The sequence below is a fragment of the Dermacentor albipictus genome, chromosome 6, assembly GCF_038994185.2.
Source record: "Dermacentor albipictus isolate Rhodes 1998 colony chromosome 6, USDA_Dalb.pri_finalv2, whole genome shotgun sequence".
Taxonomy (NCBI): Eukaryota; Metazoa; Arthropoda; class Arachnida; order Ixodida; family Ixodidae; genus Dermacentor; species Dermacentor albipictus.
The window spans coordinates 97,107,720-97,396,077 of NC_091826.1; the positions used below are offsets into that span (position 1 = coordinate 97,107,720).

The window sequence follows — 288,358 nt, forward strand, 5'->3', positions numbered from 1 at the left end:
TTTATTTGCTGCTGTTTCTACCTATTTATCTTACGGTTGTCCTCATAGGCATGAATGTTTTTGATTGTTTGTAAACCATGTACCCATCCTCTCATAATGCCCATTGGGCCCCGAGGGTATCATAGTGAGTAAATAAATTAGCCTGTAAAATGAACTGTGGTTGTCTGTGTACTATACATATTTTTATACTAGGTAAATACGTGCAGATATCTCTTTGTTTCTCATATACGTGAACAAAAATATTCAACGTATTTTTATTTCAGCGTACCAAAAATTTTATTCAAGCGTAACAACAGTCAAACGCAGTCCCAAGACAGCACTAGACATGAGATAATTTACGCATACTTGATGAAGATAGATGTAGCGGCAGTGATGCAGTTCAAGGAGCTTCTGCCGTTGCATTTGCATTTCCCTCTCTTTGTTGATGCCTTTTACAAAAACCGAAACCTCAGGAAAACATAGAACTTTACAGCTGCTGTCAAAGCTGGTTTTTCATGCTCTGTAAACCCTAGTCGTGGAGAGGCCAATATCTGGAGCTGACCTGAAAAATCAGCTAGACTCGCTACATGTCACTTGTTTTTGCTAAAGAACACAGTAAAAACATCTTCAATGGCCTTCAAAGTGGCCTTCAATGGCCCTCGATCCTTTGTCATACCGGGTAGTGCAATATGAAGCAACGTCGGCCCTATCTTCCGCTTTACTTACGCAAAGGAATTAAGCCTGCACACTTTGGTCGAGAATGTTTGGCAGTAATCTTTCGTGCAACATAACCTACAGTATAGTAATCGGCTACTTCTACGGCTGCTTCTTTATTGTTCTTTTTATTTTTCCTCGCACTCACAAGGTACATGCTTAGGATACTGAGGAAATATCTTTGGTATGGCGTAGGGTTTCAGGCGTGTTTTATCGCGGGGACTCTCGTGGCCAACGTCGCTCACGGTGATAGAGAACACCCGCTGGACTAAACCATTTTCTTAATGTTTTTCACAAACCACAGCAGTTGGTGCCAGCCTTCGGTCCGTTCTCCTGGTCATTCTCGCCCATTGTGCTACCGCTTCGTATCAGATGGTGGAGTGAACAAGGATACACGCCCTTTGTTCGAGCGGTAACCGCTTCTACACAACGGCACAAAGCAATTCCTCTCCTTGAACTTGAACTTTAGCTTCGGCATTTTTTTCACCGCCGCCGCATAGTCCTCGTAATGACAAGCACATGAACACAGCAGGACGCACTCACTCTTTGACAACACCAAGAACAAACACCCAATGCTCAAATGAGAGAGAAAATTCAAACATATAAACCGACGCAACCGCTGCAAAACTGATGTGCGAAGCAGACGACACGCGCAGTCTGCACCCACCCGTATGGCAGCGACCTCTGACGGCCACCGTAGGCATTCATAGCAGGCGGCGCGACGCTCCTCCATTGAAAAGAGCATGTGCACGGCACACTAGCCAGTCCATTCTAGGCACTATAGTCTATAGCCCAGCTCCATTTTTAACTCCTCTGGTACATCGCAGGCGGGCTGCCCCGCGAGACGCGTTTCGCAGTCTTGCGTGCGCAATATGGTGAATACCACAAATTCTTTCGATTCACGGAGGTCAACCCTTTCGGTTAACGCAGCCATTTTAATATGTTGAAGCACGACAACTAGACTTTTATGATAATTTCCTTCAACCTTCAGATATACACATGTGCGGTACACTGTTAAACTAGGCGTTTCCCTTATTACATTTATTGAAATCATTAGTTTGGATTTTTCTACCTGCCGTCGTTCCTCAGTGGCTGTGGTCTTGGACTGTTGAGCACGAGGTCGCGGGATCGAATCCATGCCACAGCGGCCCCATTTCTATGCGGGCGAGAACACTCGTGTACTAACAATTAGGTGCACGTTAAAGAGCCCCAGGTGGTCGAAATTTGCGGAGTCCTCCACTACGGCGTATCTCATAATCAGAAAGCAGTTTTGTCACGTAAAACCCTATCATTTGTTTTGCTTTTTTGTTGCAATTGATGTGCGCCTAAAGTAACTAAAGTAATGTTTAACACTCTCTGAAGAGAACAGCAATTTACAACAGGTAGCGAGGCATCGGAAGTGGTAAGGGAATACATCTACTTAGGGCAGGTAGTGACGGCCGATCCGGATCATGAGACGGAAATAATCAAAAAAATACGAATGGGCTGGGGCGCGTTTGGCAGGCATTCTCAGATCATTAACAGCAGGTTGCCATTATCCCTTGTTAAGAATGGCGAGCTGCAAGACAAAATTGCCACCCAATTACGACAAGGGGGGCAAGACGCGCATTCCGCACTCTCCGTCGCTACAGCTAGGAGGCGTTCGAAGAAGCGGCTTTGTGCTGAAAACCACCTCCTTCCACCCGCCCCATCGACATGGTGACGGAACGAGTTCGGTGTATGAACAATGGTTCCGGAGTTCCCCAACGCGGAGCTGATTTGACATGCATGGACAAGCTGCCGCGGGAACGACGTATTTTGGTGCTTCTCACGCTTCGGCGTGACGCAAAACAACGAGCGACCCACGATTGGCACCGATACTTCCCGGAACGGCACCCTCCAACGCCATCGTTTGGGCATCGGAATGTGTGTGCCTTTGTGTATGTAAACTGATCTGCGGAGCAGCGGCGAGGTGGTGATGACTAAACGAACAGTCTCCGCCTCGTTTGGCCGGCGGACCGAGTGTATAAAAACTGTTGTTGTGGGAATGCTGGACACACTTCTCTTGAGCAGTCATGTTAGACTGAGTCACTTCTCTCAGGCAGTCATGTTGGACTGATACTCTTTTCTCAAGCAGTCATGTTAGACTGATTTAATTTCTGCAAATAAACCCACTTTCCTCGTTCTCGATGAGAAATAGTTCTTCACTTCATCAACGATCTCAGCGTAAATAAGTTGGACGAAGGCATGGGCATACCTTGGAATTCATGCCGTACTCCAATCTTTGCAAAGGACCACGAGCGATGGGATTGAGCCCCCAGTCCTGACACCCTCAAGAGAAAAGTGTATAATAGCTGTGTCTTACCAGTACTCAACTACGCGGCAGAAACCTGGAGGCTTACGAAAAGGGTTCTACCTAAATTGAAGACGACGTTTGCACCGACGAAGAAGTTTGCACCGACGACATGGCCACAATTAGTACATGACCGGGGTTGTTGGAGAAGTACGAGAGAGGCCTTTGCCCGGCATTGGGCGTAACCATGATGATGATGATGATGATTATGGTGATGATGATGATGATATGCCCCTAGGTGCATACTTAGTAAGTAGTGACGTATTTTGAGTTACCTACGCGGAATTTTTGACATCAAGTGTTGGAAGGAAGGAAAATGAAAAGCATTGCAAATCCTTATGTGCAGTTCTTTGTCACAATACGGTACATATTATTCTGTTAGAAGAATTTTATAGAGGCACGTCATTACGCTTTCCCCTCTATCGGCAGCCACATGGTCACTCGTGCACTCACTGACGTAAGAATGAACGCTGTTGCAGCACATACAAAACCCATGTGCCCCGGAGTCCGGCTCTGTTTTCGCCCACCCACTGCCTTCCTTACATCCACTAGACTCTCATTACTGTAAAGACGTCGAATTGGCATCACATCGGAGACTGCCTCCTCTAACCCTTTCAGTCGCGGTGTCTCCATAGGAAGACGCGACCTTCTTCATTGCCTTTCTTCATCCAACACCGAAGGATTCATTCTGCACACAGGTGCAGAGCGCCATCTGATATGAAGCGGTGACACACAAGTGAAAAGAAAAAAAGATTCGTCAATACGAACGAGTCGACGTTTTACTGAAGGTATGGTTTGTCGCTGCTCAGGCTACTCGTTTACAGCAACCTTAGTCATTCAGAGTAGTACTTCTACTTATGCTTCTTCTTATGCTTCTACTTCTACTTCTACTTATGCTTGGGCCGCGCGCTCCGCTGATCACATTTAATTTGACGCTGATGGTAGACATGTCACGATAAGCCTAATGCGTGTTTGTGAGGTATGATGCGAAGGACCACTAGCATCAACATGTCCTTTCACCCTCTCCGTAGCTCTGCAAGGACGAGAACTGTGTGGCGGAAACCCGGGTCACTGCGGGTTTTTGTCTGCATCGCCGCTGAGGGCTTCTTCATGTACTACAACCAGCGAACCCGTTAAAGCTCTACTTACACAATCGTGAATAAATAATTCCCCACTTTTCTGCAAACTGCCATAGCGTACTTGCAAAAAAAGTAAGGTTGAGCCACAATGTCTCCATTGAGAACACGACCGAATGTGCATAACAACGGTCCGAGAGAGGAGAATTGTTTTTTTCACACTCAGGACACCTAAAATATCATTACCTACAAGTTTTAAAGTTGTTCCTGCCAAGTATCATAATTCATCTCTCAAGGAGCTAAATATGTTTCTGCAAAATGTACGGTTGGAGTGATGCGTTGGAGTCGATCACGTGGCCATCTTGAGCGAAGCCATTGTGGTGGGAGCGGCAATGGACATCACCTTCTTGGTACTGTAAAATTTAAAATAGTTATTTTTTCTGATGGTTTGTAGAGAAGAGCAGCACAAGAAATACCACTGTATATTTGCTTCAGATTTGCTATAGATTTAAAACCTTTCGTGAAAGGAAATAATCAAATGGCTCATGAAAATAAAGGAGTTGCTGGGTGAATTTTAAAAGAAATAAACATGCACCCGCTAGCCAGAAGTTCAAATAATGCCACGCATTGCTGGAGCCCGAAACGCTTTATACCACGTGGCTTCACATAGTTGTCATTGTTGCCGTGCTCGTGGTGGTAGCCTGATTTTCGGCAATGCGGCTGGACTGCGTCCTGAGCAGCAGTATAATTGTGATGGCTGACACGACGACTCCGGCAATTAGCGCCAGCAGAATCCAAATTATGACGGATGTATGGTCATTCTTTCTCCCATGCCCCGCCTCTGGTGTGGTTGTTTCCAATGGATCACGAGCTGGTTCCCCTTTGGCCGGGGGTGTTGAGGTCGCTTTTTGGATTGTCTTGGTGTAAGGCTTTTCCGGCACTCTCGTGGTTCTTTCTGGCCCAGGCTTAGTCTGCCCCATTGCCCGCGTGGTGATGGACGCTCCTGTCGTGAGTGATTCGGCGGTAAAGTTTACGACTAGGAACGACAATTTACGGCTCCTGGACAGCTTCCCCTTGAGTCCATCGGCGTTGATAACACGCGCCGCTAGGTACCCCTCCAGCGTGAAGTCCCTGTCGCCTGGTTTCGACGTTTCCCACTCGCGAGGAAGTGCGATCGATACGTTGTGCTTCGAACCGGCGGGGAGGGGGTCAAGGTTGCCTTCAACGACATTGGACAGAGGCACCTGGCTGTCGAAGTCCCTTTGAAGGCTGGTTCTATTCGTGCTGCCTCGGATCTCCACTGCCGCCGCTGTAAAAGAAAGAGATGGAACCTCTGCATTGTGCTGGCAATGCCCCCTACCCCTGTTTTGTTTAAATGCTATTTACAGCTTTCTTGTTGCAGTCTAGTTCGGCAATGTTTCACAAAGACGCTACCAGAAGTGTACAATAACTGGACCGTTACGTCTGTAAAATAACATTGATCAACTTGGTCCCCGGCAGAAACGTCGAAAATGAATTGGACGTGTTGATCAGGTTTTTTTCTTCTAATACATATATTTAGGCTGTCCCATCTATAGTCATCAAAGGTGCTGAAAAAATAAGAAAGAGAACAAACTTTGCGAGGTATGATTTTAGGGCCTACGGCATGCCGTCTTCAGAAGCCTGATTATCGAACACTGTAGCTGTTCTATCATGCCCTTTGTTTTTTAATCATTCTTTTTCTTTTAACTGCATGGCAAATGTTACGTCTCTAATGCGGCAACATAACGTAACGAGAGTCTTGAATCCGGCAACACTGATGCCTTCGGGTAGCATGTAAGGGTTTATTGACCAGTTGCCTTGACCCAAAAAGATCACTTTCTCGTGACGCCTGTGGAAAAAAAGAACGTTCCATGACCGCTGCCAAAGTCTCTGAGTTATGGCGCTGGCTAACCGTCCCAGGATTCTACTAGGACACAAATACCCAAGAAAGTGGATGGGGAAACGGCGCCGTGATAGCTCAGTTGGTAGAGGATCGCACGCGAAATGCGGAAGTTGTGGGTTCGGTTCCCACCTAGGTCAAGTTCTTTTTTCATCCACTTTAATTTCTATCAATTTATCGTTTCCTTCTTTCATTTAATAGGTACAAGTAATTTCCCCTATATTCTGCTTGGTGTGAGTAATTGTTGGCTTCTTATGATATGACTAATAAAAATCGGGCCCCTCGGTTAACACCTTTCTTCTTGTTTACCACTTAGTGGTGAGCATTCGTGTTTCATTGTTCTGGCATTTCTTTTTCTTCCATATGTCACGAATTCACAAACCAGCTGCTGCAAGTTCTCATTGCTACTTTCCATGTATTGCCCACCCATGAAATATTAAATATGAGAAAAATACGGTTGCATACAAATAAATCTTTCCTAATTCACTCTACTTGCTAGTGCACCAGGTACGTAAACGGAAGCCGAGAATTTCTAACTGTGACAAAGTTTTGTCGGCTACAGCGGGAGTCTAATCAGTGCAACGAAGAAAATAAAGAAAAAAAGCACCAACTGGTCCCATGGGCGGGTGTACTTAAGTTTTTTTTTTATTTTTTGAAAGGCGGTTTGCTGAGCCCCTATGTGAATTTATTGTTTCAAGGTGTTCAATAGAGTTTAACATCTTTATTGCTTAGGCTACTAGCGATGATTAGGAACACTTCTGAAAAACGCAATGTGACACTTGACTGACTAGCGACTGAAATATTTGCGCATTCTCGATAGCAAAATGTTACCTTGCATCCACAGTGTATTGTACGTAAAAATGCGGTGTTCTAAACACTAATTACGATAAAAAGAAATAGATCTCTCCTCACTCGTATACCCAGTCATAATGCTGTCGTTGAGTTTTCTGAGGTAATTTATTCCTCACAAGGGGATGGCGGCTCATAGACAATACGCACCCTTTCCGTGTGTCATGTGTGCGCCAGGCCAAGTCCAAGTAAGTATGATGACGGCTGTTCTGTCACTCTCGACGTAACCGTCGAAAAAATCAAAGTCTCTCATTCTACCTGGAGGAACATCAGACTGCCGCATGTCCCTTCTGACGTTAAGGTAGCCGCAGTAGGCAACTCTTTCGAATGGGACCGTCGGCGTCTTTTTTCCTAGGAGGGTATCCACGAATGTGTAGTTGCCTGGCGCATGTAGGGTTGGTCCATTCGCTGCACAACACATAGCGATAGTTTTACTACCACGATCATTTTAAGCACAGCAATCTAGCGAGGATAAGGGGAAGAGGAGGATTTCCAAGGAAATAACATTTAAGGTTTCATTTGACGCCGACCCTGCACGTGGCATTGAATGTTCCTGCACAACCTGCAGACAACTGCAGTAATATCAGACTGAGATGTGTTTCAGGTATACGTTGGCTATTTCAGTAATACCTGCTTGAAATAGAGTGGTAATTTACGCAGTTTTTTTATGCAATACGACAAGCTTCGGCCATACATTATTTGAGAACACTCAGAATGTATTTCAAGACTCACAGTTCCTATCTATTGCATTGCTAAATAAGGCACCAATTTCCCGTAGCCATAACAGTGTTTTTAGGGTTCTATTGAGATTGAAGCAGTTGTATGTGTCTTTCATACATGATAGCATATACCTTCCACTAAGGGGTCAAGGTTTATGAATTGCCGGCGGTCGTCGTCCGAAAACTCATTTGTAAAACAGGTTTTTTAGCGCACGAAAAGGGACGAGAGACAGTGGCAAGACGCGCACACAGCGCTAACTTCCAACAATTTGTTTTATTCCACGAAGCGGTACATATATATATATATATATATATGTATATATATATATACATAGGTAGGAGACATCTTTCGTGCTATGATGTCTCACATGCGAAAGTGAAACCAGAAGCTTAGAAGCTTTGTCAGCAATTAAACCTGGGTAAACTGGTCCGCGAAATCGAAAGTAAAAAATCAGGGAGCCTTGAAATGTTTTTTTTTTCGATCAACACCCATAAACCAGAATGGCCACAGCGTATTATAGTGTCGGAAGCTGCAACTTGCAAAAGGACTTAGGTTTCTTTCTTCAACGCAAGTTGAAATTGCTAGCAGTGAATGATCCTTTTCTGACCAACAACTCAGAAGAAGTAATAGGTTACCTGAACACGCATGTAAGCAGTAATCTGAAAGCTTTCTCTGTAGGTGTAAAATGCCTATATTATTCACTACCACATGATGAGTTATTACTATGTGTTCAAGAGGCTATTGATGCTTACGATGAACTGACGTTTGTAAGCACCATGTGCATATCTACACAGGGTTTTCTTGAACTATTGTCCATGTATCTGCGCTCGACGTTCTCCAAGTGGGATGCGAGTGTTTATCTTCGAAAACAAGGAATTCGTATCGGCTCCTGTATTGCGCCAATCATAAGTGACGTTTATCTTGCTCGTGTAAACAGGATACTAGATGCTAAATTAGAAAACTCAAATGTAAAAAAAAAGTGTATTGGTACGTTGACGAGTATCTTGCGCTTCTCGATCCAAGTCCTTGCGGGGATGTCACGCAAGTCACGATGTCACGCACTGTTACTCATGAAACGCCACAGGATGGTACTTTGCGAGTCCTTGATATAAGAATGTTTTTTGAAGGACACCAGGTGTGCTGGGCATATGAACCAAGGGCGAACAGGCCGCCACTGCCATTTCCATCGGGCCACTCTAAGTTAGTTATGAGGGGCATCGCAAAGTCAACCTTAATGGGTGCGCTTCACCACTCATGTCCTCACAAGTGTCTGTAAAGTTTTCTGACGCAAGTGGGTCGCCTGAAACAGGCCAGTTTTCCGCAGCACATCATCACAGCTGTGGCCGAAGGTCTTCTTAAGACCTCAAAACGAGGGTGACAGGTTGAGCACTCTACTTCACCGGAAAATGCGCGAGTGAAGCAGAAACGCGCAATCATACCGTACAACTACGATATCTCGCTCAGACGGAAGAAGCTTGGCAATAAGGCAAATGTAAGCGTCATCTCAGCGCCAATCAAGCTGTCCAACTTGTGCAAGGCCAGCTACTGTGGTTCTGAGAAGCCCAGTTGCCGGACAAATCACAAGGAATGTTACGTTCTGTGTGACAACAACATCGTGTATGAAATGCCCCTGTCGTGCAGCAAAAAATACATCGGCCAAACGGGAAGGTACGTAAATGATAGGTTCCGTGAACACTTAAATAATGTGCGAACTGGAGGAGTGGGGCATCTGGCTTTTCACTGCAGAACGCATGGGTGCAGTAGCGTTTATAAACAGTGCACGGTAATAGGAAGAAGCCCAACGCAAACAACACGTGAGAATATTTAAGCGGTGAAGATCGCTAGTTTGGGGAGCGCTTGTGTTAGCGCGCCTTCAATCGTTCTTTCAAAAAAGAATATGATTTTTTCAACGTGACACAGAGGGTGGCCTTATGGAGATGACATTTCTATCTTGAAATTTCATTTTTTTTTTTGCTACGCATGGTCGTTTTTTCATCTTCGATATCATCTTAACTTTCCATTACACATGTCTCGTTGCTGTCTCATTTAATTAGAAATCAGTACTTATGCGCATGCGTACGGTGGTGTCTGTTGCCTATACATATGTGTACCGTTTCGTGGAATAAAACAAATTGTTGGAAGTTAGTGCTGTGCCCGCGTCTTGCCACTGTCTCTCGTCCCTTTTTGTGCGCTAAAAAATCTCAGTTATGGAATACCAACACGCCCTAACCTACGCTCTTTCATGTGTAAAAGTTACGACGCTCTCCACCCATTAGAAAAATGCTCAGTTGAAAGACATCATTACTATAAAAGAACCTAAAAAAACCAAACATTGTCAACTTATTGATATGCATAAAGCACTTGCACTAGGTAAATCAATTTACAGGACACACGCTGCTATGCATGCGCCACTACGCTGCACATCGAATCGTTCATTGACATACTTGAAGAAAAACAGTGCTAAAAACACAAGGCCGAAAAGACGAACATGTACGATGGACAGGAGCTATAACAGGAACAAGAATGAGCCGAAAGTAAAGTTTTCGTGGAGACATCAATCTATGAAGAAATACTGCGATTTTGCTTTGTCATTCTAAAGCACATTTCTAATATGTACTTCCTAACAACCACTGATATTTTGCGCAAAATAAAATAACTAGATATGACTTTCACTGATTAGGAGAAACCATTTTATTTAATCACTCCAGTCACGGAGGTTTTGCGTAATTGAGTACAGGAGGCATACGTGCAGACCTTGGCAAATATTTATAAATATTTCACAGCTAAATTGGTTCCGCTCAAGCAAACTTGAATGTTACACGTCAAGAAAGGGGCCAGGAAATGAGATACAGTTTCTTCAGTGCTAATCGCTGCTTGCCTAAAAAAGTATTCAACCATTATACTGGGAAGGCTCGGGAGAGGAGATCAACGGCGAGGATTCATAAACCTTCAGTTTGCAGATGGCATTGTCCTGTTCAGCAACAATGCGGACGAATTAGAAAAAATGAGAGTACATTAAGAGAGAGAGAGTATAAGAGTGCGGTTAAAGAATAAATGCAGAACAGAATGATAACGTTCAACAGCCTGGTAAGTGAAGGATTCAGGATCGCCAGTCGGCCTCTAGAGTGTACAGGAGTACAGTAGTAGTTAACTATGTAAATTACACCCAGGAGACCCTGATCATGTGGAGCACATATACAGGAGGATAGAAATTGGCTGTTGTGCATTCGGCAGGCGTTGTCAAATCCTGACTTGGAGCTTACCAATGTCATCGAAAACAAAAGAATATAATCACTGCAGTCTACCGATGCTAATACACGGTACAGAAACTTATACGTTAAAAAAGAAGCGCGAGAACAAGTTAAATACCGCACAAAGAGCAATAGAAAGAAAAATGTTTGGCGCAGTGCTATGGGACAGGAAGTGATCGGTGTGGATCAGAGAGCAAACGGGGATTGCGCATATTCTAATCGATATGAAGAGAAAAAATAAGACTTGGGAAGATCATGTAGTGCGCAGGTAGATAATGGGTGGACAATTAGATATACAGATTCAAAGCGGTAAATTTGCAGGTGGAAATCCGAATGAGCTAGGGCAAGACAGCGGTAACTGGAGATCGCACGGACAGGCCTCCATTCTGATGTGGACATAAATATATGCTGCTGATGAAGGTGAATAAGATAACTCTAACCTTGGATGCCTATTGAAAGCGCAGTAGCAGTGAGCGCATTGAGCGTCTTGTATCTCTTGCTTCAACGGGAAAAAAATGCCAAAACTGCAGCGCAGAAGAAGCTGCCGGCACTCCGCGGACCCTGCAGACATCGCAGATGGCTTTGAACATGAGGCTTGCGCGGGCGCGCATTTTGGCCACGTCGCAGAACCCTTTGAAGATACGGCACCCGCACAGCTGCGTTGTAAGCAGCAGCCGCCGGCGAAGAACCATCTCACCCTCGCCTCACTCCCGAGCTTCGCACGCGACAGATAAGGGCACGCTTCCGTCCCGCCCTCGTCTCTCGCTCCAGCAAGATTGGGTCGCATTCGCCGGCTTCCCTCGCACTCTATTCACTGGAACACACACCATACGGCACGCGACAACGATTTCATCGCACTTCCACTTTATTCGGAAGCTCACGAAGACTCAACACCAGAGAGACGCCTATATATATCGTATCGCAATAAAAGATGAACACGGCAAGTTGCAGGCATTATGTGCCGTTCTCCTGCTCACATGAATTTATATTTTGAACAATTCTTGTTATCACACTTGAACAGCAACACATTTGCTTGCCTTAGGCTCCGCACTGCACAAAGACTCTTCTGAAATAAAATCACGTACATTTATGGAAATGTCTCAGTGGTCATTTTACCATTTATGGCTAAATAAAGGCACGGCGAGAGAGACAGCGCTTTGCACGGTAATGCACGATTGATCAACTCACGAGGAAGCGCTACCCCCGCCGAAGAAATGGAGATGTCAGGAGGGAATCCCTCCGTACGGTACGCATGGCTGGTCTTGTTGTCCCCGTGAACATAAACCCTGACGGCGTACCTTCCTTTGCCCGTGAACTGGGTGAAGTAGCCGGTGTACCAACCATCGTTGGCCAAGATATCAGGATCTGCAATATTAGTACGAAGGGCTGTTGAAAACGCAATCAATTACGGACACATTTGAATCAACCAGTTTCTTGTGGTTTATTTAATTGCTCTAGAGATGAGCCAAAGTGATGTGAAAGTAATTTTTTCAGTTATCACGTAATATGGCTGATTTGGAAATTTCTGAATTGTGCATTTGTTTTCTCTTTGTAATATTATTAGGAATGCTCTTTACCAGTTCAAATTTTGGATCCGGAAAGTGACGATTGTGCTATTTTTTGTATCGAAGATTTTATGCTTACCAAATGTTTTACTGATGCCTACCGCTGCCGCACTGTAATTGAGTGTCGGCGATAGTGCGAGGTTGTTGTGTTCATATAGAAGCCGATCAATGAGTTAGCGGTAAGAGGGAAAATAGAGGAATTCCAGATCAAGCTACAGAACCGGTACTCAGCTTTAACTCAGGAAGAGGACCTTAGTGTTGAAGCAATGAACGACAATCTTGTGGGCATCATTAAGGAGTGTGCAATGGAAGTCGGTGGCAACACCGTTAGGCAGGATACCAGTAAACTTTTACAGGGGACGAAAGATCTGATCAAGAAACGCCAATGTATGAAAGCCTCTAACCCTACAGCTAGAATAGAACTGGCAGAACTTTCGAAGTTAATCAACAAGCTTAAGACAGATGACATCAGGAAGTATAGTATGGATAGAATTGAACATGCTCTCAGGAAGGGAGGAAACCTAAAAACAGTGAAGAAGAAACTAGGTATTGGCAAGAATCAGATGTATGCGTTAAGAGACAAAGCCGGCAATATCATAACTAATATGGATGGGATAGTTCAAGTGGCTGAGGAGTTCTATAGAGATTTATACAGTACCAGTGGCACCCACGACGATAATGGAAGAGAAAATAGTCTAGAGAAATTCGAAATTCCAAAGGTAACGCCGGAAGAAGTAAAGAAAGCCTTAGGAGATATGCAAAGGGGAAAGCCAGCTGGGGAGGATCAGGTAACAGCAGATTTGTTGAAGGATGGTGGGCAGATTGTTCTAGAGAAACTGGCCACCCTGTATACGCAATGCCTCATGACCTCAAGCGTACCGGAATCTTGGAAGAACGCTAACATAATCCTAATCCATAAGAAAGGGGACGCCAAAGATTTGAAAAATTATAGACCGATCAGGTTACTGTCCGTTGCCTACAAAATATTTACTAATGTAATCGCCAATAGAATCAGGAACACCTTAGACTTCTCTCAACCAAAGGACCAAGCAGGCTTCCGTAAAGGCTACTCAACAATGGACCATATTCACACTATCAATCAAGTGATAGAGAAATGTGCAGAATATAACCAACCCTTATATATAGCTTTCATTGATTACGAGAAAGCGTTTGATTCAGTCGAAAGCTCAGCAGTCATGGAGGCATTACGGAATCAGGGTGTAGATGTTCCATATGTAAAAATACTGGAAGATATCTATAGTGGCTCCACAGCCACCGTAGTCCTGCACAAAGAAAGCAACAAAATCCCAATAAAGAAAGGCGTCATACAGGGAGATACGATCTCTCCAATGCTATTCACAGCATGTTTACAAGAGGTATTCAGAGACCTGTAGTGGGAAGAATTGGGGATAAATGTTGATGGAGAATACCTTAGCAACTTGCGATTCGCTGATGATATTGCCTTGCTTAGTAACTCAGGAGACCAATTGCAATGCATGCTCACTGACCTGGAGAGGCAAAGCAGAAGGGTGGGTCTTAAAATTAATCTGCAGAAAACTAAAGTAATGGTGAACAGTCTCGGAAGAGAACAGCAATTTACAATAGGCAGCGAGGCACTGGAAGTAGTAAGGGAATACATCTACTTAGGGCAGGTAGTGACGGCAGATCCGGATCATGAGGCAGAAATAATCAGAAGAATAAGAATGGGTTGGGGTGCGTTTGGCAAGCATTCTCAGATCATGAACAGAAGGTAGCCATTATCCCTGAAGAGGAAAGTGTATTATAGCTGCGTCTTACCAGTACTCACCTATGGGGCAGAAACCTGGAGGCTTACGAAAAGGGTTCTACTCAAATTGAGGACGACGCAACGAGCTATGGAAAGAAGAATGATAGGTGTAACGTTAACGGATAAGAAAAGAGCAGATTGGGTGAGGGAACAAACGCGAGTTATTGACATCTTAGTTGAAATCAAGAAAAAGAAATTGGCATGGGCAGGACATTTAATGAGGAGGGAGGATAACTGATGGTCGTTAAGGGCTACGGACTGGATCCCAAGGGAAGGGAAGCGTAGCAGGGGGCGGCAGAAAGTTAGGTGGGCGGATGAGATTAAGAAGTTTGCAGGAAGGGCATGGCCACAATTAGTACATGACCGGGGTTGTTGGAGAAGTATGGGAGAGGCCTTTGCCCTGCAGTAGGCGTAACCAGGCTGATGATGATGATGATAGTGCGAAAAGCAGCGCATTTTAAAACCTTTTTGAGTGGGTAATCCAGCTGGTCATCCGTCAGAGCCATGAGCAACCCGTTCATGGTGTTTAAGCAGATTCTTCTATCCGCTGTGACAGCGGTGACCGGCGACCTTCAAGATACGAGCGGCAGCGTCACCCCAGCACTCCCTTTCATACTCTGTGGAGACTGCGCAAATGGACCAGTGCCTCAGCTGGATTCTTGGGCAAGCCTTCACCGGAAACCAGCGCACACAACTTCCGTTTCACCCGACTACTTAAACACCCTCCTGCCCCGGGATACTTTCAGTGGGCACGACAGCTGGTCATCCGTCAGAGCCATGACCAACCCGCTCATGTTCTTAGCACACGTTAGTAAGACATACTCCTCCGTCAAAACGTCTCACCGCTGTCTAGTCCAGCTGGCGTGCCCTTTCAGGGTTAGTACTGTATGCATGTTCTTTAAACAATTTTTGCTCACGTTGCAGCTGCTCAGTGGGGATATTGAATCCAATCCTGGGCCCACTACTGAAGAGTTTCTGAGGGAAATTCTTGATGGATAAAAGCGTATGCAGAAGCGATTAAACGCCATTGACTCTAAACTTGAGAACGTGGAAACCATTGCAGCCAAATATGCGGAACTCGGAGCACAATTTGAGAACATGCAAAGAACAATGCAGAATTTAGAAAAGAAACTAATTGATTCTGAAGATCCTTTAGTCTTCGGCTTTAAAGAAGATGTGAACGAAACACCGGATTCGCACTGACCGCTATAAATGAATTATTTTTAAAGCACTTAGGTGTTCGAGTATATACTGTTGAAAGACTACACAGGATGGGCCGTAAGCAGGCAAAAAAAAAAAACACCGCCCTATAATTCTAAAATTTATAGACCACCGAGAAAAAACAACCATGCTGAGTAACTGCCACAAGCTCAAAGGGAAAATATATCAATTTCGGAAGATTTTTCAGCAGAGACGCGGCAGATAAGGAAGCACCTCCGGGACAGCACAGCTGACGATAGGAAAGCAGGTGCCAAAGTAAGGCTTCAGTACGACAAGATGAAGGCTGACAATCCGACGTATCGACGACACAGCACTCAGATGAAACCCATACCTGTCACCTTCCGCCGAGAAATCCTCAAAGGACTGCAATGATCCCGTTTCTGTATTAAAACAGAAAAAAAAATGTTTCGGTGTCTAAACATAAATGCTCGAAGCATAGCAAACAAAATCGCCGAATTAGAGTGTATTGTAACTGCCAACAAACCTCATGTTCTAGTAACAGAAACCTGCTTGTATATTGATATCACCGACTCTGAAATACCATCTCGCGGTTACGGAATCTACTGACATGAGAGGGATTCCCGTGGCGGTGGCGTTGCAATTCTCTTCCAAAAAACATTGAATGCTTCTAGGATGCCTGATATTACAGGAATTGAATGTGTTGTCTAGAAAATTTTTCATCGCGAGTGTAATCTAATCATAGGAGGGTTCTATCCACCTCCAAATTGCGACATCACCTTCTTTCAAAATGTTAACGAGTTGTTGTGCGCCTATAAGAATAAGCGCTGCAGTATGCTACTTGCGGGTGACTTTATTGTTACTTCTGCAAACTGGAATAACGATTTCCCTAAGCCCCTCTTAAGTGCTTCTGAACGTTTCGTATATATAGTAGTGCTTCACAACCTTTCACAGCTTGTCAAAGAACCTCCGTGTATTCAAAACAACACACTATCAATTCTGGACATTTTCCTTAGAGATACTGCCGTAGTCCACCGCAGCCCACAAATTCCGGTTTTCGAAGGTACTATATCGAATCGCAAAATTGTATACCTTACGTTGGGAGTGAATTTTGCTCCATAGATTTAAAAACAAGAAAGGAGTGTCCCAGATTTCTCCCGTGCCAGTGATATTGATGTATCGGAAGCCCTAGATGGCGCTTTTCCGGAATTCCATGCCATGTGTGAACCAAAGGAACATTCTATTGATTCTATATGGGGATACTTCAAGTTTCTGGTTCTGAAGTGTATCCGTGATTTTGTATCTGTGAAGCGAAAAGTGCTGCGGAAGCGCAATCCTTGGGTAACAAAAGAAATAGTACGAATAGAGCGGAAACTGAAAGAGGCAAGAAAACAACTCAAGCAGCGCCCGCCTGTTCCCGCAAGCGATCGGCTTCTTCGCTTGCGTACATTATAAGCTGATAAAGTAAAAAAAAAAGCAAAGAATACTATCAAAAAATATTACTAAAAATTTTCTCGTCTCATCCCCAGGAAAGTTCTGGCAGCACTTATCGCCAAAAAGGAAGGCTGCACACAAACTCTGTATCGGTGATACCTTTTTAACCGACAGTGCCGAAACTGCATATGCCCTCAACCGATATTTCTGCACAGTTTTTACGCGTGACGACGGTATCAGACCACAGTTCCCTAGCTATGAACACATTCTGCCGATTGGTGATGCCACAATTACTGAGCTAGGTGTGTTAGCACTTATGCTTAACCTCGACACTAAAATATCGCCCGGAGCTGAAGGAATCCGGAAAGCGTTTCTTTCCCGGTGCGCCGAATGGTGTTCACAGTATTTAACCTTAATATTCGAGAAATCACTGTCATGCGCATCAATTCCAACCTACTGGAAGTACGCGAAAGTCATCCCCATACAAAAAACAGCGAATACGTCCCTGCTCACATCATACAGTCCAATATCTTTACTATGCCCATGCGCAAAAACCCTCGAACACATAATTTTCCAGCACATTTCCGCCTTTCTTAAAGACAACGCAATAAATGACGCAAGACAACATGGTTTCCGGCAAGGTTTTTCTACTGTAACTCAGCTCGTAGAAACAGTTCACGACTAAGCGAGAGCTTTAGATAGACAAGGCCAAATAGACTTAATATTTCTCGATTTTGAAAAAGCATTTCACCGCGCCTCCCATTCCAAATTACTACGTAAACTAAAACCCATTTTAAAAACGACGCCTTAGTTAACTGGATTACAGCAGGCCTTTCATTACGGAAACATGTATTCAGGTCCACGGTGCAGCTTGGACACCCGCAACTGTAGACTGAGACATTTCACAGGGATCAGTGTTAGGGCTGCTCCTCTTTCTTATCTTTAACGACGTCATCAGTGACATACGCGTCAAGATAAAGCTTTTTGCAGATGACTGCATTTTGTACAACTAAATACGCAATTAAAATGATCAGGAAGCTTGAAACACCGCGCTATCTACGATACCAACATGGTGCTCGAAATAGCAGATGAGTATTAAAAAGACCTAAAAAGACTGTTGCAATTACCACTACTCGCAAAAAGAATCCCTTAACCCCTACGCATAGCATTAACAACCAGTCTTTATCAGTCGTAGCTACGTACAAATACTTGGGAGTAGTAATAACATCAGATCTTAGGTGGAATGAACATGTAACATACATTTATAATAAAGCAATGAAGAAACTAGGCTTTTTAAAGCGATCAATGGGAAACGCTTCACCTGAAATAAAACTCTTAGCACATACCACTTCCATCCGACCCATTCTAGAATACGCTGCGATTGTTTGGGATCCGCACACACAAACCAACATCACTAAAATTGAGAAAGTCCAAAGAAAATCCGCCAGGTTTGTTTTCAATTCGTACAGCTCGCACATATCCCGATCATCTCTTCTAGAAGCTGCTGAACTGGAAAACCTTGCAATAAGGTGTTACCGGGACAGAATAAAATTTTTCTTCTTACTGTATACCAATCAATGAGGAATTGATAAAACAGCATATACTTTACCAGCTAGTCACCGCTGCACGCGCTCTTATCACAACAAAAAGGTTAAAGACTTTTCCTTAAGGACCAAGGTATATAAAAATTCTTTTTTCCCGCGCACGATTTCCGAATGGAATGCACTACGTGCCACAGCTGTCGACTATCCAGCGGTTTCATCCTTTCTTTCAGCACTTTTTGAATAAACCATAGCGTTCATCCCTCGTTTTTGCCAGTCATATTATGATTGTGAAAGGTGTCCTTTATGTTGTTTGTCATGCAGATTCTTGTTCAGTGTCTGTTATCTTGTTTGATCCAATTTCATAGTTTTTTTTTCAAATGCCTACGCCTGCCTAAGGCCTGGTAACAAGGCTGGCAGTACTTGTAAAATAAATAAATCCCTTCTCCTTACACATGTCGCATACGATGTGCAGAATATATATTGAAACAAAATTGATGAGGCGACCCCAGAGTTGACAAAATACAACAGACCGTATTCATAGGATGCCGTTTCCGGCACAAAGACTACTCATCTGCTTTGAACATCCAGGGAAAATTCTTGATCAGTTTTCTTTTTAAATTTTACTTCTCCACCAATCTCAGAGGAATTAATGCCATATTCATTCCCTTTACACTTCCATCGCTGCCAGCCGCGGTAACCTTTTTGGTATCGAGGGCATACCAGCGGCCAGCGAACCAACACATTGGGGTAATGTGATATGCTATGCATGAGAGAGATAGAGTAGTTAGGAGGTTAGATGAAGAAATGAGGCTTGTAGTTTACAAAGCAGCTTACTTTAAATGCCTTCTGAGACACCAGCGACGAGCATTCCCACAGAGTTTGCTGTAGACACTACGATACAAAACTGCGGTAGCATTCCTTACGGGAGAGCTGAAACCATGGCCGTTGAGTCAGCATGCGAATGGTGTTTGTGACGCATGAACGTGCCTATACTTGGCCCCCCTTGCTCCGATCCGCTTTGCAATGTTGTAAAATATCATTTATAGCAAAATATTGCTGCGTAAATGCAGCAGTTCGCAATCATTAATCGCAAAGACTGCAAATAGCTCATTCATACTGGCGAATCGGAGAGGTCATGTGGCGTAATCGCAAAACGACCCGTCGTCCATTATATCGCCACAAATATTCTCTTTGGTCGCAAAGGGCCTGCCCTGAGTCACTCACTCGCCGCTCGATGACTGGAGTAAAGGAGCTATCATTACGATGCCTTGCGTTATCCACAGAGCTAAAACTCTTTGGAAATTCAGTAAAAATATACAACGTGAGATTAACGTTTGAAGCAAAAATTTTGAAAATGTTTGTATCGTGGCCTGTCGGTAGCTGCACCGGAGCTCCAGAGTGGCTTGGTGGCAGGAATTTTGGGAAGAACTACTTGGCCGCAAATAGAGGAGGAGGCGCACGCAGGCTCCTGTCGCCTCGGCAGTGGAGCCGAGGCAGCCTTCGTCTTTCTGTTAACCCTATGAACATTTTCGACGCGCGAACTATAGCGTTGGAGATTTCTAGTGCACATAGACAGGTGGCGCTGTAACAGGCACAAAAACAGTGGCAGTTTTACCTGAAGGACGAACAGTGATAGCACAGTTTAGAGTTGATCTATGCATGGTATACAAAAGCATACGAGGGTGCGACTTAGTGGAGCGAGCCTGCACGCCGTTCAACACCTGTGGGCTAATGCCCCTAATTAAAATATTGACGGGATTTATGCTGGGCTGTAGTAAGAAAGCCCTGTCGGCTGCGATATGTCTGACGACGCTAGCATGATGATGAAGGCCGACAGTGATGTTGCAGGCGTCCCACTTTGACACTGCACGAGATGAGACAGAGGGAAAGCCACAGGCGATTGGAAAACTAATCTCGACTGTTTCACCTACGTACGCGTGAAGGTTTGAAGGTTGCGCTATTCTGCCCGAAACGTGGACGTCATTGATGTTAGAAATTACAGTGCGTTTTCACGTGGCAGGACCACGATATGACACGAGGCAGGCAGTAAGTGGAGGAATCCGGAATAACTTTGATTACCTTGGTTTCTACTACCTGCACCCAATGCACGGCGCGGAGCCATTTTTGCATTTCGCCCCCATCGATGCGCGGGATTCGATGCGGCACGCTCAGAAATCGCAGTGCAAGGCCAAAGCCAGTGCTCGACTACAGCGAGTGTCGTTCAGGTGCATGGGAGGCTCTTCACGATGGCTCCGTGTTGGAGGACGCAATCGACCAAATTTCCGACCCATCGAGAAACGAAAATTTACTACAGGATGGATACCAACGAGAACAGTCCTTTGATACCATTCTATCGACGGTGAGTGCCTTGCATTTGGTTTTCTCAGTCTTTAGGTTTTCGAGTGGAGACCACCAGCGGAGCTTAACACAAATTCCGTCGCTCATCGATGGGCAGCTATAGACGGGACTCGCCATGCCAATGCAAAGCTAGGCTGAGTTACGACATCAGACAGAAATCAACACTGAAGAAAAACCTTGTTTTCCAGAAGTGCAGCTGCACCAGCAGCCGGAACGGCTACCGAATCCGCGTGAATATATTTTTAAGAATGCTCTTGTACAGAAGAATGAGGCGGTATCAGAGAAGGAGATGATGCTAGATAGAGGCGGATGGTTCACCGCCTTATAAAGATTCACAGTTCCCTACTTATTGTCATCCTGGAACGCGGACCACGATTGAACGAAACGAGTGCGGGTATTGCATTGCCACGCCCATATCCTAGAGAACACTCTCGATAAGATGACTGCTGATATAAGTAGAGTGCGCAAGCATCGACAAGAGTGAGAGATACCTTATCGTAGTGATCAGGCCGTAGAATGGACTGGAGGTAAATAAACTCAGTACACATCAGGGACCAGGGCCAGCGCCTATGCTTGCGGGATGACTTAAATTAAGACTTACGTATAAGACTCAGGAACGGGTTGAACTTCATAGTAGCTTACAAGCCGAGCCTTCGCTATTCAAGGCGTTGCCTGACTGCGCTTCGGCGACAAGGACTACGAAGTGGCCATCCAGGTGGCGGCATCAGACGACGCCTGGCGCGGACCGGAACATAGCATTGTCACCGACACTCATTTTCACTTAAATGATGCCACACATGAGTGCGTCAGCAGCGCGTGAACTTCGGTAAACGCGCATGCTTGGAAAGCCCAAAAGCACGGTCATCACTTTCACAGGGAAGACGGGAACTTGGTTCATTCACTTATGCGCTGTTGAAGTGGTTTTGATTTGCCTCTCGACACGTCACTTGTGCTACGTCTGCTACCAGCCAGGCCACTACGCCAATGTGTGCCTCACATAGGACGCTTAGGCCTGTCCGAACTATGCAGAAGCGGTCATTGCACATTTCCGTGCATGTGATCCCGACCGTTTGCTGTGTGGAGCTCGATCGGATCTCACGAGTACAGGCGTAAACTCAAGACAGCTGAAGATCACCCTCGCCGCGTCGCTATGCTGCGCGATGCTATTTTGGTACTGCTAGATTCCACCCATCCTCGCCACGTCGCTATTCTGCGCGATGCTGTTTTTAACCTGCTAGGCTCCACCAACGGTCACCGCGTCGCTATGCTGTGCGATGCTATTTTTATACTCCTAGGCTCCACCTACCCTCGCCGCGTCGCTGTGCTGCGCGATTCTATTTTGGTACTGCTAGATTCCACCCATCCTCGCCACGTCGCTATTCTGCGCGATGCTGTTTTTAACCTGCTAGGCTCCACCCACGGTCACCGCGTCGCTATGCTGTGCGATGCTATTTTTATACTCCTAGGCTCCACCTACCCTCGCTGCGTCGCTATGGTGCGCGATGCTATTTTGGTACTGCTAGATTCCACCCATCCTCGCCACGTCGCTATTCTGCGCGATGCTGTTTTTAACCTGCTAGGCTCCACCCACGGTCACCGCGTCGCTATGCTGTGCGATGCTATTTTTATACTCCTAGGCTCCACCTACCCTCGCCGCGTCGCTATGCTGCGCGATTCTATTTCTATGCGCCCTAGGCTCCTCGCGCCCTCGCCACGTCAATATGCTTCATGATTCTAGTTTTATACCCCTAGGCTCCAACCAAATTCGCCCCGTCGTTATGCTGCGCGATGCTATAACTCACTAGGCTCCACCCGCCATTTCTATACCCCCTAGGCATAGAGAAAGAAACAAAAAGTATTTTCCTTTCTCTATGCCCTAATGACATACACTCCACTCACCCTCGTTGCGTCGCTATGCTGTGCGATGCTATTTTTATACTCCTAGGCTCCGCCCACCATCGCCGGTTTCCTCTGTTGCGCGATGCTATATCTGTACTCCCTAGGCTCCACCCGCTCTCGCAGCTTCGCTATGCTGCACGATGCTGTTGTTATCCTGCTAGGCTCAACCTACACTTGCCGCTCTGCTATGCTATGCAATGCTATCTTTATGCTGTGCTTTCACTCTCTCAGCAATATCTCCCTCTGCTCGGCGAAGCTGCGGACGTCAAGAGCAACCCAGCGAGGTTCCAACAGCTCCACTCTAAAATAAATGAAACATTACTGTGGTGATCACAGCACCTTTTGAAATTTAAACCAACAGAAGGCTGAGCTAGTTGGTAAGCATTCATTATGCAAAAAAGAGGTGTGGCGTGCCGACAGGATGCAAGAGTAGAGAAGTGGACAACACGAACGCCGACTATAAACAGAAGGGAGCACTGAGGCGAAAAAGAAAGAAGGCACAAAACTCATCTGTGCAAGCTCAGGAATGGTATCATCACGTGTCAGTCGGGTGCATGTGTCGGTCTACGTGAGAGATAAATGTTAAGGCCCTTAATCGCTTCTTTATGTAAGGCAATCGAAGGCTGACTCATGCACGCACTTCCACCGTTATAGATTATACCATGCCTCTACCGTAAGACGCGTATCCTCATTCTTATGCCTGTACAATATCGCTAATTAACTCTGGCGTGCAGTGACACTCTTGACAATGCAGGGAAAGATTAGAAGGCGATCCACTGGTTAACGGCCTTTTATGCTCCATTAGCCTTTGATTGATACACCGCCCCGTTTGCCCTACGTAGAACTGGCCACAGCTAAGAAAAATTTTATAAACCACACCCATACGGCAGTCAGTAAACCTATTGTTCTTATTGTGCTCCCCTGGACAAATATCTGTTCTTTTTTGCCTTTTACCTGCCCCTTTTGCCTCTGCACGGCAGCGCATATCTTAACCAGCTTATTGTGAGCAGTGAAAGCAACATCAACATCATATCTACTTGCAACTTATTTAAGCCTGTGCGACACTGAATAAATGTACGGAATAGCCACTACTCTGTTTTTTGCTATTACTGCTTTCTATAATCACGTCCGTCATCTACGAAACCGACTTCTTTAGGGGCTCAGCCACAGTGGCCACTGCTACACTAGGATAACCAGCTTCTAATCGGCGCCATACCTGCGCATTAAAACTTCGACAGTTCCTATTTCGTGTTGTCCACGACCTCCTTCGCTCTTTTACTACTGATCGCAAGCTCTCCACCACCTTCCACCCACAAACGAATGGCCTTACGGAACGTCTCAACCGAACAATCACAGAGATGCTATTGATGTACGTCTCCAACGATCACTGCGACTGGAACAGCTTGGTAGCTTACTTGACGTTCACGTATTATTCGGCCGGATTTGACACCACAAAATGTTCGCTCTTTCATATGTTGTATGGTCGCGACCCCACATTGCCGTTTCACACCATCCTTCCTTCTGCGCCGCATGTTCCCACAGAATACACCCACGTGAAGTAATCGATTACACTCACATGGCGACTCATGTCGCCCGATTTCGTTTATTAGCCTCGCAGCATATACAAGAGCGTTACGACCGCTGCCATCGCGATGTTATGTTTGTCCCAGGTGGTTGGGTGCTCCTTTGGTCACCATGTCGTAGGTTTGGCCTCTCCCAGAAGCTTCCCTCTCGCTGCACAGGGCCTTATGAATTCCTAAGCCAAGTTAACGACGTAAATTAAAAGATTTCGCGGCTACACTTTGATAAATCCTCAAGTCAAACCCCTGTTGACGTCGTGCGAGTTTCAGAGCTGAAGCCATTCTTCGCTCGCAATTCTTCGCCTACCATGCGCAGAGACGGCACTTTACCATACGGGGGACCTGCTACGGAAGGATGAAAGAAGAGACAGGAAGAAGAAGATCGTAGACGCTGGCTGCTGCGTGTTGTTGTTGGTCAGCCATCTTAAATACTCTGACTCATCCTTTATATATTGTTACGGTTAATGTTAAACCGGCTATATTCAAGGGACGATATTGATGGAAAAGTCAAAATGGCGTCCTGAGGCTGTGTCAGCTCACGTCTTCTTCCTCTTCTCCTCGCCCGGCTCATGCCATAGTAATCCCCGGTTGCCAGACGAAGCCCGCTGGGCAAGTCCAAATCACTCGGAAAGCGTAGGGTGAAACCGCTTAAGACGGGCAACATGTACTAACTGGGTCCGGCTAGACCGACGACCAGCGGACGTCAAGCGTTCCACCAAGTACGTCAAGTCACCCAAGCGATCTACAATGACGAATGGGCCCATGTACTGGGGTAAAAACTTTTCGCTTAAGCCACGTTTACGTTGCGGAGTCCACATCCACACAAAGTCTCCTTTGGCGCATCATACAGACTGGTGTCGGCTGTCATAGCGCTCTTTCGATCGCTGCTGCGATGCCACAGTACGAAGGTGAGCGATAGGCCTGGCTTCTTCGGCAAGACAAAGCATCTTGGCAACAGAGTACTCGCTGTGAAAGTGAAATGGTTGTATAGTGTCAATGCAGCTTAGCGGTGGACGTGCGTAAATGAGATAAAAAGGACTGTAATCGGTCGTATCATGCCTTGCGGTATTATAAGCATAGGTGATGAAGGGGAGTACGTCATCCCAGTCCTTGTGATCGGAAGATACTTACATGGCTAGCATGTTAGTTAGAGTTCTGTTCATACGTTCTACAAGCCCATTTGTCTGAGGGTGATAAGGCGTTGAATGACGGAAATGCGAACTGCAGAGACCAAGCAATTCTTCTACGGCGTCCGCAACGAACTGACGACCGCGGTCGCTAATGATGACACGGGGGGGACCTTGTTCAAGAATAATGAATCGAAGCAATAATGTTGCAACAGGCGCAGCTGTGGAAGATGGTACGGCCGCCGTTTCCACGTAACGGGTCAGATGGTCGACACATACGATCACCCATCGGTTGTTAGATGATCGGGGAACTGGGCCCAGAAGATCGATACCCACTTGTTCAAATGGCAGGCGAGGCGATGGCACAGGTTGGAGAAGACCTGGCGGAGCGGTCATATGGCGCTTGTAGCGTTGACATTGTACGCAACTGGCAACGTAGTGCTTGACTGTGTCCCGCATTTTGGGCCAGTGGCTCCTGTGTCCGGTTCAAAGTTCTGATGAATCCTAGATGGCCATAGGTCACATCGTTATGCATGGCTCTCAGTATGTCCGTTCGCAGACTGTGCGGCACCACCAGAAGGAAGCGTGCGCCTTTAGCCGAATAATTGGTCTTGTAAAGCAGGCCGTCACGGACACAAAATCGACCGGTGGCTCCAGGACGCGATGCGGCTGCAAACAGAGGTTCTAGACTAATATCATTTTCATGCTCTGCTTTGAAAGTGATCGACTCCGGGAATGTAGAAGAAATGGGAGCAAAACAGTCATCAAAATTGTCTTCGTCACACTCCGTCGTCGTCAGAGGAAGGCGGGAGAGACAGACCGCAGCTGCGTGGCGACGCCAGGACTTGTAGGAAATAACGAAGTCGTACTCCTGCAGGTGAAGAGCCCAAGGTGCCAGTCGTCCACTCGGGTCACGCAGATTCACCAACCAGCACAACGCGTGGTGGTCAGTAATGATAGTGAACGGGCGTCCGTAGATATAGGGCCGAAATTTGTGAACAGCGAAAACAGCTGCCAAGCATTCTTGCTCGGTCACAATGTAACTGCGTTCCGCCTTCGTCAAAGAGCAACTAGCATAAGCCACAACGTGTTCAGCTCCTTGATGACGTTGCACAAGTACGGCACCGATGCTGATGCCACTGGCATCAGCGCGCACTTCTGTAGGTGCGGATCCATCGAAGTGACGAAATATGGGCCCTGACGTTAGTAGAAATTTTAGCTGGCGGAACGCCTCGTCGCAAGCCGATGTCCAGTTGAAAGGGACAGCTTTCTGGAGAAGACATGTTAGGAGGTACACCACGTCGGAATATCTTGGAACGAAGCGAGGAAAATACGAGCACAGGCCCAAGAAACTCCTCAACTCCCGCACTGACTTCGGTGCTTCGAAGGAGCTGACTGCCTCAATCTTCTGTGGATCTGGCCTCACACCGTTTTTGGCGACCAGATGCCCAAGTACTAACGTCTCGGTTTCTCCGAAATGACATTTCTTGGAATTCAGGATCAAGACGACTTGTTTCACACAATCCAGAACAAGATTGAGACGGCTCTAATGCTCACTCAATGTGTCGCCAAAAATCACCACATCATCGAGGTAGCACAAACAAATTTCCAATTTAAGTCCTCGGAAGTTAGTATCCATGAATCGTTCGAATGTTGTTGGCGCGTTACAAAGGCCGAACGGCATAACGTTAAATTCATAAAGACCATCTGGTGTCACGAAGGCCGTTTTCTCCTTATCGTCTGGGTGCATGGGTATCTGCCAATACCCCGATCGCAAATTCAGTGATGAAAAGTAGGCAGCGGAATGTAGACAATCGATGACATCATCAATTCTAGGAAGCGGATACACATCCTTTTTGGTGACCGCATTCAGTTTCCTGTAATCAGCGCAAAACCGTCACGATCCATCTTTCTTCTTTACTAAGGTTACTGTTGCTGCCCACGGACTAGAAGACTCTTGAACAACACTTTTCCGCAGCATGTCTTTCACCTGTTCAGCAATAACTGTCCTCTCTGTTGAAGAAATGAGGTGAGGCTGTTGCTGAAGGGGGTGCGCAGATCCGGTGTCAATTCTGTGGCGAGCACGAGAACGCGGGAGTGAAGCCTGCTTGTCGCCTTGTGTGAAATCGAACACAGAAAGATGTGCCCACAAAATTTGTGCGAGAGCGTGGCGCTCATGTGAGGGCAGTGCTTTGTTGATCATTCGTAGGATCTGCTCTTCAGCAATGCTTTGGTGGGGATCGCTAATCTAAGAGTGCTCCTCCTCGCTTAGAACTGAAATTGAGCTGTAAGTAATCTCGTAAAATTCAGCAAGCTTCATATCACGCCGGAGAACTGCAGGGACGCAGGAACAATTGAAAGCCCACAAGTTTGAGACGCCATTCACTACTCTCACGACAGAGTGTGGTACAAGTACATCTTTCCTTGCGCAACTCGACGTAAGTGGCTGGACTTGCGCGTCAAACGATGAAAGGTCGGCAGCAGCGAAATTGACAGGCATACGCGACAGCGACCAAGGCGGTAGCAGCAAATCGTTCGAAACAACACGATAGTTTTTCACTGGTAAGGATGTGTCGGCAAGGGCGGCGAGGAGCGCGCCATTCAAAGTAATTTCGCCTGTGCCACAGTTAAAGGATGCACCACAATCCTTAAGAAAGTCAATCCCGAGAATCACATCATGAGTGCATCGCGGTAGTACGAGAAATTCTGTTTTAAGATGTTCTCCTCCGAATGAAACACTTGCAACACAAATAACAAGAGGAACTAGGCACTCTCCACTGACACCACGAAACGTCACACCATCATTCCACGGGAACATAACTTTACGGCCCAGCCTCTCTTTGAAAGTCACACATGACGGAAACGGTAGCACCAGTATCCACTAAGGCTGTTGCAGGTATACCATCAACTAACACACGCACTTCGTTCTTCTCCATCATAATAGGCAGATGAGTATTTCGCAGAGACGCAGACTGTCCGGCGACCTTAACTCCATTGGCCGCGCCGGCTAGTTTCCAGACGGCGGTGGTGAAGTAGCACGTCGCCGTGGTGACGGCGAATTGCGTTGGCGACTGGTTGGGGGCGTCAGGCTGCGGTCTGAAGCTGGCGAGGTACTCCTTCTACTATACTGACGGAAGGTATTCCGGGGTGGCGCACCTGTGGTGTTTGCAGGGTCTGTCGGCCAACGGTCGTCATAACTGTCACGTTCAAAATTAGGCTAAGTTGGTGGTGCGCCGTACGTTGTCTGTCGGCACCAGCAACAAAAATGAGCAATGTGTCCTGAGGCGCCACAGCTGTAACACATAGGCGATGCACGACCGACGTTGTAAGCCTCGGAGTCAACCGTGGGACGCAGCGAATAATATACGCGATCTTCCGAATTCCGATTCGTGGTGGTAGCTCGACGAGTTCGTTGATCATGCGTCATGTAGTCGAGAAAGGTACGTCGGTGCAGTCTCAGCTGATCGAATCGACAGTGTGCAACGCCTGACATGACAGACAATGCGGACACAGCAGGTGCATGTTCTTGAGGTTGGTTGGAAGCGCAACCAAGCTGTTGGACATCCGCCCCTTTGGTGTGTCGTTCAAGTTCTTCGCGGACAATTTGCCTTATAGTTGCCGCAAGGTAAAATTGAAAACTGTAGTCGTTTTCGTCAGCGCTTGCCACCGTTGTGACATTTGCTAACCTGCCAAACTTTGGCGTGATACGGTGCACCTTCAAGGCCTCAAATGTGCGGCAATGCTTGATGAGGTCGGCGACCGAGGCGAGACTCCCCTTTCCGATTAAATAATTGTAAACATCCTGGGCTATGCCTTTGAGAAAGTGTCCAACCTTCTCCTCTTCGGACATTTGAGGATTGACAATCTTGCAAAGCTTCAGGATTGCCTCTATGTACGTAGTAGAGGTCTCACCTGGGACTTGAGCGAATCGCCAAAGCACTCTGTGAGGTGAGTAACGAAGCTGTCCCACGTTGTGAACGTATCTTCATGGTTCTTGAACCACACTAGCGCAGTGTCTGTGAGGAACAGAACCACACTGTCGAGCTGAGTCGTGGAGTTCCAGCCGTTGTACTTGCTCACACGCTTGTAGTGGTTGAGCCATTCCTCCACGTCCTCGCCGAATTTTCCAGAGAAAGGGCGGGGCTCCATCTGATGCATCCAGGCGCCGGTTGTTCGCACTGGAGCAGCCAGTGAAGGCTGTTGGTAGCCGCTGTGGGACATCGGGATCTCAAGTGGTGCTGGAAGCAGTCGCGCGAGGCGTCGGCTCTGGCGTGGCATTTGCTGCAGCAGCTCCGTCGTCTTGGTCGAAGTACCCAGCACCTCCACCACAAAACTGTTACGGTTAATGTTAAACCGGCTTTATTCAAGGGACGAGATTGATGGTAAAGTCAAGATGGCGTCCCGAGGCTGCACCAGCTCACGTCTTCCTCTTCTCCTCGCCCGGCTTATGCCGTAGCAATTTAATGTAAATAGAATATTTCTATACTCGCAACATCCCCGTAACAATATGCTTGCTAGTGCTAGAGCAAATATATTTTAACGCGATAGCGTTAAGGAGCTCGTGATGCATAAAAGCCGGTGTGGTCGGTGTCAGCGTTGGCCGTGAGTGATAAATACCGGGAGGCACTTCATGAATAAAAAACAACTTGCAAGATGGGCTGGGTGGGAGTCGAACCAGGGTCTCCAGAGTGTGGCACGGAGACGCTACCACTCAGCCACGAGTTCGACGCTTCAAAGCGGTACAAAAGCGACTCTAGTGAATGCGGTGTTGCCTTCGAAACAAGCCGTAGAATGTTATAATGCGGTGTATATCGGTAATTATGAACATGTAACTTACAGAAGTCACAGTTACACGAGCATCGAAGTGCGTTTCCGCGACATTTCTTGTGCGCTTTCCGCACATGCAGAGCTATCTTGCGGCAAACACAGAAGACCCCCTCCTCTCAACGTATGGCGCTGCCCTGACAGGTGGCGCGCCACGCGCGCATTGGGACTGTGCTGGGAATGGTGCGAGGCGCGTCATGGCCCGGACTCCCTCTCCCCTGACCGACACGTCGCCGTGCTCCCTCACAGGTCGCAGAATCAAGCGTCCTTCCTTTCTTTAGATCACTAGCTGTCTATCTCTCTGCTCGTGCCGATCACGACGTTTGGCTGGCGTACATGGTTTCACCCTCCAAGACACAGTGTTCTTTGGCTCGTTCCGCTTGCTCAGGCGCACGTTTCATTGCCACACCTAACGCTGCGTTGCTCGACGCTAACCGCGTGATTGGTGGATACAAAGTCCGATGCGGGGCGCTTCGTATGTGATCGCTGTGCCGTAGCGCATTGTCTTAGACCCCTTGGTGGGTCGATGGGAACGCTGTCGCGTTCCACTTCTGAAGGCGATGGTTACGCGTCCTCCAATTTTCCTTTTCCGTTCTTGTTTTTTATTCTTAGCTTCGGTATAAAATTTATACGTTGACAATGGACTACACTGAAGGTCTTTCATTTTAAAGGCATAATTCAATGATGCGCTCGAGAAAAAAAAGATGGAAATAACTAAAAGGAGTCGCGAGGAGCTAGGATGCTTTCTTTCGATACTGAGATTGCAAGGAGAAGTGGGAGAAAGCTTTGGGTAAATGTGCGGGACATCGAAATAAAAATTATTTTGCGGTGTATACGTGCTTCAACAAAGATCTGAATGTGGTACGCACCACATTCGACAAATCCTTTTTGCCACCTGCTGTTCTTATCATGCACCCTAATCTGAGTACATCAGTGTTGTTCAAATGCGTAAGCATTCATACGTTTACCCAACAAGAAAACCGCCCGCCCGTCTGTGTGCCCGCTGTGCAAAACGATCGCTTTCAAGCGAGAGCCCACAGCAGCAAGCGATTTACTTCCGCGCGGCCTGTTGCTTCGACGTGAACGAAGCGGCGAAAATGCCGCACTCACCGAGCTCTCAGCACACCTCGCACCCTGCCTGTTTCGTCGATAGCCTTCAATATGCGAACCAGCGCGTCTCTCTTCAACGCTAAGTGGCCTGAACACAGCACGCCAAGCACTCAGCAGTCGGCACTCTCTGTCGGCATCGCGGATCGCTTTCAAGATACGGTCCGCGCGGTCATGCCACATGCAGCCACCGGCGGGGTAAGCTTGGTCAATTTGCAAAATAGTTTGACGCGGATATATAAGGTGCTTAAAAGTGATATGTTTTACATTAATGATCGGAAAAGTCATCAGCGCAGCTGGCCCCGCCACGTGCAGTACGTTGCTTGCGTCGGCATCGCACCTTGAACCGCCGTGCGCAGTGGTTCGTACCTCCGCAGCGCTGCCGTTTGTACCGACCGGATCAAGCGTAACAAAATCGGCAATGAAACCTGGCTGCGGGCAGATGAGCAAGCGGCACTGCGCTTACGCATGCTTAGACAACTCCCACAGGAGTTTCTACATAATTGCTTTCTCTTTATAGCACTTCGCCCATAATAAAATGCGGCCGCCATGGCCCGGATTGAACCAACGACCTCGATCTCAGAAGCGCAAAGCCATATACTGCCCTACCGTGCCGGGTTTGCGAAATGTCAGTTTAAATGCACTATACCGCACTACTGCATTCCTTGATAATTTTGTTTAGCACAATCATTGTTGTCCAGTACTCGCTTTGATTAGTGCTGGATATTTCTAAGGACGCTGGAAGTAAGTGAATGGGCTCCTACGTGCATATGCTCCTTTCCTTTTCAGAATGCTGGTTGCACTTTACGTTTACTGAACGACATGTAATATACCATAGCCACGCTTAAAATGTGTGACACTTTCCATCGAATATAAACGGAACAAGCATTTGCCGAGATGTCCTTACCTATGCCGTTGTCACGCAGTCGGACAGGGCAACTATGTCCCTCTGTGTTAAGGACCACCGCTGTTACGGTTGCGTCCAGGACAATGTGGCCTCCTTTGCCAACACCAGCGTATATGACTGCATCTTCTGGTTCCGTGACCGGCTCATCCTCCGCCTCACACTTAGCCGCTATAGGCCAATCGTTGTCATCTCTGAATTGGGACGTGACCTCCATGGTGATAAGGACTCGACCCTTCCTTGAACACTCCACTTGAAGCGTCCATGTGCCGGGCTTAAAACGTAGATCAATCAATCAGTCAGTAAATTATGAAATCAATCAATCAATCAATTTATCAGTATGTGGAATAGGGAGAGAAAAGCATTACGGCCTTCGCTATTCGCGAACTCAATTTTCCACATGCAGCTCCTCAGCGGGAGTGCACCGTTCGGCCCTCTCGACTATTATCTAGTACACTCTAGTGGTAAGTTCATAAGTAACTCGTTTCTTGCATCGCCTTCTATTTAAAGCAAAGACCATGGGCCTATCTTGGGGCTGTGGCTGCCTGTTGCTGCTGCTAGTGCGTTATGTCCGAACAGTTCATACTCAGCGGCAGGACGCCGACGCCATTTATTAGGGCTGGCTCGCACTACTTCACCCGCACCAGCGGAAGATAAAGAGGGGAGCAGGCCTGCGTATAGGACTGCGCATGTGGGTCGTTGGCCGATGGTGCGGAGGGCAAGGAAGCCGCGACGCAAAGACTCCCGATGAGACGGGAAAGATTGCGTTGAAAGAGATGTCCTTACGTTGCGCATGTGCTCTACCATCCGGATAACCGCGCTAAAACAATCTCACCCACTTACTGGAGACCAGGTGTCCCTAACAATCGGCGCAGAAAGCCAGCTCACCTGTTCTAACTCTCATAACGCTGTTTACGTTCAAAGGTGTATTGCACTTCTAGTCAACTGGAATAACTCGTCAAGTACTCACGTAAAATGCAGAAACCGGGAGCATTACAAAAATGGTCCTACTTAAATTGAGGACGACGCAACGAGCTATAGAAAGAAGAATGATGGGTGTAACGTTAAGCGGATATGAACAGAGCAGACTGGGGGAGGGAACAAACGCGAGTTAACTACATCTCAGTGCGAATCAAGAAAAAGAAATGGGCATGGGCATGCCATGTAAGGAGAAGGGACGATAACCGGTGCTCGTAAAGGGTGACGGACAGCATTCCAAGAGAAAAGAAACGTAGCAGGGGGTGGCAGAGAGTTAGTTGGGCGGATGAGGCTAAGAAGTTTGCAGGGACAACATGGCCGCAATTAGCACAAGACCGGGGTAGTTGGAGAAGTATGGGAAGATCTTTGCCTAGCAGTGGGCGTAGCCACGCTAATGATGGTGATGACTAAGCGGTGTGTACAAGAGAGAGAGAAAAAAAGAAATAGAAGGCAGAAAAAACAGTGATAGAGATACTAAAAAAATTAGGTGCTCAGTTTAGGACAGACTTTCAAAGAGAGATGTTTAAACTGAAATGCTACTCTTATGCGGACTGGGGCATTAAAACTTCTATCGGTCCTCTTCCAGAAAGTGTAAAGAAACTTATTTATTCAAAGGGCGCAGCATCTACAGTATTTTCATAGTTGGTAGATGATGAGAAGTGGCTGGTGAAAAAAAAATGGTCGAACAAGAGTAATCCGCATATTCTATAAATCCTGGTTTCTAAGGATTAATTCATACCGTGGCAGGGCTTGGTATGGTGAGTGATTTTTCCGTGCCGTTCTCCACTTCCTCACAATTCTGACACCTCTTTCCTGTGGGATCCACCAGCCAGGCCGTGAGGGAGTAATGTTCAGCAGGGTGACGGATGATTGCAACAACCGTGTTGTTTCCCAGTCCTTCATCAAGAATAAATGTTTCTTCGACAGTTCCGTTGAAGCCTTTCGTTATGTACATAATCTGCGAAATGAAGAAATGCTTGTTCACTTATTGCACAGTGCTGTGAAAACAGATCTATTTGTCAAATAGGTGAAAAAGTTGGTGGCTAAAATCCGCTCAACAGATTGGTTTGACAGGAGCACATGCTACAGCCACCTCTGTACAAAGGGACCGGTGATGCCAGCAAGCGAGCCACAATACTATAAAGGACAAACACATGAGATAAAACATTTCTATAATAAAAGTGCACTGGTAACAGATGATGTGAGGGGTACCTGATTAAAAAAAAATATTTGTTCGGAAAGAAGTAAGTTTTCAAGGCACAATTCTCTTATAATATGATAAACTTCTGCGTTCACCTAAAATGGGTACTGTAGCTCAGTTTTTTTTGCGAAGTTGTTTGCTTACGTAATAGTAGGCGATCGATTTATTTATTCACGTGAGTGAGGCTATCTAGTCATTCCGGAAGATGTGCATATCTAGTTCTGGCGATGTCTCAAGAACACTGCCGTGGGCACTGTGTAATGCAGAGGACAACATTGGGTGCCCATTCTTTAGAAATATTACACTGTATTGTCAATCCTTGTTATCACCTGGCAAACACCTTCTCAATGTTTGCTAAGGAATTCGTAACTCGAATTCACCATCAACTTAACACCTCCCCCCTACTTCCAAGGACAAACACCTTCAAATTCAGGTTCCTTCTAAGGAGAGTTCAACTATGGAACTCTTTAGGTGGCGGTACACATTGTGTGCCACTCGATAACAATGTGTAACAAAGTGACCGCAAGAATGTGTTCAGAGGATTTATTTTGCTGTACTTGTTCCAGTCTTGATAGATCTCATTATTTATATCTTGATGTATTTCTTTCATTTTTTCGTTTATCTATACCCACTTCTGCAATAGTCGTTACGGTGCTGAAGTATGCTTAAATGTTTTAATAATAAAAGAAATAAAGAGGACTTACTGGAGTGTTCCGTGCAAGCGTTTCCATGCGTGCTACACCCAACGGAAGGAGTTCATCCACCCAACCACAGTGTGCGAAGTGCCGGTGTTATATTTGTGTTCTAGGGATTCACGTACCTAAGCCACGTATTTATTTAGTGTTATTTATTATACTTTCGGGACCAACAGTGTTGCTGTTGGGAATGCTTGTGAAGAATCAACAAGAAACGACAAAAAATACTACGCGTACCTCGTTGTGCCACATTTTAAAAATATGCAAGTGTCCCGTAGAAGGACAGAACTAAAGTCACTCGGTTAGCTCTGGCTTGCAGCAACTCAGATTATTCGATTACGTATCAATGATTATTCATTTATTATTAATATGCTTGTCACATATTATGCTCAGAGCGAGTGAGTGAGTGAGTGACGAAACTTTGTTCTGAACGCCTTCAGAAGGTTAGCCTTCCCCTGTTAGGGAGGCGTTACCGTGAGGCGGCCATGACGTCTTCGCGGCGTGTGGCGCCTCTACTTCGGCCGTGGCCGCACTATTCCCTTTGGTCGACCGCGCCTGCCCCTCCTTTGGGGTGGCAGCATCCCTCCGGTTTCGCTCGGTCGTTGCCTTTCGAGGGCCGCCGAGATCTGCTGGACGGCCTGGGTTTGGACGTCTTGGTCATAGCATCTCGTTGCGGCCTCGAGCCGCGGCGGGATCGTTGTTAGCGTTGTAGCTTCATGCGGATTCTTAGCACAGTCCCAAAGGATGTGAGCTGCAGTGGCTCTTTCCTTTCGGCACACACAACACAGATCACTTTCATAAACACTTCGACACACGTGCCTCATCAGCACCGGGGTGAATAACGACCCCGTTTGAAGTTGTCGGTAACCGCCTCCTTACGGGTCAAGCCCGGATGAGGTGGCGGCATAGTCCTTCGCTCTAGTCGGTACCATTTCACAATTTCATTGTAGGAGGTCATTTTGTCCTTGGTTTCCCACCACCACGACGGGTCGGCTGTAGTAGCAGCGGCACAGTTGGTTAGTCCTCGTGCCGCCGCGTTCGCCGTCTCGTTGTGGTTAGCGTTGCCGCGATCCGACACATAACTGCCCATGTGGGCCGGAAACCACTTTATCACCACACACCGACTTTCACTCGCGAGATCGACCACGCGCAACACACGCGCGGCTTCACCACACACCCTTGCTCTGGCGTAATTTTTCACTGCCGTCCTAGAATCACAGAGCACAGTCGTGCACTCGGGGTCGGCGATGGCCAAAGCAATGGCCACCTCCTCGGCTTGATGCGCCCCTCGAGTCCGCACACTCGCGCTGTTCTAGTTGCACCGGTCGATGCCCCGATGACTGCAGCGGCGAATGCCTTTCTGTCATGTGGATACTCTGCCGCGTCCACAAACACGGCACCCCTGTCTTTGGCATGGAGATCGATGAGCGCCTTGGCCCTCGCCGCACGCCGCTCTTTGTGGAACTCAGGGTTCATATTTCTTGGTCCCGGACATACCCGTACCCGTCTACTAATTGCGTCCGGTACAGGCACCTCTGTATTTTCGTGTCCCATTTCCTTTGGTCCCAGGCCTAGGTCACGCAGCACTTGTCTGCCCGTTCTTGTTTCTGATAGCCGCGCGAACTGAGCGGTCCTCTGCGCCTCGGCGATTTCCTCCAGGGTGTTATGCACTCCCAAGGCCAGGAACTTGTCAGTGCTTGTGCAGTCGAGAAGTCCGAGTGGGGCCTTGTACGCTTTGCGTATGAGCGCATTGATCTTAGTGCGTTCGCACTGCCTCCAGTTGTGGAAAGCAGCAACGTATCTAATGTGGCTTATAGCGAAGGATTCCACTAGCCGGGTGAGGCTTTTTTCCTTCATGCCTGCTGTTCTGTGTGACACCCTCTTAATGAGGCGGATGGCCGTGGTGACTTTGGCCGCCACACGGTTGACCTTCTCGCCGTTGACTCGTTTGCGCTCAATCAGCATCCCCAGCACTCGGATCTTCTCGACAGCCGGGATCATGTGACCACCGCTCGTCTTGATCTTTATTGTGTCTTGCTCTCTCGCAGGCTCGTTGCCTTTCGTCTTCCTAGCTGTCCTTTTCGGAGGAACCACCAACTTAGACTTGCTTGGGGAGCAGACGAGCCCAGACCCGTCCAGCTGCTCCTCGATAGCGTCAACCGCCTCTTGCAATGTATTCTCGATGTGTCCGTCGCTTCCTCCTGGGACCCAGAGCGTTATGTCGTCAGCATAGATGGTGTGTCGGACCCGCGCGACTCGTGAGAGGCGCTCGGCCACCCCTATCATTACAAGGTTGAAAAGCAATGGCGAGATGAGTGAGCCCTGGGGGGTCCCGACACTGCCGAGCTTCTTCTTTTGGAGCCGCAGGTCACCGGCGATGATTTCAGTAGTCCGCTCCGTCAAAACATCCTTGATGTACGCATAAGTTCTCTTGCCCATGTTTAGCCGTGACACCTGGGCCAGAATCGCAGAGTGTCTTACTTTGTCAAAAGCGCTCTGCAGGCCCAAACCCAAGATGGCTCGCTTGTCTTTCGTGTTGGCAGTGTCATCGAGGATGTCATTTTTCAGTTGTATCATGGCGTCCTGAGTTCCGAGCTTGTTTCGGAACCCGATAATGGTGTTTGGGTAGAGCCCCGAATCTTCCAGGTACCTCTGCCACCTGTTCATGAGTACATACTCCAATGCTTTGCCCACACAGGACGTAAGCGAGATCGGCCGGAGGTTCTCAATGTTGGGTGGCTTGCCCGGCTTGGGAATCAAGATGGTCTTGGCTGCTTTCCACTGCCGAGGTAATGATCCGGCTCGCCAGCAAGTGTTGAAGTATGCCGTGAGGTTCTCTACCGCCGCTTCGTTAAGATTTTTCAGCGCTCTGTTCGTAACGCGGTCGGGACCAGCGGCGGAGTTGCTGTTGAGATCGTGCAGGGCAACCCGTACTTCCCATACTTCAATGTCTCGATCTAGCCACTCGTTTGCTTCGCCTAGTTAGTCCGGGTGCGTGTCTGTGGGAGTGACCGGGAGGTACTTGTCGTCGAGGCGTTTCTTCACTTCGTCTTCCCCGCGCTCGGTCAGTGCCCTGTGGATGATCTTGGCCAAGTTGTGGTGCTGGTGAGACTTGGTCGTGGTCGCATCCAAAAGATGCCTCAGCATACTCCACGTCTTGCCGCAGTGCATCTGGCCGTCCGCTGCGTTACAAACCTCATTCCATTGCCGTGTGCATAGCACTCGGCTGTGGGACTCGATCTCGCGGTTGAGTTCGGCGACCTTCTTGCGTAGCTTTCTGTTTGTCCTCTGCGTCTTCCACCTTGACAGGATGGACTGCTTGGCTTTGATGAGGTGGGCGAGGCGGCTGTCGACCCTGTGGACGCGCTCGTCCGTCTCGACTTCCTTGGTGGCCTTTTCTACCTTGTTTACAATCTCGGTGGACCACTTCTCAATGTCCGTAATTTCGGTTTGCTCCTCGGGTAACAATCCTCGAAACACGTCCCAGTCAGTAAATCTATGTTTCCGAAGGCTTCTGCCAACTTCGTCGGTACCACCGAGCGGGACAGCGACCTCCACAATGTAATGGTCACTTCCCAATTCGTGGCCCGTGTTGCGCCATTTGAAGTCCGCCATACCACCGCCATTACTCCTGACGAAAGTGAGATCGGGTGTTGTGTCTCGGGTGATCGAGTTGCCGATTCTCTTAGGGTATGCTGGGTCGGTAATTAGATTTAGTCCCAAGTCGGTAGCATCTTGCATTAGGTCCCTGCCCTTTGCCAATGCTTTGGGGTAACACCAGGCTTGATTCGGCGCGTTGAAGTCCCCGCAGATTACCAACCTGTTGTCGGGCCCCGCGACGTTGCACGCTTTGTGTAACAGTGCTTTGCATTTCTGCTTTCCGTGTGAAGGGCTACTGTACACGTTTACCAGAAAAGAGCTTTCCTTCTGCTTTTTCCCGGTAACCACCTCTACCATGGTGTGCTCAATTGGGCTTTTGCTCAATAACTCGTGCTCGACGTACGTGATGCCTTTTCTCACCAAGGTGCAAACTCCCCTGCCGCTACTGCCGGCCGCGGTCGGAAGCTTGGTGGGCTGGCGTGGGACCGGTAACCTGAGAGCTTTACTTTCTCAATGAGGGTCTCTTGCAACATGATAAGAGTGAAAGAGTGAAAGTATTATTGATAAAGCAGTCGGCCATACTGAATAGCTGTCGATCTAGCGTTCCGGTCCACGAAACATGCTACATACACGTTTTTTCAAAGCGCAAAATAAAGCAAAAAAAGAAAAATACGAAAACTTGGAGAGGAAGTAAATGACCACCTGGGTAATATATATAAAGCAGACAAAATTGTTGTGTTACCCACCTATTTGCATTACACGCTAATTTGAGAGTAGGGCTTTGGGAAAACGTTCCTAAGCATAGTACCTGCTTCACGTAAATATTGGGCTAATATAAGATATTTTCCTTTGAGAATAACCGTCGCTATTTACAGAATAGCGATATTTGTTTTCTGTCCAGTTTAGGAATTCTAACTTTTAACATGCTTCGCTTATTGCTAAAGGCACCAATTATTACCAATATTGAAAACATGGGAAGTCATATATGAGTTTTCGTAGAGTGACTGGAATTTCGCTTTCTCTCCTCAATGCCATAAAGATAGGTGAAATGGGTCGAGTAATTGTTTCAAAAGTGCATTTTACGTGCATTTGAATAGGTAAATCGAGGATGACTCCAAGCTAAACTTTTCTGTAAGTTCCCCAATGCGCTATATCGCACTTTTTGGTGGTGAGAATAACCAGGATGTTAAATAGATGCAGAAACTCTTGCTGCCTCTCGGAATACTCTTAGTTGAACGCTGCCAATCTGTACTTACGTACATAGGTTCCTTTGAGCGCTCGGCCCAGGTGAGATGATCCTTAAAGATATTCCTAATGTCGAATCTGGGATCGTATCCATCCTTTGGAAAGCACTCGCCGTCAGCAGACTGGGAGATGGCCAAGCTTGTAGCTTTAGTGAGGTTCTTGAGCTCGTTTGTCGCCTTACGATGAGATCTTTCTGCATCTTCTTTGAATGCTGCTATTTGTGGTGCCAATTCATAGAGATTGGGCAGCGTAGAACCCTGGCCAGAAACCAGTGGTTCAGTGGCATTACCTTTTGCAGTTTCACTGGTCGTAATGCGCCCCTGAAAGCGATAGGTACCACAAGAAGTAAACTTTATGACTGAGCTCTTCTCTGCGCTTCATATGACGTGAGCAGACGCTGGTGGCGAGCAATCAATGAACACATCCGCTCCTATGTTTGCATATCGAATGAAATTACTGCAATAATATTAGCATTAAACAGTGGCGTACGAAATACCATCCCGTGCCTTGGAGCAGCAGCTGAAAATTACTCGAACCTATATTTTTTACAAACCCCACAAATGTTCTTAACCACAGCTTACTCTTTGTAATTTCACAAACCCGGTTTCACTGTTTATAGTGTTGTGAAAACGATTACGAACTTCCACGCATAAAATGACAGAATTACATGAATAATATTCGCTTCTCAGTTGCAACCCTTATTTTCGACAGAAATTATGCGGGAACATGAACCTTGTCCAAGCAGTTGGCGCTGTCATCCCACCGTCGTGCTTTCGCGGTACCGACGACGGCGCATGCGTCCTTCGCGCAAGGTTAAACCTTCGTGTGCTTGTGCGCATTGTCAGAATTGCGGCCATTATGCGCATTGCTTTCCGGCACGTAACGTTGACACGACACGGTCTCATCTCTTGCCGCTTCGAGGTGTGACGCTTGAAAGCTGCTGTCGCCATTGCTCATCACGACAGCGCTGTGAATCGCCTAGTTGATAAATACCAGGTTTATAAATAGCGCTCATTCTTCCGTTGCTGATCTGGTAGTGCAGAACTTCATATTATGCCAATATATACGCGTTTCACTCAGAAAATTTGCTTTTTTCTTTACAAAATAGCAACGCATTTTGCCGATGTGTATATTGCAATTTCGGTCAATGGGTGTGTGGACTACATCAGGCAGTTTGTCTTTAGCCTTCTGCCCGCAATGCCAGTGAATGGTGCACACATTGATGCATCCAAAGCTGATGCATGTTCGATCTGTAAAGGACCAGCTGCTTTGGGTGCCATGGCGCACAGCGCGCTTATCGCTGAAACAGCGTTCGAGGAGCTTTCAATTTTTTTGTTTTGCTTTCAATGTTTCATGAGCAAAACTGCGTATTTTTAAGTGACTGCGTTTATTTGGCTATTTCGCTCATTTTTGTGGTAGTAAGCGGTGTTCCGTGGTGGGACTTTCAAAGCCGATACAAAGATTCCGATGGAAGCGCGATGTGTTATCGCGCAAGCAAATTGCAGGATGCGTTCGTAGGCAAAGGCAAACCAGTGTTGCTCGTCGAGGCGTACATAAATTCGCATAACTGATTTGCGCTTGCGCTCATGCCGCTGTAGTCGAGGCACATGTGAACGGTCGGCTTATATGCATAGCGGTCTCTTTTACACCCTTACAGATGTACTGGTAAATGGGTCTGCTTTTTGTGAAGTTATGCATTCGAAAAGCAAAGGCTTCCTGAATACTATGACTGCAGCAAATGAATGCTTTCAAGCGCCTCTTCTTCAGAAAAAAAGGCGAAAAAAATTTCAGCTGTGCTAATAATTCCCTTTTCAAAATGTTTTCTACCGAACAATCCACCGTCCCTTCGAGAATAACTGGGTAAGCGAGAAACCACGCAACGACATACAGCTAATGACACCACCAAGGAATTTCTGTGCAATCTGCCCGAAATGCCGCGATCTTGTTATGCAAAAGAAGGGTGAGGCGTGAAGACAGGACACAAGAGTAGAGAAGTGTTGTCCACTTCTCTACTGTTGTTTCCTGTCTTCACGCCTCACTTTTTTTGCACAATGAATCCTTACCAACTAGCTCAGCTTTCTGTTGTGCCAAGATCTTGTTTGTGCATATTCGGGCCCTTTTCAAATTTTAACAGGTAAGATGTACTTCACTGAACAATAAATTATCCACAGATGATACGTTTGCGAACATTTGAGAACCGGAGAGCACAAAGAGTATCTTCGCCTCTTATTTGCCCGACTGAATGAACACGGCCTGATCCTAAAGACCAAGAAATGCATTTTCGGAATTAGAGCCTGGGATTTACTCGGCCATCGCATTTCACGCCAAGGCATCAAGCCACCGGAATTACAGCTGCGGGAAATGGAGCCCTTCCCTTGTCCAACCTCCTTCCGAAAGTCGCGCGAATTTCTCGGGCTCATAAATTTTCACAGGAACTTCATACCATCCTGTGGGCAAGTTCTTCGACCGCTTACCGACCTGCTGCCTTGCGACTCTTCGAAACCGCCTACCATCCACTGCTCCTAGGAGCATGAACAGTTCTTCCAGCAAGCGAAAATGCAGTTGGGGAATACAATGTTGCTGATTCATCCGTTACTCGACGCGCCACTCTCCTTATGGTAGACAGGTCGACCATTTCAGTGGGTGCAGTACTGCAGCAGCACGAGAGCACTGACTGACAGCTCGCGACAGCACTTTGGCGAGGGAGATGTTGGTCATCTATTGCGGTGTCACACATTTTTGTTCTTTTTCTTGAATATCGGATTTTCTCCGGTGGGTGGCCTCTTCCATTTTATGAACGTTTTTGTGCTCGGACTACGTCGCCGCCTTTCTGGCCCTAACGACAAGCCTAGCCCGGCGTAGCGCCCATTGGCGTCACCGAGTGTAGCTGGAGCAAGAATTCTGAGATCTCAGTATCTATGCAGATGACAGTTGAAGGGGAGGATCTTCGTCCTGAAGAATTTTCAGCAGAATTTGGATGGCAGTCGACAGTTTCGAAGCGTATGTCCGCCAAGGCGGACTCTGCCTGCCGGCCTTGCGGCGGCTTATGGGGGAATAGGCGTAACGCCGGCGCCTCATTCAGAACTCAGGAATATGGAGATAAGCTCAAGAGCAAAATAATCAGGGCGTCACGGATGCCTCCAATGCCCAAGGAACATGCCAAAATTATCATACGGTCCCGCGGAGGGCTGAATATTGCCAAGACTGGACCGACCGTGATCGGCAAGGTGATCGTGGAAGCGGCGGGTCTTACCCATACGCAGATAAGCTCGGACATCATTTGTCCTAACATACTACAAAACATTCTGGCGGCCAGCACGCCCAACCCAGACAACGCTTCAAAATACACACGAATCAGGGCAATTCATGTGGCTGGAAGAATGTTTGAAGTCAGTGCATCCGAGGCGGCCCCCCACACCACGTGTAAAAGGGTAATCAGACACATCGACCTCAACGACAGTCCATCGGACCTGGAACGTAACATCGTCAACGAGAGAAACCCGCTGGCCTTGGCGGTCAAGAGAATTAAGAACACAGGCACAATAATCATTGCTTTCGACGGACTCAAGGTTCCGAACTTCGTACGCTATGGGCCAGTCCTTGTGAAATGCTTTCTTTATCGCAAACAAGTTGATATTTGCGACGCGTGCGGCAAACTCGACCATCGTGCCGACGTTTGCCCGACTCCCGAAGAGTCCATCTGCAGAGGATGTGGGGCAGTCAACCCGGACGATCAACACCAATGCACGCCAAAGTATGGGTTCTGCGGGAGCCCACACCCTACGGCGGACAAAACGTGCGAGGAGAGATTCCAGATCCCGTACATCGTCAGAAGGAGGCGATGGGAGAGTGCGACGGTGGAAGCTTCAACAAGTGGGGTTTGGTCAACACCACATAGCGGCGACATCAATAATCACTTCGAGCAACTTCCACCACAAGAGCCTGGGGGCGCTCCCGATCCAGGGCACGCTCTGGCTCCAGAGGGAGCCCACGGAGTCGCTCTCGATCCAGAGGGCGCTCTTGTTCCAGAACCAGGACCAGATCACGCTCCAGGGGTCGCTCCGGATCCCGGCGCCGAGGCAGTCAAGTTCGGTTCAGGTCCTGCTCGAGGTCCTGCTCCAGGGATCGCCGACCCGAGTGCTACCCAACCTGGGCGGACCGAGTTCAAGGAACGCCGGAAAAAGGTAACGCGGGGCTCACCGCCAGAGCATGATAGAGGTAACAACAGACTAGCACAACTTGAGCGCGAAAACGAGATGATGAACACGATAGCTCGACTGATGACAGAAATTGCCGAAATTAAGAAGGGCAGTCAACCCGTCATGGCTGACAAGCAGCCAGCCACTCCCCAGCCAACGGAAGTCCCCATGGTTGAGAAGAGCGATACGGATAAGCAACCGGCAGCTCCTCAGCCAATGGAAGACCCCATGGTTGAGATGATTGATACAGCGAGGCCCGCTAAGAAGTAAGTAAGTTTATTTTCCAGGTTGAACTGGAGGATTTTCTGGCAAAAAGCTGCATGAGCAGCTTGACTATGTCCAGAAAAATCCCTTCTAGCAGTAGCACACGAGTGGTACAGAAATCAGACACACATACAATAGTTACAGTATATAAAGAGAAAACATGCACCAGTTATACATACAGAGTGTATCAATCTATTGCAAAAAAAATTAATCAATAAAATCGAAATAGAGACGCTCAAATGGTTATACAAATGTTTAGAGTGAAATAGGAATAATCAAGCAAAACATAAAGAACATAAAATCACATTTCAACAAAATATTTTCGCAGCTCAGCTTTAGTATATCCTATTGTGTGTTTATATGTGTTAAGAACATGGGGCAGGTTGTAAGACAACATTTGTAATTTATAGTTAGTACGAAAACGTGGTATATTCCAAGCATTATTATTTCTTGTGTGTATGTTAGTATGATGCATGTCCAGAGAAGCTAGACTCGAATAAAAATCGGCAATGGATGCCGTCGAAAAATACATTTTTTGTAACAACTTAAAGTGATACAAATGGTTGACCCGGACAATGTTATGTGTTTCAAAAGCATACTTGGAGGTAGTTGTATTGTCAATATTGGCGATTAATCGAACAATTTTCTTTTGTAGTACGAGAATCTTATTTATGTTAGTTTTGGTCATTGTGGCCCGTACTAAATTGCAGTAGTTAACGTGAGAAAAGAAAAGTGCGTAATAAACTTGTAATTTACATTTTAAAGGTAAAGTTTCACGACATCGCGATAGAACCCCGCAGACGGAAGAGAGTTTCTTGCTCACAAAGTCAGTATGGGCATCCCAGTTTAAATAGCAGGAAAAATGTACTCCAAGTATTTTGTGCACTTCAACTATTTCTATCTGGTGATCTTCAAAGTGAAGCATGCAGTGCGGGAATATCGGTTTGTTTCTTGCGCGAAATATTATAGCCTTGGACTTTGTAGGATTAATTCTTAATTTATTCATCCTTGACCACTTAGACAATTTAATCAGTAGGTCATTACATTTCACCATTAAATCATCAAGGTTAGGGCCTGAAAGAAGTAGTGTGCTATCATCCGCGTATATTACAAAATAAACGGAAGTATCTATGCTTACAATATCATTTATGTACGTATTGAATAAAAGGGGTCCTGAGATGCTCCCTTGTGGGACACCACAACTGATAGGCAAAAGAGATGAAAATTCATTATCTAAAGACACCGACTGGCTTCTGTTTTCGAGATATCCTTCAAGCAATGTGAGTGGTCTACCACGGATCCCGTACATGTTAAGTTTGTTAATAAGAATTGTGTGATTTAAGCAGTCAAAAGCTTTGCTAAAATCGAAGAAAATGCCCCCCGTATACAAATTCTTATTAATATTATTCAAAATTATTTCCTTCATTGTTAATAACGCTGTTTCTGTAGATTTACCAGTTCTGAAACCAAATTGTGACTCAGATATTACTTTATGTTTGTCAAAAAACTTACTTAGTCTTGAAGAAATGACTTTTTCCAGACCTTTGGAAAACACAGGGAGTACTGAAATCGGTCTATAATTTGTTGGTACGTTTTGGTCGCCCCCTTTAAAGATTACTGATACTTTTGCAGTTTTCCTTGCGTTGGGAAAAACTCCGCACTCAAATGCAAGATTGTAGATATGTGAAATCAAGGGACAAATTATGGGTAGCACATATTTCAATGGTTTCATCTGCATACTGTTGATATCTAAGGCTTTACTGTTACTAAGTCCCATGTACACGTTATAAACATCATTTGCATCAGTAGGCTCGAGAAATATAGTGGCTCTAAGCTGGCTAGGATAAGTGGTGATTGTATTGTCACTGAGGTCTTGAGATGAAACGTTATAAAGAAAATGCTTGTTAAAGTATTCTGCCAGTGCCCTCCCTTTTATTTTGTTGCCATTTACTAGCATAGATTTTGTGACAGAGTTATTCGCACGGCGACCTAGGACATTGTTTAAAACTTTCCACGCAATATCTGGTCTCCTTGAATTGACGTTACAAAAGAGCTCCTGATAATATGATGTCTTCGCTTTCCGTAGCTCACAGTTTAATCGGTTTCTGAACTTTTTAAAGTGAAGGAGCGTATCCTCTGCACGTGTTCGAAGGAACGTTTGATAGAGACGATTTTTGTCCTTTATCATTTTGAAAAGCTCTTTTGTTATTCATGGTTTTCTTATCTTTTTCGTATTTTTCGTGTACGTTTCAAGCGGAAAGTGCTTGGAATAGAAACGATGGAAATGGAGAAAAAAAAAACGTCGTACGCATCATTGACATCACTTTTCTGAAGCACACAGGACCAGTCGAAGTTCATAATGTCATGCTTAAACGCTTCCAAGGAGCCATCAGTTATGCGCTGCACAGTAACAGGTTCTTTAACAGTATTTCGCTTAGCATGCTCATGCCGAAAAACGACGAACACCGGACAGTGATCGCTCACGTCAGAAGCGATTGTACCAGCAGAGAGCACACTCGTTTCAATGTTCGTAATTATTAGATCTAGCGCCGACACAGTAGCGCATGTGACACGTGTTGTTGTTTCTATTAAGTTGACAAAACCACAGGAGAGAATCTTCATGTTGAAATCATGTACAGTAGCGTTATGGTCTAGAATATTAATAATAAAATCACCGCTGCACAAAAGGAACATTTGTTTAGTGACGCATATTCTAGAATCTGGTCACAATTATCCCTAAAATGTTTCACGTTACCATTTGGGGGGCGGTATACCACTGAAATGATTTGATTTAGATTTTGTATTGTTAGAACTTCATAATCATCGGTAACGTCACTAAGGTTAGGCAGAATGTGGCACCTTTTGCACGCGAGAGTATAGATAGCAACACCGCCACCGCGTTTGTTAAATCTGTTTAGGACAAACATTTCGTAACCAGGCAGCTGTAGCATCTTGCTATCAGACTGATACCACGTTTCGGTGAGCATAAAAACCGTAATTTCGAAAGATAATTGTTTTAGAAGTAGAACGATTTCGTCTTGCTTGTTGCCTACCGAGCGGGCGTTAAGTTGCAAAGCGGTTTCACAGTTTGGGTCTATTATCTTCACCTCTTGTGGTAGGGCTAATTCGTGATAAGTCATTTTTGTTTGTTTGTTTTATGATCAAAGAGCAGAACGACGACAGATTTCAATTGCCAGGTGAGCTATGATGATCGCCTATTACTGGTTCTGCAAGACTGCTTTCCAGCGAGAAGAGCTTGACAAGGTCTCTCTCGCTGGCTATTGGCACAACCGCTGAGCCATCGGATTGCCTCATGAAAATCTTTCCATTCTGTGACCACACAGACTTTTTTTTAACAGCGAAAGCAAGCAGTTTCTTTTGTGCTGGGCAGAGGTGCTCATTGACGTATACAGGATCAGAATTTTCCAGTCCAATGTCAGCGTTTTTCAGCCTCATCTTCTTCGTTTTCTGCAGGACAGTATCACGTTTGGCTCGAGACCGGAACTGAATGATAATATTTGACTTATCTGCTTTTCTTGTTGGTACCCGATGACAAGACTCAATGTCACATTCTTGAATTGACTCACTGATTGCATTTCCTATCTTTGAGACGATGTGAACCATAGATTCGCTGTCACTTTTGACGATTCCTTGTATTTCAAGGTTCGCCCTTCTTGAATATTGCTCGGACAGAACAAGTCGCTTGTCCAAATCGAGCACCTTCCTTTCCAGACTGGTCTGCATTGATCGAAGCGTCTCATTTTCAGCAACAAGGTTGTTGCTTTTAGCGATTTCCACGTTTAGTTTTTCCTCAAGCTCTTTAATGGAGTCATGTGCAAACTCGAGGCTTTTAACTAAGCCCTGCTTTTCACTCTTTAGTTCTCGAATCTCATTTCGCATTTCCCGCTCTATCTTTTCATGAAATACCTTGATTTCAGCTTTGGTTTCTTCTTTGAACTTGGTGAAATCAGCTTTGAAATCCTCTTTCATTCTTGCCACTTCCTTGCCAGTCATTTTAGAACTTGTGTCCTCTCCCCCACAGCCAAAGAAACACACTCAATAAGTTGGTGAACAAAATAGCAAAAGTTGGCGAAACACTTGGCAGCAGCGACAAGCGACTAATAGCAATCCGTATGATTAATGTGTTCTTTGCACTAACCTGCGACGAAGGCAAGACGAGATTAGGTTGCTTCCGACGCGCTCGTCGCCACTGCCAAATTCTGTCAGATGTGAGAGCTTGGTACTATGTCGGATGCTGACATAGTACCAAGCTCTCACATTATGGTCAGGAGGGATCGTGGCTCAAGAGGGGGTGGCGTAGCAATTATCTTAAAAAAGGGAATAGACTTCACTATTGTTCCTCACGAGACGAGCGTAGAAATGGTCTGGATTCTTGTTCATTTGTGTGAATGCAGCCTACTAGTCGGTGTAGTCTACAGGCCTCCTAGTTCCGATGTTTCGTTGCTCCAGTCACTGCATGAATTTCTTCAAATAAACACAAAACGCTACAACAAGATTATAATGTGCGGCGATTTTATTCTGCCCACAATAAACTGGGAACAACTGAGCTCACTACCGCCTTGCGCACAGTCTGAAATGATGCTTGAAACTGCGTACTGCTTTAATCTCGCACAGCTTGTGCAGATACCGACACGTGTCACTTCCAGTTCCAGCACCACACTTGACCTTGCTTTTGTTTCTCAAGCCATTCTTGAAAAGGGCCCTTCCGTGGAAGTTTTACCCGGAATATCCGATCACAAGATTATCCTCTTAAAATGCAACTTTGCGTTAGCACGATCGCGCGAACCTATGAAAGAATTCTTAGATTTCACTAACGCCGAAGACGAAAGCATTCTCGACTACTTAGAACAAGATTTTGACACTTTTTCTCAAAAACAAACACAAGGTTTCCTAGGCGTCAATGAGCTGTGGCTGCACTTTAAGAGCGCCGTGCACGAATGCATCAAAAAGTACGTTCCTAAAAATCGGAAGAAAGTCAACCGAAAAAACCCGTGGATTACTCGTAATATCCTGCACTTAAAGCGTCGATTAAAACGTTTAACATGCTGTCGGTCAAGCCACTCTGTTTTGGCGTCCCTCCGAGCAGATCTTAGATCCGAATTAAAATTAAGTAAATACCATTTCTTTATTGTCAGAATGCACAACTTTTTAAAAAGCAACCCAAGGAAGTTTTGGATGCATATATCGAAGCGGAACAGTCTTGTAGACAAGATAAAACTGAATGATGTCGAAGTTACCGACACTCAGCGCATTGCGGAAGCTTTTAACACGTTTTTTTCGTCAGTATTTTTACGTGAACCCACCCAGAAAGATGAGACTCATGGCGTTGGTCTCAAGCTTCCAGATCTTGTCATATCTGAGGAAGGCATATTTTCGTCACTGCTAAACTTAGATCCAAAAAAATCTGCAGGTCCTGACGACATACCTTACGCTTTTCTTAATCGGTACGCCGAATGGTCCGCGAAATACCTGTTCATAATATTTAACGTAAGTTTAAACGAAGGGGAGCTGCCTAACGACTGGAAAGTCGCCAAAGTAGTCCCAGTCCACAAAAAGGGAGACAAGCTTAATGTAGAAAATTACAGACCTATCTCCCTACTCTGCACCGCTTCTAAAGTTATGGAACACTTTATTTGTAAGCGTTTAAGCTCCTTTTTAGAAAATAATGACTTCTTTAGTGAGAGTCAGCACGGATTCAGGCGTGGCTTTTCTACCACTACGCAGTTACTTCATATGACCAACGAAATACTGGCAATCTTGGATCAAAGTGGGCAGGTAGACATTCTTTTTTTAGATTTCGAGAACGCCTTCGATCGGGTTTCACACAAAAAAATGATGATACAGCTAAACAGCATCATACGCAACGAACAAATTTTGCGTTGGCTTGATGCGTACTTGACGCATCGAAAACAATTTGTCAGCATAGGTCCTTCGAATTCATCGCTCGCCTCTGTACTTTCGGGCGTTCCACAGGGCTCGGTTTTAGGGCCACTTCTTTTTCTTATCTACCTAAATGACCTGGCTTGCAAATTTCCCGTGCGGTGTCGCTTTTTTGTGGACGATTGTATTGTTTACTCGAGCATTCAATTTGTGGATGACCAATCTAGCTTTACTGACTATCTAATAGCAATACACGACTGGTGTATCCAGTGGCATATGACCCTAAACATCTCGAAATGCGCGCACATGGTTATTACACGTAAAAAAATCCGCTAATTTGCACTTACACGATAAATAATATGGACACTAAACAGGTAGAGGAATTCACATATCTTGGAATTACAATTGATTCCAAGATGAGCTATACCGTTCACGTTAGGTATGTTTCTGCGGCAGCAATGAAAAAGTTATGGTTATTAAAGCACCGTTTAAAAAACTGCACTAGTGCTACCAAATTAACTGCATATAAGGCAATTATTAGGCCAACACTCGAGTATTCCGATATAGTCTGGGACCCTCACACAAAGGCTGGTATAGACATTATCGAAAGAGTACAAAAAAAAGCTCTTAGATTTATCTACAATGCTTACAATTGGCGCATTTCAGTCATCTCTTTAAGGTTGCGATCTGGGCTCCAGACACTAGAAACTCGTCGCAAAATGCACCGTCTACAAGCAATGTATAACATAGTTAACAACCACACTAAAATGAGATTTGACAACTACATGCAATTTAACAAATCGCGACTGACCAGAGGTAAGCACAATCAAACAATATTATTGCCGCGCGCTAGAACAAACGCATATCTTTATTCCTTCCTGCCCAAGACAATTCGCGAATGGAACGCTCTTCCGCAAAGCGTGGTCAACTCAGCCACTCCAGACTCCTTCTTATCTGCATGACAGACGTGCTTGTAATGTCATGCATTCACTGTACCTTTGCTTGTTCAAATTATGATGACTCATTTACTACGCCTTTGCTATTGGCAGCAATGTGACGGCATCATTGTATTTCTTTTGTGTATTTGCATATGTTTACTTTGCCTATTGAACTGTTTTTTTTTACTCTTTTTATTTTTTTTACCCCCTTGAGGAAAAAGTTTGAAATCACGTGATGTTGTACCACTCCTGCCTGGGCTTCCAAATGGAAGCCGGCAGTATTCTGAAATAAATAAATAAAATGCCGCAAATTCGACGAAGGTGCCTCTTTTGTAAGTGTGAAAGGTCACGTGGGAGCCAAAAGTAGCAGGTCACTGCGCAGCCGACGGTGGCGCCTTCCCGAACCAGGTGGGTCCAGCCTAGTCCGTGTTTTAACATCGGCAGGCTACAGGATGAATCAAGGCTGGCGCCCAGTGCGGGTGCGTGGGTGTTCCCTGCGGCGAAGGCAAGAAGAGATTAGGTTGCTTCCGACGCGCTCGTCGCCGCTGCCAAATGCCGCAAAAGTCGACGAAGGTGCCTCTTTTGTAAGTGTGAAAGGTCACGTGGGAGCCAAAAGTAGCAGGTCACTGCGCAGCCGACGGTGGCGCCTTCCCGAACCAGGTGGGTGCAGCCTAGTCCGTGTTTTAACAGCGGCAGGCTACAGGATGAATCAAGGCTGGCGCCCAGTGCGGGTGCGTGGGTGTTCCCTGCGACGAAGGCAAGAAGAGATTAGGTTGCTTCCGACGCGCTCGTCGCCGCTGCCAAATGCCGCAAAAGTCGACGAAGGTGCCTCTTTTGTAAGTGTGAAAGGTCACGTGGGAGCCAAAAGTAGCAGGTCACTGCGCAGCCGACGGTGGCGCCTTCCCGAACCAGGTGGGTGCAGCCTAGTCCGTGTTTTAACAGCGGCAGGCTACAGGATGAATCAAGGCTGGCGCACAGTGCGGGTGCGTGGGTGTTCCCTGCGACGAAGGCAAGACGAGATTAGGTTGCTTCCGACGCGCTCGTCGCCACTGCCAAATGCCGCAAAAGTCGACGAAGGTGCCTCTTTTGTAAGTGTGAAAGGTCACGTGGGAGCCAAAAGTAGCAGGTCACTGCGCAGCCGACGGTGACGCCTTCCCGAACCAGGTGGGTCCAGCCTAGTCCGTGTTTTAACAGCGGCAGGCTACAGGATGAATCAAGGCTGGCGCCCAGTGCGGCTGCGTGGGTGTTCCCTGCGACGAAGGCAAGACGAGATTAGGTTGCTTCCGACGCGCTCGTCGCCGCTGCCAAATGCCGCAAAAGTCGACGAAGGTGCCTCTTTTGTAAGTGTGAAAGGTCACGTGGGAGCCAAAAGTAGCAGGTCACTGCGCAGCCGACGGTGGCGCCTTCCCGAACCAGGTGGGTCCAGCCTAGTCCGTGTTTTAACAGCGGCAGGCTACAGGATGAATCAAGGCTGGCGCCCAGTGCGGGTGCGTGGGTGTTCCCTGCGACGAAGGCAAGAAGAGATTAGGTTGCTTCCGACGCGCTCGTCGCCGCTGCCAAATGCCGCAAAAGTCGACGAAGGTGCCTCTTTTGTAAGTGTGAAAGGTCACGTGGGAGCCAAAAGTAGCAGGTCACTGCGCAGCCGACGGTGGCGCCTTCCCGAACCAGGTGGGTGCAGCCTAGTCCGTGTTTTAACAGCGGCAGGCTACAGGATGAATCAAGGCTGGCGCCCAGTGCGGGTGCGTGGGTGTTCCCTGCGACGAAGGCAAGACGAGATTAGGTTGCTTCCGACGCGCTCGTCGCCACTGCCAAATGCCGCAAAAGTCGACGAAGGTGCCTCTTTTGTAAGTGTGAAAGGTCACGTGGGAGCCAAAAGTAGCAGGTCACTGCGCAGCCGACGGTGGCGCCTTCCCGAACCAGGTGGGTCCAGCGTAGTCCGTGTTTTCACAGCGGCAGGCTACAGGATGAGTCAAGGCTGGCGCCCAGTGCGGCTGCGTGGGTGTTCCCTGCGACGAAGGCAAGACGAGATTAGGTTGCTTCCGACGCGCTCGTCGCCGCTGCCAAAGACGAGGGCAATCGCTAACGAGCAAGAAAGAGCACCAGGCAGGGCCAAATCGGAGATTCGCGAGTTGCTCTCCGCTCTAAGTGACAGCATAAAGCAGGTAAATGAAAAGTTCTCGCTCTTCCACAGCAACATGGCGTCCATGGAGGACCGAACTAATCACCGGCTCAGCAAAATTGAATCCTTCTTAGAAAACGTTGTAACACCTGTGCTGGTACCTAAAGCTCGTACACTCCCAGCAACAGCATCGACTAGTAGCAGCTCGGGGGCGATCGGCCCTCCAAAGGTTAGCACAGCACCTCAAGAGCAATACGATGGCCACTCAGACTAGCTCATTCAGAATGTGGCAATGGAATTGCACGAGTTTCCTTCCCAAGAGGGCGCCCCTGCAACAATATATTCGCTCCCACGCAGAGAAGCCAAATGTTATCGTTTTACAAGAAACATTAACATCTAACGTCACGCTGTCTCGCTACAAGTCCGTAGCAGAACACGAAGGACGGGGGATCGCTTTACTGATTATCAACAAGCGGACCCACATCACTCACGACCTTAACATGACAGCAAGTAAAGTCGAATACATGGTGATAGAGATAATTCCTAACCCAACTAACCGCGAAAGTATATTCATCCTGAAAGCCTACAGTAGTCCCAAAGCTCCAAGACAAAGCTTCAAAGCCCTAATCACCAAGGCCACGCAACTAGCGCGCTACTCCCCTTTGATCATAGCTGGTGATTTCAACGCGCCGTACCACACCTGGGGCTACCCATATAATACTAACAAGGGGGAGGAACTCTGCCGTGAGGCTATAAACCTAAACTTGATGCTAGTCACGGACTCAGGGTTCCCCACCAGATGCGGAACATCGTCGAGCCGTGACACGACACCGGATCGCACCTTTGTCAGGAGCAATGCAGCCGTCAAGTGGACGAGCCTCGGGGTAGACTTTGGTAGCGACCATTAAATCTTGGCCACGCACCTCCAAATCGAGCAGAAGAGACAGCGTATGTTCCAGTAGACATCATGATCATCATCATCATCAGCCTAGTTACGCCCACTGCAGGGCAAAGGCCTCTCCCATACTTCTCCAACTCCAACTACCCCAGTCATGTACTAATTGTGGCCATGTTGTCCCTGCAAACGTCTTAATGTCATCCACCCACCTAACTTTCTGCCGCCTCCTGCTACGCTTCCCTTCCCTTGGAATTCAGTCCGTAACCCTTAGTGACCATCGGTTATCTTCCCTTCTCATTACATGTCCGGCCCATGCCCATTTCTTTTTCTTGATTTCGACTAAGATGTCGTTTACCCGCGTTTGTTGCTTCACCCATTCTGCTCTTTTCTTATCGCTTAACGTTACACCCATCATTCTTTCCATAGCTCGTTGCGTCGTCCTCAATTTCAGCAGAACCCTTGTCGTAAGCCTCCAGGTTTCTGCCCCATATGTGAGTACTGGTAACACGCAGCCGTTATACACTTTCCTTTTGAGGTATAGTGACAACCTGTTGTTCATTATTTGAGAATGCCTGCCAAACGCACCCCAGCCCATTCTTATCCTTCTGGTTATTTCAGTCTCATGATCCGGATCCGTGGTCACTACCTGCCCTAAGTAGATGTATTCCCTTACCACTTCCAGTGCTTCGCTACCTATCGTATACTGCTGTTCTCTTCCCAGACTGTTAAACAATACTTTAGTTTTCTGCAGATTATTTTAATTTTCAGACCTACCCTTCTGCTTTGCCTCTCCAGGTCAGTGAGCATGCTTTGCAATTGGTCTCCTGAGTTACTAAGCAAGGCAATATCATCAGCGAATCGCAAGTTGCTAAGGTATTCTCCATCAACTTTTATCCCCAATTCTTCCCACTCCAGGCCTCTGAATACCTCCTGTAAACATGCTGTGAATAGCATTAGAGATATCGTATCTCCCTGTCTGACGCCTTTCTTTATAGGGATTTTGTTGCTTTCTTTGTGGAGGACTACGGTGGCTGTGGAGCCGCTATAGATATCTTCCAGTATTTTTACACATGGCTTATCTACACCCTGATTCCGTAATGCCTCCATGACTGCTGAGGTTTCGACTGAATCAAACGCTTTCTCGTAATCAATGAAAGCTATATATAAGGGTTGGTTATATTCTGCACATTTCTCTATCACTTGATTGATAGTGTGAATATGGTCTATTGTTGAGTCTTGTCTTGTTGAGTCTTATTGTCTATCCTGCCTGGTCCTTTGGTTGACAGAAGTCTAAGGTGTTCCTGATTCTATTTGCGATTACCTTAGTAAATACTTTGTAGGCAACGGACAGTAAGTTGATCGGTCTATAATTTTTCAAGTCTTTGGCATCCCCTTTCTTATGGACTAGGATAATGTTAGCGTTCTTCCAAGATTCCGGTACGCTCGAGGTTATGAGGCATTGCGTATACAGGGTGGCCAGTTTCTCTAGAACAATCTGACCACCATACTTCAACAAATATGCTGTTACCTGATCCTCCCCAGCTGCCTTCCCCCTTTGCATAGCTCCTAAGGCTTTCTTTACTTCTTCTGGCGTTACCTGTGGGATTTCGGATTCCTCTAGGCTATTCTCTCTTCCACTATCGTCGTGGGCGCCACTGGTACTGTTAAAATTTCTTAACTCCTCAGCTACTTGAACTATCTCCTCCATATTAGTAACGATATGGCGGGCTTTGTTTCTTAACGCACACATCTCATTCTTGCCTATTCCTAGTTTCTTCTTCACTGTTTTTAGGCTTCCTCCGTTCCTGAGAGCCTGTTCGATTCTATCCATAGTATAGTTCGTGATGTCCGCTGTCTTACGCTTGTTGATTAACTTAGAAAGCTCTGCCAGTTCTATTCTAGCTGTAGGGTTAGAGGCTTTCATACATTGGCGTTTCTTGATCAGATCTTTCGTCTCCTGCGATAGCTTACTGGTTTCCTGTCTAATGGCGTTACCACCGAATTCTATTGCGCACTCCTTAATGATGCCCATGAGATTGTCGTTCATTGCTTCAATACTAAGGTCCTCTTCCTGAGTTAAAGGCGAATACCTGTTCTGTAGCTTGATCCGGAATTCCTCTAGTTTCCCTCTTAGCGCTAACTCATTGATTGGCTTCTTGTGTACAAGTTTCTTCCATTCCCTCCTCAAGCCTAGGCTAATTCGAGTTCTTACCAGCCTATGGTCACTGCAGCGTACCTTGCCGAGCACGTCTACATCTTGTATGATGCCAGGGTTCGTGCAGAGTATGAAGTCGATTTCATTTCTAGTCTCACCATTAACCCGCTTGCGGAAAAAGGTATTCATTACCCGCATATTATTCTGTTCTGCAAACTCGACTAATAATTCTCCTCTGCTATTCCTAGAGCCTATTACATATTCCCCCACTGACTTGTATCCAGCCTGCTTCTTGCCTACCCTGGCATTGAAGTCGCCCATCAGTATAGTGTATTTTGTTGTGACTTTACCCATCGCCGATTCTACGTCTTCATTAAAGCTTTCGACTTCCTGGTCATCATGACTGCATGTAGGGGCATATTCTTGTACCACCTTCAATTTGTATCTCTTATTAAGTTTCACAACAAGACCTGCCACCCTCTCGTTAATGCTATAGAATTCCTGTATGTTACCAGCTATTTCCTTATTTATCAGGAATCCAACTCCTAGTTCTCGTCTCTCCGCTAAGCCCCGGCAACACAGTACATGCGCGCTTTTTAGCACTGTATATGCTTCTTTTGTCCTCCTAACCTCACTGAGCCCTAATATATCCCATTTACTACCCTCTAATTCCTCCAATAATACTGCTAGACTCGCCTCACTAGATAGCGTTCTAACGTTAAACGTTGCCAGGTTCAGATTCCAATGGCGGCCTGTCCGGAGCCAGGTATTCTTAGCACCCTCTGCAGCAGCACAGATCTGACCGCCGCCGTGGTGAGTTGCTTCGCGGCTGCTGCGGACTGAGGGCCGGGGTTTGATTGTTGTATTCATATAGGAGGTTGTGGCCAAGTACTGCACCAGGGTGGCCAATCCTGCTCTGGTGAGAGAGTGCGTTACCGGTTCTGGTCACCGGGATCAGGCCGCACTCCAGGCCTGTTTGTGCAATTTTCTCAACAGACGGTTGTGTTTGTTGTATTTTCCGGTCGAGAATTGTGCTACACCGGGCTTTGAATCACGGTCCTGTTGCACTGGGGACGGATACTCTACCGTCCCCGCAGCAGTTAAATTAAAAATAAATTATGGAGTTTTACGTGACAAAACCACTTTCTGATTATGCACGCCGTAGTGGAGGACTCCGAACTTTTCGACCACCTGGTGTTCTTTAACGTGCACCTAATTCTAAGTACACGGGTGTTTTCACATTTCGCCCCCATCAAAATGCGGCCGCCATGGCCGGGGTCCGATCCCGCGACCTCGTGCTCAGCAGTCTAACGCCATAACCACTCAGCAACCACGGCGGGTTCCGCAGGAGTTGTACGCCTCAATTAACCTACAGTGGTACCCTATTTGATCAGTCAAGGTGGACCAATCTGAGCTCGGTTATACCGCATGGATGGTTTGTCACGATGGTTTCTCTTGCCGAGCCTATAACACTCGGCAAGAGAACCTGGTATTTATGACTTGCACATGCGTGGCCACGCATATTCGAGGATATATAATTTTTTTTAGGAGGGTTTCCTTACATTGATAAAATGAAGAAAAAGACATTAAAAAGGAAGAAAAGAAGAAAAAAAGGGGGGGAAAAGGAACATAACATGTGATTTGAACTCGTGACCCTTCAATGTTGCCCGGAAAGGTTGCTCAGTCGGTTGGTTCGTCAAGCCACTGGTTACTTTGAAGCGCCACAGCTCCTGCTCCGAGCCTCATACTTATGTGGAAAGGGACTGATGATGTCCGCGACAGTCGATTGGAAGGCATAATTTCTTGAAAAAATGGCCGCCAGAGGAGCAGCGTGAACTCAAGCGGCTTTAGAGACTAGGAAAACTGCCTGAAAATATTTAGACTTGAGGGGATGCTTCCTTAAAAAACTATAACATAGCAATCAGCACTCGAATATAATTATAACCCTAATAATAATTGTAAATATTCATCTCATTTATGGGGTCGCATGCGCGTGCTGTTTCTTTGTCTCTGCGTGTAGTAGTTAAGAGAGCCAGTTTAAGGGCGGAGAAGAGGGAAGGAAAGGAAAGTCTCTTAAGCAAACTTGCAGCGCCGTGGTTTTAAAGCGCAACCGTGGTAGCGAAACGGAAGGCGATATACGCGTGCGTGGCCATGATACGCGCATGACAAACTGCCTTAAAATATTTAGACTTGAGGGAAAGCTTCGTTAACAAACTATAACATGGCAATCAGCACTCGGATACGACGAGAGAAATTATTGAGACGTGGAAAACTCCCTTGAAATAAATCTGGTTTGCGAGACAAATGCTTCTATGTATTGAACCTCTTAAAAGATGAGAGGGGAAATATGCGCTCACCGAGAGGGCATCGTCAGCACGAGACCACCACCAGGCACCTTACAGAGACTGGGACAAATTTCGTAATATTAGGGAAGAGCGAACGGAGAGTGTGGAGAAGCCTAGCCTCGAACAATTGGTTGTACAGGTTAGACAAGACATCAAAGATACTACCAATGAGGTTTCTACCGATCTTCCAGTGGAAAAGATGGACAGCCGTCTAGCTCACCTGTTGGAGGCCAAGCAGTCGCTCCTCGCCAGGTGGAAAGGAGAACGGCTCAACCGCAGGCTAAGAAAAAAGATATCGGAAATCAACAGAACTATAGAGGAACACTGCAGAGCCCTCTCTAAACAACATTGGGATGAGCTGTGTAACTGAATCGACGGGCAGCTGCGCAACGGGGGCACCTGGAACCTCCTAAAGCATCTCCTCGACGAGACAAACACTAAAACAAACCAACGCAACACACTGGCGCGCACCCTACACACAGCAAAGCGAGAATATTCGAGCAATTAAAGTTTATCCAAACTAGTGAAGAAGTACCTATCAGTCGCATCGGGCCCTACACCACCTTCCCCTGACTACGAAGGCTCCGACAACCCTGAGCTCGACGCAGAATTCTGGATTGAGGAGATCAGGCAAGCGCTCCATCCCCTCAACGGCAGATCGGCTACGGGTCCGGACAAGATCACAAACAAAGCTCTACGGAACCTCGACGAAACGTCCATCGAATACCTAACGGCCATCTTTAACCAAACCTGGAGCAGCGGTAAAGTCCCGGAAATGTGGAAATCGGCCAACACCATTCTCATCCCCAAGCCAGGCAAGCCGCCCAGCCTCGATAACCTCCGCCCAATTTCGCTCACATCGTGCGTGGGGAAGGTTGCTGGGCACGCTACTCTAAACAGGCTTTCACGCTACCTGGAGCACCACGACATTTACTCACACAACATGATCGGCTTCAGGATCGGACTGTCGACGCAGGACGCGATGAAGCTCATCAAGCATCACATTAGTGACTGTAATACGCGGGACACGAGAGCCATACTAGGTCTAGATCTGGAAAACGCCTTCGATAACGTTCTTCACTCGTTTGTTTTGAACACAATCTCGGGTCTTAACCTGGGGAAGCACTTTCATTCCTACACGAGATCTTTCCTGTCAAACAGAGAAGCCACCCTTAAGATCGGGGACCTGACTTCAGACATGATCAAGCTGGGGTCTGTTGTGCCATTACCACAAGCCCGGATTCCGAATCTGCAAGATGCGGAATCTATCCTGCGAGCGCCATAATTCTCCCTTCACAAGACAAGATGCTGCGTCGTCGTGCGGGAGAAGCCTCGGCGAGCAGCGTGTTTAGACGTGTCCGCGTGTGCCAGACGGCCCGGCGCCGCACCTCCCTTGCCTGGAGGTCACCGCGCGCGCGAACTTTGAACCGGGTGGCGAGCGCGGTCGCTGGTTGGACCCCTCGGACGATCGTCGTGTGCTGACTTGGTATTGGGCCGTTTGAGTGACAATGGGCCTCGGGGATTATAAAAGCAGCGACACGCCGCTCGAAAACAGGATCCGCTGACCCCACCGGGAGAGCGTGTCGCTCCCGACTGGGGTGAAATGTGTCACGCGTTTTCGCCGGACGTCGTCGTGCGAGAACAGTCTCGTTTGTTGTGAGCACTCGGCCCCAGTGCCGACCCGTCCATGTCCTGTATGATAACCTGTATATAATGTATAAAGTCCCTTTTGTTATTCTCATCGACGCCAGGCTCGGAGTCATCGCTACCAACGCTCTGTCACGAAACGGGTGACGAGCGCTACGGGACCACAAAGCCGTAATCGTGGTGCAGCGGTACAAGTTCGTAACACTGGTGGCACAGGTTGGGAGTCCGTAACACTGGATGGCAGCTACGGGATTGACCGGCATCAGCTACCTCGGCGCGGTGAGTGCCTGAAGTTTACCTCAAACACCAGACTTTCTTTGACACAGGTTATAGTAGCTTAGGGAAGGATTTGGTGTTGCATTGTGATAACCTTGTGTGTTTCAAGCCTAGTAAGAGTGTTTTGAAAACCAGGGGATGCTGAGGGGGTAAACAGGGCAGTGTGTGAAATACTTGCATATGTCTTACTAGTAGTGTTATAGTAGCGTACGGCAGGTATATTCAAAAAGGGTAAACAGCAGGAGGACAGTGTGAACGATGGAGAAGTACAAGGTGAAGGAACTTCTCGAAATTTGTGAGGAGTTGGGCATTGAGTTGGGCTCAACCAAAAGAAAGAATGCGATCCTTGAGGTCATGAGGACTGGGGACGTAGCGGCTGAGGAAGCCGCAGAGGCCTTGGCGGGTATCAATGAACGTCGCGAAGAGGAAAAGGAGGAAAGGAGAGAACAGCAACGTCGCGAGGAGGAAAGAGAGGATAGGAGAGAGAGGGAACGGCGCGAGCACGAGCTTAAAATGAAAGAGTTGGAGATCCGAAATAACTCGCCGGCGCCTAGTCTCACTTCTAATGTTCCAAGAATACGCGATCAACTTCCACCCTTTGTCGTCGGAGAGGATATGGCCAAATACCTCGTGAAATTTGAGCACGTGTGTGAACGGAATACCATTGAGCGATCCCTTTGGGCACAGAATCTGTTAGCGTTGCTTCCTGGGGAGGCATCAGACGTAATAACTTGCTTATCGAAAGAGGCGTTTGAGAGCTACAGTGATGTGAAGGAAGCGCTACTGCGGAAGTACAAATTGTCGCCCGAAGCTTTCCGGCAGAGGTTCCGGTATGCAAAAAAGGGTAAGGAGTCGAATGTTGACTTCGCGTTTCGTCTAAAAGCCGACTTGGTGGAATGGCTGAAGGGCGAAGAGGTTTACGACGACCGCGACAAAATTGTCGAATGCATCGCGTTGGAGCAGTTCTACCGTTGCATTGATGAGGATGTCCGGCTCTGGCTGCAAGATAGGCTAAAGGAGGTTAAGCTAAACAAGGCAGCAGAGTTAGCGGAAGAGTATTACACCCGCCGCAGCTTGCACAGCAAGGCAGTGCGCATAGAAAAAGCAGATAGAAGAGATGGGTTTTACGGGAAGCCCGACGAACGGAAGGAAATCACGCGTCGCGAGCTTCGGGACGACGAATCCCTTACCAAAGAAACTGTAAGGGAAGGGCAGAATACATCTCAGAATGATGACGATGGTCCGAAACAGCGAAACGAAATGACGCGTTCTTTTGAAAAACGGAAACCGTTAACCTGCTACAATTGCAAAAAGCAAGGGCACATCGCTGCAAGCTGCCCAGAGAGAATTGCTTTTGCAACGATACAGGAAACTCACAAAAACATACGTCTATTGGAGCCCTATGTGCAGGAAATTAAGGTAAACGGCAAGAAGTGCCGAGCACTGCGGGACTCTGCAGCAACTATGGACGTTGTTCACCCGTCTTTCGTCTCCTCGAGTGATTTTACAGGAGAGTGCGTTAGGATACGGCAAGTGGCCGAGAAGGAGAGTGTCTGTTTACCGATCGCAACGGTTAGCATTGAAGGAGAATTTGGGAAACTTAACACCGAAGCCGCTGTGTCAGCCGCCCTCCCGGAGCAATTTTCCTACCTCTTCTCAAATAGCTCGGAGCAGCTGCTGAGGGATCAGGGCAAATCATTCTTTGCCGACGTGGCGTACATGGCCCCCACGCGATCCAAAGCGCGCCCGCTGTCGAGGGAACTTGACTTAGCGTCGGTGAGCGAAAGGCGGTGCGGCACACGGACTGATCACGGTAACTTGAGTGGCGAGCAGTCACGGGAGAGGCAGAGCTCGGAGGCTGGCCTAGACGAGCGGGTCCTGGAAGTGAGTGGGAGTGACGCGTGCAGTGCTAGCCGCGATATAGACGCGACGCCGCAATTAGGCGACGCGGGCTCCACACTCGCTCCGGTTTCCGCCAGCCGGCAGGAGCAGGCCGCAGTTGAAAGAGAAAGTCTGATTCGCCAGCAACAGGAAGGCTGTTCATTAGACGATCTGAGGAAGAGCGTCAAACGGGGAGTGGAAAAAAAGAGGGTTTCATTTGGCAAGGAATCTGGCTTATTGTCCCGCCGCTACACGGATAAGCAGGGTCGCAAATATAAGCAGCTTCGGATTCCGCGAAAATATCACCGGGAAAAATGAATGACCTCATTTGCTTCCTCAGAAGTATGTTTTCGGTCCAAAGCGATTTCAAGGGGACCATTCTATTTGTCATTATTATTGCTGAATATTAATTGTTTCTATTTTGTTGTGTTGATGATTTGAAAACTGATTGTTTAAGCCTTGTGTGCTAGATCGTACACCTGCCTCTTGTTGCAGCGGGAGAAAAAAAAGGGGAAACAATTTAGTTAGGTTGATTTGAATTATGGCCTTGTCTGGTGTTTGACGGGAGACAGAGGGCACTTGTTCGTGTTGGGTGTTGCCTTTTGCCGGTCGGTTTTGCAAGCTGCAGAACGACCAAGCGGGACCAGTGGCGAGAAGCAAGGTCTTAGGAACGACCCGAGCGGAGCTGGTCAAGGTGCCTTGGCGACGACGTGGTGAGCAGAGCTCCTGTCCTGGCGAGTCGGCCCTGGGCACGTGATGTTACCTGGCGTCCCGACACTGGACGTGAACTTGGACGAGCCTGACGAACGTGCGCGCCTGGCATCCGAGCCACGTGGAGGCCGCTCGTCTTCCCGGCGCCTTATCTGAGGGCGGGGATGCTGTTGTGCCATTACCACAAGCCCGGATTCCGAATCTGCAAGATGCGGAATCTATCCTGCGAGCGCCATAATTCTCCCTTCACAAGACAAGATGCTGCGCCGTCGTGCGGGAGAAGCCTCGGCGAGCAGCGTGTTTAGACGTGTCCGCGTGTGCCAGACGGCCCGGCGCCGCACCTCCCTTGCCTGGAGGTCACCGCGCGCGCGAACTTTGAACCGGGTGGCCAGCGCGGTCGCTGGTTGGACCCCTCGGACGACCGTCGTGTGCTGACTTGGTATTGGGCCGTTTGAGTGACAATGGGCCTCGGGGATTATAAAAGCAGCGACACGCCGCTCGAAAACAGGATCCGCTAACCCCACCGGGAGAGAGTGTCGCTCCCGACTGGGGTGAAATGTGTCACGCGTTTTCGCCGGACGTCGTCGTGCGAGAACAGTCGCGTTTGTTGTGAGCACTCGGCCCCAGTGCCGACCCGTTCATGTCCTGTATGATAACCTGTATATAATGTATAAAGTCCCTTTTGTTATTCTCATCGACGCCAGGCTCGGAGTCATCGCTACCAACGCTCTGTCACGAAACGGGTGACGAGCGCTACGGGACCACAAAGCCGTAATCGTGGTGCAGCGGTACAAGTTCGTAACAGGTCTAAGGGGACGCCACAAGGGGCAGTAATATCCCCAACCCTCTTTAACCTCGTCATGATTGGACTATCCAGGACACTCTCTGCTATCGACGGTATCAGTCATACCATATACGCAGACGACGTTACCATCTGGTGTACGGGAGGTAGTGACGGACAGGTAGAGACGGCCCTGCAAGAGGCGATTGATGCTACCGAGAGATACCTTGAGTCCACGGGCCTTCGGTGCTCACCGCGCAAGTCGGAACTGCTAGGTTATCGACCAAAGCGCAGAGGCCCGAAACCAAATGGGTGGAAACCACTCGCCGAATGCGACATAAAACTGCGCACAAAGGACGGAGGATATATTCCGAGGGTGGACGCTATCCGGATTCTCGGCATGATGGTAGAGTCGAATGGTTCAAGCAACCAGACAGTGCTGCGACTCACTAAGAAGACGGACAATGCCATCAGACTAATCAGAAGAGTGGCCAACCGGCAGCAAGGCTTCGGAGAAGATAACCTCGTGAGATTGGTACATGCGTTTGTGATGTGTCATTTCACTTACTACGCGGCTATGCACAACTGGCAAAGATCGGAGCGGGATAAGCTCAACACATTAATCAGGAAGGCAATCAAGAGAGCTCTCGGCCTCCCCATATACACTCACACGGAACGCTTACTTCAACTTGGCATGCATAACACGCTAGAGGAAATAGCGGAAGCACATGAGAGGGCCCAGTTCGTCAGGCTATCTACCACAAAAGCTGGAAGACACATCTTACAGGAACTGGGCGTTCCCCCCACAGTAATAAAAACAAAGTTCTGTAGCATCCCTGGAGAGCAGCGGGACCGCATCATTGTCGCCTCCATCCCACGAAACGTCCATGCAGAGCACAACGTGGGAAGACGTCGGGCGCGCGCGATGGCTCTCCTGGAAAAGGCTCGTGAACGGACTTCGGAGAACAGTTTCGTAGACGCAGCGTGCTACGCCGACGGACAGGCCTTCGCTGTAGTTAGCGCAGATCATGAAAGGCAAATAACAAACGCAATCTCGATTCGGACGACGTCCTCTGAGATCGCAGAGCAGGCTGCAATAGCGATAGCCCTATTGGACGACAAGAGGAGATCAATCTACAGTGACTCCATATCAGCTGTTAGGGCATTTGCCAAAGGAACCATATCCGAGCTGGCCCTAAGGATACTAGGAAGCAAGGAGATCAAGCCACTCACATTGATCTGGTTTCCAGCCCACATGGGAAAGATCGAGGGTGCCTCGCCCAACCTCAACGAGTCGGCACACGGAGCTGCGCGAGGGATCATCAACCGCGTAGCTATCGGACAGCGTGACGCTGGGGGTACTGACAATCGGGACTCTGCTTCCTCCTACACCAAAATTACTAAGCACTTTTATTTGGCTCGGAGGATCTACCCCCTCCCACATTGCAAACTCAATAGACCTCAAGCTTTGACACTGAGGCTTCTGCAGACGGGGGCTTACCGAAACCCCCTACTTCTTCACAAGGTGAACCCCGAAATTCAGACAACAAATGCATGTGCACTATGCAATGATTTAGCGAATTTACCTCACATGCTCTGGCGATGTCCCGTGTTACAAAGCAATAAAAACAACACTTCACGTTGGGATGCGGTCCTACACAGCCCCAACCTTGAAGAACAGTTAGGCGCTGTCCAACGGACCCGCGACGCAACGGAGAGACTCGGCCGCTCTGTCCCGACGTGGGAGCGGTCCGCTGCGCGCTAGTGCGTGTCCTAAAGGACCCTAATAAAGTTTTTCATCCATCCATCCATCCATGTGCCACATCTCTGGGACATAAAATCGGGCAGGGTACGCACTATCGCGCATAAGCACTTTGCCGGCTGGCGGTTTGAATTTCCAAGCTCCAGCCGCTGCCCAGCAAAACGGCCCTGAATTCCACAAATTGTGGGAAGAAAGCTCGCCGCTCCAGCATGTGAAGTTGCCGCTTCCCTACAAAAGAACATCTGTCATGTACGAAACATCGCACGCAGCTCCTAGCCTGTTTGCGCCCCTACACTTTCGGCAGCCAATATTCGATTCACTGCACGGGCTAAGCCATCTCGTCATCACAGCAAGACAGACTTATCGCAGAGTGATTCATATGGCGAAGGTTCAACAGCGATGTTCGAAGCTGGGCAATAGGCTGCAAGCTGCACATGCTGTGAAAGTGGCCTGGCACATGTGTTTAGCGGTGCAGCCCTTTCAATCACGTGCGTTTAGAGTTGGTGGGATCTCTTCCGCCCTACCAAGTTTTCAAGTACCTCCTCATGTGTGTCGGCTAGTGTATGGGGTGGCCGGAGGCGACACCTCTACAAGACGTCAAGGGCAAAACAGTGGCGGAAGCATTTGTTGCCACGTGGCCACTGTGGTTCGGTTGCGCTCTGCACATAACTACTGACCGAGGCCGGTAATTCCAAAGCACCTTTCTCTTAAGCCCTGGCGGGACTGCTGGGCGTGCGCCGTCATAACACCACGGCTTACTACCCACAGAGCAGTGGCATGGTCCAGCATCTACACCGACATCTGAAGGGGTCATTGACCATCACGCTGAATAGAATGCATTGGGATGAAAGGCTAGGATATACAAAGGATCCAACTACTCCTTCGTCAGTGGCGTAGCTAAAGATGTCGACGGAGGGGGTTGAGGGGGCTCACTTTCCAGCTTGTCCTCCTCCTTATAGAATGCCTTGCTGGATCAAATACATAAACGATAACTGCATTGTCTTTGCCAAAGATGCTGCAAACAAATTTTTGAACGCTGCACACTGTTGTTGTTTCGAAACATATTTGTTCGAAACCAGCGAAGCAGTGCATGCTGCGGATATAAAAAATGTAATGCCATGAAATAAACAAGGTCAAATATTTTAAATAAAACTATCATTCAAAAACTTTGTTTACTTTTTTGTACATATGCAATGGCCAGAGAAAAGAATCGCATTGACGCTGTCCTTTGTTCGAATTTATTGCGCAGGCGCTGTGAGTGGTCGTGTATTGTAACTCCACCGAAATTATAGTCTCAGCTCACAGAATATATAAAAAGCAGTAGTTGTGCAAAATATACGAGGGCGAAGCAAACGAAAGTGAGCCGACGCGAATCCATAACCAATGGTGTGCTTTATTTAAAAGTAGCCTCCATGAGCAGTTAGACATTTGTACCACTAACTAATGCGAAGCGTGATTCCCGTCTGATAAAACTCCTTGGGTCGCTGCTTAAGAAGTCTCTAACTGACCATTTCACGTCATTGTCCGGCACTAATCAGGTTCCCTTCAGCTGTTTCTTCAATTGCCCCAACATGCGGAAGTCCCAGGGACACAGGTATGTGCGTTATGGCAGACGTTACTGCGTTTCCAACTTGAACTTTGCCAGTTTTGTGCCAATTCGATCGGTAGTGGTCCCTTTTTGGAGGAAAGGGCGGCCATTGCTTTCTTTGGCGGTGGTGAATTCGAATGTTTTTACTGTAAGCTTTGCCATCGTGTTCCAGGCTCGTAGTAGTGGCGCAATCTCAGAGACAATTGCAGAACAGAAGTCATCACGCTCATTGTGATACCGGATCAGACGGGTCGAGGCAGCGCCAAACGTCTCCATCTTCTGGCGGTGGTTAAAAATCTTGGGTATCCACTGCGCACACAAGGGCCGATCACCGAGATATTCATAAATTATGGTGTGAACCGAACTGTGACTGATGTTCACACGCTCTGCCAGTTCATCGATGCTTATCCTCCGCTCTTGTCTAACCAGCTAATGAACTTTTGAAATAGTGTTGGGAGTAATGGCACGGTGGCTTTAGCCCGGTCTTGCCTCGTATTTGCAACTTTCACGTCCTTGCGTGAACCGTTTGCTTCAACCCTTCACAGTGACCAATGAAATGCAATGTAAAACGCAAAAGGCAGCCATATGGCTACTAATTTCTTTTCGGGAAGTACCTTCAAGTGTCAAAAACCTCACTACACCACGCTGTCCAACTTCTTGGACGTCGATTATGTCACGTAATTATGTTCAGTTCAGTGCATAAGATCAATAAAGATCATTATTCCTTAAGACTGCGTGTCACTTTTGTAAATGAGAGATGCTTGTGTGCTGCCAGCATGCCTCACTGATAAGTGAACAGACCATAATTGCACGGGGTGGGTTGGATCACTTTCATTTTAATCGCCGTAGTACATTAGAAATGTGAAGATACAATGGAATATAGAAATGCGAAGATGCAGCTTGATAAAGGGTAGAAGAGTGTCACTAGAAACAAAGTTCACGGCACATATATAGAAAACAACGCAAAAAAATCAATATACGTATAAGGGTGTAGCGCTAGAACGACACCGCATCGTTTCTGCGACGACCTCACAGGCTGATTTACCGCCCTTTCCCAGCCCCTCCAAAAGACGCTCGCTGATTTACTAATCATTCAGTAGGCATGCTTACAGCAGTCGTTGCACTGTGCCTCATGCGCAACTTTTCGTTGCTCCACAGGTGCGTAACAATTTGACCCTGCATGCTAAACGCACTGATAATCGCTCACTTTTGCTGGTCCCATGCTCACTTGTCTTATATGCTACTATGTGTGATTCGCTCGACGTGGCTCAGTTGTTGCAATTCGGTGATGTTGAGAAAAACCCGGGTCCTCCAAGGGTGCAGAGGTCAGCTCAATATGACTGTCTCGAGTAGTGTTCCCGAATCACCGTCTGATCCGATGAGTAGCGCCTTAGAAATCCTTAAAGACATAAGGAAGACGACAGTCGAACTTACTAAAGCTCACTCCATGTTGAAATCAGATATGAAGCATGTGAAAACCAGCCAAAACCTAATTGAAGGCAAGCTAACCAATATTTTACGCCGTCTTGAATCACAAGAAAATAAATATGAAGCACTACACATATTTTGCTGTAATTTCGCCAAAATTCAAGAAAGCGTTGACCTGTTGAAAAAGCAGCCGCACACCAGAGATTCGCGCTTAGACGACTTCGAAGACAGATCAAGACGGAATAACTTGGTGTTTTATGGCATAGTCGATTGCCATGTGTCATGGCTGCAAATTTAACTGAAAACTATGGATGCCTTGTCGTCAGCGATGAGAAATGCATTACAACTGAACTCAGTTGAACGCGCACCTCGAATCGGGGCTTTTCAAAAACGAATTGTCGTTTGGTTTTAAGGAAGCTATGAAACTTTGAAATTAAGGAGAGCACATTTTAGTCGCGCAGCCAGCTTAAAGGTAGTACCATTTCAGTATCTGAGTACTGCTCGCCTGCGACAAGGCTCGCTCGAAAAAAGCTTCGCAAATTTGGTAAAAACCAGCCTAATTCCCCCTCATTTAAACCCAATTGTAACAAGGTTTTCACTGATAAACAATGATTCGTGTATGAACCAACAAACGACAGTGTTAAGGGAGTTAAAACTGGTTTTCCAGATCACGCAAGACTACATGGTAATCTGCGTCATCATCCTAATGCATAGCAATGCGCGAAAGGGAATGGCGTATCTTTTAACACCACAAGCCTCCGTGCTTGTTGCAAACGCTAGAAGTGTGTTTCGCATACACGACGAACTTGTATCGCTCATCGGTAGCTGTAGTGGTGATATTATTGCATTGACGGGAGCGTGGCTACAGCCTCATGTGCAAGCTTGTGAAATCTTCGACTTGTCTCGATTCCGTACCTACCGTTGCGATCGCATTGCTGGGAAAGGCGGAGGCGTACTACTCGTTATTTCAAAGTCCCTGCAGTGTCATGTAGTCCACGTTCACTGCAACCTGGAAGCTGCGTGCGCGTGCGTTGATATCCGTTACAGTAAAATTACGATCGTTGTTTGCTTCCGCGCTCCATCCTACCCATCCACTTTCACCGCTGAGCTGCACGATGTGCTTAACACCCTTATTTCGCGGCATCCTTCCAACCCCATTAAATAACTGGAGGATTTCAACTTGAAGTTGAAGTTGAGGTTTATTTTCCTTCAAAGATGAAAGAGGAAACTGCGACAAAAGGCGGTAAAGCCTGACGAGGTCACAGTTCCCCAAAACAGCCGATACAGCAGTGAGCAACACAGAAATGAATATTAACATAGTATGATAGTGAAAAATACATTGCATCAAAACAACATTGCATCAAATACATTGCATCATAATATGATAGTACAAACCACAATCTATGATATCATGATTTCATGAAAAGACAATATTACTATGAAAAATATTACTTTTATTGCAAAGACAGTATAGACAAGATATGCTGGGCAACTGAACCTCCGCACTGTTATCCATTTTCTTTACAAACAAACAACTTTCTTCATCTCTGCTCTGTGTTTTCCCTAACACAAATGTTATTAGAACCAATTAGGATCTCATAAAACGCTGCTAACCTCCTTGAGGTAACCTTATGCTCTCATCCTGACATAGTTACCTCTGTTTCACGCTTACCGGGCTTAAGCGATCACCTGGGTCCATATTTCAACATATCTCCCGTAATAAAACCAATAAATGAAAAAATTATAGTATTTCACCACTATGATAGGGCGAACTTTGAAGCTAATAATATGTCTACAAGCTTGTGGTATTTGACTGTTTGAACGAGGCGCGTGGGTGCCATCACTCGAGAAAAGAGGAAGAACGAACTGGGCTCCTGCTGTGAATCTAACCGTTGAGCGTTGCAACCGTTGTTGTAAATATAATCTGTTAATAATCGCTCGCCTTACTGACCCGTTTTTCGCGTAATATTGTGGTGGAGGTGGAACGTCCCCCTTTCTCGCCACAGAGATCCGAAGTGGCCGCACCATCGTCTTCTCAGCCATGGCTTCCGCTGGAACCACCCCGTCACCGCCTACACCTGCGGCGCCAACCACAACGCGCGTTACGGTCCCTAGTCTCCGAGATCCTGCGACATTCTCCACCCGAAATGACGTTGACGTCGATGACTGGCTCAGTAGTATGAGCGTGTTAGCCAAAGCCACCACTGGGACCCTACCATCATAGTTGCCAATGTGATTTTTTATCTCTATGGGGCACCGCATGTCTGGTTTCACACCCATGAGGCAGGGCTCTTCAATTCGGACATCGAAGAGCGCCTTCGCGACCTGTTTGGCAACCCTTCAGGTCGCTGACAAGCTGCGCGAAACGAGCTTGCTGCTCGTGTCCAGTCGTCGACCAAGTCGTATGTCTGCTACATATAGGAAGTGCTCGCGCTTTGCGGAAAGTCGACAAGCACATGACCGAGGCTGACAAGGTGGTCCATATCCTAAAATGCATAGCGGACGACGCCTTCAATTTTGTCGTCTATAACGACGTTTCTACCGTCTACGCCATCGTCAAAGAATTCCGCCGCTTCGAGGTAGCCAAAAGCCGCCGCTTAGTCCCCAATTTTTCCGGCACCCAAACACCCCTGCCACATCCCCTTGCTCCGCTCTTACCGCCAGACGACGATTTCAAGGGAACGTCACATTTATCATTCGCCGTGAGATTGAAGCGATGGGTCCGGTCCCCTTCATCCAATACCCCCTGACGGTACCCTTGACGAAGCGGCTCCCAGTATTTCCATTACTCTAGCAGTTGTGCGGAAAAAAATTGCAAACCTTGACATCCCTACCGGCTGCGCTGTCTCCCGAATTGATTCGACACCCATTCCCATGTCCACAACCTTCAATGAGCAGTATTTAGCTCCCAGACGACGCAATCCTGCTGAATAGCAAACCCCAGACGACAAACCGATCTGCTTCCGCTGCCGCCGCGTGGGCCATGTATCCTGCCACTGCCACACCAACTGGATACCGCCGTACTGGAGCTCGTTCCCTGCTCTTCGCCCATATGCTGACGCTCGCCGTTATTCACCTTACCGTCTGTACACTACTTCGGATGCCCCTGACAGCCGCTCCTCCATGCGATCGCCATGGCCTCAACGCCATCGCCTCCCGTCACCCCAACCTCGCCGCTTTTCCTCGCCAACTTAACGGCCGGAAAACTAGGCCATGCAGCTTTTGAAGGCACTGTTGCGTCGCGTTCGTCCTGTCCAAATCTTCCGTTGACGCTCCTCACCAACACGAACCTAATTGAAGTAGACTTTGATGGTGTTCCGTTGACGACATTATTGATAGTTGAGCCTAAGTTTCCATAATGAGCGCTAACCTATGTCGTCGCATCAAAAACGTTCTCACGCCTGCCATCACTCGAGCCGTGCGCGTCAGCAATGGCGCCACTGTTGTCGTCAGGGGTGTCTGCACTGCTCGCACAGGAATTGCTGGTCGCCAAGTTCGAGTCCTGTTCACCGTTCTGACCAATTGCCCTCATGATCTAATCTTCGGGCTCAATTTCCTGAGGACACATTCTGCCCTCATCGACTATTCCACCGGTACCCTGTGCCTCGAGCTTCCTTTTCTTTCAGACGTTCGCCCCGAACGCCCTCTGCACTACATCGTTTGTTCGCTTACCTCCAAAAGCCCTAACCTTCGTCGACCTGGCCTCAACAGCATCTGTGCCTGATGGCGACTCTGTCATCGCACGTATTCGTGATGTACTCCTGGAGCGTGACATCTCTGTGCCACACTTCGTCATAACCCTTGCCGTTAATCGGATGTGTCTCCCTGTTAATAAATTTGGCTTGACAAAGCAAGTTTTACCTGTAGGCGTAGCGGTGGCCTGCTCCGGTCTGTGACACATGACCACGTCAATGCTTTTGCAACCGACGCGTCTCCAGATCCTCTTGATTACCCGCAGGATGCCTTGAACGTCGACGGCCGATTGAGTCCTATAGTCGCTCCTGACCTCGCGCGTGACCAAGGAGCCACTCTATATCGCTTTTGCTTTCATGCCGCGACATATTTGACACTGACAACCCACCACTTGGTCAAACGTCCCTTGTTAAGCATCAAATAAACACTGGTGATGCTGTTCCCATTCACCGTCGACCATACCAGGTGTCCACAGCAGAGCGGCAAGTTATTCAGCAGGAAGTACACAAGTTGCTTGCCAGAGGTATTGTTGAGTCCTCGTCGACTCCTTGGGCGTCACTGGTCGGGCTCTTCAAAAAGAAAGATGGCACGCGGCATATCTGCGTTCATTATCACCACCTAAACACAATTACTAAAATGACCTTTACCCTTTACCACGAATCGACGACGCCATTGATTTTCTTCACGGTGTGAAATACTTTTCATCCATTGACTTTTGGTCTGGCTATTGGCAGATTTCCGTCGATAAGCAAGATGAAGAAAAGACCGCTTTCGTCACTCCAGATGGCCTCTACCAATTCAAGGTTATGTCGTTCGGTTTATGCAATGCCGCCGCCACGCTCGAACGGATGATCGACTCTCTTCTTCAAGGTATCAAATGGTCAACTTGCCTTTGTTACCTCGTCGACGTCTTTATGTTTTCGCCTACATTTGAGACATACCTTGAGCGCATCGCAGCTATCCTTGACGTCTTCCGCAAGGCTGGGCTCCAATTACACTCGTCGAAGTGCCACTTCGGGCGCCGACAAATTACAGTGCTAGGTCGTCTGATCGAGGCTTCCGCAGTACAACCGGGCCCGCAGAAGGTTGCAGCAGTAGCGGCTTTTCTTGTACCTCAGTCTGTCAAAGACGTCTCGAGCTTTAGGGGGATTTGTTCTTATTTCCGACGGTACGTGAAAGGTATTTCGTAGGCACTCGCTCGACCACTCGCTAAACTTCTGAAGAAAGACGTGCCTTTTACGTGCGGTTCCCCTCAGGCTGCCGTATTTTCACGCCTTATCACGATTCTCACCAATCCACCAGTCTCGGCCCACTTTGATCAGTCCAGACCTACAGAGGTCTGAACCGACACCTGTGGTTATGTGATCGGTGCCGTCTTATCGCAACTCCAACACGGACACTACCGCCTTATGGCCTTCGCTAGAGGGCTACTGACAAGTGTCGAGTGTATCTATTTGATTACCGGGCGCGAATATCTTGCTCTTGTCTGGGCTCTTTCAAAGTTCCGCCCATATCTATATGGCAAGCGCATCTTACTAATCACAGACCATCATGCCCTCTGTTGGCTTTCGTCACTCGAGGATCCTACTGGCCGGCTCGGTCGTTGGGCCCTCCGACTACAAGAATATCCCTACACAGTGATTTACAAGTCGGGATGTCAACACCAAGACGCAGATTGCCTCTCGAGCTCTCCACTCGAAGACGTGCCCTCTACGCCTGATACTGACACCGAGGCATGTGTTCTACTGCTCCATGTCGCCGACGAGCAGCGTCGTGACCAGTTCCTGCGCATAATCATTGACCACCTGGAGTCATCACTTGCCGACAGTTGCCTTTCGCGTATTCACGCTTCAAGATTGCGTGCTCTACCGCCACAACGTTCACCCCGACGACCCTGCGGTACTCCTAGTGATCCCTGAGTACGTTCGCTCGGCTGTTCTCCACGAACTTCCCGACCTCTCCACTGGCGGTCACCTGAATGTGTCACGTACCTGCGACCAGATCTACCGACGCTTCTTTTGGCCAGGGCTTGCTCGTTCCATTCGGAGATACATAGCTGCGGCTGAGAAATGCCAGCGACGCAAGACACTATTGACGATCCCAGCTGGGTACCTTCAACCACTCGACATTCCCGCGGAACGATTCTTTCGGGTTGGTTTGAACTTACTAGGCCCTTTTCCGCTTTCTACCTCAGGTAGCAGGTTGATCGCTGTGGCCACAGATTACGCCACGCGCTACGCCATCGCCGAGCGCTCCCTACAAGCTGCTCCACAGATGTCACCGATTTTCTTCTACTCGACGTGATTTTGTTACACGGAGCCCCATGACAATTTCTCTCACACCATGGCCGGACATTTCTATCAAAAGTTATCGTGAACATCCTGCAGTCCGAGGCAACGAGGCACAAGCTATCCACAGCATATCATGCGCAGTGAGACTGCCTCACGGAGCGTCTCAATCCCACTGTCGCAGACATGCTTGCGAAAGATCTCTCTTCAGATTACACTGACTGGGATCTCGCTCTACCATTTGTCCCATTTGCTTATAATTTCTCACGGCACGACACAGCCGGTTATCCCCATTATTCTCTCTCCTCGGTCTAAAATCAGCACTCTAGGGAAATTGGCCGTGACCGCCTTCCGGAATCCCAAGAGATTCAAAGGCGTTTGTACGACCGGCGGCGCCGAGACGTACACTTCCCCCCTGGTTTTTTTCTGCTTTTATTGTCTCCGTTGCCTCAGGTCGGCCTGTCAGAATAACTGCTGTGTCGGTACACAGGCCCATACCGAGTGCTTCGTGCCGTGAGCTACGTCCCATCTGCACCCCAGTCGAGTGACAACGTGCACGTTACATGACTGAAGCAGTATCACCCTCCCAGTGATGACATTTCGACGCTCCTGGGCGTTGACTATGCCGCCGTGGGATTATGCTACACGTGTATTGTATTTGATTGTTGGAACGAAGCGCGTGGGCGCGATCGCTCGAGATAAGAAAAGGAAGAAGGAACTGGGTTCGCGCTGCGAATCTAACCGGTCAGCGTGGCAGCCACTGTTGTAAATAGAACTAAACTGGTTTCAAAACTAAGATACATGAGCTCACCGACAAGTTTATTCCGTGAAGTGTAATATCCTTCAATGTTCAGAAACCCTGGTCCAACTCCAAGTTTAAGAAGGCTTGCCAACCAAAAAAGAACGACCGTATCGAATAGCAAATAAAAGTTGACTGACACCAAAGGGGAACACTTAGAAGGCGGCGAACAGTACATACAAAGAAGGTATAAAGCTGGCAAAAATGCATTCCAAGTACACACTTTGCCTGATTTACTTGCGAATGTGCCTAAAGATGTTTTGGCGTGTTATTAACGCTTCCAAAGATAATTCGGTCACATCGACCGATTTCAGTGGCTCACCGGTACCCGAAGATGTATGCCCTCATATCCTTAATTATGTGTTCTTTAACAACTTTGTCGTGTGTAATGACCCTGTGCTTCAGACTCTTGAGTGCTGCAGTTACCCATCTACAGACTTTAGATTCATTGAACCTCTTGGGATCGAACGTGTAATTAAACATCTGAAGGTGTCCTGGTGCAGATTTCGTCAACGCGAAATTACTGAAGAATACTGTTGTTCATTCATCTCTTCTGCTTTCATAGATTTTTCAGCAATCCTTAGATGGCTGTTAGCTCCCTGCAAATTGGAAGGTCCGGAAAGTGGTCGCTTTGCATAAGTCCGGTAGCATACATTCGCCCCTTAACTACTGCCCCATGTCCCTCACCAGCTTTCCATGTAAGGTTCTAGAACATGTTTTGTACTCACGTTTAGCAAAGCCACTTAGACACTATATCAATTTTTCACAAAAGCACAACATGGTTCCCTAAAAAATTTCTTTTTTGGAACTCAACTTCTTTCTTTTACTCAGCCTTCATCTTATTCTCGACAAAGGTTAACTCGCAGACTGTCTTTTCTTTAATTTCGTCAAGGCCTTCAACAAAGTGTGCCATAAATTGCTTCTATTTATACTTGGTAAACATAATCTTGATCCTAACCTGTTTGCATGGCTTGAGCATTTTGTCCTTAATCCGTCACAGCATGTTGTGTCAAACAATATGTCCCCATTTAAACCTGTAGACTGATTTGCTCAAAGGATCAGTTATTGGCCCTCTTCTAAACTAATATTACCGATTTACCAAATGACATTATTCTCTAATATTTACCTCTTCGCAGATGACTGTATTATCCTCCGTGAAATCTCGGACAAATCTGATAATAAAGTTTTACAAGACGATATAGCGCTATCTCTAACTGGTGTGACGTTGGGTAATGCAACTTGTCGTAAATATTTGTAAACGTATGCGTGTAACTCTCAGAAATATTCCTCCACCGACCTAATAGCCTAATGACACTCCCCTAGAGGTCCTAAACTCATATAAATACCTAGGCATCCACATAACCTCGTCACTTTCCAGGTCGTTGCACATCGATAAGACAAATAACAATACTAGGCGCATGCTAGGTTATCTTCTCCGAAATTTTTCTTGTGCTCCTACATCATTAAAATTATTCTTATATAAAATGCTTATTAGGAGTAAAATGGAGTATTGCTCACCCATCTAGGACCCGCTCCTCAAAACCCTTATTCAATCTCATAAACTAATCCAAAATAATGCCGCACTTTTCATTCACAGCATTTACAACCACGCATCAAGCGTAACTGGCATGAAAAACGCTTTGCTAATTGCACCTATTTCAACATAAAGAAAGCACTTACACCGTGTTGAAAGAGGTGCAATTAGCAAAGAGTTCTTCATGGCAGTTACGCTTGATGTGCGGTTGTAAATGCTTTGAATTACGAATATAAAGCAAAACATTTGAAAAAAAGTCTACCAAGATAAACATACTTTACACGGCTGATTAAGGGTTTCGAGGAGCGGGTCCTAGATGGATGAGCAATACTCCATTTTACTCCTAATAAGCATTTTGTATACGAATAATTTTGATGATGTAGGAGCAGAAGAAAAATTTCGGCGAAGATAACCTAGCATGTGCCTAGTATTGTTTGATTTATCAATGTGCAACGACCTGGAAAGTGACGAGGTTATGTGGATAACTAGGTATTTATAAGCATCCACATATTTCGTAAACTGTGTTTCCACCTACATTTTTTCCAGCATTGATCATAGCCAACAGGCTGGAATCACTCAATTCCGCACCAGAACCTGCAATGAATCAATTATTCCTAGGACCTCTCAGAAATAGAACCACCGTCCCGGCGCAGTTGTCGCAATCAAGGACAACTCAGTTTCGTTCAACCTTATCAGACATCATCACTCCCGGATACAATTGATTAATCAATTTCGCTGTAATAACTAACAATTTTTGCTGCTTTCTTATTTACATGTGTATGTTTTTACTCACTCCCTTCGGCGATATTTCAGTCTTGAGGGTACAAACAATAAAAAATAAGAAAAAGAACGCTAGTTTCATCCCTCATAGTTCATTGCTTTCCTCAACGTCACTATTGCGTGATAATAGTCTCGCAATTCCGTAAGAGGTACGTGTTTCGTTCAACCCTGCCGGGGCTGAAATGAAAACGAACATTTCGTAATTATTTGTTAACCGATAAATAACTTGTATACTCCACGGCACACGTTCATCTTCATACGTATACATTTTTTGTCAAAATTGCGTCTGCAAGGAGAGTTGGCTTGACATAAGGACTCTCGACAGAGAGAACAAGAGGATCTATCAGTATTAACTTAGCAGCCTGATTTACCGAATACTAGAATCATTGCCCCTCTCCACATCTAAAACATCCCGAACTCCCCTTGTTACGTTACCTGGTGTAGCTTTGTGCTTCATTTGTTCTTGCTTCATTTGTACACAAAGAGAACTATTATAAGGAGGGTGACAGCTTCTGTGAACATATATAACTATCCCTTTGCAGAATACATATCACGAAGGCTTTGAAGCGTGGGGACATGCTATATTGTTTTCGTTGTACAGGGTACTCGTAGATAAGAGGATACTGACCAATCGATGAAGTGTGAGCTCATGCGCCGAGCTGTTGGCTTCGATGCAGGCTCTCGACAGGTTTTCAAGGCGGTCAGGAAAAAAGTAACTTTGCCCTTTCGTTTCCGTAGCCAGCTTCTCAAGTTTCTCTTGTGCTTTGTCACCCATCGTCATTGTCACAACTTCGACTTTTGCCGCTAATAGTTGAGGCCAGATGTCCTGAATGTAGGGCTGCTCATTCTCCACACCGCCGGTCAAAAGAACAATACTTGCTCCTTCAGGACTCTCACTGGAAATATTCAGCACCTGTGCGTAATAAATACAGCTTAGATATTCAATGAATGTAATAATAACACACGTTATACCACTATTTAAAAAATTGGTATCGACATTGTGCGTGTGGGGAAACACTATGTTGGTCTTTGCGCAAGCTAAAGTGCCACCCGACAAAAAAAGTATTTCAAAATTTGTTCAGCATCATTTCCAGCATTTGCCATGCAGTGTTGTGTGCGTTGCATCAATTTTGTCGAGTGTTGTGTTTTTTTCTCTTTCTTCTCATAATAAATGTTCGCCTATGCTTGAAGGCATGCTATGGTTTGTGGGTATATATCTCCTTGACTGACTGTGCGCGCTTATCGCGGGAATGAAGGTAATGCAGCTGAGTACATCTAAGGGTCATTGATTACGTTAGGCTTCCCTGATGGCGTAGTCCATGTGTTACCTGAGCGTAGACAGGAGAGAGTATCTTTGTGATGTGCTACATTTGTACAAAACGCCCAGATTGTTTTGTCGACCTATCCTGACTAATGGTTGCAAAGAACATTTGATGCATCAAAGCCGAATTCAATACTTTGGTTCTAACTAAATCTGTGCGCTGCTGTTTTAGACTTTTTGTGTTACCACGAAAAGTAACATTTCTGCCATGCGTGCCACACCTTGTCAGGAGGAAGTGCTAGCGAGGCTTCTGTGAAGATTTTTGATGCCTAGCATTATATCGCGAGTTGGTCAAAAACATGTCAATCAAGGAAACCCTTTTCCCAAAACAGAGAAAGAATGTGCAGTTAAATCATTACGTGCGTGCCTTATAGCTGTCACGTGGACTACAGACACACACGACCTATTGTCCGCAACACCACTTGGCGCGCCTTTGAAACAGATTCTATAATCCCGTCCGATTTCGCCCTTTCAAATGCGTCATACGTAGAAACAAGAAAGTAGGCGTTAAACCTAGGCTAAGAATGCCTAAGCCGGTACTGGAAGGGCGATTGCAAGCAGATGGAACGCTACTGCAAATAGCCTGCTAGTGAGCATGAAAGGCGACTGAGCGCGTCCCAAGACGAGAGGATGCTTTAAACCGGGGCAAACCTATGTTCGGCAATCTAATTATGCCTATCTCCCTGCTCATATTTCTAACGTGCATATGAAAATACCCGACGTGGTGGCATAATGGCTGCGGTGTTGAAGTGATCAGCATGAGGGTGCAGCGTATTATGCAAGCTGCGGCGACCGCATTTGGATGGGGGTGAAGTGCAAGGACGCGTGTGCATCGGGTACCTGTTAAGAATCCCACGTCGTCAAAATTGATTCGGAGTCTCACCACTTCGGTGCGCCTCATCATCATATTGTCGCGTGAACTTGTTCATATTTCCCCAACGACCGCAATATGCAGACAATCCTTCGTTCTCCGCTACGGCGTCCTCCTCGTCCAGTTCAACCGATGTCACTTTTAACTATATTATAGCGCCTGACCTCGTACCACCACACGCTACCAATCTCAGAAACCTATTGATGTTCCATCACGATATTTTTGACTTTGGTGAAAGGTCGTTGGGCCAGACATTAGTCGTAACTCGGAGGATTCATACCGGAGACGCCAGCGTTAAGCGAAGACGTTCCTATCGCGTGTGTCATGCTGAGCGGTAAGTGATACAGCGCGAGGTCGACAAGATGCTCACCAAAGACCCCACTGCACCTCCCTGTAGTCCCTGGGCATCACCTGTTGTTTTAAAAAAGGAGGAGGATGGCAGCTGGCGCTCCTGCGTCGACTACCGTTGCTTAAGAACGGTAGTTAAGAACGTTTACCCACTGCCGCAGATTTACGACGCCCTCGAACGCCCTCACGCGTCCACCCCTTCCCATCCATCGACCCTCATCCCGACCCATTCAGGCAAAATACTTGTCGCGAAAGACTTTCTTGTGCCATGTTCGGCCAAAAAAGTCCGTAGCTTTGTTGCTTGTGTTCTTACTTCCGACGTTAAGTCAAGAACTTCGCCGGCATTGCTCGTCCGCGGACACAGCTGCTGAAGAAGGAAATGCATTTTCATGGGGTCCATACCATTACTCTGCATTCTAAAGGCTCACGTGATTGCTTCCTACTCCTCACATATTGACGAATTTTGACCCCACTGCCTACACAGCTATGAACGTATGGAAGCGAACACGGCACCGGCGCTGTCCTCGCATAGCAGCAAGAAAGCCGGTTCCGCACCATCGCTTAAGTCAGTCGCCTCCTCGCGCTAGTTCTTCATCACTGAAGGCGAATTCCTTGCTCTAAATTGAGCAGTCGCAAAGTTTCAACGGTACTCATTTGGCCGCACCTTTTCGGTCATCACGGAGCACCATGCGCTGTGCTGGCTCTGGTCCAGCAAAGACCGGACTGCACGCATTGGTCGCTGGGCGCCAAAGCTGAAAGAACACAGCTTTCATGTCCCATAAAAGTCCGCCGTGTGGCAGCAGTACGCCGATTACCTGTCCCATGATTCCATTGATCCTCCCGATTCCACCACCAGAGATTCCGACACCTGTGTCCTCGCCATCTCTGACTTGATCGATATACAAAGTCAGCCTCTCAGTGATGGAAACTTGCGGACCGTCATCGATCGCCCCCGAGCTCCCGAGCTTCTGCTCGTGGTACCTACGAGCCTTCGGTCTGCTATCATCCAGCAGCTGCTTGATGCCCCAACAGCCAGACACCTCGGTGTATACCGTGCGTAGCACCACACGCAGCGTGGATTCTTTTGACCAGCCCTTTGCTATTTTGTGGGCTGATACCTTTCTGGTTGCAAGTCCTTGCAGCCCGCCCGCCCGCTTCAGCCAACACACATTCCAGCTAGTTCGTTCTACCGCATCGGCCACAATCTCGTTGGGCCATTTCCGACTTCTCTTTGTGGAAACAAGTGGATCGCCGTATTTACGTATTATGCGACACGATACGCTGTCGCACCGGCACAGCTGACCAGCTGAGCCACGGGCGTAGCAGGCTTCCTCGTTCACGACGTCATCCCCCACCACGGCGCTCCACGGCAGCTGCTCACCGATCGCGGTCTGTCTTTTCCTTCACACGTTGTCGACAATATTCTTCACTCTAGTTCCACACGTCATGAGCTAACGACCGCCTACCACTGGCAGACTAATGGACTTACGGAACGCGTCAACAGCACGTTGATCAAGATGCTATCCATGTAGGTTTCAGCTTATCCCCGTGATTGGAACAAAGTTTGCCTTATGGGACATTCGCACGATACTGCCCGCCACGATACTGCCCGGTTTCCCCCCTTTTATCGCTTGTTTGCCCGCCAGCTCCTGCTACCTTTAAAGACACAATTTCTATGAGCTCCACACTCTCGTACAGCATATGCACGCAAAGCTACTGCACGCGCTCAAACCGTTAGTAATATAACCCGGTACCGTCTCTCTGCCTTGCAGCTGACTCAAAAGACCCGTTACGATAGCCACCACAGAACCGTTCATTGCGAGCCAGGCTCCTTGGTCCTTCTTTTGTCCTTTGCAGCCACGTCGGCCTGTCTTTGAAGCTTCTTTCCCACTGCTCTGGGCCCTAGAAGTTTTTACGCCAGCTCATCGAGGTTAACGAGGTAATACGAGGTAACCCCGTTGGATGGTCACTCGTCATCGTCAGTGTCCCCCACCGTTGTCTTGCATGTGTCCCGTCTCAAGCCGTATGTTTCAGTCTACAGCTCTTCCCTTGTCTAAGCGCCAAGACGGCGCTCCCACCGCCGGGCTTTATGTGACACGCCATTTCGGCATTCTAAAGCAGGTTATCAGCATGACGACGAAGACGACGATCGAGAGAGCTCATTCATTATTTGTTCATGCTTGGCTGTGACTTCATTTTTTATATCTTGTAAATATAATTTGACGAAATTTCTTTCTTGGTCGCATTATGTATGGTTCCGACGTTAAATGTAGAGATATTACATTTGATCAGCTAGTCCATACGCACCATTATTGTCGCACTCTAAAGCTGTCAATTGCTGACCTAGTTGTATTCTCTCGACAAGAAGAATGTACGGTGCCCTAAATCTGCTGCTGCCGCAACAGAATTACTTGCGCGACATCAAGTGCCACTAATGAACAGGGCACATGTCCATTTGCCCTGTCACTCGAAAAATAATGGGAGTGTACACCAGGCTCTGTAGCGCCGATGACATGCAAGATCGTAACATACTTCCGACATATTTCAATCTGCATCTCAGTTGCCGTATGGTGCCCACATCACTGGCGTGCTAAAAGCTACTGAAAATAAATACGAGACGAACACATGCAGCAGACATTGCGTTCATTGGTTGTGTTGGAATGGGAGAAGTTGAACACTGCGGCGTATCATGGAGGTCGTGCAGTGTGGCCCTATACCATGCTTTACATTGTACCAGCCTCCACGTCAGCAATCAACGACGTCCGTCGTGTACAACTCGCAGCATGTTTTCTAAGATGTCTCTCACAACCAAGCAAGTAATGAACCTACTGCAATTTTGGCCTAAGGAGTCGCCAACGGCTGCACGCAGCCAGGTAGAGGAGGATTCAAGCAGTAACACGCAGTACATGTCATGGAATACCGCAATCAAACAGACGCCTGGAGACAATTGACTGCTACACATAACGAAAGCTTACGATGTACCACAAGAGTTCCTACACCGTCCAAGCGTCCCTTGTGGGCTTGCTCGCACAAAATAGGTGCGCCATCGTAAACTTCGCCATGGTGTTCCCATTATGCTGACTCTTGCCAACCGCTGGCAAGAGCAATTCGTCACCACCTGCTGATCTATGTGGTCATTTTTGACACCAATTCAGTGAACGTTACAAGACTGCAATGGTACTGCACTTTTTCTTAGATAACCTATCGTCACAGTTATCGTGTTTTGGCTATATAATGTGTTGTTATGACATTGGTTAGCTGGGTAATACTATGTACCCTGTGTACTAAAGACGTTAGCTTTATTATTTTATTTATATTAAGACTACAATATATATATATATATATATATATATATATATATATATATATATATATATATATATGTATATATATATATATATCTATATATATATATATATATATATATATATACCGTTCTTTCGGAAACGTCATGTATTCCGATATTTTTAAACCCGTGAGCAAAAGTATACGGCTCACATGGTCGTCGAAAATATTGAATTTCATCGTAATATACAAGCATAGACAAGAATTAACGAGTCCACAGTAAAGTTCGCAGTGCCATGTCTGGACTGCAGTACTGACATTTAAGTTGTGTTCTCAGTCAGATTAAATAACTTGGTTTTATCACGCTACCCCTTATCACGCTACATGCTTCATTGTTATTCTAATAAATAAAACATAACTCAGGCATATGCCCGCGTTCTATGTTCTCTAAATAAGACTCGTAAAGTTATATATAATAAACATAATCGCTACATTGGAAAAGGTTATGCTACTCCGGGGATCCGTTGACCTAAACTGTTGCGCTGCAAAGAGAGATGGCAAGGATGATAAGCTATGGTCGCATGATGACCAAATCAAAAAAATGGCTGTGGCTTAGCTAAGGTTAAGCCCAGGATGCGAAGCATACTAGCCTTTATTTTAGTTGTTGAACCACTGTTTAGCCAGGTGAACTCCTCTTGCTTGGCTATATTTGGTTCGGCTAGACGAAGAAACAACTCATGCGTTACTCTGCTTCGCATTCAAGAGTGGAACGCGACAGCGTTCCCGTCGACCCGCCAAGGGGTGTAAGACAATGGGCTACGGCGCAGCGACTACGCGCCCCGCATTGGACGCGGTGAGCGTCGAGCAACGCAGCGTTCGGCGCGGCAACGAAATGTGCGCCTGAGCAAGCGACGCACACCTGAGCCTAAACAGCTCGTTTCTAAGGCAACACCGCATTCACTAGAGGCGCTTTTGTACCGCTTTGAAGCATCGTACTCGTGGCTCAGTGGTAGCGTCTCCGTCTCACACTGCGGAGACCCTGGTTCGATTCCCACCCAGCCCATCTTGCAAGAGTTGAGCCAAAGCAACCTAGAAACAAGCGCAGCTTCTTATATATCGTCGCGAGCGACGGCGCAAGTTGGAGCCCCGTTTCTCCTCTGTCGTGCCGTCAAGGTGTCACGTGGTATGGCATGGGGTCAGAGGTCATTGAAGGCGACACCGCCGCGCCTGAGGAGCTGGGTTGAGCTCTTGTAATATGCTTCGCATAAAAAGTACTCCTGGTGAGGAAAGGAGCAAATACTAACAACACTTAGTGCGCCCTCCGAAACGTAAGATTATGAAATCTGGAGTTAATATCCACCCAAACAATGCAAAAACAATTACTGTTGCGTATTTTGTAATACAAGGCATTGCAATTGGTACACATGCACAACACGTTCGAAGACTATAACTGGGGCTGTCCTTCGAATCAGAAGATCTACAAACTGAGGAGGGGATTCGACTGCTGGCATCGGGATCGAATTTTACATAAATAGTAGTGCGGAGGTCCTACTTAACTAAACAAATGTTACGAAATTCCGCCTCATGTAGCCGGGTTTTTGGGACAGCACTTTTCGCATAACCATCACGAAATCCACTGTAACCCAGTGAGGCTTTCACTGTGTGTAATATTACGTCAGGCTGGCTATTGCCCGCACTGCATAAAGGAAACACGTGCTTTCTTCTTTAGTATTTGGAATTAAAGCGTCTAAGAAACTGATATTAGACCTTATCGCTAGAAGCACAGTGATGTAGAAGTGATCTATAAAACGACACGCTATATATAAAAATGGATAAGGAAAACGTTCAAACTGGAGAAATGAATTGTTTATAGCTAATGCATGTGCGCAAAAATACGCACCTCTAGAGCGCGCTGAAGGCCACAGCCAATGCACGTACGGCGATCCGGCGTCAACTTATTGACAGCTTCCCGAAAGCCTTTTACGGTTCGGTGATTGACTGCCATCATCGGGTGCTGCACTTTTGCGGTTGTGCTGAATGTGACAATGGCGAGCTGTACCATGTTGTCGAGCGAACGCAGAAGGAAGCCGTCAACCGCCTCTTTTAGTGTTTCTAGACGCCTATGTTCCTGAAATGCAGAAGACATGACATGAAGAAATGATCTAAAATAGGCGGTGCTCTAGAAATGCAGAAATAATTATTCACTGAGTTCTGCTGGATTTCTTTATTGCAATGTCAAGTTAGAAAACATACGCGAAAGGGGAGACAACTCATGTGGCTTAACGAGACGATCTTAGTTTTCGTGTACTTAGTAAGGGGAAGCTCCAAATACTGTTCTTAAAATAGCTCCAGTAGAAACACAATGAGACAAAGAAAGCTGACTAATCTTTAGAATGCGATATGTTTTTATGTGAGTAAGTGAATAAAAATGTTAAGGCAGACCGAATGCAGGACCACATATACAATTTCCAGTTCACTATATATATTGTTTACAAAAACTGAAATAATTTTCTAAGGTTGCTTTCTGCCGGAAGAATACAGTGCTCGATAGTGAACCTCTGATTTTACTTTGATACCGCGGGCTGCAGTAACCAGTCAGGGTGATCTAGGTCTGGCTGCTCTCTGGATGTTCCCTGGCCAGCAGGCGACAAAATGAGGTGATGAGCGATGGCCGCCACATATTTGGGGACTTGACGGATTGCAAGGCTGGCTCTTGAGACCTTTTACCTCGCTCGGTCACTGGCTACGGTGACAATCGGATTGCGTCACTTCTAGCGGTATGGATCTAAGGTTATAACGTACGTACGTATGTACGTAATGCGTGCGTACGTATGATGGGATGGGCAGCGTTTGTGAAAAACGCTAAACATCGTTCTTCTGTTTTTGATAGCGATACCGTTGACGTCGTTGCTGAACCTGTTGGGATCTCGGCCCACGAGCTTCGTACTGCGGCTGTGATCTACGCATCGTACACCACGGTGCATCGACGCAGCTGTCAACTGTGATCGCTACGCACGGCGCTTGCGTCGGCTTCTGGCTCACGTGATACCTGATTCGGTACCCGCTGGCGGCTAGCTATAAAAAGGCCCTGTGGATTGTGCATCGTTGGGATTTGCGGCGTTTGTGAAAAGCACTGAACAACGTTCTTCTGCCTTTTATAGGTGAGTGCAGGATCGTAGCGTTGCAAATTGTACCGCAGTGCACGCCGCAAATCCCAAGCCCAGAGCCTGTGATTATAAGCGTACAGTATGCGTGTTGACATTGTCTCATATCGACAGCTGATCGGTAGCCATAGCCAGCGACTACAGTGTAGCTGCAGTGAGAGGCTTCGTTTTAAAGCCACTGCTGGTTTCTTTGCTACATGGTACCCGAGAGGGCGACTGATTGTTCTTGTGTTTTCTGTGGCTCATCTCCTAATCTGCTGCCGTGCCATTGAAGTCAGTCGCGGCCCTGAAAAGAGAGACAAGGTTCTTGATGCCTTAAAGAATGCGAAATCTGCGCGTAAAAAATTTCAAAAACAAATTAGCAGTGAGATGAAGGACATTTCATGAGGTATAACTGACCTTAAGAAACGCCTTTCGAAAGTGGAAGCTTCGCTAGACAATTCTTTGGGAAATGCCACAGTGTTATTCGAAGTCAAAAAAGGTGTCGATGACATCAAAATCGATCTTTCATCATTTTCTGATAGGCGGGATTCTGTACCTAAAATAGTTAAACTCGTTGATGACATCGATAATCAGATGCTCAGAAAAATTTGATATTCAAAGGGTTGCCTGAGGCAGAGAAAAAAGACTACGAGGCTTCTCGAGTTGTCATTGAAAGCTTCTGCAGAGATCACCTTGGCCTCGAGGTAACGGATATTGACCGTGCGCATTGCATTCGATCTCACAGGCAAGAGCAGCACCAGTCAGTAATAGTGAGGCTTCTACACTACAAGACAAAATCCAGTATTTCGGCTCATTCGTGCAAGCTAATAATTTGAAATTGAAGGTTTGGATAGATTATGACTTTTCAGCTGGAATACAATTCATGCGCAAAATACTTCGCGACTTTGCTAGAGCGAATTGTCAACCCGCTGAAAGGTTTAAGCTATCTTTCGATAAGCTACAGATTGGCAGGAAATTGTATCGGTACCAGCACTCCGAGGGCAGGGTCGTGGAATGTGTCCAGTGAAATGCAAAGCCATGACGCAGTCGCCAAGCGCAGAAAGACAGTGGAGCACCTACATTTTCTACAATTTCCGCCAAATTTCGTAGCATCCTTAAGAAACAAGATCGGCTTACTTCCCTCATTCTCGCTTGTAATGCAGATGTTATAATTGGAACCGCAACGTGGTAACTCCGGAAGGTAGCAATCTGAGTCAGAAATTTTGAATTTATTCACTGCTTTCGAAAGGGCCGTGTGTATAGAAAAGGAGGCGGTGTCGTAATAGCAATAAGAAAGCACATAAAGGTAAAACACATACCTACTGATAGTATTCTTGAAACTATTTGGGTTACATGCTATTTACCAGCTATAACTTTGGTTATTGGAGCATGCTATAGGCCACCTGACTTTCTACAAAGTTTTTTTCGGAGGAACTGCAGTCCGTATTAGGCTCCATCCAATCCGAATATATTAACTCTCCCATCGTTTTGGCCTGCGATTCTAACTTTTCAGGCATAGAGTGCTCAACCTTAAAATCCCCTAGCACACGCCACACACCCGATTCTGCAGATTTTGTTGACCTTTTAGAATATTTTCAGTTGTCTCCACTCACCGAAATCCCTACGCGGCACAATGCTGTTATTGATGTGTTTATAACAACTCACCGCAAACGTGCTACCGTGGATCTTATAGAGTATATCAGTGACCATCGTGTCATACATTGTGTCATACAGAACGGAAACCGCGAAGAAACCGTGACAAAAACAGTTCTATGACTATTCTAAAGCACATACCGAAGGCTTCAACTCTGAGCTTCTTGAATTTTACCTGTCATTCACGCAAACTTATGAAAACTGTTCATTGCAAGATAACTGGATTCGTTTTCGTGACAATTTGTTAACCCCGTATTCAGAAATGCAGCTTAAGTTGAAGCCAATGGTTGACTGATGTAAATGGCGCCTATCGTAAACGTGCCAAAGGAAGCCCAGTGAGCGTCTTTGGGCACGTCAACTCCAGACGTCATTTAAATGAAGTCAAGCATGGGCTTTAACTTAAGTTGCATTGCTGAATACAGGGGTAAGTCTCCGGGACTGATAAATTCCAAAAAGATAGATCTACGAAACAGCAGACAAGCCATGGTTTACTATTGAGATTAAGCGATATTTGAATAAAAAGAAACGTTTGTTTCGAAAAGGAAGAAGCCCCAAATCTGTTGAAGCCAAGTCAGAATATTTATCCTTTTCTAAAGAATGTGCATTACATATTGAGGCTGCCAAATATAAGTTTTTCAACCAGGATATTTCGCAATTCCTAAATACAGATTAAAAAAAATGTTGGAAGGTCATTTCACCCGCACCTGCAAAAGAGTTACCTGTTTTTCCACTGAGTTTGGTGCTGCAATTGATGTCATGGATGTTGCTCAACGGTTTATTTATTCGTTTGTGGTGTATTTAATGACGAAAAGCTCCTAGACAAGTCCTAGACAGTTTTCTGTTAGTTCTCCCCTCATGGAATGTATAACTGTGACAAGTGGCGGTATTATGAAAGCTGTGGAGCGTTTACCATCGTTTTCTAGTCCTGGCCCTTACGGTGTTTGTACTAAGCTACTAAAAAGGACAAAGCTCAATTCTGCTCTTATACTTACACTATTGTTTCAACAGTCTTTCAACACCGCCGAAATTCCAGACCAATGGGAATTGGCACATGTGATACCAATATGTAAAACCGGCGACAAAAACAAGCTAACAAACTATAGGCCTATATCTCTCACGTCTATTGTATGCGAACTATTTGAACACGTGTTATCTTCTCAAATTAAGCAGTACATGGCTAGCAACCGCATTCTATTTGCAAACCCGCGTTGTTTTTAACGAGGCCAGTCATGCGAATCCCAGCTTCTTGAACTTACTACAGACATTTACCTTAACCTTCACGAACTTACACAAACTGACGTCACATGTATAGATCTTGCTAAAGCTTTTGACCGTGTGGCTCATAACCGCCTCATATATAAAATGAAGCTGAATAAAGTTGACAAAAAAGTAATAAACTGGGTTAAAGAATATTTAAGTAACAGACGACAAGATGTCGTAGTCAATAATGTCCGTTCGCCATTTCAACCTGTTCACTCCGTTGTGCCTCAAGGTTCCATTTTGGGACCCACTCTATTATTAATTTCTACAAATGATATTCATCAGGGTATAGACTCCGAAATCCGGTTATATGCCGACGATTGCGTTCTGTATCGGTCATTAAAATGTAAGGCTGACTGTGATAAATTACAAAATCTCTTGAAGAGGATTAAAATACGGTGCTCAGACTGGCAAATAAGCATGAGTACCTCTAAAACTAAACTTATGAGATTTACTACTTGCAATAAAATTATGAAAAACACATACTTTCTTAATGGTGATGCTCTAGAAACTGCAGAATCATTCAAATATCTAGCTGTTCATCTTTCTCCGACTTTGTCTTGGCAGAATCATGTGGGTTGTATTGTTTTCGCTGCATGCAAATCTCTGGGCTTCATTCGTCGAACGCTTCGTCAGGCTAATAGTGATTCCAAGCTTCTCGCACATACCACCGTACTTCGTTCAAAGCTTGAGTATGCCTCATTTATATTGAACCCGCACCAAACGCATCTTATTAACAAATTAGAATCTTTTCAGAGCAAGGGAGCGTGATTTATTACAGGTAACTATTTACAACATTCAAGTATCACCAAAATAAAACATGACCTAGGACTCCTCCCATTGCAGACTAGAAGAAAGATCCTCGGCTAACTTTCCACCATCAGCTATTTCATCACATTGTATATCAATTGTTCTCCCCCCCCCCCCACCATGTAATGCCAAAGCTTGGCCTTTAGGGTAAATAAATAAAAAAATATGTATCTGCATGTGCGGCGGAGAGAGAAAGAAATAGAGCTAGACGGTGTGTCGAGCTCTCAATCATGCCTGCATGTTATCTGCATTGCGTTCCGCGCAAGTTTAGTCCATGAAGTTGTGCCTATTTGGTTTATCTGTCTCTGGTTTTCATTGATGTGTGCTAAATATAGGCCGTGTATGTTAAAGGAATGGTTGAGCAATGGCCACGCATACATTGCTGAGCAAATGAAACGCGATACCCGGAGCGCATGGCTGCGGCGGTTGTTGTGCCACTGGTGAAGTCGCATGAAGCCGGGTTGGTACATTGTGGTATACGCTGACGGCGAAAGGGTTCGTGACGGAGGTAAGCTGTTCCGGCAGAAAGTAGTTCTCTGTGTGTTTCACGGTGGCGCCGCCCATTGCGCTACAAGCCGTGGTTTCTGCACTACGCTAACGTGGTCACAGGAACTCACAGCGCACACGTTTCACAGGAATTCGTTGGCTATTATTTCGCAATGTGCTAGCACGGCTCATGGTATGAAACTACGGCCAAGGTGCTTGAGGCGTACTGCGCGCTCCCTAAAACAAGGTGATGAACGTGCACATAAAATAACTCATCAGCTTTTGTACTCTGAGAGGAAGGACGAGAAGCGAAGCTGTGTGGTGTTTTACCTCAATCAACGAATTTATGTATAGGTAGTTATTACTCTAAACACACGTTCGGGCCGTTCCAGGGTTCCGTAAATCCTGCCGATAAGGTCGCCTAGATGAATATGACGTAACCACAACACACAACGCCCACGCGAGCGACGATATGTGTTGACCGGGGCGCGGTGAAAGGAACGCACGAAACAAAACACGTTCCTTTGTCATTTGCAATTGAGCATACTTCCTAGTAAATTTGCAGAATAAAACTCGGACGGACTAGACATTTACTCTACAAGTAGGAGGCTGTCCATTTCCCTACCGGACATGCCCATGTATTGACAACAGACGGGAATCGCACAATATTTACAACTTTACTGTGAACTACGGAATCAAGAAAAGTAAATGAAGCTCGGCGTAATGTTAGAGTCAGTATTAGCGGCTCAATGTCACTTAATTTCTTTCAAGATAGTTTGGTTAAAACAACACTTACAGCCGCCCCGTCTGTAACCATACTCCCTCCGTACGCTTCCATGTATTGAGGGACGAAGCTTCGGGCCACGACACTGCCGCAATGTTTCGGTACTCACCAACTGCTTTTCTAGAGGTATGTTACTATCAAACTCACTGTTACCGTATCAGTAATGTTGGCCTTCTAGCGGTGTCCTGGCCACCCAACTATTTCAAATGGTCTTGCACTTCTCTTGTCTATGTTTTGCGACTGTTGCTTTTGAGTGGGGATGTTGAGGAAAGCCCCGGACCTATGACAAAGGTTCAAGAAGAGAAGTTAGATGGCGTGGCCGAAGCTGTAAAGCGCCTTGAAGCCACCAATGCAATTCTTCTCGAATCAATGATGAAAGTTCTAAATATGCACGCAGAACTTAAAACAGACCACGAAAGCTTAACCGAACGTGTACAGGAACTGGAAAACAAATAAGAATCTGCTTCATCTGTTCATGCCCCAACAGCTCTCGAAAGTGGACTTTATAGCATCATTAACAATATTGATAATCTAGAAAACCAGTCACGTAGATCAAATGTTTTGTTTTATGGTGTTACCGATACTAATGAATCCGAAAGCTGGGAAAGATCAGAGCGACTTGTGCATGAGTTCTGCGGTGATAAGTTTGGTGCCACTGTAACTTCGATAGCTAGGGCACACCATGTGGGCCGTTTTTCAACTGTGAAAAAAACGCGCCACAATAGGTAAGTTCTTCAAAAATAAAGAACTTGAGGCGTTTTTATGTAAAGGCAGCAATTTGAGGGAAATAGGTTTCAGCATAGAACGTGACGATTCCCAAGCTGTTCGTGATAAACGCCGGAAATTTCTGCTGTTCTATCGATCAATTAAAAAGAACAAGGTGACCGCGTGCCTTTAACGTTCGACAAGCTGCGTATCAATAATGATACCTATATGTGGGATGTCGCGGGTAGCCACGCTGTGCCAGCTCATTATCCCACCACAGCAGGACACGTGCCGACTGTTAAGTATTCTTTAAAGACTGCGTCATTTTTGCCTAATGTGTGTCCTAATTTTAAGAGCAATACCACTTTCCTTTTCACAAAAATTTGAAGTGTTCTTTCCAAAACTGTCGCGCTTTCTTCGCTCGTAGATTCTACGGGCGCTTCACTTCTAGTATTGACTGAAACTTGGCTAGACGATACCGTTCCGGTTGAAAACATTCTTCTGAGTGAATATGAATTTTACTTTTTCCGGTGTGGCAGAAAAAATAGAAAAGGAAGTGGTGTCCTCATAGCCACAAAGAAACAATTATCTGCTGTTCCCTTCGCTGATGATACTTTCCTCGAATGTGTATGGATATGGTGTAAGTTCGGAGTTACTGCTGTTGTTATTTGTGCTTTCTACCGGCCTCCCGATATGTCTGGTAGATTCTTGGGTGAATTCTATAGAATACTCAGCGACTTACATATGCGTTTTCCTAACTCCATTCTTCTCGTATTTGGCGATTTTAATCTTCCAAACATTGAAGGGCCCACTCTCTGTGTTAATTCCAGGGATAAAGAAGCCCACAGCTTTTTTTATTCCTGCTTAGATTTTTCTCTTGCTCAACTTATTAACAGTCCTACCCGTCGCTCCGCTACCACGGCAAATATCCTTGATCTTGCCGTAACAAATAACCCGGGCGTTCTTACTGATATATTGCATTTAAATGGTTTATCCGATAACGACATTATCACCGGGTGCATCACGCATCCATTTACTGAAAAGAAAACTACCATTAAGCGAATTCATTGCTGCAATCGCGCAAATTTTGAGATGATTAACCAGGAACTACACGCCTCTGAGAACTTCCTGGCTCAGTGTTCATGACGCACAATTGAACTAAACTGGCTGTTGTTCAAAACCACCTTGTTTAACCTTGTTGATAAGTATGTGCCAATCGTGACCATCCGAAGTAATAAAAACACCTTGGTTCACACATCGTCCTCGTCGTCTTAATAATAAGACAAAGCGTTTGTATCGCCAACCAATGACCACACGTCCCCTGACATCATAGAGCAAGTACAAGAATTGCGATAAAGAGTATCAGTCCCTCCTTAGAACAACCCGTCGTAATTTCTTCAGTCACGACCTCTCTACTATCTTAACCAATAATTCTCATAGATTCTGGCGGATTATCAATCCGAGTTCCTATCCTGACAAAGTACTAATTAATGCTGACGGACAACCAGTCATTGAAACTGAGTGTTCGCAGCTTCTGAACGACGCATTTTCATTAGTGTTCACCAATGAAGATATAACGTCTTCGCCAATATTAGAGCCATTGCCTAACTTTTCCATGCCAGAAATTGTCATCAGTGAATCTGGTATTCTTGCCCTGTTGAATAACCTCAAAACTACTAATAGCTATGATCACCTTCGTTTCAATAATAAGATACATAATAAAGCTTCTTTAAACATTTTTGCAGTGTTATCGGCTCTGTATTCACATTCATTATCATTTGGCATTATTCCTCACGACTGGCAAATAGCCAAAGTTATACCAATTTTTAAATCCGGTGATCGCTCTGTCCCGCATAAATATCGTCGTATGTCATTAACTATCAACATATGTAAACTTCTCGAGTGCGTCATACATACACAAGTCATCAACTACCTAGAAGACCATGATATCATCTTCAAGTACCAGCACGGTTTTCATAGGGGTTTTTCATGCGACACTCAGTTCACCGGATTTGCTAACGATCTATTTTCCGCATTTAACGAAGGATGCCAAGTTGACGGAGTGTTTCTTGAGTTCTTTAAAGCTTTTGATCGCATTCCTCATCAAAGGCTGCTAATAAAATTAACACAAATATTCACCCAAACGTTCTTGTATGGATTAAAGATTTCCTCTCCAACAGACAACAATTCACCTGTGCTAAAAGCTGTAACTCTTCTTCTGTTCCTTTAACATCTGGAGTCCTCCAGGGCAGCATACTTGGTCCTCTACTTTTCTTAATTTTTATTAATGATCTACCCAAATGTGCCTCATCTCGAATTCGATTATTCGCAGATGATTGTGTTATATATCGTAATATTAGTAATGACAGTGACCGACCTTGCTTACAAGCTGATACTGATGCGGTGACCACTTTGTTCTTCTCGTGGTTGATGTCTTTAAATACGTCTCAAACCAAGCTAATGTCATTGACCAACCATTCCACGCGGCTTCCTACCGCCTACTTTCTCAATAATGCTAGAGTAGAGCTTGCGCCACCTTACAAGTATCCAGGCTTAACCTTCAGTCTGACTTGCCTTGACATTACCATAGTAACACCCTCTTAGCATCAGCTAACCGCTCAGTCAGTCTTGTTAAGCGTAACCTCAAGCACGCACCTTCAAACTTAAAGAAACTTGCTTATATCCCGCTGATCCGCCCAAAAAGTATGATGCTTCTGCCATATGGGATCACAATCAAGCATACATAATCAAAAACATTGAATGTCTGCCAAACTATGCTGTTCGCTTCACCTTTTCCGTATATTCACGCTACACCAGCGTCACATCGTGAAAACAACCTGCCGAGTTGGAATCACTATTACGTCGACGCTAGTGTGCTCACCTAACCTTACTTTACAAACTTCATCATCATTCCACGCTTCGCGATGGCTTTCGCTCACCACCCCCTGCAGCTTTCCCGCGCCGTGACCAGGCTAACAAAGTAAAACGCCTAACATGCCGCTCATCGCTACACGCAAAATCATTTAGTCCTCGCACAATAGTAGAATGGAAAAACTTAACATCACTCATAGCTACTGAAGTTAATTTACCATCTTTCCAAACCATGTTGCAAGAACATTAGTGGTAGCAGATTAGTTATTACTTATTATTGTATGTACATATTAACATATTATGTAAAAAAGTTATTGTTTTCTTGACGTAGTGCATATACCCCTTGTAAATATTTATTTATTTCATGTTCCTTGTGTGTGGTGTTTATTTCATGTAGTTTTATTTCTTTTGTATACTTCATGTTTTTGTCCCCCGCAATGTAATGCCCTCGCATGATGGCCCTTAGGGGTAATGTAAATAAAGTATTAAATGGATAGCAGACGGGAATTCTGTAACGCTTGCAACTTCACTCTGAATTTATAATTATGACAAGTAAATGTAGCTTGGCGCAATGATAGATACGTCTTTGAAAACAATTGCGGTAAGATCTTTCTTTCAAAATACGTAAATTTGATTGAGAGGTAAAGGCCATTCGCAAGAAACAGGAGACAAAAATTTTTTTCAGGTTAACTTGACGCGTAGACGGACGTACATCGGCCACCGCCAGAGGGTAGCTATACACAGCTTCGCTGTAGGAAGGTTTACCTCAGTTGTGGCTATATGCACGCTAGATCTGTCCGATGCTAGGACTTCATAATGTGGCCTCAAGCAGCCACGACGGCCACCTTCCGGTGGGACACGCTGTCGGAACAGGTGGACGGCGAGGTCAGTACGCGCCAGACAATTTCTCTCGCCGTCAATGGCCGCCAAAAGTTGATCTACAGAGGCTGCGTGAAGCGGTCTAAGAAACCTGGACCGTTTATGGCTCCCCAGACATTTTCCATCACATTCATGTAGGTGCCCTGCGGTGGCCAGTGTAGTGCCATAATACATCTTTGCTCCAGAAAATGAGTCACCGACACTGCCACATGGACAGGGCTTCAGTTTAGCCTATTCTGTCTACTCTCCTGTTCGAGTGCGCCCTCTATATGGCTCTCCAAACGCTGATGGCCCATACAATAATGCTTCCTTACTTTCTTTAGAACTTTTATCAACATCCTATCAAGTTTAGTAACATCCTATTGACTTTTACTTTTTAGTAACGTTTGTCAGAAGAAAGTTGGTTACTTCTTTTCTAACTTCAGTATGTAAAAAGAAAGTTACTAGAAAGTTAAGACACACTATTCTAACTTTTTAAAAAGACGATTCAATAGGAAGGTAATAAAAATAATTATGTTCTTAAAGTACATAACCCAAGTTACAAAACATGCATGAATATTATTCAATAAGGTTATAATTATTCAGTGAACATAGCTGGTGCAAGACAGTGTTGTTTCATGGACAGGTGTAACTTTCCACAATTTGCAATCAACTTTCTAGTAACACTGGTTACTACAAAGTTGTTAAAATGATTTAGTGAAAAATGAACATATAACAGCATCTGAACTATAAATGAATATGCAAAGACTGGCTGCATTAAAAAAAATGTTTTTTTTTGCACAGTAACTGTTTTCCTAATTTTTAATCAACTTCCTAGTAACAGATGATAGTAGAATGTTCATAGAAAAAAAAATGCTTCTAATACCGGACGCTAAGAGAAAATATGGTCTCACCAATTCAAGATGTGGGCACGTATTCTCGAAAACACGACAGCTAGTGCCATGGGAAGCGTGTATATGAGCGGTGATCATGAATTTGTGCTCAGTAGGTGTCAAAGAAGCCCGTAGGCCATGCACCATCGCAATAGACGGCGCGCTGATCGGCTCGTGTTCGCCAACTAAAGCGGGAGACACACGGTCCGATTTAGTGTCCGATCCGGCGTCTGACGCGCCGAAACTGCAGCCCGAATCGAGGTGTTTTGCCGTGCCGAAGCGCCGGATCGGACGTCCGGCGTGCGACAAACCGGGCAGATTTTCATCGTTCGACGTGTCCGACAACTGCACCGTCGTCTGGCCGCAGCCATTGGCAGCGCGGCTGGCATGTGACGTTCTCTGACGTTCCCTCCACGGAGGAGGTGCTGGCTTTCCGGTTTCTCGCAGTTATTCTTTTTCCTTGCCTGCTGCAGTTTGTTTCTGACATGAAATAGTTACTAGTTCAGTAAAATTATCTCGAACGTGTGCCTGTTACGCAAACCAGCGCCTTGTACACTAGCGCTAAGCTACTGGTGAGCTCGGGAGCCGCGACGCGAGGGCATTTCGCGAGCAGACATCACACACCGACCGTCTGAGCGAGGCCGTTCGCTTCGCTTGCACGTTTGCCCTTCGCAACGACTGCGTCGAGTAAACCAATTGTATTTAATTACGGCCGACCTAAGTGTACAGTGTTCATTGTTTTGGCAAAAATAAGCACTCTTCGACGAGCTCGGACTGGATCGCAAGCGCCGTCGGCTGCAGCGTCCGCCTAGCTATGCCTACCGGCCCTATCGCTGGCTTTAGCGGAGCCGGCAGTGGACAACCCGCCGTCGTGAAGTGTTCTGTCACTCACAGGGGCATAATTTTATCGACAGCCTTCGCGTAAAGCGAAGCAGTGTGGTGCAGAGTTGTTTATATTGCGTTTCTCGACGTAAATATCAACTCAAGCTGGGGAGTTGGATGTGGGCGCAGCTTACGCGCCGCTGATGCCGTAGCATGCAGCGCCGCACGTCGGATCGGACACCGAATCGTACCGCGTGCGTCTGTATAGCTCGCTCATGGTTCGGCTGAAGTCCCCGTATACACTTTATAAATAAGGAAGCCTACCTAGGCACTGTAAACCCAATTATTGGGGCCTAAATGCCTCTCCGCCTCCTACTACGGCTTCCTTTGAGTGACAGTCTGATCTCGAAGGCCATGCTTTTGCAACCTGCATGCACCTGAAGCAATTGCGAATCTTGAAGGCAACATCTGCTTAGTTTTTATTATATATACATTTCCTTAAACTTCGTATCACAAAGTACAAAGTACACACTTCTGGACCAAATAAATTTATTAAAAGACTCTATCAAATGTTATTAGGAAAAAACACGCAATTTTTTCATTTAAGATACATTTTTCTAAAAAACCGCAGAGTGGCGCTACTGTAGTATTTGTTTGGTCGACACACCAAGGTCGATCCAAATAGGTCGCGAAGCTTCGGGCGAAAAGCGGTTCAGTACAGATCGTCACCGATATCAGCATGGGGGGTTATGGGAGCAGCGATTGAAGCGCGACTATGTTTGGAGGGAACAAACATTGGGAAAGAAAAACGCGTTTTTAATTCAAACGAGACACAGTTAGATTCATTCAATGAAAATAAAATTCCTAGACAATTTTATACATTCTTAACGAGTTAAGAAAATACAAGTTTAATTTTATTATTATTAATAAATGCATTTCTTTTAAGCGCCCATCGCTACAGGGGGCGTTGACGCCACTATCACTCGCAATGCAACGCACGTCTTGAAATGGGCAGAAAGGCGCACTCGTATCACCTGTTGAAATACGCCCCCCTCACAGTTTGTGCTTTCTTGCTTGTCAAAGTTTGTCTGAATTTGGTGACGTGGGTAGCTTCATTGCTTCTTAATCTGTTCAGTCAAATGTAGTGAGTTACGACCGCCAGATAATTGTGTAGTTGTTTTCGGGCGACCGCGCTGGCCGACGGGCTTGGCATCCGACAACAGGATCAGCACTCTACACCTAAAGCTTTCGTCCGCCTCCAAAGAAAGTATGTTCTGTGCAGGGATGCAATTTCGACAACTGTGCGGCTGGCCTTTTCCTGCACCGCTTTCCACGCTGAAAGCTCGAAACACCCATCCAGTCGAATGGCAGGACATTCGAATATAAAGCTCTAAAGGAAGAACAACAAAACAAATTTCGCGCCTTCGAAAACAAAATGACGTCACTTCTGCTTTTAACGGACATGGCGTCACATTGTTTTTTCTTCCGCCGGAAGTGTTCCCACCACATACAGATGGCGCTAAGCCCCATGGACCGCCGATGGACCGCCATGTTTTGAACGTATGGGCTCCTATGGAAGCTTCGCTACCAGGTACATTTACCTTGGACACACCACGTTGGTTCTCGTTAGTGCTCCCTGCAGTAAGGTGGTATTTGAGGTAAATTTTAGAAGTGCCTAGACAAAACGTGCTGCTTGTTATGTGCAGTGACCATCCCAAACCCTCCGGACTCGTGTAACGCCATTAGTTCGCCGTGTGTTTCGAGCGATCCACCAGTGCCGTCAGTGAGTGCCCTAGTACAGCTCCCGTCCGAACTGCCTTTGTTCTGCCGAGCTGCCTGCCGGCGCTCTCGTCAAAAGTCTGGCACTGGGGCTTCGAATTGTAGTGTTTGGAAGACTGTTGAAGGTTGTGCTTTTGTGGAGCTGGAGTTCATCGGCAGTTCTACAGTGCTTGCGCCAGAGAAACGTCGGTGCTTCTGTACCTGTTAGACGAAGGAGCGTTTGCCAAGTCTTGAAAGGTAAGCAAGTTTGGCGCTTGCGCGCATTCTTGAAGCTTATGATTTGCGTAATGAGCGTTGTGTAACTAGCAAGAGCAAAGCGCTTTCCTATCGTATGTTAGCCATGTTGCTGTGCACATTTAGCAAGCAATTTCGCGAAAGCTTCCTCTGATGTTACAGCGTACTTGCATTCTGCTACCCGCCTTGATTGCTATGCCTGAATGGGCACACAATTATGAAAACACATTGAAAGTTTGTGTTCGTTCGGCAGTGCGTAATAATTTGAAGACTGCGATTTTGTAGCAATACTTACCCCTCGATTCTATATCACTCTTCTCGCCCACCGCTAACGGCCGACAGCTGCAGTACGTTGCACGGGCCGGGGCGTCGGTCAGCCTACTAACGAATAGCGCAAAGGAATACCATCGCTACAAAATCGCGGTCTTTAAATTATTACGCAAATTTTGTGCACAATGAGATGTTATAAACACACCTTGCATGTACATGAAAAAAAGGTTTACAACAGAGATGACATATATGCATGGGCACATATATGTGTCAATAAAATACTCGAGCCTCTTTCTGCCTACAGAAAAAAAAGTTATGTCTTCTCGAGGGCATGGCTGCTTGTAATAATGAACCTCTAAGGGAAGGTTTTCTCTAATCCCTATTTTTGATATCTAAATGCTTATGTGGCATGTACAAACTGCTTGCATCCATTTCTCATTGGGATGAGCTGTCTGAAATTTATTTTCAGTAACAATTGCAATAATTAACTACTTTCACCTGTCTTCTAATGACTAAAGTTCTATGCTTCTACCTTGACAAACCTTTTGTGAAATTAGTTTGATGAGGCCCAATATACAGCGCTTTCTAAATTGAAGGTATCAGTACCTATTAAAGACTACGCTAACTATGAAAATGCTGCTTGCGTATATTGTTTATTCACTCTGTCAGACAAAATCTTTACACCCAAGTGCAGTCAGTAAATTTAAAAGTGCATGCCTGCAAGGGGAAGTCAGAATTGTATTTGAAGACGATTGCATCTTGTTTGATAGTTCTCGAGCACTTGTGCGCCACTAATCGAGCACAGCTTGGCCCTATACTCGATGAGGCTTGAAGCTTTCAATGTCTGCTAATCACCAAAACAGCACCAGATCTCACTCTGTGTCAAGGGGTGGCACACATTTGCTTAGTTCTAGGCAGATGCATGTCTTTCTTTCGCATTGAAGTTCCCAATACTTTCTAGTCTTACGTAAAAGTACACAGCTCAGTACAATGCATGTATGGTATACGTAAGGCTGCTTTGTTCTTTAAACCGAATCAACAAGAAGCAGCGACTTCCGTTTTTGCAAACCTTACCCTACTTCCTAACATTCCTTGATCAAATGCGTATAAAATGAATCTTTGGTTGTTGTATTCTTTCACAGGTAGACATCGGTGACGGTGTATACGTTGAAAAGGACCTGCTGAAGAGGCTGTGCCTGGATGCTAACAACTCAGGCTTTCACTTCGCGGAGGGCCTCCTTAAAGCTCCTTTTTCAATAGAAGACGTTGAAGGGAGGTCCTTCTTTGGGCGGCTGTCAAATGCCTTCCACAGAAGGATCCGTTGGATTCCAAGAAGGTCAACACCATAGTAGGTATGTATGTCACAAAGAAGCATCTTAATATTCTTTGTGCAGTTTTGCACAAAACTCCTTTCATGGTAATTTGAATGCTATCTTAGGGTATACTCCTTTCTTTCCTGCTAAAATAGCTATTAACCTGATTATAATAGCATATTATAATGCAAGCTTTGCCACCATAACTAGAAAATTGTCATTACTGTTGGCATGTGTATTTTTGTGATAGAGGCCCTGGTCATGTGAATGCACTGATAATATAATATCCTGTCTTGTGGAAAGCTAACATGTTTAGTAACAAGCTCACTTTGACAATGTCTGCCTGCACAACAAAGGCATTTTGTAATCTTGCTGTAGAACGTCCGTAATGCCTGTTGAACTGCTTACATGTTGCTTGTATCATTTCGTGTTTCTTAAGTGCAACATAAAAATCAACTCTTCTATGTACCTGTGTCCAAGCAAAGCTGCAGCATAGTTATGACTGACACCTTGCCTTTCCTAAGATGATTCAGACATAAAACTTCCATGTACTAGTCACAATACGAATATCGAAGTTCATTAAACTGAAGTTGATTTACAGCTTTTGTTTGTAGATGACAATTGGTACGATAGAGTTTATGTGTCGTGCATCTGTTGGTGTTATGCACATCCATCACGCTCCCAGCTTTAATGCACGAATTCAGTCATTTCATGCATTTTTAGGACTTTGCACAAAACAGGTGGAGATGTTTATAGCTGTAGCATGTCACTGTAGCAAAACTAATATATTACCTTTTTTCTTCTCATTTCTAGACTACACAACGCAACATTTCAGCCTACTTCCAGGGCAGCTGGAGAACTCGTCCTCCTTACTAGCCCGGGGATATTAAATGGATGTGTTCAAGCACAAATGGAAACCCGTCTTCTTCTGTTGCATGACACACCTAGCCACTTGGCAATCACTATTCGCCAAAGATAGATAGTTGACAGGATGTTACTAGCAAGTCGTTAGGATATATAAAGGTGGTTAATAAATAGTCATTGCACAGTTTTTAGGAAGCAAATAAAAATTTTATTCAGAGATAATCAAAGCTTACTTTTGCAATATATAATTGCAAAAGTAATAACCTCTGGATAAAATTTTTATGTACTTTCTAAAAACTGTGAAGCGACTATTTATTAACCACCTTTATACATCCTAACGACTATCTAGTAATATCCTGTCAACTATCTGTGGCGAATAGTCGACAGGATGTTACTAGCAAGTAGTTAGGATGTATAAAGGTGGTCAATAAATAGTCGCTTCACAGTTGACACTTTCTAACGACATAAGATAATAAGCAGTCGGTAAGAATTCTATCGACATTTTATATCTATACTTTCAATTCAATATCGGTGGCCAATAGTCGGCAGGAGGTTACTAGGAAGTTGTTACGGTGTCTAAAGACGTTTTATAGAATGTCGATAGGTTCTAGTAACATTTGTCTAAAGACGGTTTATAAAATGTTACTAAAATTTTTTGTAAGGGGGAGAAGCGTCTGGTCATATCCACTCGCTGAATATTTCCTCCTTCAAGTCTGCAAAAATTAGGTTACGTTTGTCGCTGATACATTTGTCACGGGAACGAGGGGATCGGAGCTTCGAAGCCAACAGCGCAACGCCACAGCCTCCTCGTTCACCAGCGGTTCTGTTTCGAGTCCTGCCTCGGCGGATGTTGGCCGTGGTGAGCGCTCGACCCGACGTAATGAAGTTTTTGGCTACCCACAGAGTGGCAAGCAACAGAACCGTGTGCAAAAGGGCGCATGCTTAAAGCACTCACCATCTCATGTTTACCTTTTGCATTCGTTTTATGCTTTTCTTCTGCGTTTCTGCTGTTTTTATTTGAATTCCCTCAAATGGTTGTTTGCGCCAATTGTTATCGTTATCCTTAGAACGCAATATGCTGTGACCACCTTAGCGCTGCTCCGAAACATGACGCCATGGTAGCATATCCCGTAAAGGGGAATTAAAATCATTCGTCAGGCGTGCACAACCAGCCTCCCGCCAAAGTACGACAGCGGCAAATCCTCTTTGAGCGCCGTGGCAGACCATCGCGCAATATAAACCATATAAACCACGGCTCCCAGCGCTCCGGCTGAGCTAACGCGAAGTCCAGACCAAACGACTGTCGGCCGGACGCAGATTTCCTGTGACACCAACTCTGTCGCCCTCAGCGTATACCACAATGCACCAGCTCGTGTTCATGAGACCTCACCGGTGACTCAAGAAGCGCCGTCGGCCTTGCGCTCGGAGTATCGCGTTTAATTTGCTCAGCCCTGTTATTAAATATCTTGTTGCTCTTATGTTCAACCGATACTATTTGTTGTGTGAAACGTTTTGATGGTAATAGGCAGCGTGAATCAAGAGAAGCACCATCAGCCGAAAAAGAAAACTTTCTGAATACGAATTCAAACAGGCCGCCAAGAAATTTTAAGCCTTTAAGACGTACCTGCTTGATATCCTTCTTTTCCGCGTCTTCCCCATTGGTGACTAAATGCCACTTCATCAGTGTCGCCGGTAGTGGAGGTTATGGCTGCGAGCAGGCATCCTCGACTAATCGCTTACGTGCGATTTCTCGTCTTGGTATCGGATGCTTCGGAGGGTGGTTTTTGCGCTGTGCAAGGTAACGCGCCCTGTACGCGTCCTGTACCTAGTTGCGCGAAATCTCTCAAAAGTTATTGTATTCCCGAAAGCCACTATATATATTACGGCGGGCAACCCTTAAAAGGGCTGACAACGGCGAGCATGCGCCGGCCAGGCCGGACGCTGCCAGGGCTGATAATTTGTTTACGTTTATGTCGCAGTCATCAGTCCCGGCATTTGAATTTGCAAATACTGAGCAGCTTCGAGTTGATATGGAATGCCAACCCACGTAACTTCTTACCAGGACAGGAATAGCAGCGGCCTGGCTGCCAGCAGGCTGCCAGAACTCCGAAATTCGGAGAGGTCCAGCGTGAGCTTCCTACATTCGAACCAAACAGCTCATTCGGCGTGTCAAGAACACCGCCGCTGTAGAGGCATGACTATGCACCGTTCTCCGGCCTGCGGGGCTCGTAGCCACGACATTGAAATGACCACAGAATGAAGGCGTGTGCATGATGCCCGGTGGTCGTTGTCATTTACCATGTACCCAGAGAGCTGTATTCGAACAAGTTCCCATAAAAAGAGTGCCCATATGGCTTCTCTGGCAGCAACAAAGGTGTGCTATCAATCATGTGGACGCAGGTGAATAAATCACAGCTGGCAAAAATATTTGCAGAGACCTCAACTACGATGCCTAGCCAAACGACAGGGCGGTTTCGAAATGTTAAATTTTACCATTAATTTATGGATGCCGACGCAGCTGACCAGACTGCAAAGAATAATTCAAAGACCTACATAGAAACGTGCTCAATTCTCTGTGAATACCATGACACAATATCCATGAGCGCTACCTTCTACTGGTGTCTATAAACAGCAGTTCGTTGTTCATCAGCATTAGTTACAATACCGTGGAAATATTTTCGAGCCTTTCTAAATTCATAACAACTGCCTCGATAAAAGTAAGGCGTCGTTCTTTGTAATCTCAATCTAAACACTAAGCCTGCACGCTACGTCCGCTTCCGGCACAGCAAGAATCCTGTGACCACGTTTATCATGTACCATTAAAAAAAAACTGAACAGCGAACACAAAAAAGTCAGTGATGATTTAAGTAGTGAACGCGAGTGACATGCAGGCATATGGGTGCCATAGCGCACACTAAGCGGTTGGCCCTCGATGCGCCCAGATACCTAGAGTGACTGCATCGCTGATCGCATTCAAGATAGTGCTATCCCTGCCACGCAATACGCAGCAGCCGTCGGAGCAGAACGCCCAACCCTGCCCCCCTCCAGGGGGCCGCTTCCTCCCAGCTTTCCTCGCTTGCACGCGCGAGGCCCTCGCAGGTTTTCACTGACCCATACAGCTCACAGCACCCGTTGAAACTGGAAGAGCACCTTAACCCAGCGCGCCTCTACCTACCCTCCTCCCCCGCAACGCTTCCGCTCTTTTTCCTTCCCGCTTTGCTTCTCTCTACCTACAGATACCTTCCTCCTCCAGCGCTAGCTTCCTTCGCGGCTTCAAACATCCCGTGGCCTTTTTCACTGGCGTGCTATATAGGCTTGCGCGTAAAATTTTAAGCTCTCTTACGCAGCAATAGCTAAATACGAGGTATTCTGTCTCTTGATGTCTTATCGTGAAACCAGCCGCCAATCCTTCACTTTTGCACACAAGATAAATGACGCATTCTATGCTACCAGGCACTCATATAATGTAGATTGGTTGTGTCTCTTAAAGATTGCTGGCATTTGAATAATGCTGACAACAGCCGTTCTCGGAGGAATATTAGACGAGTAAGCGAAATGTGTAGTCGAGGCAGGTGTATTCGGGCGTCATTGTTTCAGGGGCACTTCTAAGGGCCCCGTGTTGCGAAAAATCCGATGTCGGCATCGGACGTCGCTTGGCGCAACATTGGACGTCGCTTGGCGAACCACATCCACGCACGCTCTCCGCGTGTCGCGGAGGGGTTACTGAACTAGTCGAAATGCCCAGAGTACCATGCGTCAGCAAATCGTAATGTACTGTATAAATACAACATGACAGGATATTGTCGGATTCTAGTTTCAATTTACAACAAAACGTAATTTTGTTACGCGGAAACTCAAACACAAGCCCCATTTCCAGCGTTTCTACAATTCATATGGCGCTCATGGCCTCTGTGCGCGCAAATCGCGGAGGCCACGGAACAGCACACCCAATTCCTTCCAACAACTTCAGATGATCCTCACTACCACCGCATCGCGGCCCAAGCAGGAGGTCGCGTTTTAGAGCGCAGCTCTTTGGCGTCCGTTCCTGGGTTTCGCGTCGTCGTCGTCGTCGGCGTTGTCGTCGTCGTCGGCGTCGGCCTCGTAACCAGCTCGCCGACGAATCTGCTGCTCCGCCGCCGCGCATGCGCGCTGTCGGCTCTCCGGGCGAGGGAGGATGATGGAAGGGAGGAGGAGAGACTGTCGAGGAGGGCTGGCTACACAAATGGCTCTTTGGCGACCGTTCCTGGGTTTCGCGTCGTCGTCGGCCTCGCAACCAGCTCGCCGACGAATCTGCTCCGCCGCCGCGCATGCGCGCTGTCGGCTCTCCGGGCGAGGGAGGATGATGGAAGGGAGGAGGAGAGACTGTGGAGGTGGGCTGGCTACACAAATGGCTCTTTGGCGTCCGTTCCTGGGTTTCGCGTCGTCGTCGGCGTTATCGTCGGCCTCGTAACCAGCTCCGCCCCCCTTTCATCCCCCCAGCGCTAGCAGCGACCGACTGATACCGCTTTCGTGAGTCCGCTACCGCACTCACGAAAGACGTCGTGCGCTTCCTGCAACTCGCATTAACCGTCCATCGATCCACACCGATGTTAGTAGTGGGGGACTTTAATGTTGACATAAAGACAAACAGCAATTTCCTAACACTTATGCGGGAGAACATCCCGTTCCTCTCACTCGTAACGCGTCCCACGGCTGTGACAACCTCGCGAGGCACTTGTATAGATCTCGTCTTTGAGAATCAAGCATTGGTGTACCAAGTCGAACATATATCAGTCTATTTCTCCGACCACAATAAAGCTTCCTTCATGACTGTCAAGAACTGTTAGTGGAGTCTTTGTTAAAGGAATACGTGTGAAAAATAAAAAAAAAATTCTGTGATAGCGCATACATGTGTTGCTCTATTTCTTTGCCTCAATCTATCGAAAAGGTGAAACAGCTTATTTGCTGCGCTCAAATTTCGCATTAGGAAGTAACGTAATCGTCGGTAATTTTTAACTGAAAGTTCGCCTTCGTTCAAAGCTTTTGGTGCCAGCGTATCCCTGCAAACGTGACGGCTACATAAGCTGCAGTTGACGGGAAGCGTCGAAACTAGTCAGGGATTTGAGAATGCTATCACGTTCCACACATAAAGAGGCCCTGAATCACTTGGTATCAAAGTGCATAAAGGAATTTGAATTGAAATTGCTCTTTTAGAAATATTTTTCTGCAAAAACTACTTCAATGCGTTCAGGAGAAGGCGAATTATTGTCAATCAAACACGGCATCCGCTTTATTCCCGTTCCTCCTTCAGTGCCTTACACTGAAGGCTACGGCGCAGTAGAGTCGGCCCACAACACTCCGCCTTCTGATTGTCACCGTGGCGTACTATGCAAACTTCATTGTAGGCACCCAAACTTCTTTTTTTGGCGCCAACGACGCGCTAAACATTAGCCAAACGTGGTAGCCCTCAGCGAGCCGCAGTGCGCTTAGCCAGTGGACTGGTGGCAGCACCTCTTGGCGGCTGCGGTATTTACGCTACGCAGCCGACCGCAGCTACCAAGAGCAGCCGTCTAACTGAACGACAAAAAAAAAACGCCTCATGACGACATAAGATGTCCAGAAAAGAGTAAGTACAGGGCCTTCTGTTGAGAAGATTGCGTTTGAGGGAAAGGCCCCTTCACGATCCGCTTGCTAGCTCCACGCATCGCGTATGTCAGCAAAATTTGGTTCAGGCATTCGCAATAGCATTTGCTGTCTGCGGACTGTGTAATTTCACCAAGCCTGAAGGGTGGTACAAAGCCCCTTTAAACGCGAAGCTTAAGCGTCCTCCAATCATTATTTCCCTGGGCCGTGGAATATCGTGCGGAAAAAATATCACTGACGAATGCCACAATCCTAAAGCAAAGAATTTGAGCGCTGCTATATACGCGTTTTCATTTCGCGTGTCAATATTTTGCAATATTATTATATGTACGTGGTTTATATTAGAGCCAACAAGCTGTGGGTCGTGCTCTTTTTTTTTTCATAAAGACGACGCGTTAATCGCGGAGAAATCGTGCTACCATGTGTCAGCGGTGACAACGCCGTCGGGAATGCCATGCCGAGCCTTTCTTGTAGCCGCTCGCCATCGCCGTTGTGATCCCCAACATGTGATCCCCGTTCACATGTTGGTACTTCCGACTGACCTGAGCAGCTGACGCCGTGGTCGAGCGTAGCCCTCCCCACCCCACGCCACCCTGGCGCTCTCTCCCAAGCGCAGATGAGATCACCCACGTGGCGGTGGATGCCGTGGATGCCGGCCACTCATCTCCAGCATAGGCTATTTTCCCTCCGCTCGTCCTCCACTTTAAGCTTCATGCTTTCACCATATCCTCCTCCCCCACTTTTCTCTCTGCACTCGTACTCAACTCTACGCTCTGCGTTCGCTTTCACCTTTCGCTCTGCTCGTTCGCTCGGCTACGAGGCATAACGCCGACGGGGCACGATATCGCTCAACGCAAGCACAGGCGCATAGGAGCTGTGCTCTAATACCTTTCCGTCAGCTCCGAGAAGGTTTGTGAACTTTCCGAAACTTTAGGCAAGAGTGCGATCTTACGTCGAAGTCCATGGGCGTATTTCGTTTTCTTCACTCGGAGTGGAGTAATTAGCCTATAATTTCTCCGCTATGGAAGCCGGCGCTACATAGATTAAGGTCCTAGGCAAGATCACGTGACCACGGCTCACCGCGCCTGTTGCAGCGGTCTAAATTGGTAGGCTGACTGCCGGAAAACTTAGGACCCACTGCTTTAACTATCGTTGGTACCGATGATAACAGCTGATTTGTCTGCGAAGACGTTATGTGATAGCTATAGCAAGAAGAAGTTATCTGACAGCGCGTATAACTTCGTAGTGTATTGCACAGAGCAATAATCTATGAGGTAGCTTTGTAAAGCCTCCGCTTTACATATCCTCCCCAAAAAAAGATTGCCCAATAAACTGTGCTGTTCAAAGTTGCATATAAGTGGAGCATTGCATGACGTGAAATTACCGCTCAGTCATCGCTTACCCATGTATGTCAGTTATGAGGTTCGAACGCAATTCTTTCCATTTGCGTTATATTCCGACCGGTTAGAATTATGAAACTGCACAGGAAGCAGAGGCTCTTACCTTCACACTCCTGGAAATGTCAAGAACAAGAACAGTTCGCATGCTTTTGCCAGGTTTGTGCTGAATTTCATTAAACTCCACCACTATGGGCTTGGACAGGTCGGGTGGAGGAAGGCTGAAGGAAAGGTTACAGACACAGCGCACTTGTCACTTCCAAAGAAATATATGGATATTGCTAAGGAGTTCCACGTGCAAACACAGGTAAAGATACGGCGGGTATATGGAGAGCCACACGGGCATAATTTCTCCGTTTATAGAGAAGCTTTTTCTTATCTACGGAATTACGCAGCGACACAAAAATGATTCCTGCACATCCTCAGTGCAATGAATGTACGTCATTAGGAGCGCAATTCCTTTTATAAATAAAGCTTTTCTATGCTTACTGTCTTAAGTTTTAGGGTATTGTGCGTGTGCTTGGTATATGTTTACATTTTCTATGGTTTCAGCTTTCTGGAAGGTGCTTAGTTTTTTGGCGAGTAAAGAGGTGTAGCGTAGTATTGTACTATTTTGAGGATAAGCATGACCTTGGCGTCGCGCCGTCCCTGGATACAACAGTTAGCCTACATGCTACTCTTGAGATTGCAATTAGACTCCCGAGCATAGTGTCATAGCAAAGAGGCCGATCGAGGAGACGGTGTAATGCGTGGTCACATGGGTCCCGTGGTAGGGGTCTCTGCCTCTGGCCGTCTTCACAGATATGCAGTTACTCGCGATGGTGCAAAACTTTGTGCAGATCTTTAATCTGTTCTATTGTGGTGATAAAAGTGCTTCATAAAACCGTGGTGTTTGGGATCCTTCAACATATTAAAATTATTTTCGCTCCATTATTCTTTTATTACAAGTGGGGAGCGAGTGCATAGAAAATATAGTTCAATGAGCAGCTTGACAAAGGCGGCCGGCAAGTTCTTTGGAAGCAATATAGAGCTTAACGTTGAAAACATGCTTCGGACACGCATCTATAAACGAATATTGCATTCATACATGTAGGCATAAAAATTTGATACACACCCTTAGGTTACCAATTAGTGAGAAAAAATAATAACCGCGTACGCATATTACCACAATAGGATTGCTTTCAAGCATAACCCCTACAGAGTGTACAATGCGATAAATGTTCAGTCATATGAAGCAAAACTACAGGTAAGATCCAGTGTAATAAAGCAATGAAACAGCACAGACTAAATTATAGCTGGGGTTCAGGCTGTCTATCTCAAGAATATACCGTTTCATAGCTTACAAGAACTGCCAACAATATCAATGGCATATATATATATATATATATATATATATATATATATATATATATATATATATATATATATATATATATATATAATGGTGTTCAATTTATGTGGGGGAAGGTGTATTTGAAGCATTTATTTCACATAGTTTGTGTGGCAGAAGCGTACATTATAATATAATGCTCAAGATTTCTCATGCTTTAAACGCTCTTATTAAATTCATGTGTCGTCAATTAAGATACAGGTTGGATGTGCATAATTTCTTTCGCATTACTCTGACCGACGAACCGTGCATTCGCTTAAAGAAATGCTGGCCCTCCCGTAATCGAGAGTAGATGTAAGAATGTAGTGGCAATCGGCAAAGCAAATTGTTGGGGATGACGCTAGCCACCATCTTAAAATGGGTGTAGAGCACGTTCGCAACGACACGCCCCACCATAACGCGCTGCACCCATCTACACTGTGCACTGGTCCGTGTAAACGCTGCCCAGCTGGAAGAAGAAAGCCGGCTGAAGATGGCACGATAGCAGCGAAAAACGTCAGGGAGGCAGAGTGCAGTGCCCGGGTAGAAGAAAGCGCCTTAACAATGTATGTATGTATGGATGGATGGATGGATGGATGTTATGAGCATCCCCTTTGGAACGGGGCGGTGAGTGGCACCACCAAGCCCTTGCTATTATACTGCCTAATGTCCTACCGAGGTTAAACAATAAAAAAAGAAGAGAAAGAAAAAAAGAGGGAAAAACAAAAACAGGAATGCGCCACACAACCTGGCGCCATCTTTCGACGCGATGCAGTAACTGCGCCCCGGTACTCCCAAACCGTTGGCATTCAATAGAACAGAGAATGACAATGAGCAAACAGATTGCAATGAAGTGTATGGTGCCGTCTATGTGCTTCTTGAATGTCGCTATCGGGAATAAGTAAAATACCAGCTTTTTTAGAAGGTACACCTTGATCGATATTGTCCACAAACATTAGGAAGAACTCGGAAGCAATATTTTTTCTAGCTTATTTGTGCAGCAGCTAGGGTAAGTTTTGTGCGCCTGTAATAAGGAATGGGTGCTGGAATTCGCGTTTTATTTTTACAGGTTGCCTAAATGACCTCTGTTCTTGCAACTTGCCCGGATAACGGCTCTGGTTTATGGCTCAAGGTCTATTAGAGGTCGCCGACAGCGGCACCTACAAACAAGTAATGCTTATAAACTGAAAAAAATAAAGTACTGTCCTTGCATAAGATTTTACAGTTTTGTAGCGTGAGCTACACTGGCCGAACTTGAGTGGCTCCGCGTGGCTCCTGGAGAGCCGTGCTGCGCATGCGTGGGGGGCAGTGACGTCACACAGCGCGCAGCTGATGTACCTGATGTACCGGTCTGCGTATTCCTGAGACGTCATAGCCGCGGCAGACGCACTGGCGCCGGCGCGTGCCCAGCTGTGCGCCTCCATTGCGCAGTATACAAGTCTGATGCTGCGCCGGAGCCATTTTGTGCGCTTGCGTAGAGGTACCAGTGGGGGTACACATATAGCGGGGCGTTTGCTAGTGTGGTAGAGGCATCGAGAAGGAGAGCGAAATTGCTGCTCAGTGGCGCAGAAACGCGGAGAAGCCTAACTCATCGGATCCGGAAGTAGTTGCCTGGCAATTAGCGGTTGAACGTAGGAAGAACGACCAGAAGAAGGCTAAACGTGCTGCGGAGACACCGGAGCAGAGGGAGGAACGTCTAGCAAAGCGGCGTCGCCAGGAGGCTGGGCGACCTGCCTCAGCTCACGCTACGTATGTCCTGGCACAGCCAAGGTAAGCCACTGCCATTTCGTACACATTTGGTAAACGGTGCCCTACAATTTTCTAATTGGCACTTCTTATCTAATTTCAATATTTGGGAAGATGATTAACTAATTCGGACTATTGATCGAATTAGGCGGAATGAAAAAAAATAATTTGTGTATCTCCAAGCGACGGCAAACGACATTAGCTTGGTTTTGTCTAGCTAAAGGTGGCATTCGCATATTTTTAAACTCTGGCTAAAATTAGCTTGGGCACGCTGTATATATACAATGTGCACTTTTTCGACCAGGTCAAATATTCACGGGGTGAAAGCGTGAGGCAAGTACGTTATTTTCACGTCTGTTACGAGTGTCAACTTCCTAAATCACATCTTAAGAATCGGAAGAAATAGAAGGTCTGCTAATTACTTCTAAATTGCATGTCTGAAGCTGGAAACTACGGCGGCGCCTCAACTTTGCTCCAAGTATTATAGACTTGCTCGTTTTCGCGAGTGTTAATGAGTCCTTTCCTAAATCTTTGAGGTTCATACCTAGGACACCTAAAAATGCAATCAATAGCTATTTCTGCTCGCTGTGATAAACTCGCACGAGTATAAATTTGCAGTTATACTAAAATTCAACACCACAAGGTCACAAAAATCACTGTGCTGAAGCTGGATTTGCGTGCGCGTCGAAGGTTTATTTTTGAATGAGCACAAAAAGGAACACAGGAGGAGCACCTTGTCCTTTTTGTGTTGACGTGGCTTGCCCCGCTGATTAAAAAAGAATACGCCAGTTCCAACGCGCCCAGTTTCCACGTTGCTGCTTCACTGATAATTTCAGCAAAAAAGAAGGGTGCGTACCTGATAAAGTCTTTGTTCCTTCTGATGACGTCCCATGTAGACTCGCCGTTGCAGATGTCGTTGTGCATGTTAGGAGCTAAGTTGTTGTGTCTGTGACTTCCCTGCCCCCAGTTGCAAAAATGATTTACCTATAAAGGAAGGAAATCATTTTAAGAAAGAGACATCACAATCGTTTATAAAATAACGCCTCACAAGTGATGACCATTCGCTTATTTCCGATGCTTCCTGTTCATGAACACAAAGACGAGTATTTTGTTTTGTTGCCCGGCATGAACAACTGCACAGAAAGCATCATTCATGAATGTCATTCTACACAAACAGAGGAACGCTTATAAAATGTTAGTATTGAAAGTATATGTAAAAATATTTATTTATGTTCGTGCTTGGTGATGTTTGAAGAGCATTTATATTACTGTGCGATTCTTATAGATGAGGTAGCCTTCAAACAGCACATCTGTAGCCGTAGTATAAGTTCCTATATGTATCATTCGCGTTGCCGCTTATGCGTTGAGTCTAGTGGCGCAAGCGCTTTAAAGACGCCTACCACCCTTATTTCCTACTGCCACAGCCATCTAGTGCGGCCGCGACAAGTAAAAAGGCCGGTGGGAGACGTTCAGGGGCGCTGTACGTATATATATATATATATATATATATATATATATATATATATATATATATATATATATATATATATATATATATATATATATTGAGTCCACGATGAATCAACGGTTCATTTCAGTCAGTGGCATGCACCAAACACAAAACACTTCGCATTTTGGCCCCTTGGTTATGAACATGCTAATTAGAAGCTGCAGAAATATCACACACCTCAGTTACCTTCCCTCTGTACTTCCATTCACTATGATTCTTCTAATTGTGTAAAAAAAATTGTGTGCCGTTATGAGGCACATATCAAAAGTAAGGTTGTGAAGTAAAATGAAGTGAAAAACTTTGATATCAAAGCTGGCTGTAATGTTCCTACACCTGTGTATAAGATAAGGTATATGATTTTAAAAGATGCATACCATATGGTTAGTCATTCGCTTAGCAGTTGCAACCATATAGCATGCGTTTGGTAACTATATATATATATATATATATATATATATATATATATATATATATATATATATATATATATATATATATATATTTAGCTTTCGGTGACGAAAGCACCCAGCCACTCAGTTGCGAGAGGACTCGCCCTTTGATTCAGCGTCTCTGTACGTGGTTACAAGGAAGCCTCAGTGCTGCTCATGGTTACGCAGAAAATTCCGTGCTATTGATGGTTGCAAGCAAAATTGAGTGCTATTCGTGGCTACAACAAAACGTCAGTGGTATCTCTGGTTACAAGGAAAACTCAATGATGTTGATGGCTAAAAGCCAAACTCTGGACTGTTCAGCTTACAAGAAAAACTCAGTGCTGTTCTTGGTTACAAACAAAACTTGTTATTGAGAATGATTACAAGCAAAACTTATTGTTGTAAATAGTTACAAGTGAAACTCAGTACTGTTCCTTGAAAAACTAAGTGTTGTTCAAAGTTACGAGCAATACTCAGCGCTATCTATATTTGCAAGCGAAACTGAATGCTGCCCATTGTTACCAGCGAAACACAGCGCTGTCTATCTGTACAAGAAAACGAAGTGCTGTTCATGCTCAGAAGAAAAAAAACCAATGTTCCTGGTTACAAGCGAAACTCCTGCAGCGCGGGTAACTACAACAGAATCGGTAGGTGCAAGCGATGGAATATTTTATTGAAGATAGTGTGACTGCATTTATTCTGCACGAATCACCCGGAGCATGCGCACTTCATTATAGGATGAAAGGGCTTGCCTTGACGCGATACGGCACTTCCTATTCTTCCTATCCGATAGCCTAGCCTATCGGGGGTGTTGTGGGCGTAGAAATCCTAGGGAGTCCTAAGCCCGGCGGTGCACTTGAGATTGCTTCCCATGAAGACTGAGACGTAGCAAGTGATCCGTGTGACGATGGTTCGGTGTCTTCCACTGTTTGCAGTTGATCACGCTCTGTGATTTGGTTGTCTCCCAGCCAAGTTGCGCAGATTTGTTGCTTTACTTCACACGCTGCGTGTCCTGAGCGCACTTGGTCTACGTGACGGAGCTGCAGCCCTCTTCTGGTGCCCACCGTGACCATACGCCAAGCTCTTGCTTGCGTCACCATGCCGGGTAACCATCTCTGGCCAGTGTTAATGTACTACCGCGACTAATCAGGCATTAGCAGTGAAAAGAATTGTGACAGCGGTGCTGGGGTTCTGAGCACCATGGGATTCCGTGCCACCTCTTCCTCTGTAAAGTGTGCACTTAAGCAGGTTCTGGGTTGAAAACCCACCAACATCCTGGCAGGCGACTTGCCTTCGCAAGTCGGCGTTACTTTGTAGCCTTACAAGAACTTCGAAATTATATTGAGCAGACTTCCATCCTTACTTTTTGATACCGTCCGTAATGGTGGGCATGGCCTGCTCCGCCAGTGCGTTTGACAGAGGATAGGATGGAGCGGAGGCAACATGACGCACATGGTTATTTCTGAAAAAAAAAATATTTCAGTAATTGAACTATTGCAGCGCATTGTTTCAAACGAATGTGTAGGGCAGACCAAAACGCATGAAAATCGCTTGCAGTACTTCAAGTGTAAGTAGTTTTCGCGCTTGCTGTCGTAAGAGGCACTGCTTCCATCGATTTAATTTCACCTTCCACTCCCACCAAGATAGTGTGACTTTCCACCGAGCCTGCGTGGTCGATATACAGGTCGATATACAGATATTCGGTCAGCTTGAATGGACCTGTTCGGCTGGCATGGGCCAACATTGTAAACATTGCTGTCAGCTCTGTACCAGTTGCTATATGTAGTAGTCCAATCTGGGATGCCAAAACATTGTACAAGCCAGGTCCGTCGTTCCCATCATGCCTGAATTGATGTCGTGAAAATTTCGCATAACAGATGCCCTCACGGCCTCTGGCAGGACTCCGCGATGGGCCCAGTTGATTAGTCCTTTAATAAAAGTGAGTTCCTGTCTGCGGACGCAGTATGGCATCACACGCTGTCTCTGGAACTAGTTGGTTTGGCCAATCACGCAGAAACTGTCTTTACCTGTCGAAGCAGCATGTCTTCGCTGGTGCTGTCTGCCAACTGTGGCGCGTGGAGAGAAAACTCTGTCAACGCTTGTGCATGTAGCACAGATTGGAAAAGATCATCTTCACCAGTAAGCCCTTGTTCTGGCAGAGGCAAACCACACAAAGCGTCCGCATCCGCGTTCAATGGTCGTTTACGAAATTCTGTGTCATAGTGCCACGCTGATAAAAGGAGCGTCAAACATATGTGCTGGCGTCCACAATCTGTGCAATTGGTCTCTCTGGATAGAATAGACTTTCAACGGCTCATGACACTTCTGCAAACAAAATTTATTACGGAAAAAATAGTCTCAGCACCTATACACACAGAAAACGAGGGCGAACGCTTCCTTTTCCACTTGAAAGTGCGCTCCGCTGGTATCAAGGTCCTAGAGCGAAAAGCTATCCGATAATTTTCGCCCTTGATGCTATGGGACAGCAGTACGAGCAAACAGACCGATGATGCGTCGTATTCCAGTCGAAGGGGTTTCAGCGGGTCACAGTGTACAAGAAATTTTGCCTTGCCCAAGGCACTCTTTCCTTCCTGAAATGCGCTATCCTGGGACGGCCTCTACTTCCACATCCCTCCCTTTGCCAGCAAGCGATATAAGGGAGACAGCCACGTAGACAATTGGGCAATACTTTATTTTAATACGTAACCGAGCACAAATATTTCAGCTGGCTTAACGATGTTGGCTTCGGCGCGGCCAGTATGGCCTTGATGTTATGCCGCAGTGGATAAAATAAACACCGTTGGCAACGAAGTGTTCGCCCAGAAAACACATGGGCAAAAGACAGAAAGACAGAAAAAACATGGGCCAGAAAAGACATTGGCAAAAGTGAGTGCTGCTCGTGGTTCCAATCAAAAGACAGTGCTGTTTAGGGCTGCCAGCAAAACTGAGTAATATTCGTGGCGACAAGCAAAACTCAGCGCTCTTATTATTACAAGGAAAACCCAGAATTGTTCAGGGTTACCGGAAAATCTCAGGGCTGCTCAAGGTAACAAGCCAAACTCAATGATGTTCATAGTACAAGGAAAACTGAGTACTGTTCATGAACATCACTCACTGCTGTTTAAGGGTACCATTAAAAAGGAGTGCTATTCGTGGTTACAAGGAAAACTGCGCGCTCTTCACGGTTGCAAGAGAAACTGAGTCGTATTCGTGGCTACAACCATAACTCAGTGCTGTTCATGTTTGCAAGCAAAATTGAGTGCTGTTCATGGGTACAAGCCAAACTCACTGCTGTTCATGGTTGCAAGCAAGACATAGTGCTGCTAATGATTACAAGCAAAACCGAGTGTTGTATATGGTTGCATGCAATATTGAATGCTCTTCATGGTTGCAAGCCAAACTCAGCGCCGCTCATGGTTTCGTGCAAAACTCAGTGCTGTTTATGGTTCAAAGGAAAAGTCAATGCTTTTCGTAGTTGCAAGCAACACTGAGTGCTGTTCTTGGTAACTAGCAAAAGTCAGTGGCTTCGTGGTTACGAGGAAAACTCAGCGCCGTTCATAGTTAGAAGCAAACCTAGGTGCTTCTCAAGGTTACAAGAAAAGGTGACTGCGGTTCGTGGTTACAAGAAAATCTCAGTGCTTTTCATGGCTACAAGATAAACTCAGCGTTGCTCATGGAATAATGGAAAGCTCAGTGCTGTTCCTTGTTACAAGAAAAACTCAGCGCTGTTCAATGTTACAAGAAAAGGTGAGTGTAGTTCGTGATTACTAGCAAAACTTAGCGCCCTTCATCGCTACAAGCCAAACTCAGCACGGCTCATGGTTTCATGCAAAGCTCAGTGCTGTTTATGGTTACAAGCAAGACTCAGTGCTGTTCAAGGTTACAAGGAAAGGTGGGTGCGGTTCATGGTTAAAACCAATACTCATTGTGTTGATGGTTACAAATCAAGCTCCGCGGTCTTCATGGTTACAAGCAAAACTCAATGCTGTTAATCGTTACAAGCCAACCCAGTAGTCGTCATCGTTACAAGCAAAACTCAGTGCTAATCATGGTTACAATCCAAACTCAGCGCTGTTCATAATCACAAGAAAAACCGAGTGTTCTTCATGGTTGGAAGCAAAACTCACGTGTTCATGGTTGCGCGGGAAACTCGGTGCGGTGACACAAATGAACAAAGATTGAAGTGCAGTACGACGCTACCAGTTTCCCGAACCCAGCGCTCTCACATCTACTCGGGTGCACCCATGTCCGCTCAGGCGCACCTGTGCGAGGCAGTGTGAAACACGTGGCGTCCATTTCAAATAGGCAGTTCGTGTTGGTACGATGAAAATGTAGGTGTGGTTCTGACGCAATGCTTGGGGTATCTGGCTGCTGTGTTTCTGACCGAGGTTTAATCTCACCATCGGGAACGTAAATGTTTGCAGTTCTGGAGTTTGTGCCCTTTGCCAAGGCACCAAAAGCAGGCTCTGTCAGTGAAATCCGTCAGAGTTCGCAAACAGGGTTTGCTCTAAAATTGTGTCAGAAGTCGTGTGGGTTGAGTGTAAATGCCGCGGTGGTTTTCTTTTCTAACCCTGTTGCCTATACCTCATTTCTTGATCTAGGTCCGAACCTAAGGGCGCATCAAATGGCAAAAAAGATTTCAGCGCAATATCTGTGTACTTAAGATCTCTAGAGCGCTTTAAACAATATGTACCTTTGACACACATCCTTTATATTTGAAGGCGGTTCCGAAGTAGTGCTATGCAAGGGCTCGTGATTTCTCGACATGTATATAATACGCACGGGATGTGTTTGCACTTTTCCCGCTGTCTTCTCGCCGCATGTGTGCCTGTGCATCCTTTTTAGTCTTTTACTCTCGTACGCCATGCGTCATGCTACCCTTTCTGTCTACCGTCCAAGAAGGAATAACTCTCCGTTGTGGTTAAGTTGTGCTCACTGCAAGACAGTTACGTTATTTTGCCAAGTATATGTCTTCGTTTTTCGTTTTGTTTGCCGAATATATTGTGTTATAAAGAATCTTTGTGTTATAAAGCGGTGTGATTTATATATGCGTAAGCGACAGTGTTATGCGGAGAATACATCGCGTTTTCATTTTTTTATAGTACAAGAAACCATGTTTTGCCGCATTCGGAAAGACGTCGAACCTTGTATTAAGCGTTTAGTGTCCATTGCCTCAGATATTAGTCCCTAGGGAAAGCCGCGTAGGAAGCGCAGCGGCAGCAGCAGGGTAGCAGCAATGAATGCCAGCAGCCTGGTCCAAGTGACATATACTCCGTTTCATACACAGCAGTCAATGCTGCGGAAGTTCCGGAAAATGTTCGGTGAGAAAATTTATTACTCCGCGCGTTGCGTTTATGCTTCGTTAGGCGTTCCGTCCACTATTCGCTGCACGCCAACAGGATTCACCTAGGCTACTAGCGACGGGTTGCACAAGAAAAAGCAAAAAAAAAAACAAAATAAAAAAGGCCTCACAAGCACAGTAGCAGCCGCATGTCATAGTGTTGTTGTTTCTAAGGATTAAAACTTTTGTCGTTTAATAATGAAGCTATATAAGCAACTGTTGCGTGCAATTGCGGTCAAAAAACACCGAACTATATCCAAGTGCCAATGAAGCCACTGCAAGAAGTCTGTCTCCACTTCGTTGACATCCATGTATAGGACGTAGTACAGGTGCCTCCCTTATTACAACTAGCACTATAATTGGTTATGATAGTTTAGTTCTGATTTAAAAAGTTTGAAAGACAGAGAAATAGCTAAGTGGTGCCAACGCTTTCTTTACTATGTGGCGTCTGAGATATACCCGTTACAAAAGCATTCATTCATTCACAAAACTTTATTAGTGTCCTGAAGCCCGGTCTTTTCAGACCGAGGCGGGCCGCGTCCACGTCGGCACCGCCAGGCCGAGCCTTATGGCGTCATCGTGGACCCTCTGGACAGCCCGTGTTACAAAAGCATCACTTGGTTGCCATCATCACAAGCTTCATGATGTCGCACGAGAGATCGCTGCACATTCGGTCTCTGATCGCCAATCAGCCTTTTATCTAGAAATTCTCGGTAGCAATAGAAAAAAACCAAGACATAAGCACACACGACATCTGTAGATGCCTATGAAATGCCAATCATGCCTCGTTTCGCAGCAACTGGTGTAATTGTGCAAACAGTTGAATATCGTTATTTTTCGTACGCTTTTCAAATACCTCCTGCACCACGCACCGCAATTGTACTGCTTAAGCGATGTCACACTTATTGGAGGCCATTATTTGCACGAACAGTCATGATAAATATGTTTCTAATTATCACTTAGAGTGAGTACTTCACACATATTGCAAATTACGGTTTGTAGGGTACTTCGTGGTTCATAGGTACTGGGGGGGGGGGGGGGGGAGAAATTCTCAGGATGGCGCCAATTTCCTGTTGTGCGCTTGGAAACTCGACGATGTGAGGCATTGGTGTTCCATTAATTTCAGAACGTCAATGCAGAAATCAGTACTTTGGTAGAAACGTAGGTAGAACAAGCCTGCAATTTAGCCACAAGCTTGAGGATCACTAGCTTCAATACTTATCTCGGTAGCTCAATTGGTAGACCATCGCACGCGTAATGCGAAATACGTCGGATTGTTGCCCATCTGGTGCAAGTTGTTTATTCATCCATTTTCAATTCCGTTAATTTATCATTTCTTTAATTCAATAAGTAAGTACAAGTAATTTCCCCTGTCTTTTTCTTGATGTCTATGTTTGTTGGCTTCTTATGATACTGCCGCTAGGTGTCACGAGCCAGCGCTGAAAAAAGAAGTTGGGACTGGAACGCGCGCTAAGCAAGAGACGGGCGCTGGAGTAGAAGTAGTAGCTGAGGACGCCGGCTTGAATTTATTGCACGCCATCTTGTACAACTGTCTGCCTCGCCGACCCCAGGCACATCTTACATTGTCTTTTCGTGAAATAACTGATGGAGGTGCGGGGTACGGTTCATCCGATGCCACAAACACCACCTGGTAGCAGGAGTACCAGCCCTATACTAGTGGACACCCCTGTTCACCGTGCAAGAAGGAGAATCCGAGGATTGCCTCCGGAGCTTGATCCTCTCTCCGCAACAACATCGACGCCCGCACACATCGGTATGGAAGGAATATCGACGTCCCTACCGACCACTAGGCAAGGAACGGCCACAACGGCAACTCAGTATCTCCTGCAAAATCTCCGAGTGCCGAAAGTGTTCCACGGGGATATCTAAGAGGATGTAGAAGACCGGTTAGTCCAGTTTGAGCGCGTTGCCGAGATAAACGAATGGAGCGACGCGGCGAAGTTAAGGAACGTCTACTTCAGCTTGGGGGACGGTGCGCGCACTTCGTTCGAGAACCGAGAAGGGCTCATCAAATCGTGGCTCGAGTTCCGTCGTGCCTTGCTGGAGACCTACACCAATGCTGATCGCCGCGAACGAGCCGAACGGGCGCTCCAATCCCGCATTCATCTGCCGAACGAGAGCGTGACGCCGTGCGTCGAGGATATGACGCGCCTACTCCGTCGGGTGGACCCAACCATGTCCGAGCAAAAGAAGCTGCGCCATCTAATGCGGGCAGTTAAGGAACAGCTATTTGCTGGCCTTGTTCGAAGCCCGCCGAAGACCGTGGCTGAATTCTTAACCGAAGCCACCACGATAGAAAAGATGTTACACCTGCGCTCAGCTTTCTATGAAAGGCAAGTGAACGCAACTTCACCTTCGGACCAGCGCTCACCTCCGTACGGCAGGCACGCGAACGCTGCTTCACGGACGGACGCGATGAAACGTGGACGTTCTCCGCGACCTTATCCGCTCTGTGATGCGTGATGAACTTCAACAGCTCGCCTGCCCGCCACAGCCCACGCTAAGTTCCATTTCTGCCCTTGCTAGGAACGAATTGCAGCAAGCGATCCAAGGTCCCGTTCCAAGCAGCAATGCGCCGCCTCTGACAGCACAGTTGCAGCGGCTGTCATATGCGGAAGTTTTGAGGCGAGTCCCTGTCCCCGTTCCGACTCATTTCGACCCCGCAACGTCATACGCCGCGTCATACGTCCAGCCGCTCTCATAAGTGCAACCTATCCAACGTATGGAGGATCGGCGTCCGCTCGAAAGGAAGTCTGACCTCTGGCGTACCCCGGACAGAAGGCCTCTGTGCTATCATTGTGGAGAAGCCGGTCACGTATACTGCGAGTGCACATACCACCACCTCGGACTGCAAGGCTTTGCCGCGGATTCACCAAGGCCCAGACATGGCGAAAGGCCTAGGGCGATTGAAGAGTACTTGACCCAGCAGAGTATGCCACTGTTCCCGCGGTGGCATTCGCACTCGCCGTCCCCCAGGCGTCCTTCCCCCGCTCCTAGAAGCCCTCCAATGGCAGCGCAGGGGCGATCGCCAAGCCCTCGCCGGGAAAACTAAGAACAAGGACCTTCGGGGGCGAGGCCGCTGATAATCGCCCTTCCGAAGACCTCCCATCGACGCGAGCACGGTCTATTCAGCCCGATTCAACGACGACAGCAGCCGACCTCAGCGACAGATTGTCGCTAGACATACCTGTTGTGCTCGACGGCCGCCACTTGAGTGCGTTATTGGACATGGGTGCCCACTACTCAATCTTGTGCGGAAAACTAGCGAAGGAACTTAGAAAAGCCATCACGCCTTGGGGGGTCTGGAACGCAAATTCGTACTGCTGGCGGTCACATCGTAACACCGTTGGGCATGTGCACGGTCAGAGTACAAATTCGCGGGTCCACGTTTCCAGCCAGCTACCTTATACTCCGCGATTCTTCTCGGGACCTCATCTTGGGCGTCGACTTTCTCCGAGAGTATGGCACCATTATATACCTCGGGGAGCGCACTGTGACTTTTTATACAGAAAGAGCAGCGAACAACTGCGACAATTGCCGACGTAACGCGATTCGAGTTTACGCCGACAGTGTAACTGTACCATCACGCGCAAGTGTCCTGGTAACGGTCGTGTGCGACGATCTGAGTGACGGCGAAGCTGTTGCAGAGGGCAATTCCTCTCTTATGCATAATCATGGTGTATGTGCAGCCCGCAGTCTCATTATGCTTCGAAGTGGACTTTGGAAGCTCCTCGTGACGAATTTCAGCCAGGAACGTCGGCACCTATTTCGTCGTACTACTATCGCTTTCGCTGAGCCCATAGCCGACGTTGCTGAATGCTTTGGGTCCATGACGAAGGAGAACCCAGCTCAGACACTCAGCAATATCGACATCAATTCAGACCTTTCGGAGGAAAAGCAGAAAGTGCTGCGCGAGTTGCTCCTTTGGTTCAAGGAGTGCTTCGCATCTTCCTCTAAGATACGCCAGACGCCCAACACGAGGTACCGCATTATCACGTATGACGATTCTCGTCCCAGACGACAATTGCATTATCGCGTATCGGCGAAAGAGCGCAACGTGATTAATGCACAAGTGAAAGAAATGCTTCACGATGACGTCATACAACCATTCTAAAGCCCTTGGTCATCGCCGGTGGTCCTCGTCAAAAAGAAAGAGGGAACGCTTAGGTTCTGCGTAGACTATAGAAAGTTGAATAACGTCACAAACAAGACGTTTATCCGCTTCCGCGGATCGATGATTCGTTAGATCGACTGCGGCGAACCAGGTATTTTTCATCCATAGATCTGAAGAGCGGATATTTACAAATCGAAGTTGACGAACGAAATCGCGAAAAACTGCCTTTGTTACCCCGGATGGACTGTACGACTTTAGAGTACTTCCATTCGGCCTGTGTTCTGCACCGGCCCCATTCTAGCGAATGATGGACACTGTTCTGACGGGTCTGAACTGGCACAGCTGTTTAGTCTACTGAGATGACATCGTCGTGTCTGCGGCGACCTTCAAAGAACATCTGAAGCGTTTAGAGGCGGTACTTGAGGCGCTTCGCTCCGCTAATCCCGCACTAAAGCCAGAAAAGTGTCACTTCGGTTACGAAGAGCTGAAGTTTCTCGGCCATGTCGTGAACGCCGATGGCGTCCAGCCTGACCCACACAAAACATCTGCTTTTGATGCTTTTCCGACTCCTCGTGACAAGAAAGCAGCACGCCGCTTTCTCGGTCTGTGTGCGTGCTATCGTCGCTTCATCGCTAATTTCTCGCGCATCGCCGAACCACTCATACGCCTCACCAGAGAAGACACACCCTTCGTTTGGACGGATGAGCAGGACGCAGCTTTCACCGAGTTACGGCAACGCCTGCAGGAATCACCCGTTCTCGCTCACTTTGATGAGGACGCTGGCACCGAGGTGCATACCGATGCAAGTAACATCTGTCTTGGCGCTGTACTCGTTCAACACCAGGAATGCGTCGAGCGAGTCATCGCTTACGCCAGTCGCACGGTTTCACGCGCCGAAATCAACTACGCCACCTCAGAGAAAGACTATCTAGCGGTTGTGTTGGCTATCATGAAATTTCGGCCTTATCTCTAAGGTCGCCCTTAATTAAATTAAAGTTAAGATAATTAAAAATCGAGCCTCTCGGTTAACTCCCTTTCTCCTACATTAGATACGTGTATTTCAATAATTGCTCTGAAGCCATCAGTTACTAAGTTCGATAGTTGCATTTAGTGAGTTATTCATTTTGATTTCTAGTTTAAGTAACGCCTGCCTATTTGATACAATAGATAAATATACGGATACGTGACTCAAGAAAGCTGGCCAACCTACATTGCGGTAGGACAACTGGTGTTCCTCAAAAAGAGCCTTGTCATTCTCGGCTTTCACCTAACCTGCCTAGGATGACACGGCCGGTTTTCACGAAATGGTACCTCATATATACATACATATATATATATATATATATATATATATATATATATATATATATATATATATATATATATATATATATATATATATATATATATATATATATATATATATATATATATATATGTATATGTATATATATACATATATATATATATATATATATATATATTATATATATTTATATATATATATGTGTGTGTGTGCGTGTGTGTGTGTGTGTGTGTGTGTGTGTGTGTGTGTGCGTGCGTGCGTGTGTGTGTCCAGGGAAAACACGGGGAAGGCGGGAGATGGAAATCCAAGACGTTGAGCGAAACGAGAACAACGTGAAAGCAGGACCCAACGTTTCGACAAGTGGACTTTTCTTCAAGGCAACAAATTCTTTCCTCGCCACATTACATAGGTGGGGTTCTTCTAAAGGGTAGAGGGTGTAAGGCGGATGGGTGAGACAACGTGCGAAGGTGTGTCAGCGTGTCGAATTGAGAATAAAGGACAGCTGTGCACAAAGCCAGTGACCCGGCCGAATGTCAAGCACGTGTCAATGCCGACGTGTTAGCCAGCGTGTCAACGGCGTCTGACACGCCAGCTGGGAAAAAACGAAAAAATGAAAAAAGAAAAGATGAAATGAAGTTAAGAAACCAAACTAAGTGTTGTTGTCTATAGCTTGCAATTTACGATAGCGAATAGATTCTAAAGCTCCCTTTGAAACTTTATGCCTATTGGTTGCAATGTCTTGAAATTATGGATAAGGTATGATTCTCTGTATTTTCTCTCTCGTTCATAATCAAAATTTGTCTGGGAGATGTACAGTTTAAGTTCATCAAAGTTATGACCTAGTTGGTTGAAATGCTCGGCGACAGCTTTGGGAAGCTTTTTAGCTGTGTCCGCACGATATCCGTTTAGCTTGACGTTGATTGATTTTCCTGTTTCACCGACATATTGTTTTTTACAGAAGGAACATTCAAGCAAATAACATCCGAACTTGTACCAGTGAAGCTAGATTTGACTTCGTGTGTATAACTATTTGGGCTGCTTTTAATCTTAATGTCACTTTGAAGGTGCTACAGGTTTTGCACCTGGGGCGACAGCATGCTTTTATTACGGGGGGATGTGGTCGGCTGACTTTTGCGTGCACTAACATGTCTTTAATGTTCTTTTTTGCAGCGATAGGTAATCCTAGGTACTTCCAGGAACGCTTTCCTCAGACGCTCGTTACTTGATGACATTGGGTGGTATTTTCGTAGGATGTTGTTTATTTTTGGTAGTGTATTAGGACATTTTGGTATAAAGCCGGCGGTCTGTCAGATTCTGGTGTGGCTTGTTTCTTCACCAATTCTGACTATCTCTCCAATCTTGACGCAGCACCATAAGCTCTGTCGAAGGCAACTTGGGGATAGTTCCTTTCTTCGTTTCACTTTTCCGACAAAAACTCCTTGCTTGCAGTGTCGCAGGTGATGACTGCTGTAGTCTAAATATTGCTGGCTATCCGTAGGCTTCCGGTAAAGTGTCGTTCTCAGTTTTCCGCTTTCTATGTAGACCATCGTATCGAGGAAGTTGATCTGACTAGGAGAGTAGTGAGCAGTAAATTTATTACTCGGGAGAAATCTATTGAAATGGCTAATTATGTCGGTTAAGACGCTTGCGCCATGTTCCCATATTATAAATACGCCGTCAATGTAACGAAGATAGGGGGGGGGGGGGGGGTTAAAGCGTAGGATTTCAACAGGTCTGCTTCAAGCTGTCTTTTGAAACTGTTCGCATACATTGGAGCGAATGCTGCACCAATGCTAGTGCCGAAAGTTTGCAGGTAGCGAATAGAATCGAATTCGAAGTAGTTGAGCCTGAAAACTAACCTAAGGAGTGATAAGTAAACTTCAGGAGCCTGCGCTTGCGAATTGATTGGGAGGTATTGTATTGTATTGTATTGGGTTTTATGGCGCATAAGCGACTTAGGCTATCATGCGCCAAACACATGGTGTAACCTATTTCAAAAATTGGGTATCCTCAGCGAGGTCCTTGTCCGGACAAGGCCTCTGAGGAGCCCAACAAACAAAATTAAGACCTCAGCCTTCTTCTCAGAACTGAGAATACGGGTGAGGTGCATCATAAGATGCGTGAAAAAAACGGGTAATAATTTTTAAAATTAGTAGTTCTGTGATACGTTATATTTCATTTAGGATCGCTGCGTCTTTCAAAAAACTAAAAACAGATGAAGTTTCTACTAGTGGGTTATCTCCTAAAAGCAGACTGGGATGGAAGGGAATGCGTTCATTGTAAAATACAGTAAAATGTTTTTTCCTTAGCCATTCGAGTTGTGTGCAGGGATTTAGAAACGGTTTCAATTCCTTCACTCATGGGCATGTTGGCTTAAAGGGCAGAAACACCCAAAGTGACTAGAATAGCGCGATCGGAAAAGATTTGGTTGGCGTTGATGCCGACGATAATTCGAAGGCAGTGCGGCGTGTCTTCAACGAAACATGGGAGGGTGGCGGGGATGTTTGACAGATGTTGAGTCAAGAATTTAGATAGTGACTCAGTAGGTGCGTTGTTATTAGTTACAATAGGCCGGAATGGGATTTCTGCTGTTAATATTTTTTCGACCGAGAGTTTATGTATTTTAGGAAGAAAAAAAGCGGCCTGCGTTTTTGTTCTTGGGCATCATGAAGCGATATTCAGATTGCGTGATTAGTTCCCTGGACAGGAGCTCCGCTATTGTGTTTATCACAGTATGGCTGTAATCTAAATTTGGGTTACAGTCGAGCTTTCTTTGTAATGGGTGTGGTTGCTCAGTTGCGTAGAGGCCTCATTATTGTATTTTTCAATAGGCCAGATACTGCCGCCTTTGTGTGGTAGTTTTATTACAATATAATTCCTTTTCGCAGAATTTCGTGTTGAGCGGGGGACAAAGGTCCGTGCTTCCGGCAATGCCGCGCTGACTCTAGAATTTTCTTTGATATTACCTTTATGCATATACCCACGTTTTGCCTGTGTTCAGTTTCCGGTCTCCACGTGCTAGGTGGTCTAAGAGGGTCGCTATCTTGCTTTCCTACGTGTGGTCTCTCGAAAAAGAACTGCTTGATCCGCATGCGTCTTGGAAACTGTTATATCTTTGTGGAGTTCGAAATCGTTTACAGCGTTGTTCGTTGGACAGAACATTAGACCACCTTTCAGGAGATCAACTTCCTCGGGGTTTATTGTCTGGGATATGTCGACTACATTGCTGCAGTGCTCTGGATGCCCGCCTGTATGACCATTGGTGGAGCTACGTGCTGCCGGCGTTGCATTGGTTTCTTTGGGTGGATCTGCATCTTTAAAACTTTGCGCTAGTAATTATCTAGTAATTTTTCCTCCCTTCTTTAGAAGAATTGTCTAAGTTCTCTTCTTTCCGCTTCAGATAACTTTATGCTGTCGAGTTGATCAGCAATTATCATAAGTTGTTCCTTGCAGTGTTCTTCAGTAATATCAACAAGAGAGAGCGATGAATTTTCTAGGAGAGCATTCAACTTTAATAATAGCCGGGAGGACAAAGAACCAAGGGCGCATCTATCCTTAATTCTGATATCTTTTGGGATTTTTCTCTGTTTAAGTTTTTAGGTGAAATCTGTAATGTGTTTGTTTGGTGGCGAGTTTGCGAGATTGGAGGAAAGGGCAAGATTTGTTGTTGCGCGTGCTATCCTTAGTGGGTGGTAATCATTTCTGTTTGGTTCGGGCAGACCTCCAGGGCGAAAAATCTTCAGCTGGTGTCTTTTTACGCTTAATTTTCTTATCGAGGCCTGTATCGATGTTTGTCTGTGTATCTGTCTGCGTATCGATCTGCTTATTATTGTATTAAGCTGTTTGCCTGAAGGATTCGCGGGTGGTTGTGGGCTTCAATATGACCGGGTACTGTAAGGGTGGTGTTGGTTCTGTGTCCACCGTCTGTGTAGATGCGTCTTGGGCTCTAGCTTTGGTGGAACGTGCATGCGAGCTGATGTTTAAAATTTCATTCGTATGTTTCTGTGTTGAAGCTAACTGGGACGAAGGATTTATTGGTGTTGTTGGTTGCGTCAATTTAAAAGAGTTCCTGAGCCTGTACTTGATGTTGTTAGCCATTACCTTATTTTTGACGCCAAAAAAATGGGGTGTAGTCCATCCCGGGCAAGCAGAATGTCGGGGTCCTAGTGTATTTCAGCGTGCTGGATGACACCGATGTTTTCGTCTTGGTTTCCAATGTCAAGAAGAAAATCATTGAGCTTACGTGGCCCTAGTGCGTGAGCTAGGAGCGTCGCTGATTGATCAATAAGTGGCCTGTGTTTGTTCGCGATGCTGGGAAGTACTGTTGTCAGGCTGATTGCTGCTTTTGGTCTTTTGGTGAGCAAATCGTTTATGATAGTTTTCATGGCCTCAACTGTGTAGTCACCGGTGCCGTGGTTAAGGCCATTAGTCCCGCAGTAAATGATGAAATGTGAGATGTGCTGCGGTGCTGCAGCAATGAGGTCTCGGATGGTGTGTGTTGTGGCGCCGCTCTTAAAGGTAATGTGTGGAGAGCATCGGCCTGGTGGGAAGTATTCATGCATGTACTTGTAGTGACTGTGTCCAATTAGTACTACGTGTGACAAGGAAGGCAGAGGGTGCTCACGTTGTTCCTTTATCTTCAGTCGGTAAAAATCCAGAGAAAAAACCATCCAGGGATACACCACCCAGGGATAGGTTACCTAGGGTTATCTACTGCCGCAACAGGAGCAATAAATACATGTTAGTGCACGCAAAATTAGCCAACAGCATTCCCCCGTTAAAAAAGCATGTTGTCACCCCAGGTGCAAAACCCGTAGGCACCTTCAAAGTGATATTAGAGTTAAAAGCGCCGCAAATAGTGATACACACGAAGTCAACTCTACCTTCACTTTTACAAGCTGGGATGTGATATATAGCCTTGAATGTTCCTTTTGTAAGAAACCATACATCGGTGAAACAGGACATTCAATGAAAGTCAGATTAAACGGACATCACGCGGACGCAGCTAAAAAGCTTCCAAAAGCCGTCGCCGAACATTTCAACCAACCAGGTCATAACTTTGATCAACTTAAACTGTACACCTTACGAATTTTCGTTTTGAACAGAAAGAAAATACAAGAATCATACCTTATCCATAAGTTCAAGACATTGCAACCAATAGGCGTAAACGTTTCAAAGGAAGATTTAGAATCTATGCGCTATACTAAATTTCAAGCTATAGACAACAACACTTAGTTTGGTTTCTTAGCTTTTTTGCATCCTTGTTTCATTTATTTTTTTCCAGCAGGTGTGTCAGACGCCGTTGACAAGCTGGCTAATACGCGGGCGTTGACCGTGCTTGACATTCGGCCGGGTCACTGGCCTTGTGAACAGCGCTCCTTTCTTCTCAATTCGACACGCTGACACACCTTCACTCTTTGTCGCACGACCAGCCTTACACCCTCTGCTCTTTAGCAGAACCCCAACTTTATATACTGTGGCGAGGAAAGCATATGTCACCTCGAAGAAGACAATTCCACTGTGGAAACATTGGCTCCTGCTTTCACCTTGTTCTCGTTTTCCTCATCCTCTATACATATTTGTGTGAGTGCGCACGCGTGCGTGTGTGTAATGAACCGTAGAAGGAACCGTGGAGAAAGAAGCAGACGAGGAATAAAAGGGAGTGTTCGGGCGACCATGTTAGTCTCCGTCCACAACCTCCTGCTCGCGTCTCACAATTCGACAGGATAAAGATTTAGCAGCCCCCTTATCCGCCGCATATCAACACGCAAGTATTCAACCCTGATTCTGAAAAGCAGAGATCTACCTCCGACACCAACCAGCTTCATCACTGCTTCACCACAAGCCTTGGACGTACCCAAGTACACCGGATCAGCAGACGATGTTCCCGTGGAAGATTGGTTTCGCCTCTGAGTTCCACAATTCCGCTGCATCATGGTCACAATGAGATATGGTCGCAAATTTCAGCGATTACATCACAGGTGAGGCATTTTGCTTCTACCTCATGCACACATTTGAAAACGAAGAATCGTGGAATAAAATTAAAGAAGAAATGATCAGCCAGTTTAGAGTTAACGACCCCTCCATTATCGCGAAGCTGAAGACATTGCAACTGACTCGCCACGCTCACACAGTTTCCACGTATAGCGAGCATCATCATTCCGAAACAACGCCCCATATTAGCAAATCATCTGCGATTTTTTCTTGTCACGACTCTCCACTTTCCCACGAAGAGTACGCGCAATCGCACGCTGAGCATGAACTTATAAGAAAAGCCACTGCGCACTGAACGATCCGCACGACTATTCGTTCCTGCGATACCAAACGTTAAACCAGGTTTACCTCCGCACATCCGTCGACAATATGTACTTCAGCAAGATGCAGCGCTGATGTCGTCGTTGAAGCTTCTGACGAACTCCATCGCTAGTCTAGAAAGCGCGGGCCACAACGCGCTTTCAAGTCACCCTACTTACGGCGCAGCGCATGCTTTACACGATTGCGCACGACGCCACGGCATCGCAGACAGACGAACTTTCTTTGAAGAAACATGACCGAGCCGCATCCGCTGCGACATCTTCAAGCGCTCGATTACCATGAGTTCGAAACAGCAATTGACAGAAAAGTCTTTATCAGCAAAACAAATCGAGGAAATACCGCAACAGTCAGTTGTTTTCGTGCAACGAAGCCAAATCGCTTACTGCCAAGACGAAACCAGAATACGAGTACCAGCACCAACGCACGTAACTATCAAGGCGAAGACAATACTCAGGAACGTAAATATAGAGGTCAAGGTGCTGCGCGACTCTTAGGCCTTCTACTACGTACTACAGCTCAACAAGCTGCTGCACCTTAATGAACTTGACGCGAGCCGAGCAACATCGTACACCGTCAAATGACATAGGCGTGCATGCTGAATGACGTCGCAGTAGCCTCTGAAGAGACGTTTGAGAAGCCTGGCAGACTGAACTCGCCACCAGACAAGACTTGCAATAGGTAGCAGTGTACAAGCTACGCACTCATCTATACGTCAATTTGCGCAAGCAATCAACGCCATTATTCAATAGATACGCTACATCAAACACTGTCGCAACAACATCACAAAGATCATAGTCAACAACCTCAATAATAGTTGCAACAAGGAAACCGACAGTGCGCAATGGAACTAAACACAAGGCTGACTCAAAAAACATGACCTTTTGCAAGAGATAAACATCACCGAGTACATCAGCACCCCCTATGAGAACTGCTCCTACCGCAAGGATTCCTGCGACAACGACGAAAACAACCGGGGTACTTCCCTGGTATACCACAGAAACTAAGATTTCGCCTCCACTACCCAGACCACCGAACCTTCGGATGAAGACTGCGCGTTTCCACAGCTCGAGAAGAGTAATCCGACGCCTACTACATCCGAATAGCCGCGTCTGCCATGTGTTTAAAGCTTCCTTCATCGGGCCAACCATACGTCGTCCAGAGTGCAACAGTTTGCCTCGGCCACCGGAGCTCTGTTGGACGCCATCGGACTGCCAGACTCGCATTACGACAGTATTAGAGGCCCCTGTAGCTACGGCTCTCTCCTTAGGGAGGGAAACATGTAACGAACCGCACAACCACGGTGCGTGTAATAGCGGAGAAAGCATCAGGTGAAGAATAAAAGGCAGTGTTCGGGCGACCATGTTTGTCTCTGTTCGAAACCGCCTGCTCACGTCACACACATGCACTCACATTTTATACACACACACACACACACACACACACACACACACACACACACACACACACACACACACACACACACACACACACACACATATATATATATATATATACATATATATAATTTAATGAGAAGCTCTGTAGGTCCGGTGCATAGGTAGATTTAGAAACGAAGGGGCACACCTACGAAAATTGCATCTTGAATGTTTTTAACGTTTCGTTAAAAACATTAAAGATGCAATTTTCGTGAGGGTGCACCTTCGTTTCTAAATCTATAAATATAATATATATATATAAATATATATATATATATATATATATATATATATATATATATATATATATATATATATATATATATATATATATATATATATATCAAGGTGTCAAGGTGTTTATTGACAGGGTACGTCAGGAGTGAGAGGTCGTACTCAGTGCCTCAGCCATCAGTACTCAGCCGTCAGAAGCGGCCCCGAACGCAAAGCGCTAGTGATGTGCCGGACTGACTGGCACTTCCTCTTTACATTTCATACGCTGCAGATGCGCCAGGCTAACTGGCGCTTCTTCGTCGTTCCATTTGCCCCCCGGTAAAATGGGCGCCATCCTGGCGATCTGAGCATGAGGTAGCATAGAGGGATCGTAGAATGGCTTGAGCCGATCTACATGAACAGTTTCGCGACCGTGACGGCGCTGATGACAAGACGGCGACACAGGCTCAACGACATAGTTCAAGGGGAAATTTTTGCAATAACGCGGTAAGGTCCATGATATCGTAGGAGCAGCTTAGAAGAAAGGCCGGGAGCTAAAGGTGGAACCCACAGCCAAACCAATGAATCGGAAGGGATGCTTGGGAAGTCAGAGCTACCACGGCGAAGCTTCTGGTGTGTCTGATCTGCGGTGGTAAGACAGTGGGCGAGTTTTCTGTATTCTTCAGTATGCTGAGCAGCTTAAAAGACATGAACACATTCTGATGAATCAGGCTGGTAGGGTAGAATGGCATCGATGGCGCAGGAAGGTTTGCAGCCGTACAGCAAGAAAAACGGAGAAAAAGCAGTGGTGGCTTGAGTGGCAGTATTATACGCGAACGTGAGGAATGGATGCATAGCGTCCCAGTTGCAATGGTCGCATGCGACGTACATGGCGAGCATATCGCCAAGAGTACGGTTGAAATGCTCCGTCCACCCATTCGTTTGTGAATGATATGCGCTGGTGGTCCAGTGGATGATGTGACATTCCTTCAGAAGCGACGTCACAATTTCAGATAGAAAAGCGTGGCCTCGATCACTAAGATTTTCCTGAGGTGCTTCATAACGAACAATATGCCGCAGTATCAATGATTCAACATCATTGGCAGTGGAAGATGGAAGTGCAGCAGTTTCTGCATAGCGTGTGAGATGATCCACTACAACAATAATCCAGCGGTTACCAGCCGCGATACAAGGAAGTGGACCGTAAGGGTTCATTCCTACGCGCTCAAAAGGACGGGATCGACAAGGAAGGTCTCTGCTTCCACTGCTGCACAGGTGCGGCAGTGGAAGCAGAGACCGACTTTCCGCGCTAGCAGTCCAGGCAGCAGCGGGCGTACATGCGTACCAACTTGTACATGCCTGGCCAGCAATACCGGAGTCAAAGACGGGTGTAGGTCTTTAATACGCCACCGTGTGCACAATGGGGATCAGTGTGAAACGATGCGCATTAATCAGTCCGTAGATGACGCGGTATTAGGAGCAGCCATCACCGACCATCGAGGCGATAGTTGCGACGGTAGATGAGTTGGTCGCGAACTACAAAGTGATGCGCCGGCCATTGCAGCGTCCTAGAGGCTGCCACAGTGGCAGGATCAGGAGAAACTCCAAAAGCGAAAAAATCCACGGGTATTTGCCCTGCTCAGAGTGCATGTCATCGAAGGTAAGTTCCGGCAGGACCAAGTTGAGTGGGCAAAGACTGTGTGAGACTGTGTGCGTCAGGTGAAATGGGCGAGCGGAAGCGAGCGTCGGCGCTCACGCTTGCGTCAAGAGCGGTAGAAGACCCGGATGTCGTATTCTTGCAAACAGAGCGCCCAGCTTGGCGAGGCAGCCAGAGGGGTCTTTCAATGAGGAGAGCCAGCACAGCGCATGGTGGTCCGTTACTACATCAAATTGGCGGCCGTATCAGTAAGGTCGAAATTTCGCAAGGGTCCAGAGTATGGCTAAACACTCCTTTTCTGTCACAGATTTGTTGAGCTCCGACTTTATAAGCGTGCGGCTAGCATAAGCAACGACGTATTCCTCAGGACCACGTTTGCGTTGGGCATGAACCGCCCCAAGGCCGACTCCACTAGCATCTATTTGGACTTCAGTTGGGGCAACGGGGTCAAAATGTCGTAAAATAGGAGGAGAGGTGAGCAGATGGCTAAGGGTCATGCACGCGTCATCACATGCTTTCGACCAGGCGGATAGGGCGTTGTCTGCAGCCAGCAGTTGATTCAAAGGGGCGATGGTCTTAGCGAAGTTCTTCCTAAAGCAGCGAAAATAGGAGCAGAGGCCGACGAAACTGTGTGGTGTCTTCAGGCTGGAGGTTTAGGGAACTCCGCTACTGGACGAAGTTTTGCAGGTTCTGGAAGCACGCCTTCTTTGGACACGACGTGGCCTAAAATGGTAAGCTTAAGGGCAGCAAAGAGGCATTTTTTATGTTAAGCTGTAGGCCAGCCTTAGCAGGGCTGCTTAATACCTCTCGGAGTAGTTGGAGGTGAGTCGGAAAATCAGTTGAGAAGACAACGACATCATCTGAGTAGCACAAACACGTGTGCCACACGAGATCGCGTACGATGCTGTCTATCATACGCTCGAAAGTTGCGGGCGCTTGTTAGGCCGAATAGCATGACATTAAATTCGTATAGTCCGTCCGGTGTGACGAAGGCGGTTTTCACGCCGTCAGCCTCTGAAATGGGGACTGGCCAATATCCAGACCGCAAATCCAAAGAAGAAAAGAACTCGACACCCTGCGAACAGCCAAGAGGATCGTCTGGGTGCGGTAGGGGATATACGTCTCTGCGCGTAATTTTTTAAGGCATCTGTAATCTACGCAAAAGCGAATAGAACCATTTTTTTATTTTTTACGAGGACGATTGGTGACGCTCACCGGCTACGGTATGGCTGAATCACGCCACGCCGAAGCATATCGCTCACTTGTTCGTCGACGACACGCCGTTCAGAAGCTAATACACGGTAAAGACACTGGCGGAGTGGGGCGTGTGAAGAAAATTACATTTTTGCGCTTTCCCGTGTCAGTGCTGTGCGATACTGTAGTGGTGCGGCCGAGAAAGTGTTGATGGTAGTCGAAGGAGGCGGTAAATTTGCATAAGAACTTGCATAAGAAATTTGCAAAAGTTGCGCGCGCTGTCTGATCGTCAAATGACCGGAGATTGACGGATAGAAGAACTCCAATGGCGATCGATTGGCACTGTCGAAGGCGGCGATGGACGTCGAATGTGCGCCGTCGGGAGCATCGAAGAGCATTGAAGAATCCACAGTTTGCACGAAACCGAGGCACTCTCTGCTATGTAAAGTAGTCGGCAGAAAAGACACATTGCACAAACACATTACACCACTGCCAGCACTGAGGGAGACGGCGGCGAAGGGCAACGGAAGAGAACGGCGACGTAGGAACAAGTCACATGGCGGGAATATCACGGTTGCGTCACGTGCTGATGCGCAAGACACGGAGACGATGGCGGCTGAGTGAGGAGGGTATGAGTAACTTTGGCGACAAGCATTTTTGTAGATGTCACAGGATCTTCGTCCATGGCAGCATCGGCAAGACTACATCACCTCGGCCCCGGCACAGTCAATCATGGCATTGTTTGAGGAAAGGAAATCTCAGCCTAAGATAACATCGTGGGAGCAGGTCGGCAGCACAACGAATTCAATGATATGAAACGACTCCTCGATGACAGCACGTGCGTTGCAGGCTCCCAACGGTTCGACATGCTGTGCGCTCGCGGTACTCAAATAAACTCCCCAAAGTGACATTGTCCATTTTCCTATTCGTCGGCAAAGTCCTGCGCGTAACACAGAAATTGCTGCGCCCGTATCAACCAGTGCAAATGTTCGAATCCCTTCCACGTATAGCGTAATGACGTAGCAGGGGTTATTTCGAGGCCTTTGGCAAATCGAAGGGGACGCAGTTTTCGCCTCGGGAACTGCGGCACTTAATTTCCCTGAGGTAGAGGCACGGAGCAAGAAATATTTAGGAGTGGAAGCTCCGCTGTTTGCGTCGACCGGAAAAGGTCACAAGCTCGCGGATGCGTTATCGTGCTGGTGGCGCCTGGTGGCCTGGAAAGAAATTACCGCCGTTGGAAGCACGCCGTAGTGGCCGGAGCCGCCTGCCCGGGCGCTTCATTTTTTTTCGCTGCGGCTTCTACGACGCGCCGCATGGCGCCGCCACTGTATATGGCCCCGTCGGCGCATACAACAATTGTGACTTTATCTGGTCGCCCGCGCTCGCTCGCGCTGACGGGTGTTTCTCCTCCTATATGTATTACATTGTGGGTAGAGGGCGTGGAGATGGGGAACGAGGAGCATGGTTGAAAACAGGGGTTTCATCCGGCGGCACAGGAGATTGTAGCTGCCGAGGGGCGTATGTGCTCATGAGACGGCGGTTGCCATAAATGTGCAGCATACGGCGTCGACGAAAGCGGGAAACGTGTCCCCGAATACCACAGTGGTAACAAATTGGGTTGTTATCAGTGGTGCGCCAAGGATTCGGCTGACGTGGTAGCTGTGGTGCAGGCAGTGAGAACGGATTTGGGGGTGGCCGCGCAACAGCTTAGAGAGGTGGACTTGAAGCGAAGTGTCAGCAGAAACGTCAGCGTACGTGAGGGGCACCGCGACGGTAAGCGGATGAATAACAGCTGGCAGGCCCTCGGCGCCTTGCTCCTTGTTGACGCTCTCTGACACCAGTGTCAATGGAAAGTGTGGTTGCGCGTTCGTAAAGGGCACCACGGAAAGCTGCCGAGCAACTTCTTCTCGAACGAATTCCTTTATCTGGAGCATTAGATGTGACTCGTCAACGTCTAGCGTCATACCTGAGACAGTGGGAAGGACTTATGACTGAGACAGACTTCCAAGTTTGTCTTAACTCTGACACAGTGCAATGACGACAGACACTGTGGTCGAGTTTCGGACGACCAACAATTGAAAGGCGTCGTCCTGTATTCCCTTGAAAATATGCCTGATCTTGTCGGCTGCTGGCATCGTTGCGTCGACTCTGTTGCACAGATTAACGACGTCTTCGATGTAGCTTGTGAAATTCTCATCTGGTTGCTGGGCGCGTACGCACAGACGTTATTCGGCCTGGAGTTTGCGGACAGCAGGACGACCAAAGACGTTCGTGAAGTTGGTCTTGAACACAGACCTTGTCATGCTGTCGGAATCCTGGTTACAATACCACAAATGTGCAATGTTGCTCAAGAAAAAAAAATTACATTTTTTAGCTTTGCCGTATGGTCCTAGTGGGTTGTGCGCGCTGACTCTATCGTACCAGGGAAGCCTGTCCTCGACATCATGATCAGCGGCGCCCGCAAAAATAGCAGACTCCCGCTGACGCTGCACGCCAGGATAGATGACAGTCGGCAGCTTCTTGAGTTGGATCGTCAGGCATGGTTCGCGAAGGCTGGGCAGGAGCGTCCGGCTTGGGCCGAGATTATTGTAGGGTTCTGTTTCAAAGTTCCGGCGTTGATGGAGTTGTGCGCCACACTCTCAACGAAATGTCATGGTGTTTGACAGGATACGTAAGGAGTGAGAGGTCGAACTGTGTGCGGTAGGCTAAACCCTGCGAGCAGTCATAAGTCACAAGCACAAGCGGCTTCGAGCGTAAAGCGCTGGTGATGCGCCTCGCATTACATATCACAAATCACAATATGGCAACACACACATATATATATATATATATATATATATATGTGTTCAGAAACTGTTATATTCCCCAAGATTCCGCGCTACGCCCACAATGCAGTCGCGGTTCTGATAATGATAGGTGCAGATACGATGATGACATGAATCGATGATATGTACAGATGAGGAAGATGATATGCGAATACTTCGCTCACACTAAAATCCCCCCGTAGCGGAAGCGGCCAGCCTGGCCACAGAAGTGTGCTACAAAACGCGCCGTGCATAACGTTTCAACGGAACACGTGCACATTCTCGGTCCCGCGACAACGACGGCCAGAGGAAGTGCAAAGAGGCGAAACGCGGTAACTAACAAGCGAAGTTCGTTCAAGAATCCGGTAGGGTCCAAGAAAACGATTGTTGAGTGTGTCACAGAAACTTGGGCACGTACACGTGTCCAGAGTAGAACTTCGTCGCCAGAGCAGAAAATCAAACTGCAGCGGTGGAGTTGTAGCGGTCCTTGCAAACATCTTGGGAGATGTCGGTGTTAAGGCACGGAAGGTTGCGGCAGTGGGCGAAGTGGGAAACACACTGTTCGGAAAAAGGCATCACCGATGAGACAGGGGCCGAAGAGAAAGCTGCATCAAGGGCGAAAGTTGGTGAGCGGCCTTAGACCAGGAAGGATGCGGAAATGGTGGTACGTTGACGTGCAGTGTTACAGGCAAAAGTCACCATCTATAGGATTGCATTCCAGTTTGTGTGGTCGGGGCTCATGCACATTGAGGTCATGTCGGAGAGTGTTCGATCGAAACGCTCGGTCAAGCCATTGGTCAGTGGTTGGTAGCTGGAAGTTGTCTTATGAAGAGTGCTGCTAGCTCGCTGAGGTTCCTCATGAATAGAAGAGAGGAACATCTTTTCGCGGTCGCTGGGTAGAACGCATGGTGCACCATGACGTAAAAAGATGCTTCCCAAGAAAAAGTCCGCAACTTCAGCAGCTGCGCGAGAATGTTGAGTAGCTGTCTGAGCATAAGGAATGAGATGACCAACATCTGTCACGATCAAGCGATTAGAATTGACGGTCAGGTTAAGAGGCAGGCACAAGTCCATTCCGACAACCTCAAAGGAGAGCAGGATAAGGGAGAAGTTGCAGCGGCCCAGCGTGTGCAGATATATATGCGTTGGCGGCGTTGAAAAGGCACGCAATAGGCGATATACTTGGCCATGGTGGAGAAGAGGTCAGGCCAAGAAAACCGGCTTTGGATGCGGTCGTAAGTCTTGTGATATCCTGATATCCAGGGTGCCCTACTGTTGGATCGTGGTGAAAATTTTTTAGAACAACACTTTGAAGACAACGGGGAATGACGAGGACTGATTTGTTGCCATCTGGGTGATAAATGTAACGGCATAGGGCACCGTTGTGCAACTGGAATCGTTCAAGATGGCGACGCAGACAGTAGTTTAGGGGCCAGGAGGTACCGCTAAGGCGGTAAAGACTTGTCCGCCAGTACGGGTATGTATGCTGGTGCGTACTAAGAACGTGATGACAGTCAGCGCCTTGCTAGTCCGGTCTTTGTTTGTAAAGGGGATGATGATGGTTCGCGAGACGGGTTATTTGGTGGAGGCTTGGGTGAATGATGCGAGAGCGGAACGGGGCAACGGGAGGCAGCTTCGGCGCCTTGGTGCTTCTTTCCAGACCTCTACATTATGTCGAAGTCGTATTGCTGTATGCGAATCACCCAGCGCCAAAGACGACCCGATAAGTTTTTCAGCGAGGAGAGCCAGCACAACGCGTGATTGTTTGTAACGACCGCGAAACGGCGGCGTGTATATACGGCCAGAATTTCTGCAGAGCTGAAACAACAGCGGGGCATTCCTGTGCCGTAATTCTAGCACGTTTCTCTGCTGCGGACATGCAATGACTGGCATAGGCAATGACTCGCTAATGAGAGGTATTGCCATGTTGTAATAAAACAGCGCCTTTGCCATGACCGCTAGCCTAAGTGTGCACGAAAGTAGGTACAGCCGGGTCAAAATGGCATAATACCGGCTCGCACGTGAGCGCTTGCTTTAGAGCCTGAAAAGCCGCTTCGTAGGGCTCTGTCAAAACGAAAGGTACGGCAACCCGAAGAAGTCGATGGAGCGGAGATGCAAGCGTTGCGAAGTTGCGTATAAAACCGCGGAAGTACGAGACGAGGCAGAGAAGACTGCGCAGCTCTTTTTGACGTTATGACCGCAGAAAGTGCAGGACTGCAATAATCCTCGCCGGGTCCGGCCAAATCCCTTCTTTACTAATTGTCTCATAACATTGACAGTCTTGATCGCGAAGTGGCATTGTTTGGGGGTTAAGCTGCAGTCCAGCCTTAGGTAGACAGGTTATAACTTCACTATGGCACTCGAGATGTGGCAGTAATGTCGGACAACTATATCGTCGAGATAGCATAGGCAAGTCTTCCATTTGAGACCACGTGACACTGTCGTGACACTGTCGATCATGCGCTCGAATGTGGCAGGCGCGTTGATGAGTCCGAATGGCATCACGTTGAATTCGTAGAGTCCGTCCGGAGTGGCAAATGTTGTTTTCTCCTTGTCAGGCTCGTACATTGATATTTGCCAGTAACCACCCTTTTTCTGCACAAGGACCACTGCAGGAGACCAGGGGCTTGAGGAGTGGCGTATTATATTGCGGTAAAGCATATCGCACTCATTTCTTTTGATGAACTTGTGCTGGTTAAGAGACACTCTATATGGACGTCGGTAAACGATGCGGGAGCCATTGGTCTGAATGCGATGAGTGCGACAGGCGGTTTACCGAGGACGGTTGAACGGAAATCAAATGATGCACCATGTTTTGCAAAAAAAAAAAAATCGAGCAAATACAATGTGATGGCGGATGCCGTCGAGGGAGACACGTACTGTACATTGCGCGGTAGCATAAATTCTGGCATTGTTTGCACCACACAAAGGAGCGCCGCAGTATGGCGCTGTCACTTTTCGTAGACAGGAGCATAAATCAGCACGAATAATAGAAATGGCTTCACCAGTGTCAATAAGAACTACGCTAACACCTTTCACAAACACTAATAAGATTCTATGCGCACTCTATAAGAATTACAGGCATTCCGATGGATACAGTTTTCCCTCGTAAAACTGCCGCGTGGAGTTTTCCGCGCGGAGGTCAGGGGCCTGATAGGCAGGCCAAAGTGGGGACACTGAGCGACGGCGTAGGGAAGGCGAGCGGCGCCTAGATGAACGATAGGTGGAAGGCATATCGTCAGCGTATGGGGCAACCAATGAAAAGTTTGACGAAGGTGGGTATGTAATACGCTGCTAAGTCGTAGGTACACGCATATCGGAGCGTTCTTGGGGAACGTAACCACGCCTCTCGTCCTGTTTGCGCCGTCGGCAGAACCGGGAACTTTGTCCTCGGTATTCGCTGTAGAAAGAAAGAGGTCTTGCACGACGCCAAGCAAGGGTAGCAAGGTTGAGGAGGAACTTGCGCAGATACTGAAGCAACGGGTTTGTTTGCAGATGGTGTGGTCCCCGGCGTTGTCGTAAATGAAGATATCGCGGTGTAGGCGGCATACGTATGTGCAGGAGGAACACCGGTACCGTCAGAACACATGGCCTGGGGAGTAGACGCGAGCTCTTCTTCAATGATTGCGTCCAAGCCGGTCGCACAAGATGAAGTCAAGGTGCCAGAAGCACAGGAAGAGCATTGCGTGAGGAGTTCCTCATGCTGCATGGTACGGATCAAGGTAAGTAAGTCCGTTACCTGAGGTAGGCGACCGCCATACGTATCGGTGTAAACGCGAAGAGATTGCAATTCGTCAAGGTGTTGGCACATGGTAATAGGATCTGGCACGGAGGTAGGGTTCTGTACAGCCATGGGGTAGAATCCAATAGACTCTTCAATATGTGACTTATGTGGTCGCTTTCAGACATAGCAGAGTTTACACGCCGGCACATGGCGTCGATATCATGAATATAAGGCGTGTATGACTCCCGGAATATTGAACACGCTGGTCGAGCTTCTTTTTCGGTATCTCAGTGCGAATAGCAGGAAGATCAAAAATAACACGAGACGATGAAGGTTGGTGGGCTGGAAAGTCCCGCTGCCATCCTGTTGCTCGCACCCAGTTCGCTCTCTGGCTGCGACTTACCTGCTGGTGCTGCGTTTGTCGATGCTGCTCTACGACCCGAATAAGCCCCCTTTAGATTTGGTGGAGGTGCGGGGCACAACAGGAATTCTAAAACTTCGCAATCGGGCACTGCAGCCCGTCTTAATTATGCCTGAACAAGGACCACCACAACCCTCTGCCCCAGTAACTACCGTGGTCTGCCCAGGCTCGTTCCGTCAACGTGACCCGCCAATCTTCAGCGGCATCGAAGAACATGACGTAGAGGGCTGGCTGGCTGACTACGACCGGGTGAGCATCCACAACCACATGGACGACACTGAATGAGGTATCGTTTTATTCGAGCGATGTCGCCAACGTGTGGCACCGCAACGACGAACGTGATCGCACGACGTGGACGGCCTTCAAAACTAACGGGACGGAGGTATTCGGGCGCCCCGATGTTGGCAAGCTTCGTGCCGAGCAACGTTTGCGTGCTCGTGCGCAACAGCGCGGGGAGACATTTACCAGTTATATAGAATATGTTGACCTCTGTATCGTGTTGGCGTCACAGTGGCTGATGCCGAGAAGATCCGCCATATCTTAAACGCCAATAAAGACGCCAGCTTCAAGATGCTGTTGGCGAAAAATCTGGCGACACTTCCTGAACTCGTCAGTCTCTGTCAATACGTCGACGAAGTACGCAAGCAACGCATAGCCACCCTCAAATCTCCTCGTTAGGAGATGAGCTCGTCAGCTTTCTCTTATTTCACTTTCACACGGCCAGTCTAGTTCTCAGTTGGTGCCCGCTGTGCAATCTCTCATCAACGAGCAGGTAGCCGAACAAATTTCACCTTATCTCCAGCAGGCTTCGACTGCCGCTCCCCTGACGTACGCCGAAGTCGCTACGAGGCCTGGACCGCATACCTACTGTACCTTTCGCCCGCCTTTGCGCCTGCCCGTATCGCTTCCAGTCCGGCCACTGGTGCAGTATACACGACGTCAAGACCATTGGCGCACGAAGACACTTATCCGCTTTGTTTTTATTGCGGCCACCTCACCATCGCCTCCTTACACCGAACGTCCCCATCATATTTCCCACAATGTCGCAACTATTGAGACACCTTTGAATTTCTTGCTGCCGTCGAGACCGCATTCTCCGCTTGCCATTTACCTGCGCCTCGTCGCCGCTCCATTTCCCCCATGCACAGTCGGCGGAGGCCTCTGCGCCAGGAAATTAAATTGCAGTTCAGGTGGCAAGAACAGTGGTCTCAGCGAAATGTATAAACATCACACTATCCCTAAAAACGTTCTTGAAGTCGCAATAGAAGGAACGTTGACCCTTGCACTTGTCGACAGAGGCGTTGCACTTTCAGGGATAGATACCCGTATTTTCCTCAAGATAGAAGTGATGACGCTGCTTTTTGAACTGTCCCTTCAGACTGCCAACGCGCAGCACGTCGAGCCACCCAGCGCCTGCACACTCATGACATCAGTGAGGAGGTCATTTATATCATAGAGTTCATCGTGTTGGCATCATGTTCACACGACGTCATATTTGGTTGGGACTTTCTCTCAACACTTCAGTCGATGACTGACTGCACCCACGCTGAAATCGAGCTGTTTATTTTTTGCCGATATTATTACTGAACACAAGGGTCCTTGTCGCAAAATCGCCGTTTCAGAAGGCACAAAATTACCCTTAAGGATGTGTACCTGTTCCCACGTATCGACGATGCACTTGACTGTTTAAAAGCAGCAGAATTTTTTTCCTCCCTAGATCTCCGCTATGGCTACTGGCAGGTGCCCATGCCTGACGCTGACAGTTCTAAAACCGCGTTTGTAACACCAGACGATTTGTATGAATTCATAGTCACGCTGTTCGGTCTGTGCAACGCGCCCGCCATCTTTGAACGCATGATGGACGACATCATGTACGGCCTGAAGTGGCATACTTGTCTCTACTACCACGATGACGTTGTCCACATTTCCCCTCCTTTTCCGACCTATCTTTGCCGTTTACATGAAGTTTTGATCGTTCTCCGGAATTCTGGTGTCTGGGTTAACCTTTAAAGGTACCCATTTGCAGCTCGAACACTCACTATATTAGGCCACATTGTCTCAAAAGAAGGCATTCTTCCTGGTCCTGCCAAACATCACACCGTGTCCGAATTCCCCAAGCCCACTAACTTGAGAGCACTACGCAGCTTCATTGACCTATGCTCATATTTTCGGCGTTTCGGTCACAATTTTGCTACTGTGATCGCACCACTAAACGAACTTCTCTAAGGCGACAATGAACCCTTTCGATCAAGTATCAGATGCACTGTTGATACTCAACTCCTTGCCCTCGTTCCTTAGGCTTTGTCACCAACGGAATCAAGTTTGCTTCCTCTCAACTCTTCTTGCGCTCTTCTGATACGTTCCATCGGCCCAGACCTTTCACTTACTCAGACTCGAGATCTACTCGATCTGTTTAAACATCATGGTGCCTTGTTCAGCGTCCAGTCAGCCAGGATGGCTGAATGGACGCCTGTCGCGACTCATCGCATTCAGACCGATCACTACCGCATCATTCACGGACGTTCATATAGAGTGTCTCTTGACCAGAGTAAGTTCATCAAAAATGAGTGTGATATGCTTCACCGGAATATATTCCGCCCCCACTCAAGTCCCTGGTCTACTCCAGTGGTCCTTGTACAGGAAAAAGGCGGGTAAGTTCGCTTTTGCATCGACTACCACGCCCAGAACAAAATCACACGCAAAGACGTTAATTCCCTGCCACGAATCGATGACGCGTTGGACTCGCTGCAGGGTGCTGAGTACTTTTGCAGTCTTGGATCTTCGATCAGATTACTGGCAGCTGTACGAGTCTGACAAGACGAGAAAAGCATTTGCCACCTCGGAAGGGCTCTACGAATTCAACGTGATGCCACACGGACTCTGCAACGCGTCTGCCACATTCGAGTGCCTGATCGACAATGCCTTACGTGGTCTCAAATGGAAGACCTGCCTATGATATCTTGACGATATAGCTGTTTTATCTTCCACATTATCACAACATCACGAGCGCCTTAGTGAAGTTTTAACCTGTTTTCCCAATGCCGGAGTGCAGCTGAACCCCCCAAAAATGCAACTTTAAAAATGCAGCGATTGAATGAATTGGGAGACGCGTGCTCTTGTATATGGCTCAGGCACGTACCCAGGATTTTTTTTCGGGGGGGGGCCCACCCCCTCCATCATCATCATCATCATCATCAGCCTGTTTTATGTCCACTGCAGGACGAACGCCTCTCTCTGCGCTCTCCAATTACACCTGTCCTGCGCCAACCGATTCCAACTAGCGCCCGCGAATTTCCTAATTTCATCGCTCCACCTTGTGTTTTGTCGTCCTCGATTGCGTTTCCCTTCTCTTGGTACCCATTCTGTAACCCTAATGGTCCAACGGTTATCTAACCGGCGCATTGCATGACCTGCCCAGCTACATTTTTTCCTCTTGATGTCAATTAGAATATCGTCTATACCCGTTCGCTCTCTGATCCAAACCACTCTCTTTCTCTCTTAACGTTATGCCTAGCAATCTTCGTTCGATCGCTCTGTGCGCGGTCCTTAACTTGCTCTCAAGTCTCTGCCCCATATGTCAGCACTGGCAAAATGCACTGATTGCACACCTTACTTTTCAATAATAATTGTAAGCTTGCAGTCAGGAGCTGGCAATGTCTGCCGTATGCGATCCAACCTATTTTTATTCTTCTGTGAATTTCCTTCCTATGATCAGGGTTCCCTGTGATTAATTGACCTAGGTAAACATACTTCTTCACAGTCTCTAGTGGCCGACTGGCCATCCTGATCTCTTGTTCCTTTGCCCGGCTATTTATCATTATCTTCATCTTCTGCATATTAATATTTAACCCCACTCTTACACTCTCTCTGTTAAGGTCTCCAATCATTTGTTGTAACTCGTCTGCATTGTTGTTGAATAGAACAATGTCATCGGCAAACCGAAGGTTGCTGAGATATTTGCCGTCGATCTTTACTCCTAAGCCTTCCCAGTTTAATAGCTTGAATTCTTCTAAGCACGCAGTGAATAACTTTGGAGAAATTGTGTCTCCCTGTCTGACCCCTTTCTCTATAGGTATCTCCCTGATTTTCTTGTGTAGAATTAAGGTAGCTCTAGAACCTCTGTAGATATTCTTACGCGAAGGACGGTCGGTAAGACGAGAAATTATTTACAGATTATATTTACAACAACGGTTGCAGCGCTGACCGGTTAGATTCACAGCGCGAGCCCAGTTCGTTCTTCCTCCTCTTTTTTGGAGTTATGGCGCCTACGCACCTCGTTCAAACAAATACCACACGAATGTAGCAATATTTTCCAAGCTTTTTACGTAAGCGTTCTGTACTCCTTGATTACGTAGTGCATCTACGATTGCTGGTATCTCTACTGAATCAAGTGCCTTTTCGTAATCTATATAAGCCACATCGCGAGGCTTATTGTACTCTGCAGATTTCGCGATAACCTGATTGATGACATGGATGTGATCCAGTGTGAAGTATCTCTTCCTGAAGCCAGCCTGTTCCCTTGGTTGACAAAATCCAGTGTTGCCCTTATTCTATTGGATATTATTTTGGTAAATATTTTATATAATACTGGGAGCAAGCTAATGGTCCCATAATTTTTCAATTCTTTAACGTCTCCTTTTTTTTGTGGATTAGTATAATATCTGCATTCTTCCAGTTTTCTGGGACCCTTGCAGTCGATAGACACTTCATATAAAGAGCCGCCAGTTTTCCAAGCATTATGTCTCCTCCATCTTTGATTAAATCAACTGTTATTCCACCTTCTCCTCCCGCTCTTCATCGTTTCATGTCTTGCAGGGCCCTTCTGACCTCATCGCTAGTTATAGGAGAGTTTCTGTATCCTGTTCATTACTGTTTCTAAGTGAGCTATCGTGACTCCTCTGGGTACTGTATACAGGTCAGCTTAGAATTTTTCCGCTGCTTTTACTATATCTTCGAGATTGCTGATGATATTATCCTTCTTATCTCTTAGTGCATACATCATGGTTTGTCCTATGCCAGGTTTCTTTTTTACTGATTTCAGGTTGCGTTCATTTTTTACGGCTTCTTCAGTCTTTCTCATGTTATAGTTTCGAATATCAGTTATTTTCGCCTTGTTGATCAGTTTTGACAGCTCCGCGGATTGTGTAACGCTGTGCGGCCGCCAGTCCCATACAACCGCGTAGAGCGCAGGACTCTGCGATTCTAGACGTACTGCGCTCACCGCGAAAGGTTAGAAAAACACCCACATAAGCACAGCAGAGAAGTGGCTACGTGAGGCGGTTCAAAACAAGTAATTGTTCTCCACTTCCGGCGGCGTTTTCTCTACTTCCTTTATAAATAAAAAGATGTTGATCCATACATATTCTCATAAACAACGGTTAACTTATTTATTATTCGCTTTTGCTTGCAGTTTGGTTGTTGCCTTGGTTCTCTCCCTTAGTAGATCGCTTAATTTCTCAACTCCTTGCGATTTTTGTTTCCAGTTGCCAATTTTGCACGAAAGGTGCTATACAATTAGGGAAAAACAGACGAGGTAACGGGCGACAGTCATCTTACTTATGGGTTTAAGGATTATTGCAGGGTTTCATGATGGACGCTCTTTCACATTATTTTATTTCCCACCTTATCTAACCCATATCAAGTGTATATGGTTCCGGGCATCTTCCAGCGTCGCAGCGAGCCGTAACTCAAGGAAATAATGAAGCAAAGGGATAAGTTAAACGCAGTTGGCGTTTTCTCCGGCCGCAACTCGTACCATGAGAGTACGGACCAGCGGAGTAACAGCCGCATCCCTCTCCTGGTCCAAGGACCAGCCTAAACAAAGAAGGTTGAACTAACAAAAGCAACAGCTATGCGCGGGATGGTTGAATAGATGGTGACAACTGAACGCATCTCGAGTTGATCGCGCGGGTGCGGAATCTATGAGAAAGCCGTCCTTCACATTACAAGAGATGCCGATAACTACCGCCATCTAAAAGGGGTGAAAAAGGCAGCATAATGCTGACCGATGAACAACTGCCAAGTCTCAACATTGATCTGACGGCGCTTTAGGAATGTGTGAGTAGTGGTGGCGTGGGCGGGGGGGGGGGGGGGGGTATGCCATATAATTTCGGGGGGGGCCCGGGCCCCCCCGGGCCCCCCCCTGGGTACGTGCCTGATATGGCTACTGGCAAGCGTGTCTGTTTCAATGGTGATGTAACCTGTTGGCATGTAAATTACGGTAGAAAGGTCGACTCTGTTGACGTAGACAACGCACTCACCAAGAAGCAATCTGAGGAAATATGGAAGCTTGTTGTATCCGAGTAGTCTGGCGACACCCTCGTGATTGCTAAAAGGGCAAAAGGTAACGAGGGAAATTTTCGGCTCAAGAACATGGCACAAGCAGGAAGAACGGCACTTGCATGAGTGAGAATGTGGCTATACAGCTTGGTAAGGGCGGAAAAATGCTGCGGTATTTAGATGTCATTCTCAACGTCACTTTCTTCCTGAGCATCAACAAACGGGGCATGACAAAGCGCTGCATGCGACGACCGCAGGCATGATATAGTCTGCGCGGCCAGTGCGAACTGAAACGTTTTGTGATTGCGTTTTAACATTTTGCAGGAAGTGACGAAGTGAACAACTGATGACGACGCAAAGAGCGGCGTTGAGCTGATTTCGTTCGGGAGGTAGCGAGAGTTCGGCGGTATAAGAACGGTGATGTCTGGTCCCGTTTGCGCGGCACAGAGGACAATAGGTACGATGAAACACGCGTGTAAGCATGATTGCTCTACCGTGACGTCACGCTGCGATGGCCGAATCGTGCGACGTGGCCAAAAAACCACACGTAAAACAATTTGGCCGGATTTGGAGGTGGAGCAGCGTCCATCTGTGGGTTAACTCGGATGAATGAAGCGAAGAGCTGGATTCGGTGCTGAAGCTGTCGGCAATGGCGAGAATGTCCGAGGCAGTGGCTATGCGAAAGCCCCGCACAGAGAGGGCCGCATATATCAGGGATACATTTACCTTGGCGTAGGCAACGGACATTGGCGGCGGTGGACGCTCGCAGGAAGAAGGCAACGCTTCGCAATCTTGATCCTGTATCACCTGCCGAAGGTGTGGAGGCAAAGACTATGGCTTTTGCGCTACATATGATAGCAGCGAAAGTTGCTGACTGACCTCAAGGCGCTGAAACTCTTTTACCTGGGATACCAATGGGTGAAAGTATGGAGCGGTGGCTATGCTCGATAGGGCGTCGCCTGACACAGATAAGCGCCGCGTTAGAAAAACGCTACCTGCGGAGCTTCTGAAAGTATTACAATGGTAGATTACCTAAAAGACAGCGACTACGTTCACAGAACGAATCATATGAAAAACATTGTTCAAAATCCCTTCGTGAGTTCGCACGTTTTGTCTGCCTCTGTGATGGTCGAGTTTATGCGTCCTCTGACGACGACGATGACCCCTATGGAGCTCGTGAACATCTGACCAGTTTGCTGGAACCAGCCTCGTAGGCGATGTTCTGCACGAAGATTCTACACGATGGGTTGGCCATAGACCTCAATAAATCTCGACTTGACTCCGGTCCGTGTGCAAAAATTGGCTTCGTGGTTTGCTAACCAGAGGGTGGCAACACCCGTTATATAAATGTTGACGTTGTTGAGCATCATCTTGCCATACGATTTTTTGGATGCTAGTTTCCTCATATGATGACAACTAATCTTCGACGCCGTTGTCATGCGTGTCGCTCAAGATTGCGGCATCTCGCTGATGGAGGGCACCAGCAGAAACAAGCGCTGGCGAAGCCTCGCGTATACTGGCTGGCGTCATCAGGCATGACGTTGGCAGAGTTCGGAGGCGCTGTTCAAGAGTGGGCGAAAACACAGCAACCTACACCGAAATACAACATGAGAGGAGGACAGGCGGCGGCGGTGGTGGAGGCGGCGGCTAGAGCAGCAGTAGCAGAAGCAGCAGCAGCATTTTATTGTGATCAAAATTATATGTATCCTCCAGTCGCATTTGTGCCACCGGCTTCTCCATCGCTTCGACGTGCCGTATAAAATCCAGGGTGATAAAATTGTCGCCTAGCGCTGTAGGCTTTATGTGCGAGTGAAAGCTTGCGAGCCTCAGCCGCAGATTCAGGCTCAATCTCGACGCCCGAAGAAGAAAGTGCGCCGTCTTTTGCGCATGAGGCATGGGGTGAAGGTGAGCGATAAGGTGAGGGTGAGCGTCCTTCTCTTGCCGATGCTGCTCACGGCGTAGCCTTGCGGGAGACGTATCTTGAAAGCTATCTGCGCTGTGGATAAATGCGCGTTCGTGCGGACCACATCTTCAAAGCAATTTGCGATGGAGACAATGTGCATGTGTAAAGTGCCGGTAGTTTCGTATACAGAGTGCTTTCAACGCTTACTTCTGTTGAAGCGGGAGAAAATGCAAAGATAAATTCGCTCGCTGCTGCTGCCGCGTTTCCCCACTCTAGCGTTTTTGCGGTTTCCCGCTGTAATTGTGCGCGATGTGTTCATGTTCATGCTTACCTGCTGACTCGTGACACGGCGTTTGTTTTTTATTTATTTTATTTATTTATTTATTGATACTGCAATCCCTGGAAGGGGTTTTTACAGGGTGGGCGTACAAATACAAGCACAGATCAAATATTTACAAAAGTGTAGAAAAGCAAAGGCCGCAAATGATTAGTAAACAAACAAAATGGACCAGCATTTGAGATAAAACTTCAATTAATGCAGTGCAACATAGGAGTAGACATAGCAATACAGTGAGGTTTATGGCATACCTTAATTATCCAAAAACACAGAAAATATTGAGTGAATACATTAATACGCAATGTAAGGGGCATATTGTTGGTAACAATAAGAAATTCGTAACTATATGGGCAGCAGGGAATGAATAAAACAGAGAATAGATGTTAGTGAACACTGAGACTTTTCGTGAATAACGTCAGAGATTGCTGTAGTACTTGACTGCTAGTAAGCCGATTCCATTCCATTACTGTTCTTGGCAAAAATGAATATTTAAAGCAATTGTTATGCTGAAGAAGACGGATGATTGTGAGATTATGCGTTGTCTTGTAGTGTTGCCTGAAGAAAGGATATTAGTCCGTCAATATAACTCTTAAAATGACCTTTGATTAATTGCTAACGAAACTTAAGACGGGAAACACGATTTCTTTCAGGTACAGATGTCAAACCAGCCTTATTTAGCAGATCAGTTACTGATGTGCGTCCATAGTTATTGTAAAGAAAAGGAACCGCTTTCTTTTGAACTTTCTCAGATTTATAAATATTCGTTTTAGGAAATGGATCCCAAATTATCGCCGCATAATCTAATATTTGAAGGATAACGATTTTTAAGCTTGGAGCCGGTCTCTGGGTGTGAAGAGTTTTAGTGTTTGCCTAAGAAAAGTTTACGGTTAGCATTGTTTATCACCTGATCAATGTGTTTAGACCAGTCAAGGGCGTTAGTAATCCATAATCCTAGATATCTGTATTGTGTAACTGCGGAAAGGATATTCTCAGCAAAAGAATATTGGAATATGATCGGATTTTCCTTTCGAGCTATTCTCCTGTAACCGTTTTTTTGAAAATTCATCAGCATCTACCACACATCACACCGTTCAGTAATCTTTTTGAAGGCTATTTCAGTGTTGTTTGATCTGATATAGTTTTTATTTCTGAGTAGAGCAGGCAATTACCCGCGTACAATTTAATATGAACTGGAATGTCTTTTACGATGCCGTTTATATAAATGAATAGAAGTGGCCCAAGCACCGAACCCAGAGGGACGCCAGCGTCAGCACAAAGAGACTGAGATGAGTTATCACCAAAAGTCACTTATTGTTGACAGTTACTCAAGTATGTTGAAATCCAATTATTAATCATGTAATTTTTATTGTGTTAATAATTTTGGAAAGCAGCTTTTTGTGAGAAACTTCATCAAATCTTTTGCGAAATCCATAAAAATGGCATCTGTTCGGTTTCTGTTATTAATAGATTTCGCAAAGTCATGCACAGTTTCGACTAATTGAGTGCCTGTAGGTTAACCTTTCCGGAATGCGTGCTGAATATTTGCAATAAAATTATGTTTTCAAGAAAATCAGAGATTTGGCTATGTATTATGAGCTCCATAATTTTGCAACTTGTCGATGTTAGTGAGACTGGCCTATAATTATTGATGCGTTGTTTGTTACCGTTTTCATGAGCCGGTTGAGCTCTGGCCGTCCTCCAGTCGTTCGGAACCTCTCCTTCGTTTATAGATCTTGAATATAATATAAACAGCTACTTGGTTACCCATTCTGCATGCCTAGTTAGGAATGCATTTGGTATGTTATCGGGTCCGGGGGACTTTTGGTATATCCAAATTAAAAAGCATTTTATTAATTGCATGCTCGCTAATGACACGATCAGGCATTGAAGGTAAGCACATTTCGAAAGCGGCAGTATGTCATTATCATTAGTGAAAACAGATTTGAAGTATTCGCTAAAAGCAGATGATATTTCTTTTTCGTCATAATTTAAAGTCCCGCTTACGTTATAGACACGAGTCTCGAGATACTGGAGACATTGCGCTCCAGAATTTCTCTTCTGAAGTTGAAATGAAGTTAGGCAAGAAGTCGCCAAAATACTTTTTTTGATCGAGTGCTATCTTACTTTTATATTGAGCGGTAAGAAGGAAAATTTTTCTTGTAGATACCAAGGACGGTTTACAGCTTGCTTTTTTTTGTTTTTCAATCGTTTAAATTTTCTGCGCATTTGTATTGGAGTACCAAAATTCAAGGGATTCTCACGTTTTACCTTTTTAATAATGCTTGGCACAAAATGGTCAGTAGATATCAATAAAAGATTCTTGAAGGAAATCTACAAATCGTCTACATTTGCTGGTAACCTTGAAACACTATTTAAATGAAAGGATAAGACATCGATTATCGACGTGTTATCTGCACGTGAAAAGTTAGCCAAACAAGATTGTTTTCGATTTCTGTCGATAGCAGTATGAGACATATAAGGAGTACGGCCTGGTGATGGGAGATTCCCGTACAATTTCGGATTTTGATTTAGTACTAATAGATCCACTCACGAAGAAACGGTCTACTATAGATTTAGAACTGCCGTGTATCCTATTGTATTCGACTCAACTTGAGATAAACCAAAAGCAAATGCTATATCCAACATAGCATCGCCTGTTTTGTCGTTATGGTTTACGAGGGACATTGTGGATCAGTCAATATTAGGCAGGTTGAAATCGCCAGCTAGAATGATCTGATCGCCAGGTTTTACATACGTGCTCATGTAAACTTTTAAATCATCGCAAACTGACAGGGAAGAGGAAGGGGGCCTGTGCATCACGCCTATGATATACCTGATTCGACCACAATTAGCTTTACTAAAAGTGCACTCGACATTTCACACATAAGGCATCCTGAAAACTAGTAATAATCTTACGTAGATAATGTAGACACCAACACCTCTACCAATGAGGTTTTTCCTGACTGCACTGTGCCTAGCAGGCATGGTTTCGCTGTTAAAAATTTCATCATGTAACCAAGTTTCAGTCAGCACAGCGATGTCAGAAGTGTTAGAAAGAAGAAGCCCCTCAAGCTGGGTTGCCTTAATAATTACACTTCTGCAGTAAACGATCAGGACCATCGAGGACGTAGTATCGTTTTGTTTTGTCCCCTATTTTTCCTTTTGGTCAATCTGATACGCTCTCTTTTCCCGGAATCCCAGACATACAGAACACCGTCTATGTCTATTTTATCGAAGACCAGCTTTACTTTAGCGCCGTTTGCTTTTTCTTCCGTTGGATTGTCCAACAAAAGTTTACGCACCTCACGAAAGCACTTTGAAAAGTCTTCGAATGAAGAAAGACAACGACGAACCTTTTAGTTTTGTGGAATGCATGTAAAATAGAAGTCTTTTCCCTACAGTCAAGAAATTTTATAATAACCGGCCTAGATTTCCCATGATATTACGGCCAAGTCTATGACGTCTTTCAATACCTGTAGGCGTTGTACCTATCTTCTTTTTCTTAGGTCGTCCTTTATCTTCTTTTCAATGTCTTCAAAAGTCGCGTCTCCCGATTCTTCTAAACCATAATTAATAAGGTGTTTGGACGGCTTTCATTTTCTAATTGATCTGCCTTTCTTGTGAGAAATCGTAATTGAATGTCAATCTCTGTAATTGTTCATTTGACTTCATCTACTTGTTTGGGCAGTGGGCTCAAACTGCATAGCTGTCCCTCAATATCATCTGCACTATTGCTTAATGTCGAGATTTGCGATTTGATTTCATTCTGTGTAACAACATTTCCTTCAATAGTGCCTTGGGCTTTCTTTTGCCCATCTAGTAATTCTGAGCAGTTTTGTTTAGTAAGCGAATGTTTACAACTTTATATGGCCGATAAAACTACTATTAATTGTAGCGTTCCTAACTAGAACGGCAACAGAAATGACATCATCTAAGTGAGACGGGTGTCGTCCGCCATTTTATTCCAACTTCTTCCTTCTCACTTCTCCCCTAGCACCTTCCTTCGTCTTCTTGCATGCGTCCAGCGCAGACCGCTTAACTCTTCCGGATTTCTTTTAATTACACCTCCTGGGGTAATACTTGAATACGTTTCCAATAGCGGCGCACTCCGTTTGGCCCGAGGCTACGGCGTACCAGACATTCTTCAATATTCCATGTTGGCATGCAGTCTTAATAACTTGAAATGGTCCGCAATATTTTGAGTTTGAGGGCACAGCTCCTTTCCTTACAAGGACATAGTCTCCAGGCTGTATGTCCGGTATATCGCTACTGTGCCTTTTATCAAAGTTTCGCTTCATGCGGCGCTTGTAGATCTCCTGTTCTTTGACAGTTTTCCTTACTTCCGCAAGTTCGAGGTTCTCTAGGAGACCTAGCTCACGATCTGCAGGAAGTATGGGCGCTGTACCTGAAGTTACAAAATGAGGGCTGCAGCCTAAACTCGTGGTGTATGATCTGTTGTGATGCTTCACAGCGGCCTCGAGACAGCACTTCCAGCCACCGGCAAAGTCTGGATACATCTTCAGATACTGTTTGATGTCTCGTATGGCACGTTCCGCTAGGCCGTTTGCTGCCGGGTGGTATGGAGAAGAATACTTTATCATGATGCCGTGCTCCTGGGCCCACTTTGATAATTTGGCACTCCGAAAAGCCGGCCCGTTGTCGCAGACGAGCGTCTTTGTGTGTTTAAAACACTCAGCTTTGAGGAGGTCTATTACGCTGTTTGCGTCTTCTTTGCCAGCTTTAGCCGCAATCGTCCGTGTGCACTCATCTATGGAGAGCAAGAAAGCTTGCGTTCGCTTGACTCCTTCCCCCTTCTTTTTGAGCTCCGCGAAGTCCAAATGAATTACTTCGAACGGGATGCTTGAATATTCAGGGTTTGTCATAACGTCTGTCGATTGCTTGAATTTAACTTTGTTCACCTGGCAGAGGTGGCATGTGCGGATGTAATGGCTGATGTCGTTTTTCATGCCCGGCCATGTGAATCTCATGAGCAATTTCTTATAAGTGCGCCAGAAGCCATCATGTCCACCCGATTCAGGGGTGTCGTGGTATAGATGAAGAATCCTTGGAATCATAGTTGGTGGTACGTGATACCTTCCATTGATAAACTGGAGCTCTTCTGTACCTTCCCATAGCTTAATATGAATGATTGTATTTGGATTATTGCTTGATTCTTGTACAAGTAATCTTGATAGTGCGTCAGCGTCAGTGAGGAGTGGGCCAGGACGGTGCGAAATTACGAAATGAAATTGTTGCAGATAGTTCACCCATCTAGCAATGCGGCCTCTTGGTTGGGCCATGCTCAGAAGTTGAGTCAATGCTTGATGGTCCGTGAAAAGTATGAATTTGGCACCTTCCAGGTAAGTACGAAAGTACTGCACAGCTTTTAAGACGGCCAGAGCTTCCTTTTCTGTGGTACAGTAATTGATTTCAGCGGGTTTCAGGGTATAGCTGTAGTACCCCACGACGTAGTGTTTGGTTTGATCAGCTTGTTTGGATGGCTTCTGGTATAGAACTGCACCGGTAGCATAATGTGATGCGTCCGTGTTCAGCACGAAAGGCAAGGAAAAATCCGGTATTCGCAAGATGGGGTCCGACGATATTAGTTTTACAATCTCACGATAGACAGCTTCGCACTTCTCGTCCCAATGAAAAGGCACGTCTTTCTGAGTTAAACGTGTGAGGCACCTTGTTCTCAGTGCGTAGTCTTTGATAAACGCCCGGAAGTGTCCTGCAAGGCCAAGAAAAATGCGCAGGGAGTGCACATCATAAGGCTTTACCAGCTTGGAGATTCTCTCTACCGATTCTTGCTTGGTGCTTTTAGTCTGTCCATCAAACACCCTGCCAAGAAATACTACGGTATCTTGAAAGAACGCACTTTTCTTGAAGTTGACTTTGAGTTGGGCAACACTGAGGGCATGAAGAACTTTTGAAAGATGACTACGGTGTTCGTCCTTTGTCTTTGAGTAGATGATGATGTCGTCGATGTACACATTGCAAAATGTGCCCAGGTAAGGTTTCAGAATGTCCGTCATAATCTTCTGAAACCACGCAGGGGCGTTTTTCCAACCAAATGGTAGGCGGTTGTACTCAAACAAGTCAAATGGGGTTATGAACGCGGTGTACTTCTTCGTTTCTTCACTTAGTGGAATCTGCCAAAAGCACTTGCAGAGATCTATTCGTGAAAACCAATGGCAACCACCGGTTTCGTCAATGATGTCGTCGATTCTCGGCATTGGATAAGGTATCAATTCAGTTTGACGATTGAGAGCCCGGTAGTCTGTGCAGAGGCGGAATGTCCCGTCTTCTTTAGGGGCAATAGTGATAGGAGAAGCAAATGGGGATACAGAAGGCCGGATGATACCTGCGTCTAACATTTCTTGCAACTCCTTTTTCAGCCACACCTTTTTATCTCTGGACATATTATAGGGGGCTCTACGAACCACTGTTTTATCTGCGAGCTCGAAAGGAACGACATGGGATTTCATTGCTGGAGGGTAGCTTCCTATGCATATAAGCTCTGGGTACTTAGTCTTGATGTCTTCGTGGTGAAAAATTAGCCTTGATACACTAGGTTCTTCACCAGGGTCTTCTGTTCTTATCGTGTCTTCGGTCATTACCTTGTCATCCCAATAGAGGTTCATCTTAAGTTTTTTAATGTCTGGACGGGACAAAAGAAAATCGTAGGTGACATTGGGAATGGCCAATACGTCACTGGTAATAGCATTTCCTTGAAATTCAATAGCCAGGGTTACCCATTCGCTATGCATGGTCACTGACCCATCGTAGGCTTGGACACGCAATGTTCTACCAGCGTGCAGACGACTGGCATCCACTCGAGTCTTGTTGATAATGGATACCGAAGCTCCACTGTCAACGAGAGCCTTCACTTCAATGCCATCTACCTTAATGGGGGCGTACAATAAGCTTGACGACACCAAATATACTGTCTCACTGAAGCTCTTTTTCTGGGGCTTGAGATGCACGGTAGACAGATTATGTGGAAGTAGGTTGCCGTGAACTGCGGTAATTGGTTCTTCACCATCCTCACAGTCATGATTTACGCTTCCCAGAGATTTGTTTATGAAGCTGTGTTCACATTCAGTTGACGGCAACGACTCTAGATTGGAATCAAGTTGCTCTGTTCTACCATCTGGCTGTCTTCTCGATGTAATTCTTGGCACTGAGGTCTGTAGAAAGTTCAGAAGGTCATCAAACGTTCTTGGACCTTTGAGCTGGATATGACAACGGATCTCGATACACAACCCTTGCGTTATCAAAGCTACAACAGCAGAAGACGACAGCTTCGGTTCTGCAGAATACAACAGGCGACGCTTCTCAAGACAGTACTCAAGCAGAGAGCCACCTGCATAACTGAACCGCAGTGCCGCATCCCATCTTTCTACTGCGTTGCCTTCGAAAGCCCCTAAAAAGTTGCTTTTCCACAGTTCCCAACATGTTGTTCCATAATCCATGAGTTGCACGTCATACCATTTTCTGGCTATACCGCCCAAATAGCGGCGCATATGCAAAATCTTTGTGTCGTCGGAGTGCCACAGATTCTTGTCACAGGCGTACTCGAAAAAAACACAGCCAGTAGTGTGCATTTTGCGATTTTCCTTCAAAAACATCTGGTTCAACAATACTTCGTGCTGACTGCTCTCGACTAAGCGCTTGGACGAAAGTTCTCATTATTTCGATCTGTTGTATAATGTTCCTTTGCAGTTCCATAACACTCAAGTCTAGGCTCACCTTCCCGGCAGGCGTTTCCTCTTTGAGGGTGCCACGTCGTATGGGTTCCAGAACGAGTTCGCTCAGTGTCTGCAGTTGTAGATTCACTGTCACCGATCCTGTTTGCACGAGGGCTTGGCGGCTGATTGCAGCTTGTTGCAGTACCACGTTGATCAGCGCGGTAGAACTAACTTCAAGAGGAAGGTCCATCGCTGGCTCACCGTGCACTTGGTATCGGGTGAACACAACAGACTCTGATGACGCCTGGTCGACGAAAAACGTCACCCGCATCGCTGGTATTCGAAAACTGTCGGCTGCGCCAAAATGTAGCGTTCCTAACTAGAACGGCAACAGAAATGACATCATCTAAGTGAGACGGGTGTCGTCCGCCATTTTATTCCAACTTCTTCCTTCTCACTTCTCCCCTAGCACCTTCCTTCGTCTTCTTTCATGCGTCCAGCGCAGACCGCTTCATTAATAATTTGTTTAGCCGTCACGGAATTTGCTATCGAAATCAATGCATCCATTTTAAGGCGGACGTGCGGCTTTTTTCTCAGAACCGAACGGACCTCGACAAGCGTGAGCTTCGATACCAGCGGAGCCGTGGCGATATGGCTTCACCACACGGCGTTCGTTTTCACCACCAATGTACACACACACACACACACACACACACACACACACACACACACACACACACACACACACACACACACATATATATATATATATATATATATATATATATATATATATATATATATAGTAGGGAAAGAGGGATTCTTCAGGCTACCTTTCAAACGTAAAGAACTTGAGTGGTGCTACGAGGCAAACAGAACAAGTATTTAATTTCGACAGTTTCGATCGGTGGACCGATCTTCGTCAGGGTTTAGAAAAAAAGTGGCAGTTCGGCCCTTCGGCCCTGCAGTGAAGACACCAGACCGGGTGCCCGGTCGTTCTTACATACATCAAACCGAGAGGAACAGTTGTGACAGCGATTGATTTTCGGCGCCTTGGCAGATTCACAGCGGCCTTTGGCAGCTATGCAGGGCAAGAGGAAGGCGGAGTCACATGTATGTGGAGCAAGGAGGTCAGTGAGGGAAAAAAAGTAAAAAGAAAGGAAACGGAAAGAAAAAGAAAAAAGCACACAGGAGGAGGGAGACGTAAGACGGAGAGGGAGGAGGGCGGGAAGTAGCGGCAGCTAGGTTCCCGTGCACCCGAGGCAAGGAGGGAGAAAGCGGTCGCTCCGCAGCACCAGTGCGTGGGCTGCCGTTGTAGCGGGAGAGAGGGCAAGTTGAATCGGGTGGCGGGGGGCACAATAGAGAAGGGGCCCAGAAGGAAGACAGAAGAGCGGCAACTTTTACAAAGAAACACCGCGTCACAGTACACATATACAAGGCACGGCCCGTTCTGGCAACTCTGTGGTCCAGCTACGGTGCAAAAAAAAGAAAAAAATATAGTTCCAAAAAAGAATATATGCATGGGATTCGCAAAGCAAGTGCGCCCATAGACTTAGATTTAGGGAGTCGAGTTAAATAGCCTCCTTGTGGTCCAATTTTTGAACGTTTAACAGACAACTGACATCAAGTCAGCACGTGCGTATTTCAAGAAGGGCAATAAGTCACTCAGAATGACCACTTCAGTGGCGGGGTCCAGGAAACTGAATTTATTGGTTTTCCGCTCGCCCCCTTGAGGCCCATGCGGAGGGGTGAGCAAGCAGTGAATAGCCAGCGTCTGAATTTTAGCGTACAGAGCATGTATTCGCGTTTCCCATACGCTTTCACGGCATATCCCGGAGGCACGTCAGCCGCCCCGGACTCTCATTAATTCCTTTAGTGTAAGTTCCAAATTTATGGATGAAAAAAAAATTCTCTCTACTCGCGTGCACGTGTGTGTTGGAAACCAGATTGCAGGAGCACAACGCTCACGCGTTCAAAGGAGTGATCTGGCAGCCGAACGTGCCTGGAGAAGGGTAAATTGGGGAGACTTTTCACATGCGCGCGGTCATTGTTAAACCGCCGGCGGAAAGGGGTCTCTGTTTGGCCGATATATTCCTGCTTAAACACCTCGCATCGAATTTTGTACACGACGTTACTGGAATCACAGTCAAGATTTTCGGTAATTTTATATACGAAGGGCGAGTTCGATGCTTCAGCCGTGTCTGCTGTTGTCATGTGACGGCATACCTTGCAACGAGGTTTCCCACACGGTCGACAGCCCTTGGGCGTGTTTGACTTCTGTGTCCTCGCCCTGACTAACAAATCGCTTAAATTTTTGTTTCTTCTACACACCACCCGAGGCCGCTGCTTGAAGATAGTAGCGAGTCGGATGCTCTGTTTCATGATATTAAAATAGCGGGTGAGAATGGCATTGACCCACGGATCACTGGTAGTGTATGTGAGGACCAAGTTTGGATCTGATTGTGTATTGGTATTGCTAACCTTTTCTCCCATTATCTGTGCTCGATCTAAACTGCGGGCGCGTTCAATCGCATCGTCTACTATTTTTGGAGGATATTTTTGGCGTATGAGAGCAGATTTCAGTTCCTCCGCGTCGCTCAAATTGCGCAGATTGGGAACAGACTCTTCTGTATCTGTGGGCCTGGGAGTAGGGAATGCCTGTTTTGCAGTGATGGGGGTGACTACTATAAAAATGCAGATATTGTTGACGATCTGTCGGCTTTTTGTATAGGGACGTGGAAATGCGACCGCCACTCAGTGAAAGAGTGACGTCGAGGAAGTGAGTACTATTTTGGGAGAAGTTGTACGTAAAGCAGATTGACGGGTGCAGAGAATTGAAATTGGAAATGAAGTCTAAGAGACGTTGTTCATTGTCGGCCCACACAAAGAAAAGGTTATCGAGGAATCGCTTATACAATATTGGTTTTGCGGCCGAGTTTGCGAGGAAGGGTATTTCTAAAGATGCCATAAAGATATTTGCATAATTTGGCGCCATATATATATATATATATATATATATATATATATATATATATGATTTGGAGCAAGCGGTGCCAGCATTGAATGGAAAGCAGCTTCAGAAGGGACGCAATGGTGTAATGGCTCATTTTTAGTTTTGACGTAGTTTCTTTCGGTGCACAATTCTGTTAATTTTCATTCGTCATGTTTCATTACTCTCAATTGCGCGGGTCCTTTATCTGCCTTAGTTGCTTTTCTTGTACTGCACTATGTGGGGATCAGCCCATATAACCGGCCAGAGACATGAAACAAGTCAGATGACTCAGAGATAAAAGCTTGACATTTAAGTTAAAACAAAGCATTTGTCGTCTAGTACCAGAAGCCACAGACGATTCCTGCATAGTGGTGAAAATAACGTCATACGGACGCTTTCTGTTGCTTGTGTTGTAGCCTAGTGAATCATGCTATCTTTATCTTTTCATTAAGCTGTTGTGAATTGCATGCGCCTTGGTATAACTACGGCATGCCGATGGCCACAGTTTATTTTAATGCGTAGCGTTATTTGGCCAGTAGTTCAAAAAATGCCGTGTAACGCTAGAAAACCAGTTTCCTAATTTATTTATTTATTTATTTATTTATTTATTTATTTATTTATTTATTTATTTATTTATTTATTTATTTATTTATTTATTTCCAACACTGTGAGCCCTGCCGTGCTGTTACAGGGTGGGAAGTTCACGCAAAGAACGGAGTCAAGTTTTCTTCAAAAGAGACAACCATGTTATTGCTCGGAAACACGCCAGAATTCAAGTTATTCCACTCAACAATTGTCTTGACAATGAAAGAGTGGTTAAAGACATCAGCTCTTGGCACATAAGGCATTATGGCCTAATTGTGGTTAGTTCGTGGTGAAACCCTTCCAGGAGGCTTTAAATACAAATTGGAATTAAGGTTCAGCTTATTGTTATAGAGTTGATATAAAAACTTAAGGCATGCGATTTTCCTGCGCACAGCCAACGTAGTTAGACCAGCACTGGTGAGCATGGAGGTTACCGAGTGCATTTTGTCGTAATCAGAAAAAATAAACCTAACCGCCATTCGCTGAATGCGCTCTAATTTATCTGTTATGTATAGCTGATGAGTGTCCCAACTTATAAGACATTACTCTAAATTTGGTCAAACAATAGTGGTGTATGCCTAAAGTTTAATATCTGGTGCAGCATCTCTCAATTTACGCCGTAACAAACCAAGCTTGCGCTGGGCTGATCCACATATGTTTTCGACGTGTTCATTCCAGTTGAGGTTACTAGTGATTGTTGTTATCTAGTGATAGTGATTGTTGTAGCCTAGTGAATCACGCTATCTTGATCTTTTCATTAAGCTGCTGTGAATTGCATGCGCCTTGGTATAACTACGGCATGCCGATGGCCACAGTTTATTTTAATGCGTAGCGTTATTTGGCCAGTAGGTCAAAAAATGCCGTGTAACGCTAGAAAACCAGTTTCCTAATTTATTTATTTATTTATTTATTTATTTATTTATTTCCAATACTGTGAGCCCTGCCGTGCTGTTACAGGGTGGGAACACAGAGCAAAAAGTTCACGCAAGAACGGAGTCAAGTTTTCTTCAAAAGAGGCAACCATGTTATTGCTCGGAAACACGCCAGAATTCAAGTTATTCCACTCAACAATTGTCTTGACAATGAAAGAGTGCTTAAAGACATCAGCTCTTGGCACATAAGGCGTTATGGCCCAATGGTGGTTAGTTCGTGGTGAAACCCTTCCAGGAGGCTTTAAATACAAATTGGAATTAAAGTTCAGCTTATTGTTATAGAGTTGATATAAAAACTTAAAGCGTGCGATTTTCCTGCGCACAGCCAACGTAGTTAGACCAGCACTGGTGAGCATAGAGGTTACCGAGTGCATTTTGTCGTAATCAGAAAAAATAAACCTAACCGCCATTCGCTGAATGCGCTCTAATTTATCTGTTATGTATAGCTGATGAGGGTCCCAACTTATAAGAGCATACTCTAAATTTGGTCAAACAATAGTGGTGTATGCCTTAAGTTTTATATCTGGTGCAGCATCTCTCAAATTACGCCGTGACAAACCAAGCTTGCGCTAGGCTGATCCACATATGTTTTCGACGTGTTCATTCCAGTTGAGGTTACTAGTGATTGTTACGCCAAGGTATTTCAGCTTTGTGGAACGCTTAATTACATTATTATTTACAGCGTACAAAAACATCAATGAAATTTTCTTATTCGTAACTGTCATGCAAACAGATTTATCAAAATTGATTTACATACGCCATTTTTCACAGCAGGTATAAATTCGACATAAAGCATCAGTTAGTCGTTCTTGATCAGAAACACTCTTAACGCGGCAAAACAGGACGCAGTCATCGGCAGACAACCGCACTTCAATCATAGGATGTACATCAGTTGCGATATCATTAATATACAGTAGGAACAAAATTGGACCCAGAACCGAGCCCTGAGGTACACCTGATGACAAAGGAAAGAAAGAGGAGCACTGGCCATCTCTTTCAACAAATTGTTGTCTGTTGTGTAAGTAAGCCTGAATCCACTTAATAATTTTTGAATTTACATTATACCCATAAATCTTCTCAATTAGATTGGTATGGCTAACCCTATCAAATGCCTTTAATAAATCAGAGCGATGACATCAACTTGTTCGCGACAAGTTGATGGCACTGCTAATACAAGGCGAGAATACGCAGTTTACCTCCTTGTGTGTGCGGTTGGTGGTTGACATGCGGCGTAAAGTAACAAACGACCCATTTTACTCGAAAAGAACAGGCGCATCAACGCAAAAAATTATACGAGCCCACCAAGTTTAGTCGTTCCTTATATGCTAGATATAGAAAAGAAGCCTTAAACCGAGGCCAGAAATGCCTAAGCTAGCACTAAAGGAGGATAGCAAGGGGGATGGGACGCCTTGGTTAATTCCAGTGAGGATGGAAGGCTACTAAACGGTACCAAAATTGAGAGCATTTACCAATCGTGCTATATTTAGGCATGCACAGGCAGCCGTTCACCATCCACTGGCGATGACGGCATCAACGGGTTGGTTATGCCGGACCGGGCATTGCGTAGAAAAATTAAGCTGATCCTCCCTGAACGGGGACTGCCAACTATTAGCGTAGTATTATATGGCGGTCGGCGTGGTACGGAATGTATATATTTAAAAATAAAAACATGTGCTTCTTTTAGCTCTTATTTCTCACGCCTATAAAAATGAATAGCCCCTACTACACATCACCATAAGCCCCCAAACAAAATTACCAAACAACAATTTCCGCACTGTGCTGAGCACAACATAATGCTACGCCTATCTTACACTTGCCGTTCAGCGAGGTTACGCTTATATTTATTTATCACCATTGACGCAATGCGCTTACTAGTGAGTAGGCAGGTTAAGCATCGTGCCATGGGAGGCCACTCAGCGTGGCTCAGAGAATAGCCCAGCTTGACTAGTGTTTTAGACATACACGTAACACGATGCACAAACCCTAAAAGCATGAAGTATCTTGGCTGGCAGCAATAAGTGTCCAAATAAAAGAGACGCGAAGATTACACATTTCGCCTTTTGCTGCTGCGTCCACGAGGAAAACAATGCTTTAATGAGCTTTTTAACCATCATTTACGCTGTAATTAAGAGGTCATACATGACAGAAGTAACTTCAAAAAACTTACGTTGTCGAGGCGCGGTAGGAACATGAGCGATGATTCAATGGGGTCTTGTTCTGGTTGAGTAATCGTGACCAGGCACTTTTCCGTGGCATAACAGCCGTCGTGATACTCGCAAATGTTAGGATTAACAATGGCATGCACAATTTTATCAGAGCACGAGTTCCAACGTACCACTTTCTGGAAGTAAATGGAGGATGTTATGCCAGCATATTCTAAATCACAGACATATTTTAATATCTATGGGCCTGTAAACGAATTTATGCATTGCAGTTACGCGAAAAAAATTTATTACGTGGGACAGTCTTATAAAATATTTTTTTTGCTTCTGTGGCATATGGAACCAGGTAATGACAGGAATTACAAAATAAGATTTCTGAAACAAATACCTGACCCTTTATACATTGACTGGAAGTTTAGTGCGTTAAAGATGGGCGTTATAGTATAATATTGTGCAGTGTATAGTGGTTGCGTCACGTAATATGTGCCAATATTTTACATCGTATCGTTGGTGAATGCCAGCAATAGCCTATAATTACAAATTTATTTACTAAGAATATTTTAAACATTTGTTAGGGCAACGTTTCCAGTCGCAAATGTTTAAGATCCGTGAAGAAACAAGCAACCTAGCGTCTGGAGGAATTTATCTCTTATTGAAATGTTTACTTCGTTTGAGAGCTCCGAAAGGGATATGAAAAATACATGGTTACTGTGTTGTAGTTACAGGGCAGTGTATCAGGGCTGGTGTAGGAGGAAATGTATGCGCTCATTGGCTGAAAGTGGATTCAAAATGGGGCGATTGAATTATTTACAATTATGGCGGCGCAATCACATGCTGACAACGAGAATGTTTACATGCCTGCCCATCGCTAACACTGCACCTTAAGGATGAACGTTCTGGAGCGGTGGTGGTAGCTTACGCTGCGTAGCCCAGCTAGTTACATGCACTAATTTGCTTCGTTATCCTAGATTTGTTAATTTGCGACATTTCGCCACCCTTCCCCACGTTCACAACTTGGTCGTTGATCGCAAGTAGACAAGCTTTCTTCTTAATCCCTCCGCCTCTCACTCTCTTTCTCTGCTTTTCATCCTTCAGTGATACGCGGACTTTAACTAATTGGACACATCATTGAAAGCGCTGTTATTGAAAGGCAAGAGTGCAGAGACATCACATTCGAAATGGCGTAAACCATCTCGCTGAGTAGCGAGATGGTTTACGGCGGTGTGGAAAACGGGGGGGGGGGGGGGAGGGGCGTGGTCACCCGGTCACCTCAGATTGAGAACGGTGCTTAGCAGAATAAAACCCATGACGTCGCGTGGTCTTCAAACTGAAATTTAGAATAGCTTGTCAGTTGCTCTGCTCACTGTACTAACGCATTCCCATTGCAGCGATTAAATATAGGAAACCGTTTTCAACCTAGGCATACGCGCGGCCAGACAAGTATGTCTGCCATACTGTACTAAAGACTATAAGAGCTATGGTCACTTAGCAGAAATCGGCAAAAAGAAGGGAAGAAAGGGACAAGGTGAAAGCAAGTCTTACTGAGTTAGCTTTCTTCTACAGGTGGCACTAATAAGAGTTCTTAAAGTGGTCACCTTGTCCCTTTCTCTATGAATTTTTGTCGATTTGCGCTAAGTGGTCATAGTTCCTATAGTCCGTAGTACAATATGAACCGAGTACCCAAGTAACAAGTATTACTAGGTCTGCCACTTTTCCCTTGCTCCACGAATATCTAGAATGGAGCATAAAACACTATCTCTCAGACAGAAATAACAAACACTAAGCCGTGCCGTTGCAAGCTCCGCAGGACGATGTGTGGCAGGGAAATGGCGGCTGTGAGGATTCATTTGCGCACTTTTTTGCCTGCTTCGCCAGCAACTGCTGTGGAGAATTCGAGTCCATGGATCTGTATGCATGACAGCAAGCCTGCAGATTTAGTGTGCGATGAATGCCAAACACAAGACAGTTGTCAGAGGGACCCTCAAAGGGCGTCAATAAGTGATCTGGCTCCAGTACACGCACTTATTAAGAGGTAATTCTATATACTTGATTGGGTCGTCTGCTTTCTTCCCTATACTGAATAGTGAAGCTGACCTAATATAGAAGTAATGCAATGCGCTACACAAACAAATAAAATGCTGGGTACCCACCTTATTGCAACACGGGCAGTAGGACAGAGGGTACTTCTTGTGTCCCAAGCGCCCGTACTCATAAAACACGCCATACCGGAAACGGGCCCACTCATTCAGGAAGGCGTAGGCTGAAATGCAAAAGAATTCTAGTAAACACTATTTACCAGATGCGGCTTTGAGAGGGGGGATTTTTAAATGGAGTAGGCAGTCAGCGCAATTGCGGTGAGCGCGTGACCACAGCTGCATTTTCCAACTAACACATTCATTTTTCCATACAAGACGTAACCACTTGATTAAAACAAGGGATACTCTGATTTGCACGGTCAAAACCATATGCTGTATTTATACTCCTACGAATTCTGCAACAAACATGTCCACTCATTCTCATGGTTTAAATATGCCAGTGCACACATGTGGTTATACTGGAGATGTCTAATTTACCTGCTGAGAATGAGCTAAATTGTATGGCAACAATGTAGCTACGCGAAAGAACAATGCAGATATGATGTACTTGTTTGATTTATGGACTGCTGCGTGTTTTAAACACACGAAAACACGCAAAGAACAATCACAAACCATGGCATAACAAGTTGATTTTTATTGGCTAATGATGGCTTTGCAAAGAGTTATTGAATAGCAAATACGTTCACTATGAACTTTTCTATTTTTCCGCATTCATTAGCTGTCTTGTGGAACTGTAGGGGGCACTTATCTATACTTCTGGTTCTATAATTAAATTATCTGGGAAACCTCTTTGGTGTCTAGATAACTAGGGTATTTGGACTTTGCCTATGAAATTCGTATTTCTTTAGAAGACGTCATGTGGTACGTCGTTACCCTATTTACGAAGCACTGACACAGGTACCGGAAAAATGTCTTACCGAACATAGGTTTTCTCTATAGCGCACATTTGCTTTACAAAAATGCTTGTGATTTCCTTCATTCAGAATTCAAGGTTGATCGCAACAACCGCTATGCACTTCCAAGAATGAGACATGATAAATTACCATGATCACTTTAGTCTTAAACTACATCCCGCATGGACAACGCGCTTCTTGCACTGAAACACTACATTTTCTATTAACAACAACATTCTCCCACCCTGCGTTTTTTGGATGTCCCTAGAGCCCACTGGCAGCGCAATAAGTGGCGGCAGCCATACGCTCTGCGTATCGCGTTGTAATCACCGAGCGCTGTGCATTATAAGCAGTGTCGTTGGCAGCCCGGATTTCACGAATACGATAGCTTGAAAAAGCAGCTACCAAATTGCCTTGGAAATAAGCAAATACACGCAGAAATATTTTAAGCGAAATGTGTCATGGCACCATCCTTTTTGCTATCTGGCAAGGAAATTACATTCCCGCATTTAGTTCGCTCCTGCGCTATACCTTCCATTCGACCGACCTCTGCCACCATTTTTATGTCTAACATGCATATTATGACCCTCGTGATGTGGTATACTTTCAACGCAGGAAGAATGAAAAACCAAAACTTCTGAGCCTAACAAATCGATTTGAAAATATCACCTCCTGTACTTCCACTGTAATAACCTGCATTACCTGCATTAGGGGTATCACAAGTCTTATGCAGAAAATTCGAGAGGAGCGCCTCTAGCCAGATGACAGAGTATTTGACAACATCGCATGCGCTGCAGCAAATGTGGTGATTGTATCCGTCTACTCCACCCCTGCAGTGGAGAAGTGCAACCAGTCTGCTTTTCTCAATATTTCTGTATATGAACTGCCAGCTAAAGGCCCTATCCACCAGCCGAGCTCTTCTATTGGAATTTACAGCTCGGAATTCTTTGAAGAATGTCTCATCATGAATGCCTGAGGCATCGGCATCCATCTTCACCCTGCGTCCCACATGGCACCCTGCGCACTATTATCAAAGCCTAAAGCTGTATCTTTGTACCTGTGGTATTTTTATGAAATGTCCGGATATATTGACTTTCTCGGGCGCTCGGAAAACCGATCGCGTTTTTCCTGTCTTTAAATCCAACCACAAAACCGTATTCACAAACTATCAACCCATTTCTTTCTCCAACTTCCAAGCGTTGTACATTGTTGTGAAGTGTAAATAGTGTCCTCCTTCCCAAGTAGCATGATTTTTCTTTCTGGCCGTTGTACTAACACAAATCTTGTCATCTTTATTGCGCACATTTCCTCCCCCATCACGCGAAGGGAGCGAGATGATGCTTGTGTACTGCGGCCTTAACGAAATCGTAGGCGTAGTCTATCTTCCCCTACTGTTTTAGAACCTGGTTGTAACTGTACTACGCATATAATGCCTTAATAGGTCATGCTTCTTGAGTGTCAATGATGAGTCTTCTTTTTTCTATTCATTATGTAGTGGCGTCTCGGAAGGTTCCAGGTCTGCTGCTCTTAAGTTTCATCAGTGAAGTTCCGTCAGCAATAGAGAAGTCATCACTCCTTCTTTACGCTGAACATATTAAAATACTTAAGAATATAGACAATATTGATCACTTTTGTGCTCTGCGGTTTTACCCATGCTCATTCTTTAAATAGGTCTACTTAAATGAGCAGATTTTGATTTCTTTGAAAACCAGACTTTGTTATGTTAGCTTGGATAAAAGCCAATAAAAGTGGATGAAAAAACAATTGCTGCAGGAGAGGAACGATTCTACGTCTTCACATTACGCGTAATTCGAAGACGTGCAATGCTTCCTCGCCTGCGGAAGGTATATTATCTTCCACTTTCATGGCCATGAATTTATCATTTATTTATTTCGACTAGTAAGTACAAGTTATTTCCCTATTTTGTCCTTGGTGTCATTGTTTGTTCGATTCTCATGAAAAATTCGGAACTACTAACTTTTTTTCCTGCAGGTTCCACCGAAGACTCCCAAGGAACATAAACCTTTCCACGCTTATGCGTCTTTCATCAGACACTCGCCCTTCCAAATAACGGAAAGTGCATGCAAGTGGCACTTTCTCCATCTTCATATCGTTCAAGGATTGTTGTTTGCATTCTGTAACGTGCTTCAGACTTATTCGTCAGTCTTGTTTCCAGTAACGCTCCTTTCCTGCTATCTCAGTTTCTCCCTCCTTCCGCACATGTTTACGGTCTCCGAATTGCGTGTCGTTGCGATAATGGTACTCACTGTGCACCTTTTTATGAAGCTTAATTTTTGCTAATAGTATTCTCTTAACTTTTCCTTGTGACATTCCATTGGTGCCCTTTCTTTTTCGGTGCACCTCAGAACTACGCCCAGAGTGCTGTCCCTAGGCTCATCACATAAATTATTATCTGGTTCTTCTTCTCCCAGTTACTATTATTATTATTATTATTATTATTATTATTATTATTATTATTATTATTATTATTACGAATATTTTTGATGCCACAGCGTAAAATGTCACATTGAGCGAAAAACCGGATGGCGCCCGTCGCAGCTAAACGGGACCGCTCGTGACGTTGTCACGTGTTTGCTGGCTTGGGCCTCGATGGAGGAGAGCGAGCGGAACGGGACCCCTGCGGCGAGAGTGGCGTGCCAGATGCTGCCGCCGGGCAGAGGGCATCGCCACAACGCCACGTCAGTAACGTATTTCACTCAAATGGACATACATTCTTTTATCACTGTCCGGTTATCTAATTGCTCAAGCAATCGACCGTGATTCGTGTGCATTAATAGACAAAACTCTTTTGCTAAAAGGTCACTGCTGGAATTCTCGAATAATCCGTTCCTGATCCTCTTTTCTTCCTAGTGTTTGTAAATATCACTTCGTCGGCAATTGGAGACTCTAGAATTCGTTACCGATACAGGCGAACTGTCAATTTAAACAAATATTCCCACAACGTCGAGGTGCACAGCGCCTGTTTCACCTGGAGTTGTGTGTGCTTTTCTGAAGTTTCTCGTTTGTGACGTGGACTCGAGCTGTTTCATCGAAGTGGAGAGGGTCCTCGCTGGCGATTAATTTATCATGACCAGCCTCTAGGATTTCAGTGACGAAACCCAGGAAATAATTGAGCTGTGCGTGCAAAAGTCAGGCCTGTCGAATGACTTTCTAGGTTTCAAAGCCTCTCAAGCGATGAGGAAGGTCTTTGCAAGACGGCCTTTGCATGTCCTTGTGGCTTTTTGGTGGCAATAAATTTTATTATTATTATTATTATTAGTAGTAGTAGTAGTAGTAGTAGTACTAGTAGTAGTAGCAGTAGTAGTAGTACTAGTCGTAGTAGTAGTAGTCGTCGTAGTAGTAGTCTATTACTACTATGACGTTGTTGTTCGAAAATGGGTAGAACAGTGCCGTACTTGCGTCGTTAAGGGCCTTCTTTGTTGTGTTCAGCTCAGCCAGAACGTCGGGTGAAACACGAATGAAGTCGCCGCGTTGCCCACACCTCCTTCGTAGGTTTGTACTGAAGGAATCTTCTTTGTGGCCGCTCTTTAAAGCTTCAACACGGACATCGCTCTTTGAGAACAACCATTTAGGTTCGCTTCGAGCTGTCATCCTCTGCGGCCACGTTTTCGGTAACTCCACAATGACTTGCTTGATAAAAACCAGACCACCGGTGGCCTCGTGCAGGAGCTCCGACGATGATTGCAGGAGAGCCTGCATGATACAACACAGCGTTTTTTCTGGCAAGTAGCAAATGAGTTTTGTGATTTCACGACCGCTTATGGGTACATCCACCGTAGGTTTTACATTCATTAAAGAACAACAGCCTGAAGGTATAATAGCTGCAAGACATTTTTGTAAATTCGGCTATTTGCTTGAAATCAGAGGTACAACTTCAAATTGACATCAACCTAGGGTGAGTGGAGTGCCTCGAATTGGACGCTCGCGCGAATACTAAAGTTAAATTCGCACAGGGTGTTATAAAGAACAACAGCCTGAAGGTATAATAGCTGCAAGACATTTTTGTAAATTCGGCTATTTGCTTGAAATCAGAGGTACAACTTCAAATTGACATCAACCTAGGGTGAGTGGAGTGCCTCGAATTGGACGCTCGCGCGAATACTAAAGTTAAATTCGCACAGGGTGTTATAATGCCTGGAAAGTTGTTGAAGTCCCGAAGTTCAGAGCAAAATTCATTTCAACGAACGACTCAAGAACATGAAATAAATGGGTTGAGAGAATGTCCAAGTATTTGTATAGCAAAATGATATTGATGCACAGTGGAGGAAAACGGGAAATGAAGCTTACCAGCACGTATGCGGGCGTTAGATAAGCAACTTGGCACCAAGGAAGGTTAAACACAAATTCAAAAATGCTGACACAATGTTCTAGATGTGGCGAAAATGCAAAAGAAACCAGCTATAATTACCTAACTAAGGGGTTAAAACAAAATAACGAAGAAAACAACCTATGATAATTCAAAGTGAGGCTCTCTACTTTTACAAGCGAGTTCAATGATGCCTTAGAACGCGTAGTTAGGAAATGACTTACACTATGCAAAAAAGACGCGTTTGCAGTGGTATAGTTAGGAAAATTATGGAACATAATTTACTAGAATGAAAAGACATCTACCCGCTAGTCGGTTTAGACTCAGGTAGCTTCCTTAAAGGCGCTGTGTTCAGTGATAGAAAGGGCAAAGTAAACATGCCCGCAAGAGAGCTTTGCAAATACCGGTCGAATATTTGATAGCACAAAAGTAGGTAGCCAGAAACAACTGTTGCCTTTAAAAACAACGCTCCTAGTAGTAACTTAGAATGTTTAATACTGGAAAGCTTTTTCTCTGTAGAAAAAGATAACACTTTAGGCAAAATTATAGAAACAGTGACGCCACCAAGACTTTCGTTTCGAAGGTGACGCTCATAGCGTCAGTCCATACATCGATCCATTCCATGTGTGCGCAGAGGGTCCCTTAGTTTTGCTAACTTTCAAGATGTGAGCGCATGCCCTAGTGTTCTTAGGTGGGCATTGCTCGAAAAACAGAGTAAAAGTTACCGGCATTGAGAAGAGACAAAAGACGTGCTGGAAAGACACGGATTCGGAGAAATGTGCACTGTGGTTGCGCAAAGGTCGCGTGACTGTACTATCTCTTTTCATTATTCTGTACAGGCATATTGTAAGTGACAATGGGCAATAAAGAGAACACGAATCTATCAGAGTACGAAATGATGGATTACAGCTGTCCCAATACAATTTTACACAAAGGTCACACGAGGAGGAATTGGTAAAAATACAAATGAAAACAGTATGTCATTTGTGGTCGAACATGGTTGAGTACCCCATTTGACAACATTATTTAACAAGTAGCGTAGAATATTGCTCGGAATTTCGCACATGCCTTCAGGTTGTCGACAATCACTTCATTTGGTGGTGTGTCCGGGTGGATCGAGACGAGGAGATTAACGTATCCTCCGTCTGCTCTGTCGATTTCAAGTCCATTCTCGTTGCCCAGGAGACAAAACAAGGCTAGCACTAGCAGTAGACGATCGAACATGACAAGGGCTTCTTCTGCAACGGAAGTGACAAAACATACGGAAACATTTTAACCATTGATTTACCAACAGTTTTCTCGGTTATCTCAAACCTTCATATTCTGCACGCTTATCCCACATCTTCCATTTGATCTCTAACTACGAAATGGGCTAATGTAGCTTCGAACTCTTATTGCATATGGGCAAGAATTCATGCAACATAGACATTAATTAGGCTACAAACGCAATCCGAAAATGTTTAAGCTCGACCAAACTGCAATGGTTGTAAATTCATAAATTAAACAAAAATTCACCATGTTAAAATATTAAGAAAATTTGTCAGGTGAAGAAATGGTGATGCGGAGATTCTGGCAGGACCTACTTATTGGGAGATTCTTTCTGCCCTCGACTAGAAAACAAACTTGGTGGCAGCCAGGTTGGCAAACACTATCAACACCGGTGCACTGAATGAATCAGCAATGCGCCAGGCTGCATTTGATTCACTCGAATCCGATAAACTAGAACTACAAGAACCTTCGACCGTCGTCTTCTATCTTCGAGCAGTGAAAAGAGGACGATTCAACCTGAGAATAGAAAAAAAAGGCATCACGGAGACCATCTGTACCCCAAAAACAGACCAGATACGGTATCGCTACCCATGAAAACTGATAAGCAGGCAGCGAAAAAAAATTTAGTGCTCTCCTGCTCTGAAGAACGATTACCAGCCAAGCGATGACTAGTGGGCATGTTTATGTTGAACTGCATCTCCTCCGGAGGCTGGCCCGGTATTGCACTGTCTTAGGGATCGGCACACGTATGGGGAGTGGTTGAAGACTGCTTCACTTCGTCGCGAGTTAGCCCTCACAGCACAATTTATGGAAAATTGATTGTTGGTGTACTCGAAGACTAGATCCATTGAAACCTAGCGATACTACACGGTAACAATCAGTGGACAATAGCATACGCGCACCAATGAAAAACAAGAATAGAGTTCGTGAAAATACTAATATGTATATGTTCATTTACCGTTCCCTAGAACAACCAATATGTTTTAATACATGATACACTTCTAAGTAAAACATATCTACAAGGTAATGCATTTGGATACAGCGTATAATATATAGAAGGGAAAATTATTCGGCTTATTATAAAAGAAAAATTAGAAAATTTGTGAACATGACCATTTTCTATTCAGCAATCGCATGTCTAATTGACGACGCAAACACGAAAATGACTTAAACAGTGGGAAGAGAGAGGGGGAGAAGTTTAAGATACAGCAATAGGAAACAATAAACAAAACAATGACAGCAACTTACAAGAAATAAAAGTGAACAATATGCGTTTTTAAAGAGTTGTTTATCGAACAATATAATGTTGGCTGTGGCAGAAAAGAACGTATAGATGTATGCGTTCACTTGTTTTCTTAGGCGGAATTCGGGGAGGGCTACGATAGAGCAATTTGAGGCAGATTAGAATGTCATGCTGGACTTTTGAGCCGAAATGGACGATTAGCGCCTTCAGGTCCATACGAAGTGCAGCCAGTTCTAGAACAACTTACTGCGCCGTCGCTTGTAAAGCGATGACGGTATAAGCTAAGACGCATTTTACGAAGTCGCCGTCGAATCTGGAGGCGCTGTTCGAGACAACAGAGGTGAATTCATGACAAGCGAATTGGAATGTTTTGTGCAGCTTGAATAAATCTGTTGGAGAAACACCTTTCTGTGACATTCTGCGAACAAATTTCCTCGAGCACGGCTTCCCATCAAAGCCATCAAAGTGCCTTAAAATGCATATGTCATTGGTATACCGGAAAAATGCGAATGCGAAGGGATTCTTTATTGCTACTGCGTTCAGGGACTTCTTTCTAGCCTCTACATGCAACACATCACTACAAGCGAAGTTCCAGCAACCCTATTCTTTTGCAGCTGTTTGAGCCGATGGATCAGCTATTTGTCTTCAGCTGAGGAGAAACTCCTCACGTGTTTTTTGGCGCAAACTCTATTACGGTGCCCGAGTCAACAACTTGAAAGGCACTTTTCGGTTGGCGAATGAGTCAAGGTCCGGAACATCAGGCCCGGTATGAAATGGCTCTCTGTAGTGTGCTCGCACATACATGCCAGTTTATACAATCCCAATGTTGCAACTACTCGAGCTCTGTTTCCGTGAATTAGCCAAATAAACGTATCATGCATGGGTTACAGGAAGGCGACACTTCGGCGCATCAATCACCATTCCTGACACCACAGCTGCAGTCTCATGTAAACCAACCTCCTGTTATAGATGCCATGGCTCCAGACCGCCAGGCTAAGCGCCATAGCCTGAACGCCGCTTCTGAATTCGCAAAATGAAGACCCGTGACCTCGACGTTTCCCATTCTAAAAGTAGTAAGCAAAACAAATAATTTTGCAGGGTTGTTGCGTAGTGCGACATAACCTAACGCTCCCCGAGCTTTCGCACTAGCACTCTCCCCTATGGTGGTTCGTCTTTTCTACAACGTAACTTTAATCATTTAACTAGTAGCGGCCTGGCGATGGCACACCACCAATGCAGCCAATAACTCCTCCACGGGGCGGCCCGCGGACATGCCTTAATGGGACCTTCGCGAGCGGTGCTCATCAGGCGCACGGACAACTTATCTGATCCGCTGTGCCGAAGCTGCGTTAACTTTTTTACATAATTTCTTATTACTGTTTAAAATTCTCCTCACATCAGACGCAGCGCATACACGCTTTGCGCTCTCTCCCTTTCGTAGATAAATGACGTAGGCAATGTTACTGAAAAGACGTGTTTTAGTCTCGTTCACCCCGAGTCTAGACGTACAAACCACAGCGTCGATTCTGTGGACCAGAGTATCGAACCGAAGCATTTCTTGTCGCGGTTTTCGATTCGTTTCATCGAAAACCATGCCGTTCTTGTTCAACTTCAGAGCGCGATAAAATACTGTACAAACTAGTTCAAATTGACTGAATTTATATTGCCCAAGCAAAGAGTATTTGCCGGAAAACAGTACATTTTTTTTTAATATCAAGACTGAGCGCTACTCATAAGCTGTACTGCAAGTTTGCACTTGTTAATTTTTCAGGCCACACCCAGTTAGAGAGCACTTAATCATGTCCAACGCCAATGCTGGATCCATGTGAAGCGAAATTAATTGCCGAATGGATATAATAAGAGAGAAGAGCATATTAAGGAAACACTGAAGATTGTCCAACCTGTTACTATTCTCAAGGGGAAAAGGAAGAGGAGAAAAATAGGGGACGGAGGTGTAATGATGAGGACAGGCAGTGGCAAGCGAAACACCTGTTCACGGGCGGTGGCGGCGATGCCGCGGCCTCCTTTTTCCTATGCTTAGCCATAAAATTTTTGAATCTCTACTTCGTGGCGATATGCGTAGCTTTTTTGAAGACTCTGCGTTGTATGTTAGTCTGGTAGAATGTATTTAATATGCAATTGTTTCCTAAATTACTACGGTAGGCTTCTGCTCATTACTTGTTCATACCTGCTGTATGCAGTGCAACCCAATTTTTCTTTTGTAAACTGATTTCTCACGAACACTTTACGTTGGAAACAACTTACCTCGAAGAACGTGCCCTTAAACATATTCTAGACGCTGAATACCGGTTATGAATTTTCCTTCTCTTGCCTTTCTGTACTGCACATTAAGCTTGAACCCAACCCTTTCACGTCGCCGTCTAAGTTCCTCAATAATTTTGCACTTTCATCACCACTATAGTTCAGCCTAGTAATGTCATCTGCGAAGCAAGGTGTCTGAGATATTGCGCCTTAATTCTCACTCCTTATCATTACCCGTCTAGTAGATTCGACACTTGTTCCCAGCGTACCGTGAATAGCATTAGAGATTCCGGATGATGTCTGAGCCAAATATACGTTCACTGAGGCATCGTACCAGTAACGTGAGTGGGTCAAAGAAGTGGTGATCATTTAAATTACGCCAGCCCTGGAGACTGTAATGGAACCGGTGAATATACGTGCACTTACAGCACTCCACTATATGTGTCCCTCGGTTACGGCTTTGAACGTAAATATCAATTCAAGTTTATTTTTGTATAAATGCAAAATGGAATGCGTGAAGTCGTGAAGGCCGAACAGAGTCTGAACACTTTTTGAGAAACTTGGCAGTCTTCCTCAGGCATGATAGCGCAAAATAAAAAAAAAATTGACGTGTCATTTTCACTCAGCACACGAATAAGTTTTCTGAATTCACTAACTCATTCAATCTAGAGCGCGGAGGACTAATAATCAGGAGAGGCAGTAGCATGCGAAAAGGCAGTAGCATCATAGGCAACAGCAGGAGCCTATTTTCATGTCCATTGCAGGATAAAGGCCTCTCCGTGCGATCTCCAGTTACCGCTGTCTTGCGCTAGCTTATTCCAACTTCCGCGAGCAATTATGCTAATTTCATCACCTCACCTAGTCTTTTTTTTGTCTCCCTCAGCTGCGTTTCCCGTCCACTGGAACCCACTGAGCAACTCTAATGGTCCACCATTTGTCTATACTGCGCATTACTTGGGTGCCAGATCCATTCTTTCCTCTTATTGTCAACAAGAATATCGGCTATGCCCGTTTCATCTCTGATCCACACGGCTCTCTTCCTGTGTCGTGATATTACGGCTCACTTTATTTTCCAACACTCTTCGCGCAGTACTTAAGTTGATCTTTATGTTTCTTATTAACCTCGAAGTTACTGAACCATATTGTTACGGAAGGATGAAAGAAGAGAGAGGACAAAAATATCGGAGACGCTGGCTGCTGCGTGTTGTTGGTGTTCAGCCATCTTAACTACTCTGACTCAGCTTGTACATATATTGTAAATATAGTGTTTCTATACTCGCAACATCCCCGTAACATATTGATGGAGGTGCTGGGAACTGCGGCTGGAAACGGAGCTCCGCAGTGGACGTCGCATCATCGTCCACACCATGAATGACGGTGAGCACGTGGAATCAACGTCGCATCCGCCTCCAGTGTCACCGTCCCCAGCTACATCGCTGACAACTTTGGTTGTGGTTACGCAACTTAAGGATCGTGCAACTTTCTGCGAGACCAACGCTAATGCTAGCTAACGAGGTTTTCTACCTAAGATGCATGACAAACGTTTTGTACAAAATCACGAAGAGGAGCTAACCAGCTGAGACCAACGCAAACCAAAGTTCACAGAGTTGTTTGGCAAACCAGCCGGCCGTAACATTGCCGCCAAGCAGCAACTAGCGTCCAGTGCCCGATCCCCCACGAAGCCCTGCGTCTCCTACATCCTGGACGCACTGGCAGTTCGTCGTACAGCCGATTACAACATGGCAGCAGCTGAGAAGGTCAGGAACGTGCTTAAGGGTATTGCCGAGGACGCTTTTAATCTGCTCATCTACAAAAGGTGCTCTACAGTTGATGCTATCCTTAAAGAGTGCCGACAATTCAAGCAGGCCAGAAGCCGACGTGTCTTGCATCCATTCGCCAGACATTCCAATACTGCAGCAACGTCGACGTGTGAAGGTCCACCCACCCAGCAGCATGCATTGCCATCAGAAGGCGTGGTGCGAATCGGTTGCGGTGAACTGGATGCGAGGCGCCCGGAGCTTTCCATTCGTGTTGCCCTGATGCTACCCGTCTTTCCCGTTGCGCTCGTACAAGCCATCGTTCGCGAAGAACTTGAAAACAACGGTTTACATTCTGTACGTGCTGTCGCCAGTGCCAGAGCTAACGAGCGCCCTTCTACTATTTTCGCTCCCCCCCCCCCCCGACGCTTCTCTGCTCGTTATCGCAATCCGACTCAGTGGAGACATGTGGACGACCAGCCGATCTGCTTCACATGTCGCCGCATTGATTTTGTCGCCCGATACTGTCTCCACTCGTGCCCCTCAACCCCTCGGACGCCAACCAACTTGCGCCGTTTCGATGCAAATGCCCGCAATATTTCGCCCACCGCCGAATCTAACTGCAGCGCCAACTCTGCCAGCAACACATGGTACAGTCGCTCACCATCACTGTGCGGACACCATTCTCGTTCACCGCAAACACGTCGCCCATCTTCCCGTTCGACGCAGCCATGTCACCTTTCGTCCCCTATGGTGTTTGGCCGTACCCTATCCAAAAACTAAGAAATGCGGCCCTCGGAGGTGGTGCTGCATTACGCAATACCGCAGCAAATCCCCTGTCTGTGCCCACAAGGAAAAGTGTAATAGACGTTAAAATAGACGGTGTAACTGTACAAGCACTCGTCGGCACAGGAGCCCACGTATCTGTGATGAGTGTTTGCGTACGTAGACATTTAAAGAATGTCCTCACCCTAGCAGCTGCTCGAGTGCGTGTCGCCGACAGCGGCGTGCTGGTTGTTCTTGGAATGTGTGTTGTGCCTTTAGTTACAGCCGGCCGCCATACTTCTGTTCTGTTTGCTGTGATCGACTACTGCAATCACGACGTTATCCTCGGATTGGACTTTCTTTCCCATCATTCTGCTCTCATCGACTGCACGACCGGTGTTCTTCAGTTGGAAATGTCTCAACTCGCCGATGCTCCGAGTACCACCGCACCGCACTTGTGCTCGCTTCACGATGTGCGTCTGTCATCTGAGGCAGTTACTTACGTCACTTTGGCCACCAAGCCACAATGTCCTGACGGTGAATGTGTGTTTCGCGCCATCATCGATGTGTTTTGAACCGGAACGCTGCTGTTCCGCATACGTAGGTCACGGTTACTAATAACGACTTCGTTCTGCTGCTTCTGAATTAAATCTGAATTTCAGCCTATGTCCTAATGTGATTCCTGCCGGCATGTTCTAGGTCAGCGCTTTTAGTGGTTCCGATTTTGAAATTGAGTGTCTGTTTGCCGAGGGTAGCTTATTAGCACCAATTGCAGCTCACAGCTCTGGTTCCTAAACGGATGGCTTCGCGAAAATTATTGCACCTGACCTCACCTCTTCATAGGCCACTGACATGCGGCACCTGCTTGAATCATCCAGTGACATCTTTGATTTCGGCGACAGGCCTTTAAGCCCAACATCTGTTCTTAAGCACCGTATAAAGACTGGAGACACGAATCCTATTTGTGGGCATCCATATCGGGTATCGCATGCTGAACGTCGGGTCATGCAATCAGAAGTGGACAAAATAATCCGCAAAGCTCTCAGCCATCAGCCAGCCCTTGGCCTTTGGCTGTCGTCATTGTGAAAAATAACGGTGTTACCTGGCTTTTTGCGCCGATTATCGCCACCTAAACAAGATCGCGCTTAAGGACGTCTACCCATTAGCACGCATCGATGGCGCCTTGGACTGCTTGAGTAGAGCTAAGTATTTCTTGTCCATTGATCTTCAATTTGGCTACTAGCTGATTTCAGTTGATGAATAGACCGAGAGAAGACGGTCTTCATCCCGCCAGATGGCCTATATCAGTTCAAAGTCATGCCCTTTGGCCTATGCAATGCTCCTGCAACATTTGAACGTATGATGGACTCTCTTCCGCGAGGCTACAAATAAACCACATGTCTTTGTTGCCTTCACGACATTACTCTTTTTTCTCCCACGCTGGGCTGCCACGTTATCCGACTTGCTGCCATTCTTTCGGTCTTTCAAAAAGTTGGCCTTCAAATGAACTCCATGGAGTGTCACTTCGGGCTCCGTCAGACTGCCGTGTTGGGACACCTCGTTGAGGTATCCGGCTTCCAATCACATCCGGAAAAATTTCGCGCCGTACGCAGTTTCCCTGCGCCAAATTCTGCGTCTGACGTGTGCTCCTTCGTCGGCCAGTGTTCTTACTTTCACCGTTTCGTCAAGACTTCGCCGACGTTGCTCGGCATTTGACAGATCTTCTAAAGAAAAACACCCCATTGTCATGGGCCCCGGAGTAGGCTCACGCGTTCGCCGCCCTCATCTGGTTTCTAACCACCCCTCCCATACTCGCCCACTGTGATCCATCTGCACCGACCAAAGTCCACACTGACGCAAGCGGCCATGGCAGCTGCGTTGTTCGCACCCAACAGCAGGATGATACCGAGTGCTTAAAGGTTTACGCCAGTCGCCTGGTGTCACCTGCCGTGAGAAATTACTCCATCGCCAAGCGGAAGTGCTTGGCTTTAGTTTGGGCTGTGGCCAAGATTGGGTCATATTTGCACGGCCGCCCGTTTTCGATTTTCACAGACCATTACGAACTCTGCTGGTTGTCTTCCCTTCGGGACCCGTCTGGACAGCTTGGTCGCTGGGCTTTGTGGTTCCAGGAATCTTCATTTAGTGTCGGTTACAAGACTGGACACCACCACAAGAACGCTGCCTGCTTCTCGCGTCACCCCGTGCATCCTCGCGATCACGTTGCGTATGATCCGGTGCACTGCGTGATGGTTTTGATTGACATTACCGACAGGCGCGCTGAAGAACAACGCGACACATCCTTACAGTCCACCATCGCTGTAGTGCAATCTGGCTACACCGAGGGCAGTGCCGCATGCTCGTGTTGCATGACTGCCTCCTCTACCGCCGCAATATCAACCCTGGCGGCCACGAGGTGATCCTTGTCTTATCTGGTCATGTGCGATCTCTCGTTCACGAACAACTTCACAATGCACCGACGGTGGGACACCTTGGAGTTTTACGTGCATACGACCGCGTATAACGCCGTGTCTTCTAGCCGGGTCTCTACCACTCTGTGCATGGTTTTGTCGCAACTTGCGAATTGTGGCAGCGCCGGAGGAAACCTTTCTTGGCGCCGCTCGGACGACTCTATCCAACTGAAGTTCCCTTTGAACCATTCTTTCGCGTAGGACTTGACCTGCATGGCACTTTTCCGACGACGACGACTAGACGGAATAAGTGGATCGCCGTCGCTACCGACTACACGACATGCTATGCGATAACAAAGGCGTTGCCGACTAGTTGCGCAACAGACGTCGTCAATTTTCTTCACCGCGGTGCACTTCGACAGTTACTTGCAGACCGCTAGCGTTCGTTCTTGCATCGAGTTGTCCACCACCTCCTCTGCTCTAATGCCACTGAGCATAAGCTGTCCATCGCGTACCACCCACAAGGGAACGATATTACTGTACGTCTCAACTGAACAATCACAGTTATGCTGTCGCTGTATGTTTCCAATGGTCACCGCGACTGGGATGCCACACTAACTTACGCGACGTTCACGCATAACTTGTCTCGACATGAAACCGCAGAATATTAGCGACCGCCCATTGCCGTTTGTCACCATCCTCCCTTCTGTGCCGATTGTTTTCCCTGAGTACGCTCGTGAAGTCATAGATCGCACTCACATGGCACGTCAAGCCGCCCGATCTCATCTATTAGCCTCGCAGCACATACAAAATGAGTGCTACGAGCAATGCCATCGCGATCTTAAGTTCGCGCCAGGTGCTTGGGTGCTCCTTTGGTCAACATGTCCTCGGGTTGGCCTCTCCCAGAAGCTTCTCTCTCGCTACACAGGACCTTATGAAGTTCTACGCCAAATTAGCGACGTAAATTGCGAGATTTCGCCGCTACCGTTTGAGGTATGCTCAAGTCAGACGCCTGTTGACGTCGTGCACGTTTCGCTGCTCAAGCGTTACTTCGCTCGCAATTCTTCCCCTAGCATGCCCCGAGACGGCGCTTCGCCACGCAGAAGTACTGTAAAGGAAGGAGGTAAGGGGATAGAGGAAGAATATCAGAGACGCTCGCTACTACGTGTTGTTCGTGGTCAGCCATCTTATCTACTCTGAGTTAGCCTTTATATATATTGCATATATAGTCTGTCTGGGCTCGCAAGATCCACGTAACAATATGTTTGCACCTTTAGAATGCAATGAGTTTACACTTTTCTTTTCAACAACAGTGCTGAGCTTCGAGACACGATTCCGTAAGGTCTATCATATGCACTCGAAGCTGTTTCTATATCTCTGTAATTCTCTTCTCACGATCCGGGTCCCCTGTGAGTAAGTGACTTTGATAAAGGTACTGCTAGACAGACTAAGAGGCTGATTGGCGATCCTGAACTCTTCTTCCCTCGCAAGGCTATCGGGCATTATCTGTGTCTTCTGCATATTGATTTTCAACCCCATTCTTACTTTTTCGCCTAAGGTCTTGAATCATTTGTAGCAATTCATACCCAGTTTTGCTGGATAGGACAGTGTAATCTGCAAACTGAACGTTGCTGAGATAACCGCTGTTTATCCTCCCTCCGAAGCCTTCCCGTTGTAATAGCTTGATCATTTCTAAGCATGCGGTAAATAGTATTCGACAGATTGTGTCTGCTTACCTGGCTCCTTTTGTAGGTAACGTTCTACTTGTGGAGAACTGAGGCGACTGTGGAATCTTTGTAGTTATTTCCCAAGATATTCACGTAAGCCTCCGGCACTCTTTGAATAAACGCCTGTTCAACTCAATATTATAAGATATCTTTGATGGTTTGCTTCAATTATATATCCGGTCGTCGTCCTCGTAACACTTCGTCTCTGAACAGCCCCTTGTTAACTGACATTCACGGGCAGATCAATACCTTTCATACTGTAGAAGGATCGACATTTGGGCGAGTTGGTACTGGTTGAGCATCTTGAAGGGGCAGCGCAAAAAGACGATGACAGAAGGCAGGACCACACAGGACAGCGCTGAACTCACAACTAACTTTATTCGAAAGCATACATACACTTATGTACACAACCCCTAGCCACGTGCTCTCCCATCTATGGCGTCATTATCAGTACGCAGGCAAAAAACATGCAAAACCATTTATTCTAACGCTACGCTATGAAGCGGCTTAAAAATTAAAATTCACTATCATTCAAATTTATCGATGGCATGCTTACACAACGCGACCCTTTTTTCCTGATATAGAAGGCCTCAGTAATCTCCCTCGTAGTCTGATTTTTGTGCGTGGAAAGTGTGTGGTGTCCTTATATATTGGAGTGCACCCATGCTCAGAGCAATTCCGCGCGACATGCGAGTAGGCATTACCCGTTAGTGAGCGCCTATGTTCAGACAATCTAATATTAGTGTTAGTTTTAGGCGTTAGTGGGCGCCTATGTTCAGACAATCTAATCTAATATCTAATAATCAATACCTGTTTGACCGATGTATACGTGACCGCAGGAAAATGGAAGTTCGTAAACAACTCCCATTCTACAGTGCACAAATGGGGAAGTATGCTTAACGGTACAGCCTTCCCCAGCATGAGTGGAGGCAGCCTGGGTTAATTTCCTATCTTACCACAAATTTTGATCAACTTGTTAGGGGCAGAAAAAACAACCTTGATATCAAATCTACCTGCTACATTCCTGAGATTAATTGATAGTTTATGCACATATGGAATTACAACCAGTTTTTGTCTTGTCAGCAGGCTTTGGATTATTCATTCTTGTGGGTGCTCCTAATTTTACACGTTTAACAAGCTTCTGAACTGTCATGCGGGTAGCATCCTCTCAAAAACCTGCCGCTCTCAAACGCTCCAGTCGCGTTACGAAACTCTTAACGTTAAGCGCTGTCCTGTGTGTTCCTGCCTTCTGTCATCGTCTTTTTGTGCTGCCCCTTAAAGATGTTCAATAACTTTCATTCACAGCAACGCTGCGGACAAGCAACAAGAATTTGTGCTGCACTGTCTCAGTTATTTTCTACTCATCACAGTTGCGATGCAATGGCAATATACTCACGGTAACACACACCTCGGGCCCCATCTCGTAAAACTATTCCAATATGTTTTTATTCCAGCCTCCTGAAGTCAAATTTGCCTAACCACCGACGCAAGCACCAGGCGGTCACTCGCACCGTTGTCTCAACAGACCATTCAAACGCTCCCCTTCTTCATAGGAGGAAACTTTTGTTTGCTTGAAAAACGAATAACATTGTGTACACTGAGTGGCTTTTCTTATCTAATTGGCCGACAAGAGGCGAGGATCACGGTCATGCGGAGAGGGATTTGATAGGGCCGAGCCACTGCACTGAAAGTCAATAACCGAATGGAGAAGGCGGTGCCAGCGTGTGCGATTGGTCCGCTTTCCTTTACTTAGCTTGCGGTGGCTGGACGAAAATCGCGGCGGAATGCAACGGAAGCTTAAGAATGACACTAAGACGGATCCTCAGCAAAGAAGAGTTGGCAGAACGAGGTCGTAAACGTGCCGAAAGTGCTCAGAAACGTTGCACGACAACGCAAGCAGTATTATTAAACGCAAATAAACCCACCCTCTCCAGCAGGTGTGAGTAGCCAGTGCCTGAGCGATCGGTGGCAGCCATCTTTTATTCCTTCTGGAACGGGGCAGCCTGCGGCTTTTGAGAATAAAATTCATTTTTGTTCTCCGTAATTATGCATCTTTAACGCGTACAGGTCACTTTGACAAAGCGAGTTCTTGCGGTTTTGTTACGCCACGTGACAGACATAAGTCGGTGGAGCCCGGAAACTTTAGACCCGGAAACTTTAGACCAATAGCCGCGGGCTAATGGCCAAAACGCGTCGAATCAGGAATATTTATTTTTCTTTTTTCAGTTAAATCATGCATATTCAGTGTGTACACGCTTACATGTGTACACGTTTTCGTAACGTCGCGTGACAGGCAGGTGAAGTGGAGGTGGTCAGAAAAGTTTTTGACCAATCGCAGAGGGCTGATTGCAGAATTGAAATAAAAAACTTTGCAATAGTCTTACGGTATAGAGCCCCTAGTCTGCTCACTGGCGCAACAGGCTGAAAACCGCGCTAAATGCATTGTGGCTTTAAAAATCATCAGAAAATGCTATGCGTTTCCAAACGACGGAGTGTAGTTGAACCACCAATGCAAGCGTTGCATTGAAGAAAAGCTCCAGTAAAGGTGGCCAAGCTGAAGCGAAAACCGTTTTATCCTTTCGGTCTCACTGCGGAATGAAAACAAAATTATCTTTCTGATCATTTCTAGTTCGAGCAAAACTAGCGGGTTTCAGCGGTTTCCAGTTTTCAGTTTCCGTTTCTATGACTTGCTGGTTACTGTGAAACGAACAATACCGCATCATCCTCCCTATTCCCTTGCAGTGGATGCCTCAACATCTACTAAAGGAAATGGGTTTCTAACGCCCACCATTGCTCAAACGCTCAGCTTTATGTCAGAGTCACAAGCTACTCAGCGAAACAGGTAACAAAGAGCGCGCGGTCCATGAACTACATTTACACTCATCCTGAGCTCGCACGCAGGGCTACAGTGCACGATGACGGTGGCAAAGGAACGTTGTCGCGTGCGCGCACATTGTTTTCGGATTCATGCGAACGGTGTAAATTTAAAGTTATTTGCAGAGAGAACAATAAAGTCCCAAATTGTTTTCCTATCCAGTAGTCATATAACTTTCCGCTTCTATTTGTGGGATGGGTATGCTATAGGCTCAGATGCTTTAGATTCGCTCAGATGTGACCCAAAGGCGATATTCAGTGTTTAGGCGTGCACAGAAGGACGTACCTAACCAAAGCACACAGAAGTACGCGAAGAAGTTTGTCTCTTTGCGAACATCAACATTAAAGGAAATCAGTGCCCATTCTTTAATGCCACTCTAATGTTACAAATGCAAATCATGCGCAGCTTGCTGCCATTTTTATGCAAATAATATTCATTATCACCATCCAGTTTTTCAATATCATTAGCCTCTTCATGACAACTGCAGGACGGAAGCCTCCCCCAGCGATCACCAATTAATATATAATTGCTGAGATAGTATTTTATGCCTCTAATGTTCCCAACACCATCAAGCCGCGTACTTTATGCCCTTCCGAACTTAACTTTGTAATTATAGGCCCCCATTCTGCGACTCTGCAATAGACCACAGCTTAACCGTCCTACAATTTTGTCATACTAGTGTCAAGCAAAATATCGGCTGCCGCCTTTGCTCCGTAATATATGCCGCTGTGTTTACAGCCCTTAACGTTACCCATATCACTTCTTGTTCCATTGCTCGTTGCCACGAGCTTAACAAATCAAACATCTTTGCTAATCTCAAAGTTTCAGCGCGAAATCTTAGTGACAGTAAATACAACGATATTATATTTGTCTTTCGAGGATAGCGGTGGACTGCCAGACAGGGTAATAGCTGCCGTATGCAGTCCAACCACGTTTATGCTCGTGTAAGTTTATTTGTAGTCACCAAGGTCTTCCATGTTTTATTGGCCTAGATAACCATGGTCTTACACAAATGTTACACGATGAGAGCCAATAAAGCAGTCTCGTTTTTTCGCCAGGCCATTTAACATTACCTATATCTTCTGCATAATAACCTTCCGACGTACCTTTAAACATTGTCTGCTAATTTGCTTTATCCGCCCGTGCTTGGAGAAAGTCCCGCTTCTATTTCATAAACCATGACGTCACATTGTGGCTATGTGTGAATTCACCTTACGTTGACATACTGTTTGTTTTTGCGGAGTTGTTCTGCAGGAAGCATGCGACACATCAAGCGTGTGTGACGAGCCGCAGTGCCACCTGGGTTTGTGCTGGTGTCACCCACCGTGCAGCCTTTTAGCACACGGCGTACATTTCCATAAACTCGCCCACGTTTAACCATGTTCGATGTCACGGGTGGTCTAACGAAAAGATGGATTATTCTATGCACGCTGTAAAAAGTCTCTCAGGAGACACAACATGGAGGAAGAACGAATCGGCTCCGTTTCCGAAGCGCAAGTGGAAAGGCGAAAGCCACCAGTCTAACATTCTGAAAGAGTGCGTACCTACAACGGATGAGAGACAACGCGAACGTAGGTGCCGTCGCGAAAACAGTTTCGAAACATCAGAACTCTAAAGAACATGGACCTCTCTGGGCCACGTTGATGTATCTTCTTTTAAGCGAAACCGATCTCGATGCGCGCGTGCGAGGACAAAATATTGCACCGCTCTCTCACCTAACGTCTAATTCTGCACTCCCTGGGAGCGTTGCAAGTACATGAAATGGTTGGGGACGTGCATCGTTATTGTGTATTTGATGTAAAAAGATTCAGTGGTGACGAACGGGTCCTGAACTAGCAGAGTTCATACACTGACGACCAAGTTGTGCAATTGCTGCTAGTGGTTGGCTGCGTGGTTCTCTATGGTGTCGGCGTAAACTTTCTGTGTTGTTTGTGCCACCTGCCTTTGCGAAAAACTTTTGTCTCTTTCCGCCTCGCAACATTTAGGTGTGGATTGCGACTGCTGATGAACCAAACCGTAAAATAAAACAAACACGAGTCCCGTACAAAAAGAAGAACAGACGTGCACAGCCTGTTTGTTGTCAGATACTAATACATTGTTTTTTCTTAGTTGCACCGAATAGGCTAAAAGCGCCTGTGGTATAGAGCACATTTCTTACCTTTGAACAAATTACTTGATGAAGTGGGCATTAGCTTTACGTAAAATAAAAAGCTCATTTGAATAAGTATCGTAATTGCTGTTAAATGCCTAATTTGATTCGTTGCGTTACCGCAAACACTGCATTTTGCGAACTATAACCAGCGAGTTCGCAAGGCTTATCTCCTTGAAGCGAATGCCTTGGATGGCACCAGCTTCTAGGGAATAATATTCTAAGTTTGGCACGTATATATAGGCGTCTCAGTACCTTTTTGACTTCAACGCAGACACGAGCGTTTTCCTAAAAAACGTAAGTGGAACTAGAGCCCATGTTTACCGCAAGTTTGACGCCGTATATATCGAAGGTGGTGCCAGTCTCAGAATTTGTTTCAAGCCGATATGCCTTGTAAACTAATTAGTTACAAATCGTAGATTGCAATATCTGGTGTAAATATTTAGCAGAGCGTCTAATTAGTGGGATTTGGTAAATAACCAATTAGGGATTAGATTGCACGTAGGTCTAAGGTCCATCTGAGAGTAATTTAGTACAACATTTAGTATTGTGCTATCTACTGCAGGTGATTCTTTAAAAGTTGTTTCAGCGAAACAGAGCACCCAATGCAGCAGAAAACTAAAATTAGCAGCCGTCCGATTTGCGTACATAACAACGATGTTGACAATCTTGCTTAAGGACCTTGAAGTAATACACCCGATTTTTATAAATGCAATGATTCATTAGGCTAAGGCCTTCTGCCCATTCCGCAAGAAATTTGGGCGCTCAGCAGAAAGCGTGTAAATTGTTACAATGTACAAAAAGCGCGTCACAGTTGATTGCAGGGGCGCCGCTCCACTGACACTCCAGCAGACCCATCGCCATGCATCTACGTAGTAGGCGCTCGTGACGTAGGTCAGACGAGCTATCCGATTTGCTACCCACGTTGCGGCTGCGGGAACGCGTGATAAACCACACTGCATTAAGCTTATTTTTAATAACACGTGTGGGTTTACTTGCGCAAAATAAACACTTTTTTGTGACCGTGTAACGTTTTAAAGCCCTTTCGGCACCTCGCCCTGCCAACTCTTCTTCGCTGAGTATCCGTTTTAGCGGCGTAATTAACCTCCCGCCGCTACGACATTAGACCAGCCAGCTCAAGCCAAGTAAGCGAAAGCGGACCAATCGCGCACGCCTGCACAACCCACTTTATTTGGTTACCGATCGGCGCAGCCCCATCGAATCGCTCTCCACTTGAGTGTGATCATCGCCTCTTGTCAGCCAATTAGGTAAGAAGAGCCCCTCATTGTAGGTAATGGTATTCGTTTTAAAGCAAACAAAAGTGACCTCCTATAAACAAGGAGAGCGTTTGATTGGTCTGTTCAGACAACCCTACGGGTCAACGCCCGTTGGCGGTTATGGAAATTTGGCGTCAGGAGATTGGAATAAAAAGATATTGGAATTGTGTTACGTTATAGGGCCCCGGAATTTGATCTCGTGACCTCGTGCTTAACAGCTCAACACCAAAGCCACTAAGAAAACACGGTGGGTTTAACTGGGACTGCCTCATTTATTATTATTATTATTATTATTATTATTATTATTATTATTATTATTATTATTATTATTATTATTATTATTATTATTATTATTATTATTATTATTATTATTATTATTATTAGTATTGTGCGCGTGTATGTGTGACAGAGGTGCGCCAATATGGCTAACTGGTCTTTGGCATGAACAAGACTGACAGTGCAAGCTGGCTTACCGTTTTCTCAGCTGATAAGGACGTCGATGATGCTTAAGTGCAGGCCTCGGCTGGCGCAGAGCACGCTATCCCGCTTATGCTGAATTTATGACTCTCAGTGACGTCCAACCAGAGTAGGTAGTGGCCACCTTACTGAGACCGCAGATCTGACGTGTCTTTGGATTCTGCAACGAAATAATACATAAGTTAGCGGGTACCATCGTCGAGGCTATAGAGTTGAGATCATCAAGCAAACAAGTTAAACGTATTAATATAAATAGCACGAAGCTGAACTTCCAATTCCCAAGTACGGAACACAATACATTAAGGGCCATGACGGCCCGTGCGATAGAATGAAGAAAGAGCAACACCAGCTAGCGTGGCTACCAGCGTCGCCCTGCCGAAAGAAGAGCATAGAGAGAAGGACTAAAAACGAACAAGAAGCAAGAAATTCAGTAGTACTCAGCTGAAACAAAGAACGTCAGCTGATTGAGGATCCTAGCTTCTTGTGCGAGCTCGGAAAATTATGATGCTGCCGGTCGCGTGATGCTAGCGCAACGTTGACGGCCCAGAATTCTCTCAAAAAATGGCACGCACCCACTGTGGGAGCTAAGCGAAGAAAATGGTACTACGAGAACAAAAAGAAAAGTAAAAGTGAGAAAACAATATCATAAATGAAGAAATACGTTTCAATTTACATAGCAAACCTGGAAAAAATTTAAAATGAAATAAAGATAAATATAAAAATGTCGGATGATGTATTAATGTCTAGTCGATGGCGATGAAAGTAAATCTTCACGTGGACGCGTTGTGAGCGAGAATGTGGTGTTTATACAAAGCTGTTTATCGCGAGGCATTCGCTCTTGCGCCAACGTTTCATTGACGTCAGCTAGAGCTTTAGTCGACTTCTAACTTTTTGTAATCTGTTATCGCCATGACAAACATCATCATCACCCTTAAGTGTTATACTCCTTTCACTTCATCCTTCAATTTCCATACTCATAACGTGTGTCCCTACGTTCTGTGTCGGGTTTATGTATTCTATGTGGAAAGAGTATTCCTGAATTATTCAGCGGTTGGTGATCTTGGATTTACTAAAATATTTTAGGGCTGGTGATCCGTTGGCGAGCGGAATTGTCTTCCGCACAAATAAGTGTGAATTTTTTTTTACTGCCCATGCGAGAAAGAGGCATTCTTTCTCAACAGGAGAGTAATTCTGTTGTGCAATACGTAGGCTTAAACAATGAAACTTTCTGTTCCTTCGACCGCTTGCTAACCTTACCTGACGCCTGCATTCAGCGAAGGGCCAATGGAGGATGCGAGCCTACGCTGAAAGCTCCCTTCGCCAGTCCTCATGCAAGGAACGGTAGCCGTATACCTGGGTTCGAAGCACCTCATAAGCCTCATGCGAATACCTATACTGAATAAAAGGAAGCTGGATGGTCACATAATTGTTAAATTGAATTGCTAATATGGAGACGCGTGAACGCTTTCTTCCAAATTTGTGCGCTGAACGCGAGATACCACCACAGTCGTCGGTAAGACTTGGATACGTTCTAGCAACACTAGCCCGCCGGCAATGCGAGACGCCCATCGTGCCGAATGTGTGAATGAAATGAACGCTGATGCCTGGAAGCCTGCTCGTGCTTAACCGCAGGTGGTTAAGCGCGCATGTACAGCGCGCATGCGCAAGCTAACGTAACATGGGCCAGCAGCAGGCACGTACCCAGTATTTTTTTTCGGGGGGGGGGGGGGCCCACCACCTCCATCATCATCATCATCATCATCATCCTGTTTTATGTTCACTGCAGGATGAAGGCTTCTCCCAGCGATCCCTAATTACCCCTGTCCTGCGCCAACCGATTCCAACTAGCGCCTGCGAATTTCCTAATTTCATCGCTCCACCTAGTGTTTTGTCGTCCTCGATTGCGTTTCCCTTCTTTTGGTACCCATTCTGTAACCTTAATGGTCCAACGGTTACCTAACCGGCGCATTACATGACCTGCCCAGCTACATTTTTTCCTCTTGATGTCAATTAGAATATCGTCTATGCCCGTTCGCTCTCTGATACAAACCACTCTCTTTCTTAATGTTATGCCCAGCAATCTTCATTCGATCGCTCTTTGCGTGGTCCTTAACTTGGTCTCAAGTCTCTGCCCCATATGCACTGGCAAAAGGCACTGGAAATGCACAGTTCAATATGTCCAGTGCATTGGCACTGGACATATTGCACTGGCAAAATGCACTGATTGCACACCTTACTTTTCAATAATAATGGTAAGCTTCCAGTCAGGAGCTGGCAATGTCTGCCGTTTGCGATCCAACCTAATTTTATTCTGTGAATTTCCTTCTCATGATTAGGGTTCCCTCTGATTAATTGACCTAGGTAAACGTACTCCTTCACAGTCTCTAGTGGCTGACTGGCCATCCTGATCTCTTGTTCCTTTTCCCGGCTATTTATCATTATCTTCATCTTCTGCATAATAATATTCAACCGCACTCTTACACTCTCTCTGCTAAGGTCTCCAATCATTTGTTGTAACTCGTCTGCATTGTTGTTCAATAGAACAATGTCATCGGCAAACCTAAGGTTGCTGAGATATTTGCCGTCGATCATTACTCCTAAGCCTTCCCAGTTTAATAGCTTGAATTCTTCTAAGCACGCAGAAAATAGCTTTGGAGAAATTGTGTCTCACTGTCTGACTCCTTTCTTTATAGGTATCTCCCTGCTTTTCTTGTGTAGAATTAAGGTAGCTGTAGAACCTCTGTAGATATTCTAACGCGAAAGACGAGTCAGAAAGACGAGAAACTATTTACAGACTATATTTACAACAACGGTTGCAGCGCTGACCGGTTAGATTCACAGCGCGAGCCCAGTTCGTTCTTCCTCCTCTTTTCTGGAGTGATGGCGCCTACGCGCCTCGTTCAAACAAACAAATACCTCACGCATGTAGCAATATTTTCCAAGCTTTTTACGTAAGCGTTCTGTACTCCTTGATTACGCAGTTCCTCTACGATTGCTGGTATCTCTACTGAATCAAATGCCTTTTCGCAATCTATATAAGCCACATAGATAGGCTTATTGTACTCTGCAGATTTCGCGATAACCTGATTGATGACATGATGCGATCCATTGTAAAGTATCTCTTCCTGAAGCCAGCCTGTTCCCTTGGTTCACAAAATCCAGTGTTAACCTTATTCTATTGAAGATTATTTTGGTAAATATTTTATATAATACTGGGAGCAAGCTAATTGTCCCATAATTGTTCAATTCTTTAACGTCTCCTTTTTTTGTGGATTAGTATAATGTGTGCATTCCTCCAGTTTTCTGGGACCCTTGCACTCGATAGACACTTTGTATAAAGAGCCGCCAGTTTTCCAAGCATTATGTCTCCTCCATCTTTGATTAAATCGACTGTTATTCCACCTTATCCTCCCGCTCTTCATCGTTTCATGCCTTGCAGGGCTCTTCTGACCTCATAACTAGTTATAGGAGAGTTTCTGTATCCTGTTCATTGCTGTTTCTAAGTGAACTATCGTGACTTCTCTGGGTACTGTATACAGGTCAGCTTAGAATTTTCCCGCTGCTTTTACTATATCTTCGAGATTGCTGATGATGTTATCCTTCTTATCTTTTAGTGCATACATCATGGTTTGTCCTATGCCAGGTTTTTTTTTTACTGATTTTAGGCTGCGTTCATGTTTTACGGCTTCTTAAGTCTTTCTCATGTTATAGTTTCGAATATAAGTTATTTTCGCCTTGTTGATCAGTTTTGACAGTTCCGCGAATTGCGTAACGCTGTGCGGCCGCCAGTCCCGTACAACCGCGTAGAGCGCAGGACTCTGCGATTCTAGACCTACTGCGCTCACTGCGAAAGGTTAGAAAAACGCCCACATAAGCACAGCAGAGAAGTGGCTACGTGAGGTGGTTCGACCGATAACTGTAGAAGCGTCATTCAAAACAAGTAATTTTTCTCCACTTCCGGCGGCGTTTTCTCTACTTCTTTTTTAAATAAAAAGATGTTGATCCAGAAATATTCTCATAACCAGCGGTTAACTTTTTTATTATTCGCTTTTGCTTGCAGTTTGGTTGTTGCCTTGGCTCTCTCCCTTAGTAGATCGCTTAATTTCTCAACTCCCTTCGATTTTTGTTTCCAGTTGCCAATATTGCACGAAAACTGCTATACAGTTAGGGAAAAACAGACGAGGTAACGGGCGACAGACATCTTGTTTATGGGTTTAAGGGTTATTGCAGGGTTCCATGATGGACGCTCTTTCACATAATTTTATTTCCCACTTTAGCTAACCCATATCACGTGTATGTGGTTCCGGGCATCTGCCAGCGTCGCGGCGAGCCGGAACTCAAGGAAACAAAGAAGCAAAGGGATAAGTTGAACGCAATTGGCAGTTTCTCCGGCCGCAACTCGTTCCATGAGAGTATAGACCAGCTGAGTAACAGCCGCATCCCTCTCCTGGTCCCAGAATCAGCCTAAACAAAGAAGGTTGAACTAACAAAAGCAACAGCTATGCGCGTCACGGTTGAACAGATGGTGACAACTGAACGCATCTCGATTTATACGCGTGGGTGCGGAATCTACGAGAAAACTGTCCTTCACATTACAAGAGATGCCGATAACTACCGCCATCTAAAAGGAGTGAAAAGGGCAGCATAATGCTGACCGATGAACAGCTGCGAAGTCTCAACATTGATCTGGCGGCGCTTTAGGAATGTGTGAGGAGTGGTGGCGTGTGTGGGGAGGGGGGGGGGGGGTATGCCACTTGATTTCGGGGGGGGGGGGCCCGGGCCCCCCCGGGCCCCCCCCTGGGTACGTGCCTGGCCAGCAGTGAGGTGAAGCGTCGTTCTGGGCCAGGAGCATCGTAATGACGCAAGAGGGTAGCTTTGGCAGAGAAAGCACCAAAGAAGCTTTCACCGAGGACTCCTTAGTAAGGAACCTTCCAGAATGACCTAAGGTGGCCTCATGGCATTGAAGGCTTCCTTACTGAGTTAAGTATGATTTCATTTTTGGAGCCATGGGGCCGCTTTCTGAAATTCTCCTAAACTTAGACAGTTTCCCTACCTTCCGCAAGGAATCTTCCTTCCTACATTACGTTAGGTGCCCTCCAATGTCCACCGCGAATTCTAATAGCTATCTTTCACCTTTCCTGCGCAAGGAGCACCTTACCCAAGGAAGTGTAACATTAGAGGTTTCGGGTTTCAAGTTTACTTACACAAAATGTAAAAGATTTCGAATGAATGGCCAAAGTAAAGTGCCGGCGCTGTTAAAATTCCATTTCGACTTCTTTACCAGGGCATCAATCCCATTTGTTTGGTTAATAACGTAAAAATCGTTTAAATTGATTTATACGGCAGGAAAGCCAACTCAGTCTGGCAACTGTGGCAGCTTCTGAAAGTTTGATTGATGAGGTGTCACTTTCCATTTTTTTGCCTGCGTTTTGTTTCGTGTGTGTTTGTGTGTGTGTGTAAATTTGCCATGCCAGGCAGAGCTTCGTTCACCAAGGAAGAAAAATACTTGTTCACAGAACATGTGCACAAGTAGAGCAATGTGACGGAAAGCTAGAAAACAGACGCTGTGTTTCCGAACGTGAAGGCGAAAGCGTGGGAGCGGCTGTGCACAGAATATAATAACATGCTGCACGTGCACCGACGCGAAGTGAAAGAACTAAACATCTGTGGGATTAGCAGAAACAAAAACAAAAAAAGCAAAGGTACTGTAGATCAACCACATGAACCCAGGTACGTTTACGTGTTTGTTTCCCATAGACGTTAGAAATATTCTTTTCCTTGAAAGTTGCAAATATCGATCGTAACGTAATTCGGGTGGTGGACCACCGCCAGAACCAACGTTACTAGACTAGCTTCAGTTTTAAAACTCGGCGCCGTTGCGCGGAACCGCCACCTGCCCGCGCCTTCGTGGCGCTGCAGTCGCGCCCGGCTTCACTTCCTCACAGGCCGGCTATTCGGGCGGGCCGGACTAAGCGCGCGGTGCAGCGTTGGTGTATTCTGTGGATCGTTGTTGACGGCGAATTTTAGCAAGCGTGTCATCCGTGGAACTGTAGCCTTTGCCGAGTTTCTTAATGTCAGCAGACGATGCCGACGTGCAGCGTACCTGGCTTCAGAGCTGCTATCGGAACGATGTCGACAGTTCGGCGTACCACTTTTTCTGGGCTCACAGCAATGCGACGCTTTGCTCGGCGTGAAACAGCTATTCTTCGTGCCGACCGGGAACTCTCTGCGAAATCAACGGCACGCGCTGGTGCCACTGCTTCACTTCTGTCGTCGTAATGGGGAGGCCACGTTTACGGGGTATGAGCCATTGCTTAAGGGAGTATGAGCCACTCATGGTCTTACGCAACGGAAATACTTAATTTTGAAGAAATTTATATCGAAGAATGTACAAGCGGCAAATCGCAAGCCAAGGCTGCTAACCACGCCGCCGAGCAAACTCGAGACATCGAACGCAAGCGACAACTGCGGACTGCGGGCATACCGTCAGTGACGTCGTTGTCTCCGTCGCAGCCGCTTGTGCGTGTAACCTCATAACTGAGAAATACTTTAATGAACCCTCGGGATTAACCCTGTGATAAACACAGGGGCCGCCCGTTTCGGCTTCGCTGATTTACCATCTTCACGGAATGAAAAACCCAACTTCTTTCTTTTTTTATTTTGTGGCTAGTGTGTACAAAGACCAACCTCATCTTTCTTTTTGTAGTGCTTCTTTGGCGTCGTGAGAAGCTTCGGTGGGGATGAAGTTGATCCTACAATCACGCACTTTGGCCAGATATTCAGGCTCGTGAGCCTAAACTGCGCGACGACAGGAAGAAACACACGGCATCTAGAAACGCAGCTTCTGCGCTTCGCTGTATGCGTTTCCTTCTTTCGTGCAGTTTACCCTTCTCTCAGTATTAACGAACTCGCGCGATAAATCTTATTGCAGTAGGTGGATGCAGCCTTCTCGTGGTATCACTAATTCGGACAAGGGAGAACGCCAGCGAGCGTGAAACGCGCAAACTGCCCGCCCGCACGAGCTCAAGGCTGTGACGAGGCGTCTGCAGTGTAGCCCGATGAAACAGCGCGGTCATCTGGCGGCTGTCACAGAAGTGGCGACAGCGGCTGTAAGCGCGCGGGCGGGGAGTTTTACAACTGAAGCTAGTCTAGTAACGTTGGCCAGAACCACTACACAACAAGCTTGCCTGAGTGGAGACGCTCGTGCCACATGTGGCAGTTCCAGTGCCAAATCCATTTGGCAGCGACAGGCAGTCGCAGACACCAGCCAGCGAGTGCGTTGAAGACAGCATTGCCAGCATGATGCTGAAGAACGAAGCATGGTGTCACGACAGTGACGATGGTAAGTAGAACATAGTTTATGCGACTACTACAGTCGTTTTTGTAGTCTTGCTGCCACCTGAGCGCGCCTCACGCCTCAAGATGTGGATTATTTCCGGGAGTGCTGCTCACGGGCCATTTCATTGCACTAATAGCCCAAACACTTGCTGGTCTCGCTGCCCGACGTCACCGTCATAAACAAAAAAAACTGGCTGTGGCTTAGCTAAGGTTAAGCCCAGGATGCGAAGCATACTAGCCTTTATTTTAAAGCGACAGCGTTAAGAAGCTCGTGTCGCAGAAAAGCCGGTGTCGTCGGCGTCGGCTCAGGCGTGCGGCGCTTGCTCAGGCGCACATTTCGTTGTCGCGCCGAACGCTGCGTTGCTCGACGCTCACCGCGTCTGATGCGGGGCGCGTAGTCGCTGCGCCGTAGCAAAGCCACCTAGAAACAGTCTCTGTAGCACGCCGCAACCTTCGCTTCTCATTCCAATGAGCAGCTCTGTCTCCAGGAGGCATCTCACGTCGTGAGTGTCTAGCAGAGGCAAGCGCAGCTGCTTATATACCGCCGCGACGCCGCGAGCGACGGCGCGAGTTGGAGCCCCGTTTCTCCTCTGTCGTGACGTCACGGTGTCACGTGGTCAGCTTTGAAGGCGACGCCGCGAGCGACGGCGCGAGTTGGAGCCCCGTTTCTCCTCTGTCGTGACGTCATGGTGTCACGTGGTATTGAAGGCGACACCGCCGCGCCTGATGAGCTGGGTTGAACTCTAGTAATATGCTTCGCATAAAACAAAATTGTGGTTGGACCACTTGCCATGCGTAATATAAGGTAATAAAGAATGCCAGTGTAATTAGTTCTTGCTGCTATAATCCTGACGCATATTTTCCGCTCTAGGAGCAGGTTTTGCGCAATGAACACATGACCAGATAGTGTAAAAAAAAACAGCCCATTCCTTTGCACATTACGAAGATATTTGGATATTTCCCCAATTGTCCCAATACCGCACTGCTGTGCTTCCAGGAACATTGACAACCGATACCCCTTTTTATGCACTACTAGTGCCACTACATGGTTCGGCAAAAACCACATGTCTATTGTGAATGCAAGTATTCAAGCTACCATTACAACACAGCGCCGTGAGCTTGTGTTCAAAGAACTAGCTGTTGAGCATGTACCTAGTGCGCATCATGCATGATGTGCGTTGTGAAGCAGTACATAAAGGAGGTACAGTGTAGTCGTGCAGTGCAATAATTGCTGCCATTCTTTGTTCTGGACATAGGGTGAAGTGGAATGAAGAATGTTGCTTCAGTCGTGAACAGTTTATTTGTTTTGTAGGAAAACATTCTGAATCGTTCAGCAACACTGTTAGCTGCAGAGTTCGTGCGGTACAGTCACCTTAGCCCGGCAGAAAATGGATTTGCATAGGCTACAACACAGCAGAGCTCGCCAGCATTTCCTCTCATTAGTGCAGGTCTGCCTTCAGAAATGGCAACCTCAAAGTCATCGTGCAGCCAAAATGCAGAAGAGGCTTTCATGGACCAAGGTTCAGAAGCTGAGTCAGTTGTCCGCCGTCACAAATGTGGCCGTCTTTGTGCTTTCGACACTGCATTGTTGACGTAGCTGGAGGCTCGCCTTCCGGCTGCAGATGGCGGCAGAAATAAAGGGGTATTGAGGACAAGGCAAGGATAAACATGATAGAAGGGGAACATGCCTCAAAAATGCAGCAATATGCTGATGAACGGGGCTAACGGGGTACACTGTACAGAATGAAGGGGTGCGTTTTAAAAGCTAAGGCGAGGGTCGAGCAATTCTAACAAACCGGCATGAACTCCTCATGCCAGGAGGCATAACTGAACGTGGCCTCGGGCCACAAGCCATTTTCCTCAGTGGAGGCAGCAATAATAAACCTGACCTCATGCAACATCAATTAATGAAGTCAGTTTCATTTATCGTAAAGAATCGGCCCTGTCTGGTATGCGAACACTTCTCCACTTTAATTACGCAGCATTGATCGCAGTTTTAGCTCTACACAGTGTCCGTATCACTGTCATCTTCACTTTGGGCACTTGTGAAGTGGTACTGTACAAGGCGCTTTCGATGTTGGGTACCCGGTAAGCCAGAGCCTGCATCTTCAGGCTCGGGCTCATTGTCATTAGGGATGGGGTCCCGCAAATTGCAAGGAATGTTGTGCAGTACTGGACATATAATGATAAGTGTAACCGTTCGATCTGTCAGCGACCCACCTTGGTTGCTCAGGGGCTATGGTGTCGGGCTGATAAGCACGAGGTCGCGGGATCGAATCCCGATCACGGCGGCCGCATTTCTATGGAGGCGAAATGGGAAAACACCCGCGTACTTAGATTTAGGTGCTAGTTAAAGAACCCCAGGTGGTTTAAATTTCCGGAGTCCTCCACTACGGCGTGCCTCATAATCAGAAAGTGGTTTTGGCACGTAAAACGCCATAATTTCATTTAATTTTATTCTGTCAGCATTTCCAGCTTTGTCCTGAGGCATGCAGAATGGTCTCTTCCAGAGTCCAAAAGCCCGCGCAGTGGAATTACTCGTTCTAATTTCGCTCCTGTTGTACCTGCCAGGACCATACCAGAGTAATGACTTCGTGCCTATTTCACATTGCTTGAGCGAAATTCTTTCTTCCTAAGCTTTCATTGCAGTCCTTTGCGGGTTCTTCAGTCAGGTCATAAGACAAAGCGAACATGCGAAAGCTTGATTGCCAAGGAGGATGCCAGTTACCGCATTCTGCTCATACATGAGACTCTTCTGTCAGTAAAAATTCAACTGTCAAGGACAGTGCCAGGCCGGCTTGCCACGACTAAAAAAACTAAAGTTCGGACCACAAGAGCACATGCCAAAGGAAAATAATAATTTCCGACAGTACCACATGAGCTGATGTATTCCGTGTGCACAGATGCGACGTCCACACACGTGTTAACACCACTCAAAATGGGTGGACTTCCTCTGCATTTATGACGTTTGCGGTTGCCTGCTGAGCTGAAGAAATCTTGTTTAGGCATGGTTACATAGCCATGGCCATGAATGTGCACGTCTTCCAGATAAATATGTGGTTGCCATATATAAATGTGTAGTGCAACAAGTGAACAACTTCGCTCGGCATATATACATTTGTAATGCGACAAGGTAACCGTGGTATTACCTAACAACACTTCATTTTCCCTCTGTCTGTCTCTGTGCGTGTGTTCATCCGTGTACGAGGTACAGTGTCTGCACCTGCGTGGTTCATGTACGGAAGGGAAGAGAAACGCGAATTGTGTTGCATTCATCTCAAACAGGTTACGAAAGAATGGGCCACTCACCTGCACATTCGTGGAGATAGTTCAGCATGTGAGAATGTTCCTGTTTCGGAAGACTTCTGCGTCGTCTCCACCGGCCCTTTTAATGGGTATATGAGTACAATCGATGCAACCAGTAACCCCGGGGAATCTTCCGATCCCATACAACCTGGTCATGTCTGAACGCGCTTCATTGGCGTTTGGCAGCCGAACGCACATGAGATACAGGCATATCAGCTGTGTCACTTTCCAAACACATCATCACATACAGGGCTGAAATACACACACAAGGTCGCCTACAACAGTTTCCATGGCTCCCGCTCCTTAATAAACGCACTGCGATGAGAAACTTCAACAGAGTAGGTAGCGGCGCTCCTTTGTTGTCAGTGTTAGTATGTAGTTGCAACTCTGCCAGTACAGCTTTAGCAGCTCACTTGGAAAAACGACACCGGGCTAGAAAGTACGCTTCGTTGTAACATAGAAGTGCATTCGGCTTGTTAATCAGATGCCGGACTGGAGGTAAAGGAGAGGGCTTGTACACAGTCCCGTAAAAACGTCCATTTGCCCCCACGTCGAAGAAACGTTGCATAGCTTTCAAAGCTATAGCATTCGGATAAATACCGCGAGGTCGCCATTCTCGCTACTCGCTTTTCACAGAATCACAATAACAAGAAATGGCAAAAACGTGGTCCGCGGAACCGAACTGGACGTCAATACGCGGCGGCTGGCTACCACGGCCTTGGCTGGCTACCACGGCTTGGGTTACCCACCCAAGCCGAAAGTACCGCGCGCAACACCCTGAGGAGAAGCATGCGATCAGGTAGAGGAGCACGGTTACGAAGCAAGAAGGTAGCATGCCAATTCTCTAAACGTGAGAAGCACCAAGGAGGCCCTTACTTAGTGCTCCGTTTCAGAATGGACGCCAGGTCTCCATACAGCGTGTGAGACGTCCTTAGTAAGGAAAGGAGTGTTTCAGAATAGGGACTTTAGTCTCTTACTAGTGTAGAATACCGGAGGGAGTATTTTGCCTCTTGCTGGAGTATTGCTTCTAATGCCTCGTCCGGGGCACCGGTGTGTAACACAAACTCCTTTCGCAGCTCTGATGGCAAGAGCACCATTGGATGTGCTAAGCTTTTCTATTGCATTTCAAACGCTCTTTCATGACTTCAATACTTGCCCCTTTTCTTGTCAAATCTATCATTGGTCCAGCTATTTCCGCATACTGTGGGACAAATTCTGTATAAAACCATGCAAGCCATGAGAACGACTTCACTTGTTTTTTTGTCCTAGGACTCCACATAGCTTGTATATATTCCATCGGTTCTACTTTAGCTCTCCCTACCCCGTCATAATGCTGACATCGGTACAAAGCATGTGACAACGAATACCAAAGTTTACTCAAAGCCACGCACAGACAATTCTATAAAAGGGACCTGTCATCGATGTTATCAACTAACCCTCGGTGCTTTTGGCGTGTCAATAATTCCAAGCATAATCCCGACATTGTCCTTACTGATCATGACGGGACAGTCTTATCTGAGACTGCTTGTTCCCAAGTACTGTACGAAACATTTTCTTCAGTATTCATGCGTGAATGTTTAGAGCCGTTAGCCAACAAGACTCGCACTGATTCGTTTATGCCAGAAATAATATTTACTGGTTCTGGAATGAATTTTATCCTTACCATTCTTAAGATTTCATCTTGCGCTTACAATACTGGCTAAATAAGAACATAACCTGATATTTAAGCAAGAGCACGGTTTTTGCCGAGGCTATTCATGTGACACTGAGCTCACTGGCTTTATTCACGACATACATACATCAATAGGTACCGGAATTCAAGTAGATGCCATATTTATAGATTATTCAAAAGCATTTGACCATGTGTCTCATCGTCGACCTATTCACAAGATTATACAGGTGAAAATTGACTCTACTGTCGTCACATGGTTAAAAGACTTTCTAACACGATGAAATTTACAACGCTTAACAACCACAACTCATCTCTAGTCCCCGTAACATCTGGTGTACCACAGGGAAGTGTGCTTGGGTCCCGACTTTTCCTAATTTATAATAATCATCTACCACACGCCATCAAATTCAATATCAGACTATTTGCTGACGACTGCGTCATATGTCGTAATCTTCACTCTGCCTGTGATCATAATATTCTTCACTCTAACCTAAACGGAATAACCGTACGATGTGCAATGTCGCTAATGCCTCTAAATCTTGCTGAAACTAAATTCATGTGTTTTACTAAAGAGGCACCCCACACTTCAACATCTTACATCTTAAACGACAGCCTTGTTGAACAAGTTTGAAGCTACAAGTACCTTGGCGTACAACTAACCTCTATCTTTGTGTGGAATAATCACATTAACCACATCCTCGCATCTGAAAACCGTTCGCTTGGTTTCCTTAAACATAACCGAAAACATACTCCCGTACACCTACGCAAATTAACAGACACAACACTAATACGCCCTAAAATAAAGTACGCGTCAGCCATATAGTATCCCCATCAAACATACCTAATAGCTGACTTAGAAGCCCTGCAAAACCGTGCTGTACGCTTCAGCTTATCAGCTTATTACCGAGAAATCAGTCTAACAGAATTAAAAAATTGCGCCGAGCTTGAAGCTTGGTCACTTCGTCGTAATATATCTCTTTTAACACTATTCCATGAGCTTTACTATCAAGTATCTCTTGATAACGACTTCATGTGTGAACCCTCGGAGATTTTTCCACGTCGGGATCATTGTTGCAAAGTCAAATGCATCATGTGTCGTTCACTCTCATTTGGTCAGACGTTTATACCTCACACCACGATAGAGTGGAATAATCTCCCATCGTACAATGTCACGGAAACAAATGCCTCGAAATTTACTGACGTTCGACGCAGTACCATACATACCTAATATATAACGTTTCACTCTCTGATTTGTAAACTATTTTTTTAATGCGCCGATAACCAAAGCCTCCGAGACGTTACAATAGTTTGTGCAAATCGTTTAAATTTGGTGCATTCATACCTATTTTTATTTTTTTTGTTTTTTGTTTTATTTTCTATACGTTGATGCACCAATAATGTTGTTCCAGTTTTGTTTTTGTATTGTATTTACATTTAGGCAGTGTTCTTTGCCTCACCAATGTAACATTAAGCCTATATAATACCCCCCTTAGAGGGCCTTTAGGGTTATTGTGAAAAAAATAAATAAATAAATAAAAAGGTAATTAAATAATTGAAGCATATTGCGCGGGCCTTGAGCGAGGCCAGATAGGGGAAAGAGGCACGTGCGACGAGGTGAGGTCAAGTGGATTGTTGCCGCAGCGTTGCCATGAACGACTCAACAATATTGCAGTTTCCTTCATCAGCCAAAAGAGCATAACATTCAGTAGCGGTGCGGAGAAAAAAAGAATTTTTAAAGGCTCATGTCCTGCAAGACTACTCCCTCAATTTTATAGGACAGGAAAAAGCGTTACTTCCTACAATATTCAAAGCAGACGGGATCATACCTATAGGCGAAGGTGGCCATGTGCACACATATGTTTGCGCACAATACTCAAACAAGTTTGTATCACTATCCAATCATACAGGGGAGAAACTGTCGTTGAGTGCTATGTCAAGCTACACAGGTATCGTTGACACAGACGTGACGCTTCATGTTGATGAAGCAGGCCTCCTTTATTTCACATGTTATGAAAACTTTGGTTTTACCAAGAATGCGGATATGCAGAAGATCTGGCTCACACATGCGGGAATCAAAGTGCATAGGAAAATGTGCATTAATGTTATTCTTGACAGACAGCTCGTGTTCTCTTGCCAAATCACTGATGAAATGGCCTGTCTGGCAGATATGCACCCTGAAGTGATTAAGTGGAATTTCTCACACCGCAGCGACTGGGCAAGTCATAAACGGCCTTGCAAGATTTTTACCACATAGGGTCAGCTTATGTGGAGCCAAAAAATATTACGTATTTTGTACCTGCTGACCACTTTCTTTAAAGTGTGGCCCACTTTGTGCATGTATGGAAAAACCTGCGGCCATTTTTCCAAGTGTTATTTCTGGCGGTTACGCTCGCCTCCTTAAATCATAGGTTTGCTGCACTGCAATATTTCTAACTCGGCTATTAATCAACCAATTTGTACTATTCATGTGGTAAGGAGTTCCAAAAATGGCACGTAACCTTTCCCAGCGTATAACCAAATTAGCTGCGTGGCCTCGTGAGTGAGGGTCCCTTTAAATTGTTGCTCAAATACCGGTATTTTAGCCTCCCAGCAGAAGGCACATTTTAATGTTATGCAGAAATAATTCAATAGTACAGATTGCATAGGACAGTATGCATACGGCTTTTTTTATGTCTCTGATGCTTCGGAGTGGCTTGGGGAAACCACTAACTTATTCAGTGCTCCATCATGCACTGTTGTGCTTTCATCCATGTCAACGTAGCACTGGAACCGCTCGTTGAAGATCAGACAGCACACCCAGGTTCTTTATCAATACTTTTGCTCAATAGGTGCTAAGCAGTGGACGATAAACAGGCATTGGTTAATTAAACAGGCTGGAACAGAAACCTGGACAGAAATCTGGACTGGGGCAAACAGTTTTGTTATATAAAGCAATCCCAGCATAGCGCGACACTAATGCTGCTGCCCATATTTGAGCTAACTAGAGAACGCATTAGGCAAACAAGTCTGCTCTCACTTAGCAATGTCAGCAACGATCAGCGTATAAGAACGAATAATTTCACAAAGCTAGAACCATATTGCTGATTGAGCAAGGTTTTCATAGTCATATTGCTGAAAATCTCAACACACTTTTTTCCTCAGTTCACTCAAGTTAATTTTATTGCTGCGTGATTGCTGCAGCACACGATTCACAGCGGACAAAGACTGAATAGGGAGACAAGTCTGTTTTCCTTGTCTTGTCTGGTAATGGGTTTAACACTGCAGAAATGTGTAGACTATGGCATACTATGACGGGTTACGCTAACTAAAGCACCATTACAATGGTAGAAGCTGCTAGTACTTCACCTTCTCCCATTAAATAGGGTAGCGATAGGAGAGCAAGAGTACTCATGAAGGTTGTGCTATTTAAAATGTTTTTCATACAGCTTGAAACACTTATTATTGAAACTGTGCTGCAATTTTGAATAACGTGCAGAATGTTCTGGCAAAATGAGTGGGAAGGTAGACGGCGGGGTGTCTTACTCTGCGTCAGTATGTTGTATGTAGCGGATTGAATTCTTTCACTGTTTCTTAATTATGCACACGGCATAATTTTGAATTGGCTGGATAAGTGCTTTTCACGCTTTTCCAAAAAAGAAGTAGTATATGTTTGCATATTTTGTGTTCCTTTAGTGAGTTTTGGCATGGAGTTGAAATTTGGTAGACTTGACAAATCTCGATAAACCATTGAAAGTTCATCTTTTCTGCAGCTATACAATTTCTATCATCCTGAAGCGGCAAGAGATCTGGTGAAAGCAACTCTTCGATCAACAGTGGTAATATCAATATCAGTAGTAAACCAACCGCATAAGTTTTCAGAGGACAGAAGTCCTGGAAAAGTTGGCTTCTTTGCGACTTCTCCACACGGCAAGAGTTAGAGTTGAGCAACGTTGTTTTCGTACGGGCAAGTATGCGCTACACTGTGCATTGGCCGCTACGTGACAAAAACATTTGTATTTGGCAGCACAGTGAAGTGACACAGGGCACTTCACTGTTACGAATAGCGCTCGACAGTTACGAATTGCGCTCGACATTTCCGCTATGCATGCTGTCGCTATTTTGCCCATATGAACCAGACAGAGACCAAATACTCTTTGCGCTTCATAACGCGCAGAATATTTACGCTCACCTGTATTAGAAGATCGTTGCTTCCCATCGGGTGCGCGAACCTACCTGCCCGCAGGCATCCGTGAAGGTCGGCGAGTTTGCGGGTGCCTGTGAGCTTCACTTTTTTCTTTGATGGGCCATGTGAAACGAGCAAACCGCTTCTTTCTCCTCAATCGAGGAGCGTTGAGTTGGAGGTGGTTCCAACGACACCGTGTCTCCGCTGGCAGGTTCCGGAGGCACAACACAAGCAAGAGAAAAATGTCACTCGCACTTCAATAGTCATTTGTCGCCGTGGTTTCTGATTCCAAGGAGCCGTTGCAGCCATTTTTACAGTTGCGAATCCAAAGTCGAAAAAAATACGAAAGGGATAATTTAACCACCATGGGGAGAGCGTGAACTTTATTTTCAAATCAATAAGATTTGAGTCCGGCATCTTTTTAGTGGTTCTTGGCCCCCGCCACGGGTGCGTTTCCCTGACCTTCTCTGGAATCGGCTTCTTCGGCTCGCTGGATGGCCCAGAGTTTTGCTGCCAGGTTCGAGCTGAGCAGTGCGGCCTTCCAGTGCAAGCGGAGGCTGGCGGTGGCACTGCCCGACTTGCCGAAGCGGCTGAGAAACCACCATAGAGGAAGAAAGCTTAAACTTGTGTCACCACCTGCAGCCAGCTGAAGAAAAAGAGTTTGAGGGAGGACTGCCGCGTGTTGCCCACTACTGGAACAGGCGACTGCCCTCTCTGAGACGCTGCTTTCTGCAGCTGACGGCAGGCGGCAACATAAGTTTATGGCTGCCCCGCGGCAGCAGCTTGCACCCCCGTAAGCGCAAGCAAATTTAACTTTTTTTTAATAAACAAGGCAATCAACTATGCCAAGTGCTATACTAAACAAAGTTCATGCCAAAATGGGATTGTTCTGCAAAATGTGAGTAAGAACAGTGCAGTGGTTAGCGTAAAATATTATTTCGAACACGCACAGAGAAATATTTAGGACCCTGTACTATGAGCGCCTGGACTAAAAACCCAAAACGACACTGCGAGCGATTGCAAATCTGGAAGGTTATGTTTTTTGTGTACTGCAAGCCCCTTTCAATTACTTCATGTTACCTGTCTTCAAAATAAATCTCAAAGGCTATGCTTTCGCAGGCTAGGGCGGGCCATCAATCCCGCTCAGTATGTGGCTGCTTATATTTATTTTTTACTTACAACGTTTGGCGAAAATCAAGAAACATTTGTTTGAACAATAATTAAAAAAACAAGCTTCACTAGTTAACTATTACCATTTTTCCTTGCAGTGCTCAATCGTACCCATGCTGGTATTATTGACGATAGTTGAAACTACGGCGCAAAGTAGTCGTGTACAATCAGACGACAAAAATGGGCTGTGAACCTCTGCTAGGGTACGCTTCAAACGCTTCAGAGAATCATGAGTTCCGCCTGCAACTTTACGTGCCCGCGACGCCCATTTTTCTCACAGAAATTCACAAGTGTGATTTGGCAGCTAGAAGTACACTCGTCACACCCAGAAATCAGAATAACTTGCGCCATTTAAGGCTGCCAAAACACTTACGAAATCGTTGGATGCTTTCGGAAGCGCGCCTAGCGCCAACACCAGCGATTGCTTTCAACATGTTGCAGAGATTCAGCAAAAGAAGCTTCAGAATAATTGTGTGATCTGATTCATGCCTCTGATTTAGCTTCTACAGCTTGTCCTGTCGACGGAAATATTGACAGCCCCTCTTCCTCTCGTCTGCAAAGTGAGCCACCTTCGCTACCAGGACCTCTGACCAAGAACCGTTGGATCCGTCAACAATGCAGTGCTTCGTGACGGCTTTACTGCGAAGCGTTGCAAACATCATTGGCATTTCCGAGAGCGGAAAAATACCATATTCAGTCAGTGACAGCTTGCTTCAGTAAATGCAATCTCTGGTGCACTCACTCTTACGACACTTCGCCGGGTACATAAAACAGGTATTCATTGAATGTGGCTGTGCTTTGCCAGAAAGTTTGACACACGTCCTGGATCCTGGACTGCAACTTTCTTGTTCGCTTGGTTGATGAGATTCGACCTCAGTACCAATGATACCGCTATGCCAACGCCAACATTACGTACATGGAGGCACAGTAGCGTGCCCATCCAGGTGATGACCGAGCTTCATATCAGTACATTTCAGTTCGTAGTGTCATACGTCAGTTTGTACAATGTGAACATGTTTTTGAACATCCTATGAGGACTGAAGCTGATGAAATTGCTACGCCTCGCACTTTTAGGGACGGTTGAGGTTATAAACTGTAGGTAAACACTGTGCTTCCCAGCTCAGATACTAAGATACTTCACATACTCCTGTACATGGATGAAGTGGAAATATTGACACGTATACTTATCTTTATCGGGCAACCACGTTTCGCACCCTAACAAAAGTAATCGCACAGCGTGGGACGCGCCTGTATGTACCGAAGTTTCTGGAACGTTATCGATGCTTCTATCTGCTGTCTGTTGTCGCTGAACGTTATGTTATCTGATTGCATCACTTGACGCGAATGGTGTAGAACTTTGTGGAAGGCATGCGGGTCCGAACGATTAGTCTGGAACATTCGATGACTGCTCTATAAAAGCCGACGCGCTTGACCCGCTGATCAGATTTTCGACGATCGCCGAGCGTGTTCGCCGCCATCGTTGCGCTTTAAGTGTAGCCTGTTTTGTGGGCACAGGTTCGCCCAATAAAAGCTAGTTTTGTCTTTCACAGTACTGCTACTGTGTTCTTTACCGTCACTACCACGTGACAATATCTAAGCCAATCGGCTCTGCCAGGGATGTGCACAAGGTTTTGGCTGTTTACTATACGAATGCTGAATGTGCATCCAAAATACCGTTCCCAATTAAAATTTATGCATCTTGCAATTGATGCAAAGTGTGCTGATGTACAGAAATATAGTTCAAAACCTCTTCCGAAACCACAGATTCATGAACTAAAGGAGCCGCGAGAGAGGGGCATAATAGCTTAAAAAGCGAAAAATGAAATTTCCTTGAGGGTTTTAGTCCTAGTATGCTGTGGAGATAACTTTTCCATGAAGATGGCTTGGGGGCTTTACATGCTCTTTCTCACGAAGTGCAATTTGTCACTTTTGAATGGAACAAATAAAAAATCTTGCATCTCTTACAAGAAAAGATTTATCAAATAAGAACAAAACAGCTCCATGGAAGCCACTCCTTGGCCGTTAAACTGAATATACTTCTGTACAAGAAACTTTATGGCGTAAATGAGCCACAAGCAATGGACTGCCTTCCAAACTTTAATGTCACATCACAGCTTCCCTGATGTCACCTCACAGCGTCATTATGTATGATATTTTTAAAGGTGCATTCCCATTTGCGATGCAGTATGTACTCAAAGGGCTGCTCCAAGGCAATAATCTTGAACTGTTGCACTTGGACGAAGTTCGCGCATTCCACTATGGCCGCCATGATTGTACAAACAGACCACCAAAACCCACAGAAGCCTTCCTACCAGGCAATTCCGCGCTTAAGTGCACTGCTTCACAGAAAAGTTGCCTTTTCAGACTTCTGCCTCAGATTTTCGCTTCTAAAATTTTAGAGGGAAACGAGAACATGGAGGTTAACTTCTTGTTCAGGAAAGTGGTAGATTTGCTTTTGTCTGATGAGCTTCACTCAGAGTTCCTTGTTTATATAGAGATGAAAATTCAAGAATGTCTCCGTTCATACGTTACCCGCTACCCAGGTGCCCGCATAATACCAACGTTACATTACCTTGTGCGGAGACCACGCATAATCTCTCTTTTCAGAGCCCTAAAACAAAAGGGCGTTGTATGAGGTCGGAGGCCAAACACCAGTACTTCCGAGTGTGTCATCGAAGACAAAAAAATTCAAAAACTTATGTAAAACGCTGGCAGAGCGTCACCAACTTTTGCAAAGCTATCAATTATATCAGTTTGTCTTCAACCAAAGCCATACCATGTCAGGCCTGAAAACTGTGCAAGGATCTGTTTTACATACGTGCGTCTGCCTGCAGGTAATGTGTGGCCAGCAAAGTCAGTCATTATGCAGCATGTGACATACCATGTAGGATATATGCTTGTAATGGCCAAAGGAGATGACCCACCATTTTCACAGATTGTTAGTATTTTAGCTGCTCAGGACGACGTTCTGTTCTTCTAACACAAGAGTGGACTTGTTGAGTTTAGGAGACATCGATATGCATTGAAGGTTTCAAATGGCAATGTAGTCTGTGTGGCGTGGCCATGAGAGGTATTGCCAGATGTGAATCGGCGTTGTTTCATTAAAAATATATTTGCCTAGCCTCAATCAAGGCAAGAAAAAACAAAAATGCGCCGAACGAGGACCGCATTCAAGAGGGAGGAAAGCAAGGAAACCCCCAGAACCAGCAAGGAGGACTGAGCACGAGGAGCAACCCGAGAGTGGAAGCAAGCATGCAAGCCAACAGCAACCACCAACGTCAGCAAGATCAAGGAAGCCGAACCAGCGGCAAGCCACCGCCGCGACGCATTACGCCGCCGCTGCCAGAGAATGATTAAAGGTGGTATACCGACCAAGAACCGGCATGAAACAGTTCAGCTGGCCAGACGAGAAGATCACCGAAAGATTTGCAAGGGCAAGTGGTTGTTCCCCTTTCAAAGAATTTCGTGTGAACGTAACGAGCCAAACGCAGTGGAAGCAGAACCTGATAATCACCAGCACCACAGACGAGGACTACGCACTGAAGTTCGGTTCCATCACCGGCATCGAACTTCGGGCGGCCACATACGAGATGACGCCGCACATCAAACTGCTTCCAGGAGCACTACGTGGAGTCGTGCACGGTATCACTGCGTGTACGACGGAGAAAGGACTTGCGGAACTACTGGTAGCCAACAACTGTTGCATCCTGCATGCGAGGATGCTCGGCAAATTTACCTCAGCAGTTATCACCTTCGAAGGTCCGCACATCCCTTTCTATGTGAAGGTGGCTGGCTCGTACACACGTTGCCGCCCATACCGCAGATCGGTACAGTATTGCAAGGTCTGCGGAGAAATCGGCCACCGGCAGGTCGTATGCCCCAACCCAGATAAACATATCTGCAACCGGGGCGGGGTGCAGAACCCACAAGCAGACCATGATTGCCAGTTGCAGTGCAAACTATGCGGGCCACCTCACGAGACGGCAAGCAAGGAGTGCAAGAAAAGGTTCAAGCCAAGACCCCCACCCCTGCAGGTGAGGGATGGAAGTAAATCAAGAGGCCGACAACCATCTATAACAAGGGAGACAAGTTCAAGCTCCTTGGAATATGGAACAAGTAAGCTACAGCAAGAACAGAAGAAGATCAGCTGCGCGGAAGTGGTAGCCAGTTCCAAGTCGACAACCGGCGCATTTCCCTCACTGCCGACACAAGAGCGAACTTCGAGATACAAGGAAACCATCTCCTCCCTCAGAAGGCATAACGCGGACCTGATGAAGCGGAATAAACTGCTCATGAAGCGTCTAGAAGAGCAAGAAGACGTCAGGAGGAACGGGACCGAAGAGCTCAGGCCAGGGAACAAGCCCTGGAGAGGAATCTGCAACATCTCATTGACCAATTGCAAAAACAGCTGAAACAGACCACAACACCAACGCCGCCGAGGGAACATACTCCCCCGATAGAAGGCCTAGAATCGGGAATATATTACAAGATGAACAAGGCCCGAACCGAAGGCAAGGCCGAACTCAGAAATGAGTTCCGAGCCGAACTGGCTGAGGCCGTCGACACCATAAGCAAATGTGGCAGCCACCGCCGAAGCAGCCGTACGAACGCTCCGCCAGGAGATCACCCAGATGGGCGACGAGCTAAGCCAACGCATCTCCATCCTAGAAAAGGACAAAGTGCAGGCAAGGAAAAATCCAAAATACTCCATCAGAAAGCCCAGTTCAACCACACTCTGGGAAGGCAAGATGGCGAATAAGATAGAAAAGAAGCAAAAAGCGACTGAAACCCTCAAAATTTGGCAGTGGAATTGCAGAGGAATAAATCGGAAGCGGCAAAATTTACTTCACCTATGCACCCTAAACCAACCTGATGTCATCGCGTTAGAGTTAACAGAAACAAATAATATTACGATGCGCGGCTACAAAACGCACATTGTCCAAGGAAGGACCCCGACCGCAATTCTCATCAAGAAGCATTACATGACACAGCAGCACGAAATCAACCACAGAATCGAACACACTCTGATTGAGCTGGCTCCTCCCAAGAAAACCCTGCAGAGCCTCTACATCCTGAATGTATGCAGTCCTCCACGCGACACACTAATGGACTCGGAGAAGTTCCTGACAGAAGTGAAGAAACTCACCAACGGTCAAAAAATTATCGTGGTGGGTGACTTTAACGCTCCACACGTGGCTTGGGGCTACCAATCAACCAACAAGGGTATGGACGTGCACAACGCGGCACCACACCACCAGCTGACGTTGTGGACCAATCCTCTAATACCAACTAGAATCCGCAACAGTGTCTCCAGAGACACCAGCCCAGACCTGGCCTTCTCCACTGGCTTAAGGCAATTCGAGTGGTTGAGACTGGACGGGACTCTGGGCAGCGATCATCATATCATCCAGACCGAAATCATGCACCACAAAACCCCCGTGAGATTAGGCCAGCCAGAATTGCGGACTGTCCTGCTTTCCGGAAAGAAGAACGCCCCAGAAACCTAGAGGACATCGAGGAGTGGACCAAGAACGTGATGGACTTGGTTACCAAGTACACAAAGACCATCCAACTCACTGAGGACGATCCTGAAGTCGACCTACACCTACTTCACCTCTGGGAGGCCAGGCGAGGACCTTTGAAGCGATGGAAGAAGCAGAAGAGAAACGGCAAACTCAAGATCCGCATTGCCGCAGTCTCGCGGCAGGCGGAGGAGTATGCTGAAAACTCGGACGTCAGAACTGGAATCAAGTGTGCGACCAGTTACAGGGAACCCTCAGCAACCGAAAGACCTGGCCCATTCTAAAGACCCTTCTGGCGAAAACGGAACCAAAAATTGTCACGGGGCAACACATACTAAGACTTATACACAACTTCCTGGGAACCGAAGAAGAAGTGCTCGAAGTCATCACCAGGAAATACATCGGGGACGAGCAACAACGGAAGAGGCAGCCAGTCATTCAACCAGAGTACGAGGGAGAACCCAATCCGGATATAGACCAACCTTTCACCTAGTCGGAGTTCGTGGCAGCCTTACGAAATCTCTCAAGAAACACGATGCCCGGCAGGAATAAAATTAACAAGACCCTCCGTAACCTGGACGATGGGGCTACGGAGAGTTTACTAAAGTATATCAATGAAAGCTGGGAGACCAGCAGTATACCAGCTTCCTGGAAGCACACGGACGTAACGATGATCCCGAAACCCGGCAAGCCCATCAACATAGAGAACCTGCGTCCGATCTCTCTCACGTCATGCGCGGCAAAACTCTTCGAGCACATGGTCCACAATCGTCTCTCACCCTACCTGGAAGAAGGTGGGCACCTGCCGAACACTATATTCGGTTTCAGGCCTAACCTCTCCACTCAGAACATTCTACATCAGCTTAAAGAAGAAGTCATCGACGGCCTTAGCACATGCGACAAAGTGCCATCCTGGCACTCCACATGAAGGCAGCCTTCGACAATGTCTCACATGAAGCAGTGCTAAACAGCCTACAACATACCAGCTGCGGACGGCGGACACACAAATACGTCCGGGACCTCCTGACGGGTAGTACGGCGACCATAGGCCTGGGGAACCTCAGGACCTAGAAGTTCCAAATACCACAGAAAGGAACCGCCCAAGGATCGGTGATCTCCCCGTTGCTGTTCAATATAGCGATGAGGGGATTGCCCATCCTCTTGGAGAACATCAGGGGTATTCATCACGCAATGTATGCAGATGGCCAGATCATGTGGACGTGCACGGGATTGGTGGGCGAACACCAAGACGCCCTGCAGGAAGCCATCGGCAGGACCGAGCATTATCTACACCACTGCGGTCTTTTATGCGCGCCGGAAAAATCGGATCTCCTGATTCTCAAAAAGAGGACAAGAGGGCGGCCTCCGCAGGAGACAGCTGGCCCAACGTTGACACTACATGAAGTCAACATACCCAAGGTGGACACACTCTGTATTCTGGGCCTCACTTCCCAGAAGGACAGTGCCGGTCTCACCACCATTAAATACTGCAAGCGACAGTTACCCAAGTTGCGCACTTGGTAACTTGCTCCTTGGCTAAGATTGACAAACAAGAAGCATGGCCTGAAAGAGCAGGACACAATCACATTAATAGAAGCCCTGATAATCATCAGAGTCACTTACGGCGTCCCGCACCTGGCTCTCAAGAACAGCGAGACAGACAAATTGAACACCCTGATACGAAAGACCTACAAGCTGGCACTGGGGCTTCCGCCGATGACGTCGACGGAGAAGCTACTCAGCCTGGGCATCCACAATACTTGGGAGGAACTAGTAGAGGCCCACAAGGCGAACCAGATAGACCGACTCAAGCTCACCAGCATGGGTAGGGACACGCTAATAAGACTGGGCTACCCAGTTAAGTAACAGTCCACAAAACAGCGGGTTTCTCTACACATGAGGGAGAAGATCACGGTGGCCAGCATCCCCAGAAACATACACCCTGAATACCACAGAGAAAGGAGGAAAGCGAGAGTGAAAGCTCTACATAAGGCCTACGGAGGACCAAAACAAGGAGATATCCGATACACCGACGCGGCAAAGTACAAGAACAGAGCGGCCCACGCTATCAGCGTGAGCAACGCCCAAGGACAAGAGGTAGCAGCAGCCTTGGTAAGCACTCAAGACATCGACTGCGCGGAAGAAACGGCGATAGCCCTGGCGGCCACTACGGGCCAGCGAGAGGAAGATCAAATCACAATCATCACCGACTCACAAACAGCATGTAGAAATTACCAAAAGGACCGCATTTCCAAACAAGCCCTCAGCATCCTCGAAAAACGAGACAACTTTCCAGAACTGTACATTTTCTGTGCCCCGGGACACAAGGCCCTGGCGGGTAATCTAGCGGCTAGTGCTTCTGCCCGAGATCACATTCTCCGGGCTATCCCACCGGGTTCACGAGCACCGACCGGTAGACTAACAAGATAGCGCCCCGAAAAAATACGCCAATAACCTAAGCCACTACAGACTGCGTAGGAGGATCTATCCAGCCCCGCATCCCAAGCTGATAAGAGAAGAGGCGGTGATCTTCCGAAAACTACAGACCGGCACATTCCCGCACGGCACCCTGCTACACGCCATGTATCCTACGAGCTATACTCACAAATGCGCCTTCTGTCTACGCCCAATGCCCTCTACCACATGGTATGGGAACGTCAACAAAACCCATCGTCACCGCGCATCACCAGACCAACCGTCGAGCAGTGGGAGGCCCAGATGAAAAGCTCGAGCCCTGAAGACCAGCCTCGTCTGGTGAGCAGGGCCAAGCTATCGGCTCAGGCCCACGGCATCCTGGACTAGGGACGCCGCCCACCTCGGACGATTTTACCGTCGGCTCATTTCTACTAATAAAGTTTATTCATCGTCCTCCTCTTAGCCTTATATCATGATGACTCCACGGGGTGTACTTCACAGATTCTGTTGACATTGTGTGTATATTCGTGTCATATTTTCATTCCTTTTTTTCTATTGGATACGTGTTCTCTCAATATTTATGTACTACCGCCCCCATTTTAAGGTATTTTTATTTACAAAGTACACATTTATGTAAAGCGTGTTCTATATAGATACCATCCAGTGTTTTTACTTTGGGAGTTTGGCGTTGAACCACCTGGTTTCTGCTATTTCGTACTGAATAATTAAAAAAAAAGCTACGTGCATTTCTCGCTTTGCTGATTATTGAGTAATAAAGCACTGCATTATATGCATTTTACCATTTGCGGCTATATCAATAAACTGGGGTAATTAAATATATTGTTACGTCCAAGCGCGTCAAAGGGACGCAGGGATCAAGAAGAGAGGGGAAGAGGAGAACGAAGACTGTGCAGCTGCCATTCCTGTTGTTCGTAGCCTGCCGTTCCTGCTCTCGCACGCCTAAATAAACCCCTTTTCCCCGTGCTTGTAACAAAATTGGTGGACGGTGCGGGGTACACCTCGTAACCACGGAGCCTACGCTGCTACAACTTCGCCGAAGCCGCCGACTTGCCGGACTTCCGCCACCATCACCTGACATGACTGAATACGCCTGCCAGATTCCCGAAGGTTCTGACGCGTCTTCAAGGCCAGCACCTGGCGTTCCGTGGCAATACTACCGGGTGCCACTCACTTTCGGAGGAAAAGCCGGAGAACATGTCGACGAGTGGCTCACAAACTACCGAAGGGTGAGCCGATCTAATGGTTGGAACTCGACCGCGCAGTTGTCAAATGTTGTGTTTTCCCTTACCGACACAGCACTCGTCTGGTATGAGAATCACGAAGACACGCTCACTTCGTGGGAGCTTTTCGTAGAGGAGCTCAGAGCGTGTTTTGGAGACTAGCGCAAAAAAGAAACGCGCCGAACAGACGCTTTCGCAAAGAGCTCAGATTCCCGGCGAGACCTGTACGACTTATGTCGAAGAAGTGCTGAAACTGTGCAAAATAGTGAACTCTCAAATGTCTGAAGGGGACAAAGTTGGACATTTGTTGAAAGGGATAGCCGAAGACGTCTACAATTTTTTGATCGGCAAAGAAAGCTTGGATTCCATGTCTGACGTCATTCGCCACTGCAGGACCTTTGAGACGCTGAAGATGCGACGGATAATACCGAAGTTTCGTCACAACGGTGGCAAGTGTAGGCCCGAGTTCGTGTGTTGACCTTCCATCAACAATACGGCAGATTGTTCGCGAAGAGCTGCTCCATCGGGAAGAGATGTACCGTTGCACACCCGGCATCGCTGGTGCGTACTTACCACACGAGATGCGAAACACGGCCGTTTCGACCGCGACTCAGCGACCGTCGAGTATAGGTCTACCCCACAAACGAGAGGGACCTTGAGCTATCAAGATCATGACTACGACCAACGCCCTCGCCGCACGCACGCCTCCGGGCGGCCGATGCCTAGCCATGATGAATTGGACCCACCTGCTGGCTATGCAGTCGACAGCAACATGCGTGACTACGTGCAAGAACATCGAAATTTGCGGCATCTGCCGGTGTGTTTCCAATGCGGTGTCACGGGCCACATAGCGGGATTTTGCAATCGTCGCCCAACAACGTGGAATCTACGATCGGGGTCTTCAACAAAGACCACACCTCCTACAAGGACAACTCAACAACCATGCACCACCTCTTGGTCAGCTGGCGTCCCTCCTGGCAACGATCACTGGCAAAGAAGCTTCCGGAGCCGCTCTCCGGCATCTGACAGGAGTTTGACGCCACCGCCAACTTCTCGTGCACCGCGTTTACGCCAATCTCCATCGCCAGTGCGCCGCTCAGCCTCGCCTTCACCACCGGAAAACTAGCTAGCGCGGCCGATGGGGGTGAGGTCGCTCGACACCTGCTATCGACAGAAATGCCCCCTGCAGTTGCTATGATTAAGAACAAAGTGTATGTACTTGTTGATGGTGTTCCTACAATGACTTTAGTGGATACCGGGGCAACTGTATCCGTAATGAGTCTCGGTTTTAGAGGTCGGTTGGGGCGCAAAGTTGTATTTCCGTGGGACCAGGCTGCAACGTTTTGTGGAGTGAGCGGCGAGTCGTTGCGCCCTGTTTGTGTGTGCACTGCTGAAGTGTCCCTGGCTGGTGGAGTTTTCGTGACGGAGTTTGTAGTTATTCCCCGATCGACACACGAAGTGATTTTGGGCATCGACTTTTTGCGGCAGTGTGGTGCGACCGTTGATTGTCGCACGGGGGAAGTTTGCGTCGATGGCCATGTTTCGTCCGGGCTCTTAGAGGAGACTTGTAGTCAAGGTGAACTTTGTGTGTCTGCAGATACTGTTGTGCCTGCGTCCACCTCGGTGTGCGCGCCAGTTGTATGCCGCGGTGAAGTTCCAGACAGTTTTGATGCCTCCATAGAGCCAATGCATGTAAATCTTGTGAAGAAGAACGTTTTTGTCCCTCATTGTGTGGTATCCATCGGCAACGGGCGTGCTGGCTTGTGGACGGCCAACTGCTCGGCAGAACCCGTCCTGCTTCCAGACGGCTTGAAACTCGCCTACTTTACACAATACACGTCTTCGTCCGTAGCCGTACTAACAGACTCGCCGTGTGAACCTGCTGACCTTCGCCAAGTCTCAGACAAAAAGCTTCTGTCTATGATAAACAAGTCGCTCAGCACAAGGGAGCGCCATACCTTGGTGGATACGCTTTCTAAGCATCTGTCAGTGTTTGACTTTTCGCAGCCGGACAAAGCGTTCTCGATTCCCGAGTCACGAACGCGCCATACTATCGATACGGGATCTGCGCGCCCGATCAGGCAAAAGCCTTATCACGTGTCGCCTAACGAGCGCAAGATAATCGGGGAACAAGTGAGTGACATGATGGAAAATGGGATAATACAAGAGTCCTCGAGTACTTGGGCAGCCCCGGTCATACTCGCCAGAAAGAAAGACGGTAACTGGAGATTTTGCGTCGATTAACGAAGATTAAACGCCGTGACTAAGAAGGATGTCTACCCGCTGCCCCGGATTGATGATGCAATTGATTGCCTTCATTCGGCCTCTTATTTTTCTTCAGTGGACCTGCGCTCAGGATATTGGCAAATCCCGATACACCCGACAGACAGAAAGAAAACAGCCTTCATAACCCCGGATGGATTATTCGAATTCAATGTGATGCCATTTGGGTTGTGCAACGCTCCAGCAACCTTTGAAAGGTTCATGGACACCATTCTGCGTGGGTTAAAATGGAACATCTGTATGTGCTATCTTGACGACGTTGTTATATTCGGGCGCACATTCAATGAGCACAATACGCGCCTGGATATTGTCCTCGACTGCATCAAAAACGCCGGCCTGGTTCTGAACTCCAAGAAATGTAAATTTGGTGACCGTCAAACCCTTGTGCTGGGTCATCTTGTTGACAAAGACGTTATCCGGCCTGATCCTCTCAAGACGGCAGCTGTCGAAGCATTCAGTGCTCCGCAGTCAGTGAAGCAACTTCGTAGTTTTCTGGGTCTTTGCTCTTACTTTCGCCGATTTATTCCTGGTTTTGCTGACGTCGCTTATCCTCTGACAAATCTGCTACATAAAGACGCATGGTTTGAGTGGACACCCGAGTGCGATTCTGCATTTCGTCGATTTTGATCATCTCATCGCTTCTGTGACACCCGCTTTTCCAGATATCGATGCGTTCAAAACAGAACAACGGACAGACACTAAATTGGAGCCATTCTTTACTTCTGCCCATTCAAGTGCTATAAGCAGCTACTGTGTACGTGACGGGCTCCTGTACAAACGGAACTACTCAAGCACGGGTGCACGCTTCCTTCTAGTGGTGCCGGAGCGTCTCCGGCCAGCAATCCTTCAGGCTATGCACGATGGACCTACCTCCGGACACTTAGGCACAGTGCGCACACTTTATCGCATTCAAGAACGCTTTTACTGGCCCCGGATGCGACATTCGGTTGAGTTTTATGTCGCCAGCTGCATACAGTGCCAACGTCGGAAACGCCCAACCACTGCCCCATATGGTCTCCTTCAACCTGTGCCGCCTTCCAGCTCACCCTTTCGGCAAGTTGGAATTGATCTGTTAGGCCCTTTTCCAAAGCCATGTAAGGGGAACCGCTGGTTAATTGTCTGCGCCGACTATTTCACACCCTGTTGCGAGACGGCGGCTATACCATCAGCAACTGCCACCGAAGTGTCGCTTTTCTTACTTCACGCTATTGTTCTACGACATGGACCACCTGGTGTTATCATAAGCGACCGCGGACGTCAATTCACGGCGGATATAGTGGAAGAGCTTGTGCGTTTGTGTAACTCGCACCTCAGGCACTAGATGCCATATCATCCGCAAACGAACGGCCTCACTGAGCGCACTAATCGCACGATCACAAATATGCTTTCCATGTATGTCACGTCCGATCACAAGAATTGGGATGAAGTGCTACCGTTTATTACTTACAACATACAACACCGCCGAGCACGAGACAACCGGCTACAGCCCCTTCTTCCTTCTATATGCTCGGCCGCCCCGGTATACGCTCGACACTGTCCTCCCTTTTTACCAGCACGACAATCCTACGGTCGCCGATACGCTGTGCCTCGCTGAAGAGGCTCGGAGACTTGCGCGTCTTCGGACTTTGGCATCACAAGAACGCTCCAAAGCCCGCTACGACGCACGACATCGGCCAGTTACATATAACCCTGGTGATCTCGTTTGGCTTTGGACTTCCACAAGGAAGCGCGGTTTGTGTCAAAAGCTGCTGGCAAACTACGATGGACCGTATGTTGTCATCGACAAAGTCAGCAAAGTGAACTATACTCTCGCGCGCCTCACGAACACTGGTAGACGTTCTGCTAGGACACAAGTCGCGCATGTCGCACGGTTGAAATTCTGCACGCCACGACAAGCTAGTTGACTCGCCCAGGGGGCTTTGTCTGCGAGGGGAGGTATGTTACGTCCAAGCGCGTCAAAGGGACGCAGAAATCAAGAAGAGAGGGGAAGAGGAGAACGAAGACTGTGCAGCGGCCATTCCTGTTGTTCGTAGCCTGCCGTTCCTGCTCTCGCACGCCTAAATAAACCCCTTTTCCCCGTGCTTGTAACAATATGATGTTTTCTTTGGTATAGTCAATCAATTATTTCATAGTGTGAACTAATGATTCCACATTGGTTGGAACCTATAGCATCATATGTGCCTTTCACTGACTCTCTTGAAGCAGGATCGGAGTCCTCTATTTCATGCGTCAGTCCGGACTTTGTTTTGCGAGTACCATTCGTAAAACAGGCAGTCAGTAACTGAACAAAAAAGAGTCGAGGTAGTCATAACTCTTTTGACTCTCGTTATTTAAGAGTGTTGCACAACTTTTCTTCCTTCTATTTCTCCTGTCTTCTGTTCATGGATTCATATGTAATTCTTGTCCTTGTCACGTAGTTCCGTAAATTTGGCTGCGGTTATATTTATTGCCTTAATATTTGTAACCTGCACGGCCGTCACAAGTTTGGTGTCCTTAGTTCCTGGTCGTGTTTGCACCACAGCTGCTACGTCTGCTTCCCTGCTTCTGCGTTCCTTCTCTCCCCCATCCTACCCTGTCCCTTTCCAACTTGGGCGCGGGCCCACTACCGTTCTCATCCCCAGTACAGTTCCTACTACAAAATCGCATACAACGCCCACCACACACTTGGACGTAAGCAGCCCTGTGTAAGATGGAGTCGGTACTTGGTGTAGATCATCTGGCAGTTAGTTATTGGACTTATCTACAAGGGTTACAGATTTAACGGGACCGGTCGTGCTTTCTGGTAACACAACTCCTCTTTCCTAGAATCGTATTGGCTCCCCTGTTTCCAAACTGTAGCTTAGCGCCCTTGTATATCACCTTCCACTGCAGGCATGCTCTTTCCTTTTTGTCCCTCTTCTCGTGACCTATTACACGTGCAGTCCTTTAACATATCTATGTCTGTATTCGTCTGCCTTGTGACCCTTCTTATGGCACAACTGGCACATCAGCTGTGGTTCACGTGGACCATTTCTTACCTAACGCTTCGCTGCTAAATGACCCTACTGGCTGAATAGTAAACGTCTATCTGGCGCTCTTTGAGTGTTAGTTTGGACCTGCCTCGTCACTTCTCCTACTGCTGCCGTGTGCGCATATTCATCACTTTTTCCAATATTTCGTAATGCTTGCGCCTCTAGAAACTGGTAGTCGTGTTCGGCCATTTCGTGCAACGTGTGTAGTTTTCTCTGTTTAATAAATATCGCCCATGTATTAGTAACCTGGCAACGAATTGATCTCCCACAAATCTGTCGCGAAGCCTTCATATGTTTCCCCTGTTTCTGATCGGCCTATCTACCTGTCGAAATAATTTGGAAGGCGGCACACGAACTGTTTTCCAATTTCGGAACCATCAATCCTGCACAATCTAACGTTCTCACGAAGCACTTGAACACTCAGCCTGAACCTCTGAAATAAAGTTTTCTTGACTTTTTCGTAGTCTGGTGGTTTCTCCACTGACATTCAGCGAAACACACTCAATGCCATACCCACTAAACACAGGTTCAGGGCACTGGCGCACTCGCTCTGCTTCCAAACTTGGCCGACTGCAATTCCCTCAAATCGATGCAAATACGCATCCAGGTCGTCTCTTCGTTCATCATAAGGCGTCATTGGTTTCCTGGGACAAAACCGCCCCGCTCTAGGTGAGGATGCGTCGGATGATGTGAACGTTGGTGCACGAGTGTCATCGCCGGAACAAACATTTATCGCCGCTAGCCGTACTTCCACTCAGGGATTTCTTTTCCCCGTTCCTACTGTTCTCACAAATTACGTACATTTCTTATGCGAGTTCGTGCTGTTTATACTGGTCCTGCTGAGCCTTCTCAAAGAACGCCATCGTCTCCTGCTTTGATAGTTTATATTCTTAGCTGTTGGGGCCGAACGTTCCCACTCTATCTCGGCAACTCCTGAGTATCAGTGGCGGGTCTGGAATGAAGTCCTCGCATGTTCCTCGCCAATGTTCTCACCGATCTCGGGGGTGTGCGTTCCAGAGTTGAAATCGAGTGACTCCAAGTGCCGAAACACAGAGGATTTAATCACACCAAACATCACAAAAACTAGGCGACAACTCTCAACACTTGATTAACATAAAAATGCGTGAGAAACCCTATAACATGCTGATATTGTTACGCGAAGGACGAGTCACTAAGACGAGTAACTATTTACAGGTTATATTTACAACAGCGGTTGCAGCGCTGGCTGGGTATATTCACACCGGGAGCTCAGTTCGTTCTCCCTCCTCTTTTCTCGAGTGATGATGTCCACGCGCCTCATTCAAACAATGAAATATCACACGTGTGTAGCATAATCCCCGGGCGGCAGAAGCGACGTCTCGGAGCGTCTAAATGTAATCACTGGGGTGGTCATACTGCTTTAGTTGTGTCACGTGCACGATATCAGTCGACTGGGAAGAAGATGAGGCGTCAGGGGCAATCTCGTAGGTGAGCGAAGTCACGGCACGGACTCGGTATTGGCCTGTGTCACGAGAAAGCAGTTCTTCTGACAGGCCGACCTGACGCGATGGATACCATAGAAGCACCCAAGATCCTGGCGGGAAGCGCACGTTTCGGTGTCGCCAGTCATCCAAACGCCTTTGACTCTCTCGGGATTTCAAAAGGAGATCAGAGGAAATTTCCCTTGCGTGAGTACAGAGGGCGATGGCCCTAAGTGCATATTCACTGGTTGGTGCTGCGTGAACAGGGAGGGCAGTGTCGAGGGCCCGTGCTGGTTGTCGGCCAAACAGGGGAAAAAATGGGGAATAACCAGCGGTGTCGTGGCGCGAGGAAACACAGGCTAATGTGGCAAACAGTAGAGCGAGGTCCCAGTCAGTGTGGTCTGAAGAAATATATTTACGAGCACGTCGGCGAGAGTGCGATTGAGACGCTCCGTGAGGCAATTTGTTTGCCGATGGTGTGACGTGGATAGCTTGTGCCTTGTGGCAAGGGACTGCAGAATATCCGCTATACCTTTGGAAAGGAATGTCCGGCCACGGTCTGTGAGAAGTTGTCACGGAGCTCTATGTGATAAAATCACATCGCGTAGAAGAAAATTGGTGACATTTGTGGCGCAGCTTGTAGGAAGCGCTCGCGTGATGGCATAGCCCGTGGTGGTATCCATGGCCACCGCTATCTACCTGTTGCCACAGGTAGAAAGAGGAAAAGTGCCAATTAAGTCCAAACGAACGCGAAAGAATGGTTCGGGGGAAGGTCGAGTGGTTGAAGGTACCCAGCTGGGAGCGTCAGTGGTGTCTTGCGTCGCTGGTACTTCTCCCACAAAGCTGCGTATCTTCGAACGGAGCGAGCAAGTCCTGGCCAAAAGAAGCGTCGGCGGATCCATTCGTAGGTGCGTGACACACCCAAGTGACCGGCAGTCATGAAGTTCGTGGAGAACAGCCGAGCGAAGGTGTTTAGGGATAACAAGGAGTAATGCAGGGCCATCGGGCTGAGCGTTGTGGTAGTAGAGTACGCCGTCTTGACGTGTGAATAAGCGAAGGGAAGTGTCGGCAAGTGATGATTCAAGGCTGTCAATGATGATAAGCAAGGGCGAGTCACGGCGCTGCTCGGCGACATTGAGCGGTGGAAAAACAGAGAACACAGGTGTCGGTGTGAGCATCAGACGTAGAAGTCGCGCATTCCACAGGGTAGAGAGAGACAATATGCGTCCTTGTGTGGGCATCCCGAATTTGAAGTCACTGTGTAGGGGTATTCTTGTATTCGGAGGGCGCAACGACCGAGTCGGCCAGTAGGATCCTTGAGCGAAGAAAGCCGACAGAGCGAATGATGGTCTGTCATTACAGAGAAGGGCTCGCCATATAAGCATGGGTGGAAGTTTGAAACAGCCCGGATGAGAGCAAGACATTCGCGCTCGGTAATCGAATAGCTGCGCTCTGCAATTGTCAGGAGCCGGATAGCGTAGGCTATAACGCTGTCTTGGGCGTGTTGGTGTTGCGATAAGACGGCGCCGATCCCATAAGCACTGGCATCGGTTCGGACCTCTGTAGGTGCGGACGGGTCAAAGTAGGTCAAGACCAGTGGATTGGTGAGAATCGTGGCAAGCCATGAAAATGCGGCAGCATGAGAGGAACCCCGCGTGATAGGCACGTCTTTCTTCAGACGTTCATTGAGTGGTCAAGCTATTGCTGGGAATTCTTCAACGAACCGTCGGAAATAATAACAGAGCCCCACAAAGCTCCGGACATCTTTGACAGACTGAGGTATACGAAAAGCCGTTACTGCTCGAACCTTCTCCGGGTCAGGTTGTACTCCGGAAGCATCGACGAAATTGCCTAGCACTGTAATCTGTCGGCGCCTGAAGCGCCACTTCGATTAGATTAATTGGCGCCCAACCTTGCGGAAGACGTCAAGGATACCTGCGACGCGCTCAAGGTGCGTCTCAAATGTAGGAGAAAACACAAGGACGTCGTTGACGTAACAAAGGGAAGTTGGCCATTCAAGCCTTGAAGCAGAGATTTGATCATCCGTTCGAACGTGGTGGGAGTATTGCATAAACTGAACGGCATAACCTTGAATTGGTAGAGGCCGTGTGGAGTGACGAAAGCGGTCTTTTCTTGGCCTTGCTCATCGGTAGAAATCTGCCAATAGCCACATTGAAGGTGGATAGACGAAATGTATTTGGCACCGGGAAGACAATCAAGAGCGTCGTCGATTCGTGGTAAAAGGTAAACATTCTTTTTATTAATTCGGTTGAGGTGGCGGTGGTCATCGCAGAAACGCAACCAGCCATCTATCTTATTGATGAGCCCTACCGGCGACACCCAAGGAATCGAAGAGGGCTCAACAGTACCTCTGGCGAGCGTCTTGTTTATTCCACCTAAATAAATTGCCGCTCTGCCGTGAACACAGATATGGTCGGCGGTGAATGGGAACTGCATCACCAGTGTTTATCCGATGCTTAACAAGGGACCTCTGGCGAAGTGGGCGATTGTCAGTGTCAAATATGTCGCGGTAGGAAAGCAAAGACGATATAGGGCGGCTGCTTGGTCAGGTGCGAGGTCCGGAACAATCAAGGGACGTAATGAACCGTCGAGCTTCAAGGCACCCTGCGGGTAATCACGAGGATGTGGAGACGCGTTGGGCTGCAAAAGCAGTGACGTGGTCGTTTGGCACAGACTATAGCGTGACCATCGCTATGCCTTGAAATAACACTTGCTTCGTCAAGCCGAGATTCATAACGGGGAGACAAATCCGATTAGCGGCAAGGGTCACGATGGAGTGTGGCATAGAGATTTCATGCGCCAGGAGGACATCACGAATAGGGGCGATGACATAGTTGCCATCAGGCGCGGTTGTCGTTGAGGCCAATTCGACGAAGGTTAGGGCTTTTGGAGGTAAGCGAACAAACGCTGTAGTGCAGAGGGTGTTTGGTTGTGCGTTCGTCCTGTCGCTTCAGCGAAAATTGACCGCCGAGAACACATACCACCCAGAAAGCAACGTAGAAAGACGAAAAAAGATACGAGGAGCCGGTGTACCTAGACTTTGCTCCCAACGCAGATCACTTTGAAAATACGACCGGGCAACCGTGCTCAGCCGCCACGCGTGCAGTTAGAAGGACGTAGCCCCCCTTTCTCTGCCATCCCCCCGGTGCTTCGCAACCTTGAGAGTCTCGCGTACCTATGGAGACGCCGCACTATGTGCCCGTTTTTTTATTCACGTGGGCGACATTGATCCGCGATTGTCGGCTCCCTTGAAACGCCTTCACTCGCACATGCTGCTGCAGCGCGCAGTGACAGTGTTATTGTCTTTGCATTTTATAAAGGATCTCACGCCGACGGCGACAACGTCGACGGGAAATGCGCTTGGAGTGTCCATATAATTTCTATCGCAATTAAAACAAAAACAGGCAGGCTAACCTCTAGCTGGCATCTTCGTAAAGCGAAGCATTTTTGGCGTGTGTCGCTCATCCGCCATGTGTCTCTGTGCGTGAATCGTGGTTTTCCGAGTGTAAATATTACTGTTAAATACAAGCACGTTATTAAAAAAAATGATTTCTTAACAATGAAATATGGGCAGGCTGGATATTGCAGACAAATATTTAAACGCAGTGCATCATATATATATTTGTTCATAATTTTAGTAGTGATCCATACCATCATGTTGCACTCGTAGTTTTTCTGATGCATGTGTTTCTTCTACTCCAACTGCAGATCTCTCTGTTACCATTTCACAAGCTTGCATGTGCCGTGCAATGGTTTCAATAACAGGCTGGTATAAAACCCGGCTTTCGAACAATTTTAGTAATGCCTATATCATTACTTCTAACGCAGGGCTTTGTTTAAAATGATGAGTAGGCAAACTCAAAGAGCAGTTTCATGTGAAAAAGACGAAATTCAGGCCTCTCCCGTAGGCAAGAGCGCCGCAGTTCTCTGTAGTAATTATTCTCTGAAACTGACTTGCTTGAAACGGTAAAGTCGTAAATTTCTCCTTGGCTGCGCTGATGACACCATCCTACGGTTGAAGGTTCTCGGTGTTGAAGGCCAGATACCTACAAATGAGTGCCTGGACTATGCATATATATGTGCAGTATATGTGATGCATTCAAAATAGCGATAAAATCATTTCATGCTTTGCGTTGTGGCGCATGGACTCCGAGATACCAGTGGAGGGCTGCGTAGCGTAGTCTACCGCGGGTGCCACAGTTTGTGACCACACGCCCTTGGAAACATTCAAGCCACAAGATTCATGAGACGACGGCCTAAAATAATGAGGCCATTATCTTATTAGTTTCAAAAGTCTTCCAGGGCCCCTTGAAGATGAGGCGCAATGAAGGATCGATAAGGAGAACGCTATTCTGGAAGCGCCTTTCGCGAAGCCTTGCAAAATTTTGAGAAGACCATAGCTTGTGGCATAAAAGTACACGTGCGCTCCTTACAGCGCTTTTCCTTTCTCTCGCGTGACCCATGTCACTACGGACGTGCCCATAAATTAAAGGTGACAACAACAAGAACCACTCATGCTCGGGCAGGATGAGTGGTATGAAAGCCTGCATGACTTTGGGGTGAACATTCCTTTTGTATCTTTTCTGCTTGTTAATATGTAATATGCGCAGTTGAGTTACTAGCATGCAATAAACCCCGCTCCATTACCGTCTGTCCATTGATATACGAAAGCTTCAGACACAGTATAATTCTCTTAGACGAAGACGAGACCTTGGTAGACAACCAAAGGAAGGTTACCAGTAAATACTAACCTGGATGACGCACACAACGTAGCTATGTCGTCGCGCCTAGGGCAATTAGGACCCTACGATGAATTTCCACTGGACCAAGGGATTTTCATTTCCCTTGATGCGGCTGACTTTCAGCGGGAACAACGAAATGACCTTACCCTCGATCCGTTTTTAGTCGGCGCCCGTACTTGTTAAGGCAGCGGTCGTTTTACTGTCTGTGATAAGTTGCGCTAAAAAAACTAATTATTCCGGGCATGGAACGCGTGTTCTGCTTGTTGTGCACAGGAGTCTCCGCTCCGACATTCTACGCGCCATGCATGATGATGTGACATCCAGCCATTTCGGCTTCGTACGAATGCTACACCGCATGCAGGAGCACATTTACTGCCCCGAAATGTACGAAACAACCAAGCGCTATGTCGCTTGTTGTGAAACGTGTAAATGTCACAAGCGACTTACCACCGCAGCTCCGGGTCCCCTTCGGCCATTGACACCGCTCAGTACGCCGGTCGAGCAAGTAGGCATTGACCTTTTGGGTCCATTCCTGTTATCTAACAACTAGAACCGTTGGATACCTGTCTGCCTAGACCATCTTACAAGGTATGCAGCAACTACAGCCATACCGTGTTCATGCGCCGCTTGCTTAGTGGTCTCCCTGCGGCGTTCCATGGTCTTTCGTCATGGCGTACCACATGTCATCATCAGCGACCGTCGTCGCCAGTGCACTGCTGACGCCATTGAAGAGTTACTTCGTTTGTGCACTTCACAGTTCCGTCATTCCACGCCGTATCCTCCACAAACCAATCGCCTCGTTGAAAGCACAAACAGAACGCTGACCAACATGCTTGTGATGAACAGCTCCTCCAATCATAAGAGCTGGGTCGACATGCAGCCCCTGATCACTTACGCATACAGCACGGCGAAACAAGAAACCACGAACTGTAGCCCTTATTACGTCGTGTACGAGGCTACTGCGAAGCCCTCTGGACACTTTCTTACCCTTCGTTTAGCACAATGGTGATTCTGTATCGAAGAATTTGTCTTGCCGAAGAAGCCCGTTGAAAAGCTCGTATTCGTACTCTGGCCTTGCAAAGTCGTTTGAAAGAGCGATACGATGACCGTCACGTACAAGTATCGTTCAAAAAAGGCGCCTTGGTTCAACTTTGGACACTGAAATGCAAGCGCGGATTGTGCCAAAAGTTCTTGTCACAATATTCAGGCCCATTTGTAGTTGTGAACCACCTGAGCGAATTCACTTACGTCATAGCTCGCCTCCTATGCAATGGTCGGCGATCAAGCAGAACTCAGCTGACTCATATTGCTCGCCTGAAGACTTTCTATCCTGCTTGTCCATCCTGACTCGCGCCACGGCCTTCGTCTGCTTGCGGGGAAATGTGACGGATAGGAATGGCAAATACAAGAAGAAAGAAGAGAACACGAATAGAACGAGGAGCTTGAGAGGCTGGACTGCGCTACGATCACGCTACAACCATCGGCCATCTGCTGTAAATAAAACTATTTCTTCGCGACGCTTCGTAACAATATATATCACATGAGTCAGAGTAGATAAAATTGCTGACCGCCAACAATATGACGCAGCCAGCGTCTTGCGATCTTCATCCTCTGTCCTTTTTACATCCTTCCGTAACAGTATTATTATTACGTTTGAATGATTTCATAGAGGCACGTCATTACGCATTCCACACTATCGGCAGCCACATGGACACCTTTGGAGTCTGGTGCGGGACTCGCGCACTCGCTGACGTAAAAATGAACGCTTGTGCAGCAGATACAAAAGGGCACACGCCCTGAAGTCCGGTTCTGTTTTTCCCCATCCAGTGCCTTTTTTAAGCTCCGCTAGACTGTTATTACTGTAAAGACTTCAAACTTGCATCACAACGGAGACGGCCCCTTCTAACCCTTTAAGTGGCGGTGCCTCCTTAAGGAGACACGAACTTCATCGTTGTCTTTCTTCATCCAAAAGCGAAGGAGTCACTCTGCACACAGGAGGTGCTAAAATTTGAGACATAAACGTAATGAACGCCATTTGATGTGAAGCGGTGATACACAGGTGAAAGAAAAGATGGCTAAATACGAACGAGTCTACGTACTCCTGAAGTTATGGTTGGACGCTGCTAAAATTACTCATTTACAATTTACAAAATTTACAATTTTCTCGTTCACAAAAGAGTTACTCGATACTAAGCGTTTTGTTGCTAACTAGTTTTGACCCTGTTTTTAACCACCTCTGCGTACGGAGACACTGTGACTAACTTCATTTACCACATGCCATATGCACCACATAACCATATGCACCGCTTGAAGAAATAAAACTACTGACTCTTTTTGGACATGTTACGCCTGTCCAGTTCACTGCCGAAAAATGAAATTTTACTTTCCTACTATTCCTTTTAATTTCTAGTTGCGGCAATTCTCCAACGTGGAACAAACATTGCAGTTCACACTTTTTATTCGTGAAGATGGTAGACGATCACGTCTCTGGACCATCAAATGAACGACGGTTGTCTGGTAGTTATGTCGCGTTCAATATTTATTTTGACCAAACAAATACAAGATAAGTATAAGTACACATTCGGAGGTCCCGAAGTAACAACTGTCGGGGGGACCTCCTAACAAAACATGAAAAGGGGATAGTAGGATCGAGGCAAACAGTGAGTCATGTCATATATTATACAGTTTCTACATCGGAAATAAACGATAAGATAGAAAAAATCTGTTAACAATGTCACAATTATATTCACAGTTAAAAGGAAGAAAAATAATTGAAGAAATCTCAAAAATAACATGCAACAATTGAAGCGAGGGTAAATGGCACGTAAAGCTAACAACGAGGAGAAGTATCAATTAAGGCAAGATTTAGTAACTCGGTAATTGAAAAGTACATTGCGTAATGGTAAAGTGAACAACATCTAAATAATTCTAGGTTTGTTAAATTATGCTACGCGTCAGATAAAGTGTTCATGAAATGCTCCTTCGTTCTACGCTTGAATGATAAGAATGTAGATGTCTTCATTTTAGATGGTATAGAATTCCAAACAGAAATGCCTGAAAGCGCGACGGTAAATTTCCCATAGTTAGTTCTTGCTTTTGGAAGAAGATTGAGTTGGGCTGAAAATCTTGTGTTGTTATAATTGATGAGGCTAGAGCGACTAAAACCTGGAATATTAAACTCGGTATTTATAAGACGAAACATAAGTAGCGACAGCTTATGATTGAATAACATGCGTAAAGGTAAAGGTAAAAAAAATCTGTTAACAATATCACAAGTATATTCACAGAGTTAAAAAAAAAGATTTGAAGAAATCTCAAAAATAACATGCAACAGTTCAAACGAGGATAAATGGCACGTAAACCTAACAACGAGGAGAAGTATCAATTAGGCAAGATTTAGTAACTCGGTAATTGAAAAGTACATTGCGTAATGGTAAAGTGCACAGCATCTAATTAATTCTAGGTTTGTTAAATTATGCTACGCGTCAGATAAAGTTTTCATGAAATGCTCCTTCGTTCTACGCTTGAATGATAATAATGTAGATGTCTTCAATTCAGATGGTATAGAATTCCAAACAGAAATGCCTGAAAACGCAACGGTAAATTTCCCATAGTTAGCTCTTGCTTTTTGAAGAAGGAGATTGAGTTGTGCTGAAAATCTTGTGTTGTTATAATTTATGAGACTAGAGCGACTAAAACCTGTAATATTAAACTCGGTATTTATAAGACGAAACATAAGTAGCGACAGCTTATGATTGAATAACATGCGTAAAGGTAAAACATTTAGGGAACGGAATATTGGAGCCGAGGGAGATGTATGCGATTGGAATGCAATTAATCGTAATGCCTGCTTTTGCAAAACTTCTAACTGATGAAGATGTGTGGTATATGTATTAACCCAAGATGACAGGCAGTATGAGAGATGACTGTGTATATACGCGTAATATAAAGACATGAGAATGGTTTGCTGAAAAAAAGAGCGAGTTTTTGTTATAATGTGAATACCACATGAGATTTTTTGAATAAGTGGTTGAATATGGCACTGGAACTTTAGGTTTTCATCTAGCACTACACCAAGAAATTTAGTACACGCGGATCTTACAAATACATTATTATTTAGAGACACTACAATAGAGTCAATGTGCAAAGTTTTTGAAGAATGGAATACCATAAATGTTCTCTTAGATGGGTTAATGGTTAGCTTGTTTTTTACACACCATGAATGAACCTTCGTTAGGTCAGCGTTAAGTTTATCCTGCAATGCAAATAAATTTCTATCAGATGCGAAAATAGTGGTGTCATCAGCGTAAAGGAGGCAGTGCGCATGTGTCGAGTGGTTGTCCGCATATCACTGACTGGTAGTTCGAGGCCAGATCCACAGAATATTGTTCGAGAGAAGCTGAAAAGCAGAACGAACAGAGTGTTGTTGTCCGTATTTGGCAAGTTTGAGCCTAAATTTAGCACAGTTTCTTTTAACGTCATTTCTCAATAGACGATTTTATGTCACCATCTGTGTTAGCGACTGTGACAAACACAGTCGAAAACTGTAAATGGCGAAGCTAAACCTTTATTGGGCGAACATGTGCCCTCGAAAGCTTGTTACGCCTAAAGCACAACGATAACGGCGAAGGTCATCATCGCCCATCGTCGGAAATCTGATCGGTGGGTCAAACGCGCCGGCTTTCAGTCATCAGCTGTTGCCGCCGTATTGCGAGCTGGCTCCGCTTCGGTCGGGGGTGTTGAGGTCGTTGGTTTAGTTGTTTTCGTGTGCGGCTTAGCCAGCGTTGTCGTGGTTCTTGCTGGTCCAGGCTTCGTGTTCGGCACTGCGTGTGTGGGGATGGACGCTCCTGTTGTGAGTGATTCGGCGGTAAAATTTGGGATTAGGAAGAATATTATAATGCTCCTCGACAGCTTCCCCTTGAGTCCATCCGCGTTAATAACACGCGCCGCCAGGTATGCCTCTAGCTTGTAGTCCCTGTCGCCTGGTCTCGTCATTTCCCACTCACGAGGAAGTGCGATCGTTACGTCGTGCTTCGAACCGCCGGGAAAGGGGTCAAGGTTGCCTTTCACGACAGTGGACAGACGCTCCTGGCTGTCGAAGTCCCTTTGAAGGTTCTCTTTATTGGTGCTACCTCTGATCTCCACTTCCGCAGCTGTAACGAAAACAGATGCAACCTCTGCATTGTGACGTTAATCCCCATCCCCCTGTTTTGTTTAACTTCTGTTCACAACTGACTTCTGGAAATCTAGTTCGACAATGCTGCACAACCATGCTACCCGAAGTCTATAAGAAATGTGACGTTATGTCCGTAAAATAATCGTGATCAACTTGGTCCCTGGCCAAAACATCGACAATAAATTTATAGTGTTGATGAGGTTTATTTCTTCTTATACATATATTTACGCGCTCCGAGCTAGGATCAGCCAAATTACTGAAATAAATAAGAAAAAGAAGCCTCTGTGCGAGTTACGATTTCGGGACCAATGGCATGCCGTCTTCAGAAGCCTGACCATCAAACACCGTAGGTCTAGAAATCGTATCTTGAACTTTGTTTTTTAATCATTATTTTTCTTTGAACTGCATGGCTAAGATTATGCAGGGCGCATGGTATATTTATATCATAATCATCACCATCATCATCATCATCAGCCTGGCTAAACCCACTGCTGGTCAAAGGCCTCGCCCATATCTTTGCAACTACCGCGGTCATGTGCCAATTGTGGTCATGTTGTGCATGCAAACTTCGTAATCTTACCAACCCACCTAAAGTTCTGCCGCCCTCTGCTACGCTTCCCTTCTCGTGGAATCCAGTCCGTAATCCTTACGGACTCCATATATATATATATATATATATATATATATATATATATATAGATATATATATATATATATATATATATATTCATGGCGAATTCTAGCTATCATGCAGCTAATACAAAAGTATGAGTTCGCGTATTTTTCGCAGATATGAATTGAGTCCTGCAGTACTTGTTTTATGTACTGTTTATGTTTCTAGGTGTTTCATTTAGATCCGATACGTCACATTTCGGAGTTAAATCGAGGTCGAAGTAATAAATTTCATTTGTTTCTGGGGCGTTCTTTTCAGCACGGCTCCTTCATGTTTTTGCATGTGAAAGAAAGCCCGAAAAATAATTCACATGTTTGGAGGACGCTCAAGCTTTGTGTTTAACAGAGAACACGATAGTCTTGCTCTAGCTGATTCCAACTTGAGCTTCCAAACAACCTCACGTCATTCCCCCCCACCCCCCCTCATTTAATCTTTGTGCTCTCCTCGACATTGCCTCCTTATCCTTCGCATCCCTTCTGTAACGGTACTGACCCACGGGTTATCTGCCCTACGCATCACATAGCCTGGCCAGCTCAATTTATGTTTTCAGCGCAGCTGAATATGACTAGGATTCAGGGATCAACTGGTGGCGTAATGCCGACAGGAAACCGTGGTCAGCCGAACTTGGCGGCAGTAAAAGGCACAGCAGTGGCTCCTAGCCCCGTAAGGCAAAGGCTACAAGCAGTGACTCATTGCAAGCAAAAAGAAGTTTGTGTGTTAGTTTTCGCTTACCCGAATTATCTTTCTTGTATATTGAAATTAGTATCCCACGCAGTCATGTCTGTCGGTTGTGCGTACGTATTATTTTACGACTTTTCTGACGCATTTTAATTAGAGAAATTGAATTATTTCAGTGACGCGCATGCGCCACACGTAGGGGACGCGTGTTTGTTGTTCAGGATGATTTTCACTTATGTGCAACACTGCCGACGAAAGCCGCCGACACGGACAACGCATTTTCTGCGACAGGAAGCCCCTAACGCTATCGTGTTGAAATATACCGCGAGAATATGCTGCGGTACCAACCGATGACAGCGCTTTCAAACGTGCTCAGTGTGAAGGAGATCGAATTACTTCTAGCCAACACCACCCAGACAGCAGAAAGCATTTTTGCTCCGATCCATGACGTCATGTTACCTGGCTCGATTGACATCGAATATAATGGGAATGCTCCAGAGTAGGCAACAGTATTTTTACGCCACCGTTTCATCACGCCAGCCTCGTTAGTGGAAATTTCTCGGCAGGTAACGTGACTTCATGGATCGGAGTAAACAGTCCTTGTGCTATCTAGATGGTGATGCTCTAGCACACCGCCCTGAAAAGCGCCTAGCGTTTGTTGTGGTTAGGAAGGCAACCGAAAGCGCTTGAAAGATACTTTTTCAGCCTTCTGGCAGGGCCACCACGGTAACCATGCAAGTAATTAAACGATGTCAGTTCAAATAGCTTCTTTGACATTATCAGACCATTTTGTTTTATTCCGGCTATCTAGCTATCTCACACATAAGGCTGGGTACTCTGCAAATCAATAAAAAAAGTGCGCCGAATCCGATGCTAGTGACGCCTGAAAGGTTGGCATTTCAAGTGGGCTTGTGCAACTGGGTCCACAGGGCTTCAATAAGCCTCTCTCGCACCAACCTGACAGTCTACGTGTTCCACTGTGTAGGCGCATACTTCACAGTGGCGCCGCCAGAAGGCGCAGTGTGTCCAGGTAGAGTAGGGTGCCTCGATAGCGCTATTCTCAGTGCAGGATAGTGATACGTCTGGTTGCGCTACGACATCCAAGTGAACGTCAGTTCTGGCTATGCGCTCGCTGGCGGTGAAAAACTTTACATGCGACCTCGAAAACTGTAGTGGAACGCTTTGTTTATGGCAAATGGTAGAATAAGTTTTGAGCTTAGCGGGATAGCGAGCCGTTCATCGAGCGCTTTCGGTCAATTCAGCCTTACGGTGCGGATTTCATGTTCAAGAGGTTTTCTTTCAAAATGGCTGACGCAAAATGTCGCACCCCGAACATTGTGATCGTTAAACTACACGTACGTAATATACAGCGGACACGTCGTGAAACGCTATATCACGAATCCAGGTTAGCAAATACGGTAGCGTTACCAACACGTTGAAGTTATAAAGGAACAGTCAGAGAACCCCCCCCCTTCGTAGTAATTACTGCAAAGGAAACCCATACAGGTTCCTCGAAAGAACAGCCTCAGAGTTGAAGAAAAATTTGTCCTGGTCCGGCACTCGAAACCGGGACCACCGCCTTTCCGGGGCAGCGCTCTACCATCTGAGCTAATCAGGCGGCTAGCAGATGGCAGGGAGAAGTGGAATTTGTCTACAACGCGAAGCAACACATTGAAGGTACTGAATATTATCTAGATATAAGTCGTGCGTGTGAAAAGTCTCAATCACAAAAAGTCCGTGGCAAAAAAAAGTCTTACGTTACCAGATAGACTATATGAGTGAAATGCTCGGCATTATTGTTTCGAATGCGAGTGTTGTATTGAGCTCTAAATTTGTCACGTGAAACCGCAGAATTTATTTAGGCACGTTACTAGTCCTTATCACAGCAATTTCTTCTTTTAAAAGATTGCTTACGTTTGTCTGTCAAACGTACGCTCGCGCTTCGCCAGCGAGAAACGCTTCAGGAACTTCCTACTAGCGTTCATCGCGATGATTTGTGGTTACCTACATGCTGCTAAAAGACGGCACGCTACCACGGCGATGATAACAAATGAACAGCTTAGAAAGTGGTGCACCTTACAACACTTTTTTGCTCAGGAGAACCTATCGGTCACACTACTTTGGCAAAATCACCAGGCCGTAAATGCCAAATATAACTACGTAATCGGAACAAACCCATGCAATAAATACAGCGGAAATATTTCGTTATCTAATTAAAATGTGGCATTTTTCCTGCTAAAACTACGATCTGATTATGAGGCATTCCGTAGTGGGCGAGTCCAGAAATTCAGTGTTTTTCAACGTGCGCCTAAATCTAAGTGCACGGGTGTTTTGGCATTTTGCCTTCGTGACCTAGTTCTTAGGAGCCCCACACCATCACCACTAAGCAGCTACATTCGGTGCTCAAATATTTCTTAACGTGAAATTTGAATACACATATTTCGCCAAAACTTCCGTACGATTGTGAAGTGAAAATGTGGTTTTCATTCGCGGTGAATGTTTGTTTTGGTTTGACGCTAAAAAATAATCTCAATTTGTTGAGAGGCGGCCATGTTCATAATTGGCAGTTTATTTAAATATATTTTCGCTTGCTTTTTATGGTGCCCATCCTGTCTTCTCCGCTAGCTTTTAGCTTGGAAGCTGCTTACAATGAATGCAGAAAAATAATTTGCAAAGGGTCCTAATTAATATTCGTGTCGAACTTGGTGCTAGTCGTGCCTCTCGTAAAGTTCCAATGTGGGCAACTATTTAAATACTTAATAAACTTTTATGCGTCTTCTTTGTAGGCATCGGGATAACAGCTAGAATGCAAGATTTGCAGTCTAAGCAATACGTCTTTGGGTTTGTAATATACAGCGCTTTATTGTGACCGAAAACTGGTTACTAAGGGGTTAGTAGTGCTGTTTCAACATTTTGGCATATTTTTTTCCCATATTTCACAGAATCACAAGTCAGCTGCCGCTAGTTATCATTGCTACTTTCCATGACTCGGTCATCTAATAAATATGAAATATGACGAAAATACGGTAGCACACGAAGAAAACTCTTAATTCCCTCTACTCACTAATGCACCAGGTACAATAACGGAAGCCGACATTTTCAGTCAATGAATTGATGTTTTGATGGCTACAGCCTGAGCCTAATCAATGCAATGCATGAAAATAAAGAAAACAAATAAGATCTGTACGTGTGCGCTGACTCGGTTTTATTTTATTTATTGCATTTTCTTGCGAGGCGGTTTGCTGAGGCCCTATTTGAATTGATTGTTTCAAGGTGTTTTGTTCGCGTTTAACATCTTTTACAGCCTACCATACTAGCGATGATTAGGAGCCCTTCTAAAAAATGCGATGCGACACTTAACTGAGGAGAAACTGAAACCTACGCGTTCTGGAAAGCAAAATGTTACTTTGCATCCACTGTGCGTTGCACGTTAGAATGGGGTAGAATGGGAATACGTTAGAAAAAATATAGCTTCACTCAGTCGTATTACCTATCATAATTCTCCTGTTGAGTGTTCATAGTTAATTTCCTCCCGAATGCGAGATGGTAGCTCTCAGACAATACGCACCCTTTCCATGTGTCATGTGTGCGCCCGGCCATGTCCATGTAAGTCTGACAACGGGTGTTCTGTCGATGTCGATGTAACCCTCGACAGCTTTTAGGTCTCTCATTGTGGCGGGAGGAACATCAGCTTTCCGCAGGTCGCTGGTGACCTGGAAGTAGGCTCCAGCTGCGACTCTTTGGAATGGGTTCGTCGGCTCCTTTTCTCCCAGGAGGGTATCCTTGAATGTGTAGTTGGCAGAGTCTTCAATCCCTTCCATGACTGGTTCTTCCGCTGCACAAGACATAATGACAGTATTACTACCGCGACAATTTAAGGTGCAGCAATCTAATGGATGGTCGGGAGGAGGATTTCCCGGGAAATAACATTTAAGGATACATTTGACGCTGGTCCTGTATGCGACATTGAACGTTCCTGCAGTACCTGCAGGTAATTACGGTAATAACAGACTGAACTATGCCGCAGGTATGCATTAGCTATTGCAATAGTGCATCGTTAAAATAGACTGGTAATTTACGAACATTTATTTATTTCGTATATACTGCTAGCCTTAACGAAGGCTTTGGAGAGAAACCGTACTGTCATAAAAGGGAAAATACATCATTCACACATGGCTCAATGATAATCATTTACAGGACGCCTTAGCTTTGGTTTAAAAACAAGCTTATTCATACACACGTACAGCGATATAGAAAATGCACATTCCTGGTGACAATAGAACATAATGTACAAACCACATTTCATCACGTAGCAAGATAGAGAGGGTTAGACAGCTTAGACAAAAAAGAATCGAGGGTTGTACAATCGACAACCTCTTGTGGTAACAGATTCCATTCTCTGAGAGCTTGTGGGTAGTATGAATACCTGAAGGTGTCGTTGTGAAACCTATACTCAGATAATTGTTTATTGTGTTTCGTTCTCTAAATTCAAGCGTTAGAGTGTACTAAAAACTTGTTTTTGTCTATTTTTAGGGCATTGCTATGGAGAATAAACACGAATTTTAGTCTGAGATATTTAGCAAGATCGCTAATTGTTGGGAGTACGGCTGAGCGCAGAAGTTTGGTTTGGGAATCATGACGACGGCGTTTATTATAAATGAATATGGCTGCTTTTCTTTGTACGTTCTATAACTTCGCTATGGCACATTTAGTGTATGGGAACCAGCATATGGCGCCGTATTCTATAACGGAGCGAATAAGTGACGTGTAAGCGAGTAGTTTGGCGTTGGGTGAAGCGTATATGAGGGACCGTTTGAGGGAAAAAAGCGCTGAGAATGACTTTGTTGCCACGTATGACACGTGTTTGTTAGATTATAGATCGGAAGAAATAATGATACGCAAATGCTTGAATTCTTCAACCCTTTGTAGTTCTCTTTGCTGAATTTGGTATGGAAAGGTTAGTGGTGCTTTCTTTTTCGTGACTGTCATGCATACAGTTTTTGCTTCATTTAGCGTCATCTGCCAGTCCTGACATCATTTTGCTATCTTTTCAGCTGCGTCATTCAGAACTACCTGATTATCCTAGGAGACATTTTTATGTAATATGATAACCGTCCGCTATACATTATATAAAAAACTAAAAATGTATTTCTAGACTTACGGTTCCAATGTACTGCGTTACTAAGCACGGCATCGATTTCGAATAATCCATACAAGCGTTTTTAACATTCTATTGGGACTGAAGTAGTCCTTTTATGTATGTCATACAAGGCAGCATGCACATTGCGTTAAGGAGTCATTATAACCTGCCGGTGGTTGTCGTCTGGAAACTCAAGTGCAATAGTTATGCCGCTCCCCACCAATTGTAAAAGTGATAAGATAAGTCGAACATCCTCATTACCATTGCTTTAATATGACCAAACATTGTCAACTTATTTATATGCGTAAAGTACTCGCACTATGTAAATCAACTTCCAGGTCATTCTCAATGGTAGACGCAAAGGTGCAGTGCAATCGACGTGAAACACACGACCCGATGCATGTGACATTACATCGGACATCAATTCGCTCCTTACCATATGTGAAGAAAAACAGCGCTAATAAAGACAACAGCAAAATGAAGAGCATGTACGACGGACAGCGCCATAACAGAAACAAGGCTCTTCCGAATGTAAAGCTTTTGTGGAGGCATCAAACTATCAAGTAATACTTTGGTTTTTTTGGGGGGGGATTTTAAAGCACATTCCTAATATGTAGTTCTTAACAACCACTAATCCTTTTTTGTGGCAAATGTGGCTTTCACAGATTATGAAAAATCATTTGATTGAGTACAGATACCATCATTCATAGAAATGGCGCAATGGAGGAGTACAAGAGCCACATGTCATGATCTTGGCAAATATTTACGGATATTCCACACCTACCTTGGTTCTACACAAGAAAACTAGAAAGTTTTCTTTCTTTTTTTTTGCTGCTTGTTACAATATATCAATGTCGATCTGCTTGTTTTCTTTACTCTGTTATATTTTTTTTGTTTTTTATACCTAGAGACAATTTCGATAGTTCAATGATTATCTTTTGTCTGCTTATGCCTGCTTGCTGAACTGTATCTTGGAGCAAAAGCCTCTGTCAGGCTGTATAGCCTTTTGCTTTTGCTTCGATTTGTGTTGATGTACAGAAAGAAATCAATAAATAAACCTCAATAAATAAACCTCAAACGGCAGGCATTCTCAGATGATGAATAGCAGGTTGCCATTATCCTTGAAGAGAAAAGTATAGAACAGCTGTGTAAGGGTTATACCTAAATTCAGGATGACGCATTGAGCTAGGCAATTCGTTGGAGGTGACATCGAGGTTTAGGAAATTCGGGCACTTATTTTTTAAGGGAGTACACATTACTATGCGAACGAGTGCTATTGAAAGTAAACTTAATCCCGCGTCATATTTCACGCATTGCCGCAGACGCAATCTGGGTAGACAATCGGATAGCTCGTCTGACTGACGTCATGAGTGCCTGCTACGTAGATGCATGGCGATGGGGCTGCTGGAGTGGCAGTTGAGCGGCGCCGCTGCAATCAGCAGTGTCTATGCGTTGTAATAATTTACATGGACAGAAAAATGATAGGTGTAACGTTAAGGGACAAGAAAAGAGGCTATTGGGTGAAGGAACAAAAGCGAGTTAATGACATTTTAGTTGAAATCAAGAAAAAGAAATGTGCATGAGCAGGACAAGTAATGAGGAGGGAAGATAACCGATGGTCATTATGCCTTACGTACTGGATTCCAAGAGAAAGGAAGAGTAGCAGGGGGCGGCAGAACGTTAGGTTGGCGGATGTGATTAAGAAGTGTGCAGGGACAACAAGGCCACAATTAGCATATGACCAGAGTAGTTGGAGAAGTAGGGGCAGAGGTCTTTGCCCTGCAGTGGGCGTATCCAGGCTGGTGCTGCTGATGATGATGATATGAACGGACCTCTATTGCTGCAGTTTCAGTATTGTCGTTGTGAAGCTGTACAAGAATACGTATTTCTGACGGTTCTGTTGCGTTTCTAGCGTACGAATTCTGGCCACATAAACATATGCCGTTTGTAGCTTGCGCATGTCCTGTAGGGCTCTTTAAGGAGTAACCAAAGAAGTAGTAGAGCTTTATCGCAAAAGTACCTCGACCATCAGGCCTTACTACAACAGAAACACGGCCAAGTGGCTGATCAGCTGCCCTACTAGGAAGCGGCACCAACTAAAAGCCGTTGTTTCGCTGAAAAGGCGAAGCAAGAATTGTGAAAGCAAATTAGTAGATAGCTATATGAAGTAAGGATAGTAGCTTTATCGGCCGTATAAACCCGTAAACCTGCTCCTACTAACCAAAAAAAAAACAAGTACGGTGTCACACCTGCGCAGGTAAGCCTGAACAGATATCGCTGGATGACCGCGGAAACACGCTGCCGTAATGCTGGAGTAAGCAAAGGCGGTAGCAGTAGCGAGCGAATTAAGCTTGTTGCAGCACTCGCTTCAACGCAAAGAAAATGTCCAAAGCACAACGCATGTGAAGCGGCCGGCCCTACGCGCACCCTGCAAATATCGCAGATTGCTTGAACGTGAGACACGCGCTGGCGTGCACCTTGGCCATATCGCACATCTCTTTCAAAATATGTCACCCCACTCGCTGTGCTGTAAGCAGCAGCCGCTGGAGAAGACCCCCCCCCCCCTCCACTCCCACTACTTACTCCCGTGCTTCGCGGGCGACATAAGGGGGCGCGCTTCCACCCTGGCTTCGTCTCTCGTGGACGCGAGATTCAGCAGCGTTTGCCAACTTCCCATAGCATTCTTCCATTCTCACAAAGAGTATATGGCCTGCTGTGAGGATTTTATCACGCTTGGTCTTTATACAGAAGCTCACGGCGAAGCCTAAGGTAGATATGGGCCTGGAATGTCCATACAATTGCTGTCGCTATCAAAAATGAACAAGGCCAGTTCAAGCTATTAAGCGCTTTTCTTCTGCTCACTTAAATTTCTGTTTTGAACAATGTTTGGTAGCGTGCGTGAAATGTAGCAACTGTCCTTGCCTTGGACTCAGTTCCGCACAAATTCTTTCCTGAACGAATAGAGTTACAGTTATGATAACGTCTCAACGGTCATTTTACCCTTTTGCCCAAGCAAAAGCAAGACGAGAGAGACTACGCAATGCAGGTTAATGCGCCATTGATAAACTCACTAGGGGCTGATTCTTCCTTCTCCTTAACACGAACATCAGGAGGGAATCCTGGTGTACGATGCGCATGGCTGGTCTTGTTGTTTCCGTAGACGTATGCCATGATGGCGTACCTTCCTTTGCCCGTGAACTGCGTGAAGTAGCCGCTGTATGAACCATCGTCTTGCATAATATCAGGACCTGCAATATTAGTAGCAATAGCTGTTGAAAACGGAATCAATTACGGAAACTCTTGAATCAATCAATTTCTTCTGGTTTGTCACAGAGATGAGCTAAGGTGATCGCATAGGGAACTTGTTTTGAAGATATCACGTAAAATGGCTGATTTGGAAATTTCTGAATCGTGGTACTGGTTTTCTTTTCTTACTTTATTATGTATGCTCTTTAACCGTTAAAATTTTGGATTCCAGAAGTGACGATTTGTGATTTGTTTTGTATTGGAGATTGTATGCTTGTCAAATGCTTTACTGATACCTACCACTGTCGCTCTGCAATTGAGTGCCTGTGATTTTACGACAACCGTCGCACTGGTAGACCTTCTTACCCCTTCTCATTACATATGTCACGTGCGATGTGCAGAGCATAAACTGTAACAAATAAAATTGAAACGGCAATCCCAGAGATGATAAAACAGCAGTATATCACATTTACACGATCCCGTTTGCGGCACAAGGACTACTCATCTGTTCCGCACACCTAGAGGAAAATTCCCCATTGCACTTTTTCTTTGAAATTTCATTGCTGCACGAATCGCGACAACGTCCGAGCCATATTCATGCTCTTTACTCCTCCATCGCTGCACGGTATTGTTTGTGGTATGGGGGCACCTGAGCGGGCAGAGCACCCACAATTTCACGTGATAGTTCCCTGGGAACTCGCAAGGTCGATCCGTCAGGCGATATGGTATGCATCGGAGAGACAGAGAATTTGAGGACGATAGGTGAAGGTGAGAGGTTCCAGGTTTAATACGCAGCTTACCTTAAAGGTCTTCCGAGACGCCAGCGACGAGCATTCCCACGGAGTGTTATATGGACACTATCACCCAAAACGGCAGTACTATTCCTTACGGTAGAGCAGAAAGCATGACAGTCCAGTCAGCGCGCCCCTATGGCGCATGAACTTCAGTAAACTCTGCCCCCCTGGCTTCGAATGGCTTTGTGATTTCGCGAAAGAATCATCCGCAGCAAAATATTTCCGCATAAGTGCAGCAGTTCCCAATCATTATACACTATCCAAAAGGCTGAAAATGGCTCATTCACACTGGCGAATAGGGGGGGGGGGGGTGAGGGTCACGTGACAAAGTTGGTCGGAAAGCGATCGGTTGCCTATTATATCGACGAAAATAATCGCTTTGGTTGCAAAGCGTCTGTCCTGAGCCACTCGCTCATCGCTCGATGACTGGAACAAATGAGCTATAATTGCAAGGTCTTGCATCATCCAGAGAACTATTACTGTTTGGAAATTATTTTTAAAAAATATACGACGTCAAAATATAGGTTGAAGCAAAACATATGAAAAGCTTTCTATCGTAGTCTGTCGGTAAGCGCCGGAGCTCCAGAGTGGCTTGGTAGCAGAATTTTTGCGAAGAACCACTTGGCTGCACAGTTCAGCATTGATCTTTAGCCCTATGCATACTATACAAAAGCATACGCGGGTGCGACTTCATGGAGCGACGCATCACGCAGTTCAACTCCTGCTGGGCCAAAGGAACAAAGCCCTGCCAGCTATTGAAAAGTCTGACAATGATTGTTGAAGAACGTCGGCAATGGTGTTGCAGGCGTGCCACATTAATGTTGCACGAGAAGAGACAGAGGACAAGCCATGGGCGTTTGCAAAACTCCTCAACATTTTCACTTCTGCATACGTGATGATTTCAAGGTCATGCCATTACGCTTTACAGGGGGGCGTCTTTGATGTTACAAATTAAATTGCCAAAATCATAACATTACACAAGGCAGTCAGTCGTGGGCGACTACGGATTAATTTTGACTACCTACGCGTCCCGAATGCACGCCACACGGCTCTTTTAGCATTTCGCCCACATCGAAATGCGGCCGCCATGGACGGGATTTCATCCGGCGCCCGCGGCAATAGGAACACAAAGCTTATGCCACTGCGCCACCGCGGCGAGTGCAGTTCACGTGCAGTGGACACGCTTCATGTGGGCTCTGTGTTGGAGATCCAACAGACCAGATTAACGACTCACCGAGACAAAAAAGGTGTACTAAAACATGGATACTACTGAGAACAGTTCGTTGATACCACTGTGTACTGTAGGTGCTATCCATGTGGTTTTATCACTCTTTGAAGTTTTGATGTGCAGACAATGCAAATGAGCTTAACGCGATTCCCGCCGCTCATCTATGGGGATCTGTGGACGTCGCCAAGTTTAAGCAAGGTTATGCTGAGGTAAACATCGGGCACTGACAGAAACTGAAGAAAAAATACATGTTTTCCAGAAGTGGAGCTACACCACCAGCCGGAAGCGCTACCGAAACCACGGTAATCTTTTTTTTAAAAAAATATCATCTTGTGCAGAAAAATGAGGCACGTTCTGGGGAGGAGATGACCCTACAGACAGGTGCATGGTGCACCATACAAGATTCGCGACTCCCTACTTACCGGAATCCTGCAACCCGGACCAGGATCAAACAAAACAAGTGCGCAAATTGCATTGAATTGCATTGTCCACTTATATCCTAGAGAAACCTACATAGGAAGACTACAGAGAGAGGCAGAGTGCCTAAGCCTCGACATGAAGACGTTACCGCCTATACATAAGATTGACTTTATTGATCAGACCAAAGAATGGACTCGAGGTGAAGATACTCGGCATATAACGGGCCAAGGCCAGCGCATATTCTTGCGAGAGGACTAATGAGAATGACTCACATGTAAGACTCAGGAACGGGTTTACCTTCATAATAGCTAATCTGCGAAGCCGCCGCTATTTTAGGCATTGCCAGACTGCGCTTCGGTGACAAGAACTACGACGTGGCTGCCTAGGTGGCCGCTTCCGAAGATGTTTGTCACTGACTAGTACACAACCTTGTCGCCGGTACTCATTCTGACTGAACTGATGGCACACGTGAGTGCGCCCGCAGAGCGTAAACATGGGAGCCCGCATGCTTGGAAAGCCAGAAACCACGGTCAAGACTTCCAGAGAGAAGACGGGTACTTGGTGTGTTCACTATTAGGCTATTGGGGTATCTTGGATTTACCCTCCCGACCCGCCAATTGTGATACGTCTGGTACGAGCCAGGTCACTGTGCCGTTGTGTAACCCACGCTGGACGCTTAGGCCTGCCAGAACGAGATAGAAGCCATGATTAAGCACTTCCGCGCATGTGAAACCAGGTGTATGCTGTGCGGAGCTCGATCGGAGCTCCCGAGTAGAGGGGAGAGGTCAAGAAGGGTATGATGTCCAGGCGGCAAGTCGATGCTTGTTTAGCTCGGAAGCGGAAACATTGGCGTAAACATCGAGGAGCAGAGCCCCGCAAACCTCTCGCTCTAGGTTGGTGTCCCTCTTGGCCTTTTGCCTGGGACCAGTCCTGAAGCATGTGGCTGGCAGGAAAGGGTAGAAAAAACGAAAAATTTGCGGCAGAAACCAATCAGAGAATAGCTATGGGCGGTTATACTTTAAGAATGAATTAATTTACAATACAACAGATTCCCCTGTCGAAAAGAGTTATGTACGAGGCGCCACTCCACCGCTACCCCTCTTTCGCGTTTCTCCGAGAACACTCGGCTTTATCTAGTGCTGCTGCCGAGAAGCCTGTGCCGTGATCTTCCGAAGTGCATGGCGTGTTTGTACGCGCGAACGCACAGAAACTCTTGATGCGGCAATCGTGCTCCACTCTCGCATTGCTTTCTGGGCATGCTGCGCGTTTAGTTGCACTGCGGAGAAGTCCGCATGTGGCCTTCGAGACGAGAAGCGTGGCGCTCCGGTGCCTTCGAAAGCTGAGAACAGTTTCCTCGTTTAGCCGCACACTCTGTCGCCCGTCCTCAGGGACCCTAGTTGGCAAGAAGTTCACTGAAGAATGGCACATACCTAGTGAAATTCATAGCGCTGCTTGAGAAAGCGTTGGCGTGAAAGGCGTTCAGTGAAACGTAGGCCATAACCACAGCATTTGTGGTGCAGCCTTTTAGTGCGCCATGTTCTTGTTCTTGAGCAATCCTTGTGGCGTTGAGTTAATTCCACTAAGCATCGGAGATATTAGGAGCCTTCTTGATCCTATAGAGTGCCACATTCCCTGTGCCTAGTTACATGTGTTGGCGTCAAAGACGTTCAATAAAGAGCGCCACACACCTTCTGGCATATACCCAGTGACTCAAGTAGGCATCAAAGTGGTTCGATGGAGGACAGAAAAGATCAAGTGACACATACCCAGTACTCGAAGTCGGCGTAAGCTTTAAGCATGAAATCTTTTATCTTCAGTTGTCGGCGAACATCAAGTGACCTTGAGCCAAAAGCTAGAACCGTTATACTGAGACGAGAATATCCGGATATCGTTGCTAAAAGAAATCACGATCATCCTGGCAATCAGTCAAAATTTAAGAAAAAATTTCGACTACACAACCTGCACCTTTAAGAGTGGAACGCGACAGCATTCAAAGATCCCTGAGTGCTTCTCCCGCTTTCCGGCACCTGCAGCTTATGTAACGTTAATGTCCACTGGGTAACGCTGACGGCGAAAACTATGCACTACGGCTAAATTTGTGGTTCTTTTTGATGGTGTGCAAGGGACCGAGGGGATTGAGCCGCTCTTACTAAGACAGACGTCGAGTGGCAGCTGGAAAACGCTGTCACGTTAAGGGGGTACGTGTTGGAGTTTCTGCGTAACAGAATTGTTTTCTCGCATGTGCATTTTAGAATCCGATGCTACCATGCCTGTAAGTTTAAAGTAGTACGTTACCATTTTTAAGACCCATTTTACTGCGTGAAATTCAATCAGTTATGTAGCTTCGTTGTGCTTCACAGAGGATCTGCGTTGATCAGAGTGATTTTTTGCCGATACGATGATGGACGCCTGACGCCGTTGCCGAAGGTTCTGTGACACAACCCCTAACGCTCTCGCGTTAATAACCGTATCTGACCCCAACCCTCTGTACGGGACCGCATTGCATACGCTGATAATTCCCAATCACATGAAAAATATTATTGCATGCGAGCTCTTTCTAGTATTTGTTCACAATATCATTCAAGCTGTAACTTCTTGTAGGTGGAAGTTTTATTCATTTCGAGAAGCGACGTTCAAAAGGCAGATACAGGACCCCATACAATTGATTGTGATCTTTTGGCGCTCAGAGAGGGTTGCTGTTCAACGCCAGTGCTCCATGAGTTCAGCCGCGCGGGTTTTGCGCCGGCTCCAGAGATGGCGCCACGCTACGTGGCCAAGCCGGCAGCGTCCTGTGCGCCGCGGACGGCTCTTTGGCCGAAACCACGCTTGCAGTGAGATTCAGCTCGAAACCGTTTCCTCAGCTGATGTGTGGTGTGATGGAATGTGCCGTTACGAACACCCACTATATGCATACAAAAATTGTAGCTAATATCACAAAATCCTATCCAAGCAATCTGCTTTACTGGTGGGCATTTTCATACTTACATCTATTTTCGAATACGAGATAGCCGTGATTTTTTCAAACGATGCTACCTAAGAAGTCCCTCGTTTATAATGATCCACGTCGGTATGAAAGAGGTTCGTTGAAGAGCGGCGCGTATGTGCACTTTGGTGACAGACACAAGTGACGGAAGTTCGCGTGATGGCTGCTTCCGAACATTGTTACCTAAAGAAAGCAGCTCGATGCGCTTTTGATTCGACCACTGACTACCCTGTGACCCAGGTAGGCGCAAAAACGGGTCGATACAAACGTACCTAAATACCAACATAGGTAGGTAGGTAGGTAGGTTGGCAGATAGATAGATAGATAGATAGATAGATAGATAGATAGATAGATAGATAGATAGATAGATAGATAGATAGATAGATAGATAGATAGATAGATAGATAGATAGATAGATAGATAGATAGATAGATAGATAGATAGATAGATAGATAGATAGATAGATAGATAGATAGATAGATAGATAGATAGATAGATAGATAGATAGATAGATAGATAGATAGATAGATAGATAGATAGATAGATAGATAGCCAGCGGAAATTGGGTGAATTACCATAAGTATGGTAATGCACTAAATAAAAGAAAAGTCCGCATAGCACGGTAACATGGACAGCGCTGCTCTTTCCTTCCGGTACTCCCACTGCTCCTAAACCCTCACTATCCATCACCCACACAAAAGCAAATTAAACTAGACTGTTACAAATACCAGCAGCTGGCGTGTACACTTAAGATAATGAAAGCGGAGGGCGCCGACCTTCAATGACGGCTGACGAAGCTGGAGAATCACCGAATACAGCGATTCTAAACGTCTTGTAGCACCAAACGGCAGTTCTCTGTGCTAGCAGTCAACTAAACAATGCAACCCCTTCACGTTAGAGCAGATAATAGACAAGAAGCTTGCTATTCTACAGCAGATGTTTGACTACTTCAGCAACACGGTAATGATGACTTACCAGGAGGCACAACAGCAGACTCAGTAATTACCACAACAAAAACAACAAGCACCACAAGATCAATTCTCCACGAAACCAAATGTGGAAAGAACATAACACGAAGAAAGTAAAGTAGAAGGCATACAGCCAGCCGTTGCTCTTTTGCAATTCATAACGTTCACAACCACCAGCAACGAGACAACTGAAATGGCGTGACGTCTAGTTAGCAACGACGAAAGAACTAAAACACCAGAAGAACAAGCTCGCCAAGCAGCAGAAGCCAAATATACCCAGGACCAGGGGTGCCATCAATGAATACTGCGATATTTCCTTCATTTTCAGCCATAACATTATACAACCAATCCACTCCGACCCATGAGGCATGTGCCTGAAGCCTAATGGTTAGAGCACTAAAGTTCTGTGCTGGGAGGCCGGCACCGTGATGAAATCCTGTCAGCTGTTATTGCTTTTTGCATATACCATACATATATGCATATACTGCAATGCTGTGTTCACGGTGAAGAATCAGACGGCACCAGAAACTGCGTATTACGTAAGCAGCGATTTTTTCTCTAACATACAACACGGCAATGCCGGTAGTGGAAATTTTCCTGGACTGGCAATGTCACTCCCAAAGCAGTAACATGGTAATAGCACGGTAATATACGTCAAGCAAAAGCTAAGAAATACATTTATTGGGTGCTGGCAAACATCAAGGGTTTCCCTGTAGTCTTAATAATCACTGAGCTTCGATGCCTTCAACCCAACTAGCGGTACTCCTCATAGCGTTAGTGTTTGCAGACGCGTTGTAACTGCTTGACCACTATGTCTTCTGCTCAGCAGCTGTTGCTTCTTGAGCTGTCGTGACACCATTTAGGCCATCCCAGCATGTTCTTAGAGCATGCTGGGATGGCCTTCTTGAGCATGCTGGGATGGCCTTCTTGAGCTGTCGTGACACCATTTAGGCCATCCCAGCATGTTCTTAGAGCTTCGATGCCTTCAACCCAACTAGCGGTACTCCTCATAGCGTTAGTGTTTGCAGACGCGTTGTAACTGCTTGACCACTATGTCTTCTGCTCAGCAGCTGTTGCTTCTTGAGCTGTCGTGACACCATTTAGGCCATCCCAGCATGTTCTTAGAGCATTCTCTGGTGAGCTTGAACGCAACAGTCGAAGACGAGTGTAAGCGATCTGTGGTATGAGAAAATAGGTACCCTATGTCATGCAGTAACGTAATACGTTTCCAATCTTCTCGTTGCTTCACGGTGGTATTTTCTGCAACGTTCTTTTTTTACCAAGAATACATTTATGAAGAACTATGCGTCATAAAGGCATCAGAGTAGCAAAGGTTTAGCGAAGCTGGTAATAGATTGCTACGCAACTGAGTATTCTCTCCAACATTTTGTACTATTGCGATTGCCTGTAGTCCAAAGAATAATGCAAGAAGAAGAGTCCCCGAACACTCTACCTACGATATCATGCAATATATACTCTCTGATATAGGCCCCCTTTGCTATGACACAGTATCCAGCGATGGCTCGCCAGCTATAGAGGACGGCCTCTGGAAATAGTTGAAAGCTACACCGTACTTGGCAAAAGACCGAGCAAGCACATGCGCCAAACCTCAAACTTTTGTGTGGGCATGAAAATATGCGTCTAATAAAAGAATTATGCAATTGATGGGGTATCTGCGTTGGTATAGGAAGATATTAGGTATTGTGTTTTTTAATGACAAGTTATTGCGTAGAAAACAAGGCTAGCAGCCAGGACAACTGAAATGGTTTTGAAGATAGCACTGTAGCCCTGCGTATAAGCTAATGTTCAGGAGAGCAGTGGCACCCACAATCACAAAACAGAAAGCATAAGTGGGATTTATGTCCCTGGACGTTGACCGGAATAAGTAAATTTCGATTGTGATTTTGCCAAGTTCTTGAACCCTGCGGAAATCTAAGGTAAAAAAAAATAAAGCATACTAGTCCACTTAGACAAAGAGCATAAAATTTAGCACGACTTCGATATTCCTTAATTGAAAATTAATCAAACAGTGCTATGGCAATCACCAGATCTTGTGAAAGATCCGCACTCCCCGCGTCGTAAGGCAATCTAGTTTCCCAAAATTTGAAACAACTTTTGTACCACCGATGGACATTGTAGTCTCAGTACGGGCCTATATATCACGTATAGAGTATCTGTACTACGTACAAACAACGTGTTTCGTGTCATTCGGTCGGAGGCTCACAACGCGCATGGTCTTCTCGCCATTAAAGCGTCTCCCAATAATTAAAATTACCTTGTACAACCACAGAGTCGGTATTTATCGCCCGCTTACAAATACAGGTCTACATTACTTCATTGGCAGAAATATTCTCACCAACCGCAGCAGTACCAGATTTTCATTCCATAATGACAATTTTCTCTTACAATCACGCAAGAACTGCCGGAAAAAAACTTCTGCTTTTGCTCGTATGATAGTGTTGAGTATTATACAAGCCAATGTTATAATCCCCAGCATTACCATTGTACATTCGTACACGAAGAATTTAATTTTCAAATTTTGTAAGCTGTATCCTTACTCCGATGCATATTTTTGCCCATATCCTGTGGTTGCTCAATAGAAACAGTTCTTATAATATAATTTGTCGTCTTATATTTTATTGCTTCAGGATTGTTAAACATATGTAACATTTCTTGTTTCTTCTTGTATTCGCAATGAATGCATTGTTACAAATTCTCATGTACCTAGAAACCAAAGGCACAGCTGAAGTTTCAAACCATTATCCCTCATACTGTATAACATGTTCCGTATATACTTACAGCTAATAAAGCAGAAAGATTGAATCTCAATAGCACTAGCCACACTAATCTCATCGCTTTCGACATTAAGACAGATTTGTTGCAACATCGCTTCATGAAGTGCACCAGAGAAATTATGAAAATTAAGGCACAAATTGGGGTGCAGAAGCTAGCTAAAAACTGTAGCAAAAATGATTTGTCAATATCCGCTCATTATAGACGTTCTCTTGCAGAAGCGGCTTTGGTGAATCTGAGATGTGATTTTAAATTAATTTTCCCACACGGGAAATTAGCACTAATTTTTATCTAACGTAGAGTGGTACTGTTCTCTATGCCTTGCAAGAGGCATCAACTATATTTTTTTTTTATTTATTTATTAATACCTCAAGGGTCCGAAATAGGACATTACATGAGGGGTGGGCATTGTAAAAGGCGGGATTGATGATGTGGAAATTAGAAGGATGAGTCGGAACACTCAATGGCAGATCGAAAGCGTGCTGTATCGCGGATGAGTGCAGTTTGTCTGGGAAGGCCATTCCAGTCTCGGGCAGTTCGGACGAAGAATGACTGCAGGAACGTAGTGGTGCGGGCTTGTGGTGGGATTACGGAGTTCGGATGGCCTGTCTCATGTCTCATATGTCTCATGTTTAGCGTTGGTATAATATTTATACGTTGACATCGTATTACACTGAAGCTATTTTATGGTACAGTAAAAGCTCGTTAATTCGAACCGCAAGGGGAAGCCGCTTCAGTTCGAATTAACGAAAGTTCGAACTAACGAAAGTGAACGAGAGCAACAGTACACTGCGATTTGGAAGCAGTAGGGCATGTCAGAAATTTGGCGTGTCAGAAAGTGATGGCGTGTGCCGCGGGCACACGCCATGTTCAAGTCGAAGCTCTGGGTCCGACTGTGCCACACCACCGATGTCCACCGAAACGAACGTCAGCCGAGGCTTAACACCTCACAATGAATCGCGACGGCCGATACCTCCTAAGCTGAAAACAAAGGTGCACAACCGATGAAGACTGCCGAGACAAAGACGCTGAACATCTGAAGGTAGTGAAGGCCCTGATTCGTTTGTTCTTGATTGCAAGCGCAGCTGCGACGTACTTGATTCGCTGTGTTTTGGCGCTTCCCGTGCCATCTCCGCACAACATTAGCAGCTGTGCAAGATTTGCAAAGCCTCCGAGATTCGCAACGGGCAAGAAGTCTCGGAGGCTACGTGGAACAGAGGGGCGGCAGCCGCCGCTGCCTTCTGGCTGACCCCGCGTCGGTTAGATTTTTTTCCGATTTTGCCTTCTGTCGCCGTTCTCTCCGTTTCGGAGGCAATACAGCCTTGTGTGTAGGCAGTAGGCGCGTTTCTCTGGCCGTGTGCCAGGCGAGCGTAGTTCGAATTATCCGTGAGGGAACCTTCTCGCGTTCGAATTAGCGGACTTTTTTATACATAGACTTCTGTGGAGCTTGGCCGGACCAAATTGTACAGTTCGAATTATCCATAAATTCGAGTTATTGAAGTTCGAATTAACGAGCTTTCACTGTAATTAGTATTGAATGCTGCGCTCGTGAAAAAAAAAGATAGGAATCACTAAAAATGAATCACAGGACCTGGGATGTTTTCTTTCGATACAGAAATTACAATAAAAAGTGGCCTAATCAAAATTTTTCGGTAAACGTGTGAGACCTTATGAACAAGAGAGAGAGAGAAAAAAACATTTATTCGGACCACCGAGGTGGTTGTTCTTTAGGTCGAGTGGGTGGGGTCCTCATTCCAGGACTCCACTGGCCATGGCTGCTCGACGTACTCTCTGGACGAGAGCTTCTTGTCCCGCCAGGGTATCGCCGGTCAGTTGTACCTCCCACCGCTCAAATGACGTGCTAGGCGTCTTTAAGTGTTGAGGTTTGCCCTCGCACCCCCACGAGATGTGAAAGAGCGTAGGGCGTGTGTCGCCGCACCAGGGGCAGATGCCGCGATATGTATGTGGGAATATTTTACTGTATCTGTGTAGGTTTGGAAATGCGTTGGTCTGTATAAGTCGGAGAGCTACGGCATCTTCAGTGCTGAGCTTTTTGTGAGGCGGGGGATAAATCCTGCGGTTGAGTCGCTGGATCTCCAGTCGGTCGCAATAATTGGATGGCAGGGGCATGAAGGTAAAGGTTGGGGATTGATGAGACGATTGGTCTTGCCCCGCTCGGTTGATTAGCGCTCAAGCTAGGGCGTTCGCCCTTTCGTTCCCCTCCAGACCCGCGTGACCCGGCGTCCACGTGATTTTATGGTATTCTTGCAGCCTCGGGCCTAGAATCTGAGCCGCCAGCAGCGGTGTTCGTCCGTTCGTAAAGTTACGGCAGGCCTGTTGCGAGTCGGTACCGACATGGACTTCCCTGCCTACCCTGTCTTCTTGCTTTATTACTAGCGCCGCGGCTATGGTCTCAGCCGCAGCTGGGGTCTCTGCCCTCACGGAGGCCGCGAGAGTCAAGGAGTTGTCTCTCCCGTTCACGGCGGCTACCGCGAAGAGGCCCCCCACTGGGTACGCCGCCACGTCCACGTACGGCCCGTACGGGTCACCCTTGAATTGTGGGCGCTGTCTGTCGACGCGAGCCTTGCGTCGTCCTTTATGGAGTTCATGACTCATGTGCTTCGGTATCGGATTCGCCTTGATCTTGCCTCTGACCTCAGGCGGGAGTGATCGTTGCCCATCAAGGGCACGGAGCTCCGTTGCCGTTCCGGTCCGGTGGAGGATGGCTCTGCCCGCCGCCGTGTTCTGTAGTCTGGCCTTTTGCGAAGCCATAACCGCGTCCGACAGCTCAGCGAAGGTGTTGTGGATCCCGAGGGCCGCTAACTTCTCGTTTGAGGTGGTGACAGGGAGACCCAGGGCCGTTTTGTACGCGCCTCTGATAATGGAATCGACTTGTTCTTGGTCGCGTTTGTTTAGCGAGTGATAGTGATACGGCATGCTATACGTTATTCTGCTGATCACCAGAGCCTGGACGAGGCGAATCGTGTCCTCTTCTCGCATGCCCTTGCGGCTTCTTGTAATTCGTTTTATAATCCGCGAGATCTGGTTGGTGGCCGACCTTAGGGTTTGGATGGTGTGGGAGGCTTTCAGGTTCCTCTGGACCCAAAAACCCAGAATCCTAGTCTTATCGCCTTCCGTTATCTTCTGGCCCTCAAGATAGAGGTCGATAGGGCAGGGGGACTTGTAGATTCCTCCTCCGTGCACCCGGATCACCTCGGACTTTTCGGGCGCACAACGCATCCCGATCGCTGCCGCAAATCTCTCCACGGCCGTCGCGGCCTCTTGAAGGGTCGCCTCTTTTTGCGCTAGAGAGCCTTTGGTGGCCCAGAGCGTGATGTCGTCTGCGTACAGGGCGTAACCTAGGTCGGGGATCTTCCGCAGCACTTTGGTCAGCGCTAGCATCGAGACATTGAAGAGAATCGGGGAGATTATTGCCCCCTGCGGTGTTCCTTTGTTCGGCACGTCGATCGTATCCGATCGAGTCTTGCCTATTGCGATGGTTGCCGTCCGGCCCGTCAGGAACGATTTAACGTGACTAAAGATGCGCTCCCCGCAGCTGATGTCGTTTAGTCCCTTGAGAGTGGCCTCGTGGGAGATGTTATCGAAGGCCCCTTTTAGGTCGAGTGCGAGCAGGAGGTGTTCTCCTCCCTTCAGGATGCCCTTGAGAACTTCTTCCCTTAGGATTAGGAACGCATCTTGAGCCGAAAGTCCCGGCCTGAAGCCAAGCATGGTGTGCGGGAAGAGGTCACCGTCCTCTATGTAATGTTGGAGGCGGGTTTCGATGACCCTCTCGTACAGCTTGCCGAGGCACGAAGTCAGCGAGATGGGACGCAGGGCGTCGTTCGCGGGCTTCTTGCCGGGTTTGGGAATGGTCACGATTTCCGCGTGTTTCCACCCGTTTGGTACGTGGCCCTTGCTCCAGAGTTCCTCGTTTAGGTATTCGGTCAAGTCCTGGATGTGCATCGGGCTCAGGTTTCTAATCATGGCATTGGTGATTTTGTCAACTCTGGGAGCTGTGTTGCGCTGGGAGGTTCGTGCCGCGGCATACACCTCTTCCGCCGTGATGGGAGCGTCCAGTTCTGGTCTTGGTTCTCCTTCATATTTTAGGAGGCAGGGTTGTATGGGGTAGCTACCCAGGTACCTGGTTTTTAGGGTGTCAATCAAATCCTGGTCGTTTCCGGGGAACTTGTGAGCGATTTCTAGAAGCGTCCGACTAGTTGTCGATTTCGCCTTGTCGGGCTCGATCAGGCAGCGTAGGATGGCCCACGTCTGCGCCGTACTCAGGGTACCCTTGAGCGAGGTGCAAAACTGTACCCAATTTTGCTGCGTCAGCTCATTTGCGTAATTTCTAGCTTCGTCTGTTATTTTCTCGATTCGAAGACGTAGCTTCCGGTTTAACCCCTGTCGCTTCCACCGTTTGAGGAGGCCCTCACGGGCTTCCCACAGGTGTAAGAGCGGGCGGTCGACTTCGGGCGTCTCGACCGTGCGCTGGATGGTTTTAGTGGTTTGGATGTGGGCGTCCCGGAGGTGCTGCATCCATTCCGCTATGTCTGTTAAACCGTTTTCGGGCGGGGGGTACTGCCTGAATGCCTCCCAGTCCGTAAGCCTAATTTCGCCAATTGTTCTCTTGAGTTTCGGCGTGGATACCGAGATGCTGAGGATATAGTGATCGCTGCCCAATGTTTCGCCCAGGTGCGCCCATGAGTATTCCCTTACGTTTTTGACAAATGACAGGTCCGGAAACGTGTCTCGACTTACACTGTTGCCTACTCGGGTTGGTTGGAGGAGGTTGGTTATCAATTCGAGGCCCATTTGGTCAACCGCATCGAGGAGCGACCTTCCCTTTTGCGTGTCTTGTTGGTAGCCCCAAGTCGTGTGTCTAGCGTTCATGTCTCCCACAACTACCAGCTGGTTGCAGCCAGCGGCTCTCACGCTGTCGTAAATGATGTTGCGGAAGTCGTCTTTCTGAGCCCTCGGCGGACTGTACAAATTCAGGATGAAAGTGCTACGTCTACCCCTCTTCTGCGGGAGGACTTCCACTAGCACGTGATTAATGTCATGATGTTGATAATGTTGTCCCACGGCCGTCACAGTTTTGTGCACTAAAACAGCGACTTTCGGTGATCCCGCGTGTTTAATTACGTAGTAAACCCGTAGCCTGATCGGCTGGTTCCCGACCTCCTGAAGGCAGATGACGTCGGGGGGGTATAGGTGATTTTGGATGAAGAGTTGGAGTAACTTGCCTTCTTGTTCAAAGAGCGACAATTCCACTGCCAGATCTCGAGGTGTTCGGGCGCGCTGCGTGTGGTGTTAGCCATTGCTGACGTTCATGCCACCACCGTCGCAGTTGTCGGCGTCCCTGACGTCACCCGTGTAATTTATGCGCCTGTACGCCTTGATGCGTGGGTTGCTGATCTCGTCGTCGACCCGCTTGCGCGAGCCAAACTCAACGTTGCGTATTCTTCTTTCGAGGTCTTCATGGCTTAGTGTGTTCTCCTTGACTTTATTGTTTAATTCGCCTATCTGGGGAAGCATCTGTTGTATCGTAGCATAAATAACTTCGAGGGTGACTACACTTGACTGGACTGCCGCTGCCGAGGCCGCACAGGGGAGCGATGAGGGCGTGGTGGTTCTTGAGGGGGGAGGAATGGAGACGGCGGGCTCGTGGCCTATCGTTCCGCTTTGCGACCCTGCCTGTGTGTTGTTGCTGGTTTTGCTTAGCAACGCTTCTAAGCGTTGCATGCGTTGGTTTAGGTCGTTAACCTGAGCCTTCAGTTTTTTATTTTCTTCCCTGATGCGCGTACATTCTGGGGAGCATTTACTTTTTTCACTGGTATTTTGAGCGGAGGAGGTACTAGACTGATTCCGGCTCATTTTGTTGTTGTTGGCTTGGTTCTTCTGTTTAGACGTGGATGTCGAGGTAGAAGGCTGCCGCTGCCCTTGCTTCTCTCCTAGCTTTGGCCACTCCGAGCGGAATCGGGACCTGGACCTGGACTGGGACCGGCATCGGGACCGGGACCGAGACCGGGACCGGAACCGAGACCGGGACATTGACCTGGACTGGGCCCGGGACCTCGAGCGGCTCGCCGAGGGTTCCGAGCTGAACCACCGTAGGCCGCTTCGCCTTGGCCTTCCTCCATCATTGTCGTCGTCTTCCTTCCTCCTTCCGGGTGGAGGATGCTTCTTGGTGGTAGTGCTCTTGTTTTTTAGCTTTTGCTTGCACTCGCGAGACCCCGTGGCGTGGGCTTCGCCGCAGACGGCGCACTTGAGCGAGCACTCGTGGCCGTCCGTCGGGTCACGCGTCCCGCAAGCGAGACAGATCTTGACGTTCGGGGTAGGACAAACGTCCGATCGGTGTCCCATGCGCTGGCACACATAGCAGATTTGTTTTGTGGGCTTGTAGGCGTGGCACTCGGTCTCCCCTCCGTAGTAGTAGACGTATCGTGGAACTACGTGAGAGCTGAACGTGATCAAGGCTGTCTTGGTCTTTCCCAGCATGCGGGCCTGCACGATTTCCACGCCTTGGGTCCTAACCCTTAGGTGAGTCATAAGCTCCTCGGGCGCGGTATCCGGGTCGATTCCATGTATGACGCCCCGGGCCACTCCGTCCGGTGCCGCAACGTAAGAGTTGACTTCGTAAAGGTTGCCGCCCAGCACAATCCGCGTGATCTATAAAATTGCTCTTCGGAGGTACGTGCTTCAACCAGGATCCGAATATGATATGCACCATACTGGGCAATTTTTTTTTTGCCACAGAGGCTCTTAACAGGCACCTTAATCTGAGTACAAAGGTGTTCATCTCAAACGCATAAACATTGCTATGCTTAACCAGCGAGAAAACTGTCCGCACCGGCATCCACCATGCAAGACGATTACTTTCAACCAAGAGCCCGCAGCAGCGAGGGACTTCGTGCTGCCTGTGGTTTTAAAGCGAACGGAGCGGCGAAAATGCATCGGTCACCGAGCTCTCAGCACATGCTGCGCGCGGCCTGTTTCGCCGATCGCTTTCGAGATACGAACCAGCGCGTATCTCTTCAACGTTAACCCAGCAGCGGGAACGCAGTGCGCCAAGCTATCAGCAGTCGGAACTCCCTGTCGGCATCGCGGATTGCTTTCAAGATACGGTCTGCGTTGTGGTGCCATACGGAGCTGCCAGCGTAGTAAGTTTGGTCACGCTTGATAATGCTTCGACGTGGAGGGATAAGGCGCTAAAGAGCGATAACCCCTTATCGGGTGCCGGGTCTGCGAGACATTAAATGCAAGATAGCACTCTACTGGATGCGTTGATCCTCTCGTTTAGCAGAATCAAAGTTGTCCGGTACTCGCGTCGATTAGTGCCGAAAATTTCTAGGGGCGCTGCAAGTATGTGAATGGGTACCTACATACACGTCCTCCTTTCATTATATGAAGACTGGTAGCTTTTTATCGGCACTATTTTTTTCTTGTACATTTACTGGACCACATTTATAATAGCCTAGTCACGTTTAAAATGCGTCACGCTATCCGTCGAGTTTAAACAGAGCAAGCAATTGCCGACATGTCCTTACCTTCGCCGTTGTCAAGCAGGCGGACAGGGCAACTTAGTCGCTGCGGGTTGCGGACCACCGCCATCACGTCTGCATCCAGGACAACGTGGCCTGCTTTGCCCAAATCAACGAATATGATTGCGTCCTCTGGTTTGCTGACGTTGCTCTCCACCACGCCAGCCAAAGCCACTATCGGCTCATTGTTGAGATCTCTGATTTGGGACTTGACCACCATGCTGATAACGACTCGAACCTTCGTTGAACACTCCACTTGAAGCGTCCACGTACCCGGCTTAAAAAGTAGATCAATCGATGAGTCAATAAATTATGCAGTCAATCATCCAATCAATTTATTAGTAAAAGAAATAGGTAGAACAAAGCGTTGCTGCCTTGCGCTATTCGCGAACTCAATATATATATAGTTGAAGAAATGAAGTGGCGCACTTACGAAAATTGCCTGTTTAATAATTCAACGTTTTGGCCATGCCACGGTCAAAAAGTTTAATTATTTAACATGCAATTTTTGTAGGTGCGCCCCTTCGTTTCTTCAACTACCTATGCACGGAAACCTACAGAGCTTTTCATGAATTTATATGTATAATCTCAAGAAGTGGAGGACAAAGCGACTTGTGTGTGCGAGCAGTGACTCGAGGCTCGGCTGGGCACTCTTGCACGCGGCCGGCCAGGACGAGGGTTTACTGGTGTGATTGGGGGGACCATGCCGTTTCCACAGTGGTGCCCAACGTGGGACACCGCCTTTGTTCCGGGATGAACCGTGATATTTGTGAAGGCGGGCGTTGCCCACATTCCACGGCCTGTAGCTACGCCTGCTTTGCCTGGTACGTCACCATCTCCACGGTACGAGCTACATGTCTGGTGTTCGCTCAGGCACGCTTCCCACAGCTCCCTCTGTCACCGTCATCCGATATGGCATGGGACACTGGGGTGGAGCAGTCCCCTACTGGCTACGGAAGCTTCCGGCGACACCGTTGGAGAAGGGATTTGCCTGCTCGGTTACTGTATCAACGCGACAAGTTTTAGAGGCACGCATACCACGCATGACGCCAAACCCAGTGGCACGACCGCGTCCAGCGACTCGGAGCCGTCGGAGAGCGACGACGCATCGTCGCGACTCCGACTGGGCCATCGTCAGTGGTCCAGTCCTGACTGGATCGTTGACGGTAAAACAGCCGCCAAGGCACGCACAGGCAAGCTGTCGAAGAAAACGGCTCGGAAGAATCGCTCGTCGGGTAGCGAAGCCGAGACCGAGAGTGGCTAGTTGTCCTCGTCCGAGCACGAAGAGGGCGAAGTCTTGGTCTGTCACAGCGGTTCTTAGGCGCCGGCCGGTGGCAGTGGCAGTGACGACGGCGATGGCAATTCCGATGAAGAGGAGTTCAATGGCGGTTACGACGACAACCTCATGGTCACTCGAGGTCAGTTATCGGCGCTCGTGGAAGCGGCACCGTTCGAGCGACGAGGATCTTCATGTGCGATATTCCATTCCTGCTACCTGCGTGGTTCTCTGTCGTTTCGCCTCTGTTCGGAGAAATGGCAGCGAGTGGTTAGATGCTACTTCTGGGGACCGGCTGCATGCACGCATCAGGACGTGGTAGAGGAAAGACCGGACCAGGTGTGCTTCCGTGAATGGTTTGGGGCCTTCTCGTACCTGCAAGGCCTCGACAACTCGCAGTATCGACCACCCGGTCTGCCACATCTTCGCGAAGCGTACCTCCAGGAAGCTAGGCAGGTTTGTGGCCTTCGGGTTCCTGGAAGAGCTTAGCAACTCGGACGTTGCCTGATCCGCCGATCCTCGTTCGGGTGCAGCTGTAGCTGTAGCAGTCCAGCGGATGACAGCCGATGTCAGTTGAAGGGGCTAATGCAACTCGATGCCGACGAACCCAAGCGGCTGCGTAGGGAAAGATAAAGGCAGCAGATCGGCTTGCGAGAGGAGGAGTGGGGATTTCCAGCGCTGACAGTCGAGCCATGAGCGAGAGAACTTCTCAACGTAGCAATACATCCCTTGCCAACAGTACGAATGTCGTAGGCATGATAACTTTTGAAAACTTGCGAGTGTACACTCCGTGTATCGGCGTGAAATGCTACGCATATGGCTGAACGGAAACTGCGAGTTTCTACTAATACCCATTGGCGCTCGTCGGGATTCGAACTGCGTTATGATGCAGTTTGTCGCAAATGTTGAAATGGCGAGCTTGACGACGCAACGTGCAAGTGGTTGGTAGTAGTGATGGACCAGAACGGAACTCTATAATGCAGTATCTCCAATGGTCATTACGCTGCTCAGATGCGATGGTAGCAAGACCGAGCGAAGAAACGGCAAAGTGGGATAGTGAGCAGAAGTCATTGTCATCAGGCAAGGGAGAGAGCGAGAGGGCGTTGTTGTCAGAATGCTGGCGTCAACTGCAGTGCAGCACGCGGATATCGTAGTCCTGCTCATCGGTCAAGATGCACTGAGGGGTCATTCAAGGAGGACAACCAACATTTTGCATCATAATACGTAACTCCATCAAAGCGACGGTCATACATATAAGGCCTGAACTTGGTGAAAGCCTTGTTGATGCCCAGGTATACATTTTCTGTCACAGTGCAACTTATATGAGCTTCCTTAAGCGTACGTCTTGCATAAGGCGCTACATTTATGGAAACTCTCATTTGCGCTGGGTGAAAATTGAGGCGAGGCCAACACCGCTGGCATCTGTGTGCACCTCGGTTGGGGCTGTCAGATTGTAATGGCGTAAAATTGGTGGAGACGTTAGCAAACGACGCAGCTTTGTAAAGGCCTCATCGTGCTCGAACGAACAAGAAGTGAGAAGCCGTTGCTTCTAAGTAGCTTTGTCAGGGGCGGTATGATGGCGACGAAATTCCGAATGAAACGTCCGAAGTAAGAGCACAAACCGATGAAAATGCGTAAATCTTTGATGGAACTTGGCGTTCTGAATTTAATGACGGCCCCAAGTTGGGCTGAATCGCGGAGAATTCCCTCCTTGGATACGCCGTAACCTAGACTTGTCAGCTGAAGAGCAGCAAATCGGCACTTGAGGTTCATTGGTAGCCCAGCGTTTGTTAAATGTTTTTAAACAGACTGGATTCATTCTAGGTGTGTGATGAAGTCAGGAACAAGCACAACAACGTCGTCGAGATAGCACAAGTTTGTGCCATATAAAGCCTCGTGGAATCGTGTAGATCATGGCTAAAATGTTGCCGGCGTATTACAAAATCCAAAAGGGATTAAGTTATATTCGCAAAAGCCGTCACTTGTGACAAAAGCTGTCTTCGGCCGATCGGCGTCTTGCATTGGTACTTGCCAATACGTTGAGTGCAAATCTAAAATTGAAAAAAATTGTGCTCCTTGTTGATGGAGAAGCCGCTAGGGGGCCACGGAGTGCGGACGCGCGTCGCACCGGCTCCGCAAATTTTCTATGCTTTTCGGCGAATTATCTACAACTATCCTGTTCACGGTATTCCCAGCTGCTTTCGAAAGTTCTACGGACTCTCTAGATACCAGATTTCGGCAGGTGAGCCCGTTTTCCGGCCACTTTTCGAAGATTTTCCGCGTCGCCACGTCGGCACGACAGCCAGGCTGGTAGACAAGGCACGGTAGGCCTAAGCGTCAGCGGAGCCCCGATCCGCTGCGTCGGCTTCCGAGATGGAAGTCGTGCAAGTAGACGGGGAGGAAATATCGCCGACGGAGCTCGGAGAACAGCAGGGATGGTGCGAGATCAAGCGTAACACCAAGAAGGCGGCGGGAGACGCCGACCCTGCGACGAACCAGCAAGCCGCGACAGCGTCTTCCAAGAAGGCGGCGTCTATAAAGCAAGCGACGCACTACGTGCGGAAGATCACCATGGCGAGCCGAATGCCCAACCTACCCACGGACGACTACAAGATCATCGTGCGGCCCCGGGACGGCATCAACGTGTCGAAGTACCAGAAGGACCGCGTCCATTGCTGCATACGCAACGCAGCAGGCGTGGGACGCGAGGCAGCTGAGGAGGACAGCGTTTGTCTCAATGAGCGCCAAAACGTGATAGTGGTGAGCACTCCGTCAGAAGATCGCGCTAGACGATACGGCAGCATTTGCAAGCTGCGCATTGGCGACCGCGAGTTCGAAGCAAGCGCCTACAGAGCGGCTCCGGAGAACACATCCAAAGGTGTTATCAGGGGCATATCGCTAGACGAAAAGCCGGCGGACGTCGTGAGAAGTCTCGTGAACCAGCGAAACCCTAACGTCTTGCATGCCAAGCGCATGGGGAACACGAGCAACGTGGTCATCCTCTTTGACGGCTACTACGTGCCCCGTTACGTGAACTACGGCGGGATGTTGATGAGGTGCTCTCTCTACAAGAAACAAATCGACATGTGCTACGAGTGCGGTCGTCTGGGACACAGGACCGACGTGTGCCCCAACCCGAACGACAAAAAGTGCCGCGGGTGCGGATGCAGCAACCCACCCGACGACCATCGGTGCGAGCCGGTGTGCCAACTGTGTGGTAAGGGTCACCTTACCGGGGACCGCAAGTGCAAAGCCAGGTACAAGACGCCGTACCTAGTCAAGCGACGACAATGGGAACGCAGAATGCGCGAGGAGGCTGAGGCCGCTTACGCCAGCAGCACCTACGACTGCAGAGAGGAGAGCTACCGACAACGCCCCACACAGAGACGAGCTAGCGCCGACAGCCGCTCGGCCTCGAGGGAGAGCCGTGCACGTAGCCGCACTCGCTCCCGCACTCGTTCTCGAGCCCGCTCTCGCACCAGCTCCCGCCCCCGCTCGGTGAGGCCTCGCAGCAGGTCGACGGCCCGTGCCAGCCATGCAGCTGCAGCGGAAGATGGACGAGGATCCAACCCCCCACAGGTGAGCTAGGCGGCGGTCGCCTCCGGAGGCGCACCTCGTGCGCCGCTATCGCGAACCGAGACTGCCATTAATAGAAACCCCGGAGCAACTAGAAGCAGCAGTAGCGCTCAGAGTAGCAACTACGGAACAGAAAGCGTGTTACAGAAGCGACTGGATCAGTTAGAATCCGTCATCAAAACACTACAGCAGGAAAATGCTAGGCTAAAGAACGAAATTACCACGTTAAAAGGGGCCCCAGCAACCCCCTCTCCTCCTCCTCTGACCAAACCAGTCGCCGCAGACGCAGCTGCTCGAACGGTCGAGAGCGCGGAGGAAGTCATGGAGGCGCAGGACGCACAACCCGCTCCTACTAAACGCAAGGCGCTAGACCCGCAACAGACCGAGACCACATTGCAAACGCGCGAGCAGAAACTCCGCGAGCGAGTCGACAGACTCGAAGACAAAGTAGACGCGATGATGACGCAACAAGCGCATCAAACAACGCAACTGAACCGCGCAATCGCTCAGCAAACCGCGCAAACCGAACAGCTGAGCAGTGCAATAGCACAACTCACTCAAATGGTTGCGACGCTCCAATCGCGCATAGACAATATTGAAATGCGGCTCCCGGGCGCAGCGGGTCGCCCGGTACGGACGACTGGGAAACCGTACCTTAGGCCGATACCGGACGAAGAGGTGCAGGATCAGCCGGACGGCAAATAATAATGCGGACAGTCACGATGGCTCAACACACCACACAAACACAACGCCCACGACCGCGTAACACACAGAACACGTTCACAATCTGGCAGTGGAACTGCAAGGGGTACAGGAGGAAACGGGGGCATCTTCAACAATTCCTACGCAACCGGGAACGGCCTGACGTAATCCTATTACAAGAAACCAATGACGCGGTCATGCTGGCCGGTTACAAAGCGATCGATGAGGCCGTGACCGCGGGAGCACCGCCGGCCGCTGCAACGCTAGTGAGACGCAACCTCACCGTGGCGCAACGCGAACTCAAGAACGTTAGAATACCGCACGTGCTGATTGAGCTTATTCCGACGAAAGGACGCGGTCTGTTTGTATTGAACGTGTACAGTAGACCTAAAGGCAAACACCGCTTTAGCACGTTACTGCGAAAGGCGAGCGAGGCAGCCGGCGACAGGCCCTTAATCATCGCGGGTGATTTCAACGCGCCTCACGCGGCGTGGGGGTACAAGTACGAAACGCCGAAGGGTAAGCGCCTGTGGGAAGACGCGCAGAATGAGGGGCTGGAGCTCGTTACGGACCCTTCCGCGCCCACACGCAAGGGCAACAGCGTATGTGCGGACACTTCGCCTGACCTTACGTTTACGAAGAACGTCGCTGGCGCGCGGTGGCATAACACCCAGGAGGACTTGGGTAGCGATCATTCGGTGATCGAGATCCAGGTCGATGTGGGACCGCACTACCATCACCATGGTCATCGGGACGGCACCAAAGGCAACCACTGTCGGCTGGTAGAATGGGACGCGTTTCGCAAAGCCCGGAAGGAGCATAATCGCGGCAGCGATGCTATCGACGACATCGAGAGCTGGACCGCGACGCTCAGGAGGGATGTCGAAGCGGCAACGCGGGAAGTACCGCAGGAAGCACACCTAGAGGTGATAGATAGTAAACTCCTACACATGTGGGAAGCCAAGCGCAGCTTACAGGACAGGTGGAAGCGTCAACGACACAATCGAACGCTACGCAGACGCATAGCACGGCTAAACAGAGACATAGAAGTCCACGCATTGCAGGTATGCAAAACGCAATGGGAGGAGACGTGCAACGGTATGGAAAATCAGCTAGGAATGGCCAAGACATGGCACCTCCTCCGGCACCTCTTGGATCCTGAGGAGACCAAATCAGCGCACGCTCATAAGATTAACAAGCTAGTACACGACTACGAAGGCACGTCCGCGGACTTTCTAGAAGCCGTGCGAACCCGTTACGTCAAGGCAACTAGCCCCGTCTCGCATCCGGCGTACGCGGGGAAGAGTAACGTGCAGCTAGATAAAGACTTTAGCGTAGCAGAGGTGAGGGCGGTACTGCACAAGCTCAACAGAAAATCGGCGTCGGGCCCGGACGGCGTAACCAATAAAACGCTCCGCAACTTGGACGACGAGTCGATAGAACGGCTGACGGATTACATTAACGTGTGCTGGAATGCCGGCGCGATACCGAGCTCGTGGAAAACGGCGCGCATGATTATGATCCCCAAACCGGGCAAACGGGTACAAATCGACAATCTTCGACCAATATCCCTGACGTCCTGCGTCGGCAAGGTCATGGAACACGCGGTTTTCACTCGCCTTACCAACTACCTCGAGGACCGAGACATGCTGCCGCACACGATGCTGGGGTTCCGTCGTGGCCTTTCTACGCAGGACGTCATGATTCAACTCAAACACCACATCGTAGACAATCCCACGCGATCCACAAAAGCAATACTCGGTCTTGACCTCAAAAAGGCGTTCGACAACGTAAAACACGCTGCAATACTTGAAAGCATACGAGCATTGGGACTGGGCGAGAGAACGTACGACTACGTACGGGACTTCCTTACGGGTCGCCATGCCCGCATAGTGATCGGCGGACTGGAATCGCAAGACATAGACATTGGTTGCACGGGCACACCGCAGGGCTCTGTCATCTCGCCCATGCTCTTTAACGTCGTGCTTCTCGGATTACCCCAGAAACTGGCAGAGATAGAAGGCCTCCACCACAGCTTGTACGCCGATGACATTACGCTCTGGGTTGCTGAGGGAAATGACGGCCACGTAGAGCAAACCTTACAGGCGGCCGTCGACGCGGTGCAGGAGTATCTACGTGACACGGGCCTCGAATGCTCCGCGGCCAAATCGGAGCTCCTGCTTTACAGACCCACGCGCAGGGGTCGCAAACCCAGGAGCTCCGATTCCGCAGCCGAGCACGCCGACAGAGAAATTAGAGTAGTCACATCTGACGGCACCATCATCCCGCATGTTCACAAAATTAGGGTACTGGGCTTGCACCTGTCGGCCAACGGCCACAACGGCGAAACCGTACGCAGACTAGAGCGTGCGGTCAATGAAACGATCCGGTTACTGATACGCATCACGAACAGACATAGCGGAATGAAAGAAAGCAATACGATCCGCCTGGTACAAGCGTTCGTAACCAGTCACATAAAGTACGTCGCCTCCTACCTCAAGTGGCAGGTGGCCGAACGAACTAAACTGGACCGCCTCATCCGCAAGGCGTACAAACGTGCCATAGGATTGCCGATCAATACCAGCACGGATAAATTTCTCGAACTGGGTTTACACAATACCCTAGACGAGATAATAGAAGCGCACAACATCGCGCAGTACGAGCGTTTGTCAAAAAGCAGAACCGGACGACACATTCTCGAGACGCTGGGCATCAGCTACTACACACAGCAGGGCGAAAAGGTTGCGATACCCATACCGATTCGCGAGCGCATCGCCGTTTCGCCGTTACCCAAGAACATGCACCCGACGCATCACGCTGGCCGGCGCAACAGGCGCGCGCGAGATTTACAAAAGAAATACGGCAGCAACAAAGAAACTGTCTACGTAGATGCGGCCCGTTACGAGCGGCAGCGTGGTTTCGCGGTTGCAGTCACGGACCATAGCGGAACTTGCGTCGCGAGCGCGACGATACGCACGGAAGAGACGGAGGCGGCCGAGGAAGCAGCGATAGCCCTCGCGGTGGCCACCACGGATGCCGAGGTGATAATCAGCGACTCGCAGGCAGCGATACGCAACTATGCTAGCGGCCGGATCTCCCGGGAAGCGGCCCACATTCTCCAAATTCAACAGGGCAATATTTGCCGCAAAAACGACCGTTTCCTCGTATGGACCCCCGCCCACACGGACCCTCCGCTCTCGGGAAACGAGACGGCCCACGCCACGGCTCGAGGACTTACATGCCGAGCCGCGGCGCCCGCCGGCAATCCCGACGTCTCGCCCACCGCGAGAGCGATGCAGGAGTGGACGTGGGGGGATCGCATGACCACTTTCAGAGACATCACGCAACACTGCAGATTGAACAGATGTAAATACCCACCACCGCACGCCAACCTAAACAAGAAACAGGCGGTTGCCTGGAGGCAATTGCAGACACACACATATCCTAACCCGGTGATCCTTCACCTCTGCTACCCCGACATATATCCGTCCGACGACTGTAAAGCGTGCGGAGCCAGAGCGACGCTGCAGCACATGCTGTGGGCATGCGCCGGTAGCCAGCAGCAGGAGTCTCCGACGAACGGGATAGAAATGGCAGTCTCGAACCGAGGGGCGCGTTGGGAGGCGGCCCTGCTCAGCCACGACCTCGCCGATCAACTGTGGGCCGTCCGGCACGCCGAGGAAGCCGCCCGGGTCCAAGGACTCGAGGCCGTCACCTAGGCTGGGGTGCTTATGGCCCCACCCCACCCAAATCGCCGGGCATTTTCAATAAAGTTTTCACCACCACCACCTTGTTGATTGTCCACAGTGTCGCCTATGCGCGGGAGAGGGTAGCCATTCTTGCTAGTGATCATGTTGAGGAGGTGGTAGTTGGTACGGAACCGCATGGAACTATCTTTCTTCGTGTCTACGACGACAACGCATGCCTCTGTACTGTTGCAAGGTGGTATCACCTCAAAGCGCAGCATGTCAACTTGTTCGTTGATCATACGACGTTCTGCAGGAGATACACGATACGGACATTCCCGCAATGGCCGTTGCGAGACAGTATCGATGCGATGTGCAACAGCCGGCGTCCGTCCGAGGGAAGATTGCCCTACATTGAAACAAAAGCGAAATTCTTTTAAAAGGAACAAAAGCTGAGACCGTTGGGCCGTTGCAACGTCTTCGGCCATGGAAGAAGCGAACACATCAATGGACGAGGGGACACATATAAAAGTACTGAGCGCACTGGAGCTAGCACAGTAGTAATCTTTGGCCGCGTCCATAACTTGAATGCCTTGGATCGCATCTACATCGCCGAGACTTTTCTCTGGGAGCAGCAGCACAGGATATGCAAACGTGTTGCAAGCGATGACTGTGATGTACCCTTGCGTGATGTGCACTGTCGGAAAAGATATCGGCAGGCCTTTCCTAGTTAGAAAGCGGTCAGATGAAGGTTGTACTTCAACAGCGCTTGAGATTCCGCTGCAGGTCATGGGCGCGAGCGTTGACACGTTCGAGAATTATGTGTGTCGGATTGCACAAGTAGTGTCACCGAAAGCGCGGAATTGTCACTGAGGGGCAAAACAAAAGCATAGAGAGTTCAAGTTCGGCTGATGCGCAACGAATAACCGCATTTTAGCATGATAGTACATCCTAGCGGAGGATAACGTCATGAAAACACAAGGATTATGAGTTCTATGGCGCATAGGTCGTCGTCGGTGGCCACACGACGAGTGCAAATCTGCTAAGGGGCGAACGCGCTTAGAGCCCAAACATGGTCAATCCACCCGTCCATTCCGCCCTCGTTCACCCGCGTGTTGATGGCTCTCTAGTGGCGAGAGACGAGCGGTTGCAACTTTCCCGTCCGCACACATACTCGTCTCTCATTGGCTGGTCTGAGGCCGACGGTGTCAGGCGTCATCACAGCAAACATGGCGCTTGCTCGAAGCGAGGCGAAGCGGGAACGCGAGTCCTAAGCTGAGCTATATAAGCTAGGAACAGTCTATTTTTTCTTGTGATTTTTACTTGAGTTATCTGGCACCTACAGAGATAGACATTGAAGGCAGCAAGCCGGTGTACCCTTCCACGCCTCATCAGTGCGTGCGATCGCTGATAGAAACAAACGGAGTGCAGGAAGGGTGTGTTGGGTTCACGAGAGCATCGAAATAAATATTTTAAGCCGTCGACATTGTGAGACTTTGTACCACGCTTCGCGTGTGCGTCGCGAACGAGATGTTCATCACATACACGTGCATTCTGAGCAGGACACATGTTCAGGGCTTGGCGAAATAAATAGTGCGCGATCGGTGCACCTAGCGTACGCGATTGGTATCTGTTCTGTGTATTCGGTTTCTTGCGGCGAAGTGGTGAACTCCAGTCCTCGCAACTTTCAGAAGTAATGATACGATCAGTAGCGATAACTTTTTATTGCCTCGTTATCACTGCCATTGTGTGTGCGCCGTTTTGCCCGCTGCGATGCGCCGTGGCGACCGCGACGTTGGAGCTGTGTTCTTGCTGCTATGAAGTGTGCTCGCCAGCTACAAATCTTGACATATATGTTCGATGTGTCGTAGTAATACTGGGTGTAGAAGTGCCCATTCTGCGTGATGTAAGTGTGCTCAGAAGTGCACTGTGCAGAATTGTTGCCTATCACGTTTTCGTATGTCGTACCCTTGTAGATAAGTCCTATCACACCAGCATATTATGCCCCTTGCATTTATCGTTTGTTTCAGAATTTGTTACTACACTTTCGAAGGTTGTTCTCTTGTGGTGGAGTGCAGGGAACATCATAATAGTAACATGTGTCAAGACGTGCAGCGCTGTCCTGAAATGCGGACACGCCTGACAGCACTGTCCTGAATGAAAATTTCTGGCCGTCTTGTTTTTTATGATATGCACAGTGCTGCGAATAGAAAGAATTTCTGGATTTAACGAAGTACACTGATTTATATTTTGCGATGCAAGAGGGTTACGTAGCCAAAAATTCTACTGCTTGTTTTTGACTGGTGACTAAGTACAGAATGTTTGTGAAGACAGCAGTGGCATGGTAGATGAATGTGTTATAGGTATGAACTGGACAGCTGCTGCTTATTAAGTAAAAAAAGTTACGTTTGCTGACAAAAAGCAATATGAATGTAAAAATGAACACGTAAGACGATTAGTAAGTGTCACAGGTATGGTACTATATAATATTCTGCTAGCAACCAGCAGAACTTTGTGAAAGAGATTTTGTCTAGTGTTCTTCCTCACTGGCTAGCTATTGTCACGTTACTAATACAGGCAGAATTGGGTGAGCGAAAGCTTGCTGTTAACTTGTATAACCACCTTTTTGATTATCTCGTTCGGGTCACCAGTTTTGGCAGGAGCATTAAGTGTAAAGTGGTCAATGGCACAAGTGCCCTCATTATGGGTCTGCGAAGTGCTTTATTATCTTTCCACGTGTTCACTTCGCCAACCGTCACCACCAAATATTGTGCACAACACTAACTTAGGCCTGCAAAGTATGTCCATTAAATGTTTTTCCAGTACACTTTATCTATCTGTGCAAGCTTACTGTTGCTATCATTCGTGAATGTAGGATGTTGGATGCTGTAAGTGCTATGTCACTGATCTTTATGTTGCACAGGCCACAGTTGCACTCGTTAACTGAACCGTTTTCAGCTGCGCTGCCAGACTATGGAAAGGGGTGCCTCGTCTCATGTCATTCTTTAGCATGTTCATGGCCACAGTGCATTGCCCCTGACAAGTCAGCTGCTATCACAATATAAAACGTGCCTATTGGCTGGCATGAGTTTACTCTGAACACACATTTTCACAGTTATGTCAGCATTAGTGTTGTGATCGAAGCCAGCCAATGAGGACGAACTGCTGACAAAATTTTCAAGTGATTCTGACGGCAGAGTGTCTGCTCCCTATATTATGCTAGCCATACGGCTTTTCTTTTGTGACACAAATTTACTACCCAGCCAGATTAGATATTGTCAAACCAGCAATTTTAGGCCCATATACATAGGCACTTCTTTATTTTATCATATTCTGGACATGACACCCATGTCTAGCTTGGATTAGCAACATCAGCTTAACTTATGCACGGAGTTGAGTTGCTGCATGTTATAAAAAAGCACTGCATAGCTAATAGGAATGAGACTGGTAGTAAGAAAAATATTTTACTTTATGTCTTGTAGTATAGGTTGTGCGGTTCATTTGATGCACGCAGTAAAACGTAAACACAAATGCCAGGTGGTCAAAATTTCTTTAGTCCTCCAACGCGGCATGCCTCCTAATGAGAAAGTGAATTTGGCACGTAAAACCCCATAAATAAATAAAACACAAATGTATGTGTAGCTTGCATTTACGTGCATGTGTGTGTGAACAAAACAACACTTCTAATGTCAAGGCGTGTTGCATCAACTTTACCCCATTAAAGATGTTCTATGTGGTATTCGGCCGATAATATTTAAATGTTATCTCATGTTGCAAATAAAGCATTTCATACCTGTTTGTAAACCAATTTATGGACTGTATCCACTGCATGCCAGAATGCATATTTTACATCAGTGCAGCAGTTTTTTAATAAGCTTTTGCCATCGCTTATTATTAAGAGGGATCTTTTTGTTGCTGCCATCCAAACAACTGATATAAAAGTTCGTGTTTAGTATACCAGCAGTCAAATACTTAATGCAGCTGCGATTATTTGTGTACAAGTGAAATGAATTCCAGTGCTCGTCGAAGTGTCACGTGTTGTTCTTCAGTCATACATGGTGGCTGTATTTGGCGTCCTGAGTTCTAGGCTCAGTTTCGCATGGGCCTGAATACTTTGTTTAGCGCAAAACGACAGACACAAGAAAGACGACAGGGCAAGGCGCTACTCTCAACTGACATCATTTAATTTCGTCACTCCTTCATACACCGCTCAAACCAGAGGAACAGGAACTACGTGAATTGTGACTGAGAGGTCACAACCCGAGCATTTGTGTGGTATCTTTCCTGTCCATCAATGTAACCTTGCACTATAAATGTAAAATGCCCCCACCTTCAAAGCTGAGTATCCACCCTTACATTTCGAGCACAGTTTTGAATGGTCAGCAGTTATGCTTATAAGCACATTCTGACAGCAAATCTACACCACCTTAATTTAAGCACGATGTAAAGAGATATTTGTCCATAGCGAAGCTGTTCTAGAGCACTTGCAGAAATACAGCATTGTCCAGTGGCACCGAATAGTCCAGGCATAACATTAAACAACTAGTAAACAAAGCGACTCATAATACTAAGGTGACCCATACGTAGGATCATTATATTATCTAACCCTGACGCAAAGTTGCTTTCAGTGTACTGAAAACCTACAATTTTGATTTGCCAAGTTATATGACTGCACATACACAGCGCTGAAACAAGGTATGTACAATGGTGAGCAATGCGTCAAGGAATGAAAGATTACTTGTGATGTGTGGATTTGAATAGTAGATGCTAATACATACCCAATTCACCAGTATGCGTGCTTTCTTCTGGAACAATCTTACATTTGGCACAGAGGCTGAGCCACTGTGGCCTCATGACTGCCAATTTCTGTGATCTCACAGTGCTAATGGGGGTATCATTCATTTGGCTACCCGAATAGTTAATATATAATGGAGCACAACAATCATTCAGTTTTACGCATAACACCTTGCGCAGTATTCACAAAACTGAACCTACGGAACTATTCGCTGGCTTTTTATGCAAATAATAAAATGGCAATAAGTGTTTGCTTACTTTTTGTGTGACCCTGTCTTCCGCCATATGAGCCTTCATTTTATTGTCATGCGCATGTTAAAACGGCTCCTAATTAAGATAGAGAAACGCACAACTTCTAACTACATCAACCTTTTAACACCACAAGAGGTCACTGAACTCACTGCTAAGCTGCACTTGGTAATCTCCGCTTGCTTTCAAGTAAATACAGGCAGTGGCCAGCTATTTATGTTACGCATTTTTCGTTTTCCTAAAATATGGCTGTGCATGATCTAGCAAGGTTGTTACTGCATGAATACATAAACAACATGCAGCCCACGCCCAACTAATTCAAGTATCCTGAGTAGAGGTTTCAATAGTTCATGCATTATGTGCATCCTGAGTGAGCTTATTTTTTATGTGTAGAGCAATCGAAATAGAACATGCGTGTATGATGCTGACATAATCATACAGTCTCAAGTCGAAGATCCTTGTTTGCTGCCATGGGTGAGAGACGGAGCGTGCTTGCGAGGGTACTGCTTAATTTTGCGCACTTTGGTAATGTTTTGTACATTGTTGAAATGTTAAATTAGGTATGTTAAATAGTAAGGTGGCAACACATTGGCCATCCAGGTTAGCAAGAGAGAATGCAATTGTTCGATTTCACTCAAAATAGGTTCTTTTATCAGCAATATAAATTATTCGCTTCCAAATGAGTACTCCCCTTGGAAACATCTCATGAGTATATATCTGCATAAGATAATCGCTATACATACATATTGCTTTTATGCCGATCATAATGAATTGTACACTCACGGCTTAAGCTTCCATTCCTTGCTGCATGAAGTTAACCACTTATGCACACCATTTTCGCACACAACATTCATCATTGAGCACACCATGTAAAGTTATATTTTGTTTGGAAAGCTTACAAGCAGCAAGTATTAAATTTCTAATATGCATATGTGATGCCTCATCTTTGGTGGCTTTATATATGTAAAAAAAAGGAAAAGGCATCTCATGCATACAAGTGCAGAGTAAAAAAAAAGACACGAGAGCGCAAATGCAAGCATATTAGCAAGCTGTATTCGAAGCTTCACACGCGCGCTCAGTGGCAAAGAGTCTTGGCGACCTACGCAGCCGTATTTCGCGACCGATGTGATTGTGTTCCGTATTCTTGCAAGCTGTCCCTAGCACTGCAGAAATTGCGCCATTGCGCCGCACACAGCGATTTCTCACGAATCGCTTCCGGCGATGCTATCACATTCGCGTGTCGTAGAACGCAGCACGTTGGATAATTCGAGAGGTCTTGCTCAATCAGCCAAGGCAGCGCGCGCTAGAAGTAACCATCCGAGAATACTTTGCATGTTGCGACATGATGCGATTGCAATACATCTGTAAAAGGTGCCCCAGATAAGATGACTGTGCAGTGTTTTGCAGAGGGATGACGCGGTGCCAATGCAACATGTGGGGCTGCAGAACAGAATGTGGCAGCCTAGAGTGGCATTTTTACCGTGACCCGGAAACATGAAATCACATCTGCAACAATGTGCCAGTGTCGTCTGCTGCAGCGCCTCGTCTACGTAAAGGAAACGATCTATTTTGTCAAAAGTAGCTGCCAAGCTTGAACACTTTGCTCCGCCGAACGGTTGCCAGCTGTCAACAGGTCGCATCGCCCAATAGGATTGCGCGTGCGGATTGGACGTGAATCGACTTTTGCTACACCATCCGACTTTCGGGCGTCAGCATGCGGGCGGACGAGGGCGTAACAGGCGAGTTGATTGACCATGTTTGGGTCCTTAGCACTGGTTGTGCGGAGGGACAGTCAAGAAAGGCGGGTCGTGACTTTCTGAAAGGGCAAAGCTTAGCGTTCTTAACAAATGCGGCGGCGCCTGTGTGCATGAGCACCGATGCATCAATATCGTTAACAAACACTTTGATTACGTTGGAGGGAAAGGTTTGAGGACTTTCACATTTCGACGGTGTCGCTGTCCATGCATCTCGCACTGCGACGATTACTTTGCCTCGTCACAAGTTACGGGGCGCGGTAGCATGGGTAACTGTAAGCGACGGTGTGGAGAAGGTGAACGGCGGATAGTTGTCGTCGGGCGCAATGTCGGCGACATATCCGATGGGGTGTCGTAATATGGACAGTTGAACTGGCTGAACACGGGTGGTGGAGCGCCAGGTGACTGCACACAACTACAATATCTTGCGATGGTATCGGCGTAGCCGCACGCAAAGACCCAATGACGGGAGTGCGCCACCGGCTTGCCGGGCCGCCTATGCGGACATCTCCCCTGGGCGCCTATTGGCTCTCGCTACAGACCACTTCCGCTATCATGGCGGCACCCAGGGCCGCGGCCTCCGACATCGCCTCCGAGATTTAAGTTAGTTTACGCTCCGACACTGAGCTACCGCCGCGGGGAACACGATGCAGCAGTAGGCACTGACACCCATTTGGTGATAAGGGCACGCATCACTTGCATTGTGGTGTATCCGAGGCACGCGAAGCAACTTGAAATGCTTCAAGAAGAAACGCCTGTGCAAGGTTGCGCAAGGGTTTCGTTTTCTTTATTTATTTCCTTAAAGACCCCACACGGGGTCATTACATAAGGGGTGAGATTACAACAATAGTTAAAACAATATTAATGAGGGTGAGAGAATCGCTGACACTTCAGTAAATGCAGCTGAACTGGTGATGGCAGCGATGTCGTAAGGTAGCCCGTTCCAGTCTACTACTATACGAGCGAAAAAGGAGGACGAAAAAGTGACAGTGCGTGTTTTGGGGCGAGCGACACTTCATGATTGACCAGTACGATGTGATGTTCGTGCCGGCGGTGAAATGTATGGTGCGATGGCGAGCGGCTGGGAAAAAAAATTGTGAAATATTGATAAGCGGGCGATGCGACAGCGATACGAAATATTACAAAAGAAGGCGTCAAATAAAACAACAGATGAAGGAAGGAGACGCGAGACAGCCACGCAGGGTCACTAACGACTGACTGTTTTATTTCTTGACAAAGGAATGTATAGCTGCTGTCAAGGATCAAAACAACAAGAAGAAACAGGGCCGTTGTTTGCATCGCACAAGGAAGCCACGATACAGAATAACTTCTAAGCGCCAATCCCAAGATATGGCAGTTCCTTTGTCGAAAGAGAAACTGCGGCTTCACTGATACAATCAGCACCACGCTACCAATATCTCCCTTGTCGGTTGATCATCAGGTCTGTTTAAAACACAGGTTCTATCAAAATCCGGAATGCACTTGTGAGCCTTACAATGCGCACTTCTATGACTGGAGAGCTGGTTTCCATCTTATATCAATGCTCATGCAATCTGTCATTCAGAAATCTGCCCGTTTGGCCTACATATAATGAACCACACGACAAGAGAACCGAGTAAACTGCTTTCTTTACACATCCGACATGTTTCTGCCCATGTTTTTTTGCTCACACCAGTTAATTTCCCGATGTCCTGCTTTCACCTTGGCACACATCAAACCAAGACTTTTCGGAGCGGAAAATGAAACCCGAACACCGGCTCGTTTGCCTACTTCTTTTAGATGGTGAGATATGCCGTGAACATATGGAATGATAGCACACCTGGTTTCAGAAGGGCGTGCTCGACCCTGGTTTACAACGTTAGGTTGCTTGAGCTGTCTGAGCATTTTTCTCCAACAGATACAATCACATGGTGAGGATAACTTGCCCCTTTGAGGCGGCTGACCTGACAACGAAAACTGCTTAGCAGCCGATGCACACATGACTTGTTGAGTGCATTGGTTAGACATGAATGAATGAAGCCTCTTTATATCATTTTTGAGTGGATGGGCTTGCTAGCCCTTGACTTGAACTGCCAGCACACAAGACACGATGAGAAAGTGAACACTAGACCTAAAAATCTGAAACAGTTATCATCAGGAAGCTCGTGAGTCAGGATTAGACGATGCAAGGCTGTTTTAAACTGAAAAAAAAATGATGAAATACTGAAAATAAAACTCAAAATAAACAGGTGTGCGCAAGAAACATTGGCAGAAACATGTCGGATGTCTAAGGAAACTAGTTTTGTTCGGTTCCCTTGTCGTGTGGTTCATCATGTGTAGGCCACCTGGGCAGATGTCTGAATGACAGATTGCATAAGCGTCGATATAAGATGGAAAACCAGCTCTCCGGTCATATAAGTGCGCATTGTAAGGCTCACAAGTGCATTCCAGATTTTGATAGAACCTGTGTTTTGAACACAGCTGATGACCAACTGACAAGGGAGATATATTGGAAGCGCTTGAGATCAAGAAGCGTGGTGATGATTGTATCAGTGAAGCCTCAGTTTCTCTTTCGACAAAGGAACTGGTGCACCTTGGCATTGGCGCTCAGAAGTTATTCTTTATCGTGGCTTCCTTGTGCGATGTAGATGACGGCGCTGTTTCATTTTTTGTTTTGATCCTTGACAGCAGCTGTATATTCCTTTGTCAAAAAATCAAACACTCAGTCATTAGTGCGCGTACGTGGTTGTCTTGTGTCTCTTTTCTTCGTCTGTTGTTTTGTTTGGCGCCTTCTTTTGTAATGATGCATAACCAACTCGACCACCAGCATGTGCTCAGTGATATGAAAGAGTTGGTAAACGGGAGTCTGCTTTTAAGGATGATGCGCTGATGCAAAAGCATGCTGAGTGAATGAACCAAGCTGCGCGATTCTGTATGGCTTCAAGGGCGTTAATAAATTTCACACGAGCACTAGATGTCAGAAGCGTATTCAAGTTTACGTCTGATGAACGATTTATATGCTAATGGTTTTACGTGGGGAGGGGCTTTTTGTGAGTAGTGTTAAAAAAAACTGAGCTTTCTGTTAGCAAATGTTATAACGTTATTCACATGTGAACACCTGTCAAGGTCGTGAGAAAGAGGAATTCCTAAGTATTGGAAAGATTTACCTTGTTCAATACGGTTTTTTTCTATTGCATTAGAGAATACGAGGGGATTTCGACGGTGGGTTACTGACATTGCTTTGCAGTTAGAAGGACTTAGTAGCATTAGCCAGTCATCACACCAATTTTGAATATTGTTCAGGTCGTTCTGAAGCAATACTTGGTCACTGATGTTAGTTATGGTGCGGTGATGTTAGTTATGGTACACAATCATCAGAAAATACGCGGATGTGACTTGAGACATTAGGCGGTAGATCGTTAACATATATGAGCAACAGGAGGGGCCCTACCACAGAGCCCTGTTGAACGCCTGATGTTACAGGAAGCGGGTTAGAAGTACTATTATTTATTGGCGCAAACTGACAGCGATTAGTAGCAAATCCTTTTATCTATCTTATTATGTTAGGGTGGATATTCAGCTGTGAAAGTTTTAGAAGCAGGCGTTGATGAGCTACTTTGACAAATGTTTTTGCGAAATTGGGGACAATTGCGTCGGTCTGTGTATTAGTATCGAGGTTTGAATGCACATCATGAAGAAAGACGTCCAACTGGGTTTCACAAAAAAATGTCTTGCGCAAACCGTGCTGTTATGAAAAAAAAATTGTTTGAGTTAATAAAGTACATTAATTGTGATAAAATGACATGTTCCATTATTTTGCAAGGGAGGCTTGTTATGGAAATCAGGCAGTAGTTTAGAGGCGAGTTCCTATTACCTGATTTGTACACCGGAACAACCTTGCCCATTTTCAATTCGATGGGTAGGTTACCTGTTGGTAATGACTGGGAAAACAGCAAGGTTAAAAATGAAACAGAAATGATCTTAGTGTTTTTAGGAGTTTTGAAGTAACTTTGTCTGGGCCTGTCAAAGTTACAACATGGGAGGAGCAGAAATGCATTGAATGCGCGTATTGGATTACATGGTGAAAACTGAAGAAAAAGTTGTGTTACAAACGTTAGCGCAGTCAGCGTTTGATAAAGGATCACCCATTGGGTTTGGGATGCTGATGGTACTGGGTGTGTGGGGATTAATGATGGGCCAAAAGTTTTTCGGCTTATCAGTTATCATGTGGTGAAGGTCGGTATCATAAAACGAGTGTTCATGTCTGTGGATAGTGTCCAAGTAGACACGTCCAAATTCGTAGTATCTTTCCCAGACATCGGGGTTTGATTTCATTCTTTTAAACCGAAAAAGACGTTTCTTTGTGTTTCCGAAAGTTTTAAGCGTTTTGTTAAACCATGGCTGATGTCGGTAAGTGCGAACGGTTATAGTTGCAACGTACTTCTCTGCTAGGGCGTTAAGTTTATTCTGAAGGGAGACCAGTTGTTTTCCACAAAGCGCAAATGCAAACTTGATTCAAATATTTCATAAATGTTGTGTACTTCTTGACTTATTGCAGCCTAATTGCCTTTGTCATAGCGGCGGATGACCCTTTCGTAAGAACGGCGTAAGCTGGGTATTAAGTGTAGGTGGCAGGGATTACTTTATGATCACTGATTTCGCGGAGGTAGTTAATGGTTGACAGATCTTCGGGATGACTGGTTAGTATAAGATCTAAAATGTTCTCATTAGCTTATCTTACGCATGTTGGTTTAGTTACTAATTGCATTAAGGTAAAGTTAAAGCAAACGTCAAGAAAATCCTTAGCACCCGCTCGGTTTGAACGTAGTTGCACAGGAAACCAGTCAAATTTTGCATAGTTGAAAACACCGAAGAACAAGATACATGCATTCGAGTACTTAGTCACTAAGTGCATCAGGATAGTGTTACGCTTGAGAGTAAAGTGAGCAGCACTGTCAGGGAGACGACAACATATGCAGGCCTGTGAGCCTTTGACAACACCACGCTTCGCTGCCGAAATCCGCGTCGCTCCTTTTACAACGACGCTGAAAACGCATTCTTGCGGAACTTGGACACGCGCCATATCGACAAGGAAGAAGACGCCGGCGGCATGATCGTGCAGCCATGTGCTGAGGCCAAAGCAGTAAGCACGACACGGTAAGTTTTGGTTCTAGAACTGGTAAAGCGCAACGTACAAAGCAAGAAACAAGCCGGGCCGGCGTTTTGCAGTCCAGAGTGCATTGTTCCGAGAACAGTAGTACGATCAGATAATACTTAATGCCGCAACGTTAGGCGGATCACGCACTTGTCCAAAATATTTCGACGCCACCCAGTGTGACTAAATGCATGCCACGCGGAATGAGAAGCGCGCATATATTTGCAAATGTGCGTCCATAAGCCCTTAATGAATGCTTCAACCTATAAGCACTTTCCAGCTGCCGCGCGCGGGGCTTAACTCTGACCCCTGATTCTTCGTGGCATATGATTTTCTTATACACGCTATGCGTGAAGGAAAAGCGCGCGGCCAAAACGTAATGGTCTCGTCTCTTATTGGAATAAAACGTAGACCAAGCTGGAAACTAATAAAACACCGAGCTTGCTTCGATTTTTAGGAAAAGTTAAACGAAAATGGTAACTTCTAATGGCTTCATCACACAGGAACAGTATAATGCGGCAAAGCATTCAGTGTATTGCAGCGAAAATAGTGAGAATTTGCGCGCATACGCAGTGTTAGCAACGTGTTATTATAATAACGTTAAACCTCACTCGGTCACGTTTCTAGCCTTTATTGTTATCGGAGGTGCTCACTTGAGGCCCCCACGCTGAAGCTAGGGTGTGGTGCAGTGAAGCAAAGGGAGAATTTGTTATAAAAACTGGGAACCCCACTTGGCATGGCTGTAGTCTATTATTATCTCAGAGGCCCACTTGAGGCCTCAGACTGCCGCTATTTTTCTTTTCGCTTGGTATAGAATGTCAACGCTGTGCACATGAGTATTTGTGGAGAAGTTTTCTGAAGCACATTCACCATCATGAAATGCGTTTCTTCTTGTATGTCTCTGTATACGTCCTTTTATGCTGTAAATCATCAAACAGGCTTGATGGCAAAATAACAACGTGCAAGTCTACTGTTGCTCGTGAGGACGACGCTCTGCAACGTTACAGGTTTCGATAAAAGCATTTGCAATTACCCCACTACTGCACGCACAAATAATGAACTCAAGATTATTTAAGCATGTCTCGAGAATTAAGAGCTAATTAAAAAGTGCTTCCCAGTCAGCACACTGTTTCTCCTAGGCTAGTTGAATGATCTCCAAGTTATAATAGCAAGTGCAGAACCATTAAACGGTCATCAAGCGGATAACCTCCCCACTTGCTTTGTTTTGTCAGGTGGTTTCTCTGAGGTCTTTCGTTAGCGTACCAGATGTCGTTCAAGTGTTTCTGCTTGAGCTCGCATCCAAAAGCATTACAGAATCTACTGCACTTTTTTCAGATTATATGCCTGGTTCGAATAAGCATTGGTTTCAAAAAATTGTATCTATACAATGCCAAAAAAAAACCTAGACATGTTCGTATATACACAAGATGAGCGATGATTTCTGAATGTAAGCTTTTGTTTCCGCTTACATTTTATAGACGAAAGTTTGCATCATTTGTGATGCGGTAGGTATTGTTCTTGTTTTTCTTAGGCGAAAGGGAGGGCTTTCGGGCATTTCAAGATGGTGAATGTGCTTTAAGAATCTTCTCCCCTATACCTCTAGCTATTGCGCTGAAATTGTAGAGGAATTGTATAGGAAGACGGAGGCCTAAGGTGCGCATCTGAGATAATAATATAGACTACAACCGTGGCCAAGTGGCGTTTCCTGTTTTATAAGATGTTGCATACACTTAGTACGCGCGCAAATTCTCTCCTTCCTTCACTGCGACTCACTTTGCGATTCAGCTTGGAAGCATCAGACGAGCACCTGGGATAATAAAGGCTAGAAGCGTGGCCAAGGGAAGTTTACAGTTTTTATAATAACGCGTCTCTTACACTGCGTAGGCGCGTAAATTCTCACTTGCATCACTGCATTACATTGAATGCTTTGCTGCATTGCAGTAAAGCTATGCGCTGAAGCCATCAGAACTGGTAAGTTTCTTTTCGTAACTGAAAGATGGTAACAAACTCGGTGTTTTAGTAAAGTTCCATGCTTGCTCTGCACTTTATTCCAATAAGAGACGAGACGATTATGTTTTGGCCACGTGCTTTTCCTTCACGCCTAGCGGGTATAAGAAAATCTTGTGCCACGAAAAATCGGGCGTCAGAGCTAAGCCTGGCGCGTGGCAGCGGGGAAGGGCTTATGCTTTGAAGCATGGTTTGAAGGCTTATGCACGCACTTGTGCAAATATATGCGCGCTTCTCATTCTGCGTGGCATGCACTTAGTCACTCCGCGGGCGGTCGAAATATTTTGGATGAGTGCGCGCTCCGCATAACGTATGCGACGCTAAGTCTTACCTGATCGTACTAGCGTTCTCGGAAATGTGCACTTTAAAGTGCAACAAAAACTTGCCATGTCGTTCTTATTGCTGTGGCCTGAACACATGGGGATGATGCCGGTGATGAAGCCGCATTTAATGGCACAAACCTCTTACGGGGGATAGGCGACGAATCCGGTAGTAAAATGAATGAAAAATAAAATAAATTCGTTAATAAATACCTAACGCAAACGATGAAAATAAATGAATTATCTAAAATGAAAAAAAATAATGATTGTATTCTACGCGCCAAAACCCCTCTCTGATTATTAGGCGAGCCGTATTGGAGGACTCCGGAAACTTCGACCACCTGGTGGTAGTTAACCTGCACCTAAATCGAAGCGCACAAGTGTTTTCGCCTGCATCAAAATGCGGCCGCTGTGGCCGGCATTCGATCCCGTGACCTCGTGATCAGCTGCCTATCATGACCACTGAGCAACCATGTCAGGTAAAATGGGAAATAAACTAATAATGAATGCGATAATGTAGTGTTTAATATGAAAGTATGCCTTGCCTTGACAGGAAAAGTAACAAGAACTTAATACTGAAACACATAAAGTAATGGATATACATAAAAATGAACAGGTTAGGTTTTGAATAACAATATTTTACCTGTGAATGTGTTTTTACTTTTAGAATTTTCTAATATGAAGAAGAAATAAATCAAATATGGAGACTAACAAATAATATGCCAGTCTTCTTGCGTCACACAAAAATTGAAATATGCCTAGGCAAACTTTCCGGTGGCTGTATACTAATACCGTTGCTCCAAGGGAGAGAATAACATTAGTGCCTAAAGGCAGTCTTAAGATTTCAAAGCGGAATTTCTAGACATCGTTTTCGATGAGCAAATAATTGCCAACGTGATAATAAACATGATCGATGGATTCAGGTGCATTGCAGAGGTAGCATAAAAGGGGTACCGCCAGACCACATATCTGCATGTGTTGCAATACGGCTACGGTAGATTTGTAAATGATACTTAGAATTGCTGGTTAGGATAGCATTGTCGGTTCTAAGAATAATTTAGACAAGTGAAACCTGTAGATTTCGCTAATTATAACCCTTTTTTGTCTTAGGTCAAAGAAAACTGTCCATATTTGGGTGCAGTGATGTGGGCTGTTGCCGGCAGCACACACATCACCGGACCTTTAAAAGAAGCTCGCTCTAAGGAATCGGCTACTTCGTGGCTCCTTGATCAAATGGGGCCACCGTTTTCTTCCTTTTGGATATGGCGCGTGTCCACGTTCTGCATGAATCCTTCTTGAGATCGTTGAAAATGGAGCGACACAGCTTTGGGCAGCGAGACGTGGTGCTGTCAAAGGCCTGCACGCAATCCTTACCTAACGTTGCACAACCGTTTCTTGAAGCGTTTCAAGTTTTTTCACGTCCCTCGGATGTACCACATTTCAAGTGATGCGCGCTTCTATCACCAAATGGGTGTCAGTGCCCACTGCTGCATCGCGTTCACTGTGGCGGAAGCCCCGCGTCGCAGCATATACAAACTTGAATCTCAGATGCAATGTCGGAGGGCGCAGCACTCGGCGGAGACGTTCATTTGAGGGATCGCCAGCCGTTTGTGCGCAGGCGCGAGTAAGAGTGGGCGCGAGAGAGATATCTGGGAGCGTTTGCTCCTTGAATATATGAGTCTGCCTAGGCGCTATGGAGGTGTTTTCTTAGCGCATATTGTAGTCGTTTGTCCCCTAGACATGCCGGCATTGCGGAGTGTGGTCCACTTTGTTTAGGCTCTACCGCTGGGGGCCGGTGCGGTGAGGCAGTGGGCTCGGACGCCCCACTTGATGATCGCTGTGTCTGAAGGGGCAAGATTTTACTGGTGTTGTATAAGTAGCGGCTCCATTTTTTTCGTCGCGACAATAGATTGGATTCTTTTGAAGCACTGCACCTAGCAAATGGAGACCTAAGGAGAGTACCTGAAGTTAAAATAAAGTAGGCGGTGCAGGATCTCCAGGGCACCCATGGGCTAGCGGGGGTATCAAAGCTGGAAGCAGTGAGGTCCGTGGGTGAATGCCGTGGAGACCCAAGCGTGCCAGGATGTGTTCGCATAAAGAATTGGCTGTCCGCGATAACCGACAGCCGATCTTATACACCCCTAGAACGCGGAGGACTGGGCGAGTCCCAACTCACGGAGTAGTGCTGGTTATAGCTTTGGTGTCCCCGTTGCCGCTTTCATGTCCTGGAGGCGCTACCAATAATGCGAAATAATGACACGTTGTTACAATTAATGAAAGAGAGGATTGAATAAATATAATTACGCCCAGCCACCAACTTGTTACGCTAAGTTGAGCACTGCCACGCACCGCGACTTCTGCCGGCACGCCTAAGGACAAACGCATATAAGGTGCTCTAAGAAACTCCTCCAATGACGTAAAATCCTCACATTTCCTTTCCCGCACTGGTTCATAGTCGTGCATGCGCGCAAAGGTCCGTCGTCACCGCAAGTGGCACACCCCGCTGTACGTACTGGCAATTCTAAGTACGCTACCGGGGCAGGTCCCATCCATGTCACAGAACGCATTGTGCGGGGCAGCTGCTGACAAGACTGCATGCGTACTGCAGACCAGTCCTAGGCACGAACTCGGCATAACAGAGGAGCATACTTGGAGGGAATAGTTGGGTGCTCGCGACGACATCAGCGTAGCTGAGTGGTGCAGCCGCAGGGACCTGTCGTGGCGGCAAAACGATGTCCGCGTACCCTAGTGGAACAGCCGGAACAAGATGCTGGCGATGGTCTGCCGAGATGTCGGCGACTTCCTGCTCGATCGTGCGACGGAGCGGATACATAAAATGCGATGCAGGCTATTGTAGATGCGGCCGCTAAGCCAAGGACATCAAGGAGAGCTGGCGTGCAACTTCCGCCCGAACGCACGCGCTCATTTCATCAAACAACGCTGACTGGTCGGAGATGGTATCCAAACCAGCAACGAGGTCGTCGAGCGAAGACGGGCAACGTGGCAACGAGCGCTGCCTGCGTAGCTCCTCGTAGCATTGGCATATAGTGACGATGTCTGTCACAGACTGAAGATTCTTGGCAAGTAATATGTTCTATGCATTGTCCGCCATCCCCTACACGGCATTCTTGATTTAGACGAACTACGACATCGTCGCATTGATTTTGCTAACTCCGGTACATCTTCAATGTAGCCGGTAAATGATTCACCTGGCTGCGGTTCATGCTCTTGCTAACGCGATTCTGCTCGCAGTTTACGCACAGCAGGGCGACCAAACACAGCCACTAAAGAGGTCTTGAATAAGTGCGCATAGCAAGATCAGCCTCGGGGTTGTTGCCAGATGCACCCGCGAGAGAGAAGGGCACGTAGCACAGGTTGGTGGGCTCGTCACATTTGATGTTGGCTCCTAACCTATCATATGT

General features: G+C 46.7%; 2 protein-coding genes and 1 long non-coding RNA gene across 6 annotated transcripts in view; 1 reads left to right on the plus strand and 2 right to left on the minus strand.

Moving 5' to 3' along the window:
* Positions 1-4,513: 4,513 nt before the first annotated feature.
* Positions 4,514-191,609, minus strand: LOC135907489 (calcium-activated chloride channel regulator 1-like). Its single transcript, XM_070541073.1, has 15 exons — positions 191,452-191,609; positions 174,315-174,484; positions 172,336-172,633; positions 168,081-168,190; positions 165,936-166,109; positions 113,419-113,546; positions 109,554-109,668; positions 85,581-85,808; positions 78,484-78,768; positions 39,880-40,188; positions 33,867-34,085; positions 32,153-32,423; positions 12,031-12,207; positions 7,022-7,279; positions 4,514-5,410 (listed from the first exon to the last, which is right to left on the minus strand). Exons 2-15 carry the CDS (start codon positions 174,468-174,470, stop codon positions 4,764-4,766), a joined length of 3,375 nt encoding a protein of 1,124 aa, XP_070397174.1. The 5' UTR covers positions 174,471-174,484; positions 191,452-191,609; the 3' UTR covers positions 4,514-4,763.
* Positions 99,843-102,475, plus strand: LOC139046980 (uncharacterized). The gene is made up of 3 exons (XR_011507018.1): positions 99,843-99,984; positions 101,394-101,603; positions 102,378-102,475. It is a non-coding gene; the product is annotated as an uncharacterized lncRNA (long non-coding RNA).
* A 42,445-nt stretch (positions 191,610-234,054) lies between the features above and the next one.
* Positions 234,055-288,358, minus strand: part of LOC135907506 (calcium-activated chloride channel regulator 1-like) — a 157,528-nt gene continuing 103,224 nt past the window's right edge. For all 4 annotated transcript variants that reach the window (XM_070520905.1, XM_070520906.1, XM_070520904.1 and 1 more), the window contains 4 exons: positions 261,445-261,715; positions 244,537-244,713; positions 239,894-240,160; positions 234,055-234,951 (listed from right to left, as the gene is read on the minus strand). In XM_070520905.1, the coding sequence (XP_070377006.1) occupies positions 234,482-234,951; positions 239,894-240,160; positions 244,537-244,713; positions 261,445-261,715 (1,185 nt within the window). In that variant the 3' untranslated portion in view covers positions 234,055-234,481. The remainder of the gene's footprint in view (positions 234,952-239,893; positions 240,161-244,536; positions 244,714-261,444; positions 261,716-288,358) is intronic.

Coding starts and splice junctions, on each gene's coding strand:
- LOC135907489 (XM_070541073.1), bottom strand. CDS start 174,470: ATGTTCGATCGTCTACTGCTAGTGCTAGCCTTGTTTTGTCTCCTGGGC. Junction 168,191..172,335: donor GAAGGCCCTTAACGACGCAA/GTACGGCACTGT, acceptor TTTGCATTTCAG/CCTACGCCTTCCTGAATGAG. Junction 32,424..33,866: donor CCATACCAAGCCCTGCCACG/GTATGAATTAAT, acceptor CTACGTTTTAAG/CCCGGCACATGGACGCTTCA.